General features: G+C 38.6%; 21 protein-coding genes, 1 long non-coding RNA gene and 2 pseudogenes across 37 annotated transcripts in view; 13 read left to right on the forward strand and 11 right to left on the reverse strand.

Moving 5' to 3' along the window:
- Positions 1 to 2703: 2703 nt before the first annotated feature.
- LOC145204400 (phosphoinositide 3-kinase adapter protein 1-like) lies at positions 2704 to 23933 on the reverse strand. Its single transcript, XM_080076924.1, has 21 exons — positions 23870 to 23933; positions 23276 to 23349; positions 22558 to 22657; positions 22127 to 22259; positions 21364 to 21478; positions 19657 to 19781; positions 17346 to 17496; positions 16625 to 16698; positions 15753 to 15898; positions 12380 to 12468; positions 11816 to 12012; positions 9254 to 9369; positions 8691 to 8869; positions 7928 to 7996; positions 7512 to 7679; positions 7251 to 7348; positions 6203 to 6332; positions 5629 to 5775; positions 4837 to 4901; positions 3855 to 4036; positions 2704 to 3333 (listed from the first exon to the last, which is right to left on the reverse strand). The coding sequence occupies exons 2-21, from the start codon at positions 23298 to 23300 to the stop codon at positions 3252 to 3254; spliced, it is 2391 nt and encodes a 796-aa protein (XP_079933050.1). The 5' UTR covers positions 23301 to 23349; positions 23870 to 23933; the 3' UTR covers positions 2704 to 3251.
- LOC145204401 (ran-binding protein 9-like) lies at positions 23906 to 26715 on the reverse strand. Its single transcript, XM_080076925.1, has one exon. It carries the CDS (start codon positions 26604 to 26606, stop codon positions 24873 to 24875), a length of 1734 nt encoding a protein of 577 aa, XP_079933051.1. The 5' UTR covers positions 26607 to 26715; the 3' UTR covers positions 23906 to 24872.
- A 5097-nt stretch (positions 26716 to 31812) lies between these two features.
- LOC145204365 (G protein-activated inward rectifier potassium channel 4-like) lies at positions 31813 to 52059 on the forward strand. Its single transcript, XM_080076878.1, has 8 exons — positions 31813 to 32241; positions 34266 to 34417; positions 40120 to 40327; positions 42257 to 42402; positions 44526 to 44656; positions 45250 to 45396; positions 49491 to 49621; positions 50994 to 52059. Exons 1-8 carry the CDS (start codon positions 31915 to 31917, stop codon positions 51423 to 51425), a joined length of 1674 nt encoding a protein of 557 aa, XP_079933004.1. The 5' UTR covers positions 31813 to 31914; the 3' UTR covers positions 51426 to 52059.
- A 418-nt stretch (positions 52060 to 52477) lies between these two features.
- On the reverse strand, positions 52478 to 54331 carry LOC145204366 (WASH complex subunit 1-like). Its single transcript, XM_080076879.1, has one exon. The coding sequence runs from the start codon at positions 54284 to 54286 to the stop codon at positions 52907 to 52909; it is 1380 nt and encodes a 459-aa protein (XP_079933005.1). The 5' UTR covers positions 54287 to 54331; the 3' UTR covers positions 52478 to 52906.
- A 772-nt stretch (positions 54332 to 55103) lies between these two features.
- Positions 55104 to 60309, reverse strand: LOC145204683 (uncharacterized). The gene is made up of 10 exons (XM_080077276.1): positions 60071 to 60309; positions 59479 to 59616; positions 58998 to 59106; positions 58622 to 58854; positions 58241 to 58289; positions 57248 to 57373; positions 56494 to 56637; positions 56111 to 56203; positions 55527 to 55687; positions 55104 to 55303 (listed from the first exon to the last, which is right to left on the reverse strand). The coding sequence occupies exons 1-10, from the start codon at positions 60305 to 60307 to the stop codon at positions 55202 to 55204; spliced, it is 1392 nt and encodes a 463-aa protein (XP_079933402.1). The 5' UTR covers positions 60308 to 60309; the 3' UTR covers positions 55104 to 55201.
- Positions 60310 to 61604: 1295 nt separating this feature from the next.
- LOC145205427 (anthrax toxin receptor 2-like) lies at positions 61605 to 73278 on the forward strand. 2 transcript variants are annotated; one of them, XM_080078151.1, is made up of 15 exons: positions 61606 to 61634; positions 61703 to 61885; positions 64024 to 64182; positions 64516 to 64702; positions 64970 to 65080; positions 65175 to 65274; positions 65504 to 65602; positions 65980 to 66134; positions 66986 to 67084; positions 68608 to 68670; positions 69766 to 69849; positions 69946 to 70110; positions 70582 to 70662; positions 72000 to 72045; positions 72116 to 73278. In XM_080078151.1, exons 2-15 carry the CDS (start codon positions 61743 to 61745, stop codon positions 72142 to 72144), a joined length of 1521 nt encoding a protein of 506 aa, XP_079934277.1. In that variant the 5' UTR covers positions 61606 to 61634; positions 61703 to 61742; the 3' UTR covers positions 72145 to 73278. The 2 variants fall into 2 exon arrangements, with proteins under 2 accessions (XP_079934276.1, XP_079934277.1); XM_080078150.1 differs by having other exon boundaries at positions 61605 to 61634; positions 72000 to 73278.
- A 69-nt stretch (positions 73279 to 73347) lies between these two features.
- LOC145205428 (PDZ and LIM domain protein 7-like) lies at positions 73348 to 81492 on the reverse strand. Its single transcript, XM_080078152.1, has 9 exons — positions 81305 to 81492; positions 79534 to 79685; positions 79112 to 79229; positions 78485 to 78589; positions 78150 to 78277; positions 77566 to 77752; positions 76244 to 76364; positions 75139 to 75254; positions 73348 to 74640 (listed from the first exon to the last, which is right to left on the reverse strand). The coding sequence occupies exons 1-9, from the start codon at positions 81395 to 81397 to the stop codon at positions 74548 to 74550; spliced, it is 1113 nt and encodes a 370-aa protein (XP_079934278.1). The 5' UTR covers positions 81398 to 81492; the 3' UTR covers positions 73348 to 74547.
- Positions 81493 to 82425: 933 nt separating this feature from the next.
- Positions 82426 to 124435, reverse strand: LOC145205426 (A disintegrin and metalloproteinase with thrombospondin motifs 3-like). Of its 2 annotated transcripts, XM_080078148.1 has the most exons (27): positions 124155 to 124435; positions 123080 to 123110; positions 122280 to 122836; positions 121638 to 121770; positions 118637 to 118732; positions 117560 to 117696; positions 114202 to 114285; positions 109152 to 109302; positions 105062 to 105167; positions 103074 to 103217; positions 102016 to 102148; positions 99737 to 99850; positions 97162 to 97304; positions 96448 to 96617; positions 95603 to 95736; positions 93635 to 93764; positions 92494 to 92580; positions 90678 to 90853; positions 88567 to 88712; positions 88011 to 88130; positions 87552 to 87762; positions 87031 to 87166; positions 86529 to 86573; positions 85696 to 85916; positions 84779 to 85155; positions 84055 to 84162; positions 82426 to 83977 (listed from the first exon to the last, which is right to left on the reverse strand). In XM_080078148.1, exons 1-27 carry the CDS (start codon positions 124209 to 124211, stop codon positions 83821 to 83823), a joined length of 4104 nt encoding a protein of 1367 aa, XP_079934274.1. In that variant the 5' UTR covers positions 124212 to 124435; the 3' UTR covers positions 82426 to 83820. The 2 variants fall into 2 exon arrangements, with proteins under 2 accessions (XP_079934274.1, XP_079934275.1); XM_080078149.1 differs by lacking the exon at positions 86529 to 86573 and having other exon boundaries at positions 124155 to 124434.
- A 3394-nt stretch (positions 124436 to 127829) lies between these two features.
- LOC145204067 (uncharacterized) lies at positions 127830 to 135138 on the forward strand. Of its 9 annotated transcripts, none has more exons than XM_080076489.1 (16): positions 127830 to 127969; positions 128337 to 128459; positions 128726 to 128914; positions 129202 to 129351; positions 129492 to 129638; positions 129746 to 129854; positions 130090 to 130215; positions 130274 to 130353; positions 131915 to 132097; positions 132358 to 132451; positions 132516 to 132723; positions 133222 to 133336; positions 133424 to 133543; positions 133615 to 133728; positions 133961 to 134045; positions 134721 to 135138. In XM_080076489.1, exons 2-16 carry the CDS (start codon positions 128346 to 128348, stop codon positions 134873 to 134875), a joined length of 1989 nt encoding a protein of 662 aa, XP_079932615.1. In that variant the 5' UTR covers positions 127830 to 127969; positions 128337 to 128345; the 3' UTR covers positions 134876 to 135138. The 9 variants fall into 9 exon arrangements, with proteins under 9 accessions (XP_079932615.1, XP_079932611.1, XP_079932612.1 ...); XM_080076485.1 differs by having other exon boundaries at positions 127865 to 127969; positions 128320 to 128459; positions 128714 to 128914; XM_080076486.1 differs by having other exon boundaries at positions 127865 to 127969; positions 128714 to 128914.
- Positions 135139 to 135312: 174 nt separating this feature from the next.
- On the forward strand, positions 135313 to 152592 carry LOC145204066 (nephrocystin-3-like). Its single transcript, XM_080076479.1, has 28 exons — positions 135313 to 135643; positions 136298 to 136462; positions 137213 to 137356; positions 137639 to 137713; positions 137779 to 137884; positions 137952 to 138094; positions 138824 to 138948; positions 139434 to 139561; positions 139637 to 139763; positions 140138 to 140225; positions 140807 to 140935; positions 141043 to 141216; positions 141585 to 141685; positions 141941 to 142042; positions 142533 to 142710; positions 143397 to 143597; positions 144527 to 144609; positions 145251 to 145398; positions 145765 to 145920; positions 146361 to 146575; positions 147077 to 147278; positions 147725 to 147867; positions 148593 to 148761; positions 149077 to 149204; positions 149624 to 149788; positions 150142 to 150313; positions 151472 to 151617; positions 152285 to 152592. The coding sequence occupies exons 1-28, from the start codon at positions 135482 to 135484 to the stop codon at positions 152376 to 152378; spliced, it is 3969 nt and encodes a 1322-aa protein (XP_079932605.1). The 5' UTR covers positions 135313 to 135481; the 3' UTR covers positions 152379 to 152592.
- Positions 152593 to 168304: 15712 nt separating this feature from the next.
- Positions 168305 to 176082, forward strand: LOC145204823 (CCN family member 1-like). Its single transcript, XM_080077421.1, has 6 exons — positions 168305 to 169034; positions 169221 to 169437; positions 170696 to 171169; positions 173464 to 173663; positions 174881 to 175005; positions 175195 to 176082. Exons 1-6 carry the CDS (start codon positions 168852 to 168854, stop codon positions 175391 to 175393), a joined length of 1398 nt encoding a protein of 465 aa, XP_079933547.1. The 5' UTR covers positions 168305 to 168851; the 3' UTR covers positions 175394 to 176082.
- Positions 176083 to 178165: 2083 nt separating this feature from the next.
- On the reverse strand, positions 178166 to 180860 carry LOC145204824 (uncharacterized). The gene is made up of 2 exons (XM_080077422.1): positions 179411 to 180860; positions 178166 to 179052 (listed from the first exon to the last, which is right to left on the reverse strand). Exons 1-2 carry the CDS (start codon positions 179809 to 179811, stop codon positions 178986 to 178988), a joined length of 468 nt encoding a protein of 155 aa, XP_079933548.1. The 5' UTR covers positions 179812 to 180860; the 3' UTR covers positions 178166 to 178985.
- A 245-nt stretch (positions 180861 to 181105) lies between these two features.
- On the forward strand, positions 181106 to 191668 carry LOC145204963 (CCN family member 1-like). 2 transcript variants are annotated; one of them, XM_080077582.1, is made up of 3 exons: positions 181106 to 184959; positions 189083 to 189210; positions 189735 to 191668. In XM_080077582.1, the coding sequence occupies exons 1-3, from the start codon at positions 184666 to 184668 to the stop codon at positions 189910 to 189912; spliced, it is 600 nt and encodes a 199-aa protein (XP_079933708.1). In that variant the 5' UTR covers positions 181106 to 184665; the 3' UTR covers positions 189913 to 191668. The 2 variants fall into 2 exon arrangements, with proteins under 2 accessions (XP_079933708.1, XP_079933707.1); XM_080077581.1 differs by having other exon boundaries at positions 183854 to 184959; positions 189080 to 189210.
- A 17604-nt stretch (positions 191669 to 209272) lies between these two features.
- On the reverse strand, positions 209273 to 213610 carry LOC145205341 (box C/D snoRNA protein 1-like). Of its 2 annotated transcripts, XM_080078037.1 has the most exons (10): positions 213424 to 213610; positions 212971 to 213033; positions 212293 to 212399; positions 211347 to 211426; positions 211162 to 211265; positions 210626 to 210694; positions 210474 to 210554; positions 210322 to 210393; positions 209935 to 210090; positions 209273 to 209395 (listed from the first exon to the last, which is right to left on the reverse strand). In XM_080078037.1, the coding sequence occupies exons 1-9, from the start codon at positions 213579 to 213581 to the stop codon at positions 209955 to 209957; spliced, it is 870 nt and encodes a 289-aa protein (XP_079934163.1). In that variant the 5' UTR covers positions 213582 to 213610; the 3' UTR covers positions 209273 to 209395; positions 209935 to 209954. The 2 variants fall into 2 exon arrangements, with proteins under 2 accessions (XP_079934163.1, XP_079934161.1); XM_080078035.1 differs by having other exon boundaries at positions 209273 to 210090.
- A 4927-nt stretch (positions 213611 to 218537) lies between these two features.
- On the forward strand, positions 218538 to 232890 carry LOC145204332 (prestin-like). Of its 2 annotated transcripts, none has more exons than XM_080076835.1 (17): positions 218538 to 218687; positions 224267 to 224544; positions 226019 to 226236; positions 226720 to 226800; positions 227599 to 227763; positions 228018 to 228130; positions 228498 to 228620; positions 229048 to 229195; positions 229598 to 229711; positions 230043 to 230216; positions 230479 to 230655; positions 230906 to 231014; positions 231077 to 231176; positions 231546 to 231738; positions 231971 to 232025; positions 232106 to 232227; positions 232358 to 232890. In XM_080076835.1, exons 1-17 carry the CDS (start codon positions 218602 to 218604, stop codon positions 232370 to 232372), a joined length of 2271 nt encoding a protein of 756 aa, XP_079932961.1. In that variant the 5' UTR covers positions 218538 to 218601; the 3' UTR covers positions 232373 to 232890. The 2 variants fall into 2 exon arrangements, with proteins under 2 accessions (XP_079932961.1, XP_079932962.1); XM_080076836.1 differs by lacking the exon at positions 218538 to 218687 and adding an exon at positions 221828 to 221912.
- A 2431-nt stretch (positions 232891 to 235321) lies between these two features.
- Positions 235322 to 244321, reverse strand: LOC145204333 (lysine-specific histone demethylase 1A-like). The gene is made up of 13 exons (XM_080076837.1): positions 244208 to 244321; positions 243542 to 243681; positions 243099 to 243279; positions 242915 to 243021; positions 242292 to 242468; positions 241889 to 242031; positions 241312 to 241534; positions 239754 to 239939; positions 238205 to 238337; positions 237373 to 237578; positions 236488 to 236733; positions 236050 to 236227; positions 235322 to 235624 (listed from the first exon to the last, which is right to left on the reverse strand). The coding sequence occupies exons 1-13, from the start codon at positions 244227 to 244229 to the stop codon at positions 235500 to 235502; spliced, it is 2067 nt and encodes a 688-aa protein (XP_079932963.1). The 5' UTR covers positions 244230 to 244321; the 3' UTR covers positions 235322 to 235499.
- A 394-nt stretch (positions 244322 to 244715) lies between these two features.
- LOC145204334 (arylsulfatase B-like) lies at positions 244716 to 246683 on the reverse strand. Its single transcript, XM_080076838.1, has one exon. The coding sequence runs from the start codon at positions 246395 to 246397 to the stop codon at positions 245510 to 245512; it is 888 nt and encodes a 295-aa protein (XP_079932964.1). The 5' UTR covers positions 246398 to 246683; the 3' UTR covers positions 244716 to 245509.
- Positions 246684 to 247755: 1072 nt separating this feature from the next.
- LOC145204828 (hydroxysteroid 11-beta-dehydrogenase 1-like protein) lies at positions 247756 to 255202 on the forward strand. Its single transcript, XM_080077427.1, has 6 exons — positions 247756 to 247917; positions 248137 to 248267; positions 249262 to 249373; positions 250014 to 250199; positions 251141 to 251278; positions 251724 to 255202. Exons 1-6 carry the CDS (start codon positions 247827 to 247829, stop codon positions 251927 to 251929), a joined length of 864 nt encoding a protein of 287 aa, XP_079933553.1. The 5' UTR covers positions 247756 to 247826; the 3' UTR covers positions 251930 to 255202.
- LOC145204826 (carbohydrate sulfotransferase 1-like) lies at positions 255108 to 259852 on the forward strand. Of its 2 annotated transcripts, none has more exons than XM_080077423.1 (5): positions 255108 to 255202; positions 256245 to 256802; positions 257248 to 257413; positions 258586 to 258743; positions 259162 to 259852. In XM_080077423.1, exons 1-5 carry the CDS (start codon positions 255111 to 255113, stop codon positions 259571 to 259573), a joined length of 1386 nt encoding a protein of 461 aa, XP_079933549.1. In that variant the 5' UTR covers positions 255108 to 255110; the 3' UTR covers positions 259574 to 259852. The 2 variants fall into 2 exon arrangements, with proteins under 2 accessions (XP_079933549.1, XP_079933550.1); XM_080077424.1 differs by having other exon boundaries at positions 258586 to 258738; positions 259162 to 259302.
- Positions 259853 to 261894: 2042 nt separating this feature from the next.
- On the forward strand, positions 261895 to 262713 carry LOC145204829 (uncharacterized; annotated as a pseudogene).
- Positions 262714 to 266063: 3350 nt separating this feature from the next.
- Positions 266064 to 266686, reverse strand: LOC145204831 (uncharacterized). Of its 2 annotated transcripts, none has more exons than XR_013853541.1 (3): positions 266524 to 266686; positions 266221 to 266321; positions 266064 to 266132 (listed from the first exon to the last, which is right to left on the reverse strand). It is a non-coding gene; the product is annotated as an uncharacterized LOC145204831 (long non-coding RNA). The 2 variants fall into 2 exon arrangements; XR_013853540.1 differs by having other exon boundaries at positions 266512 to 266686.
- Positions 266687 to 266756: 70 nt separating this feature from the next.
- On the forward strand, positions 266757 to 267809 carry LOC145204830 (uncharacterized; annotated as a pseudogene).
- Positions 267810 to 271336: 3527 nt separating this feature from the next.
- On the forward strand, positions 271337 to 284116 carry LOC145204827 (carbohydrate sulfotransferase 1-like). Its single transcript, XM_080077425.1, has 5 exons — positions 271337 to 272039; positions 272632 to 272997; positions 274565 to 274730; positions 282853 to 283010; positions 283444 to 284116. Exons 1-5 carry the CDS (start codon positions 271945 to 271947, stop codon positions 283853 to 283855), a joined length of 1197 nt encoding a protein of 398 aa, XP_079933551.1. The 5' UTR covers positions 271337 to 271944; the 3' UTR covers positions 283856 to 284116.
- Positions 284117 to 285432: 1316 nt separating this feature from the next.
- LOC145204834 (carbohydrate sulfotransferase 1-like) overlaps positions 285433 to 286543 on the forward strand; it is a 20663-nt gene continuing 19552 nt past the window's right edge. Inside the window, exons 1-2 of the mRNA XM_080077430.1 lie at positions 285433 to 285506; positions 286102 to 286467. Of these exons, the coding sequence (XP_079933556.1) occupies positions 285502 to 285506; positions 286102 to 286467 (371 nt within the window). The 5' untranslated portion in view covers positions 285433 to 285501. The remainder of the gene's footprint in view (positions 285507 to 286101; positions 286468 to 286543) is intronic.

The raw sequence follows: 286543 nt of genomic DNA on the forward strand, positions 1-286543 counted from the left end.
AAACCTAAGGTATAGCCTTTCCGTTTTTTGGCGGTCAAAAATTCAAGAAAATTCCGGTTTAATGTGGATTTTCGCCGGAATATTCCAGTTTCAAACTGGTTTTGACCGGTTTCTGCCTCCTACCGAACCTCCAAACCGGTTTGAACCGGTTTTGAAAATCGAAAATTTTGACCCGATTTTTGAGAAAACCTTTCCGTTTTTTCGATTTTTGAGGGTCAAAAATTCAAGAAAATTCCGGTTTATGGTGGATTTTCGCCGGAATATTCCAGTTTCAAACTGGTTTTGACCGGTTTCTGCCTCCTACCGAACCTCCAAACCGGTTTGAACCGGTTTTGAAAATCGAAAATTTTGAGCCGATTTTTGAGAAAACCTAAGGTATAGCCTTTCCGTTTTTTTCGATTTTTGAGGGTCAAAAATTCAAGAAAATTCCGGTTTTCGGTGGGTTTTCTCCGGAATATTCCAGTTTCAAACTGGTTTTGACCGGTTTCTGCCTCCTACCGAACCTCCAAACCGGTTTGAACCGGTTTGAACCGGTTTTGAAAATCGAAAATTTTGACCCGATTTTTGAGAAAACCTAAGGTATAGCCTTTCCGTTTTTTCGATTTTTGGGGGTCAAAAAATCGAAGAAAAATCCGGTTTTCGGTGGGTTTTCGCCGGAATATTCCAGTTTCAAACTGGTTTTGACCGGTTTCTGCCTCCTACCGAACCTCCAAACCGGTTTGAACCGGTTTTGAAAATCGAAAATTTTGACCCGATTTTTGAAAAAACCCTAAGGATATAGCCTTTCCGTTTTTTCGATTTTTGGGGGTCAAAAACTCGAAGAAACTTCCGGTTTTCGGTGGGTTTTCGCCGGAATATTCCAGTTTCAAACTGGTTTTGACCGGTTTCTGCCTCCTACCGAACCTCCAAACCGGTTTGAACCGGTTTTGAAAATCGAAAATTTTGACCTGATTTTTGAAAAAAACCTAAGGATATAGCCTTTCCGTTTTTTCGATTTTTGGGGGTCAAAAAATCGAAGAAACTTCCGGTTTTCGGTGGGTTTTCGCCGGAATATTCCAGTTTCAAACTGGTTTTGACCGGTTTCTGCCTCCTACCGAACCTCCAAACCGGTTTGGAGGGGTTTTGAAAATCGAAAATTTTGAGCCGATTTTTGAGAAAACCTAAGGCTATAGCCTTTCCGTTTTTTTCGATTTTTGAGGGTCAAAAATTCAAGAAAATTCCGGTTTTCGGTGGGTTTTCGCCGGAATATTCCAGTTTCAAACTGGTTTTGACCGGTTTCTGCCTCCTACCGAACCTCCAAAGCGGTTTTGAAAATCGAAAATTTTGAGCCGATTTTTGAGAAAACCTAAGGCTATAGCCTTTCCGTTTTTTTTTCGATTTTTGAGGGTCAAAAATTCAAGAAAAATCCGGTTTTCGGTGGATTTTCGACGGAATATTCCAGTTTCAAACTGGTTTTGACCGGTTTCTGCCTCCTACCGAACCTCCAAACCGGTTTTGAAAATCGAAAATTTTGACCCGATTTTTGAAAAAACCCTAGGGCTACAGCCTTTCCGTTTTTTCGATTTTTGGGGGTCAAAAAATCGAAGAAAAATCCGGTTTTCGGTGGGTTTTCGCCGGAATATTCCAGTTTCAAACTGGTTTTGACCGGTTTCTTCCTCCTACCGAACCTCCAAACCGGTTTGAACCGGTTTTGAAAATCGAAAATTTTGACCCGATTTTTGAAAAAACCCTAAGGCCACAGCCTTTCCGTTTTTTTCGATTTTTGAGGGTCAAAAATTGAAGAAAAATCCGGTTTTCGGTGGGTGTTCGCCGGAATATTCCAGTTTCAAACTGGTTTTGACCGGTTTCTGCCTCCTACCGAACCTCCAAACCGGTTTTGAAAATCGAAAATTTTGACCCGATTTTTGAAAAAACCTAAGGCTATAGCCTTTCCGTTTTTTTGATTTTTGGGGGTCAAAAATTGAAGAAAAATCCGGTTTTCGGTGGGTTTTTCGCCGGAATATTCTAGTTTCAAACTGGTTTTGACCGGTTTCTGCCTCCTACCGAACCTCCAAACCGGTTTTGAAAATCGAAAATTTTGACCCATAGCCTTTCCGTTTTATTTTATTTTTGGGGGTCAAAAATTCGAAGAAAAATCCGGTTTTCGTTGGCCTAAGAATATATAGGTTACACCATGATATAGCTGACCAAGGTCAGTTTAAACCAGTTAAAACTTTCCCTATAAACCAAGACAGTACTACACACCACTTAAACAGATGTTGTGCAGCAAAGGTGTTCATAACTAATTTTTCTTTAACCAACTTTGTTTCGCAGATCGTGTAGAACGTGGATCTCTTCACAAATATATGCGCAAATTGGAATCGGTATTGGCAAAAACAATTAGGTTAAAAGCACAAAAACATTGGTGAAATTTGACCCAAGCTTTGAACGTTTTTGTGCGCGTTACATTTAATAACATTAGAATGTTACAGTAGTTTTGTAAACAATTAACTAAATGAAAAAATTCACTTTCCTTTAGAATGTAAAAGTGTGAATTTTGTGGCGAAGTTATTCTTCTACAGCCCGAAACTAACAGTGACAAATTTTTTTCCCTAATTATAGACCATTTGCTTCTATATTTGGTTGAAAATTGTCACTAAATCGTATACATAGGCTACACATAATAATGAAAAAGCTATAGCAAGAACACCATGTTTTTCTGAAACTACAATGTTTATTGCAAGAACCAACACACGTAAATCCGATACATTACCTACAAACATTCTGCATACAAAAGTGATTACAAAACACGATGATTTAAGTAAGTGCAAAACAAGTTTTTAACAACATGCATTGAAGAAACAGAATTGATAGGACATCTCTAATATTTAGGCAGAAAAGACAAACATGAAAAATTACAGCTTTTACAGCATAGCAGATTTTAAAATTATTGCACATCATAAGGCTGGTACAACATACAACAATTGCTATTCAATCGCATATTTGCCAAAACCTCTGTTTAGACAAGGTTAAGCGAAAGCACAGATGTCAATCTATCGACAATGGAACATATGCCATCGACGATGCAGTTAGTACAATGCTGAAATACTGATGCAATTTATTTAGGTTTCCGAGCAGAAAGATGAATTTAGTACAATACTGAAATACTGATGCAATTTATTTGGGCTTCAGAACAGAAAGAGCGACTTTTTTATGATTTAAAGTGGAAACGTACGGAGCATTACACATAAGGCAATCTGGTCGCATAAAATCTAGTGGAACGGAGACCGAGGGGGGATAATTGGTGCGTCACTTGGTATACCGCCATCTCGTGGAGGGACGGGAGGGGGTCGCCTACAAAAATAAGGAAGGTTTTTGTTGGTGAACTTGCGTGGACAAAACAATGGATGGCAAAGGTTGGAAATTGTGCGGAATTAAAAGAAACATGTAGCTATCGTATATAGTTATGCGTCAGTGCGGAAAAGCTAAGAGATGTAAGAGCAAGTTGCTTTGGGCGATTTGGGTTAAAATCAGACTTAAATGTAATTTAAACTCGGGATGTTTTGCCAGTTAATAAACGGTATAAAATCAGTCAAAAAACAAAATAAAGATAAAAAAATATTAGTAAACAAAAAATATTATTTTGTTTCGAAATGTGTACATGTAAAAAAGCCAATATGCCTGGTTTTGCAGCCTACCGAACCCACAAAAACGCTTAAAATAAGATTGTGAACACAAAACGCAATATGAAAGCAGCTTTAAACATGCAGCATGTGTAAAGAAAACACTTCTCCAGCAACCGACAATAAACCACAAAACACCATGCAAACTGAAACGTCATGCAGCAGTAGTAGCAGCACAAAGCAAGCGATTACCCTGTCTTGGAACGTCGTATAGCAGTGGCGAGCTCACCGCGGGGCGCATACGCCGGGGCTGGCGAATAAGCATTGCCTGGAGTGATGGGTATAGGTGAGTTTTCGCTGGACGAACTCATAGCAGAGTTGGAGCGAAAAGATTTGGTCGAAGCCCGAGAGAAGCTACTGCCGAAGCGACGAGACTGCACAATAAGCGCATGCAGCATGAATGGATAAGTTATGAGAATTACAACAACATGCATACAATTGTGTGTGGATATTAGTGTGATTACATGCTAGGTTCAAAATATATGAGATTCGTTGGAAAATTTAATACAAATTAAGTCATGTATAAGAGTCTTTGCTTTATTGCTCTATAACCGTTTAACAGCTTTAAGAATACAATAGGCTGAGAAATAGATATTTATCTTCCGTTTGCATCTAGTGCGCACTGGTAGCCTTGCAAATTCGGCAGGTAGAACTTAAAAACGCTTTGTATCGGGTTAGTACTTTTGTGTGCAACTTTGACATGGTTCCAAATTTACAGTTGAAAGTCCTGTGATTATTTAGATGAAAAATTGGACTTTAATCTAAAACGTTAAATATATAAATCTAAATCGCTATATTTTGATGTGAATAATAATAGTTTCGTGGTAAATGCAAATTATTGTGCAATTGAACAATTGTAAATGTGAATTTTAGACGAAAGATTTCACCAATGAAATCACCGTGTATCAAACGGCATTAGCAAATTGTCAGAAATACTACATATTCACGTAAGAATGGTTGAAAAATTGAAAGTGCACTTTTTCAATGTCAAAAGTGTTGAAAACAACGTTTATGTTTTTGTTTTTTACCATGTTTTTTCTGTCGGGGGCAATTTTTCTGCGGGTTGTAAGATTTCGCTTCGTGGAAACTGAGACGGCATTTTTAATGGTTATTTCACGTTAATATACTACAGATACAAAGCAAGCTGCAATAGCAATGCAATTCACATAACTACCTGAAACGATGTAGAATCCGTTCTGGAACTACATTCTCCCATGGAAGTGGTAGATGAAGGTGTGTCTAAAGATACAAGAGAGAATAAGAATGAACTGCTCTACAGTATATTGTACTGTGCATAGTTATAGACAAGCCTAAAATTGGGGCCCGAACCCGAAAGTACAAGCTCGAAATCCGGGCCGAAACCGAATTTTGTTCAAAAAGTTTTTTTTACGAAACATATGTGGCTTAGTGTAAATTCAGACTAGAATTCAACCTGTTTGAACCCGATTCAACTTAAAACTCTAGTATTGCGTAATAGGAATAAACCAATCTGAAAGGGTTCTGTTAAGCCGCGTACTGCTGATACTGACCCTCGAAAATGTGAGACGTTGCGTTTCAGAGAGATCGAACCTGCGACCCTTCACAAGTACGAGTAAGGCCTTAAATGTAGGTATTTTTTAACGCCGCAAGGCCTAGGCAGAGGATAAGATGCTTTTATTTGAACAAAACAGTTTCCTGGTTTGTTTTCCAAAAATGTTATTTTTATTAATCTTAACCATTTTGCTTTAATCCTTTTTAAACTTGATTTCGAATCGTATTTGACTTGTTTGATCTGTTAGCCATTATCCGTTTAATGCTCTTCACTTTTTTAACGATTTTATCTCTTGTTTACCGGTTCGTTCATAATCTTTAATTCGAATCGTAGCTTAAAAGGACGCAATTCACTACAATAAACATTCGAAAATATGGTCACTTATTATTTAAATAATTTGTTCTAATTCTTTTTTGAGATAATTTATTTCTTTACCAGCTCTCTCTGCAGAGGGTGGGGGAGGGGGTAAATCCCCGTAAAGGGTTTCCTTCGGTTCACCCCCGTGGGTCTTTCGCAGCACCAAGTCGTAAGTGGATGAGCCCGCGGTAATAGGTCCGGATATCTCAATGTCTTCCTTCTCGCCTGAAAAAAGAGGCTGCTCTCATGCGACGAAACACTTTAAATGACAATTTTTTCCAATTTTTTTTCTTGTAATGGCTATTATAGGTCAAATGAAATTGACAAAAATGTTAATTTTAGTAGTGATAAAAGAAACTAGTTATGCGAGTAACCGTGCTTTTGTAATTGACAATTTATTTTATACCAAACAGAGACTTTATAGGTCGAAACAGTGTGCACTGTCTGCAGCTTATCATTTACTGATACTTTTCCATACAGTTCAACTAAACATTTTTGCTGGTTTGGTCTCTGTTATTTTTAAAACATTGAAATTGGTATGAATTTTCAAATATGTTGAAATAACCGGTTTTAACATACCGATAATGACCGTGTTAAATTTCATAGTCATTGTTACTATGGTGTTTCGTTTCCGATTCTATCAACCATATACCTCGCAATTTCTTCTGCTCTTTGCTTTTCATAAGACTTTGACGGATCCTCTGCAGGCACTCCTGTTGAAACTGGAACGATGCGGCTTGTTCCTTGTGTTTTCGTTCCCACTCTTTGAATCTCAACACCGCCTGAAGAAAAGCGTGATATACTATTAGGGCCGTATTTCAAAACCACTATTTCTCATGTGGAAACACTAGCTTTTCGTCAATGCTTTCTTTTCGGCGTACACTCAATATTGCAGTGTTTCCGAAAGATTAATTTTTGCATGTTGTTTATCGCAGTGCTTCCGAAAATGTTTTGCTTTCGTTTGTAGGGTAAGTACTGTTGTTTCGGGAAAGTAATTTAATGGTATTAATGGTACAAACCATCTATCAGTGATTGTGACGAATTACGTAATACATGCAGCATAGTTGTATTAATGTTAAATAAATTCAAAACGCACCACACGCTTCTTAGATCATTGATGCAAGCAACATAGATGGCAGTAATTAATGTGATAAAGAGTCTAAGATTTGCTAAAGTACCGGAAGGTCTTAAAACGTGAAATGTTCATGATGTCATATAAGATACCCTACTACTTAATGTCATTTAATTAGTTAGGCAAACAAAATGGCCACAAGATCCGCTTAAAACAACTTGACTAGTTCGTAACAATAGAATATCTACAGGCAGCAAATTAAAAAGCATTTGGGCAAATCTAACAATATAGTTAGCTTTCTACAAAAACATGTTTTTCAATTATGACCAATTATATTCTATCAGTTGTACAGCATATTTGCACAGACTGTTATTTGTAGATGTATGCAAGAAATGCCCTTGTAAACAGCAATTTTGGTTTCATTTTTGGGTTTCCTAAAATCATCTACATCACAACAAAGGACATATTTTTGCTGATTCGATTTGGAAGCACAATGTGACTAAGTTAATGGTATTAGGTTAAAAGTGACATAAAAAATGTCATAATTTGAGACACAACTGCTTTGTTTGCCGGAGAAACTTTTCTACAAATCCACACCGCAAAAATAATTGACAATACGTGTCTTTACCTGATTGGTTGTAAGTTCACTGTTCTTAACTTTCTGTTGCAAGGAGATGAGTTCTTGTTGAGCGGGACTTATGTACGACACCATCTTAGGCATATTTACTGTAGAGAAAAACACATTTAATCAGAACGGAGCAGTTCAAACCATATGTACTTGGCTTAGCAAAATGCACACTGATAAATTAAGAAGCCATGTTGAGGTAAAGGTATAATCTTTTTTCGCAAAACGTACACATTGACCTTAGTAGCTTACGTAAGTACTTACGTGCTTCGTATGAGACTCTCTCGGCTCCTGATTGGGACTTAGTTGGGGTTGGTGGTTTAGGGGGAGGTATTTTGGATGTTGAAAGTCGATGATCAATAGTCCTCGCTGGTGGGTAGGGGGTGTCGTCACGTGGTGGAGGCATTGGGGGGACACTGCTGTCAGCACCCACTGTTACGTAATAGATTTGTATGACGTCATGCAACGTTTGTGCGTGGGTAAATTAAAGATAAAGAAAACAATTGGAGATCAACTGCTAGATTTGATGTTATAAAGCAGTGCGTTTGGATCGTAAAAAAACAGTTTTTTAATACTATAAATTTTTGTGACGGGAAAAATGGTCTTTGGTTAATGCATGTTAAACATAAAAACTAACATGGTATAGAGTTTTAGGAGCAAACAAAACAATATATGCTTACTATTGTTGCAAGATGAGAAACCACTATCCGAGAAAACGTCTCCATCAAAACTCATATACGTATCTTCACCTGTACATTAAAAAGTTTGAAATAGGGTGAGATTGTTAACACTTAGCCTACTTTCAACGAAGAAAGATATATTCTGTATTTTTTCCTTTTAATTAATATGCTTGCAGTCGATTTCAAAAAAAATGCCCGAAAATTTATGTTTCGAGGAACAGTTTTTCTCTTGATTTACAAATAATGTTACGTGATATTACATTTTGGGGGAGATTTATTATACAACATGCAATAATAATATATTGTGTCAGTATGTTTGAGAAGAAAAACTGTCCCAAAATTCATTCAGATCACTCCTAAATAATCCGCGTTAAAAATCACGATCCGATGTCACGTCAGCCAAAAATTTGCTAAATACCGATAATTATTAAATTTCCAATTAAGCAGGGGTAATGTTAGAAACTATTATAATAGGTTTTTAGTTTAGAAATTAAGTTTTAAAGGTAGTTATCATGTATTTCTGTTACAAAACCTTATCCCATTTCAAATAGCCCTGCCCTGTCAGCAATTTTACAAAAGAAACCTCTTAAATAGGCACAAAAAATCTTTAAACCACCTTTCTTTAAAGTTAAGAGAACGAAATTGTATATTTTTTAATGGTACTGGATTTCTATAGACCCAAATGCTCTTTTGCAAGTCCTTTTGTGTTTTCACAAAGAAAAAAAGCAAAAAGTAACACATCAGTTGAAAAAGCCCGACGTACTTTCAATCATTTGTATCAACATGCTCTCATAATTCGGTGTTTCTTCGGCGACCGGTATCGGCACAATGAACGGGGAATCGTAAGACGGAAGTTCCGTGTCACCAACAAGAGGTTTCATTCGTAGGTAGCCGGGTGGATGATCATCTCCACGTTTGGCGCTAGAGATCGACTCGTACAACCTGACGTCGAATAAAAACCCAAGTTTAAAGAATCCATTCAACAACTATGCAAGTGGGTTCATTCAACAATACAGTTCTAATGCTTGTTTTGCAAAAAAAGTAAACCTCGGTTCAACCAGATTTGTGTAATCCAAGTTTTTCCCCAGTGCGGACAAAACTTGACGTGTAAATGATTTGTAATGTGGTAAGGTTTTAACTAATCGACATCGGTTAATCCGTATCTTCGCCTAATCCTAGTAGTATTTTAGTCCAAACGGGTCCGGATTAACCGAAGTTTACTTGTTTTAAGCATTCAAGTTGCCACATTTCGAAAAAAAGTTGCCATATTTTCGAATAATCATGTAAGAAACGCATTTAATTTTAGCTAGTGTCAAAGCTACTTACGATTCTGCCTCAGCACCAGAATAGGACAAGTAGAACTGGCCCGTCACTATTCGTGACATCATCGATGACGTCTGCTGGGAACCTCCCAACTCGTAGTCAACCATCGCTGAAACTTCCTGAATGCAAACGTCAAAACGTCATTCATTTTGCACAGAGGAATATATGTATTTTATAAAGTAGGTTTAGGTATGTTTGTGGTTCAACGCATTAAAACGAATTTCCGTGTAGTAGACTGGCATAGTTTATAGCTAACACGGCTAAAGTTGGGAACTACAATAAATCGAATGTTTAGAAACGGGCCGTGATGCCGTATAGCTAGTAGTGTGTTATATACTATATGTAACTATAAATGTAAAGTATATTTGCTTGCGTAGGCCCCGTAACACTTGAAGTTTACTGCATACATTTGTAACCAAGTTTTCCTGACTGAATTTTTTCATCAAAAACGTACTTGTGAACCAAAAAAAACTGCGAAAAATTGCCACGCCTAGACGGAAAAGATTACCTCTATAGCCCACAAAACAGAGTTGGTAAGCAGGTTGGAAAGTGAGGGCTAAATCTGAAAGTACAAGCCCAAAACCGGGCTCAAATGCGATTTTTTTAAACCAAGCCCGTATTGGGCCTGAAACTTGGTGAAGTTGCGACACAAATGATGCCGATTGAGAAGTAAGGCCCGAATTAGGCATACGTTTTATTTGAACTCAGCTAGAACCCGACCCGACTTACAAATCTGCCACGAAGTCTTATGTTTTGAACGCAAGTTGCCATGGTTCGCACCGAGCATGCGTATCGTACTATCATGTGCGATGCCTTGACACAAGCCGGGCATGGCGCGTGATGGTACTCACACACGCCGGCAGATGGCGGCAAAGAGTTCGCATATTAATCGAGTTTTTTGTTTCTTGCTAAAGAAATCGTTTGTGGAAAAAATTAACGTTTAGTCATTTTATTTGGCTCGAAACACATGAATAGTAATTGGAGCATTATTGCTGCTAAATAGTTTGATGATATATCTACATGTCTTCAACTTTTGCTTGTGATGTGAAACGGAAACCGGAAAACTTTGTGCATAACAATGGGTTACCTTTAAAAGGCCCCTGATATTTAGGTAAAGTTATTATTATTTTATTTAGGTAAAGTATTAAAGATATTTAGTTAAAACAATGATGAATTAACCCATTCATATGATAGTTTGATTTAATGAAATTAGGTTTCGATTGCTTTTAACATAATGGATTAATGATGTCGTTATGTCAATTGAATTAAGAGCTAAGCTATGTTTCACTTTCATATAAAGAGCAAGCGAAAATAGTTTCACTTTCTATAAAGATAATCAACAGCTAAAACATTTCCCACCTAAGATAGTAATTTCACATAATAAGCAATGTGGCAAGATTGCTTGTTCCGAAAATATCTCGCAAAACGCGGCTGTAAAAATGACCCAATTTTTCAAACTCACGCAAGTAACAGTATCATACTTACTATTCCACGATAACCCTGTCCGTTGTACGTTACATCACACAGCTTCAATTATAACATCATTAATCTGTGCAAGCAACGTTCGCCAATCTAACTACAGAAAACCGCAAAAACCGCCCTGCAAAGGGGAGATCGCTCCTATTGACGCATGAACTGCAGTAAGTGAATTGATTTTGCGGCGAGAGCGAAATCCGATCAGTACGCTGTAATTATAATAATAGCGATTCGCGCAGGATGTTCCTATGCTGGATGGATGCCGATGACAGCGCAGGCCAGCGTCTATGTACCATTGCCTGCGTGGTACAGTCGTGAATTGGAAAAGTACCACGGAGTGTAATAGTACTAGCACTAGCCTGCATATTGTTTTGTTTTTTGCTGTTCGGTTGCATTCTAGCCTACAAGCTCTCATCTATATGTTTCGATAATAAGAATTGAACTAATAAGTTAAAAGTTAGAAAATTCCTTGAAAAAAAGACGCGCTGGGAATAGCGTAATAAATCAGGCTACTTGAAACTTCCTCTCAGGCTAGTTTGGTGTCATACGCGTCCACTTTGCATTTCCTACCCATTTCAAACCACCTAATTTCATTATGATACTGTTTTGTCAAAAGCCAAAGCACTAATTTCTAATTTATCGTTAATTCACAACCTAATGCACAATTTAAACGTAGAATATACCAGTTTCATCTGTGACTGTCGTCAGGTAATTGTTCCACGTACATTGGTACTTGAATTAAATACAGATTTTTTTTTCGTTCAGACGTAAGAGAAAGGAAATGTCTGTTTGATTTGCCTACATTTCATCCCTGTATGTAACGTCGTTTTTACTTATACGATTGTATCTGACATGCTATAGAAACGTTGTAGGCCGATTTCTTGCATTATTTAACACTATTTTTCGCAAATAACTTGCTGGTTTGGGAAATGTTTTGAAAATGTAAATACCTAAAGCTACAAAATCGTGCCACCCTACAGCCATTATTGTTACCCCTAAGAAAAGCCAGAACAATTCCTTTTACTCCTTTTTACCCATAGGTTAAGAACCCGGTCTAAAAAATAAAAAAAATTACATAGCAAATTTTACCATGTAGGAGTTCATGTAATCCCTCAAATCCCAGTGGCCGGCTTTCTCTGCCAAATTAGTTGGAAAATCGCCATCGCAATTTGCGGTGCCGAAAGCCTTCACCGATCCCGGACATCGCAGTAATAAGGCGGTGAGGTTTCGAAGACCGTGTAAGGCGGCAAAGTGAAGAAGTGTGGGAGCGTATTCACTGCGCCGACCTGGATAAGATGAATTTAACTCGAAAATCGAACTTTTTTCGAAAAGACACAATTTAACGAACGCCTGAACAACTTCAGCTTGCATATTAGTATAATTTCTACAACTTTGAGAGCTCTACGTGCATTTTACCTGACACTAGATTGGTGTATTACAGAAATAATGTACATAACAAACAAATAAAGGGCTGTTAATTTGCAGCTGTTTTAGTAAACACATATATTATAATTATTTCATATTTTTGTGGTACAAAACAGTAAAAGCGCCCAGAAGACTATTATTTCAAATTGTCAACGCATCAACAGAATTATGTTTTCTAAAAAGGTTTATTTGTAATTCGAAACACATAAAAATAAGTTTATCGCTTACTGTCTGTATTTCCAACATCTTGGTCATTTCCAAATACACGGGAGAGTTGGTCAGCGGGAATGTGCTTTTGAAACGATTCTGTGAGCACCCTGAAATAATACTGGATGTGTTAAAAACTTAAAATATGCTTAATGTACAAAAATCTCTACTTTTTCTGGATACAACCAAATGAAAGGTGGAAGGCTCTTTCATCATCTAACGTAAAAATGTGCTGTGGTTTTATACGTAGCGTAGCTTACTACATTGCATAACAGAAAGCACAGACTGATTTAAGTGCATTAAAAGCTTTAATTTAGTATGTATAAGTTTGCTTGTTATTAACTAACCATACTTTTTCAGTGTTAGTTTTTCGAACGTTACCGCCAGCACTGTATAAAAACGTGAACTTACTTCAGACTTTCGTGACTTGTAGCCTACCTTCAACAAATAACTTAATCGTCTTTTCTGAAGCTGATCTTTCTACGTCTTGAATTTCATAAGTTTTCACTTCATACAGTTCAGTACAAAACCTTACAGCCAAACTCACTGCTTCCTCCATTTTGTCTGACTGTGTCCAATTTAAAAAAAACTGCAGCGTTACGCGCATGCGCAGTAGGCAGCTTCCTCGTAAACTCTTCCTTTGCATAACTCGAGGCAGCTAAGCACGATGAGAGTAAGGCCCAGGACAATCAATCCCGGCTTTTCTTGCCGCTCGTGCCACGCACAAGACGCCATATGATGGAATAATCACCACTGGAGATATCTTTATAGAAGCACTGAGCGTCACGCGAGATAAACCGGGAATTTCCACCGTATATCCTTCCGCTGTCTACCTGCGCACTACGCATTGTTGGCCTCGGTGCTCCGACGCTTGCATGAGGGATGGAAGCGCAGGCGAGGGCGCGAATTGAAAAACGGTTTGCGCCGGTTTTAACTGCTCTTTTTTGAGCACACTATTGACTTTTGTAAAACTCAGTAATACACACTAACTATATTCAAAAGAAAGAAGTCAGAATGATATCTCTTTAACGGTGTAACTGTAACTGCGCAGTAAACAACTATGTGTGTGAGTTGACGTTGTTCCTGTTGCTAATGGCTTTTGACCAAACTGGCCTATAGGACTACACGGGCTCGTTTAAGCAATCAACAGTCCTGCACCGACAAACTGGACATTTTAAGAGATTAAAAAGCGACTTATACACTGTAAATGTGTTAACCGCCAAAGCTGTCCCAACTGTATTGTACACAATCATAAAAAATATATTTGGAGTGTCCAGTAGCGGAGTAGCCTATACATGAAATGCCAGTAGCGTATTGGTAGGTTATAGACCTTAATCATTGCATTTCTAAGCTTTGACCACAGAATACCTAAAAACATACGCTTCTTAAGGCAGTCAAATTTTTATCAGACTACAAAAAGTGTTCACTTTCGACACAAAACTACAGTAATATCAACGTTTCGCTGGCCACTACAAAATGGCTGAGCGAGTCTCGTTTTTACGCTCCTCTATGGTTAATGTGGATTTTTTTTCAACAAAACCGCAAAACCGCAGCCAAACGACCCAACTTCCGCGCTTACAAGTCGAGTCGTGAGGTCAAATCCTTTTCATAAATGAATGGAAACGTCGCAATGAAAGGTCGGTTGCGATGAAGTGATTGTCTGAATATAAGCGAAAGCCAAGTAACAATGGATTATTTAAAATTTTCGTTATACAAGTCATTATTAAAAGAAATCTGAAACGAAACACAAACAATCCCCGGACGTTTAAGGATAGGCGGTATTTTCTCTCGAACATTGTCAAGTTTCTATCCCGCATTTTAGGCTTTAAAAGTCTTGTTTTACTCATAGAATCCAACAATTTCTTTACTTCGACAGTACAAAGCATGCTGTACAGTAAAAACAATCAAAATGCGATGGCACTAACGTTCACCACATTATAGACAGTATAGACAACATTTTGCTGTGGTTTAAACGTTGAGGGCTATTCTTGTCAGGCTATTCTTGTAGTTGTTACAATTTATCTGCTAACAATTAGAAAATGCGCTTGACAAAACCTTTACCGCCATCAATTTAAGTTTTTTTCACTATTATATTAAGGTGAATGCAATAAAAAAAGCAAATTTTACCAAAATGGAAATTTTACGTTACGTTTTTAGCGGGAAAGTGACTGGTTTAATTAAAGCATAATTTAAAGCAAACCTTCGATTTATTGGGATTTTGCAGCAGAAAACGCATGTTTTTGCAAAAAAAGGTTATGTCTGGCAAAAATCTTTACAAAAGGACCCAGTAAATGCACAAAATAGGTATACCTGAATAAAATCGGTTATACATCATATCATTCTTTGTGTGCAGCTAAAATCAGTCTGCTAACTAAGTGCTTTTAAAAAATCTTGTCTGTATACAATAAGTTTCGTACATTGGCAAGACAAAGGCTTCTGAAGTGATAGATCTCCAATTTCAGTTTCGATACCTCCAGATCGCCATCACTCTCTATCAGTCGGCGACAATGGCAAAAGCGATTCGCGCTGCAGTGCAGTAGGAAGAATGAACATTCCCACATCCCGGGAATTCCATAGAACCGATCATTATTTACAGACTTGCTGCGTGATCTGACTCAACGCGTGTTTTTATTTGAATGTGAAAGTTTTTTATTGAATGTTGTAGTTGCAAGCTGCAATACCAAGACTTTTGTCAGCACACCGGGACTAGAGGGTTAACCTTATTCTTAAATTAAGAATTATAAATGTGACAAAACACAATTTAGAGACACAGGTTACTATTGTAAGGGTTATATGTGCCGTTTGTTCTGTCTGTGAAGTTAAATTTCTACACAAACGATTTAGGTCTACCGGTTTTAGATTAACACCTTTTTTCCTTCAAGTAGAAGCTAGTCTTTAGCAGGTGGTACATGAATACAGCAAACACTAATTAAAACTCATACCAATTTAGGAGCAGAAACATATTATTCAATATATATATATATATATAGCTATTCTTGTAATAATCACGCCTAGATACCGGTTAAACCTCCTAGGAACTGTCAACCCCATCATACCTGCTGTTCAATTTACGCGTTCCTCAAACTACATAAAGGTCACTGCCTTCTAATAAATACTTCCTAAAATTACATCAATTTACAGCTGGCAAAACGAAACTTTACCTATTACAGATGGCAAAACGAAACTTTACCTATTACAGATGGCAAAACGAAACTTTACCTATTACAGATGGCAAAACGAAACTTTACCTATTACAGATGGCAAAACGTAACTTTATAAATCTGCTTCAGTTTACCGATCGAGTCTCTAATGCGAGCATGCATCAAACCGATTTTTTTAACATCATCGTTATTGTCCAGAATCAAAATGATTAAATTACATATATAACACTTACTGGTCTACAGCCTCATTTGCCTTTGAGTCGCCCGTTTTTAGATTAAGAGATTGACAGAGGAAGAAGAATGGATTGTTTTGCTTCTCCAATATAGTGTGAACCTGGTCCATTTCCGATTGAAACCAAACACGTATAGGATCTCCAAGCTGTTGCAGTTTTATAACAATTAAAACACGAACGTCCAAAATCACAGTAGAAATTTTTTAGCACCCAAGATTCTTGTATTGTGGAAATAAACTTAAACTGTTAATAGAATCCTTGATTTAGTTGTGTTTTACCGTATTCACGGGATGCTAAAAACCTTTGCATGGCAAAATATGTTTAAGGGCATACAATATACGCGTATTTTAGCGTTTCCAGTTTTAGCGTTACCCCTATATAGGGGTTAGTTTTGGTTACTACTATATCCACAACCCTGGCTTTAAGATCGTTACGTTAATGTGTTTTCAGTAAAACAGCTTTTTATGGTGATATTAAAACACACTTTAAGCTAGTCAAATTCTGCATCCTATGTTGCTACGTTAAGCAACCATAGTTGCCGGCCCTTTACCGTAAAAAATGTCATGTAGATTAGTGCGTTCAAATTATCCACCAATAATATGCATGTAAAAGAACCAAATAGATGCCACTAACAAAACACACCAAAAAGTTGGGTATAAAATCTTTTGTGTACAAGAAGCATCAAAGCTACCTTATTATGCCACAGAAAGACAACACAGATGCATTGGTTCTTAAGGAAGTGAATAATGTATTATATTTTGTTGGATAGCAGGATGTTGCATGTGGCAAGGAATGGTTTGTGTCAGGATGTCGCTAATCAAAGCACAATTCAAAACAATTGCTAGTTTGTGTTTAATTTGTTTGTGAAATACCTCTTTCCTTTCAACTGTTTCATCATCTCCTACTGCAAGATAGACATTAACTGTGACAACACCAGGGGCATGACCTAAAAATATCAAAAACAATTCCCAATAATTTTACCTGTATATGCAAACATAAGTTCGTTTCAGGACTGAATTGACTAGTTGCATGACATTGTTTTTTCAAGTTCGATTTTACTCTTTTATGAGAATACTACATATAGTAGTTCATTGTTCATCAATTTCTGAGATAGTGATTGTTTTAGTGCAATTGTATCACTTTTTAAACTTAATAGCATTCTTTTGGCAAAGTTAGTGATTGTTTGAGTGCAATTGTATTACTATTTAAACTCAATAACACTCTTCTGGTAAAGTATTGTTTGTAATGACTCGGGCCTGATTAAGTTAACCTGAATAGGACACTGAAACCTTGGTAGAAACAATACATTTGGCAGAAAAGCATTATTGAGTTAATATAGTATGCCTGATAGCAACAGCTTATGCATTATGTTTCTATTTGCTAAGTAAACCTCAACAAAAATGAATTGGTTAAACTTGGTAGCAAAGCACACTACCAAAAAAGAAGGATTACTTTAAGTGTGATAACAATAAATATGTTCATTTATGAAGGTGATTCCATTTCACAACCATTGTCTAGCAATTTTGTACACACTTGAAGGCAAAAAATAACTTTGCTGCTACTGCAACACTTGTAAACATCATTGTGTATTACCTGGATTTTCAAGTACCAATGTGTATGGATTATAAAGAGTAGCTTCAACTGGCTTGACAGCATCAGTGTCCTCAAACTCGACCAAGAATTTCGCTTCACTGCAAGTGGGAAAGGCTTTGTTCGAGATAAGTGTAACATGCTGCCCCACATCCTGTAAATAATGATAGAGTTTCTCTAAGTGAGTGGCAGACAGTCAGGTTCAGCGGTTTATTTTTATTTTTTGAAGCAGAAACAACAATTTCTGTCATCAAAAGACATTGTCAGTATTTGTTGTATTCAACCATAATTAAGAAACTAAGAAATTAGTGTCATAAAAAGTGAGTGCTTGGTATTTGAAATTTTAGTGCTGTTGAAAAACACTTGGAAAATTTGGAACAATGAACAAGAACTTTTTGTTTTTTTACATATATGGCCATTCATAGGGCATGATTTTACTCTACATTATTATTTATAGTCTAGTTCTGCAGAAACTGTGAATCCCAACTCCTGGAAATCAAGCATTACCAGATTGCAAAAAAACATACACAAAAATAGAATATACTATATTCTTTAATTTTTTTAAAGGGTTGGAGCATGACTAGTGAACTGCAGGGACAAATGTAACAAAACAACCAATCAACTTAAATATATATTTTAGCTCATATAAGGACTGCAAAAGGTGCAACAGATAGCATGAATGCACACAGTGTTGAAAAAGCAAAAATCCCATTAGAAAAACAGGATAAGGCTACCCACTCCTATCTTCCTGCACCCACATATCCTGAAGAAGCAGATACCCAAACCCACATATCCTATGCTGGCTAAGTATAGCAGAATACTGTAACTGCACAATTGAAAAATTTGCATTGCCTTCAGACAATGCATGAAACCCCTGGCTCAAATTTCCAAGGGATAATGAAAATATGAGACTTATCTGGCTGCTAGAAAAATGGCTCAAATACTTTTAGTCGTATGCATTTTGACATGTTTCAGTGCAGAGATTCATTGCAATTTTTGGCACAAATTTATTACAAGACAAAGTACATTTGTTGTGGGCAAAGGCATTTACAACTTGTAAATGCAATAGTTTGGTACATTTTTTTGCTTCAATAATCGTTTAACTGTTAACTTCAACATTTACATCAAACAACATAGGGAGGTTCCTGCAAATCTGGCAATTTTATCATTTTTGCAAAATTAACCTAATACAATATAACTCATGTTATCCATCCTTGTTACCTAACTCACTGCATTGCAACAGTCTAATTTATTGTTTCAAGTGAATCAAGGTACTGCTGTCACTTGCCAAGAGATATCACTCTTAAGCAATGTGATGTTCTTGATGCTTTGTACATACGAATAGTCATTCCTGTTTCCATAGGTAAACAGTTGTCCATATAATGCTTGTCTATCTATAAAGTTTGGACATACTACATCCAATTTGATGTTTAACCACATTACCTATTTACCACAGTTTCAAGAGAAATTGTTTCAGCAAGCAAAAACCTTTGAATCCTACCATATGCGAATTCTAAACGATAGCAGTATCAATGGGGCATGCTATTTTTTTGCATTTGAAAAAAAGTTGTGAAAAAACACAGTTATTTAGTAGCATTCATTTTTACCCCAAAAAATTTACCAAATCTTTCTTGCCTATTTTTATCATTTTGTTAAACAACAATGTTTGTCCTTACAGATACCATATCTTATCTATAATCGTTTACCATGTTTATTAAATGTGAAAGTAATACATTATCCATTTAGCCACATAGCACTGCACTACGGTTGTAAAGCATCTAGGCACTAAAGTTTTACATACAAATTTTAACATATATTTAGGGCTGCTGGGCAGTTGAACATCTGGAGGTTATCACTGCCACCATCAATATTTAATCCGAATCTCAGAACTTAATAACTATTATGTGATGTTAAAAATTTAAAATTCACAAAATGTTTAATGTACTTTACAAGTCAAACCAAAGCATAAAATTCCTGTACTCAAGTAATGAAGCCTTTTTTATTGATGTTAAACAGCCAGTGGATCCACTGCTGGTTCAACCACACTATACTGTCAACAATCTCAGATATAGATCTATTCGAAAATGTAAATGGTTTTAAACGACTAATCTTTCCTGACCAACCGGGGAACAACCCTTTGTTTAACAGAAAAAAAAAACAGAAGAAAACAATATTTTCCCTTATCATGGAAAGGGATCCATAATGCTAAAGAAGCTCAACTAAAAAATCCAAATAAAAAAGTGGTTCCTTAAAAAAATGGCAAAATGGATCTGTGATCAACCAGAATAAAACTATAGCAAAATAATTCACTCACATTGGCACCAAGTATGTCAGGGTGAAACACAATGGATAAGGGTGATACAATAGTTATAACGCTGTTGAAAATTTTCTCTGTGCTTGTAGCTTGAATAATGTGGAACGACTCCGAATCTTCAAAAGCTGCAACAAAAACACGTTTTATTATTTTGTGTGTGAATATTTAGCACTTTAAGAAAAAAAATTAAATTTACTTCTTTTTTATTAGTGTTAGCTTATTCTTACATTAGAACAGGAACAGGGTTTGCAATAAAATGTTACTAATTTAATTCATATGTATTAGAATATTCCTGTAAGAACAGCAAAGGTACTAGATTTAATTAAAGATAATAGAATAGTGTGTAGTACTATTAACTAAATACATCATTCAAATTTTCGGGGTAAAATGTACACTTGAGTATGAGGTGGGTGTTAGGTCCAGCTTTGTTGGTTTTTGGTCTAGATTATTGCTGGTGGTTCTTGTCCTGAAGTCGTAGTTTCAAAATTTTTTAACAATTGTATTTTTACCCATGGCTAAAAAAGGACTTTTACCAAGTTCACAAAAATGTTGGCCAATCCATCTATAGCAAACAACCCCAGTATTTTTTGTGCCTTTCTTGTTTGTTTGAATCATTTATACTCAATAGGCATGAGCTTTGGTATAAAATACAAGCAGTTAGGAAAAAGTATAAGTCTTTATTCTATAATAAATACTCCAAAAAGGACTGCTTTAGCCTTGAAATTAAGTGCTTTAATTTATTGTTGAAGTATTTGCTATTTAACTGTGTTAATTTTAAATGCCATCACTTTTTTTAGCAAATTGAAGATGTTTGCTATGATTATTATTATTGACCCTTTGGCGCCACCTACCAGATAATACTTTTATTTTAATTCTTACGATGTGGTGTCGCGTAACAGAAGTTGTTGGGTAGTTTACATGTGAAGGAAGTATGTCGGTTTCGCTAGTATCAAAACTAGACCTCTTGTTTATTAGTTGTGGGCTTTCAATCTGTATAATACTTCAAAAGGCTGCTCCAACCAAGAGTAATGTTTTAGAACACCATCCTGTTACTTATTTACCACATTTCTACAGCTTGTATTCATGTTCTGTGCACCTAAAGAGTATGGTCTGTTCAATAGTGAAGTAAAAGACTGATATATATATATATATATATATATATATGGTACAAGCAATATGATTGTACACAATATTTTGTCCAACCATTTAAACCAGTAGTTCCCAACGTTTATCAACAAATTCCTCACTTAACAGTTCAAAACATACCAATTGTGTGCTACACCATACAAAGCTCATTTCAAAATGGGTGTTTTATCAACTTCACAGATTATATTTCCAGAGTGAAAGTGTCTGTTTACAAACCACATGTTCAAATTAAAGTAAATTTCCTCATTTAAAGTAAAAGTATTACAATTCCTTGCGCCGTTGGAAACCACTGATTAAAACACTTTTAAATTGTGACTGAGAGAATAATGATTTGTCAATGAAAAAAATGTGTTTTTTAAAAGCGGAATGAGCATTTCTGTAGTTTAATAGAACATTATTTATGACCAACAACATAAAAATTGCATCTCCTACAAACAAACCTCTTTAGTTCTACATGCACAAACTAACAATATTTTAGTGACTTTGCGTGAGGCAAACACAAGTCTCCTAATTAAATTGGCATAAATATTTGCTTTTGAATGCATTAACTTTTTAACTTACTGTAGAGGTTGTGTTTTGCCTCATCCACAAATCTAGAGTCATCTTCCCGGCCAAGAATAAGAATGATGTTTTTATCTGTGTCCGTGTCAAACAGGTCACTTCGATACAAAGGTGACTGTAACACAATACAGATATCATCTCTAGGTTTTAAGGTTGACATGCCAAGGATATTTTACAAGTTATATTATAAAACAACGGCTCTCTTGTGGGATGTGCAACAATTATAAAGTTAAACCTAGATTTAAAGGAACTAAAGCATTTCAGAGTTACACGATTTATGAATCAATTATTTATACACAGTTCATAATGTTAATTCCTCCAAAAGAGCTCCAAAGCAATACTGGACTCAAATGTTGAAAGTTATTTATAATATTTATAAGCGTGTCTTTCATATAAGAGACATATTTAGGTTTTCCTTTTAGGACATAACAATGCCATTTCTTACTTTTAGCGTTGTTTAACAAACTTCAAACCTTTGCTTTTATGATAATATTACAGTCAACCCGTTTAATCTAGCTTAACGAAGTGCCATGTGGTCTTTCTGAGAACATTTTATTTTAAACAAAAAGCAGTGGTGGCAATACATATGTTGTAACCTATATTTTTGGGGGGAGGGGAAACGTGTCACCCCAGTTACCCCTAAATCGATGCTTGTGATCATTTTTATCATCACAAAACATAAGTAGTAAGAATTTTATGTAAAACAAGATTTTACAACTGCTAATGAAAAAAATATTTCGAATAAATGATAAAAAAAGCTTACACTCTGATCTTGTAACGCTTTTAACATGGTTCGTGAAAAGAGAAACAGTCTCCAGATTCTCGGAAATGTATCGTTTAAGTCACTGTTATCCAACTTCTCCATGCTTTCTGTGACCACATCCAATCCCAGCTCCCTAAATTGCAAACAAAAGGTAGTTACTACAAAAATAAAATGGGATAATGCAGCGAAACATAGCAAATACAAGTTGGACACAGAATGTATGGATGTGCACAAAATGCCACAAAATAGTTTCATTAAATAACTATAACATTGGACCATTTCAGGTAAGCTATAGGTTTACGCTTTAGAACAGCTTCAAAGAAATAAAGATATGCTTAAAAACGGGCCATGATATGCCATTAAACATGCACAAAATGTCTTTGGGCAACTTGCAAACATGTTTAACAAACTTTTAGGAAATTTAAGTGCACCTGCATTCTTCAGGAAGGTCAACAGTGAAGAGATCCTCAATGAATCGTTTCCACTGTGTTCCTATCTCCCCTTCATCATGTATTATTGCTATTTTGATGTCTGTTTTGTGAGGGAAAAATGAGTCATATTATGTTCATGGACACCAGGTGCACTTAGCTGCAATTTAGGCATTTCATCATAAATGTAATTGCTTAAGCTCTAATTACTGAGTACCCTTTGTTAATTGAAGTGTAGACCTAGTAATTTTATTGTTTGAAGTTGTAATTTCTCCTACTAAACTTGAAACAAAAACACAATATTGGACAAAGTAATGCACTGCCATATGAAAATTTAGGGTGTTCAATGTACAATATATATAATAATAATGCCATTAGGAATGCATAGTGCAACACTGTCTGTTATAATAAGTGCAAAAGGTTAAGCATTATGTTAGCATGAGTTTATTCAAATAATACATTTACAAAATAACTTAAGGGATGGCTATCTCTCTTTGCCATTGCATATGAATTACATTCTATTTTTAAAGCAAAATTTGAGATGCCTATCTATCAAATTAAAATAACTGCATTTCAATGATTTGACAAATATGAGTATACAAAAAATAGCAATATGTTTACATTTTGGAAGGAAACTCATACTAAACAAATATACATTGTGCATCAAGCGCAATTACAGTGCACAGCAAAATCAAGTGTGCAAATAAATTACAACACTTACCGTTTCTGACCACATTCTGAGGCATGTTTTAGTGCTTATCAAGCCAAACCAAAGCAGCAAGAAGCCCACCAGACCTGCAAGCAAAGAAGAGGTAAGCTGTAACACGGTCATCGACTAAAATTATCTTGGTATTATAAACTGAACATATGGTGTGTGTAAACACAAATAAACGAAAGAAATCCCCACAAAAACACACAATCTTTAATGTTTTTCTGGTGGTCATTATTAAATCTTTCCAATTTTTGGAAATCTTTTACACAAAGAGTATTTTGCTTAAAAATGTTTAAATTAACAAAATATAAAAAGCAGTGGTGGATTTTACTTTTCAAAGAATAATGAATGAGTAAGTTGAAGCATTTTTGAGTAAAAAATTATTGAACCATCCCAATTCAATTTCAATAAACAAAAAATTCCAAGACAGTTCTTTACAAAAAGTTTCAATTTTGTTGAGTGGAAGTTTGCCAAGTTGGCAAAACTATGAAGACAAAGTTTTGTAGCCATTTTTAAGTACAACTGTTTTTAACCAAAAAGGTTGTCAGTGGAAACATGTTTATTGACTGTATGCAAGTATAAAGCAACCTAGGTTTGACATACCTTGAAATTTGATGGGCCTTGTTTAGGAGTGAAGCCTCTGGGAATTTATTAATAACCAAAGAAGTCCAGTACACAAAAGAGCAATTTTATAGAAGACACAAAAACAAATACATAATGAGGTTAACATCTTGTAATGAAGGTGTTTATGAAATCATACAAGTACGAACTACATTTTACCAAAAGTGAATAAACACTATTTTACTTTAGGCAATACCAAAACAGCAAAAACGAAATATATTAAACTCCTGCAAGTCTAAAACTTCGGTAACACTACGGATGACCACATATGCTTATATCAAATTTAGGTGTGTGAATGTTAAACTGTCTTATGTAAATCACAATTTTGCAGAACAGCTTAAAATGCACTGATCAATAATAACAAGCTGTGGTACCATAAGCGATGAAAAGGCAATGTCAAGTCCGGTCTATGACAAACATGGAAATACATGTAAGAGTAAATTTAGTAAGAGTAAATATTTAGCCTCACAGAGCAAAAGTATCACCTTTGCCTCTAGCCTAAAGTCAAAAAGTATTGTCCGAATACATATCACAAACAAACAGACATATGATAATAAAAATACTTTTTTTAGTTTAAAGAATGCAACTGTGGGAATAGCATATTAAACCAAAATCTTTTTAAGTGGATGATGAAAACTTTGCTCTCGTGGACCACATTTCTAATGCTTAACGCAATGCAATTGGTGGGTCTTGCCATCTGATAACAGTGCGCAGTACCAACATTAGGTAAGGCTGTTTTGATGCCCTGTTTGATAAAGCAAACAATTCACCACAAAATCAATTACACAACTATTGTCCTGTACTATAGTATAATATTAACGCAACCAAACCACAGTCATGCACAAAGCCAACAAAATGAATTACCATTTTGCTCATTGTATTTTTTCTTCACCCTTATTGAACTCATACAGTCTGAATTTTTCTAATGAGGACAGTTCTGAAAACTGCACACTTTTCTAGTGACAAAGTTACCAGCTTTTGGTAATCACCGAAGATAGTCCGAGACAGAAATAAATGCAGCGGTGCCAATTTTAGCAGAAATCATTTTCTTGACGCACTGTTTAGCTTGACCGATGACAGTTAACAATGGTGGCCGCTTGGGAAGGTGCTGAGACTCCAAAATAGCACTGTTTAAAGCAGCACATACTGGCTCTCTTTGAATAGGGTCAAGCTGGTAGCCTACAGGGCTGTTCCAAGGGTCGGTGTATGCAAGTAGACTATACGCGTCTTTTAAAATTGTTTTGTTCTTAGCCACTTCAGGCTTTATTTCCTTGGCAAGTTTAAGCAGCTGTTGCCCAAACTGCATCATTCTTTCAACTGCGACTGGGTTTCCACCACACAACTGCTTGTGCGAGGGCTCTGGTGCATCCCTCATGGCTGAGTCACCATTTGCATAGCCATCAACACTTGATACTCCATTTGCAACAACTCCATTTGTGCCCTCGGGTTTTGCATCATCAGAATCAGTGTCCATTTCACTGTCACTACCTGATGTACTAGCTGCTAGAGATTTGTTTCCATTATCAGTGACATCTGTTGCCATAGGTGCAGCCTCTGAAGACATATGCCTCTGGTCAGCAGATCGAAAATGCTGGGTGTTGCTTACTCTCTGCATTGGTGGAGAAAATCCATTGTGACTTGACGCAGGGCTATTGGAACCACTTAGTCCCCAGTTTGGATGCTTGGGGCTCATAACAGGGCTGTTATAGTTGGATGAAATACTGGAGCTCCGGGTAAGACTTTTGACTTCAGTGTCCGTACCATTGACCATTTCAATAAACTGTCGTACTTTTAGCAGGAATAGTAGATTGTGGTTGTTAGCAAGAAGACCTGGAAATAAATGCTGAGTGGTTTCTATTGCTTCGCCTATTCTACCCATTAGAACGAGTTTCTGTATCTTCTGACGATTTTTAATTGAGGTTATGTCCTCAAAATGGTTAAACCCTGGGCAAACACTGCGATTAAATGCCTCAGTGCTTGCAACGTAACCATGGTGAATTAGGTAACTTGACACAAGTTCATGCAAAATGGATTGAAATTGCCCCGCTTTTTCAGAAACCACATATCTTTCAATCGATTGTTTTGTAGTATTTTTCCAGTGAATAAGATAGTCCTCAAAATCAAACATAAATGGGTGCTGGCCAAAATTAACACTAAGCTCTTCATTAGGAGTTTGCAATCCAACAGTTGGAAAAAGTGGTATAGATGGCAAGTCAGTAAATGCTATGCCAATGTCAACACCATTTTTGGTATAAAAGCAAGTACTGTCAATCAAATTTAGGCAACATCCAACTACATCACCAGTAGTAAAAGTGGGACCATATGGCTGACCAGTACCAGTAGAACAAAATGAATGTCCATCATCACCGTGGTAACCATATGACAACTTATCCCAGCCTGGCAAGCGATTTAGATTTACACCATGAGCAGATAGGCCAATGCCCATATATCCATCCCTGCCCTTGTTCACAATTGTAACTTCAAAGTAGTAGATTCCACAGGCAACTGGAATTGAAGCAGATGCCCGAATAGATGCAGCATCACGATGAGTCTTTCCTTGTCCTTTGTAATGCACTTTTAGGTTGTCCTGCGATAATCCAATGAAAGTAAATTTATCCTGTGAGCTCCATTTTCTTGGCAAAGGTGTTTCGTTTTCATCAACAGCGGGGTAAAAACTTTTAAGTCTTTTGGTAAATTCGTCCTCATTGAATGTGGCCATCACTTACTTAATATCAATGCCTTGGGGTACTTATGCTTATTTACTTAACTTTAAAAAACTATATTTCGTACAAAACTCTTCCCTAAACAAATACTAAAAGTTAAGTCAGATATAGTTACTTTTATAATTGCACCATGAAAGAAATGAAATAATTTAGTTGTGTTTAACCAATTGCATTTATATGGCATCAATACTCTTGAACTAATTGCAAAACATCATAAAATTACATAGATTTGCAAATGAGTGATTGGTTTCAACTCAATTCGCTATCATATATTTGACATACCAGCTTTTTCAACTAGAGATGGAAATAATACCACAAGTATCTAAACACCCGATGCATTATCTATTGCATTCCAAATACCAAACAAACTTGTGAAATGGGCTTCAAAAGGAATGTCACCTTGAAATTTGAAACTATTTAGCCTAATATTTACAAATAACATGATATTTGTACTGGGTTGACACTCAAAACAGTATTTTAGGTATTTACTATATTACATCAAGGTACCCAACTTAAGACCAGAGTGAAGCTGGTCAGCAATCGCAATTGCGCTAAAACTAAAAAAGATACGATACTGAAATTTTGACACAATATTCTACGCTTTTAAAGAAAGTTTGTGCGCTGAAAAGCTTTAAAAGCGTAAAATATTGTCTCATAATTTTAGAATCGTATCTTTTTTATATTTAGTTCAATTGCGATAGCTTATGCATACTAAACGACTATTGTCTTTAATCCGTTTCCTGTAAAAACTTAAAAGTTTATAACATCTGTTTCACTTAAACGTCGAACACGTTTTCTTAACAGATTCTAAACAGCACGCTGAACACTCAACTGATTTGCTTAACCCGAAATACCAACACTTCGTTGGTTGAACTTACAATTAATTTTGCAAACTAAAAATGTAAAACCTAGGGGTGAGGTAGTCTTAACGAAACTTGTGCACCAATGAATTGTTTCGGTTATATATTTTACACTTGATTACATTAAATAATAAAAATTTGAGTCCAGTAGCAGTAAAGTTAAGGAATTGTAACAATATTTCCAAATCTGTCGCCTTTCTTTGTTTTCTTTGAAAACCTTTTCCAGACGCGGATGTAAAACCGGTGTTTCCCCGGTAGTAATACAGTTCTTTCGTTTTCTATTTCCTCAGACAATAGAGCAATATAATTATTTGCATGTAAAGTTTGTTTCGCGAAGAAGCTTAGTAGGTGTTCAACAGAATGTTTACACTCGGCCAGGGTCTCTAGACGCACGATTAGGTATCGCCGACAGCTGTTAGATAAGTAGGTTATTGGTTTCTAAGGTCAAAGTTCCAATAAATATCACACGAAAGACGAAACTGCGTCGGCGTGTAGACCGTGGCGAAAACCTTTGCCCTCCAAACTTTTTAGACTTTTCAGACTTTTCAGTTTTAAGAAAAATTTTTAGTGATCTTGTCGGAAGAACACGTTTCAAACGTTATTGATAAAAAACTAGACGCAGGAAAAAAGTTATGTAAATTTGAACCTACGTCGCTCTGTATTGCCTCGAAATTTGCTTTTCAGAATCTTTTGTACTGATTAAAAGCTGGCGAAAAAAACAATCAATAGAATAATTGACCCTTTTCTTTTCGTTAGTTACAAAAGGAAAACAAAAATTGTTGGTTTCGATTCGTAGGCTACCGTTTGAAGCGAGTTTGGTGCATCACTGGCGGCATGCAAATTAACGCCGATTATTTCCACGCGTGAAAAATCTAGCTTGAGTTGAAATTTTAGTTTTGTACGCGGACCTGAAATGATGACCGGGCCCGAAAGTGCAAGGCCAAAACCTGGACCCAACTCGAAAACTTTGAAGCAGCTTAAGAGTTTAACTACGGTTGCATATACGTAAAATCATAATCTAGTGTAATGTGTGCACACGCTGCTCTACAGTAGACTGCGCTGCAACCGGCCTACAAATGCTAAAATTCTTTTCCGCGCCGTGTCGCTTTGAGATAGTTACAACACCGGCTCAAACTGTTCAATACACTGTTATTCGCGGAAGGTTATATTTTCCGGTTTACGTCGAATTTGGGCCCCAGTTTCGGAACCGCATACAACTATGTGTAGAGCTCGGGAAGGTTGTCAAAAAAGATTTCAATTGTTAATTTACAAGCCCAGGAAACCATCCCCCTAAGTGTTCAAAATGATGTGGCGACATATATAACCGAGCTGAATTTGTCAATGAAATCTCATTAGTACAAGCCCGAAACTAGGCCCGAACCCGAATCGTTTCTGAGAAGCCCGTTTAGACCCGAAAGTTTGATTAACATGTCTATACATTGAAGCCTCAGGAAAGACCAAGACAACACACACAATAGACAATTGGTTTTTAACAAGGCGTTTTAGGGCTGTTTGACATTAGGTCAGATGCAGCAACTAGCTCACTTGGCTAGATAAATCTATTCATAAAAATACTGGCACAGAGTTTAAAGTCAGGCCCGAAACAGGCCCGTTTTTATGAAGAAACCTAAGCCCGAACCCGAACCCGGCCGACTTACAACTCTGGCGTCTTTATGTAAATAAAATTAGGTGAGAAAACTCTTTTTGCACGCACATGTTTAGGCGAGTTTCTAAATCTAAACAAAGTGTTTGAAACAGCGTTTTAGCGAAAAACAAATCCGCACGGTAGCGCTAACAAACAAAGGAAATAACTAAGATGTACAGTACAAGACAAAACAAAGAATACATTTTTGGTACTCCCTGTTGAGGAGTTGTTTTTAGTTTGGGGTAATATTATTTCATAATTTATTCGACAGAAATACCTAATTCTTGATAAAGTTCTTATATTTCCAATAGTTCAATATTTTCTTTCAAAGTGACATTTCATTTTTTTAATGTTTCGTGGTTACAGCATAAATGCTGGTAACGTCTGTGGGAAATGTTAAAAAGCAACATAAATCGATTATTTTTGCAAGCCGTCTCGCAATTTTACATAGCGTCGTGAAACAAATGGAACTGTTGCTGGAAGCATCAAGCGAACAACGACAAAAGTCTCACCAAATTCCCTTAATTGGCACTGTTCGACAATTTTAATTGATTTGTGATTTCAGCAGGTCGATATTCTGTTGACATGACGCAATTTCTGAAACGCCCTTGTCAAACCAGCAGAAGGCCAGCAGTTTCCACAAGGCGCCAAAACCTTTGTGATGTCATAAATAGTCGTTGTGGGACAATTTTAGATTATTACACAACCAACATGATTATGTCATTCATGTGGCGTTACATTATTCACAAGGCGCTTAAAATAGTTGCGGTATTATGAAGCGCATGTTAATATCAGCTTTTCAATGTTAACCTGTTAGAACTAACTAAAGTGCACAGACTTTCCTGCGGTCATTATATGTGACCTGTCGGCCGCTAGTTGGGAAAATCTTCGCAACCAAGTCTTCAGCAGTGTGAGAGTTGTTGATGAGCTGTGCAAACGAGCGTTCTTTTCCCCCTGCTAATTGCCACACTCAGTAAGGTTCAGTTGAAGGCAGACAGAATATATGGAGCATACACATACTAAAGCTGAAAGTGCAGTTCAAACAGTAGCTAGTTTTTAAAAATTTACGCAGGGTATTATATGTTAGTTGAACGTATTAGCAAAAAGGATAGAACCCATGTACAGGATTTCCAAAGACACTGAAGAAGAGATTGTATAAATTTGGAAATATGTGAGAACAACACAATGGTTTATGTATTAAACAGGTTCAAATTTAGGCAAAGTGATTCAGTATGAATTTGGTCAAGTTATTTTTAGTGAAGTTAAATGGTTGTCAATCCACAAGACACTATCTTTTGAACGTCGCTTTAGCTTTGAACGCAGCCTGTTTGGTCGTCTTATCTCGCGGCCCCTTTTACCCTTTCTACACGGCAGATGCCACGCGTCTTCGGTTTAAATAGACACAGACAGGTGTCAGGCGCGGCTCTTGACGTCACGGAACTTGCGCAAACGCTTTTCACACTCAACGGATTATCAGTTACGAACACAGGTACGAAAATGCTCAGGGTTCTCCAGACGATTCGATAGGAGGTAACGGGGTGACAGAGCGTTAAAAATCAAAGTGACATCTAGTCCGCAGTTACGCAGCTAACGTAAGTAGAGGAAGGGAACAACTTTGGCAACGCCTTTACTTGCAAAGCATATGCATCCTAGCTATCGATCGCTATCGTAGGAAAAGCATTATCGACGTGTAAGTCTCTGTAGCGCTAAGGGCTAGTCTCGGACTAACTGTAACGAGGCCCACACAAGTCTTTACTTGGCTTTAAAGTTCAAAAAAGCCTAAATGTGCTTCATTCAGAAATACCCAACCTTGGGGTTTCTAATCCAGCAAGCTTAGCAAGGCAGGCAATGCGCGAAAGGTATATTCCGTTTGGAAAGATACAACGTTGAAGATAGTGTATGTCTTGCAGCTTTAAAAAAGAAAAAGAAAAACAGTTACCGAAAGTTAGTGTAGTAATCTATATAAAGCTCGTCTTCTTATTTAAATGTGGACTTGCTAATGAGTTGTGCTTATTTAAAACAAAAATATTTTACCATTCTCAAAATAATGCGCCGCTGGAATATTCGTTCTCATGTTAAAATTCACCCGAATGGTAGACGATAATGATAAACTTCTTATTCTTCTCTGGGAGAGAATTAAGGTTTTGTGAAGTTCTAGTCAGTTAAGTGCAAAGAGTTGTTAACTAACTTACTGAGTTTAACTTTGCAAGGTTAAAAAAATGTTTTTTAGGGTGTGAACTGGCAATTCCCTTATTGGCGATTCAATTTCGCGGGGTCATATTTATTTTTAACCGTGGGTCAAATTAATAATGTATGCATAACGATGCTTACTGTTTTGAATCTTGCATAATAAAGGCTATCGGGTCGTCCCCTACGGTGTAATTACGATTCTTAAGAGCGTCTTTCGGTCGACAACGTGGGTATATCAGCTGCATATATTATTTAACACCACCTTTCCTGATGTTGGCCACACCATGTTAAGGACGTCGACTTTAGATCTAACAGAATTTAAAGGTTACTAAAATATTCTGAAAATAATAAAGTTAATTATTTTAAATCGCATTTAGTTTCAATTTTTGGTACTCTCAAAAGCATTGCAAGAATTTCAGATACAATGACTGATGTTTGAGCCTGATTTCTTGTCACGTTTTTAACACTTATTTGTCCTTTATCAGGTCTGTATCAGTTGTTACGCTATTTTTACCCCGTCTAATACATTTTTTCGTTGCAGAGCATACGCCCGCCCATAGGAATTAAGGTGTATCGGTTGTATTAAAAAGTTCTAGTCTACATTCGCTGATGCTCAACCAACCAAATGCTGCTGTCGATAGCAAAGAAAGTTTTTCAACACCCCAGAACGGACCCCTAACTAACCAAATGGATTGTATAGAGAAAGGAAATACCCCTATCACCCTGTCTATCCCTGGGACCCCGAACCCATTGAGCACCCGGCGCGCCTCGGGGGTCCAAATGTCGGCTAAGCTCGCTGCATTGAGGGGCGACAACGTTGCCCCCCGAGAGGAAGCGACGTTTAGCGGCGAACGCCCGAAAAATCACAAGAAAGAAAAGAATAAAAAGCAAGAAGTTCGCTTCATGCAGAAGAACGGACGATGCAACATAAAACAGGTGAGAATGTTTTTTGCACAACAGAATAATAAAGATAAGCTGTTGCTACCAACAATAACTGCTCTTTCAGCACAGAGCATTGATTGTAAGAACAATATAGCTTAACGATTTTGTGCCTCACCCCTTTGAATATTGGCAGCCAATAGATGTCTAGTACGTAGGACAGAAAGACTTATAATGTCCACTTTTTTACCATATCTTTATTCATATGTTATGTCACGTACCAAAACTCACATCCACACAAAAATTGAATAGCACTTCGAGCTGACCGCGAAACAAAAAATGTTAGTTTTTGCTAATTCACAATCAAAGTTAAGACTGAGAATTTGTAAGATAAACGTACACGTGTCCAGTTTATATCAAAACAGATAACATTTCCTTACAAAAAGCACAACAATAGTTTGTTACTAATTGTGTAACATCGTGTGGAAAAGACCACAGAACAAACCCAACTAGCCCATATCAAAGCGAAACTTGAATTTAAATCATTCAATGCCTGTGTTTCATGTTGGGCCGCACGGGCATTGATCGGCTATGGGTCGTCTTGGGTAAGCATCTTACGATAATCCCTGGCAAGTTATCTGTCTGCACGCAAAATGCAATTTGTTTGCAGCTGTGCTCATGGGGCACTTGTGGTCTTAACTTTTTGATTAGGCCATGCAAACTACGTTTACCGCAAAAAGCGACGTCAAAAGTCGATCAAGCTGTATCTTATTGAAGCATCTAAATTTAGGATAAACAAAAAAGTGTTTTCTTTTTAACTTTTGCTTTATGAATGATAAAAATATTTTATCCATTATTATAGGTTCATATGTCCATTTTGTTGTGGTATGCTAGATTTGCTCCCACGTTTCAGTCACATTATGGCATTAAAATTCGTGCAAAAGCAAATTTCTCAAAACATTCTTGAGCTAAAATATCCCTTATAAATATTATGAAAGAAAGTTGCCACCTTTATGAATTATGCATGGTACAATTATATAGTTTGTCGTACTTTTATTTACATCAGCCTGACTAAATCCATTAGCATTGGCATAGCTGTGTAGCCAAGTCAAACAACTCAGGCCGTTGAAGTATACTGTACTGTGCAACGCGTGGTAACAGGTGATAGTCTGTTGTTCAATGCCGCCAAGGCGCGCCCAATTTGCCTGTACGCGTCTTGAAGAGTAAGTGTAAATTTATTTAATAACCTTTGAAGGCATGGGGCCATTACATGACAAAAAAGATGTAAAGATGCATGACTTTTCAGTCTGTCACTTCCAACAAACTAGAGTGCCGTAATACCTATAAGGTTTATATCTTATGTCACCAGCTGCACTGATAATAATGACTTACATGCAAACAAGCTATATTGATATGCAATGCTACATGGTCACTTGAAGTTTAAACTTAGTCGAATGAATGAACAAAATTTAGGTTTATTAAGTTTATTGTTTTGTACTTGGAGTAAAAGTGACGACGACATGTTCGTATTTTGATGTTTTCTACTTGGTACAAAACAGAAACCTTAATTTTTTTTTAAAATGTCCCATTACCACGTTATACCAACATGCTTCTTCATACAGTCACAGTTAATTGTTGAATCATGTTCCACTGGAGAAAAAGCATGTCAAGTTGCCAACCATGGGTTGAGTTTAAGAGACGGAGGTCGTGAGTTCAAACCTCACAACTAACGGACTACTAACTAGTTTTTCCTACGATTACTGATTAAAAATTAGTTGCTATGCCGATTGGTCCAGCCCAGAGGTCTAAGCGGGCCTAAAGATGGGTCCCCAGACCCGGTCTAAGCCTCAAACCCAGTCCGAACCCATACCTTTATCAAGTTAAGCCCGAATTTGGCCCAAAAGTAAGATTGATCAAATTGTACCCAGTCTGAATCAAGGCCGGTTTATTTAAACTAGACCCAAACCCTACCAGAAGAGCCTGGTACGACTTACAGCTAGACAATAGCCCATAAAACTTCATAGATTTGCAACAACCTCCATTACATATATTAATACCACTATGTTTTTTGCCCTGCTCAGGATAGCGGTGAAATACACAGACGGTATCTACGTGACATTTTTACAACGTTGGTGGACATGAGATGGAGAAGCAATCTGTTGTTTTTCATAAGCACGTATATCATCGCATGGTCGACGTTCGGGTTTCTCTGGTGGCTTGTTGCACTTAACCGGTAAGTTTATGATGCACAATAGCTGGTTTGTCTTAGTTCTGGGACGGATAAATTTTAATAAAGAGGAGAACCTGCTTAACTGAAAAAAAGTTTTATATATTTTTTTTTCAAGGTAAAGTTATACCTTCTAGCAAACGTTTTTAAGGACTTTAGAAAGGTTTCGTTAAAAATTTCATGAATCAATGTGTTTTACGTTCACGAGTCCGTGAAAGATTTTCGTAAGTCTATGACCACCACACGACGCAACACTTCTTTTGCTATACATTTCAAAACATTTGATATCTAAACTGATTGAGTTTACTAGATTAACTGTGGACAATGGTTTAAAGTTGAAAATAAAAAAAGTAAACTTTTATGTTTAAGGTCAAAGGCAGTAGTCCCCAACCTTTTTCGACGAATTCCTCCCTTAATTCTTTTTTCATTTCTCCCTAATATACTACATAGTAGATGCGAAACTAAACAAAGATTTGAAATGGGTTCTTTTATGAGATTCACAGGTCATATTTCCAGAACTTAAGTGTATATTTACAAACCAAATGTAAAAATTAAAGTAACGTGTCCGTGGACCAGTCCATTTCAAATAAGGATAAAAATAGCATCCACAACAAGCATGTGGGCTTGAAATATTTTATTTAAATACATAATTTAATTTTAAGGAGAGATAACAGATAACAACAATTGACTAATGACTTGGATAAGCAAAAAAATATATGCAACGTGCCTATTTCCAATTTAATCCAAAATAAAATTAACGTCCTGTGGACCACCCAAAAAGTCATTTTGGACCTCTGGTGGTCCATGGACCGCCAGTTGAGAACCACTGCTCTAGGGGTTAAGAACGGTAAGATTTATACAATTATTAGAATCACATTTTAAACTGGCCAGATATATTTCCTCTGGAGAAATTAATTGTTTATCCTTTATAAATGTACGTTGGTTCGATTTCACGAATCGATTTGCTGCATTTCAAAGCGTCGTGAAATAGTAATTTGAACGGGTTTGGTTAACGCAGTACAACCCAAGACGCATTGGCACTTTACGTGGCAATGCAGACTGATTTTTAATTCGGTCTTTAACCACCAACAAACATAAGTCAGCTTAAACATATACCGTATATCTCCATAAATGTATGTTAATTTTTACAATGAATTGTAACAAGGCTAAGACTCTGAAAGCAGTACAGACTTGATAGATCCATCTTTTATTTGTCATTTGAGAAAGGTTAATAGTTCATCAATTTGTTACTGTATTTTGGCGATATCGTGCCCATTTTTTTGTTGAAAGTAAGAACCTATTTTAAGTGAGAAGTCAGGCTCGAATCACCCTCGTTTCCATTTAACTAAAGATCAAAACCGACCCTAAAACTCCAAATTGCTACTCTGCGTGGAACTTTAGAGTTGAGTTTATTTTCGCCGATTGAAGCAAATCGTAGCAGCACAATTGCGCTAAAATATTCACCCAGCCGGCTATTTTTTTTCGGTTTTGTAACTTACCTTTGTTTAACCCTATTTGGTATCACCGGTTTCGCACGTAATAGGCAATATTTGTGAGATCAGCATAATTAGATACCTGTTTAAAATTTTTGCATTTGAAGGTTTTGAATTTGATTACGAGATGTTACGCGTACCATACATGTTTCAAATGTAATTATACCGGATTATCGCCTTGCTAATATTTCATAAGGCAGTTTCTTACCTAAGAAGTCAAGGAATTTGTGTAGGGGGTATTATGAAATTCAACCTGCTCATTAGGGAAATCTTTACACTATTCCGACTGTTGTGAATAATGTTTTGTTTGTTTTTTGTCTTACTCTTTAGTTTGGTTGGGTAACGGTTGAGAAACATATCAAAATGTGGACAAACAAGCAACAGTAAATTGGTCCGCCAAAATACTGTATTGAAAACATACATAACATTTTTTTGGTGATAAGTGAAAATGGCACTACAAAAGTAAAAAATTGTAAGATTTCTTCTGATGTACACCATGATCTGAACTCCACTAGGGGTCAACTGGTAAATTTTTGTTATGACTATCTCTATTTTAATAGCACCCAATTAACAACACATACAAGGCAGCGCAAAGACTCATTGCCACACAATTATATAAGCATAGGAAATGCGAGAACAAACCAAAAAAGTTTCGACTTTCTGAAATCGCTTGAACTTTATCATTTGACATATGTGGTAATGGTTCGTCCTGATATCAAAAGTTCACATGTTCTTACATTGATTTTTTTCTAGTAATTCCAGTCGAATCTCCCAGATCAGCGTCTAGCGAACACAATTTTAATCAGCAATGGCATGTAGCATGGCATGTAGGAAACAAGCCACATAGTAACAATATTGATTTCCATGCCGAATGCTAGGGATTATTGATTATAACCAAACGTCCAGCCGGCTCAAAACACCAATACTTGCTACGTGTTGCTTTGACAACGTACCCATCAGGTTGCTACCGTCTGCAACCTAGAAGAATCTCTATTTATGGTATGCCTCGTTTAAATTTAGATTCTTTACATGCCACTGCCACTTTGAGGTTTTGTGACAAAAAAGATGTACAAAAAATACCTTCCCAACAAAAAATGATGAATGGGAAATGGGACTTAAGCAGGGTTGCCATACCGTCCTTATTTCTAAGATTTGTCCTTATTAAGGACAGTGTCTTAGAAAAAGTTGTTGTCCTTGTTTTCTAAGAAATGTCTTCGCTTCTGACTTGAGTCCTTATTTGTAGTATCTTTAACAATAACAAAACCCTCAAAACCATGCTACAAGAAAGTAAACCTAGACTTGAGCTGCCGTAAAATCCGCAGTATTTTCTACGAACAAGGAGTTGCAGGAACAGAATGTTTTTGTTAAAAAATATCGCATGTGATATGCCATGGCTCGTATGAAGGCAAAGATTTGTTCAAAAATGCTTGTTTCGTTTTGTATAAAAAATTGATTTTTAAGCTTTCCTTATTCTAGATTGTTTTTGTGATAAAAAAAACTTGTATTATTTCGCTTATAAAAGCGAAAAACAACACGAATTTTCAGATCTAAGTTATTTTTTCCCGTTGGTTCGTATAAAGTTGAAGGATTTACTTGTTACTATGGTAGGTTAGCAATAAAAAATGCCATTGTAATAGATGCAATGACCTGTTAACTCGTTCTGTAATCGAGTTACAAGTCAACGAAACGATCATGTCTGTTAATTATTCATGTTAGACGTAAGTTCAGATAACATATCTGTTATCGATGGCAGTACATATCCTACTAAATTCGTTAAAAACGCACAAAACTGTTTTGCGTTTTTGTAAGTGGTTAAAAACGCGCAAAGATAAGTCTGATGCACGGAAAGACATCGTCGGTTGTCATTCTCACGCTAACGCCAATTCATTATTTATGCGGCGTTTGACGTACAGGACAGTCGTATAGCACCCATTTACCATTCGTTAGAGGTTAAAGAAGTTGTTCTTAACTTATTTGTAGTTTTTATTTAACAACTTATTCAACGGCTATTTTATAAATTTATCAAATCTGTGGGCCCCACGTACAATTACGCTCACCAAGGTTAAAGATATGTTTTTAATTTTGCACATTGGAACCACTTTACGGGTCCCATGGGGTCTGCGAGCCCCTGGTTGGTAACCATTGGACTGAAGTGTTACCATACATTCACCCAAACTTACGAAATAGTAGTGTTCGCATTTCGATTTTGTGTGATAAAACAAATCCTCAAAAAATGCGTTTCCAGAGATTAAAACAATATAGCGGCGACGTTTTGATCAGAATATTACAAACGCGGACGAAAATTGTTTTAATCAGGAGTAAAAATCATTTTTTTCGTGAGCTTATTTAAAAAAGATAGTATAAACAGCTTGTCTCATATGTAATGTCCATTTCTGAACACGTTATTTGAACTTATTTGTGCCGCAATATTACCAACTTTAGAACCTAGTTCGGGCTTTACGTTTAAAAAGAAGGGGTTCAGGCCAGGACTCTGGCTTGTACTTTCGAGTGAGGGCCAGGTTTAGCAAGTCTCACTTTGGGCCCGCTTACAGCTCTGTATAACCACATCCATTTTTATTACCGTTTGTCGCATGTATAGTTTTGCTCAAGTTCGATAAATATTTGGAGAAACTCTCGCCTTGGTTTGAGAAAAAGTTCCTCCACCGCCAAACTTTAATGAAACCAAAATGTCAATTTCAATAATTAAAACTTTTCGAGTCAAAAGTTCAAAGAAGTGTAAATTGGTGCAAACTATGAGGGTGTTGACTGTTTCACACTCTGCTATCATGTAGACAAACGTAAACCGACACCTAAAGGAACTAAAATATTAATCAGTTAGGTCAAAAAGAGGCGAGTCAATTTCAAAAGGCAATAAAAGAGGCCAAGATTGGTAACTGTAAACTTGGTCAAAAATAAATGCCTATACCCACAGAACAGATACAAAGCATAAATCATTTCTTTAAAAACAGAAATATATATTCATTATATACATTTCTGTTTTTAAAGAAATGATTTATGCTTTGTACCTGTTCTTCATGAAACAGTCTAAATATACTACTGATAAGAAGCAAGAATCTTTCGTTTTTACATTCTATTGTCTGCGGGAGATTCCTTAGGTGACAAAAGTTTTTCAGCTATACCCACAGAATCAGAAATAATCATTGTAAGATGTTTATGCGAACACTGGCTTTTTTCTGTTTATACTATATTTACGAAACGTTGTATTATGAGGTGAATCATATTTGGCTTGCAACCTTTCGTTAATTTTAGGTAACCTGCTTATAGTTACATGCAGTGGTGGGATTCAATTTTTTTGTCAGTCGGTTCTATTACAAAAGTCATATTTTTCAGCCGGTTCTGTTACAAAAAGTCCATTGACAGTAACCAGTAACGCTAACCGGTTCGCTGATCTCATAAAATTTCGTGAGACGGTTCTATAGAACCGGTGCAAATCAGCTGAATCCCACCACTGATTACATGACTTTTTGAAATAAAGTGATACATGTTCAAAGTTACATCACTTTTTGAAAAAAAGTGATACATTTTTGGCCGTAAAGAATCCGAAAATATTTCACACAGGTTTCAAGATCGCTGTAATTTCGATAGAACAGGCCTTTTTTGCAATCAACATATTTGAAGACCTATATTCGCTTCGTAGTGATAAGCCACTACTGGGGTAAAACGACTCAATGCTCATAAAACAATTACTGTGACCATACCAGGAAAACAAGAACATTGGCACGTACACAGTAATCAAATGACGATTCATTATTGGAAAAGTGCTCGATAATTAATCAGGAATCAAAAATCCCTTATCTTGTACAAACAAGTGTTAAATTGATCGTTCGAAGATTTAGAGTAAAAATCTTACTTACAGCTAAGAGGCGGATTCATTATCATTTTCTTTTGATCCAGCGTTACTTTTATGAGCGCATTTAGAAAAGTGTTTGTTTTTGGTCGCCTTCACTAAACGAACACATATTTTTTGTTGGTTTTTTGTCTAACCTACATTTGTGAAACCTTTTTTGTCAACAAAGAGTTCTTCAGACTATTCCAAATTTAAACATGTGAAAGATAGGTCACTAAAGTTGTGTACGTTAAATTTCGACCCCGGTTGCACCAGCGGTTTGCTCACAGGCCCACGAAAACGTGATAATCTGAAAACGACTAACCCCCACAGTAAACACAGCTCAAGGGTTTCATTTTCTTTTACAGCGGGGACGTTGCGTATCACTACAGGCAAAAGTCGGCTAATGTGTCTCATGAGCACGAGGGGTCATCGGAGCGCGTGTCATGCGTAGAAAACGTCTATTCTTATACAACTGCTTTCCTGTTTTTTGTCGAAACCGAAACTTCGCTGGGTTACGGAAAACGCGCAATCACTGACAAGTGCCCTGAAGCTATTATCCTTTTTGTATTACAAGTAAGTATGTGTGTTTTATTCTGGTTTTTGCGCTGTAGCAGTAATGTCTGAATTGACTATGCTCCCTAATAGGCATTCATTTAGCACTGATGTCCAATTTTTTTGTTTGTTTCGTTTCACTTTTGTACATGGATGGCTTTTTTTGCCACATATCCGTTGTACTGGGTTTTAGCACAGAAGACTCTTAGGCTTAAGAAAGAAAACCTAGGGTTGTTATCCTGCATGATTTTTTTAAAAATCTAAGCAAATTGTAAATGGCAAACATCTGCGCCAATGCACATACATGACTCACACTAATTATAAGTCATGCCTTCAGGGTCCTAAACTTTGGCCTCTTGGACTTTATATTTTGAGTAATCTGCCTTTAGGTCCATTGAGACTCAGTTTTTCAGAAGGTTATCTTAAACGAAACGTCAAAAAAGCTTTGTAAAATTCGACAGACGCAAAAGGTTGTGTGAAGACAACCGGGTGATTCTGTTTCGATTGGTAAAAACATAAAGCCAAACACACGGCTGTGCGTGGAAGCGGCAAATTGACTTGCACAGTATAAATTGCTCATGGGCTGTGGCCTTTTTACAAAGGACTTCAAAATAGATTAGTCAAATGGACCCTGTTCCGAAATTTAATGTCTTTGTCACCAATAACAAGAAAATGCCGTTGGTCGATTCACCGGGGCGCTGGTACGTGGTTTAACGTGTCCGGCAGCGCAAAATCTAATTGATTTCGATTTTCTTTTAATTTGCTTTGTCGCCTTCAGTAACTCCCTAATCAATAATCCTAATCCATTGCACTCATGCGCATAGTACGCAGATTCCGCACCGCATAAACCATTGAAAGCTGCGTAATTTTGTTTTGTATGTAAATTATTTCTTTATTTCAAGCCCCTTCACGTAACTGCGGAATTTAACAGAATACCAAATATTTGTAAGGGAGTGTTTTGGGCCACTTTGGCATTTTTATTAAAGTGCCAATAAACAATTATAATACTCACAAAAATTAACAAGTCAAAAAATTGGGGAGATTTTTTTTAGCGCTACGTTAATGTTTCTTTAATGTTGTGCTGTGCCAGTCAACTGACTTTTGCTTACAAAACCTAGAAATTATAACTACATTTTATTGCGAACGTTTTGTCGTAGTGCAAAATAGTAAAAAATCAAGATTAAAACAATGCGCTACATTCGCATGCAAATTGTAATGTGAAGTGACAGGATAAATAGCGACAACTTTTAAACTGTTCGCGATAAAATGCATTCATCACGCACCATTTCTAATTTGTTTGTGCCTTTTCAGTGTTTCAGGATATCATATCATTTGAAGGGGTTAGATATGGCGGCTTTACGCCACTTTCAAAGGTTGTTTTCATTTTTAAACTGTTAGCACACATTGTAAAATGTCTTAAAATATCCTAATAACATCACTCTAGTGCAGTGGTTCCCAAACTTTTTCATATTTTTTTCAAAACGGTCCCTTTGCCATTATTTCGTGGGCTCGCGGTCCTTAAGCCTAAATGTGTATTTCATAAAAACGAAAGTTAATTGCAGGATTTCAGCTAGTTATGCAAAATTGCGCATAACAATCATCCAAAGACAGCATGTGACATCACAAACAGGACAAAAACATTACAATTGTGCGCGAACAATTGCATTTTTGATAGTTGTCATTCACTAAAGGCCATTGCTTAGCAATGGAGACAGTTGATTCTCAATTCTACTTTGATTTAAACTTATTTAGTGGCACAAACTGACGCCAAATAAGATTATAGAATTACTTCAACCGCTTAGCGGTCCCCCCAAAATTGCCTCACGGACCCCTAAAGGACCGCGGACCCCAGTTTGGGAACCGCTGCTCTAGTGTCTCATTAAAGCATCACGACCTCATTGTACACCGTCTGTCATATGGTTAAACCCGATCAATTTTCTTCGCAAACAGTCGCTCCTGGCCAGTATTCTTGACGCGTTTATGGTCGGCTCAATCTTCATCAAAATTTCACAACCAAAGAATCGAGCGGAAACTCTCGTCTTCAGCGAACATTGCGTCATCTCACCACGTGACCGGAAGTACTGCCTCATGTTCAGGCAAGAATTTGAAAAAATATTTTTCGGTGTTGTACCTTAAAAGTTTTGTAATGACTTTGTGTGTTTTTTATACTCTGGTACTTTTTAGGGCATTTTGTAGGGCAGTCGGACACATTTATGTAGAAATGTTGCTTTCTGGCACAAATATGTCCAAAAATGATATTTTAAACTTTAAAAATACAGTAAACCTCACTTAAACCGAAATCAGTTAATCCGAAAACTAATCGACATCGGTAAATCGTCGCCTAATCTGGACAATTTTTTGGTCCAATCGGGTCCGGATTAACCAAGGTTTTCTGTATACCCAAATAACAAAATTAGTGAAAAATATGTAAATTGTCTAGAAAAAGTAATCATAAATTTTCCATCGTTCCATCCTGTTTACTACATCCAGTGTTCAAAAAATAAGATAATCTAACATAACAGCTGTTGTTTTCCGCAAAGCCCTAACAACGCCCCACGTGGTACGGCTGTATTATTTTAAAGCCATTTCCTAATCGATACAGTAACAACAAATTATTAAGACCGCGTCACCGGGCAACGTGTTTACGTCATGTCAACACGTCATGATTGATTTTTAATTGCGCCGATAACAACTGAAATGCTTGACAAAAATATCACGTTTTTTGTTAAGCAGCAAGTTTTAAAACAATTTTAAATGCATTAACTTGTATACAGTACTTGACCTTTTTCTATTTGACCTTCGAGGTCAAAAAGGGTTCGCTTGCTTAGTCATATACCGAAATATTTGTTGAGACGCGTTACATCTGCTTTAAATTACCATCTGTTCAACACAAAACTAATTTCCGCCAAATAAATTGCCTTTAGAATAGAAACGTCCATTTGTAAATCGCAAACTGGCTTTTAATTCAAAAGGCCTATATTTGGCGCAAACAGAAGATGGTTTTGTAATAATGTTTCGACACATGGTACAAAGATGAAGTAAATAGAACAGTGGTTCTTAACCTTTTTATAACGGCCGAACCCCTACGACATTCTTCAGCCTTTGGTCGAACCCCAAAGTTACATCCTAGGTTTTTAAACCATTTTGTTCGCTGGGTCGTAATTAGATTTTGTTCAAACGTAGTGTCAACAGTTATTGTTTGTCCTTTTGTTAAACTCTGACATAACAATACAAACATCTTGTTTCCAGATTGCTTTAATTCTGGCAATTTTTAGTTTTTACCTAAATAAGGCATTGTATTTTAACATCTGTACACAAACATGAAAAAGATGAAGTAATAAGTTTTTGCTGCCAACAAAATTTCGTTGTTTTTCTGCTTAAGAACAACGCGCACAGTGCTCTTTGTAACGTCAAAAAATAAAATAAAACTGCAGTTCAGGGGTGCACAACGTTTTTGCTAGGACGGCCGCATCGCAGATTCTTGTTTCACCAACGGCGGCCATTTACCTGCTCTTTTGTTTTAAAATACTTGGTTTATATCATACATATATATATATATCATTTAATAGAGCCCAAAAAGGCCCAGATTAATTTCTAGCTTGGTGCACAGATTGAGCTGCACAACGTGGCGATCGGTCTTAAGTGTTTATGATGTCATAATCTATATTGTGATGCTTGTGGTACCTGTTTTGTTCGCATTGTTTGCACACAATAGGCGTACAAAAGTCTGCCGCATATGGTTTTTAGGCTGGTAATACTCTTTTTAGTACCACAAAAACTGTTCGAGCAGTTGAAAAATAAAATATTTAGCACAAGAGTTTTATATACGTCACCGCCGCCTGTACATATATTTTAGTAAACATGTTCACGGCCGCACCAGCTCGACTCTGCGGCGGCATACGGCCGCAGGGTGTGCACCCCTGCCTTAGTGTAAGCTTCTAGCGTTTTGATATTTGGCAAACAGAAATGCCATTTTTAGCGACTATAGACCCCAAAGTTTGACCCAAACGAGTATTTGTATTGTACTTCAAAAGACCTTCGTCGAACCCCCGATTCGGCTTTGCCGAACCCCTGGGGTTCGATCGAACCCCGGTTAAGAACCACTGAAATAGAACATCAAAACCAGATTGTAAACTTTCACTACCAGTGTATTGGAAGCACTCTATGATGTCATCATGAGTATTATGTCGTAATAATTGTTTGCGATTCACTCGCGCAGGGTTGGAAACTTGCGAAACTCCTTGATCGTCCAATGTCGGATCAGGGCAAAGTACGTTAAGTCACGTGAGACGAAGGAGGGCGAATTTATCGGACTTCATCAAGATGACATCAACGTCGGTTTTGACACTGGTACGCGAGTTTCTCTAAGTTACTGCGTAGTTTGAATTGTTGGCGTTTTTGTTTTTTCAACGAGATGAGAATAATAAGCATAGCAGTCCAGAAATCATTAATTGACTTTTTGTGAGCAAAACTGGGTGGTAATGCTAGTTTTTAAAAATGCGTCGCTTTACCATGATATAAAGTACAGGTATACATGAATTTATGCTTTCAGCCTGTAAAGTGATCCGTGAAAATATTTGTTTGTGTGTCCTTAACTAAAAGCACTGTTTTTACGGCTTTCGGCAAAGCAAAAATTTAAATTAGGAAACTTGTCCGAAAGGTAAAGATTTTTGAGTAATTGTCGATGCAACTCTGTTTTCCGTGCGTTTTTTATCTTCTGGTTTTGTAATGAAGCTGGTTAAAGATACTGATTGAAAAAAATCGTTTGTTTCTAAGTAGGTTTTCATTTAAATACAACAAAATCATTCTTTTGCCATGATTTTGTTGAATCAGAGGCCCTAAATGTCTAAACTATAATGGATTGAATTTGTGCAACATAAAGGATATAACTTTATCCTCATTATCCTTGTGGTAAACATTTTTATTTTTGCTTCCACCACTAGGAGCTGACAACTTGTTCCTTGTGACTCCGCTCATCATTTGTCATGAGATTGATGAACACAGTCCGTTATGGACGATGAGCGCCGATGATTTAAGACAGGAACAGTTTGAGATTATCGTCATTCTGGAGGGAATGATCGAAAGCACAGGTAACACTTAATTCAATAATTTTTTTTTGCAAACTCATATCGAATTTTTCCTCTTTTTTTCAAATTTAAGCTTAGAATATGCATTTATAAAGTGGAAAATTAACTATTCAATTCGAGGTATTTTTTCTTCATAAAGTGTCAGATTCTGTTCCGCTGTTATTGTTTGTTTGGTCTTCGGTGAAAATGAGAAATGTGGCCCTGTTTTGGGGACCTGGACCTGGACCTGTAGTAAGGCTTTTATTTAAGAAACTGTTTTCATTACAGGTTTCTTCTATGCTAGTCTCATAATCTGTGAACTTATTTTATGCAGAATAAGGTTTAAAAAAGGTTGATAACAAAACTGTATTCACTTCTTGTTTATAGGCTGTTAATAAGATGTATCATTTTGTCTAAAAATCTAAGCTTTGAAAATATAAATAAATAAAATACGGATTAGGACAAATCGTTTTTCCACGTGTATTGACATGATAGAGCCTGGGATAAGAAAAATGAATGGAAATATCAAACCCCATGGTCCCTACACCTTTGCCAATTTTTAAAGCTGTTCGTATTGAACAAACACGTAAAAACGCTCAGGCTTTTCGTGGGTCTTACGAGATTAAAATTCCCAGCCAAATAATACGCTGTACTTATATTCCATCACCTATAAGCAGGATTGCCATACCGCCCTTATTTCTAAGACTTGTCTTTATTTTAAAGGGCAGAGTCTTAGAAAAATGTTCTGTCCTTGTGTCGAAGAAATGTCCTTATTTTATCTTATCATCAACAATTACAAAACTTCTATTATTTTCCTCTGATATATATCCCGCGTTGGGTAACATGCCCAAACATGTTTTTTCGCTGAGAGTGACATCTTTAAAGAAAATAAAAAAATGTAGTACGTTATGGATCGCATAAATTTGTTCAAAACCGTTTGTTTCGTTTCGTATGAAATTTTAAGTTTTTGGGTTGTCCTTGTTTTGGCGTCCATGTCTATGGCAACCCCGCCTATAAGCCATGTACCACCCACGTTATAACCAAAGGCCAGCAATGTGACGATAAAGAATTAGATGTGGACATGCGTAGTGAAGCAACAAGCTATTAGAGATTCGGGGTGGACTAGGCATCGATTTAACCTCACAAATGCGAGACGCTTTCAATCGATTCGTGTTCGAGTCGCGTTGTACGACGGCTATCCGAACACACGTCGATGGGCACTTAACTAAAACTCTGATATCAGCATTTAACACGGTCGTGAGGGCGCTACCCTATCCCTGATCATCTTCCACTAGTCACATCAATCAGATCAGCCTTAGGCCCCAACACAAAAGGTTAATCTACTATGAATCATATAGGGCTAATAAACTTTGTGTTGTCTATTTATAGAGTCCAGGAATGGATGTTAACTTTTTCTTACTATAGATTCATACTTAGAGTTTTATGCTTGCTGTGCTTTGATTCTTTAACTTCAGTAGTAGTGTTTGAAAAGGTATGTCTAAAATGACAAACCACGTATTAGCGCATAAACAGCCAATATAATAACATTTTACCCAAATAGCTGATTGTAAAGTATATAGGATGACCCAATCTATGTGGCCTAAAGTATATTTTTGATTTAATGGATAGATTGACCATAGTTTTCCACTTTGAGGATACGAACGGCTCGGAGCCAACAACACACATATATATCCCTTGTTGTAAAACTTATCCTTTTTAACTTGCTTGCATTTTTGATAACGATTACAAATACCCTTAATAGGATGACAACAAGATTATAGCATAGAAATTTGTTTGACTGACTTGAATGCATTAACTCAACACGCCGAAAAACACTTTTTGAACTGTTTGATATGTTATGAAAATATAACTTGTTTATCAGCACATAAAATTGTTTTGCGAACTGGTAAACGACAATTACTGTGTGTGTAAAAGTGTAACTTCCTAATTCTATAGGACGTCAAAACGTCGATTGTTTACAATAAAACCGCTGGATAAGCAATACTTGGCATGCCTAATTCTAGTTCACAACATTACAACTGTATTGGACTCTAGCCAGTGGTTTGTAAAGCTACAAATAAGGTTTGAAAGTTAAGTGCATGAAATTGCCATAAAAGTAAGGCAAACTATGCGTAAAGGCCGTATATAACATTTAAGTCAACTGGTAAGTTAAGTAAATGTACGTGTGCTTAAAACTAGCAGATTTCAGGATGTCCGAAAACCACTTACCACGCGGGAAAAACTCGGCGATGGGCTTCGTCTTCAGTGACCGGCCAGGTTTGGGAAAAGCCAATTGATTTTCGCAGTAATAAGGTTATATGGCGCAATAACCCTTTATTTCATGTTCCCAGTGGAATAAAAATCGATAATAATGGAGAATGCAAATAACACGGACCGTCAGTTCAGTTTTGTATTCCTATTTTACTTGGGTGCGTGGTTGATCACACGAGCGTGACAAACTGCTCAAAGAGCAAGGCCTCCTTAAATATACGGAGAATTCCCTAAATGCCATTTCGGTATTAGGCTAATGTAATCGTTTTCGGATGTTACAACCTTGTTAAAATTTGTGCTTAACAGTTAAGTGGCCTAATCGTTAAATGAACCGAAAATTTTCACCGCAAAATCGATGTAGAAATTTGTGCTTGTTCTAAAACAGTAACACAATATTAACGCTCCAATTCACATCTAACTAGACAAGAAAGTTTCTTTTTGCACTTCACTAAATGTTTTGTCTTAATTATTTTGGCCACTCAGTTTGCGAAAATAAGTTTTCTTTTTAGTCGAATCATGATTGTTTTACTGAATCAACATTATAATAAAAATCAATTATTTTTGATTTATTTAAATGAAGATTAAATTAGTTTTGTGAAGCCCTATGTAGTCTTAATTAACTTTAAACAAAAACGGCTACCCGAATATGAATACGTATTCTCTTTTAGTAGTGAACAGTCAAAAATATTTTTTACGATTTTCAGTTCTTTGTTCTGTTTTTGAAATTATTTAGAGCAAATGTTCGATCGTTTCTTTTAACCAAAGCCGCGTTTTGTGTATTATATTTTTCTATTTCAATCATGCCATGTTTGGGAGTAAAAAGATTCTGTAGCTGAAAGAAAGTCAACTTTTGGTGCGGAAACATATAGGAAAGATTACTAGTTTTTTAGGGGAAGGATTGATTATATGTGGGTAGGTAAAAAAAGGTGTGTACACTGATTTACTGTCAGTTACATCAGTTTAAAACATAATTCTACTCTATTGCTGTTTGTACAAAAATTTCGAACTGTTTACGTACATACTACATAACTAGAAAAACACTCAGTAGGAAAGTCCAGCAAAAATTGCAGTAAATAAAACTAAGCGGTATTGGCATGTCGATTAAGATGCCGATGGATCAAAGTGGTTGAAAAAAAACGTACGGCTAACCAAGTTGAGCCTGTACACATTGCCTTATACATTATTCATGTCTCATTGGATGTTGCTGTGTAGGAAGGGAACGATTTTTGTTGCTAATTGAAAGTTTGTTTGGTATTCGTTGGGCATCGGCTCCTGAATTTATTCGTCAAAAAGCGGTCACTTTGGCGCAACGATCGACAGATCTTGAGGCCCAGATTCAGGTTTCATGTAGACACAGCAGCTGCACCGGGTTAAAACGCTAACCATCACATTTCTAATAGCTATTCTGGTTACATGCCGTTGCACGAAAAGCTCGTAAAATTATATTGGTGTATTTTTGTTTGATTTCGAATTGCTCGAATTTGTCATTGAAGTGAAGATCTAAAAGTCCAGCCCATAACTACCCAAACTGGTTAAATTTGCATTTAGACTTGCTTTTGCAGACTTACTTTATAATGAAACAAGCATACAAATATAGTATTTTGTTACTGGTCAAATTGTTTTGCGAACAACAAACAAACGTAGAATACGAAACAGATGTCGTTTTACGAGTAAAGTGATGGTTTGCAACAACTTTTATGCCACGACAAGCATCACGTCGAGAGCTTATTTAGCAAACACAAAAGTACAAAGACTCTTTAATTTAGGGATGGCAAAAACTGATGTCCACCTTTTTGCCGAAACGCGAAGGGCCAACTTATTTTACAAAACTGCAATGTGTGTTTCAGGGATGATATGCCAAGCGCGAACTTCATATTTGAGCACAGAGATCTTATGGGGACATCGATTCATGCCCGTACTTTTCCACGCTAGAGGGCACTTTAGAGTCGACCACTCGGAATTCCATTCAATATACGAGGTACGTGGGCAGGAACTTGGCAGAATGGTCCGGCGCGCCTGACCCATATACAGACATAAAAAACCCTGATCGGGATTCGTCCCTGGGAGAGTCCTGGGTTCGAACCCCGTGAAAAAAATGTATATACGAGGTACGCAACCAACTGTTTACATGGTAGAGCTACTTACACCATACCTCACGTCAGCTGCGCATTTAGCTAACTTTCGATAGGTGACGCAGGAGCTGAATTATTATTTTTTTAATAAAAGGTAGGGTTGGGAAGTAAGTTTTTGAAAATTTTATATTAACAACTAAATTTTAGAGTTAGTTTCATTAAATTTTTAATGATAATACCTAACCCCAACCCTAACCGTCAGCATTTTTTGCGATATACCGTTTTCAATAGGATTTGTGCTCTTTGCGCCACCTATCAAAACTTAGCTAAATGTGCGACTGTCGTGAGTTATGGTGTTAGTAGATTTTCCTGTTTACATAAGCAAAGACGCATTACCCATGCATAAATGAAATAAATGACCAGGGTTCGTACTAAAATAGGTCTTATGTTTTATCATGTTGTGCCATTTGCTTTTTCATTGGATATAATCGTCTAAAAGCACAAAAAATATCACAAAAGCTTCGCCTCTAACATGCACAAGCAACAATAGGCGGAACTAAAATAAGATGCAACAAATTTATTTCTGTTGGTTTGACATTGCAGATAGAACTGGCATTAATTGTGTGTTGTTTGATTTATATTTTGATTTCATTGACTTAAGGTATTTAGTAGCGATTTATTATACATACTATCCGATCAATAGGATAATGCCAGATTATCAAATTGCATTCCCTTTGCCGATGTTTAACATAAATAATCGATTGCTACAAGATCCTTAACTGCTCGAGAAACTATTTTGAAACGTATTATGTTTCGTGTTTAAAATGTTTAAATATTTAACAGGTCATAAAAGTTAGATAATATTTACTCGTTGATATATAATCATAGCCTATAACCACTACATAACTTGACTGCAGATTATTTTAAAGATTAAAACAGCAAGGAATATCGCTTCTTTTTGAACTGGCAAATAAATTAACATTGGCCTGCAATCAGTACAAAATGTTACTCTCTTTTGAGCCAGTTGTACTAATCGATTTTGCCACACTTCCATTGTATGGAGTAGGCCTAGATTTAATGCACCAGATTTTTCAGCTTAAAGTATGAAAATGGTATTATAATCACAACCTTTTATCTCCTTGAAACATTTTAAAATAGGAACATATGCCTAACGTTTATATAGGGTCCATGAGGCTACCTACCATTTATCAAAAAGTGCGAATTCCACAGCTTTTTTTGCGCACTTTAACGCAGAAATTTATGTTTTTGGCTTTACAGGTAACAATGCCTCGTATCAGTATGCGGGATTATGAAAACAGCGACAAAGAAAATCAAAGTCGCGGACAGAAAAATGGGCACTTTGATTCGCCAACGTCGTCCAATTTGACTGGTGTGCAAAAAGTGGGCAGAGGCTCCAACCATAGGCAGTCTTCAACACACCGTAATGTAAAGCAAACTGCTATAAGTCAGGATACACTGCGCGCTACCAGCATGGACTCGTTCAAGGTGAACTCGGCCACCATGAGAACGTTATCCGACGTAAATATGTCCCGCTCGGTGGCGCTAGTGAACGAAGAAGCGCACGCGTCGTCCAGCACCGACAAAATGAAACGCAAACACAACAGCAATCGTGATGAATATACTGAAAGGAGGAGAAGTGATGATACGATGGCAACTTTGCTAAAGTCAGGCGCCGACATGGCGTTATGATATTGGTTTAAGACTGTTCGCAGATTTTTTATCTTGTGGCAAACAGCACAAGTGCAGATTGTGGAAAAGAAAGTTCCCAAGAAGAGTGAAGCACTGGAGACATCACGTGACTTGTTTCCGGTTGAACGATTTGCACTATGTTTTATTAGAGCATTTCTCGCCGAACTTAATCAAATGTCCAAAACAAAAACTTATTATGTGGCTTACTACAAATATGTTGCAGATGTAACACAACCAAAGCTTTCCAAAATTCGTACATCACTTTTCTGTTGACATTCGTACTTTTTTTTGCTATGTACGTTGGTTAAATACCATCAATATACCTGATCATTTTCTGAATGCACCACAAATTATTCATCATCATCAGATCCTAAAACATAATAATCACTTAAAATACGCCTAAATTTTTCAACAGATAAAGCGGATTGGTTGAACATAGGTGTTTTTGGAGATAAATTGTTGTTTTTGCAGCCATAAAACGACTAAATCACATATTTGCACCAAAAACTGCAAACATTTTCCCCCAACCCTTTTTTAAGCATCATGAACTTTTCAAATTTGCTTTTTTTCAATCATGTTTTCCTTGGTATTGACTGTTACTCACACATCCAATAAAAGTTTCAGTATACATTCACTTTGGCTTTTGTTATCCATCGCCACCTTGAAATGGCTGCGAGACTTGCTCAAAAACACAATTTTGTTCCAAATATTCATATGAGAACCATGATTTGCTCAAGCGTTTCTGCAATAGTACGGTATATATGAATTAATAGAGTTTTTCAGCTACTTAAAAACTTAGTACAGTTTTATTTTACTTACATATTACCAAATAGGTGCATATTACACCTAAAACTGTACCCTTTGACAGTCAGTTCTTTGGCTTTTAAACCAGATTTATTTTCAATCTTTCCAGTTTGAAATTTCAGTGAAATTGTTTCCTGCATGAAAACACAGGTAGCATTTGGATCCAGTTGATTGTTATCAGAGACTTGGTTGCAGTAACAACTGAGAAAAAATTTGTAATAATATTTAGTCCTCTAGAATTTTGCCACCTGAAATGGAAATCATGAATGAAAAACAATTGCTGCAGCACCTGACATATTTAAATTTGTTCAAAAAAATTCATTATTCTTAACATTTTTGCTTAAGTCATAACTGCAATGCACATTATTCTTAAAGTGTTTATCTCAAACTCTAAATTATGCAAATGGCATTCTCTACTCGCAAATATTTTAAGAAATCGATGATACATGTGAAAGTTCTATAGATGTATACACTTATGTAAATCAGTAATAATTGTGTATAATTTTTCAAAATCTTTGAGATTAAAGTTCAAAAATGCAATAAACCGCAACTTTTCGGAAGTAAGCATATTTTAAAATCACAATACATATCATGAAAATTGACATATAAATCATATGAACAGTATTGCACTCTGTGAATATATAATTTATCTGGCAAGGAATATTATAAAGCAGGATTTAGTTCCAATCATCTTCATCTGCATTGTTATTTTCATTTGTATTGGCTTGGGGAGGTGGTGGAATAAGAGCAGATATTTTATCCATCGCTGACATTCCACTGCTTGAAGGGCCAGCAGCTGGAGGTTGTGTTTCAGCTGCAACTTTGGCACCTGATATTCCTTTGCGCCTCATTGCTAACTTGCTAAATAGATCGGACATTAGGTCGCCACCACCACCCGATGATGTACTTGCGACATCTGCCACCTCTTTGGCTTTCTTTTTCTCTAATTTGCGCTCTTTACTGCTCTTCAATTTAACTCTTCCTGACCCACCCGCAGCCCGGATCGAGGCCATGAGATTAGCTCGTCCACCCTCTTCGACTTCATCAGGTACATCAGCTGGTTTTGAGGCAGGTACATCACCCCCTGATGAAGGTGGGGCAGGCGGAGGAGGAGGGGGTGGTGGAGGAGGGGGTGGGGGTGCTGCTTGGGGCTGTGGAGGGGGCGGAGGTGGTGGGGGTGGAGCTGGACCAGTTTCAGTCGATGGCAAACCATTTTGTGTTGGTGGGGCTGGTGTTTCAACAAATTCTGGGAGACTGCTGACATTAATCAAAGATGGAGCAATGCCCTCATTCAACTCAGAACTAAAAGAGAGATCAGCTACACCAGGTAAATCTGGCAGATCCATTGGTACATCAATTTCAGGTACATTTCCCAGGTCAGGTATATACTGGTAACTTTCAACCAAATGCCTTTCCATTTCTTCCCGATTAATAATAGACATGGGTGCCTCACCAATTCCATTTTCATCTATTTCTTCCTCCTGTGAGCGTATTTTCGAAGCAGCATGAGTGGGATAAAACCCAGAGTATTGCTTGTACACATTTTCAGAGGAGTTAAACAACAGCAATGAACTGACAGATTTGCAGTTTCTTGGAATACTACCCAGTCCGCTTTCATCAGAATGAGAAGGAAGTCTGTTGCCTTGTGGGACTTGATAAAATTGCATTTTTTCTTTCAACTCTTGGTCATGAAACTGGTTGACTTGAGACTTCATTCTTCGGTATTTCACAGTAACTTTTTTCATGTTGGCATCGAGGTCATTAAACACAGACTCATAGCTTTTTACCTCAGGTGGTGCTGGATATTTGGAGCTTGAAAACACTTGGGTAGCTCGGTTGCTGCCTTTCACATGGTCAATTTTGTTTTGGGCAATGTTGATCCGTTTACGAATTTCTTTTAGACTATTTCTATTTTCTTCAACCCTCTTTGATATTCTTTTGAACACATCATCTGATACTAGTTCTAAGTATTCCAATGCATCTGCATATTGCAGAATAGTTTCTTCTCTTCGAAGGTCATGGCTAATTAAGCTTGCATTATACTTGTCATGTGCCATGACAAAGTTTTTGCCTAAATCTGTAACTAAAGAGGAAGTTATGTTAATTTATGTGGTTTCAAACAACATTTTTTAACAATAAAGCACCAAAGCCTTTTACTTTACAAAATAAAACCTGTAAACAAAAGTGCATACAAACAGCCGCTTACACAAATCCGTGTTACTATGTCAATGCATAAAATTTTGTGTGGGTCTTTCAGAGAAGGTACCCTACACAAAATAAACATTGCAATTGGGGAGAAATTGCAAAGTTCAAGTAATGAGAACATTAAAACAATATTATGTTTGGTGTAAAATGGTAACCTTGTGGTGAAGAAGTAAACTGTAGTAGTTTCAGTTGCAACATATGGTGTTTGCTCTGAAGTATTGACTGAATACTTACAACTAAATGACAAATAATAGCATATTCACAAATCACAACCAAATTTGTAGCACCCCAAACCAGACCCTAAATTTGTTGCTGTTTTAGATTGCTGCAGCGAAATGAAAGTGTTTTCTTTCGTGTAATATACCAAAATCATTTAACCTATCATAACAAATAAAGCAAATTAAAAATTCCATACGTTTGAATCAAAAACAAAAAGTCATGTGCCCTTTCTAAGTCTAATTTTGCCAAATGATGACGTATTGAACAAAACATCCAAGCAGTGTTTCCGAAAATATTTGAGACACGCTACATTTACCAAAACCAAAAGTTTTTTCGTTTGGAAGTCAGCTGAAAAAGTCATCAAACTTGTCGCTATCCACAATATCTTTTTTGTTTATTATTCAAATGTTTTTTTATTACCCAAAACAGCCGTAGTCAAACATATTTGGATTGAAATTTTATTCACAGCAGATAATGAAATACACTTCACACCCTACTACATGGCTTCGACACGCAATTAACACAACATGAGGGGATAAAAACACACATTATTCATAGTACTCGTCATCATCAGGTTGTACTGTTAAAACTCGTTCGTAATTCCAGTTGTTTCGACGTCGTTGGCGCATGTGACGAACGTAAAGTCCAATCTAAAAAGTAAAAAATGATGACAGGAAACCCTAAAGTGTTGTTTGTAAACTACGAAGGCCTTCTTGAGCGATCAGTTCATCTGCTTATATACACCAACAAATACATTTGAATATATTTAAAAATTCAAGACGAACGGACACAATTGTCCTTTTCAAAACCATTAAATTGTTTGAGTGGGCTGTATTGGGCATACTTTAACCTCACACTTCTTAAAATGCTAACCTTTTTTCTAGCTTTATAAAGCACACATAACGACAGTACAGCAATAGCGCTTGAGAAAAGCAAAAGTATGCTGAGCATTGGAAGTTCTTGTTTAGTGTCGATCCTAGTTAGAGACTCAAGGTCTTCTGCTAATAGTTGTTGCTGTAGTTCTGAGTTGTCTCCTGTTAAACGAAAACGAAGACTATAACACAAACTTTTTTGTTACTTTCAACTTGAACGCCACATCAAATTGTCATACTCGAATCAAATTGCACACATAGCCTATTATTAAAAAACACTTTTATTCGTTGAAAAAGTTTACCGAGGTATTATTTACTATCACATGCTAGAGACATCTTAAAAAATCACTGACAACCGATATTGGTGGGATAATAGTAGAGAAGTGGGCTACGTATTTTGACAAGCGCATAGAGCCAAAAAAGATTTTTTGGTGGAGTGTGTAACTGTGTGTGCATATGGTGGGCTTCTTGGTGTTTTGTTAAATGCCAGAAGCAAAAGTTTACAACATTATCAGATTAAGATTAGGCACGAAATAAGGGATTGGTTCTTTACTAAATTTTGTCAAAGACGATTAATAAGCCTACCTTCCAGATTCGATTGAATTTCTACTATCATATCGTTCGGAAGTTCCACAACTTCGGCTATTTCCAAATCACCGACCACGCGATAGGCGTCATCTGTCAATAAATATCTTCAACTGAATAAAGTCTGTATGAGTTGCAGTTTTTATGTAACGCAAATGGTGATCCTAATTTAGTTTCCCTCTGCGCTGTATAAGCATCTGGCCACACAAGGGTAATTTGGAAAAAAACAATGGAAACAATAGGTACATAACCGCCAAAGCAAGTCATATGTTAAAAATCGAAAAAATATGCCACAAATCTCAAATTTGAAAACGATTATCCAAATTGTTCTTTTACAATTGGCAACCTGAATTTCTATGAAATGGACAGAAAAAAAATGTTACCGTTTTCAGTTTCTTCGCTTTCCTCTGGCATGAAAACCTCACCGATTTCCAAAATGTTTTTCAGTAATTCAGGATTTTTTTCAAGTGCCTCAGACAAAACAACGTTGTCATCACTGGTATCCGAATCCGTCTCGAGATCTGCAACTAAAACGTGGCAACATTTTAGTTTATTTTACTCATGGACAAACCATCCTTGCAAGCTTGAAACGTTTACATAAACACGTCGCTGGTTTGCAGCCATGGTGTGTTGTGCATTGTCTAATGCAGTGGTTCTCAACCGGGGGTCCGCGGTCCCCCAGGGGTCCGTAAAGCGTTTTCAGGGGGTCCGCGACAACTTTCTAATTTTGCAGACAATGATATTGATAAAGCGCTATTTAAAAAGTATGTCTCAGCGTTTCAAAATAGCATGAAACATGTTTAAAATCGTTCTTCGTAGGCGACAAACCAAAATGCATTATGACATTTTAACCCCATTGTGATGCAACAGAGGTAAATTTTCAGCGGCAAACAACGTCACATCACAATGTAATGGCTGTTTATTATTGAGTTCCGATGTCGCAGCTCAGTCAAAGTGATTGACATTTTGGTCCTGGAACAAACGTGGTTGGTATATCCCGCACCTTTTTTGGGTTGCTTGTTAATAAAAAAAAGGACAAAAAAACCTTCAAAGGGGTCCGCGATTAGCTTGACAGTACCAAAAGGGGTCCGCAAAGGCAAAAAGGTTGAGAACCACTGGTCTAATGGTTTAATTTACCGTGAATTGGATAATAATAATCCGTGTCGGAAGGTTTGGTATTTAGCAGTTTCGGATTTGGTCGGAAGGTATCTGATAAGTTGAATAAATCCGGAATCAACATGTCGACGATTGAAGGAGATTGCTCTAAAATAAATGGCGTAGAACTGTGTTATTTGACCTTAGCTATCAAGATACTTTATGATAGAAAATAAGTTAAATTTCATGCAGTAATAAGTTAACTTTCAAGCAAAAACTGTTTCTCGGATCTTGCTAATGGTGCCTCGTGTAATTGTCACTTTATCAACCAAAGTGTCTTATCAGGGTGTGAACTAAGTGCTTGTTATCAATGGTGCAGTGTAGTAGTTGCCATTGGCATTCCACGAAAGCCAGCAAGAGCGCCTGATTTCTAAATAGATTGTTGTTTCACACAGATTTTGCTGATCCAAATTTTTAATAAATCTCCACAAGGAAACCAAACAGATTGTTTTTGCGCCCAATCAGTTGCTGTAAATCTTGCTTCGCAATGCAATTAATGCATGCGCTTGGCACCACCAGGCAATATCAGCTGGTAGCAACATTCCTAATTTGGCCATAACCTAGTGCCTGAGCCCACTCAAGCGCAACGCGACTGTTCACGTTTGTGTTGAACTTTACGGAAAGGTGTTAGGGTTTTTAATCCACAGAAAGACTGCTCATTCAGACTGTTTGCCTTCTGTGTATTGTGTAGATGTCAAGCTCGCGTTTTTAGTCCTAATGTATTTAGGAAAACGGTTTACAGGTATGTTCTGAAGCGTTTTTATCTGATTGTGAATTACGTCATGTTACGCTTCTCTGCATCAGAAAAGCTTGGCGAACATGTACTTGACATTGGTTATGGATTTATTGAACAATACCTGCGTTTTTCCCGTGAGAAAGGATTTCTAAAAGCAAGCTTTATGGATTATGAGTTGAAAGGATAAATAGGCTTAAACAGACAGATAATGCAGGGTTTGATTTTAAAGTAAGAATTACCTTGTTGATCCATATCAGTTTGGTTGCCAAGTGGTGGTATATTTTCTTCCTAAACATAATTAAGAGTAGAAAGTTGTATAAATTGAGAGAAAAAGCAGATATAGAAAAACAACATGAAACCTGATACTTTAAAGTTTGTTGTACACAAAAGTAGAGTCATAACAAAAAAGTCATGTTTGTTGCTTTTTTTCAAATCTGCAACAGTCATTAGCTTAAAAATGTTATAAACCAGGTTGTCGCATAAGATTTTCCAAAACGTTGGCTCACTGTTTGCAAAAGCTCTACTCAATATGATTGTCTTGGGTGTTTGTTGACTAGGCCGTATAGTGGTTACTGTATAAGCAGTATATTGAAAGGGGCAGTACATTAAAACTGTGTTACCTCTTCAACATTGTTTGATGTTGATTTCGCTGCGTCGCCCTCCGCGGGGTCATCTGTGACGTCATCGCTCAGGTCGGCGTCATCGATTTTGCGACTGCGGGAATCCTCGATATAGTTGTAGTTGAGCAGGAAACCGAAACATATTGGGTGGGCTTTGGGCAGTCCACAAACACTTTGACAGGTCGCGGTGGAAAAGATAAGATTGTACGAAGGTTCAAACCACTTGTTGTCCCCTTGGGTAAAACAATGTCGCGTAAGCAAGGCAACGGGAGGCCAATTTTGACACCGGTAAATTTTTAAATGAACAGTTGGTTCCTAGTGCAGATCTATAGGGAGTCTATGTATAAAAAGGCAAAATTATATGTCGGTTTGTGACCTGTTGGCTGCGGAAAGAGAGAGTGGTCGCTTTCCTTTAACATCGACAGAGTGTCGCAGATTTCGTCATTTTCCATCCTTGTTTGTATGTCTGTGATGCTTTTCATTGTCTTTTCAAAAAGTGGAAATTAGTACTAGCATTGCTGCAAACTGGTAAATTTGGGTTTTACTACAGGTTTATGGAATTAAGTGTGCTTAGTTTTGAAACAAAAATAAAAAACGTTGGTTAAAATTATAGGATCGTTGTGTATGTAGTGTTGCCTGAAGTTTGGACAAAATCGCACTTTAAATGTGCATGCGTCGAAAAAATTTTGCCGCCTTTGTTTCTTGAATGCAAACGAGAGCTCAAATGCAACACCTTTTCAAAACACAGTAATAAGCAAACTTTCAACTACATTGTACGCATAGAGATTTTCTCCTACCAAGTACAAATTTGTGGAGTCCGGAAGGAAAACAGTGTACTAGTGGTGTTGCAAACTCACTTGAATTTCGTCCTCCGTTGCGCCGTTCAGTCTGCACAAGGGCTTGGAAACATTGAAGAACGAGCGGCATATTCCGGCGTAGAAGCTTTTTGCGTCATAGCTTACGTCACACGCGGCCCGAAAAGTCATGTAAAAGTCCTGAATTGACCAAGGTCAAGTTTTAGTCATAGGTAGCAGCAGTTAAGAGAGGAAGGTTTTAAAGATGCTTTTTATAAGAGACTTGGCCAGGCCAGGCGTTCCTGGTGTTTTAAAAGTTGTTTGCTGACATTACAAATTTAGAATCGTTTTGGATTAAATTTTGACAAAGTGGTTTACAAGCGAGTGTATTTCACCTCCAAGTGGTAGCCTAAATTAAAATGTTTTGGTGATGAATTTTTTAGTTTTCTGCAAAAATATTAGGTAAACTTATTTTCGAAATCCGAAGGGGTAAACAAAAGTTGAGATTTATTTTGAACAACGTCAGCGTAGATTTCTCCGTTTGTTTTGTAAACAATTAGATGTTTGCTTACATTTTGTCTACGAATCAAATTTTCAGTGGCTGTATATTGTAACTAAATCACTAAAAAGTGTATCTATAAGAGTGCAATCTTACTTCTGGTGGATAGACGCACTTGTTGCTTTCCCAAAAGTTTTCGGCATCATCTGCAATAGTGTTGATTTTTGGTTGAGGTGCTGGATTTGGTTGCCACGGAAATAGGCCATGGCCGTGACTTGGTCGCTTGTAAACATGGCCATATTGTTGCTGTTGGCTCTCTACGGGCGCCGCGGCCAGCAACAAGCCAAACAGGAACAGATATAGAATTGATATCGCTATGTTCGCACGTCCCATTGTTAACTGTAATTCTAAATAAATGATAAGGTTAAAAAGAAATTGTGAAAAGTTTGAGATTTAGTTCGTTTTGAAGTTTTAACTTTTTCAGAAGTTTTATAATTTGCAAAAAATGAGGAAAAAAACATACAGCCTAGTATTTCGGTTTGTTACACTTTAAATGTGTAAAAACTCTGCTGTATGGAAGATAATAGATATTTCGAAAATCGAATTTAACAAAACTGGCAGAAAAAAAAAGATTTTTTGCAATGAACATTACGCTTAGTTATTCTAATAAACCTTTGTTGTTAAAAGAGTTAAATCTTCATTAATCGTTTAAATTGAAATTTATCTTAAGTGCGTTTTTTTATGAAACAGTTTATAGTTTTGGGGGTTAACTGAATTCTATGTCTGTATTCTGTAACTAACAAAAAATAAAAACGTTTTGTAACCGTTAAAAATGTCTGTGCTGTATCAAATTCTAAAGTTTCTACAAATAAACAAACGCCTGTCGCCTGTGGGACATTTCATGTAGCCTTTCAAACCTGTTCTAAAACTTTGCGTGCGATTAAAAGCAGACTAGGTCATATGTATCACGAGACAGTTAGAAGTGGTGAATTATATCGATTTTGCTCGATTTTCAAGGGTATGAGAAATAGTGCTTCAGTACGCAAATTGTCCCATCATATGTTTCTGTTCAAATAGGGACGACATTGCGCCAGTAATAACTGACGTACATTTGGTTTTAGTGAATGTCGCAAGTTGTCGACGGGTAACATTTGTTCAATGATGTACGAATGTAGTAGGATTCTTTCGCCATTTATTCAATGTCATAACTTCCACGTGGGGAATCATGATCACTGCAATGTAAATGATGAAATTTAAAAGTTTTTTGGGCCTTGTATCCGTCTTGGGTAACTTTCAAACAAACCCAAATGCTATCAACTACTTGTTTGTTCGTAATTGCTGTAGTCCATCACTGCCGTGTGTATACTTTGCACATGGCTAGTTGCAACTATTTTAGAATTGATAATTTGTTGCACTTTATTTAACCAAATCCTGACATTTTTGTTATAATGACGCACAGAAAATTTGGACGAACAAACTAAATCTGTTTGCGGTTTGAACTGATGATAATAATAACAATAAATTTTATTGCACGTTGAGGCGTATTATAAACTTCCAATTGAAATTGCAAAGCCATACGCGTTTTGGTAAAGACGGTAACTTCCGATATGAATAAACAGCAGTGCCTGTATGACAATATCATTTCTCACGAAAATTTTGTTAATGCCAACTACAATGATTTGGCACATGCAAATAGAAGATTTTAACTTTCAAGAAGATGGTATGTCGTAAATACTGTAACTACCATGTTAAACTATATTTTAATGACTTTGATTTGTATCTATACAGGATTGTTGTTTGCAAAGCAATAGCCTGAGTAAAGACATATATGAAGCTTTTACTGCTATTGGTTATTTGCTTCTGTTCAGCATATTGTTACGCTGAGGACTCCAAAAGTTCCGAATCGAAAACAAGCGTACAAGATGTATCAAGTTGCAACGGCGCTTTCGACGTTTACTTTGTGCTTGACATGTAAGTTTCAATACCACTATTGTAAATCTAATACATGAATCACCTAGTGCAGTGGTTCTTAACCGGGGTTCGATCGATCCCCAGGGGTTCGGCAACGCCGGATCAGGGGTTCGACGAAGGTGTTTTTGAAGTGCAATACAAATACTCGTTTTTGACTTTAGGGTCTATAGTCGCTAAAAATGGCAATTTGTATTTGCCAGATATCAGAACACTGGAGGTTAAACTTAGCTGTTTTAAACATCTCGAAATAGTTTTTGTGGTACTAAAAAGAGTATTACCAGCCTAAAAACCATATGCGGCAGACTTTTGTACGCCTATTGTGTGCCAACAATGCGAACAAAACAGGTACGACAAGCATCACAATATAGATTATGACATCATAAACACTTAAGACTGATCTCCTCGTTGTGCAGCTCAATCTGTGTACCGAGCTAGAAATTAATCTGGGCTTTTTGGGCGCTATTAGATGGTAAATACATAAAATAAGTATTTTAAAACAAAAATAAGCAGGTAAATGGCGGCCGTTGGTGAAATAAGAATCTGCGATGCGGCCGTCCTAGCAAAATGGTTGTGCACCCCTGCACTAAGGTTTTAATTTCTTTTTTGACGTAACAAAGAGCATTGTTCGCGTTGTTACTAAGCAGAAACGCAACGAAATTTTGTTGGCAGCAAAAACTTATTTCTTCATCTTTTTCATGTTTGTGTACAGATGCTAAAAATACAATGCTTCATTTTGGTAAAAACTAAAAACTGCCGGAATTAAAGCAATCATGAACAAGTTGCTTGTACTATTATGTCAGAATTTAACAAAATGACAAACAGTAACTGTTGCCACTACGTTTGAACAAAAACTAATTATGACCCACCAAAGAAAATGGGGCAAAAACCTAGGATGTAACTTTGGGGTTCGACCAAAGGCTGAAGAATATCGTAGGGGTTCGGCCGTTATAAAAAGGTTAAGAACCACTGACCTAGTGATTTTCTGTTGAATTGACACTAATAAACCTAATGGCAATAGACTTTCAGAAACACATTAAGTTGATCGTATATTGGCGCTTGGGATAAGCATATTTTGCGATCATATTATTGTCCTATTTTCGTTGTAATTTCATTAATGTGTATTGTTCGATTTTGCAAGAAAGATTTTTAGGGCTCAGGTACCTGGCTAAGTTCAAAACCTTAGCTAGGGATGGTAAACCTGCGGCATAAAAGTCGCATATGGCTGTTTGGTGCTACCAGTGCGACCTTTGATGTAGCTAAATGTCCTAAGGCCAAGGTCTTGGGATAATATGACCAAAGCATAATACATGCGGTCTATGTGAGAGTATGAGGGACAATGAATTGCGAGGTAGCCTTCATCACCACTAATCCATGAGCTAAGCAAACATCAATACTGAAGGAAGAACGAATATGTTGCCAACATACTGGCTCCAATTGACCTGTTTAATAATGCCTGATAACAACGACATTGTGAGAATCCTTGTTGGCTCTTGGGAAACGACACACGTTGTTACCTCTGTTCCAAATTGCCTTGGAAGAGGAAAACCAGAAGGTTTATGTTGTATGCATCCGGTTTCAACAGTTACATAACAACAACGTCTAGGACTCCAACAATTTGGCGTCTGAAAACATTGGATGACCTTTTGACTCGTGCAATAAATAGTATTAAAAAAGGTCGTTTTAGTTTACAAAACAATCTTAGCCAAATGGAGCGTATAATTTAGTAATCCATAAGATCAAATTTACCAAATTTCACCAAAATTATTAGCGTTTGTAAAGAAACCAATACAAAGTTATAAACCAATTGTTTAATTCAGGAATACGCCCCAAAACAATTGTATTTTTCCTCTCGTACAAAATTTTACATCGACACTGACAGTAAAACATGTAAGTTAGTACTTTTTTTTCAAAAATTGTTGGTCCGACTAGAAATAAGTTTTATTTCAATTGTTGCATTGCATAATTTTCCAAATTGTGGCTACTTTTCGTTCAAAAGATACAATTTCTGACCTACTTACAATATTTAACGAAACGCTTCAATCGAAGTGATATTTATTCAGACAGTAATTTTAAACAGTGATGGTGACCTGGAAGTCGGTGCGATAAAAAATATGGATTGGGGGTGTTTTTTGTCACAGGTCATCCAGTTTGCTTCGTGGGAGAAGAAATCATTTTCAAGAAGAAACTGTTTCGTTTGTGAAACAACTGGCAGACAAGTTCACCAGCCCACTGCTTCGACTTTCATTTATCACGTTTAACAACTTCGCCAATGTTGTCATGCCCCTTACATACGACAGGTGAAACAAACTTTTTTACATTGATATATTTTGTCGCCTGAAATTGTTTACAAACCGTTTCACGTAGTTAAACTGACACTATACAGTTGTATATATTCTCCATCTTGAAAAAAAGAATACAAACACATTGCGCTTTTTATCATAGTAAGAAGTTGTCAAAATTTAATCAAGGACAACCATTTTGTAGCGTACAGAAATAGGCAATAATGATTTTCATAACTTGTGGTAGAGTACATTCAACGTGTTAACAATTAGATCCACCCCTACAGATATGCCCTTGCCTTGCTAAACATGTGGTAAAGTTGGGTTGTCAATTTTTGCTACTTTTTACAGAGATATTGTTAAGGAAAAATTGGATGAACTGCGGACAGGTATCCCAGACGGAGCAACCAAACTCAGTCTTGGTTTGATTGAAGTCAACAAACAGATTAAGACGATTGGGCAAAAGCGAGCAAGTGTTGTGGTCATTCTGACTGACGGTGTGTTGGAATATCCGACAAAAGTGCGATCTGTCAAGGAGGTAGGCTCGGCTTGAATAAACCTGGTTTGCTATTTTGGTTGGGCTCCTAATTTTAAAAGCCTAAATACATATATACCTGGCAGTTGATGTTGTAGTTACGATTTGAGCTTGAGTTGTTGCGTTGCGCCATAGCCCCAGGGATTTATGTGTATGGACGCTTTGTCCGAAATGAAAATCAAATTCAATATAATTAAGAATAAACTTTATTACGTGTTTGTTTGTTCCATAAACTTAAATTTAGCATGATAAAAGATTCTATGTTAACAGGCTCACCTTGCACGCCAGAACGGTGCAACTGTTATGGCTGTTGGGGTTGGGAATTTTGACATGAAACAACTAACTGAAATAGCAGGGGGACAGACACAATACACTTTTCGCGTAAGTAACAATCGTATTTCTTTTGCAACGTAAAGCTAAAACGACTCAAAAACTTTTCCACCGCCATTTTTATCATTTTGCTTCTCCTATACAGGCTGACAGCTTCGACGGCTTAAATAAAATTGTGGAAAAGGTTATTGACGGATCGTGTGTGGAGATTGACTACGCTTTTCCCGAATCGGTTTGCGCTAACAGTAAGTAGAATTAAAACAAATTATAATAAAGCTGCAAAAACTGCCGAGATTGGTATCAATGTGTGCTTGGTCTATTAATTCCTAAAATTTAGCTGCAAATTTCCTACGCAAGAACCTGTAAAACATTGTAACCTTCGTTTCGATTCTAATTTTAGCAACCAGTTGCAGTTAATGCAAGTATGTCCAGAATATGTAGTAATGATATAACAGAATATATTTACCATCACAGAAAGCTTTGAGCTAAAACTTTCTGGCAGAGGATTTAACAAAACTGGAGAATCTACTAACGTGATGTGCAGTTACTGGTTCAACGAGACGACCAGCTTTCGTATGTTTTTGGTGTTCTAACTTTGAAGATACAATTTAAACTGACAAGTGATTCTGTATTTATAACGGCAGTAGCCAAATTTGGGTCGCAATTACAGTTTGGCGCAAAAATCTGCTTAAAACTGTAAGGTAGGTGTTGTATAAGGAGCTATGTCACATTATGAAATAGACAGCCTTGAAACGTAAGAAATCTTGTTTTTTGTCATACAAAAATATTTGCCCATACAAATTATAACATTTGTGCCAACTTGAGGATTTTTGTGTAATTTTGTATGCTGGGTTTGTTGAGAAAGGAAACTTTAAATGTTGAGAAGGAAATTTTAAGCAAAGGTTTAGCGGGATCGAGTATACAAAATTTAAAACCGGGCTTATTTTCAGTGGTGAAACCAACAGAATTTGGTCCCACCCAACTAACGTGCCCTTCTCCTGAACACGTGACCCTGGCTCTCGGCGACACGGTTGTCCTTCAGGTGACCTTGAACGGCGGAGTGAGTTTCATTTCCAGTAATGTCACCATCACTGCCGGATTCTGCGTAAGTTTGAAAGATTTCCGTCGATCGTTGCTGCTTCAGTCATGACTCAGAATATCGCCCAGATGTTGTTATATTGTTCAGTACCATGTGCCATTTGAACTTTGATACTTAAAAAAAAATTCCAGTTACGACCTTCAGGTTCTTATCGAGATTTTTTAAAACCAAATTTGTGGCTCTGACTCTGTGGTTCTTAACCTTATCGCTACCGCTGAGATTAACCAGATGAATTTCATGTAACCCCTTTTAAAACATTAATATAGCCTACTATGACGTCACAGAGGGATGACATCACGAAACTAAAAATGATAATGTAGTTATCCTCTGAAAAACACAAACGCCTAATCTGTCGAAAGCAGCATTTCTCAAACTTTTTTAATATTTTGTCATAACGGTCCCTTCGAAAGTTTTTCGAGCACTCGCGGTCCAAGCTAAATATATTCATAAAATTTAAAATACCTTGGCAAAATAAAAATAAAATATTCCTTTCGAAAGCATTCCCACAGCAACATACAAAATGAATTTAGTTTAATTTCGTAAGATCACTTTGCGTGGCAATGTTTCAAAGGCAATTTGTTACGTCACAAACAAGACGAAAACAATATATTCATAGTGCGCGAAAAAGCGCCTCTGTTTGTTACTTAAAAATGAAGTAAAGAACCACTTCTTGTCATAGAATCCTCGTTTGTCTATTAAATTTTTGCGTATACAGTCGCAAGATCTCATATTACATAAGATTAAAGAAATACTTTAGGCTCCTCGCCGTCCCCCTGAAAGCGCGTGGCGGACCTAAGGGACCGCGGACCCCAGTTTGAGAACCGCTGATCTAAAGCAATTCACGTTATGTTTTCCAGGGTCACTCCATGGGAGCTGTGTGGACAACTTTGATTCTTTTCGCTCTGCTGTTTTTGCTTGCGTTGTGGTGGTTCTGGAAGGCACTATGCTGTGTTGTGGTAGGATACCTAATAGTCCTTGTTCTATTAGTTCTCGAGGGAAATTTCGCTGTTTTATAAAAATAACACGAATATTAAAAACTTTTTCACAGCAATCATCTTGTAGTTGAAAAACTAAACAATGCGTCGCCTAAATTTATTAAAAGCTTTTTCTACACGTAGGTTTTTGTTACCATACACTTTAGAGTTGAAAGCGGTCCCAAAATTGTAACCCGAATCCGAAAGTACAAGCCCGAAACCCTGACCTAACCCGTTTTCTAATGGCCCTATAATTATAGACCTCAAAGCCAAGCCGAGTGCAAGGTCAGGCCCGAACCCGACCCAAGAGATGGACCCAACTTACAACTTTCATACCAGTTACATTGTTAATTGCACTCACCATTCAAAAATTTTAAGGCAGTAAACTGCTATGCGGCGACTTTTAATCTGGGAATTCACAAAATATCCACCTGCGAATTCCCACAAACATTCAGATTTTCTCATAATTTTGCGGTTTCAAGTTGTCGAATCGCAGCAATCGGGCCTTGTTTGTGGTTCAACTAAGTCGCAATCCCGAACAGCTCCTTTCCAACTTTTCAGCTTCCGGCTGTTACAACGTAGCCAGTGTATGACGTAACTAAAGCAATATCGCATTTCCTGAATTGCTCCTTACCCCAGCAATATAGCGAAAAAAATAGGAGCCAGGTGCTATTCCTTTGAAATGTCTTTCCTTTGAAAAATTATTTTGGTCGCTAGCTTCTCTCTGGTTTTGATTTGAGGTTGGGCAAATTTTCGTCAAATTTCGACTTAATGCTTCCTCGCTGGGTTATTGGACTTTGTAAACCCTTGGCGCGCTTTAAAATTGCGCCGCAACGTTCGGTATAAGGTCATGAAAGGGCACAACAAAGGTTGCTCCCAAATATATCAGTTCAGGCTCTCGTATCAAAAAGCGGAATGGTCACTGATGCTTTTAATACAGAAAATGCGGATATAAGTAAATAAATTTGAGTTAATTCGGGCTTGACTCTGGCTCATTTGTGTCGATAAATTCAGGCTTTTTGGGGCCTTGTTCTTTTTTGCAAAAAATCAGGCGGGGTTTATGGCTGGTACTTTTGGCCCTGTCTCCTATATATTTGTCATTAAATGTCTAACCGACATCTTTACCAGTTTAAAAACACATGTTTACGGTAGAGCTACTAACATAAGAACTCACAACAGAAAAGTTCGCTAATTACCCATAGGTGGTACAAAGAGAATTTGTGAATATATACTGTATAACCAAATTGTGTGAAAATGCTGACGGTTAGAGTTATTAGGGTTGGGAGGTGGATAATAAAAGTAGCAATAAACCCAACATATAAAATTAGTTCCTAACCTTACATTTAGTTCGAAACCCTTGTCCAGTACCACTCTTAATTTAAATACCTGTGCTCTTTACGCCATTTACCGGTATTTAGCAAACCTTGTCTGTTGTAAGTTCATATTTAGTATCTCTACCCATGTTTAATAAGGTCTCTATAGTACACTCAGTACCATTTTGACAGGTTGTCGACAAGAAGCCGAAGAAGGCGGTGCGACCTCCACCACCTCCACCTCCCCAACCAACAGTGAGTCACTTTTTTGTTGATCATCGCCCCCTTTACACCTAGCACGCAAATTACCCAAGCAGCAGAATCGCCTCAACAGTGCCAGGAGCCACCGTTCCCAGCACTTACCAAGCACCGCTGTCAGCATTGAACTTGCCTCGTGATTTGTTGACCTGCAACGGGACTTTTAATCGTTCTCTCGTGACTTGTTATGTAATGGCCAATAAGCTATTGCCTATTGGCAAGCACGAATTTCCGGTTCGAAGCGTATTGCGGGGAATTAGAACCGTTTGAGGGCTCTTGAGTTGGAGCGCCACCACCTTATCTAAGACATCGATAGTTATTACTAATGATGTACCGAATCGGCGAAATTTCGATTCGGCCGAAACCGAATATTCGGTGGTTTTACCGAATAAATTCGGCCGAATCAACCGAATCATTTATGACGTCACGCGAAGTCGTACCCTACGCGTTTCACATGAAAACATAAGTTTAACTACCTGGCTATTCGTTCAGAATGGTTGTGTTTCGTCCTTATTTTGGTTGCCTCAATCATGATTTCCAATCCGACAATGAATTACCGATTTTTTTGTCTGCAGCTGGAAAAGCGATATTGTGTTAAAAAATTAATGATTGACGCGATTTTCGTTGGTACTAACAAGAAAAGACACCTTTACGCTTTAAATCTGTGTTCGTAAAAGATTCGGTTTCGGCCGAATCGCAATAAATTATTCGGCCGAAACCAAATCTTTGCAAAAGTGGACGATTCGGCCGAATAAATTCGGCAAACCGAATATTCGGTACATCTCTAGTTATTACGCATTATGTACTCGCTTGGTGGAGCTGTTGCTTTTTCTAGTCCGCCACCAAAATGTCAAAATATGCGTACTTTGCATGAAAATGTAAACGTAGTTGGGTGTAATTTTGCATCAGAGATCAAGCGTTGTTCCTGAATCCAAAATAATGTAAATAAAAAGTACTAAACTGAATACTTACCAATTTCACCGTTCCAGGGGTTAATTATACTGGAAAATGTTCTTAATATACTTTACAGGGACACAATTATTACATAGCAATTTTTGCTGCGTATACAGAAATTAAATTTGATTTCTTCAGGCCGTCACAGCAATTCAACAATGGCCGACAGTAGACGCTTCATACTATGGCGGTCGAGGTGCTGGAGGAATGCATCCACTAAAGGTATTTTGAATTTGTCTTAATGTGTGCCTGTGCACAGGAGTATATGTGATGTTAGACGATCACCGCATGTATTACCGTGTTGATGTTCTACTACAGGTGCAGTGGGGAGAAAAGGGTTGCACAGAGGGAGCTATGCATCTTGAGAGAACGCGAGATGCTAAAGAGGTTGGATTTGTGGAGCGGGAGGTTCTGGTGGATTATGTACAAGAAGAAGAGGAAGTCCAATTTCCGGACGAGATATCGTGTTGCGGAAAAATGAAGGTAAAAAAGGGAGTGTTGAATTTTTGTTTTCTAATCAGTTTTACTGCACTACATTATTTTGAAAGTACAAAATTTTTGTGAAAGACCCAAAACCCGCTCAAAATTTAAAAAAACAACAACAACAACATTACCTAATGAATTGGGTCGGAAGGTTGGTGACACTGCGGCACAAATCAGGCCGAGTACAAAAGCAGACCTGAATCAAGCCCTTTCTATTAAAAATGGTGTGTGCGTTTCGGTATTTACGAACAAAGCAAACCGTCGCCTATAAAATTTAGTTTGGACGCCAATATGTGTGAAGGGTTTGCGTTTGTGCAATTATTTTAATTTCAAAGCTTGGCAAAAAATATTGAATTGAAATTTAATTGAACAGCATGGACTTGTTGTTGCTTTTGCGAAAATTGTGTTTGTGTTCCACATACCCATGGGTGCAGTTCATTGCGCATTTTTTGATTTGGATTGCTTTTACAGGGCTTCTTCGTAGGTCTGTTTAGTCCGTTGGCATCCCTCTATAGGAGATTGGACGTGAGGCGCCCTGGACCCGAGGAAGTTGTAAGTAAACTCAGTAATTAGTACAAAAACCCACAAAAATACATTTGCGACTAAATCACAAGGGAAAATACCCAGAATACACAATCATAGTAGTCCATATAACTTATATGCCGTGATTGCTTGTCTGTTTCAGGTCTTGCCCAGTATTGAATTTACGTTCATTGTAGTAGATTACACAAAGACAGAATCTTACCAGAATAAAATTTATGTTCATCTACCAGGATATATCATGGTGTATTTTTTTTAAAACTACAAACTTTAATTCAATTTTATCGTCGGCGGACGGCACTAGTCAAGGCTGGGTTGTATAGAAAAATTTAAAATTAGGTTACCAAAAGACCGAAGGAAGCGTTGCTTTAAGTAGGCATAATCAGCCACAAAAAATAACCACTAGTGGTCCATGATGACTTTTTGGGTGGTCCACAGGACGTCCAATAAATTTGTTGGAGTCTCCAGTCTGGAGATGATTGCATATTACATATTGAGTATCAAAATGTTAGCTGTTAATAATTGTATCTCACTTCTTATCGGTAGTGAAAATCGGTTTTACAGAATTGTGTTTTCAGTCTAAATCAGGGGTGTCCATCTCGAAAACACCGCCGTGCCAATTTTGGTTTTGAAATATGCTCGCGTGCCGCAACGTTTGGTACTTTTCCCACACCATGTCTTAAACATCTTAACGGTATGGACTCAATCCGAAAACATGTGAAGCCATTTTAATTAATTAGAAAAAAAATATGTCGTCCAATGCGAGTAAACTTGTTTATGATACTCCAGAAACCTTTCATTCCGTTTATGCGACACAAGATACAAATAGTTTGCAACGGGGCCCAAAAAAGAACAATTGAATTAGCGGATTTGTGTAACATTGATACTGATATCTTTACTAAATTTAGAATAAAGGCCAAGAAGAATCAATAGAAAAAAATTATTTGCCTGACAAATCCTACTGTTTACCTCTTGAATGTGCAAAAGCTTGCGTGCCACTTTTGGCACGGGTGCCACGTGTTGGACACCCCTGGTCTAAATGGTTGTTTCATATGCATACTTTAATCTTGCTTCAAAAAGAAATGGTCCACGATCTTATTTTTACTGGGCCGGTGGTCCATGGCCCGAAACGAGTTGAGAACCACTGTTCTAAGACAAAAAGTCCATTGAAAATAAACAGTAATGCTAACCGGTTCGCTGATCTCATAAAATTTCGTGAGACGGTTCTATAGATCCGGTGCGAACCGGCTGAATCCCACCACTGCAGGCAGGTCGGCCATTTCGCTCACACCTTGCTGAAAAAATTCATGAAACTTCATGAAAACATAAATTGACATGTGTTTGTGCAGGGCAAGTGCATCCTCTGCAAGCGTTCCTCGGACGTGAACAGCAACGGTAAACGCCAGAGCTTAACCGGTGGTTACCTCGACACACGCAAGTGATACTAATCTGTTATTGAATGCAGAACTGTACCCGAAATCTTTCCCTTGCTGACGGCATTAGGTTACAACATTGAACTGCATCGACTTTGATTGCGAATCTCGCCAAGGTTCCAGATTGATCATGAACAGCATTTCTATGGATTTGACAAAATTACCACTTGGGATTCACTGCTTTCATAGTTGGGCACCCAAGAAGTTGGGTTTGCAGTATTTTGGGCACTGTGAGAAGAAGATTTTGTATGCAGTCGCTTCCGCAATGCAGTACTTCCAAACCACCCAAGTACCCAAGTGCCGTCCGTACATGAAGATACGGAAACACTATTTTCGACTTGCCAGATGTTTTGGCTGGCATCAAGCCAAATATTACTGAAAGACAGACAACCGAAAAATTGTAACATTTTGTGTCTGACAAGCTACTTCTGCAATGTTGTCAGTATTTCCATGTAGTAATGTAAACGAATCATTCCTGTTTTTTTTATGTTTGAAGTGCAAGAAATTGTGCAAATGTCTGTTCGCATTTTCACGAACAATGGCTGGACCAACAATCATTTTTTGCATCTCTTTGTTTTTATTTTTTACTGTTGTTCAGTTTGTAGTGCCTTTTTCCGGATATCCGCAATTGTGAATTTGCAGTTTTTGTAAAGTTTTGTAGGATAAAAATTTGTAGTTTTGTAGTTCCTTTCCCTTTCACCATAAGCCAAGTGCGTTTTAGTGTGCTTCATGCCTTTAATGCTTCAGATCCCATTGTCATCATTAAATCACAAAAAACGCTAGTTTTCTTTCATGCTAAGTATGTGCTTGAACAGAAAATTTCCCCTTAAACCAGAAGTTTTCAAACTTTTAAAATTTCTTTATAACGGTCTGATGTTCGCATCTTTTCCAGGCTTATACAGCTTAAACACACTATAATATTGGAGCTGCATTTGCGAAGGACAGTTGTGACATCAGCACAGACAAGATTTAAAGAAAAACACCACAATCATGACCCAATCACGTTTTTACTACCTGTGATGAATTGAGGGGCATTGCTCGGTAATGGAAATTTGTGTCCACACATCTTTCCTCTTATTCAGTCAGTAAGATTCTAGAGTCTAGACCACTCGAAGCCGTGTCCGGTCCTGCCAAAACCCCTTTGCAAACTCAAGTTTGAAAACCGCTGCGTTAAATAAACAAATGCATGCCTCCACGTTTGTGGATTAATAGTAATCTTTGAGAGTTGTTCCGGTGTACTATAAAAAGGAAACAAACGTTCAAATAGAGACAAGCAGACCTTGTTTAGCCTAAGCGGAAACTTGATCATATATATTGCTTCAGAGCGGCTACAATCGAACAACAACAAAAAACAACCACAACAATTACAGGATAATTGCGCGGGGTTAGTCATGCGAATATATATTTGTACATGTAAAGACCATAATCACAATGATACAAATATTTGCTGCACAATTTTCATTTTTGACAGCACATAAGTTCATGCAAGTCAACAATTTTTCGGAAGTGCATGTACAGTAATCAAGAATTTTTATAAAGGCTTTGTATTAAGGCAAACGTTTGTTAACACCGCTAGTGAAATTGAACAGTATTGTTGTAAACATTTTAAACTGTAGATATAGCTAACACCATAATGCACCAAAAAACGTCAAATCGAACCATACGGTTTCTAACACATAGGTAACTGGTATTCACTGTAAACACCTTCATAGTTTTCAAATTCATGTTTTTAAAGTCAAAGTATTGTCCAATTAGGGATTTTTGTAATATAATTAGTGTTTTATATTAATGTGTTAATAGTATACCAACATGAAACAAGGCTGCACAATGAAGAAAAAATATTGAATTTTGACCCAAACCCCACGTTGTACAGTTCAAAGGTTGACATTAAAATATAGTTAAAGCAAATAACATGCAGCGTTTTGCAGCAGAGCATATTATACACAAATATGATATTAAAACGTAGTGCAGGGTGGTTACAAGTCGCGCCCTTGCAATCGAAATCAGTCATTATGACGTCATGGTACTATTGAAACGAACAACAATGACACATTCCAAAACCTCGTCAGCAGTGCACAAACATACATTAGCATGTACATTCGATAAAAAGTCAAACGATCACTGATCGAAATTTACGATTAAAACTGCGTTTGGATATATAAAATCAGGTGTGCCTTATTCAATTTGAGCTATTTATTGGTAAATTTTATTTTGCTCGTATATTTTTGCAAATAAAACTTTTTACTTTTATGAAATATTTTACTAAAGCAGACAAGGTTTGCCTGTATAGCTTTATTAAATATTGACAGGCTTTCCAGTAAAAACAGCAACCTTTTATAGCCCCAGGTTGCTATAACTTTAAACAATGAACCAAAAGTTTTCAAATCAGCAGATCTTCCAAAAGTACAGACGTTCATGTTCACTGTTCCGGAGAAGCATTTTAAAACGTGACCGTCTCCTGCTATTACGCTGGAAGTCGTGCATTTTTGTGGTTGCTGCATACTGGTTTGTCATTCACCGCATAGAAGCCGGCGTTCTTTAAATCGCAATGGCATACCTGGAACATATTAGAGTTACATCATCGAAATAATGATGGTAATTTAAGAAAATTGGCTAATTTAAAATAACGATATCACAGATAAACACAAACATATTTTAGGTAGTCCATCTAGCATTTAATTTTGTTGTTAAGTGTATAGTAACAAACGAGACATAAGTCCCACACATCATACATATTTTTCCATTTTGTATTGTTTGCTGTTTTAGTAAACTATATAGTCAAATAAAATATTCGTCTCATCCTAAATCAACAAAGTATTTCCACAAATATGTCTTCTTCCATCATAAAATCGAGTCAACAGTTCATGTTTTAATCAACTCTCCATCTTTAATTCCCAAAAAGGCAGAAACAAAAGGGTCCTCAATGCGAACAACTTATCTTTAGTGGAGATTTGTGGATTTGATCAAACATAAAGCCACATTTTTTGCCAGTAAGTTGCAAAACAGCAAAAATTTGCAAAGATAACCACAGGTTACTGAAACGTCCAACACTTACTGTGCATGTAAAGCAGGATTCGTGCCATTGTGCCTTAATAGCTTCCACATAATGATCCCCTGCATCAATTGGATATCCACAACCTTTGCACATCGTACTGAAGAGTCGGTTAAAATCTGTAAATTAGAATCAAAATGATTGTCAGGGCCCAGGCACTAGAATAGTTGTGATAAAATGTATAATATTGTTCTGTAATGGTCCAAAACCTAACACAAAAACATAAAACATATGTTAACATTCGAAATCAAGTCATTTAAAAACAGTCATCGTAAATAGTTTTTGTAAACTTATTTGTTGTTTATCAATTCATTTTTTTTTCTTTTCAATCATCTATAACAAATGTTTTTTTGAAACTTATTTGGTTTATTATTAGCCTTATTGCACATCGAAATCTTAAACAAATGTTTGCAAAAGCAAATCTTCTTACAGTTTAACAGGACGAACACAAATTTTATCTATCAGTGTTCATAAAACCTTGCCAATAACCAACATTAGACTTTGACAAAAGGAAAATATTTCGTCTTTTAACATTTTAGGTATAAAAATGCAAGCCATTACATTCTTATTTTTGGTCAGACTCAAGTTAACCGACATCCATTGTCATGTTCCACAGCCACAACCGAATGGTTATGTGGTTTACAAAGACAAACCGCAACGAGCGAAAATGCGTGCACAACAATATGAATCATCGCAGCAAATAGCCTCAAGCGATGCAAAGACATTTAACGTCTTGACCTCAACCCTTGGTTGGGATTCTCAAGCTTCTATTGTTCTTTGTCTTTATTCTTATGTTACGACGGTCTTTGGTTTTGTTTACTATCCTAACCAGAAAGCTTAAATAGGTATGTGGCAAACATAAAATACTTTTATACCGTTTAAAACCTTGCAAAAATTTTGGTCGGAATATTTTTAGTAATGCGGAAATTTTGTATTTTTGTTATTTTTTTAAATACATTATGAAAGCTTTGTGTAGTCTGCATTAGGAAAAAAGTTTTTGTGTCGCCCTAATGGAACATTCAGCGTATTTTACAACATTTAGTTTATTATGACATTCAGCAGGGTTCGAACTTGCGCCGCTGAGAACATCACAAGTACCATAACTTACCTTCCACGCAATACGGCTTATCGTTTTCCATGTGGAAGACTCCGTCCCGAAATGGTTTCTGACAAGCTGTACAAACGAAACAGGTCACGTGCCAAACCTGGTTCAGGGCATGCATCACTTCCTGTAACCATAACAACAAGGTACGGTGAGGTTTCTGGGCCTACACTGGTTTTATGATGCGTGAGGAATAAGAAAAGAAAATAAATCCAACCGAACGACTAGTAGTTGAAGGCAGACGAGAAAAATGAAACCAAGCCGTTCTTTGCAATGAACGTTTTTTGCCACGCTACTATATTACTTAAAATTTAGTTTCAAAACAGAAAAAAGTAGTTCATGCAGAGTGCAGACCAATAAAACGAAACATCGGTATGCAAACCATAGTACGCCAAACCTGCAAAAAGTGTAATAACGCATACGATATTTTACTTTCTAGGGTGCACAGTAGCGTTTTTGTGTTAATAAAACTCTATGTTTTGCGACCTCATTAACTTGCACAAACGGTTTCTTTTGTTTGAGAAAAATCCATAAAACAGCTTGCGTCTCAACTTGTGGTTCGCAATCAAAAACTGTGGGAACATTTTCCAGCAATCGTCTTTCTGCTGGCAGCGGAAGGCTATCAATAACTTAAGCGAGTTGAATTGCTAAATTGCGCCAAATTGCCATAAATCGGGCATGTTGAATCGGTAGCAGATACCAATCTGTATAGGCTAGCAAGCAGTGGTGGGATTCAGTCGGTTCGCACCGGTTCTATAGAACCGTCTCACAAAATTTTATGAGATCAGCGAACCGGTTAGCATGACAAAGAATTTGAATTCAACCGATGGAAATTTGAATCCACGACTGGTTTTATGAGATTAGCGAACTGACTGCATAAAAATGTGAATCCTACCACTACAAGCATGTTATAAATTAACGCAGGATCATAACAAAAAATTGCATGTGTAGGTAAAAGTGCTTCCAAAAATGCTTTCTGTCATTAATTGTGGAAGTTTGTTATTAAAAAGGCAATGGTTTTAAAACTAGACATACATATTTGCAAAAACTTTTAATATAAGAATTTTTATCGCTCGAAACGTGCAACAAACCAAATCGCAAAATCGCAAAATCGCAAAATCGCGCTTTGTTACATCATTGTTGTGGGAATGAAAGAAGGCCCATACAAGTAAAAGTTAAACAGTACAAAGCTTTGTTTCCCATTCCCGAAAATCTTGAGGCGGCATGTATAGGACCGATAGGCCATTATCTCATGAGTCAACATTTATCTATCTCTTCATTATCTTATCCAACGTTAAACATACATATTTGCAAATCCGGCCACTTACGCCAACAATTTTCTTGTTGCATTTTCCACAGGACTGTGCGAAGTAGCGTTCGTAACATCCAGAGCAGTACCGTCCACCCTTCTCTTCTATAAATCCGCAGTCTTTGAGAGGGCGCCGGCAGTTGGGAGAAGAACAGACGAACTCCTCTGGGTGCCAGTTTTTTCCTTGAGCTGTCAGGTACGGCCCTCTGCAGATAGAGTATAACGTTTCATACCAGTGCGTTAACCAAACACTAGTCTATTATGGGGCCTTGTGGCTGATTATAGTGCTGGTGAAATGCATGATGTGGGGTCGTGTTTAAGACAATATGACATATCAGACGTTTATTGATGTTAAAAACGAGATATTAACAAACATTTCGACAGCAATTTCAACGTAACTTTAGTATGAAGTGGTCCTGACTAGCACCGAATCACAACAATGGGAATCAGGTTGCTGTGTTATAACAGAGAATAATTCATTTGAGTAGTGGTTGTATGATTACACAGCAGACAATATGATCACTGGTGATCGTTTTTCGAACGTTTAATGTTTTCGAATGTGTATTGACAACATTTTTTCCTGTAGCGTTTTTGCAGGCTTACCTGATTTGTTTGTGACAACCCTCACACAGAAGTTCTTGTGTTCCGCCACCCGCGTTTGAAAGTGTAACTGGGACTGTGACACTGCGTGGGGGAGGGGGAAGATCATCTGGTGGGCTAACTTCATTTGTCTAAACACAAACACCATTAAAACATCACGCAAAATAAAAATAATCCAAAAAGGGATAACACCGTTGCAAGTTTACTCCATAAATTTTACATAAATCGGCACATTATAGTTAGAAAAACGTTTTCCGAGTTTAGTCAACTTTTTTGCATACAATATTTACACCCCTTGAAACATCAATAAATAGTATTCCATGTAAAACTTCAGAAACCTGCTGTCTGAGAGATGATGCTGGTGGTGGAGGAGGAGGAAGAAAGTCTTCATTTCTGTCTTGAGTGACTGGTTTTGTTTGTGTCGGCTGCCAAGTGTTTTGCTTCTGTGAAAAACAAAGAAACAATCAGTAAAAACGTATTTGGAACCTTTTTTTGGTTTAACGGTATATCTTTTATTTACACCTAAAAAACAGTTCATGCACAAAGCTCAATTAAACTCTTCTACTGAATTCCACAATATCTAAGCATGTCATAATTAACTTGATGTGGTTAATTTTCCCTAAAAGTAAGATTTTTGTTTGTAGTTTTAAGTTTTACACACGATGTTTAAGCACTTTGCATTGGAATATAAATGTTGCAAAACACATCTCATCTTTAAAGCATATCACAAGCTTAAAGAACAAACTTCAAATAACACCCCAATTAATACCCTATTGGCTTTTATATTAGCAAATGACACCAACTGTTTAACAACCTAACAAAGCACTTGGTCAACAACGTCCCATAAAAGCCAATACGTTTATCTGTTTACTCCTGTCTCTTGCATTGAAAGCATTGGACTCTCTGTACACACATTGTCCTATTTTCAACATTTGCCTGCAAACTGTCGCCTAACAGTTACTTACATTCGGAATGTTTACTGTGGAGGTGTAACTTGGTTTGCTGGCGGGAACTGAAGACGGCTGGTACGATGATTGCTGCGGCTTAGGTGGAGAAGAGTTGACGCTGCGTTGCGAATTGGCGCTGCAAGCAAAATGGAAATAGTTTTGCTTTCGTGCCTTGATTGGTTGTTATTTTATGCTACATTTGCAAATCAATTACATGCTTTACGTCTGTTTTAGTACTATATAGTGTCCTTTCATGCCAAAACAGGACAAGTAGTTTGCATTTATAGCCTAATTATGCAAACTGTAATATAGTATTTTGCTGTATTCGGTTGCAACTAATATATTACAGATCACATCAACATAGTACAGATTTTTTTACAAAAGCCTTTAACACAGTGTTTGAATGAAATCACAAACCCCACATCTAACTCAGTACTTACTTTTCAATTTTTAGTGACAATGTACTCGTGGAAGACTTAACGTGATTTTGTGCTTCTAAATGAGACAATACCGTCGCGTCGTTGTTGTTAATCTCCAATATAACGTCACCAGGGTTCAGACCAGCCTTTTCGGCTTTGCCTCCGGGGGTCACCTGAGTTCAAAACATGATCAAGGTTTTAGATGACTGAAGTAAGGTTATCTGACAAGGCCTTAAACATTGTATCTGATTTGTTAAACGTATGCCTGTTTATATGTTACAAAATAGCCTACACTTGTTAGCCGAAGGGTGTCATGCAATCATGTACTACAGTTTGGTGCACTAAAATAGGAAAACCGGCTTGTTATCTGCCCAGTGATAAGTGCTATAATTTTTTTTTATTTTAGGCTCGACAATTTATGTCATAGTTCAATTAAGTGGACTTGGTGCTTGTAAACCGACTCTGGAAAATATATTCTATTTGAAGTGTATTCATTTAAATTTTGTATCTATTCGGTGGATGCTACCGGCTTTCAAACGAAAGTGAATGGGTGCGTTACATTGCCAGGAAGCAATGGCCACGTTTTAACTATTCACAAGACTTCCCCTACGAAAGCAAAGTAACTTTGCCGCGAAATAAAAACGCAAGCACAGCATGCATACTTGCTGTGCACACATTGCATTTTTAAACCGCCGCCAAAGATATGACACATGTAACCTAAAATTGGTTCCCAACGCGTAGGTTGTAGTCATTTTTGGTCAAGAACACTTACAAAAATTGCCCTAATAACTTTTGTTCTGTTTGTGAACCATGGTCACAGTAATTGGGTATCAACGTTAGAGCCCTTATAATTAGAACATGGCAAGAATAACATGCCCTCTATTTTACCCGTTACCAACCCCTGACCCGCTTTCTATTCACAGCAAGCGCTGTAGTTACACGGGCCGGCGTGAAATAACGAGGTTAAGATGATTTGAGAACTTCGACGCCGACGGGCCATATAAGGTCATGTAGCTAGCCAAGCGTGTCACGTAAAAGAACAGCTATTGTGTCGTCATAAAACGGTCTGCCCACGCGACGAAACAAAACGTCACTGCACTGTCGTAATTTGGCCTCTAAATTTTTGTTTCCTAATCTGTAGTGTTATCTCAGATAATTCGAAATCAGTAATGCTATTTACCCTATTTGGAAAGTCGGCAAATCTGCGCTTTAACAGTAAATTTGGTCCTAAACATTAGACCTCATTTCCAACCCTGCACCAACCTTTTTCCATATTTGTCTATAGTGCCAGGTAAGTGGAATGTGAACATTATGCCTGCGTGCGGGCTGGGTGACATCAATCATGAGCAATACATATCTATTACGATGGATTTGCCCACGTAAAATAGTTCAACTACAACCTAACATATGGTTTTCACCACCAGTGTATAATGTAACATAAAAACAAACTTTTATTCTTATTAATTTTCTTAAGTTACTGCAAATCTTGTTAATTTCAAGTTGAAAAGCTTCACAAAACTCTTGTAGCTTTGCAAAACGTAGGTACAGCAGGTACAACAGATCCATAAAACACATTTTCATGTTACATCTCTAGCTAGTTTCCGTTTTTATGTTAAAGGTTTGTGCTTTTAACATATGATCAAAACTGAATATTGTTACAGATTAATTTGCGGTGATTTGCAGTCGATATAGCATTAGAACCTAATTTATAACACAATACATTTGTAAGCAACATAGCACACCTTATCAAACTTGTACACGTGTGTTTTAGAACAAGGTGTGAACTACTGACCTTTGAAATTGCAAGGCTTGCATGAAAGTCGCTACCGCCGACAAGCCGAAATCCCCAAGGACTGCCTCCTACTAAGGTCACAATATGTGGCATAATTGAAGATCAAAAGACGTACTTTGTTAACACAAACTTAAAAACAGCAAAAAGTAAATAGTCTGTTGCAGTCTGAAACATAGCAAAAAGTTCAGTCCTGACCTGACCCGGCGAAAGCTTAAAACCAGTCAGCATTTACAGACATCTGTATGCTGAAAAGAATCAACTACAAAATCAGTAACATTGACCCTAATCATCACTCTGTGTCACTTGTGCCAGCTTAAGCTTATGTGGCCGTATAAATCTCGGTAACAGTTGCAGATAGCGTCATTGCAAAGCAAAGCTTCCTGTTTGGGCACCGGCTTTCCATGACATCACCAGCATTGGTTTGGCACAAGCAACAGCGGCAACCCTGCCTGTGTTTACGACCAGCTCAAACTACTCAGTGCACTACAAGTCCACGCCTAGTCGCCTACATACCACAAAACTAGCAGTGTTTGCGCAAGCTGAAAAAGGGCCTGTGCAGGGCTTGAAATGAAGAACGGCGATCTGTGCTTTGCGCGAACGCCTGGAGGTGTACGAACAAAGTCCGAACTGTCTTCACTTGTCGAATTGTAAGATAACTGTCCTTGCCATGCATGTGTGACGTAGTATGGTATTATTTACATGGCAGTTTGGTACATTTGAGTAGGTTACAACATTTTAAAAAGCTGCTCATTTATGCTATGACTAAATTAGTCGTAATTAGACCGGAAGTACCAACATTTAAAAGTAACATGATCCATCTGTTAATCTGTAATCTAGTAACGCCATTGTTTAATTCAACCGAAAATTCCGCGTACCGGTAGTGCTGGTACTAAATCATTAGCTGACTGCAAATAATTTATGGTTAAATTCAATATTTGTTTGAGAGAATCACACTGATTTTGCATTTGTGGTGTTTAACTAAAGACTTACGAAATTTGCAGTATTCCATCTGCCGCCTGCTATTTAAAACACCGTTTGACTTGTTTACACAGCAAACATCTCTTGACTGCTTTCATTTTAAAACACCACTGCGACACACCGACAAAAAAATCGGTAGCGTATTTGATCGTTTAAAAAAATAGCTTGTAATTTTTCCACAAAAGCGAGGGAAATGGAAAAATAAACACGGTCAACGTTGCCAACACCGAAAAGCCGCGGTCAAGCCCGATGCGAAACGAAAAGAAAGTCGAAAAACGGCAAGGCACGAATAGTGATGGAACTACACGGCGATCCACGAATAAAACTCCAAAAAGGAAACTTAAAAGGGTAATGTTGCTCACAATTACATGGCGAATAAAACAGAATGCGGGGTATAAGTTGAGGGCAGGTAAAAGTAGGCAAGTCTGTGTAATTTCCGTTAACTAAACTTATTTGCTAAGTAAGAAAAGCAATCTGTATTTTGAAACACACTAAGTTGGATAAAGCAGCTATAGTACAGTAAAAATATTATCTTGACAAGTTTGTGTGACCTATTGGTTCGAATAAGCAAAGAAATACTAAACTATTTGCGCAATAAACAGACAGAGTGAAATTATCACAGACAGGCAGTGTATAGAACATTATGCTGAAGTGAAAGTCTATAAAAAGGTGGTTAGTCGAAAAGGTACAAATTTGCAACTCACATATCAAGTTACACAACATAAAACCCCTTTTCTACCTATAAAATGTGTTATCATTTATAAAACCTGTGTAGTTTGTGTTGTACGTGAGACAAAACATCAATTTGAAGAGCTTTCACGGCAGTAGAGAATGTAATTTTTCAAAAGTTTGTAACTTATCATTTTATTGTTCAGCGGTTTAAAAACACAGTTAGTTTTAATATTTGATATTATCACTAGAATTCCCCGCTGCATTCAGAACTATTACATAAATTTGGGTCTATTTGAAAAAAGCGTTATAGTGCAATTGACCACATAAAGTGAACAAATGCATTCTATGACAATAAAAGGACAAATCAATGCCTGCTGATTTGCTACAAGTCGCAGCCGTCGTTAGAAATCACCATAGCAAGGCGCGAAACGGGGGAATCATCAAAGCAGCAAAAGCGTTTGCAGCCGTCCCCCAAGTGGCGAAAGTTAGCTTAAAAATAGCCAATTCGCAGGCTCGGAGGCGAAGGTAATTGCAATAACAAACAAATAGAAAGAGAAACGTAATACTGCAAGAGTGGGATCGGTAATAAATAAAACAAGTGGGATATGCAAATAGGCTAACAGAGGTGGCTGGAGGGGTGTGTCTGAGGCGTGTCCGTCAGTTGACAAGCATTTTGACTGCAATTCCGTTAGGCAAAGTTCAAAGGCAGGGAGCGGTGTTCGATCAACCCTTGCACGCGGGCCCAACCTTTTGCCCCGCAGTTTCAAGCTGTACAAACGGTCCAAATTGACTGGATGGGATTCGAAAATAAAAAGCGCTGGGGCCGCACGCAGGCGATGACATCACGAGTCGGATACCTCACGTCATCAAGTACCCCGCGTTTTTAGTTTAGCGCTTGGCAGGCGTCGGTAGTTGCATCTATGAGGATGCGTTCTCGGTCCGCGACCATCTTTGCGCACTTCTCTGCAAGATAACCTTGAGTTGAAGGTCATTGCTCCACCATTGACCGCAGGTAAACCCGACCTGTAAGGTTACAAAAGTTCATTAGATCTGTAAAATTCAAACAGAATGCAAGAAAAATACATCGTGGTTGCACTTACTGGTAACAAGGCACCACACACATTGATTGTGACGTGACAGGAAGCTTGCAGGCGGATGACGTCATCCACGCTAATTGAGCTACATCCCAACATCCGTATATGGGTCTCCTGTCAAAGCAAAAACAGCGTTAGCACGATTTTTTGACGTATGACAGCCGGTGATGTATTTCCGCTGCGGAAAGGAATTTATCCACGCCTAATGAATGCCGGTTTGTTACTCAATTCCTCATTTGGAATACATATATTTGTTAGTTTAATTATTTCCTCCACGAGAAGAAATTTTCATGCCTGAAATATAAGTCGCTGGAACTATCTGGATTTTTTGTGGAAAGTGGCCTTTCGTATGTATTTCTGTTGTGTTACTGAATATATGTATCAGAAATCGTCTGGTCTGAGCATCGTACAACTTTGACATTCTACACTGTGTCACGAAGCTATTGTATGGATTCTAATTTGTTTTGACATTTGTTTAACCGTGTTTGTTTCACGTGTGGTTCACCTTTATTAAACTACTTGGGGATTAATAAAATCAAGTTTGTATTATTCACAATCATTTATGACACTATTTTTTCCCCAAAAACCTTTTCAACCATTTCCTAAAATTACATACGCCAAGACGAATTTAGATGTACCAAGCTCTTAAGTTGGATTTCTTTCGCCACAATTTGGGAAACAGCCTTCAATAAAAAAGCCTAAGCTTGCATCTCAAAAACAATTTGAATACCTTTTTCCAATTCCACATATTTTCACATCACATCTCCCCCAGCTCCTTACGACTGAAGTCACGTCTCTCTTGCGCCGTCCAGCGGTCGCACCGTCATTGGAAGCCGAAATCCTACTCCCGTTGTTGGTAACCATGGAAACAGGAGTACTAAGAGTATCGTTGCGAGGAGCGAGAGTCTGGATCACTTCACTAAACTCCGAGTCCTCTGGATCATCGTCGTAGTCCTCCGAGCTCTCCATCGCAGTCTCCTCATCTACATCCTGTGCTCCTTGGTCCTGACTTTCGGATGCGGATGTTGGAAACTGGAGGACTTGAGGATGGACAAAGATCTCGCCGTGGATAGAGGGAATGCCAGTAGCGTTTGATTCAAGTGATGTCTGAAGAAAGAGAGGGAATTGATTTGTCCACGTTAATAAAATAGATACATAATTAGAGAGATGGTGCTTTGAATTTAGTGATATTAAACTTCGGTTAAACCGGATTCGGTTAATCTGGATCTTCGCCTAATCAGGACAATTTCTTTGGTGCCAACTGGTCCAGATTAACCGAGGTTTACTGTAGTAGCACTTTTCTACCCCTCAATGGACAATTTTGGTTGGTACATTTTCTGAAACGGTCGACCAAGCAAGTTTAACACTGCTTTTCTTAAGTTACAAAGTTTAAATTCAACCAAAATTCGATTACGGTACTGGAACACCCTTCTACACAAAATAGCAAACAATTATAATTTTTTCTTCATCTATATTTTTTGTTTCCTTTTTTGGTTTATTTTTTGGGTGTTACCACATTATTGTGATGTGTACGACAGCTTGTGGTAAAACGTAAGATTTAATGAAGTCCTTATGTTTTCATGCATACCTGAAACTCTTAAAAAATGCACCACATTTACATTTTTAAATTTCAGTTTAGTTTCATACCTCGTTGTTGCCGTTGAGAGTTCCGTTGGAAAAAAGATTAGAAATAGCGACGCTTAGTGGACGACCGGCAGATGATTGCCCCGACCGCGAGGTGACGCCATTCTGCCTTTGATGTTTCTCGCAAGAGCGACAGCAGAGTTTCCGATATCCAGTAATGTCACAGTAGCTAGTAATGGCATCCAAACGGCAGAAGATTGACTGGTCAGTTGTACAAGGTGCAGCTACAATACAAAAACACCAATTTTGTTATTGTGTTTTCAAACAAAAATTGTATATCTAGTTTAGTGGTTCCCAACCGGGGAGGATTTTTAAATTTTCGGTAAATATACACGTAATTTCTGCGAACATAACCTGTGTTGTTGATAAAAGGCCCATTTTTAAATGATCTTTGTAAGGTTTAGCATCTATTCTATTATGTAGTATATTAGGGAGAAATGGAAGGTTTTGATTTGTTAAGGGAGTAACTCGTCGAAAAAAATGGGATCCATGTTCTAGGTTTACATTTTTTAGATTCATTTGCAAAACGAAACTCGCTAGTTCGCTGCCTTAAGCTATTGATTGACCTTCTTGTCTTGGACTTGTTAAAAACCTACGCTGCAGGTTGTTATACAAGGTTGTTATAAATTAAGTTCGGCCAAGAACGATTTAAAACACACCGCATAAGGAACTCGAATCTTGCATCGATTTTGTATCATTCCAAATATTAATGTCAGTGCTTGTGTTAGCTGGGATATATCTACAGTATATGTTTGAAAAGTGCTTAGTAAGCAAAACATGCGTTATATATAAAAAAATCAGTGTTCATGCGAGTCATGCGATTTGGCAGCAAATACCTTCCGCAATTGTGGACCGTACGGGCGCTTGAGTTGTGGTAATGCCTGCATGGCAAAAGCTGGGGTTTAGATAAGCTGCTGCTGCGTTAAATCGATTTCCAATTTAACGCAAGTACGTGCAATTATTTAGCAACCGATTACAATGCCAATAACGTAAAGCAAATTGTAGCTCAGCTTCAGCACATATATAATAGCAAATGTTGTGTATGTTGTTAAATATAATAAAAAACGCAAAAAGCCGCGTTGCTATAGCAAATTAGCTCATGGTATTGAACATATACTGTAGTGTAAATAATCCATTTTATGTCAAAAAGCCATCCCTGTTTTTGCAGCAAAAATTGAGACATTGTCCTAAAAGTTACACAAAGCAACAAGTAAATACAATTTTGGAAACCCCATTTCTAGGCAGCAAATTTCATACACCTTTTAGTCAGCAAAGCAACAGCTCTTTTTAAAGGCAGCAGTGTAAACAATTTTTAATTATTCAATAAGAAGTTCTTACGTTGGCATTCGGTCACTTGGCAGTGTTGTACGTCACTTGGTCGATCTCCTAGACACTCGCTAGCGCTAACGAGTCGACTACGGCCTCTGCAAATGACCTGGCGTCGTTGAATGCCTTCACCGCATGTTGTGGAACACTGCAGAATTTTAAAACAATATTTGTTCAGTTGAAACCGAGTAGAATATTGAACCAATTCGTGGATTTTTTATTATGATTTAACATTAGTTTTTTTTCGAAATAGCCTGATTATTTGAATTCTGTGAAGAAATTTTCACATGTAAGTAAACCATCGATTTTATTCGTTAGCTGCTCCCGTTTCCCCATATTCGGTTTATTTCCACTGATTAAATAAAGTGTTTCATTTTATTTTATTTAGTGAATTTTATAGTTATTTTCACGGGTTTCAAACCCAGGATGCTCCAGAGGAAAGATCTCAGCTTTTTTGCGTCTGTATATTGGATCTTAACTTTTTTGCGTCTGTATATGGGAGCGCCGGACCATTCGGCCAAGTTGTCTCATACCTCGGACCAGTTTCCATAGCGCCAACTAGCGGGACACGCAGGTTTGGTGCAGGACTGCTGAGTGTCGGGTCTGGGTTGACTCAAGCAATACGCGTCAGGTATGCTTTCAGCCACACCGTAGTTGTTTGTGCGACGACACGAAACAGCTCGACGTTTGATTCCAGGGACACCACAAGATCGTGAACATTCCTCCCAGCTGCCAGTATGCCATCTGAAAAAATATGTTTAAATTGGACACACTGTACTTGTACGAAGATCGTATTGTTTAGTGTGTTGTCCTAATGAAAGCGTCTCGACTGGGAAATCGAAAGGACGGTTTGCTTTATTATAAAACATCTTAAAGACCAATACAATTTTAAATCATGTACAAAATTGTAATGTGCTATAATGTGTGTACAAGAGATGCGGTGAGACATTTTGGAGAAGATAAAAGGTGGAAAAAGTAGTTTCAAATAGTACCTAATAAGGTCGCATGGTGAACTGCACGGCTGAATAGTTGGTTTCGGAGTTCGCCCAGAACATTTTCTTTTGTTCACCCATCTCTCACCGATCGTACTACGACAACCGTAGCGGGATGACCTAAGCAGGATAAAAATACTTTAACTTGTAACCAAGGTAATATAAATCAAAACTCTCTGATCCAGGTAAAAAAGTCTTACACGATTTAGACGGTGGTACAGGATGGTGAAAGGGATCAAAGAATCTCTACGTATTAGCGAAGTATCTATAACTACGCACAAAGAACCATCAACAGAACTATTATTTTCGCCTATGAAAAGACATGCCTGTTTCTGTCTTATTTAAAGAGAATCATATTTAACAGGCGAAATTAATATTTCTGTTTTTGAAAGTAAAAGATAAAAAAAAACAGTGATCGTAAATGTTGCTGTTTTTAAAGATTTTTAGCATAATATACGTGTTTCAAGCATGGCACAGACTATAAAAAATACATTTATGGTGGTGTTTGTAGAAACATGTTCGTCCAAAAGAGCATAATAATTTAAAAAAGACATACCTCATTCCGTTTCCACAAGATACTGAACATGACGTCCACTTGCGGATGACGTATCGATACGTGTCACGTGGTCTCGGCACGTTATTTACGTGCATGATGTAACTATAACGAATGCCTACTCGCATTGTCCGCCTCTGAATCAGAATCTGACAAAAGAAAAACTTGCGGTGATTTTGTGGAAATTGAAACGCAGGGTTTAACACATGGTCAACAGTTTGGATATAAAGTTGCGCAAAAATAAATAAAAAACCGACTGCCCTGTCCAAGAACTGCCCAGTAAAAAAACTGCATTGTCAAACCGATATAGTTGCAAATTTTCTAATGCCTTGTTTATGTGTTTGAAGAAAAATGAAATACAGTAAATCTTGGTTAATCCGGACCCGTTTGGACCAAACAATTTGTCCGGATTAAGCGAAGATCCGAATTAACCGATGTCGATTACTTAAAGCCTTACAACAATACAAATCATTTGTACCTCAAGTTTTGCACGAATTAGGCGAAGATCCGGATTAACCCAATTCGTTTCAACCGAGGTTTACTGTATAACGCATTTGAACTTTATTCTTAGCGAAAAGTTCAACGACACACAATTCTCCCGCTAAACAACAATTACGCCTACAATATGACGCAACGCACGAACGCACGCAGAAAAACATCCAACCGCGCATAAAACCTTTATATCCGCCTCACATGCTCTTTAGGGGCCAAAGTCCCATCCGGTGACAACAAAAACACTACAGCTCCTACCACGAAATGATTCATCACCCAATGCACCTGATTGTCATTAGTAAACAAGGTCTACGTACGGAAAGGGATACGTGCGTCATCACATTTGCAACCAAGCTCGAAACCGCTTCGTTAAGTGAAGATTTCTGTCAAGGGGGTCTTAGCATCAAGCTACCAACAATATAATGCCTTAGGTATGGTAAATTTTCCGTTAACAGACAGGCTGGATTTACAGACAGTTGTTTGAGTCATAACAACTGATTTTAAAGAACTGCAAAAGGTTGTGTTTGAAGACAAGGCTAATTACCCTCACGGTTTAGTTGATGTGGTAACATTAGCACCCTATTACGCATAGATTCGTTTAGTAGCTTTTAAAGTGGACTGAAGTGAGCAAAACCGTATCCTGTCTGCTGTCGTCGTAACCTCATATCACCCAAAGACTAAGAAAGATTTCTCTAGAACTCAAGTGATCTTGTTAGGCGAAATCATGACAAATGATCGTGGGATTAGTTTTGACCGCAAAACAGGTAATTCTGCCACAGTGGGTACGTGTGAATAGAAATACGTCAATGTATGTTATCGCCATGATTGTCAAAGAGCTAAAAGCGACTTGCGATCGTGAATTAAGTTTCTGAAGCTAATAAAAGTAGGACATTAATTTTAGTTCCTATTTGGTTTTGTAATTTATCTTTTAATTTGTTTTCTCTGTAAAACCAAACTATTTCTGTTTATTAATGTTTTTTGTCATCCAACAGTCCATTTTTGGTCACTTCGGCAAAGAAAAGGTGAAAACAACAAATTACCAAACGTTTTTCATAAAAATGTGGACAGAAGTTGACAGTTAAGAATGCTTGGTTCTTGGATACTTGGCGCTAAAACTCTTGTGGTCAAAATGTCATATTTGTGACGCAATTCGGTTTTTCGAAGAAAATATGACTAAACAATATCCAGGAAAAGATCAATGTTTGTCCAAATCAGTGTGAAGGCAAAAGTTTTGGATTCGGCTTTACTTTTATCTACGAAATACGAATTAGCAACAAATGCCCTGCTTAGCTTTCGTGAAAAATGATACTCAGAGCTTTATGACGTCATTTATCTATGACGTCACAATATCATTTCTAATTCTTTTATTTGATGTGTTACTGAAGCTTTTCGATTCCCAACTATTGCGCCTAAACACGTAGTCTTTAAATCACCCTTTAACCCACCATTTAGATTATATGTCATGTTGTGATGTTGAGCAAAGTTTGATCGACCACCAAGTATGAAAAAAGGCCATCCTAATACTTGTACTGAATTGACCAGGCATATCTGTTCTGGTAACTCAAAGCAAACCTCAACACACTTGGTTTAAGCCCAAATTTAACTATATGTAACAAACTTACCATAAGGATGATATCAGCGTTCACGGGCCCAGGAGCAGCAAGAGTTTCGACGTCATCGATACTATCGTAAGTCCAAACTGTCCCGGCATTCACCACCCTGTATGGGAAATCCCCTTCTGATACCCGACTCCCCCGACCGTTGAGAAAGTAGCGGCGATCATTGCGGTTCTTTAATGCTGCGAATGCGTAAAGTGAGAAACGTTAAGCTATATAGAGGGCGTGGAATTGGGCTATTGAAAACAACAGCACCCATACTGGAAATAAAGTTGGCCATGAATTAGGTCCATTATATCAGGGGTCCGCAAATACTTTTTGGCGCGACCCTAAAATAATTGCTCCAAATTATCGCGACCCAAGCATTTTGTTAGCATGTAAGTTTGTGGAAAATACTAAGCAACTAGATATCAATACTAAGACTGCTATTATGCTTTTGTCAGTTGCCATTTTCTTGCACAAAATAAAGCGAAACTCAGCACATAAAACAGTATGTAAACGAACGTATTTATTCAGCAAAATGGTAACAGAAAAGCATGACTGCTTGCGCAGGTACGCTTAACTTATTGCATTGTTACATAGACTGCATGTAACTGTTACGTAGTCATATGTAACAATGCAATAATAATTTGGTTGAAAAAGCTGGAAGTTCATTAATACTAGATGCGATGCTTATATATTCATGGCAAATTTAAAATATTTTGCGACCCAGACTGGAAGGTCTCGCGACCCAAATTTGGGTCGCAACCCACCATTTTCGGACCCCTGCATTATATGTATTAATTTAAGCCGCAAAGTGTGTTAACAAATCAAAATGTAAGCGTTTAAATATAAAGCTAAATGGTTTTTGTTGTTATATAGGTGTGAGATTTCAGCTAAAAAAGATTCGAAGTCGAATTTTAGTGGACATTATTACATTTTTTAAATGTATTTTTGTAGCACGAAATAATTGACAACAACCTCATAAAATCTGACAGCGAGATCCCGCGGTGGCGCTATTGAGCGAACAAATAAATTAGGGTCACAACATTTATTAGCTTTCAAAACCTAAACCAGCCGAGTGGCCAATACAAGGCAAATCGACATCCAATACATACAAAGAATGAAGAAGGGCCAAGGAATTTTACATTTGATTGACACCTGACAAAACAATCACGCAAGCAGAGAGTCACGTGCGAAATATTCCCTTAGCCCCAGCAAAAACCTCAAGCGTTTGTGTCAGGCGGTTTCCCAACAGGTCAACGCCGCTCACCGAATACTAGCTTAACTTATTACGGAAACCGATACTTATTGGCAAGCGTACGGCAGCATTGGCTTTCACGTCGAATCATTCCGAATTGGGTCATTGCGATAGAGCCCCTGGGGACCTGTGAGTTAGGTTTGGAGGCCACAGACCCGTCGTGGTGGATTTGTAAGTGAAGGCCTCGGTTAAGCCTGGCGTTATTGCGACATGATTTGATTAAAAAGCTTGGATGTACGACGGGCATATGGTTTCATTACACTGGGCGATTTTCTTGACAACCGAGTACATTGGATTTTAGCATACCCAGTGATTTTTTTAAACTGAAAGGTCACTTAAATCTTTCAAAATCTGGGGTAAGGTCAATAAAACTAAATAAAAAACGTCATTCTCAAAGTATTCTATAAATATCGTTTCGAATTAAATTGCCTTTTAAAGTCGCAAAAAGTACAACAAACGCATAATATCCTTCCCAATGGACGTTAGGGTGCTTTGCTAGTTTGCGTATTTTTAATAAACGTTGTAATGATTTCAAATCACCAAACGGTCAAATTGTCCACAAGCAATATTTGGACAACTTACCAAACATATTTGAGTTGTTTGAAATTCTGATCTCGCTGATTCGTATATGTCGTGCACCTCGTGGTATCTTGTACATCTTCATGTAATCTGGAAAACACAATACAAAGAAAGATAAAAATAGGTGCCTTACATCACAGCGTGTTGCGTATGCTGACATAGTTTACCCACTACGGGTATTGCCAAGACTGTATGTGACGGTTATACGGAAGGCTCCCTAAGGATTTTGGACCCTTTCTCATACATTGTTTACAATTCTGCGCCAACGTGGTAACATAGTGGTGACGACGTAAGTATTTATGGTAGCTGCAACTAACAGGGATAGCTTGGGGAAGCTAAAACGATGCATACCGTTTTAATAGCTTATGCAGGAATAGGAATACCACGTCTTTCACATAGGACGGGTTTGCCTGTTTGGAAAATCGGGGATGCAAAAAAAAACATAATTCGGTTTTGGTAATCTATGTCGTGATAGCCTTAATTGCACCTAAAAGGTCAAAATACCCTGATAACCATACTCTTACATAAAGTACGAGCAATGCCAAGTTCTGATCTGTTGGCCATACAAGCTATAGGTCGAATAAATTTACAACACAGTAAATGCTAAGTTGTAATAAATTGAAAACTCCTCTATACATGTTGCAGGTTTGTTTGAAGGTTTGGTTTGGGTGACCGCTAAGTAGTTTTAAGAGACCGCAAGTGTTTCATTTAAATACCAAAAATAGCCATATTTGCTTAAACGAATTATTTATTAGGCTACTGGCAGATTTTGGGAAACCGCTGGAGAAATTTGGGGGACCGTTTCGGTCCCCCAAAACACCTCAAAAAAACACTGCATGTTTGTATTCTAGCTATAAAAAACAAACAATAAAACAGCCGACAATAGTAAGTATATGTCCTAGGCTCTAACGCGGAACAAGCAAAGCATTGCGGAAGTACAAAGTCTTCGTGGCGATTTCGCGTTGTAATTCTTGCCAGGCCTTACAGGTCGAGCTTTTGGGATTATATTTATTAAAACAGGCTTGATTAGGGCCTGCGACTTGGCACTCGACCATATTCATATTGCGATATCAGGCCTTGTGAATCCAACTTTCGGGCCACGATTTTAGACCGGCTTAGTAATCTGGCTCCTGTAGAAACTTACGGTTAAGTTTTCGTTTCGTCTTCTTGGCAAGATCTCCCGTAATGTTCCTGCAATCTCTTCCGTTTCCACTGCAAACTCCGCATGCATCTTCTCGTAACGGTGATCCGATCACTTTATCACATCCGACATTCTGGACAAAATATTTTCATGTCAATTTCAAAATTCGATCTGCCAAACGTAAAATGTGTAAAAACGTTGTTGCAAGCAATTTTTAAACGCTATTCTAATCTTCGCTTGAAAGAACCCGCGCCTAACATATCAAGTGTTGTTATTGTTGATTTAATTTATGAAAATATTTTTTTGAAACAACTTCCGATTGGACTTTGATATGCGACAAAATGAACTCGCAACAAAATTGCTCGTTTTTAATGAACCACAAGAGCAACAGCAGTGGAGCATTTGCAAAGAGTTTCGTAATTGTCCAAGAAGACAGGCTCAGTAACTAAGAAATTAAGAAAGACAAGCTCATTACAAAATCAGGAATAGTTTTCTGACTCAAGTCGTAGAAACAGTCCCGATTTTTTTACACACCACAAATGGCAATTTGCTGTTTTATGTTTAAAGTAAATCAAATATATAAACTAAAATAAATAACTGTGACAATCAGATACGCAAAGCGACAGGTCTGTAATTACCCAAGGAATCCCGCTTTACCAATTTCATTTCATTTCAAATAAATACTACAATTAAAGATAATTATGCCAGTGTTAAGACAGACAACCAATGCAGGAAAGGGAAAGAATGTACATTAATCACAAGATCCTTTTTTTGCTGCCAAACGTACGTTTCAACTGAATTGTTCAAACAAGAGAAAAACATGGCTACAAGGCGGTCTTCCTATGGTTGCCACTTGGTTAGATAATACCCCAGTGGTTCCCAAACTTTTTTCTTTTAAGGCGCATTTTAGAAAAAACAAAAATTATTTGGCGCACTTCGAACATTTGAATAATTTTTTTAGCTGACAAAGGCACTAACTATGAGGTCATAAAGCCGCTATACAGGTCACTCTCGTAGTTAAATAGCCTAGTTGAACATCTCAGAGACGTGGAGCACGTTGGCCTAGTGGTCTAGGCACCTGGTACTGCTACTCTACTTGATTGATTTTAATTTCAATATTTTTTGAGGCACACCTAATGAAATTTTGCGGCACACAAGTGTGCCGCGGCGCATAGTTTGGGAACCACTGTAATACCCACTTGGCGTTGCCGAATTGGAAAAACACCGATGTCACTACTTAATCAATGTAACCGCAAAGGGCGTCTCGCAAAGGGCAAACATAGAAAACTGACTCTGCAGATGGCTTGATTACACAGTCACGAACGGGTTGATTGTACAACACACTATATAGAGGATTGGAGACGCCCACCAACAAACTATAACGAAAATCTGTTGGTTGGGAAAATATAGGCGTGTTTGAAATCAACAAAAAAATCCAAAAATAAAAATACTTAAAATTTTGCCCGTGTCTCGACTCATAAATACACTACGTATGGACCAAATTGATAGAAACAAATTGATTGAAATTAGGACTTTTGCGCATTCAGACAGTTTTTACCAACCAGACTGAAAACTTTGACGTCTAAGAAGTGTATCTATTTACGTTTCTTTGTGCTGTTTGTTGTTTTTAGATACTGATAATGCCCATTACTTCGGTTAAATATATATACATATAAAATGGTGTTTCGGTCTGTTATTATATGCGACTGTTGTCTCCATATCTAGTACTGAGTCTCTGGTGATTCGTGATTTAAGATTATACTAGACAGTTTTTACCAAAAAAATATGCTTCGTTCTGGCCATAAAATGTTAACACGTGTTAATTTCAATCATCGATAAATACATTCGAGTCCTGATTTGAACTCAAACCACTCGACTTTTCCAGTAAGGGACTTCACATATTCCACATCAAATGTAACTTTGTTTATAAGTTTAAGTTTAAATGTATTTTGATGGTGGATTGAATCTTACCACGCATTCCCCTCTAATGCATATCCCATGTGGATCATCATAACTGCATGAGGTTCCATCCGCTACGATGTCTCCCATTGACACCACCATGTCCGTCTTCTTGGAAACGCAAAAGAGCTGGCACTTGAGAAATTCTGGGAAAAAACTTTGACGGTTTTTGATCAAAGATAAGATGAAAGTGTTTATCTGGGAAAATTTGTTTTCCGTTGCGGGATAAGTGACGCTCTTTGGGCGTTAAAGATAAAACGTTGATGTGGGTGCGACTTAAGATTAAATGACAACGATTTTTTTTATCAACAAGTGTTGTTTTAAGTCAAATAAGGACAAATTCCTCTAAGATTTCCAGCTGCAGCAGAAGCGTTTGAATCTCACCATTTTTTGACATAACGTTACCCAATGTCGTACAATAAAAGATTATAGATTGGATAATTTGCGAAATCAAAAGTAACGGATATCAGGGAAAAATCTTACGATAGTTGCACAAACATTGGGCAAAGTTTAATGATAAAAAAGAAAGTAGCGCTTTTTTGTAGATTTCACTTATTTACATGTAGGTTTTCTATATGCAATAGCATAAAAAATAAAAAAAAATATGTAAACTGTCAAACGTAGACACTTCAATGCAGGGTAAAAATGACTACGACAATTGATGAGATTGATCGCAAGTTGTGTTTTTTGTACATAATACGACAATTGTAAATCAAATGAATTAAGCCTTCTGCACGGAGGTGATTTGGACCAAACTTCGTAATTAGTCACTTTTTTGTCGTATTTTTAGTTAGTAAATCAAACTTTTGGGCTTTTTGGAAATGAAAACGGAACTCTGTATCTGCATATTTAAATACCTTTTGGATTTTCATAAGGAAGCCACTTGTGTCGCCTGTTATTGATCGTCACCCCATTGCTGTACATACATTGCTCGGCGCGATAATCCCGACCCTCAGGGCACGGACGCGTATTGCACAGGTCCGGATCCATATTCTGACCCACACAATTTCGACCGTTGTTTGATGGTCTAAAACACATACAAACTGGGGTTGGGCGAGGATTATTTAAAAGTCTCAAAAAGTTTTGTTTAAGTTTCAAATTTAACACAGTATTTTTTAGCGTACATTTTTCGCAGTTTAAGAAAAAAAAAGATATATATATTTTTAAAAAGAAAAATATATTTTAGGTGCTACGGAGTGAATTATTCTTTTAATGTTGAAAAACTGCAATTAAAAGGCACTACAAAACCCAATAGCAGTTAAAGAGTTTTTTTTTATACAAGTGCAAGGAATAAAACCATTTGCTTCATTGGTGCAGTGACCACTTTCCTATAAGCGTTAAAATACCATCAATAGTAAAGTAAGGCGAACAGTTCGATTTTGAACCCAAATTGGCCGAAAGGAAATGATATATCATTGTTTAACCAGGAAAACTGTTTACTATTGAAAAAGCGTATTGACAACCTGTCAACTAATGTCTGAAAAAATCTAGCTAAGGCAAAATGGGACCGAGGATCAAAGAGTCGTTTCGGGTCAATCGCGGACACCGTCATTCAAATTCTTCGCACTTACGGTGGGTTGTTGCACTTTCGTGTTCTGTACATTACACCGGTTCCACAAGTTCTTGAACATTCACCGTACGTTGACCATGGTCCCCAGTTTCCATCAACGACCTGATTGCTGTCGCGACGAACACAATGACTCTTGAAGCACCACTGTCAAATATAACCGAAATTGATGATGGGGATTTCAAATAAACAGACAGGTATACAAAGAAACAGCACTATTGCAGAGTCAGGCCAAAAGCAACTTTGAAAGGGTTACAGATGACTTATTTTGGGTTTTCATAATTTGTCAAATGTCACTAAGTAGTATGTTCCTAACGAGTACAATCCCAAAGGAGGGGCAGGGGCAATATGTTTTTTAAAGGACAATTGAGGTATTGATCAAAACTTTAACTGTGTTTTGTCGATTTTGCATTATTATCTAAACTAAAAGTAATTTTTAGTATCTTGTGAAAACCGTATCAGAGATTTTTTTAGCTGATAAGAAGTCACAATTTTTAATAATGGTGAGACTTTAGGTTTTTTAAGTAACTAATTTAGGCGTAGGCAAAAAAGGTTAAGGCACACTGCTCAAAAGCAAATGCGTTTTCCAAAAAGTTCGATATAGTCACAAAAGGGCTATTTATTTAAAAAGCTGTTTTCACTTCAAATTTTCCAACCAAAAACAACTTTTAGAAGTTAGCATATGCGCCCACCCCGCTCGTTCCACACCAAAGACAGAAAAACAAGAATATAAAGTTTTTAGCTCCCATTTCTGATTAACTTAAACTTTGCCGTTGGCTGAGATCAAAGAGAAGTATTTGCGCATTTCTTGTGGCTCGTCTCACTTCAGTTTGTGTTCGCGGGTTGTTAAAGCGTGCTACAGCCAAGATATGCCACTCGACTTCTTCCGCTTCTACCAACTCGTCAACGGCCGTGTATGTAAAATTAGCGAGCTAGGTGTTTTTAACGTTAAGTACCGTTAACCTTTTTTGTGGTGAAAAGTAAAGTGGGTTTCTTAGCTCGTTTTGGCATTTCGTGTAAATGCACTTAAATGTTTAACAAGACGGAAGCTCTTAGGAATTCCAAACGTAAACTGACATTTTTGCAAGTGTTGCGGCTACAAGGTGTTTTAAACCGACCACGACAAACACGTTTCAGTTTATCATTTTATAAAAGAAACAATTGGGATGGTTTCAAGATTCAATTCTGAAGTAGTTTTATGCTGGTAAAGTCCAATTTTTATGGCTTATACTGTGAGCGATCTAAATCAAAAGAAACATCAGTGAAGTTAAATCTTAACAAAATTCTGTTTTACATGGCTGCATGTTACCCTTGCAACCCCTAAGTATGCGTCACATAAAAGCGTTCAAAATTCTTCCAAATTCCACACAATTCCTGTTTTGATTGCAGCTTGAGATTAGATATTTTAATTTGAAGCTTTACTGACACAACCAGCTGTTATACTGGCGAGAAAGACTCTCAGATGACAAGGGGTTCACACGCACCAGCCCACGATCAACGGATAGGGGTAAACAGATTATGACAAGTGAGGGGTAACAGGTGGGACAAGGGGCTTTTGAAAAGAACACGCGACACCTGGGGCCGGTTGGGTAACGCTTTTTTTCAAATACGGTTGTCTAAGAGATTTTTCTGCACGGGCCTGTGAATTTTTACGTGTTGTGTTTTGCAAAGGTGTTAATGCCTTAACTTAATCGCAGCCCAGCAAACAAGCCTAAAGTTCAACCACACTCTACAACAGGGGTGGGGAACCTACTTTATATCGCGGGCCGCATGAATTGCACAACATTTTCGGGCGGGCCAAATATTTTTTTATTTTCAAAATCCATGTAAAATACCCGAAGCACATAAGTGGTTTTATATTTCATCGCTCCAGATTTGATTTTTTTGCTGTTACATGTTTGCAACTAACAAGGCATACAGGTTTATCACTTATTTCGACTTAAAAGTAATAGTTTGTCCATTGTTTCTGGAACACCGTAGCTCCATTATACCCATCTGTTTTTTTTTTCAAGGATATATTTTTAAGGATCCACGCTAATAGCCCTCACACCATTTTAAAACTAACACCACATGGCAAATGATTTGTTGCTGCAAGGAGAGGCAATCGAGTGACTGTTACGTCACAAATATAGCAAGTGGTTGAATATAGCAAGTGTGGCAATTTTTAGAAGTTTGGCGTCATATTGTGGAATGGGAAGATTACCAGTAATGTCGAAGTCGTTTCAAGGAAATATTTGTACATAAACATTTTATTGTTTTTTTATGCAATGTTGTATACTGTACTTAAACAGAATTGTGACAGGGGCCACATTAAAAAGACAAGCGGGCCAAATGTGGCCCGCGGGCCGCAGTTTCCCCACCCCTGCTCTACAACATGATAACTGCATTAGCGTTAATTACCTAACAGGCCAGTGGTGTATTGTTTTTTCATTATTTCCTACCAGAAACCTTCTTTAATTTCCCTAGGTAGCGTATTAGATTAGCATGTTACACCAAGTTCACGATTTCAATTGATAAGTCTAAACAATTGGAGTGAACCAACAATACATTGGAGTTACAGAATAGAGGCCATAACTTACCATATTATCGCCACATTCTGTTCCATCAACCGGTGGACCTTTCTTAGTTTTACAAAAGTGTGGGTTGTCAGCGTGACTGCACCATAACGTTTTGCAGAAGTCAACGTTGGGAAACTGCAAAACAGCAAAAAGTAATTTTAGTGCAAATACTTATGTGATGAAGCTCATGATATACAATACATTCAGGTTTGGGCCGGGTTTAATTTTTGGTTTGAATAAAATTTAAATTTTGGTTTAAAAAGACTTGCTTCAGTTAATCCAACTTTCGGACCTATACGTGTGTATTATTAAATGTGGTTTCAGGTTCTTAATGAAAACAGAGTAATAATATATTCCGCATACCAACCGCCAATAAAAAAATATAAATATACATAGTTTTATTTTTGCCTTCCATATCTTTATCAATCCACAATAGGCCTAATCAAGTATCTCTAATATATAAAGTGAAGAATGTTAACACAATGAAACCTTAAACCTTAAGGAACGGATGCCCGACTAGAGATTGTCACCAAGCCAAGATCGGGAGAGGCGAATGATGCGAAACAAACCAGCGACAGAAATAGAAACTGTTGCAATCGGCCTGGTGCTTGACCCCAAAGCAATTACAACTTCATCGAGCGCAATATACAAGCTACTTAAGCGTCATTGCTCTATTTGGCGCCCCATCTTGTGCAGTGACATGCATTGCCTAATTCAATTAGTCACCGGGGGTCAATTCTGAGCGCCGCGGGATTTGGGCTACGAATTATCCGCGGAATTACCAAACAACTGTTAGCAACCAATGCTGCAATGGTATAAACAAGCACAAAATGTGTCTTACAAGGTGTGATTGGTCAAGGATAAATTTTGGATTTAAAATCTTATCCTATACGTTTCCAACCTTTGAATGCATGTTTCGATTGTTACATTTACAATTCGAAGCTTATAGTGCTTATTCGAATCTTTAAATGTAAGGTACACATCTACATTTATGAACTATAAATACACGTTTCGAATCTTTCCATATTTTGGATAATTAAAAACGCTGCATATTGTATTATTGTATTCAAGGCCATCATATGGTGGTGCTTGACAGTGACGATAATTAAGAAACGTTCACTTAAGTAATTGCAATGTGTGCTGTTTGTAATGGGAAACGCCTTATCGTCGCAGAAAAACGCTTTCAAATCGATAACAAGTGAAAGCTTTTGTTCTAGAGTGTTTAGTAACCACTGACCTATGTTTAGCTCTAAAATATTAGAGGTTGTGTTTGCCTAATGAATAGCGATGAGAAAAGCGCCCAAATGTATAAACACTTGCTTGCTATGATATCCAAAACTGTCACGGCTATCTAAAGAATGTATTTAAAGCGTAATGTGTGTACAATACTAAAGCGGTATCTGGGAATCAATCTTTATGGCGACTCAAATCGCCCAATAAACACCACATGGGCTCTAATGGAATGGACGAAAAGCAGCTGAGATTGTTTATTGCAAACGTGGTCTGATTGAGGATTGTTGATTGGAAATAGGCTTCGTTGAATCAGGTTTGTTATGGGTGTGATCTAGTATCCGATTATTGGTCGGAACTCTGATAAAATTCCACGATTACGTGTGGCTACCTGTTTTTCCGTGCTTAAGGTCAGTCGAGTTTACTATGAATGGAAAAGCCTGAGAAAACAAGTCAACGTTGCTACATTTTTTCGCCTTTTGAACAACTAACACTTGCAGTGAAAGTACAGTTTATAGAGCAAGCCTTCTTAAATGCAAGTTTATGCCTAAACACCAATGTTAAAAAAAAGAATTTGTTACATAAAACGTTAAAGAAAGGTAAACAATTTAAAGAAAGACAAAGACATTTTTTATTGATTGAATGAAGGCACATTTAGGATTTGTTAGATTTCCAATCTTTTTTAACAATCCAAATATGCATTTGTTAAACTTACAAACAATTAGGTTGTACTATCACGTTTCGTTGACAAAAATACTGGAATGTTTGCTAGCAAACGGTTTAAAACAACCTGAGTACATCGAACCAAGTACCGAAGATACCAGAGCCTGGTAATTTTTTTAACCAAAGCAAAAAACCCACGATCAGTCAACACTAGGTCCAAAGCCCTTGTAACCGAAGAAGCAGCAAGTAGTCACATCAAAAAAGCGTTACAAGTTCACAGGTGAAACAGGAACGGACCCAGAAGGCAAACCCACGACAGCCAACACATATAAACTCCACGGGAGAGCAGTCAGCGGGTTAGAGGTGGCATTCCGTAGCCGAAACTAATCAAAACAACACCAACTTACCGCTGTACAACGTCGATATCCTTGGCCAAAGTCAAAACGGCACTGATCGTCAACTGAGTATCGAATACCTGGATACAAGGGGGTTGGGCCCCAGTGGGGCATGTGTGGGTCATCCATCAGACAGCGGAAGTCCCTGGGGGTGAAATAAAATAAACGACTTTAGATGGCATTTTATTTAGTGACCAATGCCACTGGTTGATGGTATGTTTACGGTTATTAAAGATGCCTAGGCGTTTAGGCAGAAATAATGCGTCTTTGATAGCGTCTTTTTGGTGGCTTTTGGTGGGTGTTTGGTGGGTATTTGGTGGGTGGGTATTTGGGTCTTTAAACGTCCCGGCAAATTTTGGAAGATTGTAATTATACATGTTGATGAATAAAAAATATTTAAAAAATATTTTTTGTACTAAACTATTTGGAGCTTGAAAAACGATTTTCTACGTTTTTACACAAATACAAAATTCCTCTTTTGGTTAAAATATTCAAACACTCTCTCAAAGTGTTTGTCAAAGACTTCCTAGCAACTAATGCATGGCTGGAATTAAAGGAAACTGAAATGAGTGTTGATGTGATTTTAGGTGCGGTTGTTTCCATCGTCCTTGAACTTGACTCCCACGAATTCCAGGCATTGCTAGCATCGCTTATGGTGTAGCCATGTTTGTTTACTACACAGCATGTTTGACAATACGTGGTGTATCAGATGTACAGACACCTGGCAATTGTTACAAATACTCTTAACTTGCGAACTTGCGAACTTGCGACACCATCCTGTTATGGCTTACGTGTACGAAATTTGTAATTCTTAAGCCCGTTTTGCCTAGGCTACAAGCCTTTTTTTTAAATGGGTATTTGTGGAATTTCTTGATTTTATTTTCATTCTGTTTCTGTTCGAATACTTTTTCGAAGATATTTTGATTACCTTTCACGACTTAGCTAAAAACGGAGACTTCACAGGCATATTGCCCAAATGAAAATTTCTGATGCAACAGGGCCACAGACAAGTTTTTGATGTATTGCACAAATATATGGTGCAATACAATTGATGGTTAAGTGATAATTACCCGATATTGGCCAATAGTTCCTGTTGACTGCACCTCGACCAATGATATCTGTGAAACGCTGCCTGCACCAACGGAGCCATGATTGATCCCATACTTGTTTCATCTCCACATTTGTTCCCTTCGCCGTCGTGGTCCATTCCTAGACTGAGAAGTATGGCATTATGTGAAATTACGTTCTAACGTGTACGTATAGAGAGGAAAAGTGGTTGTTTGTGTGTGTGTGTGAGAGAGAGAGAGAGTGAGTGAGTGAGTAAAAGAGCCAAGTTAGTAAGTACAAGAGTTAAGTGAGTGAGTGAGTGAGTGAGTGAGTGAGTGAGTGAGTGAGTAAAAGAGCTAAGTTAGTAAGTACAAGAGTTAAGTGATAAGTGAGTGAGTGAGTGAGTGAGTAAAAGAGCTAAGTTAGTAAGTACAAGAGAGTGAGTGATAAGTGAGTGAGTGAGTGAGTGACTGAGTGAGTGAGTAAAAGAGCTAAGTTAGTAAGTACAAGAGTTAAGTGATAAGTGAGTGAGTGAGTGAGTAAAAGAGCTAAGTTAGTAAGTACAAGAGAGTGAGTGAGTGAAATTTGCACAATATATGCGTAAAATAATTTGCTTAACACATGTGTGAATGAGGGAATGTTTATGTTAGTGAGTCACGAAGCTCTGCCAAATATATCCGCAATCAACTCCAATTAGGCCTAAAAATGGGCACAGCCACTAGCTAATGGATTTACACGCCCCTTGTGTACGCCCCTTTCCAATATCGAATACAGGATGCCAATTAAACAAAGTCAAGTAACGATTTGACGGGGAATCGGCACATATCATCAACTATTTGGGGAGTGTTCAGACAATCCGACATTGGTGGAATGACCTTTGACACCCAAGGGCCACAAATAGGTATCGTGATAGAATTTTAAGCGCTTTTGCCCATATAACCGTTCGCATCTGGTTATGGGTTAGCCGGGCGGGGCATTCACACCCCGTAAAAGAGGGTCATTTAATTTCATTGGTCTCCGAAATCCCGTTTACTTAGTGGGACCCATGGGTCACGTTGACTAAACACTGGTCAGCGTTCCAAACAATCCAGGAGTATGACTCGAAAAAATATTTCCACTATAGCGTTTTTTTTTTACTTAACATTCCCAAACAAATTGTTGTTAAGTCAAATGTACTACAGGCCGATGCCAATCGGTCTAAAGCAATAGTTTTTTTCTATAACTTTACCTTCTATATACAATTTTTCAACATGTCAGAAAAAAATTATGTGTATTTTCAAAATCTGTATTTTGAGCGGAAATTATTTTTTGTCAAGACGATAAGATAACAAATTACAAATACCATGAAAAATAGTCCAAAAACTTACACTTCACCATAAAAAACTAAAACGATTGCACAGAATTTACCCTTATTTGTTAGAAAACCTTTTTCTTGTCAACCTTTAAAGGCCAGTTAAAAAAAACTCTTCGGTACAATTTTCAACATAAAGTTTTGGCTTGTGGTTGCAGGGCCTATTTAGTCTAATTAAAAGTAACACGATCAAGAACAATAGCAGATGCCTAATCTACTCTTTCGGCTCTGCGATAACGAAGCTCAGATCACTTAAACGATAAAAAAACGTTGAAGGTTAGTAACACGGTGTATACATGTGAACCTGACGCCATGTTTATGTTGAACTAAGTACCGAATACGAGGTCAACGAAAGAGGTCACGTTTCGGGGTCAAAGGTCATTAAAGTTCAACTCTGGACATGGGGATCTGAGAAGTTGTAAAGTTTGCGTAAAAAATAAATATGAAAAAAAGCGACTGAGGAATTGGGAAAGTATGTGCAATATCTAGTTTAAAAAGTCGAAATTGGCAAACGTGTTATTTACGAATATATTAATGGGGGTCAAATAGTTTCGAATGAATGCATTTGTGGCGACAAAAAAATGTAAGATCTGTTTGCAGATGCAAACGTGATAACAACTTAGAAGATTGCGGAAAAAGGAGATTTTTTTTGTAACTTACACGTGTCCAGTTTCGTGAGCAATCACAAATGCGGACGAAAAACCGTCTTCATGGTTGAGTGAGCAGCTTCTCAATCGGTCGCACATCGCTGTCACGTGAGCATAACCTGTAAAGAAAGAACAAAAGGTTTTGGGTAAAAAATTAAAAAAATCAAAACTCAAAAAATATTTTATACTAAAGTTGCATATAGGATTTTAACTACCTAGTTGAGAACGATATTAAACGTACACCGAGTCTTGTATAAGGTTGGAAAGTAGGTATAATATCGCAGTTCTACTTTAAAAAAAGTGGCCATTACTCGGGTTACAGAAAAAAATGAAGCGACTGAATCGACTGCATTATTCAGTAGCCGTTTTAGTTGTGGTACCAACTTATAAAAACGAATTTATGAAAAACTTTGTGAAAAAACAAAACACGAAACAGCAGTTCGTATGGAATTGAAAAAATGTTTTCCGGGTTATCTTGTAACACACTGTGAGCAGCTTGACTATTTGAAGCATGAAAAACAATTTTTATGAACGACTATTTTTTAAGAAACATATCAAAAATCCAGAATATGGGCAGATATGTTCTGGTTTACAAATGCGACCAGCTGGCAGAGGTTTAGTTGCTTGGCAACCTGCAGCGGAAGTCAAATTTGACAAATGACGTCACCCAGCCCCCTGCTGTGTAATTTCCCACGCTATACAACTTCCGCAGGCGACAGACGGAAACCCGAAAGTTACAACACAAACAAAAAGAACTACAGACGTACAATGCAGCCAGCAACTTGCTTTCAGAGTTTTTACAACTCTAGAGCCAGAAACTCCAGGGAAACCAGCAACGCGACAACAAGGGGCTAAAACTCATTTGTAAGACTGAAAATTGGGTTGCTTTCCAATACGATACGTGGTTATTTGTCAGGAAGCTCTTGGATGCGTACAAGGGGAGTTCAAATCAAAGGTTCAAGTCACGTAGGGGTCGTTGGTCCTGTACAAGGGGTCGTTGGTCCTGACGAAATAATGAACAATTTGGACTTTGCTTCGAAAGTGACATACCGTCTGGGTGAGGGCAATAAGTGACGGTAGTTCAAACCGAGTAAACTGACATAGGTAGATTACAATGGGCAATGTTTTGCTGCGTTGCATCATTTGTTTTGAGTGTAAGTTACCTGATGCAAAGCATTGACATCAACAGCTAGCAATTGTTGGCAATTTGTGAGTGCTCCAATGCCCTTAACGCGACAATTTCAACAACTAACTTGATATCAAACTGACAGAGTGCCATTAGATGTGTCCAAAAATATCCCGTAAAGCGCTAATTCCAAAGGTCGATGGCACCAAATCGCGGATGCAGAAAATCTCTACTGTAAACAGCAAGTGTGAGATCTTATGCAACTTAAAATCAGATGGGATCTACAAAGGCTTTGGCGGGATCGTTGCCGTCCGCTACAGGCGGTTCCATTCCAAAATAGGCGGTGTCGAATGGCCTCACTTGCCGATAAACATCGCTCCAATCGGATGCAACTAACGATGAGCGCGTGTGTAGTTGAGATAAGTAAAAGCCTCTGCTTCATGTGGTTACCAAACGTCGTATCTTTGCCACTTCAGTGTGCATTAAGGTTACGGCGACACTGCGGTCGGTGAATGCATTCGAGAGGCAACCGATTAGCTTTACCAAGCGCTGGGAAATCTCTGAGTCAGCGGTAAAGTTTGTTTTTGAATGACAAACCGACTTAGTGCGGACGAAATGATTCTGTACACAATTGCGCGATTTCCCTTTCTTTGATCGAACCCCGTGATTTTGACTTTATTATGCTGCATTTTTCCCACACACGTTTTCGTTTGGTATCATTGAAAATACTATCTCCTATCGCTCAACTATGGATGATTTCGTGTAAATGTGTAGTGCAGGAAACAAATATATTTTTTGCAGCATATGATAGAAGTGCTAGGACAATTTTGGACCTAGTTTATTATTATATTGAGTTATACATCTTTTGGGCACTAAAATAAGATGGCATGAGTATTTGCCGAAACGTTTGAATAATAAAGCATGTCGCATTTTACGTCAGATTGGGCCGTTATATATTTATCATCAAACTTATGAACAGCTCCGTGTAGAGTGTTCTAAAATATAGAACTATAATTACTTTATAATTTTAGTTCACCGCAGGGTAAACACATTTTTTAAAACAACCCTTTTTGAAAACTTTAATCAATATTATCACTGTAGCAAAAGTTTCCCCAGCCCAAAAATAAACTTTGAAATAAATCTATCAAATGCCAGTTTAAGTGCATCAGTTAACCCATAATGAAGGATAAATATTTACAAATAGAGTCACCTATTTTTATTGGCTAACTACGAACGACAATACTTGAAACCCTCTGCGTTAAATGGTCCCAGAACATTTTTTTAAATAGTCATAACAGCGCGGTCAATTAGACGTGCATAAGCAAACAATGTTTCTCCTTTCAAAAGACCTATTAGCCACTGTGATTGATAGCAAGTCTCTATTTCATATAAACAACTATTTTAAACGAGTGCTTGGTAGTTTATTTTTAGATTTTAAGTGCTAAAAGCAAACCGATACGTGTTACAAAAGGCATTAGAACATGGGTAAAAAATGTGTAATGTCTATGGCATTTGTCAAGCTTGACCCCAGGAGCAAATTGCGACCCAGGGAGTTTAAATCCGCCGAGGTTTCGCGCTCAAAAAGCCGCAGAAGATGAGCATGGTGTCCGATTTCACTTGCACCCCTGACCGCAAGTCGCTGTGCGGTATTTCCACGAATACATTCCAAATAGCAATACGAGTGACAGCCACTTTTGTTTCTGATTTATTCGTTTTGCACAAGTTTGAAATTCTCTGTACACAGTTTTTGAAACTCTTGTTCTTACGAACAAAATAATTTTCTTAAAATTGTGATGTTTTGTTTCATTAAATGTGCAAATCGAAAAAAATGGTAAAATTGTATACACCAGTGCAATCCTGAAAAAATTCACTGTACATTAAAATAAAAATCCCTTTTAATTTTTTGTAAAGTAATTTGAATTTGTAGCCTTCGGATGATATATTTCATGAAGCAATTTAAAACACGTGAAAAAGCGGATTTCAAATTGCCGAAAAAAATGTGTTTGTATTACATTTTTGATGGTTCAGCGGAAAGATCCATTTTCCGTTTTTAAACTGCACTTTGTCATTCTAATCCAAAGGGATGGGCAGGCGGCGATATAATCAAATCAGCAGATTCTCCTAACGGCAATCACCTGTTGGCCTACTCACGAAAACGATAAACGCAAGCATTTGCTAACATTGCTCAAATCTACGTCACTTTATATCTAACACTGGTCAACGCTACTCAAAGGGCCAGGTCAGCAGATTTACCACGAAATTGCATTCATATTATGCATGATGTCATCTCTGCATACACACGCCTCCAAGACTATTTATGGTGATCAACAGCGTACAAGTCTCAATAGTAAGTCGATTGCTATTCAATCTACAGGCTATTGGACATCGCGAAGTAATATTGCAATGGCTGAGCGTTTTCTATTAAGGGGAGGATGACTGAACTCAATGGCAATGCTGGCTGTCTTGGGTTCATTTTGTCTGCCATGTATCCCACTTCTGAAGCATTGCAAAAGTTAATTGGATGCAAGCAATACCTCATAAGGGACTAATGTACTGGGTTTTGACCCTTTGCGACACAAAAAAAAGTTTATGGGGTAACTATCAATAGGTAACCTCTATTGCCCCAAAGGTACAACGTCGTGGTCACGGAAAACTTAACTATACAAAAGAGCTGACGTAGCAAATAGATTGTTACTTGCATACCGAACCATTTTCAGGTTTTCGTATCTGTTCAAAACTTTTAGTCAGTCATATGTTTGACATGGGTATAATAAAGCGACAGAAAACGAAGCTACATCACCAGCATATTTCAGTGATAAAAAAAACATTGAGTACATTTTTTTGTTTTCGTAGTAACTTCTGGAAAATCAACATTGTTTATCATATTAATTATTTCGTACTGTCCAAAGTCAAGAAGAAAAACACAAACAACCTATCCATCATTAAAGCAAAAAAGAATTCAATTCGAGAAACTCGCCTGCTGGACCAAAAGTCCTCCTCGTAAGGAAGATGCTGTTGTCAGGGCGACGATTGTTGGATGGAGGATCCTTCTTGAAAATGTCATTCGCCCATTTGCACACGTTCATCAGACTCGTGGATGCTTGCTTGGGGATGATTAATCTGTTCGACTGACGTCATAAACAAAAAGAAAATACGTCACAGCTCGCGTTGATTAAGTTTATGCGGTAAGTGTTAATTTGTTACACAGACGTCACAATGAGCAAACCGACGTCATTCACATAATACGTAATGCACCAAGCAACCCAGATTTACAGTGGTTTTGACCACACATAAATTACCTTCCAGAATGACGTCAAAATGAGCAAACATTTACGTCATAATTCCCGTAAAACGCGACTACCTCAACAGTTTATGATGTAGTGTTATTGATCTTGCTGAAATTGGTTTCAAAAGTTTCAAGTTTAGGTCGTTTTCGGCGAGAGAAAACCACCTGTAAGATGTGATATATTGCCCCTGGAAAGTAAATTACTATACTCTGTGCTATTTGCGTGTAACTGCATATCCAATGTTTGTGTTCATTGCGATGAACACAAACACGTTCTCACTTGTGTAAGAACGATTTGAATAATAAACGTGCAGTGCAGCCGCAAAAATACATCAAAGCAGTTAAGGTAGATGAAAGAAATCCGATTTTTTATGCCAAGTGCGTCAATTTTGGCGCACAAGCCTTTGCGGTTATGGACGACTAATGCGCTTGGTGGCAATTTTGTCCAAGTTCAAAGCTTCTGATGCGGAATTTAAAGGTGAAAAGGTACAATCTGCATTGTGTGAGAAAAGTGTTGCAAAACCGCCAAGTGTTTTTTCCACAAAGTGTGCTTTACTTATTGCTGAGTTCTCAAACGCTTTGTAACATACTCTCGAGAACGTTTTCTGTCTATTTCCTTCCACCTTCTTTTAGACTTTTTTTCTTTTACCCTTTTAACGCATTCTGTGACCTAAGTTTAATTGTAACATTTTTTCATGGGGTTCGAAAGAGTTTTATGTCTGTATATGGGTCAGCGCGCCGGACCATTCGGCCAAGTTCCTGCCCTTTCGTTGTAACATATGAATAAAAAAGTTGATTCGACCCTAATACTGGAAAAAAGTTCACAACCACCAAGTAAGTTCTCGCAAACCAAAAAGCTACTAGGCCGATTTCGATTTCAATTAAAAACTATTTCAAATACAACCACGCAGTGAATTTTCGCTAAAAATCTGATTACAAAATGTCAAACTTATAATCTCACCCCAATCAGCTCTGTAAATTTATATCAGTAGTTTCTAGTACTTTATTTGGGCATAGCATCCTAAATCGAAGGCTATAGATTGTACAGTGATAATTTTGCGGTGCAAACAGCATCTATTTTGTGTCAACATTGACTTTTGCTGCAACGGAGATTTAAAGCGAGTCCAAAAAGCGGAAACCGATACAGGAAATGTTACAGAACTGATAACTGATGATAATTGATAAAGTCTCAGCGGAACAGCAGCTAAACGTTTTTTTATTGCCCATATAATTAACGAAACATTTCATTTATCAAAGTCAAGGCATAAGGTTGAATGTAACTGTTAACAGCAGTTTTTTTTGTTTTATTGTATTTGGTGAAACTAGTGGACTATATGACTACGTTCCCTGATAAAACGCTGATTGATCACACATAGATTGGCCCTGAATTTATGCACAATGCAACACGCGAGGCCCGCACAATGTTGTCACTTTTATGGCATATATGTAGCTTTCTCACTGGTACATCATCCATTAAACAAAGAGATCTGCATTTAGCAACTTTAAATGCATTAGTAGGAGTTGCTCCTGTTCGACCTAATTTGTATTGTTTACTAATGCCAATGAGAATTGGTGCCGTTAAGCACACCGCTACATTACCTGCTGGTGAATAAAGCGGCCATAAAATCGGCTTACGTGGTCCAACTTCCGTTGTGCTACAAGTTTTGTGCGACCATACTTAGGTTCAGGTTTGAAAACTAGTTTAACCGAATGTGCTCGTTTATGCAAATAAATAATGATTGATGATTTTTTGCCTTTGTGGGTTTCAGAAATTAAGTTTGATTTGTGTGTTTGCATAAAACGATATTTGTAGGATTGTGATGTTTTGGCGAAGGTGGCTCAACGGATTGCACTTAATGTCTGGAGGTTTGCTTTTATATTTCTAAGGATCATACTACCGTAGCAATCAGAAAGATTTATGGAAAAAGATAGGTTTTTGAAGTAATATCTTGAATTATATTTTTTTTAATTATACGAATTATAAATAAATTTTGTCTACACACCCAATACTGTTACTAACGAAAAAATATTTTACAATTTGTTCGTGGAATTAGGAAATATTCTGCCCACCTTGTTTAACCAATATTTTTCAGACTTTTTTATTCCAACAACATTAGAATCGTCTATTCAACAAGAAAACCAAGTTTAGTACATAAATTTATGCAAAAGTTCAATTAACCATTATCTGCATTAAATCTCAAACAAAGGAGCTTTGTCTTTATATATTTTGCTGCGCTTGCAAAAATATCATCTGTAAATTGCGTTTGCTCTTAATTTCTGTAAGAGGGGATTGGTTGAAGTTAATCACCTTTGACATTTAGAGCTGGTTTACAAAAGCGGCATTTCGGATACAGTTTTTTGCGTTAAGGAGAAATTTCCGTTCATAGGACTATAGGCCACATATTACAAAAAGCGACAAAAATAGGTAATTTATGAGAAAAAACAACTATGCCTTTTTGCTCAGTGGAAACAGGATCGTTGGAAAAACTTTTTAGGCACTAAAATTGTGGCTTTTGATGTTTAAAAAAAGTGCCGTTTGATGTGGTTTGAACTGTACAGTCGGCGTTTTCGTTCGTAGCCGCACGGAATTGACTCAAAACTTAATCACCGATTGCCGCAAACCTTTTTGTCGCGCTTTCGCACACCGCAAAAAATCCGACAAAAATTTGACAAAGAGAAAAGCTCAAAGGGCGGTCGAATCGAAGGTGCCTGCCCACGCGTTGTGATGTCTTAACTAAGTGTGGAATACGTAAATTTTCTCGCCTAAATAGACAAAGAACATTCCAGACTGTTTTCAGACTTTTTGTATTTAAAAAACATTTTTTTTAAACATTGACCACTTTTTCGTACATCGCGTTTTATATTTTGATGTGTACTGATTTCGCACCGTTACAAACTTTGCACATTTTTCATCTATTGAGTATCCTATAAAATCGGGGACAAACTTCATCACAACGTTTTAAGTTATTGAGTTAAAATTGCAATTTTTTAAACGCGGGCCAAACCCATAGATTATATCCAAAAGGATATTAATTCTGACTTCAAAACCCGAAATAAAGTACTAACCTATGGATGTTAATTTAGAAGGGATTTCAACGACAGTAACACAATTGCTAACAATGCGTTTATACTGATCTGTTCCATGCAGTCATTGTATGTGTAACCTACACGTGCCAACACAAACACATTAGCACCAAAATAGCTTGGTCGCTGGCCGCGAGAACGTTCTGTTAAAGTTCGCAGATTTTTATCGCCCAATCCACTGCCGCAATTAAACAAATCTGCAAACGACCAAGGGATTTCTCCATACCACATTGGTTTACGTTAGGTGGCAGACTTTCAGGTCTGTTAAAAGGCCATTGTTTTTTTGTGTAATAATTAAAGTTGGTAAGAACAGTATGGTTTTAAATAGTCAAATACCAATAGCCAACCAACAAAGTGGTTTGCCTGTATATTGCCAATTTTTATGTTCTATTTAGCGCTGTACTATACACAACATTTGACCTACTAACATGATTGTCTTGGAAACAAAAAAACAATGGGTCCCCACACACGCCCGGTATTAATTTTATGTGGAATTTTTTAGCCTTTAGGAAAAGGGTCGCATAAAATTAATAACAATCTTAATGAACATAAAGTCGCGGAACTCTAACGTAAACCTTTATTTTCAAATACAATTTCTTGAAGCTTTGGGCAATCACATTAAGCATCTAGTTTTAAGTGTATTTCCTATACTAATCCGGAACTTAGAAAAACGATTTGATTTGCGACACATAATGTCGTGTAGGTCCACTTTACAACGACGTCTGGCTGCAATTAGACGCTTAGGGAAGTCTGAAATCTTGTCAAACGGTCTCGAGGACATCGGAATCGTTTCCATTAACATGTAATCACCCGTAAACCGAAGTTGTTCTGTCTTACAGTGCCGCTTCAAACAGGTTCAGCACTGCTAACTATTCCCATGGGGTGAAACTACGCCCAAAATGCTCGCATCGTGTCAAAGGGAATACAGGGGACTTATAAATCAGGCAGGATCGCTTCCTCTCCGAGGCTGCTCATTACAGGCTAATAATGGTTGAGACAATAACCCTTTATGGTTGACTGACAAGTGCCGACGGCAAAAAAGATTTCTGCCGGCTCAGGTCATCCTCCGCGCGGCCAAATCTGTACACAAACGCCGGGCCGGCTGTTGTACCATTGCCAACGTGTTTGATGCGGAATATTGGCGAGAGCTGCAGTCTCTGTGTTTGTATGTTTTGTTGTTGACTGTCGGCAAAGCATCAAAGTCGACGCTCATTAAAATGTTGCTGGCATTAAACAAACTTCTTTTCGGCCGAATCGAACGTTATAACCTGGACCAGGCACTTGTTCGTCGCGTTTGGCGATCTGTATTGCTATAGGTTTAAATGTTTGGGCGAAATAGTGTGTACGACATAACAATCACGACATACTAAAAGGTAAATTTATCTTAAATGTTTGCCATAACCAAGGTTATGAAGCTTTGAACATTTTTTGTCTTGAGCTTACTCTAATTTGAACAGCAACGTGTCCAAAATAACTATAGTAAACGGGCCTTTTTGGGTGTTGCAATTTGGTTTGGACAAAAGACGTGAAGTTCTATAACCACATAGATCGTCGTAAAGTTCAACCATTGTGGCTTACAGAGCCTTTCTGATTAACCGTCGCAAAAGTTACTATATGTGTTTTTTGGGGCTGTCAAAAAATAAGTTTTCTAACTCACCCTTCTAGCGTCGAGCTGGTAAATCCGCGACAAAATAATATTGATGTGAAGACCCAGGGAATCGTCGTGGTAAATTTCGTCCACCTGAAATAGATGCAAGGTGGTTAAATGTGTAAAGCGAATAGGGCGTGAAAACAAATTATCGCCGCGATACGACGCTGCGCAATCCATTCCACATCGTCGCAAAAATCGTCAACAAACAAACGTGACGACAGGCGAGGTGGGTGGTTGCCACTAATGGAAGTGAGAAAAGATTCAGGAGCAGCAAAACAGGACGTTGAGGGATGTTTATGTCGGGGTTAAAGCGATAGTCACAGTAAAATTAAGCACCCAGGCACCGAGCGAACGAACGTTTTTGACATTTTTACCTACCCTTCGCACTTCGCAGAATCGGTAAGTGTTTATAATCGCACCAATCCACACAGGCCAAGCATGAGTTTCCTGTGCGGTTTGGAGCAAAACAGGTGCTCTCAGGTCAGTTTTCAGGGCACTATAGACCCTACAAGGTTGCTAATCAAGCCCTAGGGTACATGAAGTAAAAAAGCTATGGCCTGGCGCACTAAGTTTACTTGCAGCCGCTAGTTTTTGTCTACGTGTGCTGTAGTCCTCATCGCAACGCGAAAACAAAGATTTAAAGACCACAAGAAGGTTGCCGCCTCCGCTTTGGCGCTTCGTTCTGCGGTGGGGTTTTGTCATGGGTGGCGCTCTCTCGGTGCGTTCTTTGAAGTTACCTTTTGCTTGTAATTGCTCAGAAGCGATATCGCGTTTCAAAATACCTGCAGCGGCGCTTTGGGTACGAAACAACGCTCAGCAAAAGGCGGTCTTCGAAAGCGGTGGCGCAAAACATGATTGATTTCGAAAAGACAAGCGCGACAAAACGCTTGTTGCAGCCGCTGACGGTGTTTATTGTTACAGCAGGTAAACGTGTAGGGTTTGACTGCTTTCCCCGGCTAGGTCTGCTATATGTCCAATCTTGCTTGAGTCAGGAGACGCCGCAGCGAATATGAACACCGAATTTGGTGAAATCACTCCTACAGGTGTCAAACGACAAATCAACGCGATCTCTTCGACAGGATATAGCGGCATCGGCAAGATTTTTGTCTACAGCGAGGCTGCAGGCCTCTTTGCTCGGCACAGGGCTTTGGCCGCTGGGAAATGCTTCTTGGTTGCGCGGTTTTATTTGAAGGCAAGCAAAGGCCTTGTGTTTGTTGTTGTGTTGACGTGTTTACGCGCGTAGTTCCGCTCAGAACCGGGGACGCCGCTGCACCGCGACAATGCCGTCTTAGATTGTTGCGAGCTGATTAACGTGGCGGCTCTCTCGCGGGCCTCCTTAGCAAATTCTAGCATAAACAGGGCCAGCAACGAACCGCTCGACGATTGCAAAATAATCGAACCAACAACGCCGATAATCTTACTTCTTACTCGACTGTCACACAAATGCAAGTTTCGAAACTAACGCTTGTGTTACTTTGTTTTAATACACAGGAAATGCATTTACAATGGTAACCTCTGGCCTTAATTTTTGCACTAAAATAAGTAAACGTAAAATCGCTCAAAAGCTTGCACGCACTGCTTGCTATGTTGTAACGTGACGTAGGCGCGTTGACGTCACCGTCACTCCATATTTGGCACTGTCAATCACGATTGCTCATTTTCGAGCGGATTTAAACCCGCAACTGGTAAACGGGGCTTGGGGGGTCCGGTACGGTCGCAACGATTCGTCATCTTCGATTGGGCCCCGCCCCCCATTTCGAGCCCCCTTTAACCCAGCTGTTGACATTTCAGTCCCCTAAACGACATCGCGATTGCGAATTCGTGTCTCTTTTGATTTTTTTATGCGCGGAAATTATGTTAAGGTCGGAAACGAGGCTTGGGTGATGTTATGAATACTTTAAAGCTGGTATTTTTGTTGGCCGATGCCACGACTTGTGTGTTGAGGTACATTGGACACGGTAAGGTATTATGTTTGGACAAGGAATTCCCTCACGTTGGCAAGGCAACCATGAACTTCCTGCGTGTAGAGGTACTTCAAAGCATTTTTTCGTAAACAATATATAACAGGGGAAAAACTATATTTCATGTGGTAAAGGAATGTAAACAAAGTTTGTGAAATTGCTACACGGGTTAAATAATTGTTTTGGATCTTTTTATGGTTCAAAGAGTTGAAATATTTAGCGATTTAAAACTTTTTACCAGTGTTTAAACACATATGTGCACATGTAATATCGTATAGATACCGATATATAAATAAGACTGCATATAGAACATGGGAAGACATTTCAGGTTTATGTATACAGTCACGTATTACATATTAAAATATAAGAAATCGTTATTCAAAAACAAATCTCAGATTTTTAACACCCTACTAACCAGGCTATTTGCATTTTGGAATTCCCTAAATTACGAATATCGTTTTGGAATTTTTTTCTCCTGCCGTTGTTTCAAATGAGAATAGGAAGTTGATTTCCAGTGAAAACCACATTGTGTAACACCATGAAATGGATATTTTACGGTCCGCAAACATATATTTAACAGGCCACGGTGCCGAAAACGAGTTTCTAATAGCTTTCTGCTTCCAACTGGCCCAAGGTTAAACAAATGAGAAAAAAGTTAAACATGTGTATGTTTTAAGTGAACTATATATTTTTTTACGATTTGGACACAATACTTAATGCATTAAATAACTTTGAAACAGTCTTTCGTATTTTAGTTTTTTTGATATGGCAGCACGAAAGTCGCTTTTTACGGGTTTTATACGTTAAATTAAACCATCAGGGTCAAAGTTAGCCTCACAGCACTTGACGCCATATGGGACTATCGGCCTACGATTCATGCTTGACCTACATAATTCGCACGCAAGGTAAACCGAACCATTATCAGATATCAGCATAAGTTCAGGCTTACCACGGTTCAAATTGTATAAGATGAACCGCAGTATAGTTCACATAGCTTGGTCCGTGGGAATGGTCAACACCTTGTACCATATTAAGCACCTAAGACGGCTGACATTGACCTTTGTGGAGCTCGTATTGAAAAGGCGGTGCCGTTTTTTGGGCAGAAATATAGAGATCTATTATTATCAGTGCTTGTTTAAACTTTAAATATGAATGTGGCATTTTAAGTTACGTGCCATTCCCGGGGAAGCACATTCGCCTGTTTTCGCTGCGTTTTGCGATATAAGCTTACATATAATACTACATCTTCTTGTGAAAAAACGCCAATTTTGTACTTAAAATACAAACTAAATGACAACTAATAACATTGTCTTTAATGCATAAACGTATCAATGAAACCAAACTTTAAATTCAAATAAAAATCTTTTTATGAAAGAAATGTCCATAACATGCAGTCAACTTACAATGTTCATGAGAGTAAGCAGGTAGTTTTCCACGTGTTCGCTGCCATGGAAACGCACCACTTCGTAATCAGCGACAAGCATGACTTCCATGTTGTAAGCATTACGTTTCGAATGGCGTTTGCTCCTGCTGTGTTCCTCTGTAATTAATTTTGTATGTTTTATAACTTGAGTATACAGACGAGTTTCAAAACTACCAGAATTCTGGCCATTCTCGCAACGATTCCCACATTTCATTATACACATCACAGGTTGGAAAATGCTTATTTTCAGGTTAAATTCGGTTGACAATGTTATAAAGAACAAATATGTTTCGCTAAACAAGCATATCCAGTGTCTATCTCTTTTAATGCCATTTATAGAGACTAAAAATGCTTTTTAGCGAAATATATCTGTTCTTTATAAGATTGTCTACTGATTTTAACCTAAAAATAAATCTTAACAACATTTCTTGTGTTACCAGAACTCTAGTATATATAAATTTTGTGTAAAACTGTGCTGAGCTCCTGTTTTGGCGAAAACGAACCAGGATTGAGTTTTTATCTCGGGGGGATCCCCACTCTTACTGCTCTGGTTTAATATTGTTCCAAAATCGCGTCGTTGGGGGCGAAGACTGCTCGAAATCAATCTGACGACTTTCTCGAATTGTCACCGAGTGACAGGGCAACAATACGACGACTGTTACTGCACTTCAGCTAATCATCAATTGTGGCGATGCTTACGAGACATATACAGGTAGACAATTGAATTGTGGTTAAAAGATCTTGTTTTATTGAGAAGTGCGCGGGTTTTAAACGAACATCTGTCGCGTTTTGTTGAAGGTTGCGATAAAGTGTGGTCTCCCGTCAGCGATAAACACTGTGTGAACTGTTTGATAGACAGTGATGTCTTACCAAGCTATACAAGTGCGCTTTGTTTATTCGTATATTGCAAGCAATCTTTCCAAACTTAAACTGTGACAAAAGGGATTTTGAAGTCTTTATATACATGTTTGCCAAGCGTCTGCCATTGTCCCGTGCTGTGTGCAATACATTTACGTCATGTATGACATATGCATGGTCATGTTTACAAAAATCTTACCTCGGTCAACATTCAGTGCTTGTGACGTCATCTTTGAGACTGCGCCCCCCAAGGAGTCTGTGACGTCTCTTTCCGTCCGTCGATGGCCTTCCATGCCTAAGAAAGGAAACAGATTTTACGGGAACTGGAAACCTCTGACAAGTGACGTAGCAATGTCGGTTAGTGACGTCATAAACTTTCAAGTGTATTAACAGTAGGCGTGAAGCACCGATCACGTTTTTACGTCACGGGGCGGTCTGGTGAGCCACTTGTAGTGTAAACTGAATGAATACAGAAATTGCTGTGAAAAGTTCAATATCGTGATGTGGTAAGTGTGCAGTAGGTCAAGTTACTAAACCAGATCTGCATAGTTCAAATACTAATACATGTAAAATAGTTTAAAGAAAGCAAATTTGTTATCAGGTTGACAATTAGCAAAGTTGTAAAATAATTGCCACACACCAATTTGAAAATACAAAAATATCACACGAACACTGAGGATTGTTGTGTGACATTTCGTTTGCAACCGAGCACAACATTACCAACCCAAAAGCAAAATCTCAGTCTTCGTCTCTCGCACCACGCCCACAGAAAAGAATGATGAGGCAATGCAAAGTGAAACCTGACAAAGTGATAACACTCGCTTCCACGAAAGCTTGTGGCTATTACACAGTGTCGGTATTGTTACATCACCGTTGCTGCACTGTCACGTCACCATATATGCGCAGTGGATTACGCAGCGTGGATGGCTGGGTTGCTAGGTCGGACAATCGCTACATTGTCCCGACAACGGTAAACAAATGGTTTTGGTGCGGGAGAGCCACGGCTGTTTGGCCTTGCAACAAAATGTTGTGAACACAGATGCGATCGCGGCAGGAAACAAAAATACCGTAGTCACGTGACAGGCAATCGCATGCGGTCGCGGGAGAATGTGGGGGGTTCATGTGTAGAGTTGGGGGGTACTTGGGGCTTGGGGTTAAGGGTACGCGTGCCAAGATCTGTGGTTCCCACGTTTGGTGTCAGTTGACCTTGTAACACGTGAAGGTCATTGCCCTATTTTTAAAATGATTCTTTTAGAAAAAGGAGTGTGAGCTAAGCTTTTTGTTCAATAAAACTGTGTGTGTGTGGATTGATTTTAGACTTGAACATGTGACTGTATACCATGCATGAAAACCTTGCACCCTTTTGCCCCAAATCAAAAACACCCTCTTACATATTCCCCAGAAACGCACCTAACCTTCCCTTCCAGCGGAGGTTTAAAACCACTTGAAGGGGCAGGGGAAATAAGCATTCGACTCGATGGTTCGAAAAGTCAGTCAGCACAGGCTTAATCGTTGGCTCCGGAACAATCAATCGGTTGGGCCAGGTGCGAAAGCGGGGACTTGACGCCGTTGATCCCTGGCGCGTCAATCACGGCCTCAGGACAGGGAAACTTTGACATGAAAGGCCCGAGGACAGGAAACTAAAGGGAATGACGAACCCCGGGTGAAAAAGAAGGCTGACACGCGAACTGGGTCTTACAAGGTCGTGCGCTGAAAGGGCCGTTGAGTTTATGGATGTCAAGAGAGGGAAGTTGTAACAATTGATGTCGTTTACATGTCCGCACAGTCACAAGGGTTTCCAAGACGAACCCGGAGACGCGGAAGTCCTGGGACAAGAGGCGTTAAGTCACCATCGCGCACGAGCGCAGGTCACAGGCGATTTAATTTCCAGTTTCAATCGCGGTAGTGTCATCGCAACGATTGGAGTTTTGAGGTTTTTGAAACGGTCCACGACCACTGAATGGTGATGTATCGCACGACGCACGCGCAAGCTAAGGAAATTATGACCCAAACAAATAATATGTTAGGTCGCAAACATCTTGAAAGTGGCCTGCTCAACGGAAATGAAGCGAAGTGAAGCAAGCACATCGGGGGGTCCTACGAGGTAGATCAGCGTGCTGCCGCCGTGCACGAATGTTTACAAAGCAATACGCGCTGACAGAAGATGATTTTAACCACTTTAAACGTTTTGCCGACCCCACATTGAACTGATACTCCTGGCTACCGCAGCTGGCCTACTTTCCGCTAACCCTTTTTTAAGAATTGCTTAAACTGCGTGTGGTCGGGCCATGGTTTAACCAGCGAGATTGGCGCGACGATATGGGACTGATTAAAGATAGTGGGCGTTGGGATGCATATGATAGCTCGGCGCAGTTTATTCGTTACAAATAGAACTGATAGCGGATGTCAATATAAGCGCAATCTCTCGCCATCGGGGCAGGGCTCACGGCGTCGGCCGGGATCAGGAGAGGAAAAGGCGGGGACGATGGACTTATCGCATGTGAGAAACCAAAAGATACCGCTGCTAATTAAGTCATTAGTCGGACGCTGTAAACCGCTGAGGATTGAAAGTGAGCAAAAAATAAGTGACTAACACCGATTGAACGCTCATTAAGGAGTTAACTTTGACACAACGTCGGACCATGTTGCGGAAACCAGAGATGTAAGTTACGTGGGCCAAGTTCAAATGCTAAACAAGGTGTCTTGTTCTTGGTTGACATCCCAACCTTAGTCCAAATTTGCGGTTCTTATCAGCTAGCTGCTAAAACATCAGGCTTGTGAACCGATGACCTTTTGTTTCTTGAGTTACAAAGCAACGCTTAGATGTAGCTGGAATTGCGCTTAAGTAAGACACAATGACAAAACAACAAAGACATTTTCAACCGTTTATCCACAAAAAATATTTTACACATTATTATTCTACACACCATTTGAGACAAACATAACTGAGTTTAAGAACTTCAATAACTAAACATCATTGCAGTTCGCTCTATCAATGCCAAACAGCCACCAGCAAAGCAGAAACACAGACATTCGTCTCGAGCAACACCGAAACGCCAGACAGCATTGACGTCATTGCGCGGTGGCCACCCACCGTGACGTCATAATGCTTGAAACAATGCAACGCACAAAGCATCTAATTGTGCGTGAGCAGCCACGCTGCGCTATTTGAAACACAAGGCGTATATGACGTAACTTACGCTTTCCCTCGTTCTCCGATTTTATTGAGGCAGCGCGCCTGTAGATCACGTGCCGTTGGGGCTTCGAGGGGTTGTCATGAGTTTCCAGAGGCTCAATAAAGAACTCTTCTTTGCCCGTCTTGATTAGGCCTGCCTGCAAATTTAGGGAATGCAGTAACCGCTTTCGGAGGTAATTACAACATAAGCTTGCCGCATATTGCCTTAACAAGACGCTGCGCTATGTTTAGCGGCTGACTTTGTGGGCGCAAATACGGTACATCGTGATTCTAAGTCCGTAATCTTCACTAATTTGTGGAAGGCTACGGTCGCCAGTCAAGTGTCCCGTTGTTTCATATTTTTAAAAACTTGCCTGACTGGAAATAATGGGTGTTGGTTGAGGCAAAACGCCTTTTTCGAAAGCACTATATAACATGTTGTATACACAACCATGTACAAATGTCGCACAAATTTAGACCAGGACTTATAAAGATCTATCTGGATAAATAACATAGGAATACGCAATGACATGATTAGGCTAAGATATTGTATGTTATAATTCATGATATCCATCATTCCTCATACTTATTTGGAGGACATTTACATCAATATACTTTAGCCATGTTTTAGCTGATATAGCAAAGTGACATTACTGTTTGAACTCACCAATCCTTCGCAATTGCTGATCGCCACAGCTGAGTCCGGCATTTGACTGACTGTGCCAAAATACAAGCAATCCGATGAAATGTCCTTTTCAATCATTTCACCATCCGGGGTAAAACGTACCGACTTTGCACCGGGAGCAATCAGGTGTTCCTTGGTTTCAACGCTAATGCGCATGCGCGAACCGAAAGCCGTGACGCTAAAATGGATGAGTCGAGGGGGTGGCTCATCACTCGAATCCGTGGGCTCAACGTGTACTGTCCTTGTAGGGAACCGACGTGCTTCGTTAAATCCATTATGCCGCCAATGTGAAGTTGTTATATTTGCTTCGAAAGGCATGGTGTCATTCCTAACATCTATGGTGTTGTTTGGTGCCCTGGAAATACTCCCATCCCCAATGGCCACAACTATAGTTTCAATATCGTCCACTGAGCGCCTTCTTCGAGCAGACGATGGGATAGTCGGAGCATTTCGGATGTTGTGAGAGATAAAATCTCCGTCCGCCGTCACCAACGCCGGATGGACGATCTCGTACTCCGTGAACATGTTCTCCAAATCCTCTACGTCGATTAAAACATGATATGGGTTAAAACGTCGACGCGAAATGGAATGCGATTGACAGATACGTTTCGGGTAAAACATTTAGTTTCATAGAAACGCGTCAAACCGAAAGCTACAATTACGGTTTAACATTTAAAAAGGATATAAATTACCTCTTGCATCTTTTTTGCAATTGGTATGTTTGCAATTGGTATTCAAATCTCATTGAAGATAACCATACTTTTGTGTAAAATAGAACTTACCGATTGTAGCGCCATGTAGGACCCCAGCGACCTACAAACACACAAACAAACAGTAATAAAAAACGATGAAGTCAGCAAAAATACAAGGGCTTTTTTGAACGTTGTAAATTGTGATACATGCTTTGCGCCTGCACTTTGAACTGTAACCAAACGGATGTTTTGGCAGTTAAAATGTGGATTACCATAGAAAATTTAGATTGTTTAAAGCAACTTTTTTGCCTTTTTTAATCAAGCATGCAAAGTGGACGTTAAAGACCAACTATCACCATTTTACATGACCTTTGACTATCATTTAGGTTTGAATTTTGTTTAAATCCTGAAAAGTAAATCGAACCCTCTTTAGGCGACAATCTAGGACCGTAAATTCTGATAACCCCTCCCATATGCTGATGACAGATCTAACTCAGCACATAACAACATACTACGCGTTACTTGATTACGGGTTGGTGCCGACGTTTTAATGAGAGTACCACGCGCATATTCTGACATACGCGCAACTAAGGTGGTCGAAAAATATGCCACTAGTGTGTGAACTACAGTTACGACTAATCCACAACTGTCTTTCCTTAGCTACCTTTTTTAAACTGTTAACCACAGCCAGAATAGAAAATGTTATGTGCTGTGTTCAACGACTGTTCGAACTTCGAAGTGCAATTCATATTTTATAAGTAACTGGTTTTGAATGTTCAGAATAACCTTACTTTGATTTTAGCTATATTGTTTTGTCATCAATTCTCCAAGAATTGTCTGGAACAAAGGTGGACTTTATGAGGTTATCTCTGTTACCTAACTTATCGTGTTTTACATGCGAGTTACACGGTGAACTTCATCTTCGAAATTTCGAGCTAATTTCGGAAACACTAAAATCCATGCTTTCTGTAGAAACGTGAAGCTCATATCACAAACTACCATATCCACAGCCATTAAAACCTAATCAAAACTTATGAGTTTTTATTTTTACAAATCACCAGATGGTAGGACTAAATTATATCTACGTTATAAGTTTTACATCGAAACGTAAACCACGCTAGACAAAATATATCTTATATCTAGGTCTTAGATTTAACAAGGTTACCTCCTTTAGTAAACAGATGAGAAAAGCCAGCAAAACAAGGTGGACAGCCGATTTCATATCTTCTCATGCAGGCAAACTTATAGGCTGTCCAGTAATTATGCCAATACTCTTGGTTGAGCAGCTTACCATCTGTCTGCACTACCTGGACACGCTTGGTTGCGCGACGAGTTCTTTTTTTCCGCGTTGATTTACTGCCCTGCTGGGTTGGAAGGAGGACACTGTGCATCATATGAAACAAGCCATTCGCGTACCGCGCTTATAATTCTCGGGGCCTTTTTCCATTCTCAGAAGCAGAAAAATAAATACCAGTTATGCAATATCAAAAAAAAATTGAAACAACATTCAGATAAAAATTGAGCGAAAGATCCAACAAAAATACTATCTGTTTCACATATTATTGATAATTATATACAAGTGTTTGGTATGTTTCCAAAGAGAAAATAATGGTTTAATTGGGACAAAATCTTGGTTGCTGTTCTGTGTTACACTTACCGGAAAAGCAGTTATACCCAGGCCTCTATGAAGCCTACAACCTCCTTTCTATGTTTTTTTCATGTGAAAAGAAAGTCTTGTACTTTTTTGTTTAACAATTGAAAGTGTGTACAAAAGAACGTTTGATCCGAAACGAAAATACTTTCGGGTCATCTGCATTATCAACAGTGCTGAAAGGAACTGCATCAACAAGCGATAAAACTGTTACATATTTTGTCAACAGTCCTACTGATCCATCTTATCTCTAGTTAAAACGAACCTGTTATCGGGACCGGCTTGATTTCTCGTGTGTGCCGACAGAAACTCTGGGTGCTAGGTTGCACACTACCACTTCAGTTCGGCTCTGGGTTGCTTGTTTTCGGGCCAAAAGCCCAAAACATTAACCAAAAAGATTCGATTCTTGCCTGGCATTCTTTCGTTACAATAGCTTGGTGTGGCGCATCAAGAGGGACTTCAAAACTTTCTCACGCACTGTTTTCTGGCTGTGACGTACAATGGACACGTGACACGGGTGATTGCAATAAAGTCGAGATCCTCTTTCAGTCAAAAGCAACGAAAGCATTCTGTCCAACTGCCCTGCGTTCTTATCTTGCATGCGATCAAGTGCTTAACGTTTTGCTTAACTGCATTTTCATGCTTTGGTTATAAGTTTAGAGACTAATTTCAACTGACAATCGGTACGATGCCTTTGGAATAATTCATGTTATAATGCACATATTCGTTGACTTTTCTAAACAGCAAAAAGGTGTTTAACGACATTGAAAATTGATATTCCTCAAATTAACTTTTCTTTTAAGCATCTTGTTGACCTCTGTTCATTCAAAGGCAATTTAACGCCCTCCACTTTAAATTTGAGACACACAATGTGTCATGATGGTAGTCATGTTTCTAAATTTTGCCACAACAGGCATGACCATCCTTGTATTGATAGAATGGGTGGGGATGCTTCAAACCAGTAAGTGCTGAATAACAAATGCAATAAGGAAATGAAAGCACTCTCGGTATCAACAGCCTCGTCACAGCACAAAAACGAGACACAATTACATCCATCTGAATTATTATAGAACATGGACATGTTGTAAAACTAATCAAAAAACAAAGATTTCAAAACCAAGAGGAAAAACTCTTGACCCCCATATTTTGCACTCTATAATACAAATAATAACCGTTGCCACTAAATACTGTTTTTTTGACACATATAAAAACAAATGGCGCCCTTGCTTTAAACTTTAAACCATTGCAGTAGACTATTAAGCGTCAATAAAAATGTTTTTTGTAGACTAATTGGGTGATATTGAAAATTTATCTATGGCAAACCAGACAAGATCTCGCGGTTCTTGGTGTGTTTTACCACAATAAATGAAAACACTGTGAAATAGAAATCGTTTTCGGGTGTGATTCCACAAACAAGGATTTATTACAAGGATATTAATCCTTGCAGAATATGTTTCAAATTTAGTAGACCACAAATTATTACAACAAAAAACTATCATTAAATGAAAATTATAATAATTATATTTTAAAATCAAAAATGATCCACTAGTGCAGTGGTTCTCAAACTGTGCGTCGCGACGCCCTGGTGCGTCGTTTCAATTTTCCAAGGGCGTCGCAGAATATTTCTGTTTCGTGACTGAACTCAGTTTATCTCATAAAAATGAGGTTTCAGTGCGGTTAACGTATATCTACGTCCAAATACTTTTTGCGTAGAGTGCGGATTGACGTAAATTTACCTCAAAAGTTTTTGATCAAAAACGCGGTTGTCCGGTAATGTACGTCGAGAACGGTACAAGCAGCAAGAGCGTGATAGGCGCGTGTCTGGGGCGACGCTTGGCGGGCATTAAACTTGATTATGTGAAGTAACGAAGGCGGCTTTTCTAGCAAATGCTTGAGGTAATTATAACGTATAATTGTTAGCTAAAGTTTTAAGTGATTGTTGTGCATGAGTTGCAGCAGTAAATTTTGTGCATCAGTTATTGTGCGTAAGTTGAAACATTACTTTCATTGTAATTCGTTATTGATGCTGTTGAGGCCTTGCAGCAGACAAGACAATGTAATTGTGCGCAATAATTGAAACAATTAACAAAAGCCCGCAAGTGATTGCCGGGTGCACTAAAAGTGTTGAGTGCAGTTTTATAACTTTGTCGAAAAACAGTTCGGCTAAAATTGTTCTCTAAGTGCTGTATAACTGTTTATTGATAAGTTTCCTCATTACCTTTTATTTGCTGGTGCGTCGCAAGTCCAGAAAACTTTTCCAGAGGCGTCGCAACAAAAAAAAGTTTGAGAACCACTGCACTAGTGTTTAAACTCTGTAGTGCCTCTAGCGGCAACAATTGTTTAAAAACGGTTGGCAGAATTATTATTTTTTAATTGGTCTTTTAATTTAGTTCTCTTTGTATACTGAAATAAAAAAAATAACATTATTATAATAGAGCATTGTTTTTCAGTGCCATTTTTGATCATTTGATATCGAATTGCAGAAAAATAACATTGTTTAATATTTTAACACAATGCATGTCGCTGTGAAACTCTGTCTAAACACAATTTGCGCCATTTAAAATTTTGCAATTTTTGCGATGGCAGATATTTGAAAACGATGTTAAAATACATGACAGAAGAATATTATGATACAACGTTGTATGTACATCATTTGTGTAGTCAAGCGTATCAAGGATTCCCCCTGCATTTTGGCAAAATATTTAAAATTATTTTTGTGTTGATGCATGTCGGCTAGATCTAAGTGCTGCTTGTGACTTCTATCAATTTGGTTTAAATGAACGTTTCAATAATGATATAGGATTGGGAAAACACAAAAAAACCTTACAATAAAACACTTTCGGTACTTAAGTTGGTGAAAAAGAAATTGTGTGTTAAAATCTCACACCATTAAGTAATGTTTTAATTTTTGATTTTTTTTCAAAGCCAAGGTCACATTTGACACAAGAAAGAGAGAAAAAAGATAATATGTAATATTGCTTTTAACCACAGATAAATGTATGCCTTCACTGGCGTACGTCAGAAGCATCAACAAAAACAGGTTGTTTTGAGATCATTTTCCACAGTTAATCCAGTTTTCCATTGTTCGTGAGGTTAAGTAAACTTTTGCGTTTAATACTTTTTAAATTTTTTGTCCAATTTAAATTTTCGTATCACGTGAGAAAACGTCACAAAGAAAAATACAAAATATGTGACCTTTGAACTCAACAGGGAACTGTGGGTAGAACAGAATTGTTCGAAACGCCATCTTGAGTCCGTTATTTCTAGTCGGTGCGCCCTCAAGTAAGATAGTTTCACCCGCAAAAGGGCGGTGCAGGGCTCTATTTACGGTAAGTTTAGCAGTTTAGGCTGTTACGTTTGTGTTTTTATAATTTTGAAATTAAATTCTGCACTGGAAAAAACTAATTCACCAGCATTGCGACAATACGAGAGCAAAGAATGCCTGAATGTATTGTAAAAATCAGGTAACCGCCACTTGTTTAAATGTTTGCAAGCCGCCACAGATTTGCACAACTGTAAGTTATATATTTTAGATACATTCCAACTTTAAAAAGCCATTAACTTCACCCTGATGCATATTATACAAAATTTTATCATTTGTTTTGGGTTTAGCATTAAATTTTCCCTTGCAACTTGTGTGGTTGCAAGAGTCTTGAAATTGTTATAAACCTTGTTGCAGATTTGTGTCATTTTTAGAATTCAAAGATGGAGGAGCAAGCAAATGAAAAATCTCCAGAGGCAGCAGCTCCAAAAGCCACAGATGATGAAGGAACAAAGAAACAAGAAGAATCTGAAACTGTTAACGAAACAGAGACACCTGTAAGCAAATCTGCTTTTCTAAATATTTCTGTATTATGAGCCTACTTTTCCAAGATCCTTTATCTTAAATTTTACTATCTTTCTGTGGTATTATTCTGTGGTAATATAGTGCTGTTTTGCGGTGTATACATTTTTATTGGTACAAACTATGTCAATCTCCATTCTTAAATCTATTTCGCCATCAGTCCAAATAATTATGTAGCTTTTTGTGCTGCAGCTTGCGTAAAAACACTATATAGTTACTTCATTGATAGCTTGAATCGCAGAAAACTGATGCAACGGATGGTGAAACCCCAGCTGGTGAAACAGCAGAAAAAGCATCTGAAGAGGTAAATGAGAAACCCACAAATGGAACAGATAATAAAACTGCTGAAACTGCGGAGGAACCATTAGAAGCAGAGATCACAGACATCACTGCTGTTGACAAACCTGAAGAAGGAGATAAAAGTGCAGAAGTAAGAATTTTGACTGCAAAAGTGTTATATATATTGCAAAATGTGATCTCGAATTAAAAGGTACTTTAAAAAATATTTTGCATCAACAATAAAATGGTTTATTACCTACTGCAGCCCTGCTCTATCTAAACTGAATCGCCCAACCTTTGGGTGTTTTTGTATGATTGGGTGGGTGGTACACAATTTTGCCACACAATACATCAGAAAATGTTTGTGGGCGTAAAGCATCTTATTCAAAATATTATGTGGGTGGTGAAGTAAGGGATGAAGCATTTTTTGCTTTTTAGACAAATGGTGAAGAAGGTACTACCACAACAGTCCAATTCATTGCTGTATCTGCTGATGAACATGCAAGGATGGTATCAGCAGGTGAACTGCCAGAGAGTGTTCATGGGGCTGACGTCCACATGCAAATTCCTGGAGCAGAAGCACAACAAGTAAAAAATGATTTTTTGTGAAAATATTTCGAACAAACTTAGGAGGATTTATTGGTAGTGGTAACAAAAAAGCATAAGAGTTAACATTAGGAAAAGGTTACATTTCAATGAAATGATAGTCACCAAATGAATTGTTTTAGGTTCGACTTATTGCTGTTGATAGCAATGGTGTACCTGTGACTGAACCCACCATTCTTCAAGCTGCAGCTGAACAAGCTGGCATAGTGTTCATCACTAAAGATGAAGGTGGCGAAGATTCCCAAATCTCTATTGATAAAGCTATGCAGGTTGGTATCTGTTTAATTCATTTATGCTACCAGATATTTGTAACACATGTCATTATTAAGTTGTTTGGAGGGGCTTGTGGTATCATCACTTTTTTACTTTCTAACAGCTTTCAATGGGAGACAAAGTGCCGCATATTACTGCAACTACTGCAGCTGTAGTCCTGGAACAAAAAACAGAAGACAACCAAAATCAAGATACTGATGGAAATGAAACAGGTATGCAAAGTTTGCTATACTTTTTTCTGATAAAACTAATTGAACAAGTTAAATTAAAATTTGAGTTACATACAATGTATTGTTATCCTGGTTTAGATGGTGAAAATGCATTTCACTTAACCTCTACATTCTGCAACCTCCTGTTCAATACACATTTTTTACTGATTTCTGTTACAAGGCGTTTTTGTGATAAAGCTAAGCTTGGTTACACCAAATACTTTTTGCTCTATTTTAGAGGATGATGGAATGGAGATGGAAAAGCGTATCAAAGTGAAGAAACCGCGATTGAAACTTCGTGTTTACAGCCAGAAAGATGTTAATGACACCGCTGCTGATATCTCCACATCATTCCTTGAAGATGGTAAAACAGTCATTAACCTTTTCATTGTTAAAGAATAAACCTTTTTGCCATATTCCAGACAGCTTGGCATTCACTGCAGAAGATGCTGGCGACCAAGCAGAGGAAAAACCAATTGATGAATCAGTTTATGAGTTTCAGGTACTTTACCTAAAGACTTTCTAAATTAAAAACAGTACAATAATGCTTACATGGTGCGGTCAAACCTTATACATTTGTTAAGGCAGTGCAGTATATGTTAGTGATGGGACGGGAACCCGGTACTCAGTCAGTATCGATGGTATCGAACAATTTCAGTGCTATCGATACTCGTACTCGGTATCGAAATATTTTGTCTCAGTTTTCAATACCAACATGCGAATACAGAAGGCCGGAATACACCATAAGAATACAGGCAACTTTATGCCAATATTTGCTTCGGACAGCACAAAATCGGGAAAAAGTTCTGCCGGGTTACGTATATTTTTTCGCTATCGCGTGGATATTATGTTTTTCTGCATTAGTGTGTGCACGCTTGTACCCTGGCCATTGCAGATAAATTAGCCAGTCATATACAACTAAGTACAACACTGTACTTAAGTACTCGGTATCAAAGGTATTTACATGTGGTACTCAGTATCGGTACTCACTTCAAAACCTGGTATCGTCCCATCACTAGTATATTATATGGATTAAAGAGTAGACCAAGAACCACTAAATTGTATTAAATCACAGTACGCCAGGCCCATTGAAGGCGCTATACCGAATCAGCCGGTCACCAAGCATTCACCACCAAATTGTATTAAAGATGTTATGCTTTGTAGTTAACCAAGTAAAATGTTTGCTGCTAGTAAGAATGGTACATAAGTTTGCAAGGTGTGTTAACTAGCAACTTAGTGAATCATTAATGCTGTAGATCTGTTGGAAAATGTCTAAATAAGCAAATGTGTATAGCAGTGTTTTAAAGGGTAGTGGACTCAAACCAGTTTGTAGCTTTCGTTGCAACAAGAAGATTCAAAGCAGGGTAAAAATTTAAAAATGCTTTGTCTTGTTTTGTTATAATTTTGATTATTGCTCATCAGAGACTTATGATGCATATCAATCCGACAGTTGATGAAATCTGGCAGGAGTGCAGAACCATTGTTTCTCATGTTGTTGTGTGTGCATTGATAGAGGCACAGGTAGTTCGCAGGTTATTTTGTAATGGTCGAAACAGGTAAAAATGCATCTATTGTGTTTTATCACATAAAACGAGGCATTATTCACAAGCAAAATAGTAGTACACACTGCTTTAATATTTTTAAACTTTCTAATTTAGTGTTATTTTCTTTGTGGAACGTTATGAAGAGAAACAAAAAAATGAGTGGTTTGGAATCCCATATTTGTCAGCGAGTTTAATGCCAGGAAAGACTTTGACCAGTCTATTTTACCAACTGTTTATTTATGCACTTTAAAGATAATGTATGAAGAGTATGTTTAAAGACAGGATTTAAAACTGCTGTGTGTAAGGTAACAGGGACTTTCAGTTGGTTACGTGCAAAAATGTCAAGAAATTGGAAAACTTTCTAGGGTACCAGTGACTTTCACAAATTTTTACAAAATGAAGTCTCTAAAACCAGAAGCCTTAATTTTTTTCAAAAAGTTTGGGAGCTGTATTGTTATTCACTTTTTTATCAAATCTTTGTCTATTTAAGCTGGAAATACAACTTATTTTAAATATTAGGACCCACCAACTGGTAGAGACCAGGAAGAAGCACCTCGAGGGGTTGAGGTCCTTGATCCATCCTTGTTCAAACAGAGGGGAAAAAGAGCCAGTGATAAAAATCGTGATAGAAGAAAAATTTACCAATGCAGAGAATGTGCGTTTTACAGTCACCGACATAGCAACTTGATAAGACACATGAAAGTAAGTGAAATGAAATGATAACTGCAATACCTTTTCTCTGGTATATGACTTTTAATGAATAATATATAAATTGTGCATTTTTAGAGAAAATGTTGCATAATTGCTGGCCATGTAAATGTTTCTAAAAATATAAACATTGCTTCTCTGGCATTTCTCACAAATGACAAAGTTTAACTACATTGTATTATGGTGCTATTCTGTAGATTACAAGTTGTTTTTTGAATACCTAACCATAAAAACGCTCTTGACATTTTTTCCAGATCCATACCAATGAAAGACCTTACAAGTGTCATCTTTGTGATCGAGCATTTCGGACCAACACCTTGCTTCGCAATCATATTAACACTCACACAGGTCAGTATACATAAGTAAACCAGCAATAATTCTTTTCTGTACATCACTATTGTTTGTATCATAGGTGTCAAGCCCTACAAGTGTGCGGTGGAAGGTTGTGCGATGGCGTTTGTTACAAGTGGTGAACTGACTCGCCATACTCGCTACATACACACACATGAAAAGCCATTCCGATGCACACTATGTGATTATGCTAGTGTGGAGATCAGTAAATTGAGAAGACATTTTCGATCCCATACAGGAGAGAGACCATACACATGTGATGAATGCGGGTAGGTACTTGTTGTACCTAATTTTTTTTTATTGCACCCAATTTGTTACTTTTTTCCTTCCTGCATTTTGCTGGTTCTCCCGATCGTTTAAAACCGGTCAGTTGCACAAACTGACCTGAGCTTTAAATTTACGTACTCATGCCCTGCTAACATATGAAACTAGTGTTTAAAAGGGTGCCCAAGAACAAAAACTAATGATTTTTCAAATTTATTACATTGTGAAAAGTCACGAATTCTGGGCCTGTACAGCTTAATACACCTCTGGTGATGTAAGGGACCTTGTAAAGCTAAAACTAGAGTAGAATTTAGAATGTTTGTGATGTCACAATGCACTGATGTGAGATGCTCGGTGCTCCACCAAACAGAACATTTGTAATTTTGGCCCATCCCTATTGTCCAACATGTTTTGGTTGTCTGCATATAACAACATGTCCCAAATAATGTATTATGTTGCGACATTGTTTTCATGTGCTTAAACTGTATGTTTATGGTTTGTAGCAAGGCATTTGCTGACAGCTTTCACCTTAAGCGTCACAGAATGTCTCACACTGGTGAAAAACCTTATGAATGTCCCGAATGCCATCAACGCTTCACACAACGAGGCAGTGTTAAAGTAAGTTATTGCAAATTATTGATGAGAGAATCATCCAATGAAGGGTCTGTTATCTGAACTAACCTTTTATATTTATTCATTTTCCAGATGCACATTATGCAGCAACACACCAAAACAGCTCCTAAATTCAAGTGTGAAATCTGCAAAACCCTGCTCGGCCGAAAAAGTGACCTAAACGTACACATGAGAAAACAGCATGCATTCCAGGTTTGACTTGCACTTGTACAAATCAGTTCCATTTTGAAACAGATCAACATTATTCTTTTCGCACTTTCTAGGAGGCACCAACTCAGTGCAGATATTGTGATGAATTGTTCCACGATCGGTGGAGTTTGATGCAACATCAGCGGACACACAGGAGTTGTGGCACACGCTTCCGAGCTGAATCTGCTGTAAGAATACCAACTGATTCATGAAAAGCATGATTTATTGTTTCATGGTTGAATGAAATTATATGGTGGCAAGTGGCAACACCAAAGTGCTTTGAAATAACTGTGCCTAAATGCAGCTGTAAAAAATGTGTAACATAAAAAATCTTTGTTGGTCGACTGCTGACATAAATGGTAGTCTTCGACTTTAAATATACTTATCTGTTATCCATATCAAGCTTTGCAATGTTTATAGCAGCCTAAGAAACGAAGACGCTTGGATGAAGACGACGACAACTATGGATGGAAAACAAGTCCAGAAGAAGAGGAATATGAACAAAGTAAAACTACAGTTTAATACAATGACTTTTACATTCAAACACACCAGCACCGGTGGCATATTTTCCTTAGCTCTTACAATAAATTCAGGACCATTATATTAAAACACATATGTTTTGACAAATGAATATAAGGGCAATCTCATGTATAATTATAAAATTATCGAGCCATTACATGACAAGTAAGGTACAGATGGTGCACATTGTTTCAAGCTGTGAGGTCTCTACATTAAATGTATGGACCAGTGTTTCTTCATTTTAAACTGTCTGCTGCTTACTTGTAATCTAAAGTGCTTCAACACCAAATTTTGCATGTAGTATGCCCAGATGCAGTATATCCAGTGGTGGGATTCAAGTTTTTTGTCAGTCGGTTCTATCACAAAAGTCATAATTTTGAGGCTGTTTATTTGACAGTAAATCCATTGATAACCAGTAATTCTAGCGGTTCGCTGCTCTCATAAAATTTCATCAGGCGGTTCTGTAGTGGTGCGAACCGGCTGGATCCCACCATTGAATGTATCTATACCAGACCCAAGTTGAACTACTTCAAACAATTGTGGATTGACAACTAAATTTTGCCAGACATGACCTTGCAACTGATCGAAACATTACCCCATTAAGCACTGTAGCTAAATTTACCACATGTATGACATTGTCTATCTTTTACTTCATCATCAGTGATCCTTGAGGGGGAGGACGGTGATGTGCAGCGTGTGACAGTTTATGTTGAAGAAGAAGATGAGGAAGGAGCAGATGAAGATGGAGAGGAATTTGCTATCATGGAAAATGTAACTGGTGAAGAAGCGAAGGACGGAGAAACTATAGCTACCTAACTTTGTCACCTGTTTGGCTATAGTTATATTTCTGTGCTCTGTGTACATGTTCATCACACTTTGTGTAGGAAAAATTTGTTTATCAGTTGCTGCTGGTTCGGGGTTATAGTACCAGCTGTGGTAGCTGGAAAGATTGAGATCGAGTCTTGTACAGAGAGGAGTACGCCATTAATCTTGTTAATTCTAATTATCCAAACGGCTCGGTTGTTTTTATCCTGCTATTGTGTATTCATTTGTCAAAATAAACTCGTTCAAAACTTCAACGTTTGTGTGCGGCAGAAAATAAAATAACAATTCTACTGGTTTTGTACATAGAATTCTAAATAATATTTATGGAGTGGTGTATAGATTAATTTTAGTTGCAATAAATCGAGAGATCTAACTTTGTGGAAGAAAATCGCGAAATGACGTAACTAATTATGACCGTTCCGCACCATTGGATATTTGGCGTCAAGCGGAACGCCGTTGTTGCATGGACAACAAAAACGAAAATTTGTTTTGCTTTTGTGAATTATCGACAAATTTAAACTAAACGGCGGGTAGCAATTCATCTCCTAATTAGAGTTCGGACGAATATTTCTAATTAAAAACATGCCATAACAAAAAATGGGATCGACTGGTTCAATAGTCGCCGGTCAAGACAATGGAGTTGAGGTTAATATTCCCAACGAAGCATCAGGGCAAGAAAATGGGCGATTTGATGTCTCCATGAAAAGACATCACAGTCAACCAGCTAGTAATTTTCTCCAAATGATTCAAAGACAAAAGGTAGATCATTTTGTATTCCTCAAATTTTGTGAATTATTTTTAAATATGGTAACTTGTGCATTTTGGGGTGTACATTCAGATTCCTACGATGTTTTTGTACCAGGGTTTCTGAATCATTTTACTTTACCACTTTTTTGTACACTGAGAAACACTAGTCTGCATAATATGGCAGTTCCCGGCAAGATCTCGGACATGCAGGACCACTTTTTTATTCAGCATGCATGCGCTCCTGCAAACCATTTATGCCGTGGTGCAATGCAAGTAATAAACAGGACTGGACCGTACTAAAAGCTAAATTTCTGTGTACAATTACAAAAAAACAGGGTGCAAAATATAAAAAAAAAACATGTACAGCTGCCATACTTTGCAGACTGGCAGAAACACGTAGGTTGAGGGGCTCTGGTACAGTTGATTGGGGTTATTAGCAACTCAAATTTTTTATCTTGCGAATAAGGAAGGTTCTGCATGTCAAAAACAACTTTAAAAAGTTTTACTTGGCTTCATCACAATTCACAAGATTAAACAAGTACATATCAATCAATCAATCAATGCTCAGGACTTGGCGTCCCCTCGCTTTGTTGGACACAATGTTCTTTCTTCGGATCGTACATATACACTATACAAGTACATAATACACTATATTTTCTTCAACAGCATGGTGATGTTGTGTCAAGGCCTACTGCAAACATACGTTCTTCTGGATCGTTTGACCCCTCGTCATCTATATTTGCCCTTCCAGAAGCAAATGACAAAATACGAAAGGAATATGAAACATTCAAGTTTACAAAAGACCAAGAAATCCAAGCCCTGCAAAGAAAGGTTAGTTGTTTACAATTGCACTACATTTCAATTAGGTCTCAAATGGTTTCATCAAATTGATAATAGAGGGTAAAAAGTAGTGATGTACCAAACCATCTTCAAAAGATATAGGCCAAAATTTGTTAAATGACCGAAAAAAAAATTTTTGGGGCTAAATTTGCCCAAACCAAATGAATTGTATGAAGAACCATTTGTTGTCAATGCAAATTATTATGTATATTGATACTGTATGTAAGCTGAACATTAGGGATGCGCCGAGCAGAGCCAGAACCCGAGTACTCGGTACTGAGCATCGCTATTTTTGATGCTCGGTGCTCGGCCGAGCAGTTGCACAAACTGACCCGAGCATTAAATTTGCATATTCATGCCTTGCTAACATAGGTAGCTAGTGTTCGAAAGGGTGTCTATGAACAAAAACAAATGATTTTTCAAATGTATTAAATTGTGGAAAAACGTGTACTTCTGAGGCCTGTACAGCTTAATACACCGCTGGTGACGTAAGAGGCCTTGTAGAGCTAAAACTTAGAAAGGGTATTTTTTGTGACATCATAATGCACCGAGCGTGCTCGGCCGAGCACCGAGCATTAACATGAGATGCTCGGTGCTCGACCAAACAGAACATTTGCAATTTTGGCACATCCCTACTGAACATAACATGTTTTTTAACATTGCAATAATAGCGTACTTACCGAAATGTTTGGGCGTATTAAAACTTTCAGGCTTTATAAGTAAAAGTTGCATGTTTGTTAGGAACAAAAACTGGACATGGAAAACAACAGACTGAGAGCTGAATTACAAGCATTAAATAGGCAATGTCAGAAGCTGAGAACTGAACGAGATATTGCAATGGAAAGTAGCTATGAAGCAACTGAGAGAGCCACAGCCTTGGAACAGGTTTTTAAAAACTTGACTAAAACTGACTAGTTGTGGTTTTAACCCTTTCTTAGTTAAACATATAATTATGTTACTTTCTGCAACTTCATTTCTAGTTGGAAAAAATTGTTAATCTTTTAGATATTAAGTACAATTGTTTACGTTAGTAGAACACAATACGTTTTCAACTGTTTTTTATTTTGCGACTTTGGTATCAATCTTTGTGCCAATCTCTGACACATATTCTTTAAAAAATGAATGGTAATTGAAATACTTCTCTCTGACTTACCTTTTTTTAAACAGGACAGACAAAAAATTCAACGTCAGTTTAAAATATTTCGTGAAACAAAAGAATCCGAAATCCAAGCTCTTTTGCATGTAAGTACATTATTAGTAATTCACACAAGGTAATTCTGTTGTTAACAAGTTGCAACGCTTTTCAGGCAAAAATGCAGTTGGAAAGTCAACTTCGAGGTTTGCGTGCCCATGGCGTTGCTACCGGCGATGACCACAATTTTAGTTCAAACAATGTTGCGGATGTCATGGATAGTAAGTAACTCTTGAATAGTTTTTAGCACAAGATATAGATTCAATAAGTGAATAACTGAATTATTAGCATCAATGCGAACTACCAGCGAATGGTGGGCAGCACCTGAAAGTGAAGCAACGTCTTTGTTTGGAAGTTATGCACAATTGAGAAATGGCTCTCATGTTGGATTTGCTGAAAGTGCAGCGGACATCAGGGAGCCAGTAAGAGCTGTAAGTTGTTGTAAGTAAAAAATGTAAAACTTTGTTCTCTATGTAATCTCTGTGGTGTGGTGCATGGCCATTTTATCTCTGTTTGGCAACTTGAAAACTTTTCACAGCAAAATTTTTTTTAACTAAATGTATTGCGATCTGTTGTAAGTATTATGAACATTTAGGTAACCTTTGTCAGAATAAATTTTTAAACTTTATTTACTAATATAAATACTATTAAATGAAAGTAGGATGAAAACCATATTGTATGTTTTGATGCAAAAGTTTTCTTCACGCTTAATTTCATGACAATAGATAACACAAAAGCTCAGACTTACCTACTTTTAGTGGCTTAGGCAACTGTCATGCCCAAGGTAAGCCCAACCCCTGACAAACACTGTTTTTTTTCATGCGGCATTAGTGGGCACTATTTTGAAGATTTTTGACTTCCGTCCTTAGTGCTTGGAAGTCTACACAAAGTTGAGGTTTATCATTAAGAATTAACCACTAAATTTTTATATGATACTAAACACACTAAACCCCATAAGAAAGTCATGCTCTAGGCCTAATTCAGTGAATGCCAAGTGTTATTATTTAAATTACCCAAACAAGCCACTAAATCTCATTTCAGGTATAGTGAACAAAAGCGATTTTAAAGACTATTAGTAACAAACTGTACATCAAGCTGTAAAGTGGCTATTTTCGATTATAATCTACAAAAAAATTAAACTACAATTTTTTATACCACAGGAAAGTGGTCCTGACCTTTCGCTACAGTCTGGTGACAAGCAAGCCTGGCTAACCACATCTGCAAACCTATCATCTGTCCTACCTCTTGCCAACACAACTGAAATATGTGGAAGTACTTTGTTAAGGTAGGTCAAGGATAGCAAAATTGACAAGCAAAATTGTCTGGACTACAGCACTATTAGAAAAGTGACTAAATCACTTGACAGGTTTAACTAAGTCCAATTATCAGTGAATAATTAGTATGACCTGCTGTGACTTGACTTATCTTGGTTTCAGCCTTATCTTGGTTTTAAAAGGTTGCCAACCCCTAGTATAACGGAACCATGTATGACTTAACTCTAAATGAGCATAAATATAGTATTACAATTAGGGTTTGACAAGTCTAAAAACTTTGGAAGCTAGGTCAGTGCTCTGACTTGGGAATATAATACCTGCATTATAATTTTTCAATACAAGTGTCATGACATACACACCAGTTAAATATTACAATAAGACTGGCCAAAGCAAAAATCTGACACAACAGGTTTCTGTTTAATATGCCTCTGTTGTGTATTTGCTACAGGCCTCCTTGCAGGTTTGAATTACAAAACATTGACTTGCTTTTTTTCAGATGTTACCTAGCTGCCACACCAGACACTGTGAATGACTTGAAGTGTTTTATCAATCATCCTAATATTCGTTTATTGCAAAATGCCTGTGAAAAAGAGGGATATCACCTGACACTGATTCACTTTACTGGTAATGAAAAGTTGCCAACAAAGACACTCAAAATGGGATCATGTTTGCTTCTACTTTGTATATTTTGTGTTACAGACCTTAATGACTACAACCAAGAGCAGGATGAGTGTATTTCTGACGATTCTGAAAAATCTGAGATCATTAAATTGGCCATCAAGCGCACATCCATGTTTTTTATGTTTGTTGGAAATGCTGTTGGGCCGTAAGTACCTGTATATTTGTCTTAACCATAGGACTAAGATGTTGGGGGGCAACAACCTTGTGATCACAATGTGTTTGTGCTAACATCTTAGAAACATTTTTTAGTTTGCACTTTGTCAGATCAATGACACCAATTTGCTGAATAGAGTTTCAACTGTAATGAAAAACAAAACAATTTAAAATTTTGATTTTATATTTATCACTCATGTTTTTGTCTTAATTGTTTCACATATGTTTAGTGTCATAATCTTTGATTGACTCAAACAAGAAAATACTATGTAACCAACCATTGTGTTTGAACATGCAAAAAGCAGTATTTTGACAAACAAAGCACAACAGTTTTGACTCTTTTAAAACCATAGATATATTTTCAAGGTACACCGATGTGGAGTGCCAAGAAGGTCATTTTAATCATCCAGGATGGAAGTCATCCTATTTTTATCTCAAACAATCAACAAATGTGGTAAGAAGTCTGTTTTGTTATACTGCAGTCCAGTGGTTCTCAAACTTTGTAAGCATGCAGCACATTAACAAACTAATTTTTGTTTGTTTGGTGCACATACAGTCCAACCACACAAAAGTTTCAAAAAAGTCAATTTGTAACTATATTTTGCTGATTTAGATTGCGTTTGTACAAATAAGAAAAAAATGAGCTTTTAAATGTTGTTATGTACTCACGTATTTCTTCCAGAAAATTGTTGCTCTTTATAATAGCTAATATTTTGTGTCACTTTGGAAATCTGTGCCGACACACAAGTTTAAGAATCGCTGCTGTAGTCTCTCATTTCACAAACCTTTGATAGTTAAAATCGAACCAAGTGGTTTCCAACCTTTGGTAGCACTAGCACCAGTTCTTTTTTTACAAACAAATTAGGGGTGCATAAACTCTCAGAAAGGTATCCCTTAGCCTTCTTTAGAAACTAGCTAAAAAACTGTTCAGATGTTAACTATTAGAATTATCTGGCACTTTGTAACACTGGCATAATAAAACATGTTTATTTTTGTAAAAAAAAATAAATGTAACAATTTTTTTTTCTTGGTCAGGAAAACAATTCATGCACCACTTTACGCAAGCAGATTATTGGCAGCAATTGCAAAAGAGTTGCAAGCTACACTGAGTCAGAAGATGGATGTCAACTTGCTGTGAATAACTTGATGAAAGCAGTTCAACTGGTATATCTTGTCAGATAATAACTAGAATTGTAAAATAATAGTTACCAGCAAGAGTACAGATAGAGAAAAAAATATTTGCACAATATAAATTTGAAACCCCTGTATAGGAATTTGGAGTTAAGCTTTCTGATCTTAACACCAGCAATGTCAGTGACAGTGAACAACATGAGGTATCATGTATTGATGAAATGCCATCAGATGAACACATGGAACAACTGCAGCGAGAAATTATATCCACATGTGATAAAATGTTAATAGGGCAACCATTCGGTTTTGAAAAGGTATGAACAAATTCTTGACAAACCTTTTATGTGTGGAAACTGACCACAAAAACATCCGATAAAATATCCAACTTAACAATACTTTACCTGCATATCAATCAAAACTTTTACATCAATAACCACTTAAGATCACAGAAACAGTAGCGATCATTAGTCAAATAAATTAATCAATCATTTTTGTTTTGTGGATCAGCAATGGATAAGATGCTCTGTGGGCTGGTTAAATTAATTCTCAAATCCTTGTCTTTGCTTAAATTCGTCTTAGCAATATCTGACAACATGATATTTTGCACTTAAATAGGCTGTTTCTCACCCTCAACAAATATTTTTGCGTTTAATCTACAATCTACATGGACATTTCTGTTTAGTGTTATGAAAGACTGGATGAGGTGGTGACTTCACCAGGTCCAGTTCCACCACTGTTAATATCAGGAACAAAGGGATCCGGAAAGACTTTACTTTTGTCCAGGTATCTTATTTGCCCTAAAACAGTTGTTGATTACCTTTTAATTGCCATTACCTTTGAGAACAAGCAACTACGACATAACAAAACTAAAATATGCTTGTGTAATTACGACCTGCTAAGCGTAAAAAAATATACAAATCTAGGTATTTCACAAATTAGGGCAATTACTAACAGAAAAGTAAATTGATCAATTTTTCCTTTGCCATAGTTGGGAAAGTATAAGTTACCCATGAAAACCAAAAGTTTTTATGTTTGCAGTTGGTTGCAAAGACTAAAGAACTCAAGTCCGGATATTATTATCCTTCAACATTTTATCACTGGAGGAAAATCAATCGACTCTGATCCTGTTATCATGTTAAGGTAAGGTTGTACCCACAAGCTACACAATGTTTTTTTAAGCTTGTTGTTTTATTTTGATCCAACAAACTAAAAATCACATGACGAAAATAAACAAACACGCTTTACTGTATTTTAATAAAATATGCATATAAGAGATAAAATAGGCTTTCTGTGCAGTGTTTTGTAGAAAACATGCAATAAAACATTATATTTTCCCAATAGCTTTGAAACATTTTTATGCGTTTTTAAAAACACATTTTGAAAAAAAATTAGGTTGACCTGCGAATCGGGGTGGACTTCCTGGTAAAACATCGTGGGTTCGAATCCCACCACAGGCTACATTTTTCTGGCCTAAGCCTTGTCACATAAAAAAACGGTGCCCCGAATATTCCCGGCGAATTGTGATTTAGGTTGACGTGAGTTTAATTTCCCTTTCCCGCAAAACCAATAGAAATTTAATCGTCCATTATAGCGCTTATTGAGAATTCCTATTGATAACTTGTATCTGCAGGCGCTTGTTAACTCAACTGAGGCAACACTTGCCACTTGCCAATCAGCCTCCTGTGCAAACCTTCTCAACATTTGACGTGAATCGACTACGAGAAACTTTACCCCGGTGGCTCGAACAATTTACTTCGAGAAGAAACAACCGAATCCTGTTGGTGGTCGACTCCCTTGATCTCCTCAAGGTAAGTGTTTCTTGCAGGGCATTTTGTTGCACTATTCTTCGAATATCGCATTTTTTAGATTGTAAACCAAGGCTTATAAAGTTTTTACCCCGATGTTTGTGTGGCTTACAATCAGTGGGCGGCTTATATATTTCGAATCTTGTGCCGATTTTTTTGCATTTCGATACAAATTGAGCCCTTTTTGCGCGTACACATTAACCTCTTTTAACTTCATAATATGGAAACATTAGGCTTGAAAATGAGTAAATGCGGTACGCCCTCCATTTAAACTAGCGTTTTATCCTTTTTATCCCCGCGTATTTACATCAAAAACTTGCACACAATCCGCAATTGCTCACTATACCTGTTTTAATTTGGGGAAAAAACTCTTCGGGACTGACTGAATTTATGTTCAACGTAACTGATACTGGTCAATCTGGCGATCCTGCTACAAAGCTGACAGGTGCAGTATAAAACGTGCAGGCAACGGTGGTTGAGAATTTTCGAGCCTACGCCTTGCCATATGGGAATGCTTGGTGACCGGGTGATTAGGTTACGCCGTCAATAGGCCTGGGATGCTATGACATACCTTTTTGCGCTTTATTTTTCAACTCAGTGCAGCGTGTTGTTTTGGTGCATTTGTTTCAATATGTCACTCTGCAATATAAAATATTTTTTCTTAAATCAAGTGAAACATTGTGACACAGGATGCTCAGCGCAACTTCCATTGGCTCCTTGATCCTCTTCATGTGGGAGTGAGAGTTGTCATCTCAGTTGGAGTGGATTCGTGTCCGGAGGAGTGGAGGCACATCCCTACTCTTCATCTCGAACCTCTTTCAATTCAATCTGTGAAGTTACTTCTGAATCATCATGCTAAATCAAGGGATGTTTCGATTCCAAATACATTGGTAAGAATGCCTGACAAAAAAGTTTGTGTTGTTTTCATGTACGACTATGGTTTTAACGTTCATGGACATACCGATTTCTATTGTTACTCAATATGTTTCTGCCAAATCTTCATTTTTCTGTTTTTATGGTTTAGTTTTAGTGGACTTCTAACCAAAATACTGCTTGTTGAAACCAAGATTAAGAATCATTAAAGCATGTTAACATAAATGCATGGTTAAGTTGAACATATACATTCATATTACCCTAACCCAGTGGTTCCCAAACTATGCGCCGCGGCACACTGGTGAGATGTCATTAGGTGTGCCGCAAAAAATATTGAAATTAAAATCAATCAAGTAGGGCAGGAACTTGGCCGAACGGTCTGGTGCGCCTGACCCATATACAGACATAAAAAACCCTGTTAATGGGGCATCGTCCCCGGGAGAGTCCTGGGTTCGAACCCCGTAAAAAAATCAATCAAGTAGAGTAGTAGCACCAGGTGCTTAGACCACTAGGCCAACATGCTTCACGTCTCTGGGATGTTCAACTAGGCTATTTAACTATGAGAGTGACCTGCATAGCGGCTTTATGACCTCATAGTTAGTGCCTTTGTGAATATAATTTTTTTATTCAAATGTTCGAAGTGCGCCAAATAATTTTTGTTTTTTCTAAAATGCGCCTTAAAAGAAAAAAGTTTGGGAACCACTGCCCTAACCTAATGGGATCAGCTCTGAAGCGTTCATTTTTAGACTCCCTAAATCCCACCTGTGCCTTGCCAAATGGGAATGCTTGAGAGACCGTCTTGGTTCAATATCACGTCTTCAATAGGCCTGGCGTACTTTATTTAACGTATATCACAAAATGACTATTTGTTTTTGTACTCACTGATTGTTTTATTTTTGTCTTACGTTGGAATGCTTTTCATGTTTTGCATGATATTTATGTTCAGGAGCGTGACGTGGTATCACAATGTCGTACAGCCACAACTTGTCATCCTCTATACGTCACACTTCTTTCAGTGGTTGCTTGCAGGTATTCATTACGTCATTGGTTTGCAATATGATTTGTGCTTGCACATCTTATGCTTTTGTACAACGTATTGGTACCTATTGTCTACAATAACGGACGGAAGTAATTTCAACTGAAATAATTGACTTAAAACTCCGAAGTAATGTCGCCAGATACTTTACATATTGAGTGATATTTTATGTATGTTAGTCATTAGGTAATCTAAACCATACTTCTTTTAACTGACTGAAATGTCATTGTTTTGTAACCTCATCCCGATCACGTACCCCCTACTTAGGTATTTCGTACCCTTGGGGTTTACACATACCCTGGTTAAGAAATGCATTGTGTTAATGTCTGCACTGCAAAATTTCTTTAAACAACTTACAAAGTTAAAAATGTCATCAAACGTTTATTTTCAGTCATTGGGCTGTTACAACATGCAATCATGCCTTTGATCTTTGATGCTGTTAAAGATACGAATTACGAATCATATTAAAACTCCCACAATCAAAATAAACGTCTTCTGACTATATCCTTTCACCGTTATGTAACCAAAGCCTGCTGGCTAATAAGAATGCCACAATTAAATACAGCTTTGCATTTTCGGGTGTAATATCTCTTTCAACAAATTGATTTTGTTTTTCAAATTGTTTTTCGTCCAGCGTCTGTGAGAAGAACATTTCCGAAAACTTTTTCCAAACTTGCCTGCGATCACGTGACCCTGTTGAACTTTATCAGCTGTTGTTACGCTCTGTTGAGCACCAGTTTGGATCCAAGATTACCAAAACCTGTTTGAAGCCATTCTTTCAGGTAAAGTGCTATTTTGCGCCAGCGTAGGTCCAGACGAGCTCGGTTAATCGCCTATCCCGTTTAATTACATATTGATCGTAAATCTCAACCGTTTGTGTGGAAAATGATCGATTAACTCGATACAAAGCTCGGCAAACTGGTTATGCTATTAACCGGATCCGACTAAATGTGTTAGGTTTAACCAGTTGCAAGGTCAAAAAGTTGCTGAACTTCTGATGACAACCGTATTATAGGTAACAATTGTGGCCAAAAATGTAGAAACTGTGGCAGTTTTTGCACTCAAACGCTCATGCGATAAAGAAGAAAGTTTATTATACACCCTAAGCCCACAGCTCATTCAAATAGTTAATAAAATTGTTTGTTTAGTTTCTTGCCTGTTCGCGCAATGGTTTATCGGAAACTGAAATATTGTCTCTTCTCCCTGATTTGACCTGGTGCAGTTGGATTGCAATACACAGACAACTATCTACATTCTGTGTCATCAAAGAATCGGTTGGACTTATCACTGTGCACAATTCGGAGGTAATTCCAGAAGTTTTGATAATAGTAATATGCTGTGAATAAAAATTATGACAAATGGCAGAATGTTTTAAACGTTGGTGAGAAAAACTGGCTTTTATCTGTCTTTTAAACTGTGTGTAGTAATCACCAGTCACCAGAGTCTTAGTATGTAGCGAAAATCACAGACTATAAATTTTAATAAGCCTCAAGTCATCCACTGTTTATATACAGCAAGTATATGTACATCCTAAAAAAATGTGGATTATTTTAGGATTATCAAAGTTTAGTCTGCTTGTGTTATATCTTTGTTTTTCGCAAATATGTCATGTTTTGAATTAAAAAAAACGGCTTTTAATCATTTTTTTGGAATTGCGACTTTTGTGGGCTAGAAATAAATGATTTGTCATTTGTGCTACTAATTGGCCGCAAACATTTGTACATGCTGGACAAAATCTACACAGATCGCAGCCGTACTGTACGATCGTTACGTCAGCAATGACGTACATCTGAAGCGGTGTCGTCAGAAGATGCTCGCGTGGTTACAGAAGAGATACGAAGTTGTCGTCACACCTAGGAACAGCGACATGCTGCTATGGTTACTGCATAAAGAAGAAGATCGAGAAAAGTTGGGAGAGGTTGTCAGGTCACCTATGGTTTTTCATCTAATGTATACAAGGTGTGTATATTTGCATGGATTATGGATAGAGATGATTTTTCAAAACAGCATAGCACTTGGTCTTATAAAACTAACTAGCTACTTTGAGGACCCATGTTTATTGATGTGTTTTTAAGTTTACTTAAATTATGGATAACATGTGCTATATAACCTTTTGACCCCCACTTAATCTGTGACTTCTCAAACGCGGCATGTTAAAACCATCTGAACAGTGTTCATCAGGAAAACGACCGACGCAATAGCCAAACAAATGGTTAACCCTAAAATCCAATTTGACACTAACATGGCAAACAAGGTTTACATTTGGACTAATTTATTCATGCAATGATCTTAAATGAGATAGAACTATGTTTGCTAAAGTTCTTCTATAATATAAGTGACGTTTGTCGTTGCTATAGTTCTCGATATAGTGTTCTTTGCTAATCCGTAAAGTAATTGTTATCATTTCAAAATCAGTTTCGTACATTTGGTTGAAAAAAGTCTGTCACAATTTTCATGCAGAGGTAGAGCTTGCGAAATCGTTCGTTTGTGGAATTACCTTAATGAAGAAAAACGGACAATCGCACAAGAGTATGCCAACGCTTTGAAGCTCGCCGAATCGAATGCGTCATCAGGTCGAAGCGATGACGTCACGATGAATGACGTAGCGCAGATGTATCAATCACTCGGGAGGTTTCTCAAAGATCTAGGACTAATGGAAGAAGTATGATTTAACTTATGGCCAACAAATGGGTTTTCTTATTAATGCTGGTATTATTTTATCACACATAAAAATTTTGGAATAGATATTGTACTGCATTGACTTTTATGAGATTATTGTTGGCCCCTGTTCCTGATTTCAGACCACACTTTTTTTTCTTTTCTTTTTTTTTCTTTGAAGGCCAGTTAAAATATTCTCCAGTTGAATTAGTAAATCACATATATCTGTTGGAAATATGGCAAATAGTATATGTGGTAAATGTTTAAATAGAAACTTTAATTGGCAGCATATAGTAAAGGCACATTTCTATATTTTTAAAAGTTAAACTCTCGACAAGTTTATAATGTCAAAGGTTTTTCTCAAAATTAGGCTTTCAATTTGAATGGTCAACTTTTGGTGTTGATCAGATTTAGGTATTGTGTTTATTACAAGAGTTTATTTATCCCCAGGCAGTCGCAGCTCTTCAAAAATCGCTTGAAATCCTGGAAAACATTCTCGATCCTGACCATCCTGCAGTGGCTGATTCTCTTCATCACCTCGCATCAGTCTACAGTCAGTGGGGGAAGCACTCCCACGCTGAACCTCTGTACAGGTAAGACACGCAAAATATTTTGTCGTTGCTCTAGTACAGCGGTTCCCAAACTTTTCTAAAAATTTTGCCTGGTGGACCCATTGCAATTATTTTGTTATTTCGCGACCCTATAAAAATCAAAGAATGCTATAGGAAAAATGCAAAAACCGCACTAGTGAAAGAAAAAGCAAAAACTATCAAATACGGTAAGTGTGTAATGGGATGGGTGCACTATAAAGCTTTAAAGACTAATTCTCATTGCAGACCCTCTGAAACTGCTGTATGGACCCCAGTTGGTCCGCGGACCCCAGTTTGGGAACCGCTGCTCTAGTCTCTGAAGTGTGACACAGCGTAATATCCTGCTGGGTCAAAATCGTAAAGTGTATATTTCCCATTGCAGCTTCTGTTTGCATTTATTTTTTAGAGTACAAGACTTGGTGTTTTCCTCCTGTTTGAACTTTTGCGTGATAGTAGACAGAAAACTACAATCAAAATAGATGAATTTGTGTCAATTTAGTGTACTTGCAACCTCCGAAAAATTGTTACAATTCTAATGAAATGAACGGTTTCTCATTGTAACTATACGAGTTGCAATCTTACCTTTTTGAAAGGGCGCAAATAAATTGCGATTTATACATATGACTTTCTTTTCGATTATTGAATTCGCGACCCCCGAATTTTCACATGTTACCCACAGTTTCGAAAGCCCTGCTTCTAGCATTTAACTCAATGACTTTTTCGTCCAGGCAAGCTTTGGAGCTGGTTGAGTGTGCTGTGGGTCGTGATCACTTGCGGGTTGCCCAGGAACTCTCAGCCCTCGTTCGTACAGCGCGTAAGACCGGTCGACATGAAGTGGCGGATGGAATGCAACAAAGAATGGTTTCGATTATGCGAAAGAACAGCTCGCTAGGATCGGTAAGTTTCCTATGCTAAAAGTGTAAGATCAAGCACATAGTAAACAGATCTTTGTGATGGTATATGATTTGTCCACGTTAACATTTTGCCATCTTTTGACTTGAAATGTTTATTGGTCCAAAGTTCTATTTTACTTTTAAACATTTGTCTAAACCACTTTTAGACAGTGGAAAAATGTTTACCATTACTTAACGCTATTTTTGTGTTCACATTTTCGAGTTTAAGTGGACGTATTTTAATAGGATATGCAGGGTATAGGTATTTTTCTTGGGCCCCTTTTTTGTTTTTGGTAATACGTCATTTTCGTATGTTCAGAGCAATTTGAAACGCTTGTTGAAACGAGCAGTGCGCCTTGAGGAACTGACATTAGGAGACGAAACCTTGGAAACTGCTCAAGCTCTCAATGACCTTGGAGTTCTCTATCAGATGCAAAACAACCTTGAGTAAGTCGATCTATTTAGTCTACTTCGAAAATTAGCCATATATACTTGAAACAAACGACTGTTTGTGAGACATGTAACCTAACCCGTGTTTTTGAACGTTGTTAATGTCATTTTATTTGACTTTTTATTGGGCTATCTTTTACCCTTTGAAAATAGGGACATTTGATGCATTGTAGTCTGCCTGTTTTAATGCCTTTTGTGCCACTTTTTGTTACGCTTGGTTCAACCACTGCTTATTAATTAAATTTATGCCAAAACGTTCTTTGCCGAGTAATACAATGATATCTATCAATTGCCTGTTTCATAAACAAAATGTATAATACACTCTATTATCTCAATTTCACTTTTTAACCTTATCATATTATTATACATAACCTACCTCATGTTATTGTATGAGTGTCTTTAAATGCATTTTGCAGCAACGCCGAGTCGTTTTTTAAGCGTTCACTTAAAACGCGGGAAAAATTGGTGGGGATTTCCCATGCTGACGTGGCTCAAAGTTACCACAACCTCGCAGCTGTTTATAACGAGAAGAAACAATTCAAGAAATCCGCTGAGTGTATGAACGCTGCGTTAAAAATCAGGTGGGCCAAACTTAAAAATAATTTGACCTAATTGAGAATTGTGTAAAAGGTCTTTGTTGTGAGTGACATTTTTAAGGTTAGTTGTAATTAAATTGCACATGCATTGAAGCAGCATTTTGATTGGTCAAATCCCTAGTAAAGGCCAAGGGTCGGAAAAATAACGTGCCAGATCTTCTGGCTCAAAATGCATGGGAGAAAAATGTTTTAATTAAAAGTATCAGTTTTTGTGGTTTCTAATTTGCCCCCTTCCATATGTACAAATTTACTTTTAACAAGGCACACAAAATATTGAACACAGTACAACCTACCCATTGCCGTTTCGGCATTTTTTACCATGTTTATTACAATTTTAGAACCGAAGTAATGGCGGATGACGATGTCAGTATTATTGCAACGATGAAATATCTTGCATTCTTGTACAAGAAGTCCAAGCAGTACGCAAAATCTACGGAGATGTACAAATCAATACTGGAGCTCACTGAGCAAAAACATGGGCCCGACAGCGTCCCTGCTGCGAACGCAATGGTAACTATTGCTCCTTCTTTTTGCGTTTTTAACAGAGTTGTAAGCGGACCAGAATTTGGGTTCCATGGCCCCAACCCAAATGTTTTGTAAACAAATATAGCCCAAAGTTGGTGAAATTGCTGTAAAAGTGATTCCAAGTGTGAAGTTAGCCCCTAAATAAACCGATTTTTGTCAAACTTATCCCAAATCCGAACCCGGTCCGAAAATATCTCATGCGACGGTTAAGTTTTGGTAAAAATCAAATAAAGTTTCTGTCACATTGTCAACAAAAGTATAATTGGCTTTGTCTATTTTACCGTCGTCGGCCGGAGATATGTAATCTCCGAATTACACTAAAATGTGTATGTCAATGCATTTTTTGACTTTGGTCTTCACCCTCTTCGCACACAATGTGGGTGTAGAATGTGGTGGAAAAGGTTTCTCGTTCGAAACGATAATTAATACGGCTGCCTATGTGTGGTTCAAAGCTGCAATTCAAGCTTGTTTTATTATTTTTTTTAAACAATTTAACCGCTGAATAAAAATGTTTCAACACAATCGTATTGTGTTTATGTTTGTTGAGTTATGGTCATAATCAGTCCACCATACAGTTATATATCCCTTATGCAACACTTGTGGGCCGCCCTTCTAGAACGAGGATACATACTGCACTGCGTTTTTTCTACCGCCCCTTTTTTTGTGTGTGTTTCGCCGTCCTTTTCGCTTTATAATAACTTGTGTTTGCAATGTATGTCATTACCCTGATGAAGGTGTTTCGTATGGGACATCGAAACGTTGGCATAATAAAATAAATAAAACTGCCGGAAGAGCTAAAATTTTGTTGATACATACTGTTTTTGTCTATGAATTTTTCTGTCTATTGCGAATTTGTTAGATAATTTTGGTGAGAAAAGAGTGGCTTAAAGTCATGCAAGTTTGCACAAATGACAGATTTGTACATAAAGATGTTGCCTGCACATTTTGACCCTGGTTGACCCAAAGGTTTATCCACAGGTCCCTTAAATGCGAGAAAATTTAAAATCGGCTATATTTCCTGAAGTACATGACTCAAAGAATTTCATAAGTTTTTAATTGGTACAATGTAAAGACAAATCGTTTTGTAACTTTAAGTTAGATTTACACGTTCTTTATTCATTTTTGTGTTCTTTGCATCGACAGATTAACCTTGCTGTGTCGCAATGTCAGCAAGAAGAACTCGACGGTGCTCTTCCACTTTACGAGGGCGCTCTTTCAATTTATCGCAAAAATCTTGGAAGCAAGAGTCCCCAAGTGTATCAGACCCTAAGAAATATCGCCGTACTTTTGTAAGAATTCGAATCTATTAGTTTCCCAAGCAATTATACGTTGTTAAGTTTTCTATGCCTTTTTGATGTTGGATAAATTTTGCTTTACTTACAATACTATGATAATAATAGATGTAGAAGAAATTTGTTTGGTAGATATATTGAGATAAATGCGTTTTGGCCAAGTTTAGTAAAATATTAAGGTATTTTCATCTTACAATGTCGTGTTACTTCGATGGAATAATGTCACACATTTTAGAGCTTTTTATTTAGAAAGTTTGTACAACGTATGATATATATTTGCAAAACTTTGTACAAAATATCAGTGGTTTTCAAATACTTTTTGCAAATGTCTTACTTGACAATTTAAAATATTTACATCCCATCTTGATGTACCACTAAGTAGCCACTAAATCAAACAAAGAACATTTCAGATTGGGTTATATTGTATCAACTTCACATATTAAGTGTCTATTTACAAACCACATGCAAAAATTTAAGTTAATTTCTCCTAAAATGTTTTAATAAACTCAATGGTAAGAATCAATGGTAAACATGGAAAGAATTTGTATGCTACAAAAAATGTGAAAATAACGTGTCAAAAATATTCGTACAACCGAAATTTATATTTTTTATTTTGGGTTGCAAGCATTTAACCTCATGTTATCTCAGACTTGACTTGTTTTAGATACCAGAAAGGTGAAATGGCTGGCGCAGCAGTTGCCTACAGACAAAGCATGGGAGGATCAGATACCAAACCACTTTCAACGTCAAGGTGGTAAATCACGTGATCTTTGAAGCCTCTTACAATCCCAGCATGTGCAATATTTATTTATTTGACTTAGCCCTTTGTTTTGTTTCTTTCTTTCGTTGCATCGTTCCTGTGGGATTTTTGCACAATTCTGTTTTGAGGGAAATTTTCGTTTTGTTGCCTTATCCTTTTAACGCAATGCCAAGTACAGGCCGATTTCAATACAAGCGTTCGCTAAAGGAAAAGTCAACAATATTTGCCAGAAAACTTTCATTAGGGTTTAAACCAGTTAATAGCGTGACATTTTTCGGGTTTAAACCGGTTTGGAGGTTCAGTAAAGGGCAGAAACCGGCTCAAAACAGTTAAAATGGAATATTTCGACTTTCGGTAGCAGGTAAAAACTGGTCACACCCGGTTGGAAATTGGAATTATCCCGCGAAAACCCACCAAAAACCAGATTTTTCTTCGATGTTTGACTCCAAAAACACGGGAAAGGCTATTAGGGCTTTTCAAAAATCGAGTCAAAATTTTAGATTAAAAAAACGGTTTGGAGGATCGGCACGAAGCAGAAACTGGTCATAACCGGTTTGAAACTGGAATATTCCCGCGAAAACCCACCGAAAATCGGATTTTTCTTCGATTTTATGACCCCCAAAAATCGAAAAAACGGAAAGGCTACAGCTTTGTTTTTTTTTCAAAAATCGGGTCGAAATTTTCGATTTTATAAACCGGTTTGGAGGTTCGGCAGGAGGCAGAAACCAGTCATAACCGGTTTGAAACCGGAATATTCCCGCGAAAACCCATCGAAAACCAGATTGTTCTTCGATTTTTTGACCCCCCAAAATCGAAAATACGGAAAGGCTTAGGGTTTTTTCGAAAATCGGGTCAACATTTTCGATTTTGAAAACCGGTTTGGAGGTTCGGCAGGAGGCAGAAACCGGTCATAGCCGGTTTGAAACTGGAATATTCCCGCGAAAACCCACCGAAAACCGGATTTTTCTTCGATTTTTTGGACCCCCAAAAACCGAAAAAGGAAAAAGGCTATAATAGGTTTTTTTCAAAAATCGGGTCAAAATTTTCGATTTTGGAAACCGGTTTGGAGGTTCGGTAGGAGGCAGAATACGGTCATAACCGGTTTGAAACCGGAATATTCCCGCAAAAAAACGGATTTTTCTTCAATTTTTTGACCCCCCAAAATCGAAAAAACGGAAAGGCTTAGGGTTTTTTCGAAAATCGGGTCAACATTTTCGATTTTATAAACCGGTTTGGAGGTTCGGCAGGAGGCAGAAACCAGTCATAACCGGTTTGAAACCGGAATATTCCCGCGAAAACCCATCGAAAACCAGATTGTTCTTCGATATTTTGACCCCCCAAAATCGAAAATACGGAAAGGCTTAGGGTTTTTTCGAAAATCGGGTCAACATTTTCGATTTTGAAAACCGGTTTGGAGGTTCGGCAGGAGGCAGAAACCGGTCATAGCCGGTTTGAAACTGGAATATTCCCGCGAAAACCCACCGAAAACCGGATTTTTCTTCGATTTTTTGGACCCCCAAAAACCGAAAAAGGAAAAAGGCTATAATAGGTTTTTTTCAAAAATCGGGTCAAAATTTTCGATTTTGGAAACCGGTTTGGAGGTTCGGTAGGAGGCAGAATACGGTCATAACCGGTTTGAAACCGGAATATTCCCGCAAAAAAACGGATTTTTCTTCAATTTTTTGACCCCCCAAAATCGAAAAAACGGAAAGGCTTAGGGTTTTTTCAAAAATCGGGTCAAAATTTTCGATTTTGTAAACCGGTTTGGAGGTTCGGCAGGAGGCTGAAACCAGTCATAACCGGTTTGAAACCGGAATATTCCCGCAAAAAAACGGATTTTTCTTCAATTTTTTGACCCCCCAAGATCGAAAAAACGGAAAGGCTTTGCCTTGGGTTTTTTTCGAAAATCGGGTCAAAATTTTCGATTTTCAAAACCGGTTTAAACCGGTTTGGAGGTTCGGTAGGAGGCAGAAACCGGTCATTACCGGTTTGAAACCGGAATATTCCCGCGAAAACCCATCGAAAACCGGATTGTTCTTCGATTTTTTGATCCCCCAATATTAAAACCGGATTTTTGTTCGATTTTTGACTCAGAAAATTCGAAAAAACGGAAAAGGCTGTAGCCTTAGGTTTTTTCAAAAATCGGGTCAAAATTTTCGATTTTGGAAACCGGTTTTGAGGTTCGGTAGGAGGCAGAATCCGGTCATAACCGGTTTGAAACCGGAATATTCCAGGGAAAACCCACCGAAAACCGGATTTTTCTTCGATTTTTTAACCCCCAAAAATCGAAAAAGAGAAAGGCTAATTAACCTTTCCGTGTTTTCGAAAATCGGGTCGAAATTTTCGATTTTTAAAACCGGTTTAAACCGGTTTGGGGGTTCGGCAGTAGGCAGAAACCGGTCATGACCGGTTTGAAACCAGAATATTCCCGCAAAAACCCACCGAAAACCGGATTTTTCTTCGATTTTTTAACCCCCTAAAAACCGAAAAAGGGAAAGGCCATAATAGGTTTTTTTCGAAAATCGGGTCAAAATTTTCGATTTTGTAAACCGGTTTGGAGATTCGGCAGGAGGCAGAAACCAGTCATAACCGGTTTGAAACCGGAATATTCCCGCAAAAAACGGATTTTTCTTCAATTTTTTGACACCCCAAAATCGAAAAAACGGAAAGGCTATAATAGGGTTTTTTCGAAAATCGGGTCAAAATTTTCGATTTTCAAAACCGGTTTGAACCGGTTTGGAGGTTCGGTAGGAGGCAGAAACCGGTCATAACCGGTTTGAAACTGGAATATTCCAGCGAAAACCCACCGAAAACCGGATTTTTCTTCGATTTTTGTCCCCTAAAATCGAAACAACGGAAAGGCTATAGCAGGGGTGGGCAACCTTTGTTACTTTGGGGGCCAAAAACAAAAGCCAAAATTAGCTCTCGGGCGGCACCTGTGTATAACACAAGGTGATTTTACTTGGTTGCTTACCAAATATGCTTAACTACAAGTGAAATTCGCATTTAATTCTAGCTTCATATTTCGCAAAAATAGCATCGGCGCATTAATCTGCTCAAAAATATATAAATGATGCCGCATGCGGCTCTTACGTCGTTGTCGAAGTTTGGGGCCACTGTGTATATTTTGGTTAGTTAGTGGCGATCTGATACAAAAATCGTTAAATTTAAAGTAGGCTTTAACTTTGCTTTTGAACAAACTGACTATCGGTATGACCACAAACCTTGCCTCAAAACTGCAACCTTATGTGGCAAATGTCTTGATTATGATCGCATATATTCAATTGTTGAAGAATTAATGGTTGCTCATTGTTGCGTAATGAGACACAAAACGACAGCAATATTTACAACAAGTGTGTTACAAAGTAAATAATGCTTCAATCCGTTGTTTTTCGGGTTATGATGAACGTTATATTTTATGGGCAGTTTGTATTTTGAATTGAGCGATTGTTGGTGGGGAATGCATCAGTGACGTCGCAATGAATTTAGTTTCGCCATTTTGCATTTTTGTAAAACTCGGCGCCTAAGTTTGGGGCATATGCGCGTTAGATGAAAATACCGCAAAGTTTTTCAGCAGGGAAAATCTTTTGAGTAATCAATTTTTGTCATGTTAGTCTTAAAAATTGCAGTAAAAAAAAAGTTTAGCAATTCACCAGTCATGAATCTCACCGCACGTTATTGATAGAATGAGAAAAAAAAGGGATATTTTAATTCATATGTTTTTGTGTGTGGGATTCGTTAAAATGAGAGTTTTGTGTGAGAGACTGTGGAAATCATTTATTGTTGAAAATGACTGGCCCGTGGTCTGTACAATTCAAATTGTGTTATTATTATGTTTGTGTGCGACATTTAGAAAAAGTACGACTAAGCACAGGTCTCTATGTGTGAGGAAGGGACGAGGCATTAAACATATGTGCTTATGTGCATAATGTGGCCCTTTGTGGTAACACAATAAAAAATATGGCTCTTAGGCTTTGACCGGTTGTCCACCCCTGCCTTAGGGTTTTTACCGTTCCAGTGGCGGCTCGTGCCTAAAATTTGTGGGGGTGCTGCTCAAAATTTTAGCCTTTATTGAACATATATAAGTTGGCAATATATAGAAAACCTACATTTATAGTTTTCTAGCCATTGTTTTGTGTAGAAAAACAAGTAATACAAATCTTAATTAGAAACTCCATTGTGACGTAATTATTGTTACGCAATAATGTACACGAGTGTAAACACCAGACGATATCATTTGTGTATTTTGTTTACTTACACAGCGACGGCTAAACACCATAACATGCAGTAATAATGGGGAACAAAAACACACGTGACACAGACTCGAAACTAAGCGGTTGTAAATACGGTAAAACACAACAAGAATATAGAAAAAAAAGTAATGATTCCAAAAAGGTCGAAGTATTTCAGTTCGACAACATTTAAAAAAATGGCCATGTTTCATTTAAGTAACCTTATGGTCACAGTCAGCGTTTTCAACATATTATATGACACTTCACAGATTATAATTGTCACACAAAAAACTAGCCATACAGCTGTTTATTGGTATCATAACTGACAAATTTAACAACCACTTTACATTTGTGTCAGAACTTGTTTATTTTAACATCTTTTTTTGGAATTTTTGTGTACAGACTATTATTTGTCTTTCAGATTTTTAACTGCTATAATTGCTGCTTTATTTGCTGGCAAATAGCTTATGATTGCTTTTTTTAAGTGCAAAACTCCTTCAAGCTTTAAAATTTACAACACTCTCACTTAAATTTAAACCATATTATTAAACCTTGTGCTTCCTTTTTACAACCAAAATGAATCATAAAGTTATAGTTTGGGCATGATAATTGATAGCTTCTTCCTTGATTCCAAATGACAACTGAGAAACTGTTTTTCTATTTAATAGTACTAGCACTGCATTTGCAAGTCTTTTGGAAATAATGGTGTTCCTAACAAAGGTTTGCATCCAAACTGTTTTGCCTTTGAAGGACTCATGGAAACAGCAAAAAGGATTTTTCATCCTAGTAATTTCACTTGTCAAAACATCATCTAGATTATTTTCAAAGTAATCATGAACATCAGATCTACAGAAACATTTTCATTTCAGTAACTAGCTTTTCTTTGTCAACAATAGGATGTGCTTGGTGGTCACTATACTATCTTGTCTGTAGAATGTTCATTCTTAAGAAACACTTCCTGTGAAGCAATTTAGCAGCTACTGTTTAGACAAACAGTACATGTCCATTATATCAATACTCATCTTTTTCATCATGTCCACGTAAGGGAGTTTCAAAGTTTCCACAGAACAAAATGCAGTCTATTATTTTGGACAAAATTTCACGCTTTTTTCCACTTTTTTGTTGTGTTCAATAATTGAAAGTCTATATACGCCTCACTAAGTTTTTCCTTAATACTTACAGTTCCCAAAAGTGAAAGTGAAACATCGTTGTCCACATGCTTCTTTGACTTCTCATGTTTTTCTGCTTTCTCACCTATTTTGGCTACATTTGTAAAACCATCTTTTGTCCAGCATTTTTCATCACCTCCAAACAGCAAACATGGAAAACAGAACAGTACATTTTTAACTTCACAACCACAAAGCCATTTTTTCTTTTGATACCATTCAGAATTAAAACTGCGTATATATTTGCTTTGGCACACAATAAACGCGGAACAGACAACTACTTCCGGGTGCCCAGGTCACACGCTACGTGATTGGTGGAGCTGCGCGAGCCGCAGCACCCTGGCTCCTATTTCGCCCAGCATGTAGCTTTTCAAAGTGCGCATGCGCAGAACCGCAAAACGTCACGAAACGTCAGAAAACTGGAGCTGTAGTTCCAGCATTGATATACATTAGTGTTTCCAAAAAAAAAATTTTTAATGAAAAAAAAGGTGATTAGGGCGGAAATTATGCTTATTATATATTGCTAAGGAATAAAAAAATAAAAATAATGAAAGTTATTTGTAATATTATGGTAGATGTATTAAGTAAAAATATCTAGGGGGTGCTGCAGCTCCGCAGCACCCTAGCACGAGCCGCCCCTGTACCGTTCTAAACCGGTTCGAAACTGGAATATTTCCGTCAAATACTCGGGTTAATCAAGAATTCCGTTTAATCGAATATTTCGTTTAATCGAATAATTCGTTTAATCGAATATTTCGGTTGATCGAATATTCCATTTATTTGAATACTCCGGATAATCGAATACTCTGTTTAATCGAATATTCCGTTTGATCGAATATTCCGGTTAATCGAATATTCCGTTTAATCGAATATTTCGTTTTATCGAATATTTCGGTTAATCGAATATTCCGTATAATCGAATATTCCGTTATATCGAAGGTTCCGTTTAATCGAATACTCCGGTAAATCAAGTATTCCGTTTAATCGAATATACCGTTTAATCGAATATTCCGTTGAATCAAATATTCCGGATAATCGAATATTCCGTTAATCGAATATTCCGTTTTATCGAATATTCCGGCAAATCGAATACTCCGTTTAATCAAATATTCCGTTTAATCGAATATTTCATTTAATCGAATCTTTCGTTTTATCGAATAATCCGTTTAATCGAATATTCCGTTTAATCGAATATTCCGGTTAATCGACTATTTCGTTTATTCGTATATTCCAGTAATCGAATATTCTGGATATTTTCCATGGAAAATTAAAGTAGGTTTGTTTCGATGTATCGTTTTATCATTCACCGTGATCAGTATGAGAACTTTTTTTAAAGAAATATCAGAAAAGTTGTTTTTAAGTTAATGGAAGAAACTTGATATTGCTTTATTTCTGGTGCGTCGTACATCTAATCAATTTTTCCAAGTTTCCAAATATTCTATTTGAATAAGGACTGACGATGCCATATATTTGGGCGAAATCGATTTCCGAAAGGGTTTGCAACAAAAATACACAGACTGATTTAAGTGTGTGCTGAATTTGTCAGCTAAGTAATGTCAATATATGTGACTGGATTCGTCTGTTGGGCACTCGTGGATCAGGACGATTTCTGTATTTGTACATCGTTATAGAAATGCCGTTTGTTCCAAATTATCATTGTAAATTGCATGATTGTTCTTGAAACGAAGCCATAAAAGTCATAGAACTGTGGCAGAAATATGATGACAGGCAAATAACTATAACAATTTAAAAAGCGGTATTTAGGAAGTTAGTATTAAACCCTACACTAATGGGCGGTAAAGAGTAATAATCTAGATTTTTCGTGGAAGATGGTTTGATGCTACTTTTACTGCGTTGATATTGTTACTTTGCAAGCAACCCAATTAATTTTTGAAGATATTTCGATTTTGAAAACCGGTTTTGTAGGTTCGGTAGGAGGCAGAAACCGGTCATAACCGGATTTAAACTGGAATATTCCCGCGAAAACCCACCGAAAACCGGATTTTTCTTCGATATTTTGGCCCCCCGAAATCGAAAAAAAACGGAAAGGCTATAGCAGGGATGGGCAATCTTTGTTACTCTGGGGCCATAAACAAAAGCCAAAATTAGCTCGCGGCCCGCACCTGTGTATAACACAAGGTGGATTTTACTTCGTTGCTTACCAAATATGCTTAACTACAAGTGAAATTCGCATTTAATTCTAGCTACATATTGCCAGGTCGCAAAAATAGCATCGGCGCATTAATCTGCTCAAAAATATATAAATGTTGAACTCGTTTGTCAGTACATTTCAAATTCAAGCGTCTCCGCGGGCCGCACAACCTTGAATTAAGGGCCACATGTGGACCGCGGGCCGCAGGTTGCCCACCCCTGGGCTATAGCCTTAGGGTTTTTTCCAAAATCGGGTCAAAAATTTCGATTTTGAAAACCGGTTTAAACCGGTGTGGAGGTTTGATAGAAGGCAGAAACCGGTCTAAACTTGGTTGAAACTGGTATATTCCTGGGAAAAACCCACAGAAAACCGGTTTGAAATGGTTTAGAAGTTCGGTAGGAAGTAGAAACCGACCATAACCGGTTTGAAACTGAAATATTCCGGCGAAAACCCACCGAAAACCGGATTTTTTTGATTTTTTGACCAACAGTTGTCGAAAAGCGGAGTCAAAATTTTCGGTTTTTGAAATTGTTTCAAACCGGTTTGGAGGTTCGGTAGGAGGCAGAAACCGTTCAAAACCGGTTTGAAACTGGAATATTTCCGTCAAATACTCCGGTTAATCAAGTATTCCGTTTAATCGAATATTTCCTTTGATCGAATATTCCGTTTAATCGAATATTCCGGTTAATCGACCGTTCCGGTTAATCAAATATTCACGTTTAATCGAATATTTCATTCAACCGAATCTTTCGTTTAATCGAATAATCCGCTTAATCGAATATTCCGTTTAATCGAATATTCCGGTTAATCGACTATTTCGTTTATTCGTATATTCCAGTAATCGAATATTCTGGATATTTTCCATGGAAAATTAAAGTAGGTTTGTTTCGATGTATCGTTTTATCATTCACCGTGATCAGTATGAGAACTTTTTTTAAAGAAATATCAGAAAAGTTGTTTTTAAGTTAATGGAAGAAACTTGATGTTGCTTTATTTCTGGTGCGTCGTACATCTAATCAATTTTTCCAAGTTTCCAAATATTCTATTTGAATAAGGACTGACGATGCCATATATTTGGGCGAAATCGATTTCCGAAAGGGTTTGCAACAAAAATACACAGACTGATTTAAGTGTGTGCTGAATTTGTCAGCTAAGTAATGTCAATATATGTGACTGGATTCGTCTGTTGGGCACTCGTGGATCAGGACGATTTCTGTATTTGTACATCGTTATAGAAATGCCGTTTGTTCTAAGTTATCATTGTAAATTGCATGATCGTTCTTGAAACGAAGCCATAAAAAGTCATAGAACTGTGGCAGAAATATGATGACAGTAAAATAACTATAACAATTTAAAAGCGGTACTTAGGAAGTTAATATTAAAGCCCTACACTAATGGGCGGTAAAGAGTAATAATCTAGATTTTTCGTGGAAGATGGTTTGATGCTAAGCAAGCCAATCAATTTTTGAAGATAATCCAGAAATATCAAAAAATACATTATTCGCAAAACAGTTTACCTTATTAGACACCGAAAGCGGGTAGTAAGACATTCAATAAATCTAACCTTAAAATCAGTGAAACCTCTTGTTCTATAACCCACACACCCAAAGTACCACACGCAAAGATCATATCAAGCACAAAAAACACAAACATACCCATATCCTGTAACCATTGGCAACGGCGTCGATACACTTTTGATTCGCATTAGGGGGAACGTTGCTGGCAAAACAGAACACCCTTGTGCACAAATATGACCAGCTGGTTCTAACAGGTGGGCCCACGGGTTAATGCCCCCGGATGGGTGGGGTTAAGGTAACCCACGCATGTGGAGTAAAAACCCCTTGGTACGGTTTTGATTTTCCCACGTTAATTTGTTTCTAGCAACATGTTTCAGTTTGTTTCATTTAAGAATAGGACTTGTTGCAAGTGTTTTACTTACACAATGCCAAATACGCCTGTGTTTGTTACAATGCAGTTTAAGCAGCATGCAATGCTTGAAAAAAAAACAATGTACTGAAGATATTTCTTTTAATTGCCGCACATTTTATCACAACATTAATGCGTAACTTAAAAATGAAAACAAGCATCGTTAATTCTTTGTTGTGAGCAATATGATTTTGGTTTGTTTCAGTAAATAATAGCATTTGCAGTTACTTACACAATGCCAAACACGTCTGTGTTTGTTACATTGCAGTTTAAAGTAACATAAAACGCGTAAAAGAAAAACAATGCACTGTAGATAGTTTTTTTGAAATGTCGTAAATTTTGCCATTACATTAGTACATAATTTAACAAGGTAAAACTAGCATCGTCGCTTTTCACCACAAGACTCGCATTTTGGTGCAAGACTACGTGACTTAGGCGTCATAAATCACATGACCAGGCTCTAAAGTAGTCGCGCGTTCTCGCTAATTAAACTTTACTGCTGCACGTTTGTCCCATCATCTTGTCGAACGCACTCACCGCACTTGCTATATTCATTTCCGAGCAGAAGCAGCAGGTGTTATTCATGCAAGAGTATGCATTGCTTTTGAATGTTAAGAGGTTTCATTCCGCGAGATATTGCCAACACATGAGTTTGGAAGTAAAGCAGCAAATTTGAGAAAATAGTAACTTTCGGCCAGGAATGAATATCTCCTGCTAACAGCATTGTAAAAAATGCTAAACATAATTTGATATGTTATACTTCCTAATACATATGAAACCAAACTTATGGTGTACTGTAAGTGGCATAAAGTCAAAGTAAGTTATAAAAATAAAATCCAGCGTTTTTTACCCAAAAAAGATTGAGTTGAGTCTGATGAGGGTGGGTTTGAGCTAGCTTACTGAAAAGTTTATAAGTTTGTATTTGCAAAGTTTCATAAATATGTTTGAAAGCTTCCACTCCAACGACGCAAATATACGGAGCTTTGAATGCGCGAGAAGGAAAGAGTTATGTTGTTGTTCTCATGTACATTTGTGGGTTCAGAATATACGTGTTATTTTATTTATCCTATATGCAGAAAGACTCATGGCCTAACTGCTTATCGTCTGCGGACTGTCGTATAGTTTTATTTAGGGTAACGCTTATAAATTATGGTACATTTTAGCAATGCCAAAGCATAAAAACAAATAACCACTGAATCGAAGGGTATTTAAAACAGTATACATTTTAAAATGAAAACGCAAAGCTGCTTTGAACTTCAGGCATTCTATATTACGTAGTTTCCTAACCAATGAGTAATTTTAAAGGTATTTTGCGGACTCAAACCTTTTTTGCGATCAAGTTCGCAGTCGGCAGCAGACCGCACTAGCTTATGGGTTTTAGACACCACACTCAACTACCAACGAACCCAAAACCTTTTGTTAATACGGATTAACGAGCCACGGGTTAATGTTTTGCGTGGTGCGCAGCCAAGCATGACCGTGACCGACCTTTCCGCGCCTTTTCCTTGACGTCATTCGTCCTTTCGAATGCAGCAGAAGGAAAAACGTAATAGATTTATATATAGCTACTGAAGAAGCGGAATTTATCGTGGTTACTGTGTTTTGGATGGAATTCGTTTAAGCACCAAAACAAGTTTTTATTTTTATTTTTCCTTGCGTGATTTTGATTTTAAAACAACTTTTTGACAAAAGTACAGAAACTGATTTGATAGTTTTGAACGTTTGGCTGTAAAAGTTCGATAATTAGCAACCTAAACGCACAAAATATGAAAGATCGAAATCAAACTCTAAAAGCCCGCTTTAAATGCACATTTTCTCTATGAAGTCATAGATAAAACAGATAAATTTGAAAATATTTTTAAATAGTTCATTATGTAGAGGGCTTATACCGCTTTGACCCTTTTTAAGTTAGGCGCACAGGCTTTCGGTAAAAATCACTTCTGTAAACCTATAGGTTTTGCAAATAAGCACCACTAAAACGCATTGTCCATATTCAACTCGTCTTGCATAACCTGTATGCACTGGTTATTTACGTGTGATACAGCAAAATCCGTTGAATCCGTTGCATTTGATTTGCACTCGGAATAGATAACATGACGAATAGCAAGCGCGGTCAACGGTTAAATATTTTGCTAGAGGCAGCTACATTTTTTTATAAACACCAACTTATCTAAATATCTATTTTTGACTATTTTTTTGCATCAAAGGAGTAAGTTTAGTGCGATGTGCGTCAATGCCGAAATGGGTTTATTAACCTTTACTCTGCTTCCCGGGTGATTGATCCTTCCCGCTTTTCCCTCGAATCGCTAAGCGCACCATTCGTTGACGTATTAGGGCAGCGTAAACCATTTCTAAACTGTAACAGTATAAATTTTCTGAGTGATCTAAATGTCAGTCAAACTGGTTACAACGCAATTGCAAAAGCGAAGTGCCCCGAACGGCGCAGCGTTAATGGACGCAATTGCTCGAAATCAAGATGCCGCGAATACCTGTTCGATAAGACTGCACCTCCTCGACCCACTGGCAAAACAACCAAGGCGCTAATATTATGACGCACAAGAGCCGTTGCGGCGAACACTGGGAATTTTATCGATCACATTTGCCGGATTGTAACCCGAAATGAGGTGTTTATCTTCAACCCGACTTGCAATTTGATTGCCTTTGCCGCTAAGACGCTTTTAGACGGGCCGATGTTGACGAATTGAGTGACCGCTTGCATTAGGAATTATAGCCTTGCAGCGCAAGCACCCCAGGTGTGAAGCAAAAACAAGATATTAAGTTACGTTCGACATCGTCAACTTGAACCAAGTGGCCCTGTCAGGCAGGTGCGTTCGAAGACTTGTAGCGTAGCATTCCGGCTTATTCGGCGTTATCGGTGCGTCTTGGTGGTGATGCAACGGCACTGCGTCACAAACAGAGGATCTAGACCAGTCGTCGGGTTCGATAATGACTTGCGACGCCCGTTTGAACACTGCCTGGACTTAATGTCGCAGCTGAAAAGTCGCGCAAACATTTCACATACCCAAGGTACCAACACAGGCAGGGCGCGTGGCACCAGGGCTAATGGATGACAATTGGTGTCGACTATGATTAATTTTGAAGCTCTTTCGTTTTTTTCAAACGCATAGCGCCGCTGGTTTAGCCTTTGATGTACAAGCGTTGCGGCTGTAACCGAAGCTGTGTTATTCCGAAGTGCTAACGGGAATGAAATCACTCCATTTGTAGCAAAACTCGTAAACAAGCGCAAATTGGTAAACAATTTTATGTCGCGTCTGACGATGTGATGGTCGAATGTCGTGCTGTGTCTGAAAATAAAAGCTTGAACTTATATACCACACTTAACTTCTGTTAACAAAAAATGATTATGGATAACGTTGTAGCTTTGAAAAGGCCAACAATTTCGGATGCAATTTTAATAAAATCTGCTTTAAAAAACCTAATGAACATTAGAACAGGTTATCGTATGATAGGACACTTGTAATGTTCAAGTGAAAACTTTCCTATTTATCTCAGGTGTACCGTAATCTAGTGTTTAAAACAGACATAAACGTTACGGGCCGAAGTTTTGTAAAATTTTAAAAATATTCCTGAAACACAAGTTAATAATGTGCAATAAATTTTGCCCAACCCGACATACGTAATTCTCAAAATCTACAAAGCACATTTTCTCATTTCTAAAAAACTTTAAAATAAACAGAATCCCGCCAGTTCGTGCGCTGAAATTCTAACCAAAACAACACACCTAGATTTTTTGCTTTACTTCAATTAATCTCTTATCCCACAAAACGAAAGACAAGCCCCCATTTTGGCTTATGTTTGACCCGCGCTTCAAACCCTCACCTCAAGTTTAGTCCATCACTGTAAGCAGAAGTTTTCGTTTACTCGATCCGTGGTTTATATGAGTAATGAGCGGGGTAACTATTCCTGGCCCCATGATGGGTTGACAGCTGGGGCAGAGGTGCGATCCTGTCGATTCAGCACGCCCCCAGGGCCCCAACACCAATTACGTAACTGCCTCTTAGTTGTGTTGACGTAGTGATTAGGACATCAGGGAGCCGTCAGCAGTTGTCCGAATGTTCCAAACGCCGCCGTGCCGCCAAACAATGGCGATTTCTAAGGAAACAAATCGCCTCTTGATCGCAACTGGGCCTAATTAACCAGCATCTATGCAGTCGGCCTTTCCCGAGACAATAGGTCGTGTGTGTTAGTCCTCTTTCCACTGGTTCGGGTGAATATGACGTAGCCGGATTCGGCGAGGCGTGACGGGTCCGGTTGCACAGATTAGCGCTGGCGTAATTGTTCTCTCTCTCCAAGCATTGCCACGCAATAGACCAACACCCGGCTCGGGTGGCGATGACGTCATGTGCTCGCCAGAAGATGTAACAAAATCCCGTCCAAAGGGGTTCACGGGCGGCTGGACTTGACACATGAGCGTCAACAGCGGACCGCACGCTGGGAAACAGAGCCTGGGCGGTGTGGCGCGCGTTGTTATGGCAACAGTGGATATGCAACAAAGTGCGAGGCTTTTAGCGTTTCAGCAAAATCACAGAAATCGGTAATTGGCATTCGGGACGTTTGTGAGGGCAAATTAACGTCCGTCGGGTCAGGGCTGTGCGCAGATGAACGACCGGATAGCAAAGCCCCTTGTGTGGTGGTGTTGTGGACTCTGAGCACCGAAAACAAGTTGTTACATTTGCGCTGCCGAATCGAAAGGTCGGCTATTGCGCGCGTGCGGCCAGAAGACCCTATTAGAATTACCCAAATTGCCGACGAGAAATTACGGGATTTAAATATAGATCCGGCCTCATCTCTGACTTCCGCAGTCAGTCCTTTATTTTTTGAATGATTGACGCATGTTCCTTTAAAATAAAATGCATTAAAACTGGTACAGAGACTTATCCGATATCAGTTCCTGTCCTAATCTAATCAACAAACAAAATCATGCCTTGGGATGGCATAAGTTTCGCGTAGATTTCACCAGAGGTATGGCGACAAGACTTAAGGAATGCGCATAATTTTGACGCGACCAATTCCGGTACGTCATATAATTTCGGCCTACCTGGCTACGTCGCCTCAGTGGCTGTCGAAATGTTTTGATAACGCCACGCCACTGAACCTATACGTATAAGGGCGTTGGTAGCGGGCACGGCGTGGCCCATCTGCCCCAGTAATAAATCATATGCAAAGCTCGCGAAGGAAAATATGGTCGGAAAAAGGTCTTTGTGGTTTTTGCGAGCCTTTAAATAGGAACGAACTTGCGAATTTTGCAGCACAGGTTTCGGTGGTCCTAAACCGAAGCCTTATGGAACCAGAAGAGGTTTCGAAATTCTGCAATAAAACGAGAGAGTAAATATTGCAGATAATTTTCAGCTTGCTAATGTGTTGTCAAGGCAGAATATTCGCATTTTAAATTTTAAACCGTAAAGCATATATGACTGTTTCGATAATAAGTTGTTACCGATGGTGCATTTTCCAACAGGAGAATTCTTCTTTAGATAACGATTTTTATATCGAGTTAATGTACTAATGTGATTAATAATTTGACTATTTCGTCATTTGCCGTAAAAAAAACTTTCAAACGGTTGATAAACGAGTTTCTCATAAACTCAATTTAAAGCCGCGTCTTACTCATATCTGGACCAAGTCGTTTTTCAGGGGCAAACGAAAATGCGTTCCAGTAATAAACAACTAATAATTTTGGACGTGTTTGCGTCAATGACATTTAACCTTTACGCTTACGCGAGACTAAAATAGCTCAGCAGCGGTATCAGACGCTTAATCCAGCGATAACCACTAACGGCGCACGTCCAATCATCATGTACTGAATATTTCTGTTTAGGGTTTGACGCAAAACATTGGCTTCACAGCTTAAAATGAGCTAACGCGATTTGCATGGTGGTAAGTGGCAGAGGAGCGATAGTATCAGTTAAGAGTCGATCTAACGCGTAGAATCACTTCGGCGGTTTTGAAGTATATTTAGCCATCATGCCTGCAAGACCGCAAGGTAGTAGATGATTGCAAAACTGGTACGGGTGAAAATTTCGCCGGGCTTTCGTAGGCTACATTTTCATATTAAACTGTTAAATTCGATTGACAGTATTGTATAAAACTCTGCTTCATTTACTGACTCAACGTGCATGCATGTGAACATTATTTTAGTATTGTTTTGTTTGACCTCAAACTGAATAGAACAATAACCGGGTATAAACACACTGTACGGTATCAAAGTCAAAATATTGTCAGCCATGGTGGTTGTAAACATTTCGGGCTCATTATTAACGCATGGGAATATTGAAAATGTGACGTCATCGCTTGAGGCTGACGTCATCGGCTCAGGCGGCGAAGCGCGAGAAAAAAATACGCAGCGCGTGTATATAAGCGCCCTAGCCACCTAAATCACAGTCAGATAGTGCGGTGGTAACATGATGCAAGAATTCGGTTGACGGGATTCGCTCAGTCGCTTGCAAATTGCTTTGTGTCAGCAAGGTCGCTAAGAGCAAGAGTTTGCAGTTAAGCATATAGGGTCGTCGATCTTCAAAACTCGACATGTCGCTGGTGAATGCGCCCACCGTTCCGGGTCAACTACTAGGGCAAGCTTGCGTTTCATGCTAAACAGCGCAAGGACGATTCCACAAATCGAGAGACTATTAAGTGATGGCAGCTTGCATGTTTCGGCTGCGCGAAAAATCTCAGCGGTTCAGAGGGCCCGGAGTTGTTGATGTTTTTGCTTTAAACCACTAATTCGATTTAGCAGGGATTTCGGGTCTCTTCTACCTTGTACAGTGTTTTGCGTCTCATTTTACCCCGAATACGTGATAGAGTTATTTTTAGAGTGTGACGCAGCTCTGGAGGGGACAGAGGGGGTGCAGCGATTTTCTGCGAGCTTAACGCAAACAATAGGGGGCAGACGCGCGTCTCAAGAAGAAAGAGTGTATCGCTTTCTGTTGGGTCCAATCAACAGCGATGTTGGAACAGGCCGCTTTGACGGGTGACCTATGACAGTTAACATGGCAACTATAATATTTACTTGTGTTTACAGGAGATATAGGTATAAAAATCATTGTTTCTTAAACATCGAAAACATTTGTTGTACTCACGTAAGTCAGAAGCAACAGACAAGCATGCTAGCACAAAGAGTTATTTTATCAACGCTTTTATGTGTTTTCTTAGCACAAACGGTAAGTACAAATTTTTTGCCTAATTATTTCGAAAATTTATTCTGTTATTATTGAATGTAAGATTATGATTTACGTTCAATTCAAGTGAAAAACATTAAAATTTAATGACCGTAATGGGATTTTTTGTCATCATAATTTGAAAAATTATAATCTAAACAAATCAAAAAATATTAATTTTTGTTACAGATTTCAGCACTCTGTCCGTATGAGTGTGACTGCAGTGAAGAGCCTAGCCACTGTGCACCGGGTATCAGTCTCGTGCAAGACGGCTGCAATTGTTGCAAGGTGTGCGCCAAACAGTCTGGGGAACAGTGTGACGGTCATGGGGCTGTTTGCGACGAACATCGGGGCCTATTTTGTGACTTTTCAAGAGAGAGTTCTGGAGATTGGGGCGTTTGTAAAGGTAAGCCCATGCTTTTGATTATTTTTGACGCTTGCCACATTACCATTAGGTAGTAAAGGATCAGAGCAATCCGTAATTTTAAAATGTCTTTGCGACATCACAATTAAAAACGTGTTGTTTGTTTATTGTTAAATTATTGAAATTTACAAAGTTTTTAAGTAGTTTATAGATTTTCGTATGTTGTTTTTTGGAAGTTTCACCCGTGTTTTGTTAAATGTTAAACAAATTGAATCTAAAATAATATTCGTATAACGTTCGCAATTATAAAACACAAAGGAGACCAACGAAATATTTTAAATTCCTATGAGAGAAAACGTTATATTTCTTTCTCAACGGTCACCAGGCAGTAAACAAGCAAAAGTCACATTCCCCACAAATCGCAGCATACTTATAGCTCTGTTGACGTCAAACGACGTTGTCGCTCGAATGCCCCCAAATCGAACGGCCGTCGTTCCTCTCGGGACACAGAGATGATTGACAGCTTGTGTGTGACGTCACAATGCAAGCCCCGCCCTTGGTACAAAATAAACTGCGACGTCCCAGCCGGGAGCCTAATATAAGGGAGAGTCACATTTGTTTACTTACCGGCTTTGGGCAACGTTCATTGGTTATGCCTCCGACATATTTGATTGACTGATGGGGGTCGTGATACCAAAAGGGTCCGGTAATAACACTTTGGGGGCGGAGAGGGATTTTCAGGACACCGGGGCCTTTGAGAAACACCCCTAGATGGAATGAGTCACCGTCAGGTACAAGCGTTTACATTTCATACCCACTATTAACATGTCGGCACAGGCTTATGTGTCATTATGGAGAAAATCTGAGATCAAAAACAAGCGAACACAGAACTTTGGTTTCCAAGAAAAATTGCTGAGTTGCAAAATTGCGTAAAATAAGAAATGACGTAACCCTTTGTCAAACCTGTGTGGCCAACATGTGACACATGTTCCGTTTAAAATGTTTCGCTTTGGGCCGCTTTTAATGCCCGCGAACACGTTAGTGACGTTACGCATTGGCACACGCCTGACAGAAAAATTTAAACGTGAGATAGAAAACTATTTTTATACAGTGGGCTAATCAGTCGACATTATTAAAAAGGCTACAAGCCGTGCACAACATTTACTCTCACCATTTCAGCTGAAGATTTGAGCACAAAAAATCGATTTTCGGGCAATTTCAAACAATTTGTATCCAGAAATTTACCTTCCTTGAACAATTAGATAATGCGGTTTCGTGATACGTTTTTCTTATATTTTAGCGCGTTCTGGACGACCATGCTTCGACGGTGACATTCGCATTCTTAGCGGTAGCATGGTGGAGCCATCTTGCAAGAAGAAGTGTTGGTGCCTTGATGGCTCTCTTGGTTGCATGCCACTCTGTCCTCACGAGATCCACTCACCAAGAGCTGACCTCTGTCCCAACGCGCGGCTCCAAACCGTTCCAGGCGAGTGCTGCGACCAATGGGTGTGCGACACGCCGTCAGGTGACATCCGCGTTCTCCCATTGGACAATTTCTGGGACGAATACGTTTCGGAGGACGGGGGGAGATCGATGCCTGTTCAGGTGCCTTTAAGCGTGAACCGTGCTGAAGATTTGGAGGACATTGATGCAGATTGGAGTGAAGATGCTGATGGGGACTTCGAGTATCAATTCACCAGAAATCAAGATAGGAGCCAGGAGCAAGAGAGAGATTATCACTGGTTGAACAACATCATTCCTGGAGACAGAGATGGTAAGTAATGCCAGCGGCGTTGGTGCAAAATAAAACAAGGCGTAGGTGGAGAAACGGTTAACCAAAATGGTTCATCGTAAAACCTAGTTTGAAATTGAAAATGTAATTGGAATTTTTGATGGTTTGATTTGACCAGAAGTAACCTTTTCCTAAACCGGCTGTACAAGAACATTATGTACGTGAATGATTCACATGTCTGCGGAATGTCAATTAGTCCCACCCGCGACGACATTTACTATTCCCAAATCGACCGTTTATAAAACATGTCGTCTGTTCTCCTAAAATGCGTGCGCAAAAAAATGATTATTATTCGAACTATTTCGTCTTGGAAAAGGCCACCACGCGCCCAACGACATCATAGATTAGGATCACTAAAATATTGTCGGCGTACTTTACGCCCAAGACCAACCGCTCATTAGCGAGAAATTGCGTTCAACCTGCCCGTACCATCCCACACAGGGTACGTAAACGTCATTCAACGGCGGTTGGTAGTGATTTGTTCATTTAGTCAACCCTTGTACATCTAATTCGAATTCGTGTTCGTTTGTACCCTGCTCCAAGGCTCCGCAGTGAACCCTTTACAACAGCCATACATAAATTCAACCACTATAAATAGCTGGCCGCATGTCTGTGCGAAAATCCTGCAGGCCTTTTAACGCACAAGCGCCATTGCAACTCAGTTTGATTAACGTGGCAGCCGTGAACAGATCGGTTTGGAGTTTGAACAATGCCTGTGATTTTCTGACTAGCAATTTATCACAAAATGGTAACAATCACTCGTTTTACAAAATTGTTACGTTGGACCATGCAATATGTATTGTAATTACAATCCAATACAACACAACACTTTGTTGTATAGATTTCTATGCATTAAGGCATTTGAAGTGTCAGTCGGTGCTAGGGTCAAGGTTTTCTAGTCAAGCGCTCGCTTGTGGAGTCGAAATTTTCTCATTTGAATATGGTCCGAGATGTAACGAGTAGTTTAGCGGTTAACGCTTACCCGACCAAATAGGTAAATATATGTGGCCGTGGCGAGACTGTCTTCCTTCGGCTCACTCGACCGTCGGAGTACAGGCATAGTAGAAGAATCAGACGAGACATAAGTCTAGGAATAGCCTGCATAACACCTGCGCTTTACGACTGCCAAATCGCTGATCTCTAACAAGAACAAAGCGATCTGAGTGCCTAGAGACAACAAATCGGTGTCGAGTTAAGGTAAAGCACTTAATTATCGAATTCCAGCTGTGTTGAACGCAAACCGCGCACTTAAAACAGCTACAGCGAACGCGCGTTTGTGATCGAAAATCACAAGCAGTAAACAAGCCAAGTGTTTGCAAACAAGAATAGTCGAGATTAAGTTGCGACCTCGACTACGGGATCTTGGTCACCGCTTTTGTGGTCTCTATTTATAAGCTCAACGTGTGCTTGGGATAAAGTTCCACCACACCAGGGCTCGACAAAGCGGTGCTCTGTTGTTAAAACCCGATCACTGGCCCCAAACTGACCGCAGAAGGAACGCGGCCTATAACTAATCGGTTGTTACGTGGATAGTTGGACCGGTCGGCTCTTGGCCACGGAATTCGACTAGAATTAGCGGCTGCTTCCAAGTTCAGTCCTGATGTCGCGTTTCTCCAGCTGCTAGGCGACGGGCGCTTAGCTTTAATCTGTAAACGAGCGCTTATTATGCGATTACGCAAGTTAAAAGCATAAAGGGCGCGGCTGCTTTCGAGTAACTCATACTATCCACCATTTTGTCTTCAACGAACCTGAGTGTCCGTTGGCTGACCGACGTAACCGACTCTCCACTTAAAAATCCGGCAAAAAATTGTTTTTTGTGTAATGCTGTGTTGGTTAATTATTTAGACTGCAGCTTGCAACCAAAAAAAGAAACATTGCAAACTGTTAACGCACTTGAAAAAAAATCTACAAATTTGTGATGAGCCCTGCATTAAATCTGCCAAACTGCCGTTCATATGCTGCGCTTCTTTTCGCAAATTCACAAAGTAAATGACGGAAAAAGTATACCGAGATAAACATTAAACATTAGTTTTGCTTGCGTTTGTTAAGGATCTTTCACATTAAATTGGTTATTTGTTTTGCACAACCACAAAAGAAGTGGGTTTATGCTTTGTTTTTGACAATTAAAATTCAATTTTTTCGTAGAAATATCCAGTGTTCATAGACGCGAAGAAATGCCAAACGAGAAGCACGAACCTGTTTAGCATTTAAACCTCTATACCGCAGAACGCGCCTGCAAGCCACAGTCAACTATACACTTGCCTCTTATTTTGCAGCCGCCGTTCGTCATGCGCACGAAACACAACGAAGAAGATCACGCTGTAATACCAAGGCATCAGCGTGGAGTCACTGCTCCAAGTCTTGTGGCCTGGGTCTCTCCACTCGTGTCACAAACGACAATCCTCAATGCGCTTTGGTGCGAGAGTCAAGACTCTGTGAGCTGCGAACATGTGAAGAGAATTTATACAAACCCAAGGTACGTGAAATTTTGGAAATAGGAGACTTGCTGAAAACACGAAAGAAGCGTGTTTAGTATTTTTAATTCTTGCGATTTTAATAGGTTTAAAAACCATTTGAAAGCTGCAAGCTAATAAATAATTAGCTGCAGACAGTACACACTGTTTCGATCTATAACGTCTCATCAGTGCAGCTGGTAACAAAAGATAGGCCGCTGGTGTAGTCATGCAACGACACTCCAGTTGGTTGTGAGCAACATGTTAAAAAGCCATACCTCACCTATTCTGTTCGATGCCACAACTGGGTATGCCACAAAATCAATTTGTTTTGGGAAATGGCGTCTGGATCAAACACCGTTTAAAATTTATCCAGTTAACCCAACTTTAAAATGCAAAATGTCGTTTTAAAATTACGCGCTTTTTATTGAATACTCCTATCTTCCATAATCTTGAATAGTTAACCAACAATATAAAGCTGCATGTTTGAGGATATTAGGGTTAGAAGACTTGGTTTCTCAGATGAAAATTTACCAAGCATACGTAATGCATTAGCCAACGTGACATGTTTGCGGTGCCACGACGGCAAATTTGAGATTCGACCACGAGTGGTGACCGATTCGCTGTCAGAGCACTCTATAATTTACGGTTGTCGCGCGATCACGGTCGGGGACAAAAAACAAACTGCGCGAGGTTACAGTGCGAAATTCCTCGCATATTTTGCAATTGGACGTCGGTCCAAGCACTGACGTTACGACTTTTCAATGCGTTTGCTTGGATGTCAGATTCCGAATGACGGAATGTCACACAAACAAGTCATGCTGTTACAACCTGTTGAAAAGCTAGTCCACCAATGCGAAATTTCGGACAAATGTTGGGTTTCCGAGCGGCCTTACATTTAGTGGCAAGTTAAAAATGGGGGAAGTCATTTTGGTGGTTAACAAACAAATGTTTTTATGATATGGTTGTAAACGACGTGAAGAAAATAAGTCAGTTGGGACCGGCAAAAATAATCAAAATACGGTGGTAAATTCAATTAATAGCTTGTGTTACGTTACGCATCTATAAACCCTTCTCATTCACTTCATATACTTTCAAGTATCAAATAAAACAGGCACCGAAAAACCTTATGAAGCGTGAAGCTTCATTAAACACTGAAAACTTATCATTGGCATTTGAGTTAACCTGAAAATGTTCCAGTCGCTTCATTTCGTTTCAAGCTTGTAATTTTTGTTTCCAGAGAGGTAGGCAGTGCAGCAAACCAACTCGTCGGTCACGCCGAAAGGTGACTGTTACATATGCCGGGTGCAGCAGTGTGAGAAAGATCAAGCCCAAGTATTGTGGAGAATGCCGCGATAATTCAAGGTAAATTGGTTCGATTTCATATGCAACTTGATTGTGTTCACCAATTGTTTCGCAAAACCTCTATAACATAAATCATGTTTAAAAGGTAAACCCCCCTAAACTCAATACATCACTCCTATAGTGCTATATATATACCACTTGGAAAAAAATCGTACAAAACGCTTAACCGTACTGCTTTAAAATTTCCAGGTGCTGCACACCGACCGCTACAAGGAATCTACGCCTGCGGTTTAGGTGCGGTGATGGCCGGTATTTCACCAAGACGATGCTGATCATCAAGAACTGCGAGTGCAGCCGTAACTGCGCGGATTCAAGCGCAAGGACTTCGCCAAACCACATCAGACTTTCATTGTACGGCGATATGCTGCGTAAGACAGAGGAGCGGTAATTGGTCAGGACACTTTTGGGAGGCATCTTGAAGCTGTGATATTGAACTACTGCTGGGTCGGACGCCCGTCTTTCCTGTTCTAAGCAGTGTCATGTACCTAACGCACTTCTGGGCCATTCTTTAGCATTTAGATGCCAACTGCGTTCGCCATACGGCGCCTACCGCAACGACAGACACTGTGATACTTTAACGACCATGTGTTCAACTGAAAAGGGACCAATGATTTGTGTTCCTTTCTGCTAGAATCACACTACCACTGCCCGCAAAGCACACACACACTTTTAACTTTGACACGCCGTGTAAATATAAACCCTTTTCTATTGAGATCTTTATTTTGATAAGTTATTGGCTTTCTATATCGTACTCGTGGCAACCAACTCCCCACGCGATTTCTTTGTGTATTTCCCTAAATGAAACATCTTAAACATGGTGCACATACCTTGATTTTACTATTCCCAGCGCTTCGGCTATATTTATTGTCCGGCTTTATTCAGTTAATGTGGCAATTCTATTTCACAAAGCCTATTCGTTTGCTCCAGGGATAGAGCTTTTGTTGCATATTTACCACTGCGCGCCGTCGTATTCGTTTATTTATTCGCTTCTTTTTGTTTTGGCTATGTACAGCAGTTGTGCTGCATATTTTGATGACCAATTTTTAGGACTTCCAAAAAATGATGGCGCTACTTTAATTGGCTATGTAATTGTTTCCTTTGAAGTCATACAGTCATTCAGATGTGAGACATTTTCAGAAATGTTCACAAGTTGAAGAAAGCACAAAACCAGTTTGGAAGGGAAATTGGTAGTTCCTTGGAATTGTTATAAACAGCTGACTTACAACAGAAGTTAACTTTCAAAGCAAGAAACCAGACATAATGACTAACTATAGGTTCACCTTTATTATTTAAGAAAAATATTCATTAGATTACACTTTTTACCCATTCTTTTCTCCCCTTCACTGAAATAGTAAACAGTTTCAAACAAGTTAGTTTAAATATTGTGACATATTGTTTTGAGAAGAGTATCTATATAAACCAACCTAAGAAAATGAAAACTATTTAGTATTTCTTTGAGAAATGGCTCTCATGTTTACAAGTGATCAAGTTACTTGACCAAGCGCACCATGTATGAATCACACGTACAGTAAAATACGGACAGCTCATTTTGTTTGAAAAACAACAAATCATGGCAAGTGGACAACAAGCGGCAAACAACAGCAGCGCCATTAGTTTCATAAGTTCAAAAGTAACGTAACCTACCCAAAATAGGTTTTCGAAAGCGATACGTCATAGCAAACGTCATGGCGCGTTGACGTGCGGCGCAGTTAATCAAAAGCGCGCCACGTGATTTGATTGGTCCATCGCTGTCGCACGGGCAATGAGGCGTAACGACCGGATTCGGTAAATTCCAAGCGAACTGCTGCAGAGAACAATCAGGCTCAAATGGAGTAGAAGACTTGAGTTGACTTTTGCTATAGATTACCGTCGACTCGATAGCAGGTAGCTGTTTCCGTACGCGCCTTGATAATCCCTCAGTCCTCTAACAAGGAACACCACTGTTCCTAGAGGGGGTCTATTTTTACCCCGTTACGTAACAGGCTTTGGGGTCATGCTTGAGGGGCAGGCTGCGGCGCCCGAGGACCCGCGCGGGGTCAGGATTTGCTGGGGTTGAGCGGAGTGGGGTTAAACACAACGTTACAAACGTTTTGAGGGTAAGTGGGGGCCTTCTTAATACCTGCCAATACTGTAGACATATATTCCGGCTTGTAGCGACGGCAACCTGTCATTTGTCCTTGACTTTCGGGGTAAAATCCGATAAACCCTTCGGGGATGGGGGAAAATCGCTGTCATTCCCTGGGAAGACAATAACATGTTATTTATTTGCCTTCCTAAATCAACCATTTCTAATCCAACATAGTTCGAAGGTTTCGTCCGGACAGTCTTGTCATTGTACGCATTATGTTTGGTGATCCATGTTACGCCCCAAATACTGAAAACCCAAACAAAATAGAACAGGGTTTGACACGTTGTATACACAAATAAGGACTGTTTGGTATAGAGTTAGATTTACAACTGTGTTCAAATGTCACATATATATTAATGGATTATTTGTAGTTTGAAAGCGTTGTATATTTACAAGGGTTTGGCTTAAACCAGAGTAAATCCCATATCGCCCGAAATTTATTTTTACAAAAAATGTTTGGGTGCGGTTTCAAATAAATTCAGACTATTGCAATAAAAAAGTTAAATAAATAGAAGGAAATTCTCCAATACACCATGGTTTGGTTTGCTTTGGTAACCAGAGGACAACAAGCAGTTCGTTGAGTTTGTGACTCAGTCGTGACTTGCAGAAAATATACCCTTGGTCAGGACGCCAGAATTGTAAATCGGTCGGAACCCGAAATCACAGGCCCAAAACCCGACCCGCACCCAATTTTTGAAACCGGAAAGTTAGATCGATTAAGGTGGTATTTGATACAACTACATGTTTAAGTCTGAAGTGCCAATGAAGCCAGTTTCATTGGAACATACGTCCGAAAAGCCCGACCAAACTCACAACCACACAGAAAGCAAAACATTACAACGCTATAATCCTTGCCATTGACCATGCTAGTGGTGATGCCTAATTGAGAAGCTGAACCTTGCACAAACTCTACAAAAGCTATAGGTTGATTTTTGAGAAAACCGCGGTTTTGTTAAAAAAAGAATAAAGAGGTAGAAGTAAAAAACCCTTTTTAAAAAAAAATTTAACATCCAAAAACTTTTTAGTCTAATATGCTAATGTAAAATAAACGAAGTCTAATCAATTCCAGAAGCTATCCGTTGGTTTAAAAAAGAATTTTGTAACTGAAGCACAGAAACAACTTGCATTGGCACCAGCTCATAAACACAAGTAAAAAAATGCTTTAGACTTTAGAGTGTATCTGCGTCAGTGTGCGATAAAAAATTCCCGAACGTTTAAAATTGACATCTTGACTTTTCCCAAAAAATCTCCACAAGCAGGGAAGCACATGCGGTAGGTTTGTGGGATCTAGATGCTCCCTGTTTGTATCACAAATAGGAAGTCAAAATGCTTTCTTCGACAACCAGCTGCGATATTTTTCAACTTTGAAGCAACAACAAAAAATATATTCGTTATACTGAATTCATCTTTAAACGTTGTTATTTATTCGAACCTTAAACACTCTTGAGCCTTGGTGTGGTACACCAACTGCACCCATCCCTCTCGTGGGGCCTGTCGAAAGTGCCACAAACGTTTGCCGATATTCATGTTAAAGTACAGGCAAAAACTATGGCAACAGCATCGCATTGAGTTATAGTGGTTTATAAATTTGTGTTAAATTAAACCAGAAGTACCCGGTATTTTTTTCTTTGGTCATAGTTTATAGCGTTTTTTTTACAAATCATTGCAAAAAAACAATCAAGTGCAAAGGTATTTGGACGAGCAACCAACGCAAAAATATTAGTATTTGCAAATTGGCCAAGTTTTGAAATCGTGTAGCAAAAGGTGCTTAATTATTGGTGTCGTGAAAAAGTATGCATCGAATTTCCTTGTTCAAAAACTCAGTTGATAACGATTTCATGATAAAAAAAACTTATTCTTTATCGCTTGATGATGCCGCAAGTACTTCATCTGAAGAATGTGAGTTTTGTCCAACAGAGCTGCATTAAAAAATACGATTTTAACCACGTTGTTTAGACTCAACCAGGTACATGTTTAATTACCGACTAATACATCCCAACCGAAGATTCAAACCGTATATTCAGGCTTTTAACTGTGTCCTGCCATCAGGTTACAACCAATAGCTATAACCAAATGCTAACAAAAGTATTTCATAGCGTCGCCGTTTTCTGTGAGCTTTTTTCTGTGTTATACAAACGCAATGTCCTCCTTAATGAAGTTTGTTATTTTCTTGGCCTCAAGCAAAAGCAGTAAAAATTTTGTAGAAATTACTAATGATCATACAATTACATTACTCTTCGCAAATTTGCAGTAGCTTGTAAAATAGTGCCAGTTGACCTGTTGCTATAATTCGGATTCGCCCGTGCTTGTCCAGAACTCATCGCTGTGGAAGACGTAGCATGGAGCTGCGACAAGTACTGAAGAAAGTCGAGTTCACTGTTGAACTGCTGCGTGAAGGCATCGCTTGTCGAGATCCTACGAATTAACTGTTTTACATCACGTTTGTTCATGGTATCTGCTGGGACTTCTGGCTCTACTCCAGTGGTTTGACACAAGTCTTCTAGAATTTGATCCTCTTTAATTCGAGGAGTCGATGGAGCAATTGACGAGCGGCGCCGGATTCGATTCGGGTGGTTCCGAATCATAAGGAGGTCGGCATCGCGTCGGACAACATCTTCTTTGTTTGCTGAAACTTTGCGGGGACTTTGACGATTGTCATGTGTCCAGCAATTTCCCATTTTGTCATGGCAGCCTGCTGTGTTGAAAATAAATAACTCTCATGGCGCTGGGCTACACATTTACCACCATGTCCCTAATTCTTACAGACTTCACAACCTACAAGCCTTGAACACTATGAAAGCAAATTTTCAATAAAGCCTTGTTTGTAGACAAAGGGTATTGTTTGAAATAAGATAATTGTTTCGTAATGACAAGTAAATAATAAACAGTGATGGGCGTACCTTTAGATACAACACACAACAGATGTTATTTGGCACCAAATATCAAAATTTATGAACCGACTAGGTACATTGCTAACAGCACATTCTACGACTCACTAAACTTTGTCCACGGGGTGACAGTCTTGAGCAGCAACCAGGCAAAATCAAAACGAAAAAGGTAATTTTGTACGTCATAAAACTCCCTTCATGCAAAAAAGGATTGGCCCAAACCCCAAACAATGCGTTCTTATTATCAGCTTGAAACAAGGTGGAATAAAAACGCCTTGACAGTAAAGCATGATCTAATAATTCAAATCTTTTCTGATTCAAATACAACCAAATACATACAAAAATTCAAATACATACAAAAAAATATATATATCTAGTTTTTGTAAAATGTAAGCTACTAAAGTTTTCCACATTTCATGGAATTAGCAATCACAAATAAAACTGATTTATAGGACGTTTGGTTCGAGGTTTTAAGAACCAACTACTTTATCGATAATTTAGTCCAAATGAGAACTTTTAGACCGAATGCGGGTGCAAAAATAAAACCAGCTCATAGTCAAACAGAGTCCACACAAAGATAAAATTATGAAGGCAAGTCAATGGATATATGAAGGCATCAGCTGCTTGAACCACATAATATATTTGACAATCCCCACAACCCAAGATGGGCAAATAAAGTTGGCCGCTAAACAAATGCCCTATTCAACAATGCAGAGGTTTGCAAGGAGCACTAAACTATAACTCTCAGGTGTGAAATTCCTTTGGCGTTTCTGCAGAACGCAGCTGCGACCCGCGTACTAGCTGAAGCAATCAAGTCGAGACTTAGAACCAAGATTGCGGGCAGGTGATAGGGCATGAATAGCTAGCTAACGAGCGTTGGAATTGTTCATGGAGGGCCTCGCGAGCCGCCTTATCGCAGGCCGTTAGTTTGATTAGGCCGCCGTCGCAATTAACGACTGTTGACTCAAGGCATGTCGGACAATGGTGCATCTGTGAAGACCGCTATACGATGAGCAAACACAAATTGGTGCACAAAAAGACTAGCTTGGTACGAAATCCCGGGCATTGCATTGCTTGCTAGCGTCGCGATTATCCCTTAGTGGGGGTTTTGTCAACAAAACGATCAATACTCACGTGTCTACCTTTACGTGATGTTTGGGTATAATGACCAATCGGGTGTATATTGAGACTGGTACGATTCGAACAGTTTTTAGAAATGTTAAGCGAACTTTGATGTATTTGAAAGTTTATTTTAAGATGGAGAAACGTAGGCAAAAACAGATGATAAAACTAAATTGCTTTGTAACGATGTCGGAATTTATTAATGTATATTAAACAAGCAAACATGCACTTGTCGTTTACAGCATAATAAATGGTGATTTTTCTCAATACTTTTATAGGAATTACCCTTCAATTTGGATGTTCGCAATAGTTGGAGTTTACAACTTTTATAAATATTTGATTCTGATAAAAAGCTTCAAATAGGAACAGATCTGGGAATAGATTGAAAAAATGAAAAAATATGACCTGTTTTTTTTTCATGTAGCCCGTTTTTTCTTTTAATTTCAAAATAAAGCCAGAGACGTGGTGCCCTAAGTAGAACATGGTTGTCATATTTGGAGATGTAGGCCTACATCTCGCCAAAGCATTTGCGCACGCACAATTTACATTCCGCAATGGCGACAAAGACGGACGACGGAACAAAACCTCCACGTCAAACTTGACCTGTTCCGTTACTTTCAGTTTTAAGTGAACACTAAACACTTTTCAAAGTTGTAATATCATTCTAAAACATTTTTTTCCAAAAAAAGCAAGAAATGAAAGCCAATTGATATTAAAGCATGTAATTGGAATAAGGGATCGTTTATCCTTTAAGATTACATGTAAGATTACATGGCCGTGGACAAATTCCAAACCAAATATATCAAACTTTAAAAAAAAACTGTTAACTGTTAATGAAAGTTAAACTTTACAACAAATTCGACTGTAGTGTACTTGCCACTTTTGGTTTTTTATCATGGAAAAGTTGTGATTTGTTTGTTTTTGACAAAGATTTACACCACATGGTCAAGCATGCAAAAGTTTCACACATCGCCAATTTCAATTTTTAACACTGGTGCGTGCAATGGCAATATATATCCTTCTCAACAACTTTGATTTCATATAAAATGGCTTGCTGTTGATGTGGGTGCGTGGATTGAGCATTTTGGGAATTTTGAGTAGACCCATTTCTCGAAGGGGACAGGGTCTGCACACCTGAAAAATTTGTTGTGGTAAACAATCAGAAATAGTGCAAGTATGGGGAAACAACTGTAAAGGGTAAAGTGCATCAAAACGCGAGTTGACGCAAATTGCTCTGCGTGCCAAGCATTCCAGCCATCAGACTTGGGGTCGGTTAAGGCCCCGTGCCACGCGAACACTGACAGGTTTCGAGGCTTTTAGCGTCTTGCACTGTTTGCCCTGTGTGCCTGTTTAGCAGCGCAAGAGCTAAAACGACCTCTGGGCAGAATAACGGCGCCCCAAAGAAACACGACTGTCCAGGATTTTCAGAGAAATCTACCTTTTGTTAAGATACCATCGAGATCACGTGAGAGTCGACGTGCTGACATTTTGTATGTTGTTGTGAAATTATTTGTTTGAAATTTTGCAGTAAAACCAAAGGGCTTGTTTGTGGTTATCCGCTTGCCTCGAGTATTCGTTCAATTTTGTTCCTAATGGTGATACTAACAATGAATGTTGAAACTAACATTATGTCTGGTAGTATAAATGATTCACCATAAATACAAAACACTTGGTAGTACCGGAACTGATCTATGTAAAAAAAACAGTCATCTCGAACAACAGTATAGAAAGCAATATCCTAAAGACAAATACACCCAATTGACCCAACTTGAAACCGCACATTCACTGAAGCGAAAATACCAGTAGGAAGCAGTGTCAGTGAACTTTGTAGGATATAAACAAGGGTTGTTAGGACATGAATCTCCGGAGCTTTGATATCGAAGCCTCCGTCTCTGTCCGCTTTGTGCCCTAAATCCGCGGCTTATCCGAACAACACCCGGTTGAACGTCGCTCGCAAGACCGCGGATTCGAGGGCAAGCTGACAACTTTATGTGATTGAAAGGCGTGATAATTTATTTACGCCGTAAACCACCCCTTACAAGAGGGGCTCCCCTGGGGTGCTAATCGGGCCTCGCTTCCTCGCAGGCCCCTTTCGTCAACACGGCGCCCCGCCTAAAAAGAGGGGCTTTAAATGCGTGACGGATGGAAGAAATGAAAGACGTCGTAAGTGAAGTTTGCGCTGGGTTATAATTAGTTCAGGGAACATTTTGCCAGATTGCAATCGCGAAAATGGAGGGGCTGAACGCACACGTTTTCAAGCATATTTCCGCAAGATACGCCTGCCTGGTGTAACAAACGTCACAGATGCCTATAAAGTGTGCATATTTCGGATTTATCCTACCAGTTCGAGTGACAGATGCGGTTAGGGGGCGTGACAACAGGTAATGGTAACCGTGACGTCAATTGTGACGACAGCAAAGGACATCTCATTTTGAATAATGACGTCAAAATAGAGAGAATTTTGCGGCTTTGCATGATCTTTAATTCAATAAGAACGTTAAAGGCTGCACACATTATACGATGTATGTGTAAATATAGTCTATAATACTAAATGTACAAAACAAATAGTGGTATCAGCTGGAGGTTCCAAGCTGGGTTAAATAGTATTTAGTCCGCGGCAGTCAGTGGGTGGGTCGGACCGCTTTTTGACAAATCTGTCAAGTTTTCTATTTTTAACACAGCTTCAAAGGCAGAAAGGGTTACGGCAGCAGGTCAGCATGTACCTTCAACACATTGGCCTCGGTGCAGATCAGAATCCTTCTGTAGCTGCTTTTCACGCCCTGTAACGAGCAGTCACTCATTTCCATTCGTTCAGGACGCCTGGTGCCCGCGACTTGAATTTGCGAGAAAAAAAAGCCGTGGTGTAAAAGGAAGCTGGCTACTTAAAAGCAATACAAAGGGCAGCTAAGGCCGCGACGCGCAAAAAGACTCGTTTAATTTCAGTGCTGGCGACGTCATGTCGCAGGGGACCAGAGAGCAAGCTATTAGACGCAAAACATCGGCGCCGTAGTCAACATTACGGCGCGCTGCGGTGGTGTTTTTCCGGCGGAATGGCTTCATCAAGCCTGGGGTCGCAGGCTCGATTAGAGCGGAATTTTTGTTGAGATTGCGGACATTAATGGGATAATGAGAGGAATTTCCGATCAAAGTAGATGACATTCGCGTGCGAGTTCTTAACCTAGCAGGAAAGTTTGAAATCAACACGTGAAAGAAAAAAATTGAAAAATGCGTGCCACGCCAAATAGCCTCGATTATTGCTGAGGTTGGCATAAATTCCAAGGCATCAAATGCACTATGCGCACAACACAGGTTTGCGGCAAACTGACTTTTACGCGCAATTAGAGTGGCAGATCGGGGATTTGTGCTTCACTGGCTCGGCAGACTTCGCACAAACAGCACTATTAAAGGTTTTTACTTACCAGTGATCTCTTCATGCCGTTGCAGGATTGTTTACAAACGCATATTATATAACTGTGCTTACTGTCAGAAGCCGGTGTAGAATATTAATCTGAAAACAATAATATGGGGCATTCAGCACGACGACCGATCAGTATCAAGGCTGTCATATCAACAGCTGTAATCACCACCTTTGTGTTTCTGCTGCTTCAAACGCAAGAGATTGAAGCAGGAAGGAACAGATCGTCCAAGGGCGGCAGGCGCGGCAAAAACTCGTGCAAGAAACAAGTTTCGCCATGGAATGAATGCTCGAAGCCTTGCGGTCTTGGGTTATCATCGCGTGTCAAGAAGAAGAGACATTGCAAATCGAAGCTCGAGACCAGGCTCTGCATCGTTCGACCCTGCGAAAATGACACCAAGGTAAGTTGTGTCGCAAATTTTTGATATGCAAGTTGCCTACTGAACATATTTCGGTCTTGACAAAACATATGGCTAAATAAAGAATCGAAAGTAGTTACAGGTTCCGTTTGCGTGTGTAAATTTCGGTTTGCCTAATATTTCGCTAGTGTTTTTTTTTTTCAAATTTCGTTTATTGTAAGGCTGCAGTCGGCCAAACACCGTCCCGAAAGTTCAAGCCCAAAACCCAGGCCGTACGCAAATTTTACACAAAAATCAGTCCGACTAACGTTTGAGGGTTAGATTTTGGAAAAGAAATTGCGACCCAAATGTAAAGTCGGGCCCGAATCAAGCTTGTTTTAATGTCCGGGGCGACTCTGCGCTTCATTTCACCCGTTCAAGTGGACTAAAAACAGTTTCAGACGCCTCAGCGCTACTACCCAAGCCCCTAGTGCGGAGAAGTACGAAGATTTCTATTGTGCATTACCATATCACATAATTAAATTCAAAGACATCGTTTTTCATAACAGACATTGACGAATTGAGGTTGAATTTGCCACTGGTCCCGGAAGTCAGTGAGAAATATGTTCGTTGCCACATAAACAATTTTCATTGAAAACGTGTTTACAAAATAATGTAACCTTTACAGTTGTATATAGAGCTTGCTCAACAAAGATTGTTTATAAGTTACGGGAATTTGGCTTCAATTTGCGGGGAACAAAACCGCTGTTGACCCGATAACACCACGGAGCAGTAACATGAATGACACAATAACCTTGTTGGTTAGGTCAAAATCGTATTAAGCCCGTCTAGCGCCATGATTAGCACAAACTGTAAACCGGTTTATCGAGCCTTCCCATGTACCAAATTTACGCGCCCTGCTGATTCCCAGAAACACAGACAAAAGTCCAAATTGTTTACATTAGTAAAGGGCATGTTTTGTAAAATACAGATTGAGGGCTATTGAGAAGAAGCTTTTGAAAAATAAAAGTTTTGAACACGTCCGCTTAAACTTAACAAAACAAGATTGATTTTAACGTTTTAAAACCACGAAAGTGTGTTACGATTTGAGATGAAAACCAAAAAACACAATTCCATTGTTACGGATGGCATGCCAGTTTAAAGTGAATATATGAACAAAGATAGCCAAAAAGACATATTGCGTGGCGATTGGAGTTCATTCAAAGCGCAAGTCAAATCTCCAAGCGGTTAGTAAAGTCAATATTTCAATTAAAGTGTCAAATGTTTAATCATCATATATGCGTATGTGAAACTACAAACTGAGTGATTGAGAGTGCTATCTGATCGCTTTTTGCACAAAACCATTAATCAGTTTAATTGGTGATTCACCGTTTTACTCTTTAACATTTTAAAAAGAGCAGTATTCCTTTAACATTAAGTTAAGCGTGGTGGTAAATACATTTGCATATGCGAGCAATCATCAAAGTTCTACATCAAAGTATACGTTAATGTGCGCATCGCAGTCTGGTATGCGAAACATGGTGGTTCGGTACAACGCCCTACAACGAGCGATTTCATTGATGTCGCGTGCCACACCTACGGACGATTAACGGCGGCTGAGCGGATGAGAAGGCCACATAAATCCGTCTGTACACCCAGGGGTGGCAGCGTGCATGATATCATTTCTTTTCATGGGACCTTGGCACACAAGTGCGATATAGGTTGCGATTGTCGTTGCATAAACTAAATTTGGAAATAATATGAAAATCCATTTGGAAATGTTTGGCCAAATGTAAAGTTTTAACTGTAACTTTTGAATTATTTTTATGAAACAAATGCGTTACAAAGATAAAAAAAATCTAGTTTAGAAGTCAATTGGTGTATAGGCCTGCGAATGTTTTGACGATTTTAAGTTATTTTGAGAAAAATGTGCTTTAAATATTGTTTAAGGGCAGAAATGGCGGACTGTGGTTTCGCATCAATTAAAATCTCAACCAGTTACTAAGCAAATTCAATACCTTCCGTAAAATTGCAATAAAACTTTCGTGGGGGTCGGTTGAACAGAAACTCATTGTTCCAATCGCAGTAGCGGCCGATTCAAGAAGGTGTTCAGCGAGGTTTCAACTGGTGGGTTTTTTCGACCGATTTTGCTTCGCAGCAGGCAAAACAAACAGCAAAAGCAATGAAAATCGAATCTTTCACGGGATCGCAAACAAACCAGATGTAACGGGACGTTCATAGCCGACGCATGCCCAAGAACCGATTTACGAGCAGCACAATACATTGTCAACAAAACCCATTTGACTTACCACCTGCGAAATCTCTTAAATCAACCCCCTGCCGAGTTGGAGACAAAATTGCGTAGAATGGATGCTTTGTCGAAACTTGACTTTGCTTCGATTTTATTACGTTTTGACACAATAAAATCCAATACATTGGTGTTTGGCGATTCCAAGAATATTTATTCAAAATTTAAAAGATGGAAAGTCAAATAGATTTTTTCATGAAAGTTTATCGTTTTTCACCATTACCTCGGTACTAAATAATATATTTGTAAACATCGTTTTTCAACAAAAACGAACATACAGTTTCGTGCATGGTCAACACCAATTTTCAAAAAGACCAATGTACCTATACAGTTACACATATAAAATAGTTCAATACCTATGATCACGAAATTTAAAAAAAATTGTTTCATGTCTTTTCGGTAAACATGGCTCATCTGCAAGCGCATGTCGTGGTCGCCATGCGGCAAGCAGCAAAATCATCTTTTCTACGCTCTGTCATCAGTCGCAGCTTCCACTTGCATTCAGGCGCCATTTGGCAACGCCGGCGCCTTCCCTACGCATTCCTGGCGCTCTTCTGCCAGTCACATGAGAGCGCCGGCAAGTACGTACGGCGTCGTCGGGTCGAAGTTAAACACCAGAGTTTGTCCCCCTTTCGCCGCCGAAAGCCAATAAACAGTCATTAGGCGGCGGTCTTGGTGCCAAGGACAGACCCAATCTTGGGCGTTGAAAGCTCCCATTGGAAGATTTGACTGCAAACGCGTCAATGCCGTGTATCAATAAACGATGTGGCTTAACGAGTAAATACAAAATAAATTGTTTACGTGCTTTCGGAGCATGGTGATGACGGGGCACGTCACAATTGACTTGCGAATCACACGTAAACTTTATACAGCATGTAATGAGTTTTCCTAAGTTTCAACTGCTTGTCAATTATGTCCATTCATAGACAATAGCGCTGCCACGTAGCAATGCGCCTCTCCGTCAACAAAACGCCACTGACGTTTGAGCATAATTCCATTGCATGCACGAGCGTCTTTCGCATTGGACAAACAACGCAATAGAAACCACAAGGCATCGGCGCGGAAAGACGGATTTAAAATTACGGGTTCCTGCACTTTTTGCCCGATCCCGATTTCCGGGAAAGGAAAAAGATACCTGGACGAGCTTGGGCGATGACGTCATCGTTTGATCGAAAGCGACGAGGGAATTAGTTTCGGCACAGTGACGTATCCGTGGCAGGGGAATTGAGAGGATGTAACAATATCCTAACCAGCACAGTATATGTTGACGATTACTCACTGAATGCGGCTGTGGGAATTTGCCTTGACGCACAAATGAGAAATATCTTAGTAGTTTTTCGCACCCACAATTATCACCATATCCTCGTTAATCTAACGGGGTAATACCATATTTGGTTGTTTGAGGCCTATAGGTTAAAACGTTCGTTTGCAAATCAAATTGAAAATTGACAAAACCACATTTTAAAGCAATAAACAAAAAATTCACCGTAATACAGTGACACTAATGTTTACCAAAAAATAAATTGCTCGACCAAATCTTTTGGTAAATAATTTTAACCACTGCTAATACTAGAATGATTTCCATTGGCGATTTTCTTAAAAACCTAATTCTTAAGCACAAGTATATTTTGGTCGAATTACAGATCGACACCAGTGGGAATAGGACAAATAATGGCGGCTTCGAGCAAAAAAATAAATCTGCCGTAACTATTAACGCACCAATTACAGAAATAACTTCATGTTTGGCCATGACCGTGAAGGGAATTTTGTCATAAAACCTAAAACGAATTCAAAAAGGCCTTAAAAATACATATTAACTATATTAGTGATTTAGACTTTAGTCGACGTACAAACAAATAATATTTTATCTTTTAGAAGCTTCCTACAACCAGGGCTTGTCAGCCAAACCTACCCAGAAAAGGGAGGGAATATATCAAGTACATCAAAGCAAAGAGTGAGAAAAAATACAAGATGAGATATTGTGGTTCTTGCACTGACACAACCAAGTAAGTGATTCAGAAGTAAACTATGACCACAGTGCGTTAAGGCGCCCGTATATAGATGTGAAACTGTAGATGTTTAAACGTGATTCAATGTACAACAATTTAATTAGGTGTCGAAAATACCAATACGATTAAAAAAAACAGTAGCTTTACCAAAATTCTGTAGAAAATCTCTTATCTTTGTCATGTATTTTATTTATAGTGTGTTTTCCCCAAATCAAATGCTATATTTTCGGCGCTTTTGTTTCAATTAGGTTGCGTTACAGGTCGAAAATGAAATGTCATAAACAGAAAAACAATGATTTCATTAAACATCTGAAGAAATCGTTGTTTTTCTCAAATGAACGCCTATGTTTCCCGCTATTTAAGTTTCATGTATCATATACAAAAAAAAGAAAGATTTTTTTCTTTTGTGCTTCGTATTTATATTATTAAACACGTGCCTACACGTGCCTACACGTGCCTACACGTACCTACGCTTTGAGTGAGTGCTAAGGCCAAATTGTCACCAAAAATATTTTTTATAGATGCTGCACGCCACTTAAGAGCAAGACCAAAAAGATCTGGTTCGCTCGCGCAGATGGAACACGGTTCTCTAAGAAGATGATGTTCATAAGAAAATGTCACTGCCACCGGGACTGTCCGACCGACCTGGTTCCGGTGATCCCGCTTCAACAAGACACGATCCGGCCGCCGAGTCAGTGACGCCCCGGTGACAAGCGAACCGAATGTACCGAGCGGTCTCGGCCGGACCTGGGTCAGATACGGTTGACTGCGCCGCTGACATCCGGCCAATAATGACGACGCTGCAAAGGCCGAGCGCAAAACTCATTGACAAATGCACTTGTTACGTTACAAACACTGCGCACGCGAACAAATTTCAGTGGACCTCGGCGGACTTTATCCAATTTGTTATGTCTTGTTTTCGTGTCTTTCCAAATTTATTTTTTTGCTTTTTGGGCGATAGTAGTGGCTAATGTAAGGATCCGGGGCAATCTTTTACGTTAATTCGTCTGTTTAATTGCTTTAAACAATTTCAAAAAAATTCTGCAAAGCCTGCCAATAATTACTGTAAACTCAGGCAAATTACCATAGTGGATAGGATTGGATTGGCTTCGTATTTGACTGACACTGCTCACAATATAGTGCGAAGTGACAAATAGTGACAGGGCTTATAACCGAGCTTTAAAAGTTTAAACAGCGAATGCCAAGTTTCTTCCCTAGATGCCCCAGTAATGAAGATGACATTTCGGTCGGGTACGACCAAATATACATCACACGGTAAAAATACAACCGAAAATCCATCAACGAATTCCAAACGTTTGATCCACGCAATAAAAGATAAAGCCACTGAGTCAGCTGAATGTCAGACATACAAACTCAAGCTAATGACCTTTACTTCAAGAAAACAAGTGATATGTCGTCTAATCGGCAGTTGACATCGCCAAGCCTCAACACACCCCGAACCCTAATCTTACCCTTGTACGTTATCAGGTGGGCTGAGTTCGTTCACACGCCACAAACAGCGCAACAGTATTCGACAACCCCTTGCTCAAAACGCGACCATCAGAAAACTGAAGACATGAGCCTAAAGTAATTTGTTACATTTCAAACTTACAGGGACCCGGAGGGAGCCCCCGAAGACCGTTGCCATTTACCCAACGCGTCTGTTATCACCCGCTGGGGCACAAGCGCAAATTGCTTCACTGGGTTACTGTTGGTCTTGCTTGGGGCACGCACGTTGGTCCTATTTTGTCAACGGTAATTTAAATCCGCAAAATGGGTCCTGACTCAAGGAGTGAGCCTTGCACGCGAGCAAGTAACTTTCGACATACATTAGACATGCTTTCTTCGGCTACGAGGACACAGAAAAACAAAGCTCCGACGCTCTTCGACCACAATGCATTTCTTCCACAATTGTAACCGACGCGTTAATTCATTTTGTCAACGTTACCGGCGCCTATTTTACAAACGTTTTGACCACAACTGCTCAAATTTTGTGGAGAAATAGACTACAGAAACAACTTACCACTGAGCAATCTTATACGAATGTACAAATGATTTGACTCATGAAACAACTTTTACTTTGTGGTTTACCTGTTTTCACCAACTGATTATCATTCCGTTTATCAACCAAACTTTAAATAAAGGAATTACCAACAAGTTTCTGGTTATTTTAGAAATAATATTTATCGCCTTCTATCATTTTTGTTGTAGACCATTTGGCTCCCTTCTGTTGGTATAATGTGCACCTTACTGTTCCTATTATTGTTGTTATTCTTTCTGTTTCTTGTATTTTCTCCTGTTTTGGATACAATCTTATTGTACATATTCTTTTTCTTATGTGCTTGGTATTTATTTGATTGAACACCTGCCTACGTTTTAAGTGAGTGCTATTGTTGAAATGGTAATCTCGTTATTGTCTTTTGCCCCAAGTTGTCAATAAAACTTTGTCTACAAATTTTATCTTGTGAAAAAGTTTCCACGCACAAGGGCAAGAAGTTGGAACTAAAATGGTAGTTTTAATACAAGCGCTTTAAATGAGGGTATGGCTTAACGTAGGATCCGTACAACTAGTTTTAATACGGCTAACCAAAATGCCAGTTTTGACAAACTTAAATTACATTTGTATTCTAGTTTTGACAAACTTTGAATACATTTGTATTTTAAAGCAAAGGGTATATTTGCTGCTGCCAAGCATAAATGTACACACCACTTATTGAGATTTTATAATTCTTTGCATTTAGTAAAGGATAAAATAAAAGTATTTGCCCAAATTAGTGCCACACCATTTCAATGCTCGGTCAATACATTGGATGGTATTACTTAACCCCTTAACATAGCTGTGGGTTTTCACCACAATAGGAAGGCTAAGAATCATAAGAGGTTTTTGTAAAATTTGGAATAGGGCCACAACCGAAGTGACGGATAGAGCACAGTCTCCCATCATTTCTCAACCATTGCTATTTCAACGCGTCTATTCAGAAACAAATTTAAAACAAATAAACTTCCGTCGGCCCCTTTACGGGTGAACGAAGTAGCCGAAATTTTGACTCCGAATAACCTTTGAATTTGATACAGAGGCATATGTACAGCTAGATTCGCTTAAGGTTTTTCCGTGAAAGACAGGCGATCGAAGAAGGCACGTACCGACAATGCAAGGACTGCAGGTGGTCCACAAAAACCGGAAACATTTCAGTGAATATTCTCCTCATGTGAAAAGTCCCTTAAATTCGATTTAAGTTCATACACGAAGTTTCAGATTCGCTTGGAAAGCTGTCAAAGGGCCTGTCAATAACAGACAGAGACTACAGGTGGTCCACAAGCGCAGTAAAAGCGCATGTGTGTTATGTTACGGGCTGACGAACATATCCCCTCGTGATGGGTGTCCAACGCAACGTAGTCGCAGTTTCTAAAAAGGCGCGTGTGTCATACGGTTGTAGAGGATGCCACACACAGAGCTTCTAAACTGTCAAGAATCTATGCAACCTGATGGACTAAGGAATCCTGACTTTTTGGAACTGGAAGATTGGTTTCAAAATTTGTAACTCAGCTACTAGGAAAGAACAGAAACGCTCTACCCCCTTTTGAATTCACACAATAGGTTTAAAGCGGTGCGGTATCAGCAAGTATAAAACCCTGATGAACCAAACCATAGCGTAAAATCAAGCATATCAAAATATTTGTGACTTTTAAAATTAATGCGATTGCAACGTTCTTGTTGTAACGTTGCACATTTTTTAATACAATATATTTTTTTTAATACAATAGCAAATTGCATTTCTTCAAAAGAGGTTTGTTTTGTGTCTTGCGACGCCTTTGCAATGAGAAAATTTACGTGGGATCATTACTACGCGACGCTCCATTTCGGAACCCATGGTTCAAATTGTTTCATTTTTTAGTCCAAACCACACCTTGTCATCAGCAGAGTAAGCCTTAAAATACACAAGTGACGGACACTCGGCAACAGCCCAGCACGTAAACTTGTCTGGTTGCTTTTTGGCATGCGACTTTATGAGCAAGTGCATTACAGAAGGTGGATGTCTGTCGTCGGGCATGGGGTGTAATAGGGGTGCAGTGAATTTTTCAACTTATCGATAATATCTGCACCACAAGCCCCATGGGTGGTAAGGGTGGGGGGTATTTTAGTTTTGCACCCAAATGCCGCCAAGAAAGTAGAAACAAAAAAGGTATGATGTCAAAAACTACCGTCACAATTTGGCGTTTTTAGGGCATATTGTAGCCTATAACTGTGTTTTGCAACAAATTTTGCCAGCAGAGGCTGTAAACAGTCGATGACATGGCCAATATTGATCTAATCTACGTTTAAATGTTGAATTTTCAAACTGAACCAATTTAGTCAATTTGAACCCTTTGCAACGGTTGCACTAACTTACTTCTCTCGGGAATATTGGCAAATGCATCTACGTGTTAAGCCAATCGTTCTGAACAAGCAAATCTGAACTCGTCGTCTAGGCATCAACAAAAGAACAATAGTGCCCTAAGACATCGCAAATCATCAGGACGAGACAGTAAAATAAATATGAATTCCTGTCGCAGTGAGGGCACTTGATAGAAGTGGACGAGTTGAGTGGTTGATATAAGACAAGTTCGTATATTTTACGTGCTTCGAGAAGATTCTTGAAACAAACACAAACCCGTGGTGCTTTCACGGATCGACAGGCAAGATAAACAATGGCTCTGTTTTCGGTAATCGGCGCAGCATAATAGACAAATGATTGACAGGTCAAATTTCGGAAAATATGCTATTATTGTTGAGTGCACCTTGGCGCAGCAGAAATCGACAAATTAACCGGGACAATTGAAGAAAAATACTTAGTTAACGAAGAAAGTACCTCAAAATACATTAATGCATGTTTAAATATACAAACTCTGCAAGTATTAGGGCCGGGTTCGAGATTAGATTTTTTTAACAAACGAGTTTTTTTACATTCTCTGTCCGTAGTTTATACAAAAAATACCTAGTTAAGTATAGTAGCTTGCTGGACTTAACACAATGCCCAACAACTATGCCCTCTAATTTTATGTTTAAGCTGTTGTCCAATGTGTATGTCCTCTTTACTATAGGCCTGTTATTCAAACTTTCAGGCGTAAACAGGCTCCTCAAAAGTGATTTGGGTTCGGGCATTGCTATTGGCTTACACTTTCGGGTTCGGGCTAGAATTTCGGACCAGTTCATAACTTTACCCAAACTACAAGTCGGAAACCAAAACTTGTGGTTAATTACAAAATAACATTCTATGAAATTTTTAAAACCAAGTAGAACTGTGGTTAACTATATTGTACATGCATGACTGTTGAAAGCTAACACTAACAGTGCATAAATTACTGTGGGAAACCGTAACAGGTATGTAGCTGAAATAATTACGACCACATGTTTTCATGGGTATGATGTGGTAACTTACAACGTTCACGAATTGCAGATTTTGCTATAATTATGCACAAGCATATTTCAAGCATACCAAAATATGTTCCCATGGCACAAAAACAAATTACGATCTGCCCAAATTCCCCAGAAAGCAACAACAAAGGAGCGGATACGCAATCTCGAGTTCCGGGTTTTTAATCCCAGGCATCCAAACCGGATATCCGAAAAACCAGATGACGCAAGGCAGTTAAGGGGCCACAGGTTAACGGCCAAGAAAGAGGTTTCTTCTTAAGTTTCAACCAACACTTGGTGTAGCGTTGCCAAAATTAGCCGAGTGCCGAGAATAGACCGTGCAGTTAACGACGACATTCAATCCAACTGGAATGCCTTCCGTTAATCGCGTTTCCCGTGCAACAGGTGGGAGGCTTTTGAACCGGATCACCGCAATACCGCAATACTACCGCTGGCGCGGACTTTGGACAAATGTTTTCGCGAGCGATCGCATTTTTATCCAGTATACATAATAGTGAAGTTCAGGGGTCGGCAACCTATTTTGCATTGCGGACCGTTTTGAAACTTAAATTTTTATTGCGGGCCGGTGTTCAACAAACAGAAAATGTTAAATTGTTACAGCTCATACAAGTTACATATTTGACAGCACATTCGTGTGCATGGACTGCGACAAAAATGCTTTGAAGCATTTTGTTTAAAATGTAAGAATATGATGTAACTAATTATGTGCCAATCAGTAAACGGGAAAAATGTTAGAGAAATGTCAGCCAATGAGTAAACGGGAAGAGGTATTAAACTTAAAAGACTGAAAAATTGTTGTCATTTTTTCAAACATCCATAAGAAATTTAAACCCGGAAAGCTTTGTTCAAGAAAAGTACCCGTTTGGGAGAAAAATCATATGATCGTGCAAAGAATGAGAAATTACAACCAAAATGTGGCAAAGTTCGTTTACAAAATTCTAAATCCAGACTCCCGCAAGATCAACAACTCTTCTATTTATTGGACGCATTTGTTTTGTCAATAACTTGAAAACAACACTAAGACCTAAAGACGTTTGTGCAATCGAGCCGTAAAATGGTCATTTAAGTAATGTCATAAAGATTAAATGACGAAGATTACTACATGAGCTATGTACCCATGATTTAGTTAAGATATGTGTCGTATTTAGATTTTTTGTACAACAGTGAATCATGTTTCACACGATATTTAAATCCAGAAAAAGACCGCGCAAGTCGTTTTTAGAAACCCTCATGGAAATTGATAGGTTGCTTTTAAATGCGTACGTTGTTTCAAAATATACAATTTATCCACTTAAAATCACATTGTGTAGACTTCAAAGAAAGGTTTGAGTTTCGTAGACTGGCAGTACAAAATTAAGTAAAAAGAATGTATATTTAGCTCTATTTGTCACCCTTCAAACAAAACTCGTAACAACTTTACCGGCAATTTGTCAACGCAGAGAACTGCAATTCAATCCAACATGGCACTTTGTGGGGATTTCATCTGTCATAGAAATGTCAAAAAGACACCGATTTTTTTGTATTTTTGGTCTGAAAGATTTTGCAAAACAGGCTAAGTAACCGACACGGGAACAAAGAGACTTACAACTTTGCAACGGCAATTGTTTGGTAAATGCACTAAACGCATTGGATATACTAACAGAGAGAAACAGTCCTGTGTAACCAAGCCGTGTCGATGTCTCGGCTCTATTTGCATGTTCAATAAGGGCGACTGCTTTTGTGTTTCGCCCGTTGAAATGCAAAATCTGCACGAAGCACTTGCAGTGATTGAGGTTAAGCCCAAATAGGTATACGTTCTAGGCCTAAAATAGAAGCCGTGTAAAAAGGGAGACGATTATGGGGGACCTTTTTTGCATTTTTCTTTTTTACATAAATCTCTCGTGTTTGCACATTTTCTTATAAAAACAGCTTGTTATACAGCATGTTTAAACTTTGAACCAGAATCTTCCAGCTCATAGCTTGGTGGTTGAATACTACAATGAACCTTTTGCTTATTGATTCATCCTTATCAATTCAACATAAATATATTTGGCCTATATGGCATCTTCAGTATCATATTGCGCAGCGGTTGTTTCGATACCACACCTCACACCCCCTGGAATCGCCTAAGTCAACATTTATTTCCATCTATCACCAAAACAGAACATTGACCGCCTTGTCCACATTATCGCCCAAGCGCTTATTGTTTTTGGGTCTCACAAATTTGTGGGTGTGTGACCCTGAACAAACACCCCCTATTTGTGTCGTTTGCCACCACACTTGTATGACCTGGCGAGAAGCGGCAAGCCCCGGAAAAAGTCTCGGGCAAAGATCGCGCCTCGCTTCACGGCCTTCAACTGCCGCTGTTTTTCGAAATGCCGTCGAAATGCTTCCCCGCATTGCTAGTGAAACTTCAACACAACAAAATTGACCCTTTATCTTCAAAAAGGCAGAAATAGGCAAATATGGAAATGTGTAAAATTTTTAGTGCTGTAAACAGTGTTACATGCGCTTGGGAAAATGAATAAAAAAAAACTTTTCCTATACCTTGTTAAAAACTTTTCCAAAAAAGCTAGATCATTTTTACCCAAATTCTAGTTTACTGAAAAAAACTTGCAAATCATAAGCTATGTATAGGAGTTGGTCTATTTAGTTGCATCACTCTAACCAAAACCCTTATCTAAAAAAACAGTTTCTTGTATTTTTTTGACCATATAAAAGTCCTATATACTGCATACAAAAAAATTTATAAATGCAGAAAATAAGACCCCTGAAATGTGAAAACTTTGTCGCGTAAGGTAATATGGAATGTAAAGCTTTGATACAATTTGACAATACAAAGATACTCGTTACTATTACCTCATGTAAACTAATTCAGCAAAATGATATTGATTTTGTCGCAATGATATAAGTGAAATATTAATTATTTGGAACTGTTGTTCAATGTTTAAAATGAGACTGGTTGTACCTATTCCACTACATTCCATGGCCAAACAGGGTCATACAAAGTCGGTTTGAAATTGGGTCGTAAACAACCCTTTATTTCAAAGCTAAAATTGTCACTAGTCCTGTACGTTTTGCATTTTTGTGTTGCTTAAGCCACGTTTCAACGTATTCCACAGGTAATGCGATGTTTTCAGGAGTTAATCTTCATGTACATCTTGTTCTGGTGGTGTAACGAATTCAAGATTTATCCGTGGATAAAATAACATTTGTTTAGCGAACAAAACCTAGGTAATAATTTCGTTCATTCCAGCTCTAAAAACAAGCCTGATGGGCGGCCAAATTGCAGCAGGCACATGAACACCTGCGTCTTGGCCCCAGCGGTACCAATGACGCATATGAAATAGCGATCAATCGACGGGCCAAGACCACTGAGTGTGACAAATTCGCGACTCCGGGCAAGTATTAGATATCCCCCGGATCGAAGCCATGTTGACACGGGCACTGTGTTTTGCTTTCGCGCTGCCCAGGAATGTGTCAATCACGTAGTCTTGCCTTGTGCGGAACGTGCGCGCATCTGGCAAATCGCCACATTTGTTTGCCTAAATCGACCAGGGAGCAAAGATACGCTATTACCCTGCGTTGTCCGCAAATGTTTCCATATCATGTGTTGCAAAAGTGCATGGGGTCATTTGATACGTGCTGCCAGTTGACGTAATAGTTCGTTTCACAGGTGGACATAAAGTAGGACGCAAGCTGCAAGTTTTTTATGCAAGAGACTTTAAGTGTATCATGTTGTTGCGGCCTAACTGAAACGACCCTATATATAGGTAACATACATCTGTTAAAACAAAAAACTGAATCACAGACAAAGTTTCATGCCAGAAATAGTGCAAATTACTACTAAGTTATATTAAAAACATGTTGCAAAGAGCTCAACAAAAGGTATTTTACCTTTTTCACACAAATTATATTAACCTATACAGCTTAAAAGATCAGAAGTAAACTCTCGTTTCATAAAGATAGCTACTGTTCAATCAAAATGGCGCCACGCCTAAATATATTTAATCTGTCCCTGGCCGTAACTTATAACAAGGAGTAGGCGACGCTTGTGCGCTACCACGCGGTAATAACCGTCTACCTGAGCCGCAGCCCAGAAGCAAGTGCAAACACGGGGCCATCAGACAACAATACCTCGCTCTATGTATGAGCGATGGGCGGCAATACACGAACAATACAAGTCATTGTAATTAAACAGTTTGATTTGCCCTGCGGTGGGCGACCCACGCACAACGCCAGTACTGAGATTGTATCCTTTGTTGCGATAATAAATGAATTAGCCAGTTCCTGTGGTACAATACCCCATTACCTGCGGTCTCGTGGCACGACGAGCACATATTACAGGCATTTAAATGACTTTCTGACGTCACGTGTGCGCCCCCTACCCCCCAGCACAGCGGTCACAAAGGTAGGGAGAGGGCTTTCACCCACACGCGCAGCAAGGAATCAATGGGGCCGATTGTCTCTTAAAAATCACGGCATTCAGAGCTTCCGCTGTTCGGGCAGAACTATGTGTGCGACTTTTGTTCTAAACTGGTAATCCGTGCCCGCTGTTTTTATCACTGCTTACCCGCAAAACACCTGTTGCCTGCACGGTGGGCGATAGGGGTGGCTGTAGGAACTTGTACAGCACAAAGTTTTATAAAGCTGCATAAGGGTAGGAAGATAAACAAGCATGCCCTTTGGACGTTAGGAATGTGCAATAAACTATTCGTAAACAAAACGTGGCTGACGTTCGCTATGTTGTGAAACGCTGCTGCACGCGCACAGTGTAATTATGTTCGTCTGACAAGGAACGTCATCAGCCTAAAACAACACAGACAACAGTGCGGATTGATCCATGCAAAATTGCCCGTCCCTGCGTTTATGGAAAGTCAAGGCCCCGTTGATGTAAAATAAAACAAATGGCCTCGATGCTTCTTATTAAATGACGAGACCAGCACGTGACCGCGATGTAAACATCAATATTTATATGTTTTTTTATTCAACAAATGTACAGTAAACGAACTTTGTTTCAGGTGGGTTTTGAAAAACACTGTTGTTCGTCAAAAAATCAACAAAAACGTTATTGATTTAACGGCACCACTTGGCAAATACTGTCCAAAGAATTGATTAATGGGGGTTAATCCCAACTGTGACCCACACGCTTACCCAGGCACCCAGGGGTAACATTAGCCTAGAAAGGTTGCTGTGTTGAGGTTCGTTAAAAGTAAACTTCATACAACCACATCCGGGTTGAGGTTCATACTTGAAAAGCCATGAAAACGCATATAGGGGCAGATGCAGTTCGCAAATGCACATGCTGGGCATTTGTTATAGTTAGTCAACGGCAATTTAGTGTAGAAGCGAAAAGACTTGAGTGTGACGAGGCACTTTGGCCACCTTTGACACAAACAACTCGAATGCGTAAATGCTTACGAAGGGTGACGCGTACCAGGCTGATTCAGAACTCATTAAAAGCGAGCGTGTGGCGACCAGAAGCCAACGCATGCACAAACTCATCCCAATACCGCAGTTTCAAGCACAAACAGGTGGAAAAGCAAGTGCCTGACCCTCGGCCTATTGTGTCCGATGACGCAACTGGCCAACCCCAAGCCTATTCAGGCGCTCCAGTTACAGGCAAATTCCTCTGGAAAAGCACGTTCTCGAAAATTCAATCTGATTTGTCCCGAATTCATGACGCGCCCCATTGGTGCAAATGCCACCAGACTCAAGGGGATGGGTGTACCCGGCGACATGTATCCTTAACATGGAAGGCACCGCGCCAGATTCATGAGCCAAGGGCAAGTATTTATCGCGCAATATTTTCACAACATGCCCTTTCTGTTTCCGCATGCTCTGGGCCAAACCTATTGAAACCAATGTCATTTCCAAGGCCTCGAGAACACCTATCCCGATTTTAGCGGTCGTTCTGTCGGCTGCATTGATTTCTAAAACAACGTGTGACGTAGCATGTATTGTGGGGTATGATTGTAGAGGATACCAGCTATGGAACCGCCTTTCCGTTGCGAGGCGTTACAGCAACATACTTTCCCTCCTACTCGGTTTCTGTCTATTTCCTGCCATACAGAAATACTCCATTAAACGCACATAAATCAGTTAAGCAACACTAGAGTCTGGTGTGTTTATTAGAATTGATGCTGTGGGTTTAGGTTTTTGATAAATTGACCCCACAAATGGGTGTGTATTTTACTCCGAATTGTGATTAATTATGACTAATGGAAATAGACATAAGGGTGGGAATGTTGTCAGGGTTTAAGATACCTCGTGCGTGCTGTTAAGCATGTGAAATGTGTAGCACGTATGATAGAGCTGAGGTTGGTTTGTTGCTAGCTCTATATTTAGTCTGTGTGATGTATTGCAGCGGGTTTAGTTTGCAACCAGAAATTGAAATTCAAACAAGTCTATCATAGTAGCTTAAAGGGCGCAGCTGGGCCTGTAAAAGTGGGTAGGGTAATACTCAACTCACAGACCTGTTTTTGAAGCATTTTTTTTTAATTTTTCTGTATAAATTTGCACTTTTAGTCATGCCATGAACGGCTTTTAAGGTGATAAAGTTATTATCGTTCTTGTTTGGCGCCAATTACAGCGCATCATGCTTAAAGATTAAACTACTATAGCCTACAATGCAAGAGCGAATTCGAGGAAGTCAATTGCGGATAAATTGCAGCCTGAGAACGGCCATTAGCGATCACGGAAAAGGGAGAGGCAACCACAACGACCCTGGACATTCGATCCGTCCTCCCAAATGTCTCACTTGCCCGTGGCACACGCGCCCCTCACGTCCTTGACCTTAAACAAATTGAAATGTCAATCAGCGTTGGGCGACCTTCGCTGACTGCAGCCACAAGCCGGAGGTCCGTATTTGTGCCCGGGTTTTCCACATAGGGAAGCGCGAAGGGGCCTCAAGAAGATTGACATTAAACACGTCTCCCGTCCGACTTGTAATTGGATGGTGACGCTGCCACACCGAAGGATACGACAGGGTCACAAGGCGGACGATAAGCATGGAATGCATTCTGCATTTACGGAATGTCGCCATGCTACAGCCTACACCCATATTACTGCCATTACGCAACCAAGGCTCATCAAAACATTCTGGAACTCCGATTTGGAGGTGTGATAATCGTTCGTTATCTGCGGTGAACTGATCACAGACGGCGGTTTGTGGTATTGGGATCGGCGCGTGCTGCTTTATCGTTAATCGCGCTGCAAGGCGGTGATGTCATCGGTTTGTGAGTGGGCTGTAGAACAACGCCACCGCGTGTGTGCTAATCAAGTGCTGCCATCGATTGCTATGCTGCAACCAAATGCGGTTATAACGCTAGGACCTACTGACTGACACACCAGACATTGCGTTCAACCACACAGATAATACCCTGCATATATCACTTCGTTTGTTCACGATAAATGTTTTGGTATATTTTTATCTGGAGTAAGGTCCATATTTTGCCAGTTTTTCAAAACCAGCTGAAATGTTGTGTTGAGCTGTTTGTGGGTAGCGTGGGAGACATATGTTATTTGATTAAATTGACACGATTTCACGATCCAAACGTTTCGAGTTACACCATATCTGGTTTGTACCGTTAACCACGATGTAGATGATTATTTACACTAGTTAAGGAGGAAAGGCCCGTCGCCCTTTTAAAGGCGAACCTCAAATAAAATCGATATATAATTTGGAGATAAATATAGAAAACGGAAAAAGGAACAAAACGCCCCCGACAAGCCTTATACATTCTGGGAGTTTTACAACTATAACACCCACTCATGTAGCCCTGCCGTAAAGTAGGTGGGGAGAATATGGACATAATTCTCGGGTCCGAAACACCCTTTTAAGCGGCCTCGAACAAACGTGTTGCCCCGTGAAACAGTCCGGAAATTAAAAACAAACAAAAAATCGTTTTGGAAGTGACTCACTGTGGAAACAAAAGCATTTTTGACCTCCGCTTGAAGTAAGGGTATCAGGATTTTGTTAGTCATAGTGGGCCTACAAAATGCACCCACGATGTGTTTTATGATATTTTATCACAGTGAAGCCGTAATACATCAACATCAAAAGTAGGGTCAACCACAATAACCTTATAACTCGGCATGTGAAATTCCTAGGCGTAACACATGCGAAATTTGTATACCCTGTTTTGTGTACAGATAAACAGTGGCCTTGGTTAATCCGGTTTCACACGCACCATTTGCACATCAAATGCTTACATATGTGGATAGTATAGCCTTGATGTGTGCTAAAAATGGGTGCGTTCATATCAAGGCCAAAATCCACTATAATCCCGTGTAGCTGCGATAAAGGCCATCATCATCGCATGGAGGAGCTAAACGCCACCTGTGATACTACAAGGCCCCATTTAACCTTGAAGGAACGCCAGTGGATCGGAAAGCCGGTAAGGTCGCTTTATCACAAGCCGGAAAAGGTATATAACGGACTTTCTGGGTAAAGAGCATGTTTTTAAAACTTGTAAAAATGATTCGTTTTTCTTTTGTAGTCGCATCTTGGAATGACAGATTTATTACGTTATATGTCACCATTTGGGCGTTGTGAGTGAGTCATCTTTCAATAGAACTAACCGGAAAATTCACAACAAAACTTCCGGATTACCGAGACTTTTGGGCAGTGTCTGCGGGATTTCGCACCCCAGATTCCAGGCAGTTATTTTAAACGGCTTACGGTGTCCTTAAAAAGCATGGAAGGTCACAAGTTTGAATCAGAAATGTCAACGACCGATTGTTTTGACAGCACGGCGCGACCGTTGGCAGTGAAAGACAAATTTTCACCATCATGACTCGTGTGAAATGTCTGTTTCAAGTTCTATCGCATAAGCCTGGGAAATCAAGTTATATAACAAATTTGCCCCTTTTTGTAATATAGTTAAATGCATTTTTTAACGAAATGGATGAAATATAGCAAATAGAGAGCAGATTAAAAGCTTCACTAAGTCGTATAACGATACTAAACATTCAAACCGAAACATTAAAATAAGGCTATTTGTTGAAACTCCTATTGTTGATGTTGTATTGCATAAACGTTATATAGTCACAGCCATCTGCCAAAGAGAATTGTTTTTCCAAGAAGAAACATGTATCTTTTTTAAAAAAAAGGCAGTTCTATACCTTTTGTAGGAGGCAACCCGTTACGTGAAATCTTGAATGTCTGGATTTTTTATAATCTCAGATGCATACCGCCTCTAGTGGACAAGCTATTTTGAGAAAAATGTGAGCAATACGATTGCTCATTTGTTGTTTTCCTGCAAATAGGCAAAAACAGCAGTTCACAGCTGCACAACCTGCTTCGACCGAATTCTGGCGGAAGTTCAGATAGGGTCATGCAGTTCAGAAGCACGTCATTAAGAGGCTTGGCCGCGCATTAAACGAGGATCAGAAGGGTCAGTGAGCCGATGGATTCCTTAACTTGGCGTGTGTATCCACATCAGAAGACTTGTTACGGCTGTACATACAATCCGCCTAGAAATACCACCAAAAGGGGCAAAAAATGCGTTAAATTGAAACCGGACACCTACATCTTTCGACAATTGGCATGAAGCGTTCGAGCGGGGATAATAACCCGCTGAGTGGAACTTCTAATGTGGATTAACTTGCGGTGTGGCCTAAAGGGTGGCGTTGCGGTTCCTTGACAGTGTGAAACGCCGAGTGACACATGGCACTCAGGCTGCCACTCACGCGTGACAAGGACATGCCGTGACAGCCGCCACTCTCGCGTTAACATTTGGTGTCGGAATGCGTGCAAAATAGGAAAGGGTTTCATCAAGAAGGTTTCTTAAATTTTTGATCCCATTATTATATCCAAAAACAGCACATTTTTACCCTTTAGCACAAAGAGTAATAATTCGTAAACAATTTGCTGAGGTCAAACAAAATCGTTTTTTGTGTGTATTTCCAAACTGTGTCTACTTGTAAATACAAACAATGGCGATGACCACGTCTTCTAGTCGTTTTGAGAGATTTAGTCCCTATTTGATCAAAGTATTTCGTTGTATGATTCTGCGTTTTGCACAACACCTTTTTGTGAAATATATGTTCTCGTACCCCTTAACCCTCTTACAGACCAAGCCCTGTAAGCATGCGTGCTAACTTGTTGGGACTGTCGTGTGGCGAAGAGCTTAAGCTTCTCGGGTGACGACCAGATGAAAAACCTTATTTCACCTTTTCAGTCAAGTTTGCATAAAGGGGTGTGGAGAGGTCAACATGTTAATGCAATCGGTTTTACGATGACGACAACGCCTTTGCAGTTCACGAATACTGCTGTTTAATAACAATCTCACCCATTTTGTGTTTGCACAGTGATATCCAATTAACAGATTTTTGCTCAGGTCTCACCTATACTGTAAATACTTATGATATTTACACACCTGTACCGAACTATACCAGCAACATACAAGTTCCCCAGAAGTCGAAGTCGATCAAAGACCACTTCTTATGTAATTACAAAAATCGACCTTCTGTTGCAGCAAGTTGGCTCCACATGGCCTTGATTTTCTTACGCGGGCAATTAGGCCGCCAATCACCACCGCCTCAGGTAACTACAAGAGAAACGCTTGGCCAGTTGGTGCTAAATCGAGTGACAATCGGACAGGTCACACCGGTAATAAAAGCTTTACCGGACGTCTGCTTCCATGGGACACTCCATATTCAGAATCAAGGCGCAAAATCCGATAAAGAACGGCTGTGCGAGACGATTGGCAATCATTACAATTATGGCAATCAAGTGCCTTGTTTTGCGCCTTTCGTGCGAAAGAGCGACAACCGAAAACAACTTCCAATTAGAAAGGATCTCAGTCGGTTGTATGCGTTGTCAACAACCCACAGCCGAAGTAATATACCGCCGCGTTTACGGCATAAGTCATAGGCAACAAGCCTCAGAAAGGTGTCCGTGCGGGTGCGAAGACGTTTTGGCCCGCCAAGACGCTAAATGACGTCACAACGCGCTTGTTTGACGTCATAGTGGGTCTAACGTCGCCCCGACCACCCTTCGAGTTTCATAACCATCCCATTGCCGCGTGTATAGGCCAAAGCATGCGGAATAGTCCGATGCACTTAACAATCATATCAAGGCAAACAAGACTTAACAAGGATACATGTTACTCCTTATAAGCAGCTCCGCGACAGCTTTGGGACCAAGGTCAAGCTGTAGGCAATGAGGCGGTTAAGTCGGCGGAACTAAACACAACAGTGGCTAGCTGCAGAAAGACGTGAACATATTACGTTCGCTTCTACGCAGTATTGTGGTAAACCGACACGAGAAACTAATGATGATACTTGACAAACACTCTGGATTTCCTGTTTCGCATGTTTTAATACACAACCTTGCAGGGCTGGCACGTGCTTTACCACACGTCAAAGGAACCAACATGTCAAAACAACCCTTAAATTTTTACTGAGGTAGCCTACGATCGTGAAAATTACCTATCACGATTGTTATAAGCATATTTTAAACCCCTGTTTCTCAACCTTTTTTTCTCACGTGGCCCAGATAGAGAAGTGTAAAAATTTCGTGGTGCATTATTACCGTTAAAATATTGGTTAAGTTAGTAGAAAACTTGCTGTTTAAGACAGTAAACCTGTTTTTTAATTCTAGTGGGTGCCGACGAAAGCGCTTATAAACGAACAAACATCTCACAAATTTACAAAAAAAAAACTTTAAAGTCTTTGCTGTTACTGTCTTACATCAACACTTGCTTTTACAACGAAGTCAAAGATGAATATCACGTTACAATAGGAGATGTTCCGCAATTAAAACCAAAATATTGCGAAGAGATAACAAGAGCTGGGTGAATAAAAGGATAGAAATTTGATGCAAAAAAAAATTCGTGAAGGGCAGACTTGGTCGATCCATCAAAATCGAGTCTAACATTTTCATCTAGGTCATGGCCCACCATCGGTTGAGAAACGCTCTTTTAACCAAACTAGTGAAGACTCATTTAGTAAAAATGATTTCAAAGGAAAATATCGGTGCCTCACTCAACAGGACAGACTTGGACAACTAGATAATTCTAGTTGTCTAGTTGGGCAAATTACAGCAAAATGGCGGTAATTCTAGTTCTAATCTAATTTAGAATTATCGAGTAAGCTCTAATTCTAATTCTAATCTAATTCACAGTTTTCCCAAAATCGCTAGTTTGTCCAACATGCCTAAAAGTGCCGTTGGACAGAGCATGCATTTTTTAACCAAAGCGCACAAAACCATGCAATTAACAAGACCAAACTACATCACTGAAACACATTTATCAGTGAAATTTGGCACTCAGCTCCGTTTAAACACGTTTCAGATTAGGGATGTTCAAAGTAGAATAATTGGGTATTCTAGAATAATTGATGCGAATCTAAAATATCGAATCCAATTCTGATATTTTTTTTTTGACTGAGTAATCATTGATCTTGACAGCAACTAAAGTAGACCAGTTTTATAATGTAAAAAAAACAAAACAATGAAAAACACTGGAAAAAAAATTTGCACAACTGCATTGAAACTAATTGACCCGAAATCCAAGCCAGAAAAATTAGCATAAGGTTAAAAAATAACTTTTACGATTTTATTTAGTGATTTTTTATTGCCTTCAGTAGTGGTAACTATGTTGTAAGCATGCTGTGGTAATTCGAATAGTTGATGGTAGAGTACTGACATAGACTCCCTAGTGTACTAATACAAAACGTTTGTTAACCTAAAACAACTGCAAAAACAGGCACCCTAGCAAAGTTAAAACATTGGGTGATGTAATACTGGGACATTGGGTGATTTTAAATTCCAATTAAACTACCAGCGATTTTGCAACACATAATGTAAACTTTGTAGCATGTACTAACTGCATTCTTATGTTCGTATGGGGTTAAGAAATGATCCAAAGGTCATGTGTTATGGGATTCCGTCATTGTTTTTGCGATATTAATAAACAATCCCATGCTTCCAATCGCTGCCTAACGTCATGACCGTTAAATTGGAAAAAAAGTGGGAAACAATTAGATGCTGGTAAGACGTTGCAAAAAGTCGCTGGTATGTCATTTGATGACATAAGCATAATCACGTGATCAGAAGTGTAACAAGTGCGCTAATCGTTAATTATGCCTTCAACGCTCAACCGTCGCTTTGGCGTTGTTATGGCGACTCGTGACTTGGCGTAAGGCGTTGCTCACTGATTTGACGGCTACGATACAACTGCCGTCTTTTGCAACTGGTACAATGACCGGGCGTCGACGTAAAAGCGTAACACATGTGTTTACATTTTTGCCATCGACGAGAGCACATATTTATATCGGTTCCAATTACCCGATATAAACGGCAAAAATGGATTCGTTATTCTACCTTGAACATCATTTCAGATGCACCGAATTGTATTGTTTTAAATGTGCAAATCTACAAGTTAAAATTTGAAACAAACTAAAGTTGGTTGGCTTAAATCTAATTCTAGTTTGAATTCTAGTTTAATTTCTAGATTTTAAGAAACTTCTAATTCTAATCTAATTTGCAAAAAAGGAGATGCTCTAATTTTAATTCTAATCTAATTTGAAAAACCGAAAAAAAATCTAGTTGTCCAAGTCTGCAACAGGATGAATGCAGCAACTGGCTGTAAAGCATCTCTAACGCCAACTACCGGTTCTAAATTAAGTGAAAAGATTAGGGAATTGCACTGCTTTACAAGCTACCTTTCAGATTTAACGACGTTTCTCAATATTAATATTGGAAATAATTGACTTAACACACCAAATTCTGTTCTTGTCGGCAAATTAGAAGCCAATAACTAAACTACACAAACATAGCCTTGGACAAGTTGGGAAAAGTATATAATCTGTCTTTGCCACAAAAGCAATTTTAACTTTAAAAATACGGATTTTGTCTTATGTGGTGTGTAGGGCTGTAGGCTACCGATTATTCGGTTTGCCGAATTTGTTTATTTTTACCAAAATTTGGTTTCGGCCCAACAGGGTTAATTGTTGCGATTCGCCCGAAACCGAATCTTTTACGAACACAAATTTAAAGCGTAAAACCTATATTTTCTGCTTAATAGGGTATTACAACAGAGTTTTAAAAAAAATCTTGCTTCCGGCCTAATTTCACACTCTTAGTCAAGATTTTTTTAATTAAAATTAATTAGGTAGTTGCTGGACCTGACCTAATATCCAATAGACCTAAAACGCCTTGTCCAATGCCATTGTCTGTTATTGTCCATTGTGTTTGTCTCCATGTAAAGACCTGTAAATTAAACTTTCGGGACTAAACGGACTTCTTAAAAACGATTCGGGTTCGGGTTCCAATTCAGGCCCGTTCACAACTCACTCTGCTTCGCACCATCGTTCAAGCGACGCCGTAATCAAAATCGGGTTGACTATAATAATTTTTAAAACATTATCGTTCCTCAGTGATTGATTGGCTGGCTGGCAATCATGACCAAAGCACCATTGCTTTTCTAGTACATTGGTTCCCAATCTGGGGTTCGCGAACTCCCAAGGGGTTCGTGAGATGGTTTTAGGGGGTCCGTGGAGGCAAATATTTTTAGTACCATTAACCAACCGTAAAATGTTTTGTTTTCGTGTTAAGTTTTCGTACCGTTTTTGCAATCCTGCATACGTGTGCAGATTGTTTATCAAACCTTTGTAACCTTTGTTACCTCCATTGTGACATCACAACACACATGAAAATGGAATTTATAGCGCTTTGTTTCAAGTTTTGTACACTAAAAAATTGTCTCTTTGTTGGATTAACTTCTACAGCACATAACGTCATCGAGATTTAAGGACTGTGAAGGTTGATTAAAATGCTGCCTAAAAACGATAATAATGTATAATACAAGAAACGAAAAACATAGAAAGGCTTCCGATAAAATACGTTGGGGGTCCGCAGGCGTATAAAATGGGTCCGGGACTACAAAAAGGTTGGGAACCACTGTCCTAGTAGAAACTTTTGTATTCATGTCAAACGTGTAGCTTACGACATCGGGTGGCGTCATATATGACTCCGTTAATTCGCCGAATTTATTCTGCAGTCGAATATTCGGTCTAACGTAAGCTTAGGGTAAGAGGGTCATTTTCTGACCCTCTTACCCTAACATAGGTCAAATCTAGGTGATTCCAAAGAACAATTTGCAAGCATTCAACATGGATATGATTCAGCTTTAAAGCAACAACAAAAAATCCAAGCACAATTGCCCATTTTTATTTTAAGATTTGGTCGACGCGGGCCGCCGGTCCTTCATACTTGTGTCTTTCAGAAGACCTCTCGTAGGGCCTGATATATGTACTCCCATTGAGGCGTGTTTTTGTTATACAATCAATGATCACACTGTTGGTCCTTCTAAACTTACAGTCGCAACAGAAAGCACGGTCATCGCAATATTGTATTGTCGTTTTCAAATGCCACCGACAACCCTGGGGTCATGACGAGTATCCGCGGGAACTCCACTACAGTTTTATCGCGTAAATTTTCGCGAAGTCCTGTTTCGCTGTCGAGTTTGTAATACCTGAAATGCCCAACATATCGATGGTAGCGTGAAAAAGATCCAAGAAAGTATAATTATCTGTTTTAAAAAATCCAAAAACGTTGCAGAGATGTAAGAAGTGTTCATGGCGAAAGAATTTTTTAAAGTGGACAAGAGAATTGAATTGTTCGCAAAATTATAAAAGAGCAACAAGATGAAAAAAATACTTTGACTTGGCACCTGGTTACTTTTTACAATACTTCAGATATTTACCTGACTTCATTGGCTGGTGAATCCTCTTTTTTCATATAAAACGACAACTTTTTGTCCACATACTCATTCAAACTGAAAACCACACAAACCTTTAATTGAGCCTTGTACATGTTTGTATATGCAAACGTAGATGATGACAGAACAAAATTTACCTTGGTGCATAGCATTTAGACTCCTTGGATACATTTACAAATTTTTGAACAGCTTTGCTAAGAGGAATTTTGTCCAAGAGCCTGTAAATATATTAAAATCAATGTCCGAAATTCCAACAGTAATACAATTCAAATTGTTTTGGGGCATATACTTGTTTTCAACAAATGTTTCTTTACAAGATGTGAAAATCCATTCCACTCGCCACAAAAATGCTTTTGCCCTGTACAAAAACACGTTGAACTTCAATTGTACCTAATCCGAAATAATCTTTTAAAACAGGAACACTAAAAAAAACATAAAATGTGCCGAAAGAGTTCTAACTTTAGTAAAATGTTTCCCCACATAGAGCAGTAATAGCTTTATTGTAGCAGGTAAAACAGGGATGGGAAAACAATATCCCATTCACAAACATTTTTTTTTCAATTTTTTTAACCAGCACTTAAAAAAGTTCTTTTCATTGGTTTGCATTGATGCAAATGTTTTGCAATAAACTTCAAAAGTCTGACTCTTTTTCTTTAAAACACGCTTCAGTACTTCAAAACATAAACAGTACTGTAACCAACATGTAATATACATTTGTGTCAAGTAACAGTAAACCAGTGTGGCTGACTATGCAGCAATGTAGTGGTAAAGATGTATTAATTTTTCGAAATGGATACATCAGAAAATAGGTCTGATCATAACAACCTAAAACAGTAAAAAGTTGTGTTTTCTTTTCGTCTGGAAAATGATTGAGGCAAAAGCTTTAGATTAATTTTCATTGATGCAGCTTTACTTCTTTGCAAGTTCATCTGCAATAAAAAAATGCAGCATTATGGTTCAGTTATAACCATATTTATCCAACCTCTTATTAATTGACAATGACAACATACCCCATATGAGTCTCGCCATCTGATTCGGTTTCTGTCTAATTTACAAGCGCATCGGTCCACTTCTTCCAAAAATCTGTAGTCTAAATATTGCATAAAAAACGACTAAATAAGTTTACAATTTATCACTTGTAAAGCTTCAATAGATTGTCACATCTGTTGAAAAATTTGAAAAAAATTAATCAATGTTTCAAATCAAGTCATATTCAAGTACAAAGAAAACTATACATAACCTTTGCGTGTTAATGAACTTATTCCAGACATTATGTCATGTGAAGATTTATATTTATTTCTGCTACACAAAGAAAAAAAAAAGAATCTCATATTAAACATTTTGTTGATGGGGAAAAACATAGAAAAAGTAATATATGACACATAAACTTATATTTTTCTGCCCACAGCAACAGTATACATTTTATTTTTTCAACAAAACCACTTATTCTAGAGCAGGGGTGTGCAACCATTGTTACTGTGGGGCCAAATACAATTGCCAAAAATATATTGCAGGTCGCACCTGTGTATAACACAAGGTGATTTTTCTTGTTGCTTACCAAATATGCTTAACTACAATTAATTATAGCCACATATTGACAGGTCGCAGAAAAATAGCTTTGGGCGCATTATTCTGCTTTAAAAATAGATAATATTTGGACTCGTTTGCCACTACTATTGAAATCCAAGCGCCTCTGCGAGCCGCACAACCTTTAATCAAGGGCTGCATTTGGCCCGCGGGCCGCAGGTTGCACATCCCTGTTCTAGAGCATAGGCAGACCATCCCTGGCATGAAAGTAAATTAAAGGCATACAAAGTGAGTTACAAGATTACGTTCAAGCACAGATTGGCATAAACAAAATTATAAGTATCTGTTCAGTTTGTTACGATCATTTTTTTATATTGTCCTAAAAAATTCCAAGTCTTGCCCATGAAATGAACAATAAATTGTACATACCGCTTAAAAAGTCATTTTCATTCAGGTTTTCTTTAGGCTTGTACAATGTTTTGCATCTTCTTCCATCACAGTTAAATTTCTGCTTGTGCAGTTTTACACAGGAAACACTGAAAATAAGAAGTAAGAACAGAATATTTAATAATGTGAGCAAGGACTTTAATATAATGTGTATTTATTACTGGTTTTATCCTGCTGCTACATTTTTTATACATGACTATGCTTACATACATAAAAAGCAAAATGCATATGTCCTGTGAAAATACAGCAAGTGATTTAATGTTTTAACTCAGCAATTTCCTGGACTGTTCAATTTAGGGATGCACAACCTTTTTCGATATTGATGGCCACATCACAGACTAGAAGTCCATGTCATCCCTGCCCCACAAATTTCATGCAAAGCAGTTATTACAGCCAAATATGGCAAAACAGTTTTAAATAGTTCACACCAGCCATTACATACATTTCAACACACATGTTTACGGGTACATATATGTTTGTCTCACCAAATGCAGATTGTGCACCTCTGGTTGAAATTATGTCTCATTTTGTAAATACATACATTGTGTATTGTTCGGTTAAATTAAAAATGTTTTGTCTGGCATGAAAGTATTTTCTTTTAAAACTTAAAAGCGTTTGTGTTAAGTGAGTGTTACCAACAAGTTGGATTAGAATTCTGACCTGCAAGTTCTGATTAAGCAGTTTGGGCATTTGTATTTGGGTTCTTTTCCACAATTCCAGCATCTGTAAAACAAACAAAGTAATGTATGAGTTAAGTCTGATACAAAGTCTTGTGGACTATATAACATGTATATAAAATATGATTTTTACTTCATACAATAAAAAAAACTATTAAACTGTTGATCACAAAATAATGGCCATTTGTAAAACCAGTTTCACTACAATGTTTAAGATGGAGTTATCAGGAGAAAAAGGGCTCATTTGCTGTAGAGTTTATTTGTTGATAGATTGATTTTTTCTATTTTATGTTGTTGATCGATTTACACATGGGTTTGCCCTACATTTTTAAGATGACTTAAATATATATATGACTTATTTGCCCATGTACCAACTTTTTCTGGAAAGCCTTTCAGTTTTCCAACCATTTGATGCCTTTTATAACATCATACTTACTTTATTGGATTTATTATTTCTGAGCCTATTAATTGAGGGTCAGCAATGTGACTTGGAGTGCTTGAAGCCTTGCTTGGGGAATCACACACCTCATTAGTTGAGATGAAGTTTTTCTCTCCACATTCTACAGCAGTGTTTGCAATACTTTCGCACATCATTGTTAAAGAAATAATATGTCTAAAGACCAACAAAACAATAAGATGTAAATATGTTTGACAAAAGTTTTCTATTTGATGATTGTTTTGTGATATTGTGTCACTATGCTATTTAAGTGAAATAAACTCAACTCGAATACAACACATTACACAACTAACTGCTTTTTCAAAGGTAAACTGCAGCTGAAATGCAAAAAACATTTTTAAAGCATTTTCTTATTTTCAAAACATTTGTAAACTTGTAATAGCATAATGACATAATTAATATACTGCTCTGCAAACCAAAGGTAAAAGATAAACAAAACGGACAATTGCAAAAATACCTTTCTTAAGGTTTCTCACCTCAAAAATATACAAAAATATACAACAGGCCATAAAATTTGTGCACAACATAATTTTAAAACATTGACTAATGTATACTTGTCGTAACAAACATACAACTTAAATTAGTTATTTATTTTGACTCTAAGCTTAGTAACTAGTAAGTTTGTCGTCATTTCGTGAAAGCGTGCCCTTCGTTACAATTTATCCGGGTCTATAGAATCAGCAACTCTGACCGGAATAAATTGCAAATGATTTATCGGGGCGCTAGTCTTTAAACTGTTCGGCCGCTGACCCACAGTTGTAATATATTAAAAAAACTGATCCCAATTGCATCAAACTAATCTTTACATAACTACTTTAACTAGCATCACAAAATGGTTAGTTACGGCAGTGGTCTTCAACCTCTGGGTCGCGACCCCAAGTGGGGGCACCTAAGCTTTTTCTGGGGTCGCCTTCAATTCAATTTATTGGCGCTTAAATTTATTACCACAAAAATGATAACTTTTGTTCCAGTTCGCAACCTTTGCTCATGTTTTGCAGTACAGCTTGTTAGCTCGTGTCACAATCTAATCATTGTGATGCAATGATCTATACAAAATACAAGTTGTCCAACCGATTGTTACGCGATAGAGCCCCATGAATGACATACTGTATCTAAAATATTGCAGCGGGTACAGGGGAAAATGCATGAAATTACTGATATCTGCAAAATGGTGAGCTTTAACGCAAATTAGATTGGGAAATTTGAATGAAACTTTTGGATTCTAACATTTAAGCGTAATAATGCAAGCGGAATAGTAATATTTAAAGTCTATTTGAAAATTAAGCGGACATATTTGCATGAAAATTGTTTCAGTTTCGGCATTATTTGAAACATTGTTCTCTCTATGGAAAAAATGAGGTCGCATGTACAAGCTGATTTAATTTTCTTTCGAATTGGGGTCGCGGAATATTCGATTAAACGGAATATGCGATTACCCGGAACATTTGATTATCCGGAATATGCGATTACCCGGAATATTTGATTACCCGGAATATCCGATTAACCGGAATATTCGATTAACCGGAATATTCGATTAAACAGTATATGCGATTATTCGGAATATTCGATTGTCCGAAATATTCGATTAACCGGAATATTCGATTAAACAAATTATTTGATTATCCGGAATATTCGATAATCCGGAATATTCGATTATCCGGAATGTGCGATTATCCGGAATATTCGATTAAACAGAATATTCAATTAACCGGAATATGCGATTATCCGGAATATTCGATTACCCGTAATATGCGATTATCCGAAATATGCGATTAACCGGAATATTCGTTTAACCGAAGTATTCGATTATCCGGAATATTCGATTAACCGGAATATGCGATTATCCGGAATATTCGATTAAACGGAATATTCGATTAAACGGATTATTTGATCATCCGGAATATTCGATTAACCGGAATATTCGATTAACCGAAGTATTCGATTATCCGGAATATTAGATTAACCGGAATATTCGATCATCCGGAATATGTGATTATCCGGAATATTCAAATATCCGGAATATTCTAGTTTCAAAATGGTTTTGGTCGGTTTCTACCTCCTACCGAACTTCCAAACCGGTTTCAACCGGATTGAAGCAAAGGTAAAATGTCAAAAGTGTTCGGCATTTTACTATAACTGACTTTATGACATTTTAAACAATAAAATTCCACTTTATTATTTCTCTCCGTAGCTAATGAGGATCCTGGGCGGAATAACGCCTACATCCTTCTTTACCACCAACGCTATTGTGACAAGTAAGTTTATGATACCACGTGATGATAAACGACGGAATAAAGCGTCAAACTGTTTAAGGCGGTGGTTCTCTTCCCATATAATAGGGGTTCTGAACCTGTTAACCTTCTGGGACCCGTGACGCCCCTTACGTAATCCCTTAGGACCCTGTTTCAATGAATTTGTAAACGGATTCATTGGAAAAAAACGAATTCAATAATTTGAAAAATGTAAACGAACAGTATAAGTTGTGAGACAATGATCGCTATAAAATCAATTTATTGGCGTTTAAATTTATTACCAAAAAAATGATTTGCTCATGTTTTGCAGTACAGCTTGATAGCGCGTGTCACAATCTAATCGTTGTGATGCAATAATCTATGTAAAAACAAGTTGTCCAACCGATTGTTACGCGATGCAGCCCCCTGAATGACGTATTGATGACGTATTCAATTTTGTTCAACCCATCGGGAACCTGGGTTGCAGCAATGCAGCTCAAGTTACTTGCTCAACGAAACAGAGGCAACCGAAAAAGGATTAGAACCCATGCCTTGTAAAGATAAGGCGGATGCGCTAACCACACGGTCAACTTGGCGTCAAGGCTGTAAATAAAGATATTTATTTATTGTTGCCTTATTTTTCTTGTTGTAGAGATAGCCTACGTAGATCCAACGTTGAAAACCGCATGAGTGGGGTAAAAGTATTATAAATTTAACTTGCAATTGAGTGTTGACCAATTATGAATAACACAGAGAAATTTGAAGCAACGCGAACCAAAAACCTTATAGTGGTGTGGGCCTGGGGTAAAGTAGAGCTAGCTTAACTGGAGCAGCAGTCAAATATTTTACAGTTGTGCGGTGTGCGATATCCAAAGGCTGGCAGCCAAACCAAGACAGGACAGCTCAAAAGCATGGCATATGTACTGAGGCATATCGTAAGGTGCTGACACACAGGGCACGGCAATTTAGGGAGTCAATTTATATGCGTCTGGCACAAACGTACGGAGCTCATACACAAGAAGCAATATAACTCTCGACAAGGTGAATTGGAAGTTTGTAAACTCTATTTTTAGCAGCAGTTTGTACAACAATGCAACCCAACCGTTGTTCCGCTTTGTACAGTATTCTCACATCAGGACGTAGAAATAACTTTGTGCTACAGTTACAAGCTAGCGTGGGCCGACTGGGCAGTATATTGTGTGGCAGTTGTAGACTTAGTTCGTGTATATGTAGCCTACAGTGCGGTTAATGCCTATTAAAACAACTCTTTTAGCGTCCAGAATGGTTCGTACGTTATATTTTAAGGTGGAATTGAACTTTTGCCTGAAGGTTTTGGTGTTTTTGAACCTCCTTTGTTCTACTGGTGTCAAGCCGTTGTAAGCTTTTAACCTCAACAAAAGTTAATGATTAATAAACCTTAAACTTGTAACGGTTGTAATCATCCATAACGCATAGGCTTCTGGCTCTACACATGTTGTCTTATACATATTAGCGAGAGTGGATTCATTGAAGAAAACATTTTCACAACGGTCTATCTTTGGCGGTGGTGTCTGGTAGTCATCGTTATTTTTGGTAGTTTAAATTGAACATGTACTTCCTTAGAAGGTCACCACAAGGTGTCAGTGGTTCCACTGCCAAAATTGCGTACTCGATTCTTTACGTTAGGATAGATTTATACCTTGGCTTAAATTTGCACCCTGAATTTAAACATGCCTTTTTCGGGGTGATATGCAACTAGGAGTTGATATACAACGAATTTAAATAGTTTTTAAGTGGCAAGGTTTCGTAAACGAATCACCTCCCACCTAGCAAACGTTGTAGGGTTAAGTTGTGCCCGTAATCCTATTCATCCAATCAAGTAGCAAGACCCAAGACGACAGTTATCATTTTTTCAGTTGAAGTGGAACTAGGAACGATTAGTTTGTATTTCTTGAAATCAGCGCCACAGCGAATGACGGTAGATACTTAACTATCACTATAGGTCTCATAGTATTATTACGAATAACTCAAATCGACTCAATTTGCAACACCGTTTTATATTTTTGGGTGGTATAGAGCAGGCGAATGACCCCACTAGCAGAATTGTGACCCGGGTATAAATACTGCAGAATACGTTGGCGAAATGCAACCACACAAATCAAACGCATGCAATAAGCTGAATGACCGCAAATTGACATTCGTTTGGTGGCATTAGAGGAAGTCCATGAACGCTATGAATAACGGCTACACGCACGAACTCCGTTGACGCTACAGTTGTAAGTGCTGCATTTTAACAATGCATGATACCAAACGTTTATTTAATTGGCATCATGTTTGCCGTCAAATTATATTCTTTTCTACAGAGCATTACATCAGGTCTGGTTTTTCTATGTTACCATATTGTGTAACGCGCTATAACGCAATTAGCAGGATATGGCTGTTACGGAATTACCATATGCCTCGGTACGCTGTAGTATATTTACTCTAGGGTCAATGAACAAACAGTTTTGCTAGTTTTCCAGTTTGCATTGGTGTCATAGTAGCAATTACTGACAATAGGTAGTAGGTAAGTCTGACATGACATTGCAAAACGTTTGAGTGTCATTAGTCATTTAGTGTGAAGATCAGGTTAAAGACTATAATTATATTGTAATGCAGTTCAAAGTTGCTTGATGCAATAGTATAATAGTTGGCTAAACTACAAAAGCAGAACTAGACTAGATCTGTGTCCAAACCTGTATTAGTGGTTTGGCAGGTGATGGGATATCTTGCATACATCAAAAATCAAGATTATTGAGATATCACAGGCTTTATAGCGCATTGCTATACTCATTATTGTTAATATTTGGTAAGAATACACAATAATGTATAATACAGGTTTATTCTTCACATTAGGCGCGTAATTACTACTTCTGACATATTTTAGTATACATATGGCCATAAAATAATGTTTGAAGATGAAGTGAAGGACGGATTGCTGACTCATGCAAAAGGGAATGACATAGACATAGTTGATCCTGAGAACAATTACAAGTAAGTGTTGTATTACATATTAATGACTGCTTAGTTCAAGCCATCGCTCAAAATAACTTTAACTTTTTATGAAAGTGTGTTACTTCTCGATATAACGTTTCAAGGCCTGTCAAACTTATGTGAGGAGAAAAGGCCTAAAAAGCTTTCATTTTAGTGTGAAATAGAGATTGTTGTACGTTTACGTTTAACTTTCGCCAATGGACCCAGGTCTGTAGAACAGTTAGCTTTTGTGGTTTATCCCACGGGCGGTAACGTTTGAAAACCGCAGTATACTGTTCAGCCTACAGGAGTACGGATCATTTATGATGCATAAACGTGTGGGCTAATTAAGTCAGTATTTAGATCACACAGGCACAGCAATACATCTAAGTTTAAACCGTTTACAAAAAGCATAGTCATCTCGTTACTAAGTACACATCAATAACAAAGCGGTTAAGGGTTGCAAAAAAAAATAATGATACGCAAGACAAATACGCCACACTCGGCGAGAGAGAAAGAAAGAAGGCAGATCGACAAAATCGCTGCAGGCTCGGATATGCAACCCAAGGCAAACGTGGTAAGATTGGTCGCCGGACTGCGAAAAACGCCACTGTTGAGTAAACCTCTCATAAAAACTCTTTGTACATTCTGCGGAATCAGCATGACAACATGTAAACTTTGCCCAGGCACCACGATAATGAAAATCACGGTTTGAGTAAAGATTTAGACATACGGTCGTGACGGTAAATTTGGGTCTCAGATAAAAATATATTTATTTTACAAATTGACGTTGTTGATACATTTTCCGGCGCCGAGCTAGAATCGTTCGAATTGCCTTAGGATGTGGGTATTAAAATCACGATATACATGATTGGCAGCATGAAAAACCGGTAAGGTGTTCCCTATATATGTACATTTAATTATCTTTCTAGCCTAACAAAAGGTGTGGGTGTGACTTAGATTGCAAAACTTTTGTGTTTGGAATGTTGTTACCATTGGCGGTTGCACGTAGGCAAACTCCTATCGTCCAATGCGCTTTGCAAATAGATTCCAAACGAATTTTCGTAGATTTATTTGCAAAAGGCGTCAAAGTCGTTAAGCATGTTCTAAATAAAGGCGAACAATGCTTTTTAAATATTGAGCCAAACGCGGTCTTTGTGGTTAGCAGGCACAAAGGTATTTTATACTTTCGAAGAAAGGAATAAACATCCACTAAGCTGTTTATTAGTTGTATTGTGGTGGATCACATAGTAGAGAATGGTGTTTAAGACTAAAGCCCCTTTTACATATTACATATTTTAGCACATTTATACGAAATTTTTTTAAAGGTATAATGAAGTATTCCATAGAATTTGCATGTTAAATTTTATATTCCCACACCCGAATAAAGGCAACAGTGTAAGAGCACGTGATTGCCTGTTTTTAATTTTCCAAGTATTAAAGCCACAAGACCTGATAACGTCCGCCTACTTACATTCAGCTAAGTAATATTTAACATCAACATCACGCCTAAACGACATTCCAAAAAGTTCAAACCTTTGGGCCTGAAAATCCCCGTCAAATCGCGAGTAACGAATTGCATATTTCCAGACCGTCTGGAGTCGTGGCATCCAAATCGGGTTTTGCTGAGGGCTATTAGGTGCGCTGGTCCAAGCTAAGTGACACAGCACTATGATTTAAAACAGACCACATTTTGTTCGTCTGAAATTAGACTACTGTTTGGTAAAAAGGCAGGAATACTGTTTTGCAACTTCTAGCTACGTATGAACATTTATTTGACACAATCATCAAGTTTAAACATATAAATAACAATGAATGAACGGGTATTGCTCTTCCAACAGTTTTATCATAATAATCGAAGTTTCGACGTCCCAAACGACGCCTTTATCAGGATAATGGCATATCTTAAAAGACAAATTTATGGGACGTCAAAGAGCGATTATTTATGATAAAACTTCTGGTAGAGCAATACTATACATCACTCTGGTAGAGCAATACTATACATACTATACGCCTGACAGCAACAGCATATTAATACTTAACAGGAATTTTTGTAAGTTTCAAAAATTTCTGCAAGTTTTTAAAATAACTTATTTTGGATACCAAACAGTCGAAAACAGATTGAACAATTTTGTTTTCAAGACAATAGTGATGGAATTCCGGAAGGGGGCACTAATCTGTAACAACACAAGTCTTAAATAGCAACCGCGTTGGCCCTTGTTGACAAATTACTCAGTCAAACTACACTGCGAGGTTTCGAATGTTGTTACGCCGGACCCATTAGTGAACACTATTACCGGAACATCTTGTGTACCTGTTTTCTTGCTTAGGGCCTTTGGAAAACAAAGCTGTAAATCAGACTAACATAGCAGCGCCTAAACAAATTCCGTGTCTCCTCTACCAAATTAACTGCCAACATTTGTAGGCCGGGCGGAGACTAAAAGGAAAATAGGGTATAGTGTGTTAACATTTACACCCACGTCTGAGAAACTGAAACAAACAAAATAAACTGAGCCTTAAGCAAGGTATGCCTTATATCTGAAAAAAACATTTTTGCGTTGACTTCATCCTTAGTGATATCACATTAAAGGTCAAGAAATAGTCATGTACTGTGTCATGTCGATTATCGATACGTATTTGGGTGGTCCGAATTTAATCAAGCCTCTGTGAATTCCGCTATCCTTTTTAATTCGATACGTGTAAAAAGAAATATGCACGTGAAATTTCCTATGCCAAATTTAAATGCGAAGCAACGTGGGTCAGACTTTAAAACGTAAATTATTCTTCAATAATCATAAAAAATATAAATGACGAAATTTCAACCACTGTTAATCCAAGTTATCTATGAAAATACCTGTAAACCCTAATAATTTTTTTATGTTTTCTCCATAATATATATAAGCTAGATTTTGTGCATTGGGTTTCGTCTTCAACTAAAATTCCAGGTCTTCATAAAAAAAAATCGAATCCAATTTAATTGCTTCAAAAAGCAGCCAACGTTCCTTAACAAAACGCGTAAGATAACAAGTCATCCACACCGGATGCTAGCAGCAATGAACTTAAGTAACCCCTTTGCGATGTTGGGATTGGTCCGCCTGTTCTCTTCCCTTTTTCACATGTCGAGGAATTGACATGTATATAAGGCGCCCAGTAAGCGAGTTCGGCTACACTCAAGTGGTAGAAATTTGCGAAGGAAAAAATGGCGCCGAACCAAGACCAAGAGTTACAAGTGATCGCAGCGGAACAGTAAGTGAAAACTTGTCACTGGCAAACTTGTAGACGCGAATACGAATAAGGCGACCATTATGTGTTATGTTGTATTATATAAACTCGTTACATTTTTTAAATTGCTATAAAAAGTTGCTTTGTAAAAGGATTGTGTTTTTTTTATGTTTGAGTCGTTTCTGCGACCTATGTATTGAGCGTTATTGCTCTAACACGTTTAGCGCTTCTTTTAGTAAATATACTTTTGCGCCAGGACGATTTTAACCGATAATTGCTTTGTACTGATATTTGCTATGCTTTTTTGCATGTTTTTAATAGGCTAGTTGTTATTCCTTCAGTCGCGTTTTTACCTAATACTATTCGATTAGAAACAGATAATAGTATTTTATGCACTTAACTTAAACGATGTATTACGCTGTAACTTTTTAGTTCGCCTAAAACAAAAAGTTTTAACCTTAGGTCTACATTTGAAAAATTTTATACGCTCAGATTTTTTTACAACCCAATGGCAAATACCATACTTATAGCACACGCCATAAACCACTGAGTATACTTTGGAAGTTTTTACAACTGACTATAAACTACAGTTTCAATACGTATAGTGTGACTATTACGCACTTTTGCGCACTTGGTGATTCACTAAAAACATCGACATGACATTTAATTTTTTTTATCTAAGGTTATTTTTTGTCTGAATTTGACTACAAACTGCTAACCTTTAAACGGTGATTTCAACGCATGATTTACATTTACTCAATTTTAGCAGGAGTGACGGTTGTTTAATCGAGCGCTAAAACGGTTTCGTACACTGTCTATTATTATTGAGAAGATGTTCTCCCGTTACACAAGTATTATAATTTACTGTTCAACACACCGATTTTTCTTCAACAGACTCGTTATGTTAATGTGTCAATTTTTTAGATGTGATTGTCAGGTGTTTAAACAAGCTGCTATATTAGTAAAGGATATACCATTTTAACCGACTGCAGCAAATTATTTTTATGTACATAGCGTTAAGTTAACATATTTCGGAAAAGCGACCCGAATGACAAATGGAGTAGGGAATTGACGGGATGACAGAAACGTTGAACAATATAAATTTACAAGAATTTTTAGAGTTGCTCAGAACTGGTTTTGGACTTTTGCCCTTTTCATAATTTTTGACCCCATATGGCGTTTGTCAAGCTGTAACTCATGTCAGACCGCAAAGTCATCATCGTTCTGATCCGACATTGACATGGCGTCAATGCAAAATCGCTGCGTCAGCATAAGTCTGGAATTCCATACGTTATCTTTAAGATTAATCCTTAAAAACGGTCCTTCAGGATCCAAACAAGCCACAAACAAATTTCGGAAACAAAACCATAAGCACATTCTGTGATAAAGTCTAGAAAGTCCACAAATAAAAACTATTGCAAAACAAATCGCTCTTAGGATTTTCCACAGTGATAAGCCTTTTGCGGTAAACCTAAAGAGCCCTTATGACGACATTGTGACCAAGAATTAAACAGTTTGCTCGTAAAGTGTTTGCTATATAGGCAACGCTTCCGCAAATTCCGAAAAAATGCAAGGTTGCATAAGTGTTTTGTACTTTTACCCTTTGGACTTTTTATACTTTTGACCTTGTGTTATACGCCTTATGAAAACAATTAAATCGAGGTTTCTGTAAATACCGCAAAATTCACAATTTTTCTTTACTAACCCTGTTGAGCAAACTCTTGATTGACATGAAATCCACAAAGTAAATCTTTTGCAATATGAAGCGCCATTCAGCCACCTACATACAAAACGCACGGTGTAGGTTTCAAAGCTCGCCTTTTAACATCCAAAACGGGTCGGAATACAATTTCTGTTGAATTGTGGTGTACACGTTTAATACAGAGTTTCTCAAACTGGGGTCCCTTGTCCCTTGGGGATCTGAGCGACAGTTTTGACGATGAGCACAATATCCTACTTAATGTTAGATTGGCAATTCTATCGGTGTAAAATAATGTGGAATACAGATATCAAGCTGCCAAACGATAATAAAATTAAATTTACAAGAAGAGCTCTACAAACTTGATATTATGCCAGGCAGCAATAGCTTATATAATAAGAGCAATGTTCGAGCACAACTTTTATATTGTGACATGACAAACTGACCTTTATATTGTGACATGACAAGCTATTCTTAAAATATTCGTGGAATGCATTTAGCCAGGAACGCGAGTGGTCAAAAGAAAACGGGACCCAGTATGGATTTTTTTAAAGAAATTAGAACATCAATTTTCGACCCTTAAAGTTTAATCCAAACAAAATTTAGCGGAAAATATCAACTGTGATTACTCATTACCCTGATTTACTCATGCTCAATTTAACAAACAAACTTTTTGCAGACATAATGATGTCAGCAACCGTTACATCATTGACCGACCCACGCAAACCCAGGTGGAATTCCAGGAAATGTTTTCGGGGACCGAGGTGGACCCACCCTGCCCCACGATGGGGGACCGAGCCAAAAAGTGTGCCAGAGATTGCAGCTGCAGTCTGATGGGAAGCATCCTCCTCGGTCTATTCCCGATTTTCACGTGGTTACGGAAGTACAACATCCGGCAATGGTTACCTGGCGATCTTGTGGCTGGAATCACAGTCGGTGTGGTCCATATACCACAAAGTACGTTGAAGTTTACTACGTAGTTTTTGTGTTTTTTTAGTGTTTGTTACAGGATCTTTTCCGCGCATAGTAGGCATCAGCAGAGTTGTAAACGAGTCTGAAATTAGAGCCCGAACCAGGCTCGAAGCCAAAAGTACAAGCCAGAAATCCGGCCCGGCGCCTTAGTAAATAACAAGACAGCAAACACAACAGACAATTGGTCTTGAACAAGGCGTTTTAGGGCTGTTTGACATTAGGTCAGGTCCAGCAACTGGCTACTTTTCCAGTTAAACTTATTCAAAAGCCGAACCCGACCCGAACACGAAACCCGACCCGTGGCATCATATGCCGATGATCACTGATTATATGTGTGACTTTCTGTAAAAATAATTGATGAAGCAACAGTGCTTCCTAATGTGATGAAGCCCACGTAGGCGCAATATATATGGTTTAGCACTATTTGTTGACTGAATCTGATTAGTATAAGGACTGTAGCTTTGTCAATTATTCTTAGTTTTCATTCTTAAAACAAATAGACAAAAAATGTAGTGATATTAACCTCTCAAGGTGTCGATATCATAATTACCCGAATATATCATACCCGTTTCCTGTGTTAAGTAAATATGCGATTGCTTGCACCGGCGTAAACTTGTTGTTCAGGAACAACCCTGTGTATACAAGGGTGCTTAATACATATTTGAATTGGAAGGAGGGTGTATGTATAACCCGTAACATTGTGGTTGTAATAACTCAACGTATACTTCAGAACAACGTAGTTTTTGTTCCTATAACGCGGTCAACACCCTTGTGCAAACAAATAAAGGAATTTTATTGGTCGTCAAGTATTGGTTATTGCACCCTTAAAGACGACTGTTATCGTTGTACTTAAGTTTTGCGATCACAAAACCTATTTTGCGAGGACATAAACCGCAAGAACCATCGTTCGATTTTTATAGTATAAACAGGCAATTAATGTTGGTAAAGTATTCGGTCTAATCACTTAAGACCAATAAAAAATGGATACGAATGGTATTAAAACCTTTTTGGCAAATTCCTCTTTTACCAATTTAAAACAGTTTCATTCCTCCAAAATAAACAGTACAAAACAGTGGATTGACGATGCTAAATTAACAGACGCCATGTCGGATGCGCATAACCTTGATTTCAATGCGCAAAGTTTAAAAAGATAATTTTTACATAACACACGGTAGAACACAAGTAAAATTACGTCCCAGAAGTTTCAAAATGGTTCACTGGGGAAGAATTGCTTCCAGGTTGAAAACCAATCATCTAGATTATACCAGAAATAAATCATTTAAAAAAATGCAAAAAAATAGGTTAACATTTTTTAACAATATTGTTTTTTTACTTTGGGTTTAAGCTTACATTGGATCTATAACCAAGAAACCATTGTTTCATGCGGATATATGCTAAAGTTTCTAGTGGATTTTTTTTATGCGATTTCATCGATTCCTCACACAGTTTATTCTCTTAGGTATGGCATTTTCTTTGCTTGCTGGTTTACCGCCAGTTTTTGGGCTCTACACTTCATTCTATCCTGTACTGCTATACACACTGATGGGGACTTCACGACACATATCAGTGGGAACATTTGCAGTTACAAGTCTCCTCACACAGTCAGTGGTTGTACGTTTCGTCCCTGACGACCCAATGTCTATGATCGTGAACACGACTGATGCCAACGCCACTATGGTAAGTGTATGAAGCAAGTTTCCTTTTTTTTATTATGATTAACTTACTAAAATTTCATTTAATTATTTGGTGAAGAAATAGGACAGTTTGTTTTTCTGACCATACGACCGTTGTTTCACTGACGAAATCATACATGTTTAAACGCTACATGGCATTATGGACATCGTAGCAATATTTTTAGGTGGAGTAAAACAGTTTGGAAAGTAAAATTTATTGGCCACTATTTGTTAGTCTCCGATGTATAAACTATAAAAGTTAAGTGACTTTTACTTAAAATGTCCCAATAGTTGTTGTTGTTTTGCAAAGGCCGTCAAAGTTAAAATCTGAAATTTCCAAAGTGTTAGTTTAACTCTAATTCCACCTGAGAAAATCTCCCTAAAAATGACGAACACTACTTCCTATTTACTTTAGTTTAAAGCGTCATGGTGGTTAACCTAAACTATTCTTTACCCCTAATAACCACGCAAACGAAACTTTCTCCAGGTGCCTCCAACCATATCTGACCTTGATGAACGGCGCGTGGCTGTGGCATCGGCACTAATGCTTCTAATGGGAGTGTTTCAGGTCAGTCTTTGATAAACAAGATTTTTGTGCTATGATTCGGCGCTCGTGATCGACTAATTGATTGCCTTTGAGTTATATATTCGTTCAATGCAAAAAATGTGTTTACTCCGTAGTTTACGATGTTTACCATGTGTTTAGTCAAATTTTTCAACTGCACGATATTTGGTGGGGAAGTCCGACACAAACAACAACTAGTATCTTGTTTAGCATTACTCCAGTTGAACGACAAATTTTGTCAAAGTAGTTAAAGTAACCAACTCTGCTACCAGTCTATCGCTTTTTATCGCACTTCAAAATGTGCTTAAAACAAATAGACAAAAATATGTACAGATATAAACATACCAAGATGTCGATATCAATGTCATCGAATAGCATACCGTTTGCTCGGTGTGAACTTTTCGACTGCACGCGAAAACAGAAATAATTAAAAAGAGACTGTAGTTTATTATTTGTTTCGTGGTGTGTTGCCCAAATTTTAAATTTATAAATTATGAAGTCGGTTTATGTATTTTACAATTTCACACATTGGAGGCATGTGAGTTAGTCGATGGGTCAGCAGGGGTCAAAAGTTGCGGTCTACAACTTAAGATGCCTTTCGATTTGTTATGTGTAAATTTACACAAGTTAAACCGGCGTGTTTTCCAGTAAAAAAAGAAAAAAAGAAAAGAAATAAAACAAATACGATATGCAACAACAAGCCGAGTATCAAGTCAATACTTCATTGTTATATTTGCGACATCGAAACAGTGCCCTATTTACTCATCAGATTTTTTTTAAAAAACGTGTTTCTTTCTTCAGCTTGCGTTCGGGATTTTGCGTTTGGGTTTCATCACAACTTACCTCTCGGAGCCACTGATTCAAGCTTTTACCACGGGAGCCGCGATCCATGTTGTGACGTCACAAACCCCTTCTATTCTTGGCATTAGTGTTCGCTCGTTCTCCGGGGCGGGCGCATTTTTTCGGGTAATTTTAAATGAAGATTTAAACAAAACCACAAACTATACATTTTTTGGTTCTCACCTATAAATTAAAATATCGAGCAATCAAACCTAATTGATTTTCCCAGGTTACAAGCAACAGTGTGTTGAAAAATACTTTTAGGCAGTTGGATCTTCAAATTTTACAATGTTCCTTTGACGTTCGTGAAAAGCAGAGCCATGGAAACATAAAAGACTTCCAAATATTTAATGATTTATAAAGTTTCTTTTTTCCTACAGAATTGGATTGAAATATTTAGCAATCTTCCAAGCACGCATGTTCCCACACTGATTATATCGATAGTTTGTATTTTTCTGCTCGTCGTGGGAAGAGAAATCAACCTTAGATACAAGTAAGAGATAAAAATACCAGACTGGTCTAAAAGGACACGTTCGTTTAAAACATTAATTTTGTTTATATTTTTTCAAGCTAAAAATTTTGTTTTGCCTCATCAAATTCAATACATGTTTACTAAGACGGTGTTTCAAGAATTTAAATAAAATGCTTTGTACTTTAATATAACTTACAAGTTATGCATAACACTATATTATGTATATAATCACAATTATTATTTCTCCGTTTACAATGAACATCTTTGAACAAAAATGAACAACAAACAAAACTTTAACGCTCATCACTCATATACACATATATAACGGTTTTATTTGTACCCGGGTACCTTGGACTATGATTTTATTACCGATATACCTCATCCACAGAGAGAGGATGAAGTTTCCTCTTCCAACCGAAGTAATTGTGGTTGCCATAGCGATCTTAGCCTCGCATTTTGGAATGTTCCAAACAAGATTTGGAGTAGTGGTGGTTGACAACATTCCGACAGGGTTAGTATTTTATTTACATATTATTTGCACCCATTTTTTGGTGACTTTTACCAGCAAAATCACATTTTACCCTAATTCATCCAAAAATCTAAACAACAAAGCACATAATATTACCAAAAAATAACTATTTTTAATTGCTTAAAAATCGTTGATTGCTAAATTTGAAATCAACGGGTTAACCTTGTATGACCAAGATATTTGTAATTTGCTTCCTGTTACATCATGTCAGGGTAGTTAATACATTTTAACAGAGTTTTTTGTTGATGGTTAAATTTGCATCAACGAGTTAATCTGGCGTGACCAATATAAATGTAATTTGTTTGCTATTATTCAATTATCCGACTTAATACATTTTAACAAACATTTTCATCTGACCGACAAAAAAACCTAAAAAACGTCTTCTATAATGACTAAAATCTTTTTGTAGATTACCAGCCCCAAAAGTACCGGATACAAGCATCTTGGGTGACATCATCGGTGACGCATTTGCGCTTGCCATTGTCGGATTTGCGATCAGTGTTTCACTATCAAAAATGTACGCACAGAAGTATGGGTACGCTATAGATGCCAATCAGGTACGATCGTACAATTCGTAAACTTCATACTCCATGTTTTTCATTTTGACGCTCTTGCACTTATCACAAAATGTTGCATAACACAAATTGTAATTTGACAGTTTTAATTGTATTTACCGAATAATAATACGAGTCGAACTGTCTAAAAAAATAAGTCAAACAGAAAACATTATAAGAATTGCTGCAAAACAGTAACCAAATGAATTGTACTGAACGCAATCTTTTCATTATCTGCATAAGTCTTTAAAAAGTAAATAGTATAGGATATAAACTAGTCGACCAATACCTATTTTTTGGAATTACATTGCACTTTATTTTAGCGTTCTTGCAGCATTTTTGTTGTCTTCTTAAACTTTAAGATGTGCCAAACTACTTTTACATTTGTTGATTGGATTTTCGTAGGAACTTATTGCATACGGGGTCTCAAACATTGTTCCTGCCTTCTTCCTCTGTTTTCCTAATGCGGCTGCCCTCGCCCGATGCGTGATTCAAGACAATACTGGTGGCAAAACACAGGTAATCAAATAATATACTCAGATCGCCGAGCTGAATAACATACTTACCTTAGCTGGGTTCAGTCATATGCATTACAATCTAACGTTGTTTTTACGAGTTGGGGATCTTGATTAAAATTGTTTTAAAGTTGATTTGATTATATTTATGAACTACCAAACCAACCCCTATCACACATTCAAACTGTATTGTTATACGAATTGACGTTGTTAACAAGCATGACCTTTCAAAATTTTAAAATATAGAATTAGACTACAAAATTTGTTGGTGAAATTAGGGTTTTGAATGACTATAACGTTAAATACAAAGTGAATAACATTTATTTCTTGCCTAGGTCGTGGGAATCATTTCGGTTGTAATCGTGCTAATCACCATTCTTGTGTTGGGGCCCATCTTCGAACCGCTACCCCGTGCTGTATTAGGATGTATTATTGTTGTGGGATTGTTCGGAATTCTCCAACAGTTGGCCATGCTCAAACCCGTCTACAAGATGTCCAAGGTTGACTTCGTAAGTACATTGGTATATGCGGCATCAATCAGCATTTAGTTGCACGCTTTTGAATAACATTTTATTTAAAATGCAAAACGTCTAGGAAATTACGTAACGGTCTTATGAGGAAGTAACAACTCAAATTTGCCCGGCGAATACTTATGCTTTCATCAGTGGTATATAACTCATTTAAGGGTCTTTCGAAATTAGTTTTACCAATAAGCTCGAAACTGTCCATATATGTGATGTGAATAAGGTAATACATTCGACGTTTCCTTAGGCTGTGTGGATCGTTACTCTGCTGGCTGTTGTGGTGTTCGGAGTCGATATCGGCCTGTTGCTTGGGGTCGTTTTTTCCATGATAACAGTAATAATGCGGACACAACATCCACGCTGCGAAGTGATGGGAAATGTTGGAGGGACGGACATTTACAGAAACTGCAAAAGTTGTGTTTCGGTAAGTTGCTTTTTACTAATCTAAAGACTTTTTTGTTTCTTACAGAAACTTAACAAAAAAAACCTAATTCGATTTTTCAAATTTTTAAATGCATCTGATAAAAATATTCTAAACCGTATTAGTTGTCTATAGTGAACAACATTTTACGTATGTTCCAAAAACTTTTTTGCCATAAAAAATCATTTACTAGTGGCTATGTATTATTCTTTAAATACTCCAACGTCGATCTTATTTTGGGGTGTATTTGCAGGCGAGTCCATATCCTGGAATAGTGATCTTCAAATTTCATTCTGTATTGTATTACGCCAACAGAGACTTCTTCAAGGCGAACTTATTCCAGGCGACAGGAGTAGACCCAGGTATGTCAAATCACGTTAACCCACATGTGGACATCAATAATATAAAACTATTTTGTTTGAAGATTTGGTGATTGCCGAAATCAAGAAAGACAAAGAGCGTCGTGAGGCCGAGGAAAAGAAAAGAAGAAAATCATCGACCAGCAGTTCTTGTTTTGCCATTAGGTAAGTGAGATGATTGTTTTGATAAAAAATGTTAAAATTAACACAACTGTTTGTACCATTCTGGTTCTTACGTCCTCGTGCCGCTTACAATTTCCTTCTTTTTTTTGTTTGTGCACAAAATTTAACAACATAAAAAGCTAATCCATTTTAAACAGAAGAGTAATTTGAACAATTTTACAACAAGCAAACTGTTCATCACAAATTAAATGATTAATTTTTATTCGAAATGAAGACTTTATGCATTACAGCAACAACATGCACTAAAACGAAACTTTAGTGTTACACTCATAAGTGATATAACAACGTTCAAAATGCCCCGGTTAAAAACTGTTAAATGGCCATACATAACTTTAACCACTTGTCCTGTAGAAAGAATTCCCGGCAAAGCGAGAGCGTCGCTGTCGAAGTTGCTTCCAACGAGACATTACCTCCGAGTGTCATGAGTGGAAAATATGTGAAAAGAAATTGCGACGACAAAAACGCCGAACCCTTGCATACAATCGTCATCGACTGTTCAGCTTTTACTTTCATTGATCTGGTTGGAATGAAAACACTCAAAGCGGTAAGCAGAATCCGAAATGTATTGGGCTACTTCACATTGCGATGATAGAAACAAGTAAATTTTGTCAACGGATTCTGTTTTCTTAATGTCCAAATACTGCTTTTTTATTTCTGCCACAAAAGTTCTGAAGTACATAAATTCCCAACTTAATGAACACCCACTTGCTTGTTTCTACCATTCCGTGTTTATTTCCTATATTTGACTTTGATGAAAATGTTGCGTTTATTCTCAGTTATGCAAGAGCTACAAGGAGATCGAGGTTACCATGCTGCTGGCAAATGTTTGCCGTAAGTTGGTTTTATTAACTTTATTGTTAGGTTTCATTACCCCGAAAATGGGTTTTTAATTATTTTGGTTGTTGGTGCAGTGGACGTCAGAAACTCGTTGGAACGTGCTTCGTATTTCGAAATAGCTGGAAAGGATAGCGAGTTTGTCACAGTCCACGACGCGGCGCTTTTTGCAAAGTTTAAAGAAGACAGCAAAAATGAGGTAACCATTGCTAAAATAAATTTATATTGAGAAAATGTCAATTGGCCTAAACAAATTTTTTATGCTTAATTTGTCTGACTCAAAGCATAGCCGTTGGCTTATCAGAAGTTACCTCCTCTTTGTTTTTCAGACAAAATCGCTTTAACTCCACTATCACGTCTAACACCCGATGCGATCAATTCATCCACCTTTTCATCGACATTTTATATGCTTTTATATGTGTTATTTATCAAGTAGTTCATGCTGTAGCTGTAGTTGTTTTATTTTTGCTGTTTATATGCATGCTGATCAATCTGTATTCGTTTTGTCTAGTTGGTTGCAATGCTATAATACGTTACTCGTTCCGATGGATGCCTTTAAATATATTTGTTACAAACACTCCATGGTTTGACATACCACACCATTAGGAATATCCCAGCTAACAAAAAACGTTATTACAACATTCGCAACGTTGTTTGAAAGTTGTCAAGTGGTTATTAAGCTATTTTTTACAAAGTAAATGTTGCACTAAGGTTCTATGGAATTAGGTTAGCCCTGAACGTAACTATACGTTATTAAAACGGTTAATAAAAAACGCCTATGAAATAACGTTTACGTGTGGTTGTAATACGACGTGTGAATAACGTTATATAATTTACGTTAGAACGTTAGATTAGATTACTTTGCGACATAATCAAAGCGTTTTGATGTAACGTTTTTATGTGGATGTTTTGATTGGTATACGAAACGTTTTTAATTTATCTCCAAAGCTTACGTTTTCGCAATTTAACAAAGTGACGGAATAAAAACGTTTTAAATCGACGTTTATACACGGTTTTGTATATTTGTTCTTAAATCGCTATGTGCGATACGATTCAAATCCAACGTTTTTATCACCTTACTAAACAATGAAGTAAACACGTTCCAAATGAACGTTTTTTTATGGTTACAATAATTTGTTTTAGAAACGATATCAAAGTTACGAATGGATGTCAACGTTTTTGTTACCTTGGCTTACCACGAAACGAAGTAAACACGTTCAAAATGAACGTTTTTATATGGTTATACAATAATTTGAAATAACGTTTGAAACGATATCAAAGTTACGAATAGATGTCAACGTTTTTGTAACCACACCACACAACGAAGTAAACACGTTTCAAAGAAAAGTTGTAATATATTACAACTTTTCTGTAACCATATATGGTTACAATAATCTCCCAGTGGGCACTGCGATGTCATGTTAACGTTATGATTTGGTTGCGACCACAGGTCTAAATTTCAGTTTCTGCTGGTTGATTTTGAAAGTTGTTTCGGTGTGAATATGTGACTGTCGTTTTAACGTCGAAAATGAGAAGCGTGCATCATCATTATTCGCAGGCATGACCGATCGCATCATAAATTTGCGTGTACGACTTTTCGCTCTAAAGCGAAAACGAAATGCCACAATTATCCTCTGAATATAACATAACAAACTTGTTTTCCATTCATATTTTGCCAGTTAGAACGCCTTTCCTCTTGTCTTGCTCAAATATGCAAAATCAAGTTTAATTGTCATGAGGATATAGCGTTAGAAATTTACGTGATGTTTGCTCGGTTGCAATTGCGTAATTTAGAACCTAAATTTATGAATGGTCTTAATTTTTTTTCGCGGCGTTTGAACCCAATTAGACACTCCCGGGGACGAATCCCGATCAAGGTTTTTATGTCTGTATATGGGTCAGTCGCGCTGGACCATTTGGCCAAGTTCATGTCCATGAATGGTCTTAAATAAACAAACTGATACATTTTATAATGCCTGCACAACGATGCTGTGGCTATAAATAGTAACTATTAAAAATAATGATGAAACTATGATGCAGCCGCTTATGAATTGGGAATCACCAAACTAAAATCAGGGGCGGCGTGATGATTTATTGTTGAATATGCGCGTGTCGTGTCAGACAAAGTTTACATAAAACAAAATGATACAGCGGGTATAGAAAAATAACACATAAATTGTCTGATTTTTCTAAACTGGAGCTTAAAGTCAGATTTGATTCGACAAATTAAATAAAAAATTTGGGTTCTAACATTTCAGCGTAAAATTACAAGCAAAATTGCTATTTTTTATAAAAATTTGGCCGATTATCTTTTATATCAACTTAAAATATTTGCATTCAACGTGCACTATCACGCTCAAATGTTAGAAACCAAAAGTTTATTCGATTTGTCAAATTCGCCCACCAGTTTGTAAAAATTTAGACAATTTATGTGTTTTCCCTCTACCTGCTGTATTAATTTGGACACAAAAAAATGGCGTTCATGAAGCTCTATCGTGTAACAATGGGTTGGACTAATTGTGTTTTATATATACTTTGGTGTGCGAGTGCGGTGGCAAAGTTTCGAGAACGTGAGCAAAATATTTCCAAAAGATAATTGATAAATGGTAGTTTATGGATGTTTAAGTTTTTCAACAATGAAACTAAATAGCTATGGCTATGAGGTAAATGGGAGATTATGAACTGTCAATCAACCGTTTAATGCATGTTGGACATTTCAAGGGAAACGAACCATACTCTTGTCAGTGCCCGACAAATGTTACTGTAAATAATCTCAAACATATAAACTTTTGGAATAAAAGAATCCGAATTTGCAAACATGAAGATAGCCTTCGAAATAATCAGTCTGCAGTTTGTTAGATTTTGTCCTCGGTGGACAGGCTAAATGCGCTGCCTTTTTACTGCAAGCATGTTTAACCATTTTTTCGACTTAGGCAGTTGGTGACCTAAATTTAGTTCAACCCAAAGAGAACCACGAGGTCGGAGCAATGCCGCTCAACAAGCCACCGAGATAGGATTAGAACACAAAACCTTGCAAACACAAGGAGGTTGCGATAACCAATCGTTTCAGACGAAACAGCTTGACAAAAAAGCCACAGAGGTTTAATCTTGTCACCAGTTTTGCAAACAAGAAAAATGTTGTGTTACAATTCGAATTTATGGACAACCTTGACAACAAAGTTTTCCACCAAAAATCGGTTTTGGTTGAACACTGGAGTAAGTAAATATCCAAGTGCCCGAAAACTAATTTAGTCGGTTGCATTGCTTGTCAAGTGATAACAAAAGCACACAAAAACCATAAACGACAACGTTTAATTCGGTTTGAAAAAGTAAAGTCAGTTTTTTTGAGTTGGCAATGACGGAAAACAACATGTAGGATATTTCGCCTTTAAGCAGGTAAATGGATATTCAGGCATTCCAACTGAACTCCTCCCATCTAATGAAACTTAGAACAATCTCACTGGTGCGATGTCACGTGCTCGACTCTGATTGGTCCGCTGCACCGAGAAAGAGTTCGCTAATACGGGCAGCTTCTCGAAAACCACTCAGTAAGGCTCCATGTACCGTTGCCGGATAGTTACGCATTGTGTGTTCTCCTGAAAGATAAAATTAATCATTTTTCTCCGAGATTAAGTCTCTCTTAAAAACATTGCTTTATCTCACAGATTTAAACGTCATGTAGGTAATCATCTCTAAAAGGTAAATCCTATTCACTGTGGTGAAGTCGCATATAGATCGAACTAAAAGGTTTTTCAGTAGATGAAATAATGCTTACATAAAACCGAAGTCACCGACATATCCTTTACACGTACAGACAAAAATGAATCAACATGCATCTTATTTTAAATGTACATCGATGAGAAAATCAGCTGTTGCTGAAACGTTTGAAGGCCGCTCCCTGTTTCGTTCTATCAAAAATCTATGTTCGGAATCTCAAAGACCCCTCATACAAGGGCATACGATTTGAAAATAACTAAGTATTTATACGCAGATATAAATAAAAAGATTTTTGGCAACCTACCGGCGAAAAACACACGGGGATTACCCGATTTTGTGACTTCATCATAGTGTGTTCCCCTGCAGTCGACCGGTGCAGCCATGACGTCATAGTCCTCTCCCGACGAGCCAGTGGCAACATAAGAGTAACTGCCGTGGCTCCATGGGTCGGAACCCCATCGTGTAACAGTGTAACTTAATGGCTATGTGAAATAGAAGGTCAGAAAATAGGCGATCATTAACAGCATAATGTAACCATAACATGTCAGGAACGAGGAAATGGGCTTCTTTTTTACCTTCATATGTTCCAAAGAGAACAAATAGTTAACGCACAAACTAGCGTTAAAGTATTGGTAAAATAACCTCATTGGCGACAAAATAGTTACAGCAGTGGTTCCCAAAATTTTAAGCCATTAAAATTGCAAAAATAGGCAACTAAACTTAGAATTCCCAGATTTTTTACCTCAGGTACAGTAGAAGTCCCAAATATGGCCTTAAGGACAGCCAAGGCTCGAGACACAACGACACCGTCACCAACGTGTTCCATCACATTAGCCGATTCGCCAGCCACAAGAGCAATAAGCACCGGGGCTCGGTAGATTGCCCAAAAAAGGAAGAGTTCGCCTCGGGAGTTGGTCGTTGCCCCAATGTGGCCAAATAAGTTGGGGGCCGCTGATTCCCAGAAGGGTCGGTCAAAACATAGAACTACCTATTGTAAAGGTAAACGATGAGATTACTTCGTTTCATATAATTGCAGATGGAGAAGAATTTTACTGATGCCTAAATCAGAAATCTTACAAAACAATCCATTCCATGGACTAGGCTTCTCTAGTTGTCTAATTAGGGAAAATAGAGAAAAATGGCAATAATTTTATTATAATGTGGAAAAATCCAGTAAGCTGTCAGTTTAGTTCTAATCTGTTACGATTTTTCCTATGTGATGAAATCAAATTTTAATTCTAATCTAATTTGTAAACAGAAAATAAATTTAGTTTGCCAGGTCTGTTAGCAAAGCCGTTTAGTGCTTGTCGCTGGGTAGAGCCTTATGAACGTGTATGAGCAGAGTTTTAATAAAAAGAAAGTAACAAGATTGTGGTAAATTACAGAGCATAAATATTCGAAAAATCAACTTATAGTTTGTCGAAATTCCCGTTACATTTATACAACTATCAAATCTTCAAAAATCTAAGGTTTAAATACAAATAACCTTCGCCTATCGGTACTAACATATTGTAAATGTGGCTTAGTATGTTTTAAATCTATATGTCTGGAATGTACTCTTGTATTCCAAACAAGGTGATCACTTAAAAAGTTAAATGTTGAGTTAAATGTGCTTTTTTGCTGGTACCTTGTTCAAATTTCCAAAGCCTAATCTCTCTATGGCTTCGGTTTTCCAAGAGGGTAGCGGGGGTTCAAATACAACAGTGGGGCCGTGGTCAAGTTCCGGGTCTGGGGGTCGCAGAACACCCAGGGGTAGAGTGCAGACCACGATGTCACAATCAATAATTGTTGGGGGCGTGTTGACATGGGTGGACTGAATCACAACACGACAACCTGAGAAAAGGCATGAATTGTATTAAATGCAGAAAGTTTTAATATTAGGGTTATTGTTTCTCTGATTAGCAAGATAAAGAATGAATGTGTTCTTGTTCAAGTCGATCAAAACAGTTTGAAGAATGTTCTTTTGAATTGATTGGTACCAAACGAATGTGACTCTTTTGAAGTAAAATTAAATCTTAAATGTACAAAACACGTAAACTTAAACAATGTTTTATTGAAATAACTCGCGTTTTGCCAGTTAAGAAACTTATACGGCTTTAAAGGATATACTTAAAGAACATAAATGCTCATTAGAAAAGCATCGAGCCAATAAATGATAGCTCCTCATGCTTTCGCTGTTTATCACGCACAAGAAAAAACAATGTCTATCATTACGCTTATAAGAGTCCATAGAGCGTTGTGTTAAAGTTGTAAAACATTTTGACCCAACTCCAAACTTTATTATTCTTAACATCACAAACCATATCTCTTACATACACAAAGACACGTGACTTTATGTAAGAGGGATGTTTAGAATAATGACGGATACATAATGTTTGGCAACAATGACAAATCAATTCGTGATAAAAACAGTGGGTGTTTTTCTTTTAAATGGAATGTGTAAACAGTATAGCACTCACCCTCTTCCCCGTAAGTTATCTTCCTTACAGCGGCGTTCACTCTGATATCTAGGCCATCAGCATAGGCGGTGGGAAGTATTGAATAACCGTTTCGAACTACTAAGTGACTGCCGCTAAATTCGTAAGCATCGTCCTGTGAAAATCGACAAACACCAAGATTTAGGTGAGGACTTACAATGGGTTTGTTCAAGCCCCCCAAAAAGGTATTAACTAAAATGCTGCCCAGGTTTATATATCGACAAACGGTAAGATATGGCACATTTTGATTATTGTTTGAATATAGTGATGTAGTCTTGAGCGTCAACAGGTACGGATCATAAAAAAAAAGTTTGGGCAAATCCGACGCAACCGAAGAAATTCCTTTAGTTTGAAGTTTGAAAGAGTAAGATTATGTCGATGCTGCATTTAAGTTTGCGAAATTAAAAAACTATTTGGGAAAATCTATAGGACAATAACCAATCAATTTTGATCGTGCTAATATTTTATTGTGATGATAAATAGGTTTCAATTATTCGCTGGTTTAACGTGAAACTTTGATCTCTACGAAAAACTGTGGTTTTGGCCAAACTTCAACCAAACCATGCACATGGCCGAAAGATATTTAAACTAACCAAGATAAATAGATAGTTTATCACAAAATGATTATAAAGAAGCCTGTATCGCATACGAACAGATGGATATTAGACGATAAAGAGTGCATATGTCAGACAGATCATATCTAGAGTCTTACGACAGCAGGTTACGTATCAATGAAATTCCCGTGGGGTGAGATAGGTGCGGCTGCTGCGACCTACTGCAGCTGCTGGGAAACTTTCAAAGCCGAACAATATGTTATTCACGATCTAACTTAGGCTAGAGTTACCATATCTGTGTGAGCAAAATTTTGACAGTTTTAATAAGTGTCATTGCCTGCACCAAAGTAGCATTATATAGCATGTTGTTGCATATTTACCAACACAAGCAGTACCATTTTAGGTAAAATATCATTACTACCAAAGACAAAAAGCGCATCCATGTTTCTTAATATATTACAAAACAGAAAGTTTTACAAGTTTCATGCTGATCAGTCGTTCCGCATGTGTGTAGGCTGTATCGTGCTTCAAAACCGCACAGACACCCTGGTACGTAAAAATTTTAAGCCCCGGGAAAATAATTGTAACTACTGTGGGTTGAGCAATAGACGCTGAAATAAGAGTAGGGTGTTTTTTCACAATAGGAGTGTTTTTAAAAATAATTTTCGGATTTAACGCCGAAATTCCGAACATGTCCGAAAAAATCCATACGTCTGGTAATCCTAACTTAGGTCTGTTAAAATATCATCTATTCAAAAGAAAAATGTTTTCGCCCATTAGTTCAAGTGACACGAATTCCGGCCCAGATTTCGTAATTACAATAAACTTTACAAATAGGGCTTGTACCATAAAATAACTTTTAGAGGGTTTTATGGTTTGCAAAACAACTGACAATCCAATGTGGACTTTATATTTGGACATGATTACTTGCTTTTTAATTGTATATATTTCATTGTATAATTATCAAATGCACACACCTGGTTCCAGTGCTTCAGACTCAGTTTAGCCAACGGAGCAGCGTTTGCAAATTCCAGGTTGGCGAGGTGCCAATCAAGCAACTGGCGATCTTTCGACGACAGATATACGTCACTGGGTTGGTTGTGTTCCATTGCGGTGATTTCGGATTCAAGTTGGGAACGGCGCTCAGCAAGTTCATCATATTCCTGTAAGCATAATTTAGTGAATACATCGAAAGTAGCGTAGATTTCCGTACCTGCCACTCTTTATCATTTAAGTCTATTTCACTTAAAATGACTAGTGCCTGAGTTTGCTGCATTTTTTACATTGGGTTTTGTCTATGTGTTCTAAACCAGTACTGTTCAACGTTTTTTCATGTGCCCTATAAAACCCATGCACCCTTAATTAAGCTACAGAAACGCAACTATTGTGTCTGATTATTAAGAGAACGAGACAGTTTTAAAGTGGTGGTATCCATTAGGGATGCGCCGAGCCGAGCCAGAAACCCGAGATCTTATTTTTGATGCTCGGTGCTCGGCCGAGCAGTTGCACAAACTGACCCGAGCATTAAATTTGCATTTTCATGCCCTGCTAACATAGGTAACTAGTCAACAAAATTTTCAGCTCTTCCGGCAGTTTTTTATTTTAATTTTTATTTAAAATAAAAAACTGCCGGAAGAGCTGAAAATTTTGTTGATACGTTATGCCTGGCAGCAACAGTGTATTCATAGGTAACTAGTGTTCGATAGGGTGTCTATGAACAAAAACAAATGATTTTTCAAATGTATTAGATTGTGAAAAAATGTGTACTTCTGAGGCCGGTAACAGCTTAATACACCGCTGGTGACGTAAGAGGCCTTGTAGAGCTAAAACGTAGAAAGGGGATTTTTTTGTGACGTCATAATGCACCGAGCGTGCTCGGCCGAGCACCGAGCATTAACGTGAGATGCTCGGTGCTCGACCAAACAGAACATTTGCAATTTTGGCACATCCCTAGTATCCATACACAGACTTTTAATGCAAATTTCTCACTTATAAATATTTTGGTAAATCCCTATGCCAGTGGTTCCCAACCTTTCGTGGACCATGGCCTCCTTAAAGTACCTTTTTGGCCTTGTGGCCCCCTTCAAGTTACCTTGCAGAACATGTGGCCCCCTTAAAATGTAGATAGCAATTACGTGTTGGAATGGGGTGTTAATTTTGGCCCTAAACAGGTCTAATAGAGTAAATGAGCGTGATAAACCTCACTATAAACAAATAGAATGTGAAATAGTCGATTAAATTCGGAAATAAAGGTAAAGTGAAAATGACTTTTAGTGAGTGTTTCTTGTGAATCTACGCCCGTGCCCCCCCAGAACACAGCTCGTGGCTCCCCTGGGGGGCCATGGGCCCTGGTTGGGAACCACTGCCCTATGCAATCACACACCCCTGTGGCTGTTGTGGGACTTGGGATTCATTTTGTACCCTATGTAAAGAGAGCTACATTTTTGTAAAAGTCCAAAAAGTTCTCATTAACATGCACACATGCAAGAACTGCAAGGATATTACAACAGCAATGTTTTGTATAACTGTTGGCACCTTGCAAGCTGTATTCCATTTCAACAGTAAGGTTTCTTTGTCCTTTACTTCATCATCATCTTTATTATCATCAGCCATAAGCTTGTCATAAGCCTCTCGATGTTTCTCGGCCTTATCTTCGAGTTCCAACATTTCTGACAAAACTGCTTTGAGTTGTTGGTGTAGGCTGGCAATTTGTTTCCAATGACCAAGCAATTGTTCCTTGACCTTTTTTTCTTGGAGCCTGAAAGTTTAAAACAAAAAAAATCAGTCGACAAAAAAATATATTAAGAACAGTCTATCAGGCAATTTAGAATTGATTAAACAAATAACAGTCTATTTGTTGTATGGTTTTCTCTGTAATTATTCAATTGATTCAACAGCGGTATTGTTGTGAATCCATTTTGGGCCACACTGATGTTTTAGGAGCAAAGCTGTTGTCCTCAGCGCCAACCAGAAAAACTCTTGATTACCTTCGGTTCATACTAATATGCCACATTGGATAAAGAAAATCACAAAAACTTTCTATATCAACCTGTAGTTGGATACTTATAATTTTCAGTTGAAATAAGTTCACAATTCTCTCTTGTGGACTTACTGTATAACAAGTTCAAATGCCTTCCCCAAAGACAATTGTTCTCCACGGAATGAGTCAATATTCATTTCATGACTGAGGTGGGCAGTGGCTTCCAAAAGTTTGTTAAATTCCTGTTCAATGAGCACATCTTTTTCTTTGGGGACCTGCAAATAAGTTGTGACACCAATTCCTACTTCTAACACATTTTAAATATTACTCAGTATTCCTTTTTAGTTTTTATTTTGCTAAAGTTTTTTTTTACTAAAGGTACTGCATATGCCATTTATGATATAAAATCAAGCTTACTATTGTACATTACCCTTATTTGCCAACAAAACGGTCCTATTGAAGTTTTAGTCAAATGTGTAATGTCAATGACTGTCTTTGTTACAAAGTAAAATGAGAAAAATGCTGCTTTTCTTACCCGCTTGCCACCTGTTTCATACAAAGGACAGTCCTGCCTGATTTTATGCAGTTCCATATTGATTTGTTTGCTTATGACGGTAATAGGGTTTCCTCCAAGGCCAGTGACAACCATAGCTCCCAAATCAGCAACAAATTTTCCTTTTCTGTATGTTGAAATTCTACCACCAACTCTGTCCTACAGAACCATTGCAAGTTCAAATACTGTTTAATCTGGTTAATCACATATACAATTTTTCATGAATGTTTATGGAACTAGCCATTATTCAACTTTAACCAGATCTCTTTTCAAAAAAATCATTGAACTAAAATTACCGATTAAAATTTTTATATATCAGAATAGCAATTCAGAATATATATTATGAGATGTCGAAATGTCCATTATTTATAATAAAAACTGCTGGAAGAGCAATACTTATTTATTTATTATGTCTAGCAGCAATAGCTTATTTATGCAATTAACCAGTTTTTATAATACATGTAAAAAATGTGGTCATTTTTAAAAATCAGTTCCCGAAACTATCAGTGTTTATTATTGGAAGTTGTGACAGAAAGAATTTAGTATAGACTTGAATAAAACACTAAAAACTTGCATTTTCCAGAAACACAATTTAGTGTACACACCCTTGCTTCAACAACAATCACTTCCATCCCAAACGACGTGAGCTGCCGAGCAGCCGCTAGTCCAGCAATTCCTGCTCCTATGACCACCACCTTACCTTTCTTTACTCCTGTTTGTCAACAACAAAAAACTAAAGTTACAAAATGGTTCTAAAATTCAAAAATGTAGATGACCTAGATTGCTTACTTCGAATAGGATGGATGCGTTTAAAAATTCCAAAATTGATGAAACCGTGTATTTCAAGGTATTTGTGTATGCGTAAGCTGAGTTGAATATAATCAGCTTTGATTTCTTTTGATTCTGCCATGCTTTGAACAGCTATTTCATATATTAGTTCCACCTTTGGATTGTCAAGCCATAGCTGTAGCTATAAACATGCAAAATTTTAGAATGTCTACTGTTTTTTTTTAACAGACAAATTTATTGGTCAAAATTACCCATTTAACATAACTCTTTTAGTTTCTCCATGCATGTTTTGGCCATTAGTTTTCACCTAACTTGTTGGCACACATAGTCTGAACATTATGCCTATACATTTAAATATAAATCTTATGAATTTTGATATAGCAGTAATTCAGCACTAAATTACAAGAACACATGGCTTTCTAGTATTCTGAATCACAGCTTACAATTCTGTTCCGAATAAACAGAAAATGTTTTAATATGTCTGGAGATCCCTTGTCAACATCTGGAAATAATGATTTTTCTTCTGGTGAAAGTTCATTGGGTGGAAGGCGACTTTGAAATGCTGCACCTTCTAATCCAAGAGCTGAACAATATGTATTAATGGACTTTATTGTATAAAGTAGATGTGGTATTATCAAACAACAGCACGGCCAGTCTGCAGAACATGGCAGTTCCCGACGAAATCTAGTGCGTGCAGGACCGACATGTCCCGCATGCATGCGGGCAAGACCTATTTCAGCAGGTGAAAAGCAAGTGATATAGGTCAAGATGGGACATTTGAATGCCTTTGGTGCAAAAATTCCGCGTGCAACCCCGAAAAATTGGTAAGTTTTTTTTTCAAAAAAAATCGCGTGTGCAGCTGCCATACTCTGCAGGCTGGCAGCATGGTACAACCTTTTGTCTGTAACTATTGGACAATCATATTATAGTCCTAAAATCACTAACAATTCGCCTGCAAAAAATTTTGGCCAATACACAACATTTTGTACCTTTAGAGTTTAGACTTTAGTTGGACTAATAAACACTTCTTTATTAAAGACAATAGAAGGCTGAAAGCCTGAAGAATTTTGTACACATTTGTTTAAACCCCCACATCGTTTTAAACCTACCTTCAGTCTCTAGGTCATCCATATTTGCAAGATTTTATGTGCCTTTATTCAGATTTTAGTTCTAAACTTCAAAAGGTATTCCATAAAATTCTGTTCAAAAATAATTGTTTGGATCATTTTCATGACAAATTAACAATGCTGTTTTTGTAATATTATTTTGTGCAACTACAAAAAAACTAAGTAAAGTCGAATTTATTTCTTTAACTGCAAAAACGTGGCTACTGTCAGCCGGTTGAAAATTTTGCAGAAATCTGTCATTCTGTCTGTTGTTTTCTCTGCTGCAACCGCACGCATCTCGACAATACGCATGACTGGTTTAGCACGCTTGAGTAAATACACAGAAGTTTGGCGCAATACCCGTTTTGTAGATTTGGTTCAAATAACAGTTTGTATTTCTACTTTAAGCACCGAAAATACCAATATTATACGAGACTGTCTTGCAATTTATAGGTGCGCTACAGTAATAAAATATCTATGTTGTATTTTGCCCATCAGATTAAGCAGCAAGCAGACGACACCTTTTTATTTACCGGGCAATCCATATTGATGGATTTGGGTAGATCTTTACACGTAAATGTTTATTTAATAGGTAAGGGAAAGCAAATGAAATACGTTTCAAATCAGTTTACCAAACCGGTAAGGGATAATACAGTATTAATAAGAAAATTAAAACAATATTTCAACAATATCACACGACAACTGCTTTCCATTTTACTTTTTGTAACTTGTCATCACAACATTGCATATCAATTAAAACATATTGCATATGTTTGAAAAAAACCCTAATTTTCTTTGTGCAATAGTACTTCAAATAGTACTCTTGTTTACACAAAAAATGATTGCAGCACATCCCATTAGTTAATACAAAATAATCATTGATTATAATACAACAATTTTCGCACAAAAATCTGTCAAGGGGGCACACACGACACACACCCATATGCCAAGTTTGGATTAAGCAGAATACAACCTTAAAGTTGTGAAAAATATTTGTTTGTTAAATCACTTTAATGTACCCATGGTTGCCAGTAACCATCATGTAATGCGGGATCAGATAAATGGTCACTCTTTGGAAAACACACTGGTATAGCAGTTGCATTATATGCTGCCAACTTTGCAAGCAAAGAGTCAACAATCTCTGGATAATATTGTGACACTTCATTCTTTTCAAGAGGATCCTGCTGCACATTATACAATTGAACAAGTTTAGCATTAAATTTTTGGTATCCAGGATGGTCTGGGCCTTCTTTCTTCCACGTAATTGTAGCATTGTTTTCATATTCGGGAGGTTCTATCCATCTGTCATCTCCTTGTTCTTTTTTTAATGGTGGGATACCAATCAGAAACATGAATCATTTCCTTATTGTGGATTTCATTTTCTTTGGGAAAATTAAACAAAGGGCTGTTTACAAACCCAACTCCTTTGATTCCACCTTCCCATAAAGTAAGCTTTCTGCCTCTCAGAGGATAGTTATTGCCACCATATAGAGTCTGTCCACCATTATCTGTTGATAATATAAGAATTGTGTTCTCCCACATTCCTACTGATTTCAGATGCTCTGTAACATTCTTTACTGCCTCATCTAAGGCAGAGACCATACCACCGTAAGTCCTTCGGTTCCTATCATTAATGTATTCAAATTGATCAACATACTCCTTTGGTGCCTGTAAAGGGTTGTGGACAGATTGAAAGGCTAGGTATAAAAACATTGGCTGACTAGTGTTTCGCCTATCAATCGATTCAATGGCTTTTCTCGCATACAAGTGTGCTGAGTATTCTCCAATTTCAGGATCTGCTGGCCCATTTTCTGACTCAATATCAAACCCACAATAGACTGTTTCATCACATCGAAACCTTGCATAGTAATCTTCTGCACTTGTAAAGTAACCATAATACTTGGTAAAGCCTCTATTCCAAGGCAAATACTCATCCTTGTAGAAACCAAGATGCCATTTACCAACCATATGAGTGTCATATCCACATTGTTTCAATTGTTCAGGCAACAGAATGTTTTCTAATGGAACTCCATTTCTTTGTTGTGGTGTGATTACATAATGCTGTAGTCCAGTGTGTATTTGATACCTTCCACTCATAAGCACACTTCTTGATGGAGTACAAATAGGTTGCACATAATAGTTTTCCAGTTTGGCCCCTGCCAAGGCAAGTGAGTCTAAATAAGGAGTTTTCATGTCTGATTTGTGCTGTATTGCATGATATCCAATGTCATTGAAACCCAGATCATCAGCCAAAATGAGAGCTCTGAATTAATGCCCAAAACAAAGCAATCAGCTTCACAACCTGCATTGTTGAAACTCAGTATGGACTATTTAATAATAAAGCAAAATAGATCTAAGTTCACAAATGTAAGCAGGTAAATTTCGACTGTCCTGAACAGATTTTTTAACAGCGTAACACTAACAGCATTTGTTTTGTTTGCTAACAACTATTTACTAAGTGAGTTAACAACTCAAATGCCTTTGCACTGCGGCAGTAAAGTCAAAACAAATAAATCTAACATCAGGTCAACATTAGCTACATGCAGTAGGCAATAGGTCAAAATGAATAAGGTTACAGGCTTACCAGTTCCTGTGAGTTGAGAACTTTTGCTCAAGGGAAAATCCCCTATTTAATTCACATGCGGTATTTATCAACTATTTTAAAGATATTCAACATTTAAAAGTTTACAAAACGATATTTCAACATTTAAATTTAAACTATTTGAAGTGCATGTGCTATCAGTATACTAAACATCTTTGTTTTGGTTTCATTTTCGGTTCAAAGTTTTTATTGTTTTAGTGGTATTTTTTTCTTTTTGTGTGAAATCAAAACACTTTGTGCAAGAACCTCATCATTTTAATAGCACAACGCACAAAGGAGACAATTTGACGTTTGATAAAACTTACAATTAAAAATGCGCTCAGATACGAAAATACGTTTGCGTGTTGTTCGGACATAAAAAGGACGTTTAGGTTGTTTCTTAATTTATCGTTGTTTTAACTGCACTGAAATTTGTCATGCATATGTGTTCAGTTTTATAAAGAAATGTTTGGTCAAAGTTACACCGCAAAACAAACTATTTATGTAACTTAAAGGCTATGTTTTATCACAGCAAACACCATTTTATGTTTTTTAGATTTTGTGTATGTTTTTCCTTATAAAAAACACCTTTATTGAAACAATCTAAATGCGCAATCCGTTGACTGTCGAATGTTTATGCAACAATGAGTTTGAATTACATTTTTGGCAAGGCAAATTGCTTTAAAAAGGGACTGATTTTGTATTTAAATGGTTTCGAGTTGCTGCAAAAATACTTGTTTTTAGGAGAAGTGCTTTAACGACCGTATGTAGCCTATTAGTAGCAGCTCACAAATTAAGCGCAAGGATTTTAAGCGGGGCGTTTGCTATTATTACGCCCCGGGAATTTTATCGCAAAAACAACTTTGTCACGATGCGCCTTACTCAGCCGGAGAATTTTAGTCAGATCATTTCTAAATGAGATGCTCCGTAGGCACGAATTTAGAACACGTTACGAAAAAAGATTGTCAACATAAATTCTTTTCAGTTTAAATTTACTGCTATATAGGATAGTTGTAAAGCTGTGTTCGGACACTTTGCAAAATGGGTAACGTGAAAGTAAGTGTTGCATTTTTGCTAGCCGCCGTATTCTGCCAACTACTTCTGTTACCGTCCCCTACAAAGGATTTAACAGGTAGGTCCTATGTAAAATTGAAAAACAATAAATTATTTTGTAAAAGTAATCGTTATAATGACATTTCTTTGAGCATAATTGGTCGTTTTGTTTATATGAAGCCGGCTTTATCGTTGTCTAGTTTATTAGCATTTACGACTCTAGATTATTTGGTTTTGCTTCTCTTCAATCTTAAGTCAAAAAATTAGAGCTATTAATTTTATATTGTAACGTTTATAGATGACGTCAATGGCCTTCGTGTCGTCATCACTGGGGCAAGCTCTGGCATAGGCGAGGAATTAACTTATCAGCTTGCAGCGATGGGAGCTAAAATTGTGATTACTGCTAGGACTGAATATAAACTACGCCAGGTACAACAATTACTTGATATGCTGCAATAGAACGTTGACATTTCAACTTTAAAATGTGATTTTTCCTGTGAATTGTGTTGCCTGCAAGAATTTATTTCATAATGCGCGTTTCTGTGTAATTCTAAACATGCTGTGCAAATTTGTATTACAAGTTGACAAATATAGAAACAACATAAAAATCAAATCTATACAATTCTTCATATTTGCATTACTGGGCATTTGACTCTTTATTACAAATTATTAGATCGTTAGAGTTGGGCTACTCATAATTGTTTCATACTATTTCATAGTAAAAATGGTGTTTAGGGAAAGCAACTCACTAACTAAATGTCCAATTGTATAACTGAATAATCACACCTAAGCAAGAATAATAATGTTAAGGAAAACGTGAAACATAGTTGTTCGAATTCCTTAACATTTGATAAAAAGCCTTTGCCAAGATTTTAATCATGTTTCAACAATTGCAGTCCAAAAAACGCACCAAATGCAGTCATTGTGCAAACAGGAAAAACACAAACTCAAAGCTAAAAGTTAACTTTTCGTGCAAGTTTGACGCAGCAAGCTTTACATTTCTTAGTAAATATAGAAGGGCTCGCTTTAACGGCAGGGTTGGGCTTGAACTATTTGTGGAGAGCTCGTGCCACGAGCTACATTGCATGTAGACTTGCCCCAAACAAAACACGAGGCGACGCCGTGTAATTGGCACGATTTCTTGGTGGACGAAAATGTTTACCATTAGGCCAAATTCTTTCAATCCTTTTTTCTGAAACAAGCTAATTTTGGTAGCCGCATGGAAAAATGGTTTTAAAAATATCCCAATGTCGTGTTTTTAAAGCGTTTGGGCACACGGGCGCTTTGCAAAGGCAATATCGTCACGTGGGGTTGCAACAGAACTGTTAAACTTTTAAAATTTCATCCTGATCGTTTAAAAAGCCTTCCCTTAACTCTTTCGTCCGGCGCATACAAGAAGTAAACATTATGTTTTGTCTTGTAGGTTGCAAACAAATGTAAGGATTTATACGGAGCCGATGTTTTTCCCATCGCAGCCGACCTTGCAAGTTTCGAAAATGCTTCGCTGGTTGTGTCCGAGGGGTTGAACAAGTTGGGTAAGTTAACTCCCAAAATCCATCTCTGAGCCCCTCTTTGAAACATACACGTGACTCCTATAGCATGTAAAAAATGCCGAAAATAATGAAGGCTGCAATTCAAGCCCCAACATCGGGTACAACATCAAATTGTTTTCGTGGATGTACTGCTGGTGCATCGTTCAATTTTTAAGTAATTTATTTTTAAATCTGTCTGTACACTCATTCTTGCTGAAAACTCTTTCGATTGCTCCATGACCAATGGGGACATTTCAAACACATTTTTCATCTCGTTTAAAATACTTGTCTCATAAATTTGCATGGCGGTGACTGCCCTTTATATACCGGTGGTTGTTCAACCATTTAATCGCTCGTGGCCTCCATGCTCACTAATAAAAATTTAGAATTCTGCACATGGCAAAGTAAAGAGCGGTGGGTGACAAAAGAGAATGACTCACTTAACTTTATAGAATACCCAAGGTAATGATGTTGGCCACTTGAAGTATTTGATGTTACTAGTAGGGCGTAAACTCATGGCTCCCTATAAACACACATGAAGGCCCCATCAGGAGTCATAAGGCCCATGTCGAGAAACGCTGCCATAAACTTTAGTCTTATTTGCAAGCAAACAGAAATCACTGACTCACTTGCAATATTTCAGGCGGAATGGATCTACTTATCCTAAACCATTTCGGTGACGTGGAATTTGGCGGATATCAGCACGATCCGTTAAACTTCCAGAACGCACTGGTTGTTAACATGATGTCACACGCTCACATTGCTTCAAGATCGGTTCAGGCTCTGTCACAAAGCAAGGGAAGGATCGTCGCCGTATCATCAGCTGTAGGTAAGTCTATCACTGTTCATATTGTAACATTGAGTCATATGAAAGAAAAACACCGTAACCTTCGTCAGCCGAAAATTTGCAAAATTGGAAAAAGTACCGATAGATAGCGCAAAAAGTACGGGTGCCTAATTAAAAGGATATTTCTGTGAACGCTAAAGGTTTGGTATAACTTTTTTGTGTCACCAATCGGTGGTTATTACAATTTTTACTGATACGTGTTATGGTGTCAGTAGCCGTATTTAGAAGGAGGCAAACACAAAATGCACTCGTTGTGTTTTAAACTAGACGCGTACATAAGTGTGCTTATTGATTGTTTCTGAAAGGCCATTAATTGACTTTTGTTTATGTGAACGCAATTATTCTTTTACCTATAGATACAGAAATGACAAATTCGCGAGAATATTAGACGAAAAATAGGAGGTATACAAGACTAACTTGGTTGGGAAACCACCAACAATGATCTAATTTAAACATATGTTCTTACCACACAGAGACCAAAATATATTATTTAAATCATGTTGTCGATATTGTCATGCAGTGCACGCTTTTAATCAGTCTTACCAAAACCGGAAAAATGTCTCGACAACGTTAGAATAAGATTAGTTTTTCGTGTTCTGTTGCTTCTCGACGTAGACTGATTCAAGCGCCCAATGTTACTCATCGCATCCGCTACAGCAATAAATTGACAAAAATAAATTTGCAACATGTTCCAAGCATGCAATGATCGTTTTCCGACTTGCATGTTTTTTACGTAGAGGAGTGCGTTAATTGGGGGAAATTTCAACATACAACTGATTGGTTTGTGGGACGTCCCCTCAGACGTAATTATACAGTCATTCACAAAAAATACTTTATTTTTGGTGCTAATTAAAACTCATCCTACTTGTCTTTAAGCTGGTTAGCATATTTGCCAGAAAATGTTTCATATTGATTTTTTTCAGGTTTTCTTGGATCTCCTTTCATGATTACATACGCAACTGCAAAATCGGCGCTAAACGGATTTTTCACAAGTTTAAGACACGAACTGACTTTCAACCAATCAGATGTTTCCGTCACGCTCTGTCACCTCGGTTATATCGGTACGAGTTCAAATAATCCACAACTATTTGTATTAAATTAGTCTTCGAAATATTAAACCGCTTTGAGCAATAGTATAGCAAACCTCGGTTAATCCGGACCCGTTTGGATAAAAAAATTGCCTGAATTAGGCAAAGATCCGGATTAACCAATATTGATTATGTAAAGCCTTACCACATTACAAATCAGTTGTACCTCAAGTTTTCAAATCAGTTGTACCTCAAGTCCGAATCTGGTTTACGGAGGTTTACTGTAATTGCATCAAATGATTTCAAATTGCGTCATTTTTTTAACTAAACCTGTTTAAATGCACGTTTGCAGTGAGTTTACAAACAAATTTGCTTTCACTCAGTGCACCGTTGAGTAAATAAGATTTTCTTCAACTTGTCTTAAGCCACGATAAAAATGACTATTGTAACACTTGTCAACAAATCTGTTTGCATGCAGACACTAAAAGCGCCGAAAGAATAAAGGACAATCTGATTCTGAAACCATCGTCAAAGAAAAACTGTGCATCCGAGATCGTGAAGTCGTCCATGAATCGGATGAGCGAGATGTATTTTCCCGCCTACTTCAGCTGGGTTCACGTTTTTAAAACTTTATTTCCGAGTGTTATGGAACGTGCCGTGCAGCTTCTGTACAAAAACGTGTGAAACAAACAACAGAACCTAAAGTTTTTTTAAGCTTCAAGATACACTCGGAAGAGAAGAGGTTGTTCGGATCCTAAAATGTGACAAATACATTATATGTTGGAGAAATGCTAAGGAAACGACAGCGAGCTTATAGGTCACCGATTTTAAGCGCAAACATAGTGTTCAGCACGTTTTTGAGTAACGCCGTGAACTTCTATTATACACTATCTTTTATCGTGGTGGAAATAGCAGAATGCTATTGAAAACAATCAGGTGGTTTTTGTTGGTGGAACAAAAAAGCTTTCCCAACCGAAAGCACAGTGCGAGGGCCCCAAGCGAGCAGTGTCACATTTTGTAACGAGCAATTTGTTATGTAATTAAAGCGTTTATTTTTGTATTCGTTTGTGTTTCACTGTGTAGATTGCAAAACTTTCTTTATCGTATTATTTTTTTGCAATCAGACAAACGCATTTCCGCAAAAACATTTACGTATCGTCAACAAAGCAAAAAAAAAACGTAAAAAAAAGAATTTACTGTGCTTCCACATGTTTTAGTAAGCAAAAACAATTTTGTAAAGTCATTATTGTGGTCGTTTAAGTACGTCCAATACCTGAAAAGCAACGCAATGTGAGGTGAAGATGCGAGAGGCAATGTTGCCCCAGGCGGTGCCGAAACCGACGTTCCAGTCTAGTAGTTCAGGTTTGGTATGTTTTTGAAACCTCGCTTCTACATCATTAGAATGCGTTTGACATTAATGAACGCAGTCTATGCAAGCGAATAAATTGAAACATTTATAAAAGCAAAATATGAAATTATGTAGACTCTTGCCAAATTATATAACCAGCTCAGAAGTTAAAAAAGTTTGGAGAGGCATTTAGTTTTTTAACTATTTTCATTCAGTTATTTACTGCTTTTCAGTGCAGCTAATACAAAGCTTTTTAATCGATAACAAGACAAGTTCAAAAACCAGTTGTCTTTTTATGAAGAACATAAAGGGACTGTAAAAGGACGCAATAATTTTTCAGTCGGTAATTCTCGCAAGTACAGTGGTTCTTAAAGTGGAGTCCGCGGTCCCTTAGGGTAGGGTTGCCATACGTCAGGATTTTCCCTGACATGTCAGGGAATTTAGTGTTTAAATCTGCGTCAGGGAGAAATGTTAAAATTTACTTAAAAGTCCGGAATTTAGGAAAACATTAATTTATGTATATTTTATTAAATTAATGTACAAACGGAGAAAGTTTCTAGTAGCTACAACCGCGTCTACCATATACCATGAAACGTAAAGAGGTAAACTGACGGCTCGTAGGTTAACGCATAAGGTTGCTGTTTCGTTTTGCAGTGTGCAATACCTCTTTGTTACTAGTTGTCTAAAAATACTCGTTAAATACAGAAATAAAAATCCGCGTCAGAAGAAAACACAGCATTCAATGCTACGTAGTTCATCTGCTTTCACTGCTGACGAAAATGGTTGGCCAAGTGTAACATAAGCCTTAATTGGCACGGATCAGAGACTATCGTATCTAACGTTTTCACGTATCACCTTCCGTGTGACTCGAATATTGTAAATCAGAGGTACACAACCTGCGGCCGTGAACAGGTTTGTTAAAACGTATGCGCTGGCGGCCGTGACGTAAATAAATCTCTTTTGCAAAGTATTTTGATTTTTATACTACTCTGATTTTTTAAACAGTTTTTGTGGTACTAAAAAGAGTATTACAAGCCTAGTACCATATGCGTCAGACTTTTTGTACGCCTATTGTGTGCAAACAATGCGTACAAAACAGGTACCACAAGCATTACAACATAGATTATGACATCATAAACCAGGGGTGTCCAACCCGTGGCCCGCAGGATTTTCGGCGGAGGTTTTGAGTGGCCCGCGCGGTATTTTTTGAAATGACTCATATTGGCAACTTAATCGCCTACGTAATTTATGGCGAACTTTTATTCCGAAAAATTGGCATTTATTGTTTGCTTTATTTCTTTGTTAATAGAGTAGTAATACACAACTGTTCAAGTTACTTTTTATTGCGTCACAATGCGTATTGTTACGCATCACAATTTCTACATTGTTACGTCACAATCTGACTCGTGGTTCATTGAGATACATCTGGTATCAGAGACTCGCGCAAAACGCATTTAGCAGTAAAACATCTGCCGCACTTTGCAGTGATATAGATTATGCCAATCAGGAAACAAAAAGCAAGTAACGCTATCAGAACTTTCCAAGAAAGGTGACTTTAAATCCCCTGTAAGATCAGTAATTTCTGACAGCCATATGGAAAAATCGCTTTGCATTGCTCCATCGTCCATCTCACTGAATATTGCCAAACTTGTTAGAGAAAAACAGTGCCAAACTTCACATTGAAATGTCGACGTGTAGGAAAAACCTTGTTGACTTAACTATATCTTGGTGTGTTTATTGTTCTTATAACTGTAAACGAGGATAATGCACATTTCTAAGATTAGAATTTCGGTTTGAGGATTTTAATTAGAAATTATAAGACAGCTATTTCTAAGATTCCAAATTAGCAGTAACACTCAAGTGGCCCGCGCAATCATTCGTAAACCGCATGTGGCCCTTTGGCCAAAAAGGTTGGACACCCCTGTCATAAACACTCAAGACTTATCTTCATACGGTGCAACTCAATCTGTGCACCACAAAGGTTAACGCAACTGAGATAAATTTGTCAGGGATCGTGTATTATCAAATATGGCAACCCTACCTTAGGGGTCCGCCACAGGATTTCAGAGGGACCGCGAGGAGTATTCCTTCTTATTTAATATCAGATCTTGTGAGTGTATAAGCAAAAATTAGACAGGCAAATGAGTATTTTGTGACAAGAAGTGGTCAATTGCTTCATTTTTAAGTAACAAACAGAGGCGACTGTTCGCGCACTACGTTTATATTGTTTAAGTCTTGGTTGTGACGTAATACATTTCCCTTGAAACATTCCCACGCAAAGTGACAGGAAACTAAACTAAATTCATTTTGCATGTTGTTGTAGGAATACTTTCTAAACTAAAGGAATAAATTAACTTTCAGGTTGGTAACTCGACAGTTTTAGTTTACCAAGGTATTTTCAGTTGCATAAATATATTTAGCTTGGATCGCAAGTGCTCAAAAAAATTGCGAAGGGACCGTTATGACAAAAAAATAAACTAAAGAGTTTGAGAACCGCTGTGCTAGCAGCTTTGCAGTATGAGAAGGACTGCCCTGGTTGTAGTATGTGGTTTGTTCTTAGCTTTTCTTGTATTTTGGAATCAAAGAGATTTTGCCACAACACCTATGACGTAAGTAAAATATATAGCAATACCGTATTTGCTCGATTGTAAGCCGCCCTCGTTTATAAGCCGCCCTCGATTGTAAGCCGCATGTTGAGGTGTTAAAAAATAATGTAAGCCGCCCTCAAATGTAAGCCGCACGCTGGAATTTTAGATACGATTGTTTCCTAATACATCTTTCTGTAGTTATATGGTATGACTATTTGCCCATATCTGTTAGTTACGTTGATAACTGTACCCGACAGAACGTATATCGACGTATAATCTGTACACGCATACATTTTTTGAACCCCAAATATTTTAAAATGTTAGAGTGCAGAAATGATTTCGGTATAAAATTAAAATATAAGCCGCCCTCGATTGTAAGCCGCCCTCAATTATAAGCCGCACAAACGGCAGTTAAAAAACAATATAAGCCGCGGCTTACAATCGAGCAAATACGGTAGTTACTGGTGGTAAATAAGTGGTACAAAGTGGTAAGTTTAAGTGTTGTTTTAAGCAAACAAGGGGTTTCCAGAAAAAAATCCACACAAGGTACAGAGAATAATTGACAAATTTTGTTAATGCATTGAACAATGATTAATCAATATTATTTCAAGAGAAAACTACTAATCTTCAAATAAAGAATACTAAAGCCAAAACAGTTTAGTAAGAGTTAAGTTATCTTGCTTTATGCCATGACATTTTTGCACTTTTTGCAAACTAAATTTCTGGGTAGGGGGTTGGCTTTAGGCAGAGAAATTCATGGAATAAAAAGTATTATACTGCAGTTAAGTCATGATGTCATGTACCTGCAATTAACAAACCGTATCATGTACAAAATTTTGCTTTAAGACTTTACGAATTTGATAAAAAATATTGTGGTGTGTATTGTGTTTCACTGCGCCGATCGAATTTATTTAATCGGATCCACTATTTATCTTAACCACATGCCATGACATAGTGAAGTGGTCTATGCTTAATCTGACTAATCGGAGTCAGAGAAGTGGTCTATGCTAATCGGAGTAGCCTTGGTGTTTCGGTGAGTATCAAACTTGTATCTTTTTTGCAGAAAAACAGTGGGTCCAGTCGGTGAACAGAAGGGTTTACAATTGAAAACAAACAGTCATTCTACACATCAGGATATGGAAGCAATAAAGGACAAGATAACCGCTATATTACAAAAGGAGACAACAAACGCAAGGCTGCAAACAGACGAAGAAGTGAAAGAAACCCCACAACTGATCAAGGAGCCAACTTTGACCTCTACAAAAGAAACAAGGACCAAACCAACCTTTCAAACGCCACGCAAAAACAGCATACAACCGAGCCCAACTGCAAGACTTGAAACAACCAGCAGGCCAGCTCTAACCACTCCTGATATTAAGCCCCCCAAGCTAGTTATCATTCTGGCACAAACTCGTTCAGGTTCAAGCTTTCTTGGGGAGATTTTTAACCAACGTGATGATGTGGAGTATTTTTACGAGCCTCTTTACCCGTTCGGAGGATGCCCTCGCACTGACAGTCGGGACCTCATCGATTATTTCTACAGTGTTCTGCGGTACGACTTCAACGCAACCAGGGATATCTACAAAAAAGCTTTTTCGATTGCAAAACGTGTAGACAACCAGTAAGTACATTTCAACCACATGTTATTCATTTTTGTTGTCAAATCGAGTAAGCCTTCAACACAGAAAGGTCGTTTTCCTACAATTGATATCTTGTCCCAGTGAGATCTGCAAGTATTTAGAAGTCGATTTTGCACTAAATATATGCCCATACCCGCATGTTACACTGCAAAAATATGTAACATTCGAAATATGGAATTAAACTTCATTATTACTTAAATGAAGGCAATGCTAACTACAATGATATTGGTCGTAAATTTGTAACAACGGCTTTTCGGCAGTTTAATGTTAAATTTTGACTAAATAATTGTTTTTGTACTTGCACCCATGGCAAACAGGTCATATAATTATTATGAAAACTTGAGTTTGTTTACAAATAGCCTAATGCGTTACATTTAGGGCAAGTGGTATTGTTTCTGAAGGTTTGACTTGCAAATTGTTTTAAAGGTGTCAAGCTACAGGAGTTTGTTTTTCGGCTTGTGATAAATGTGCAGCTTTCATCTACCGAGACGCTCATCTCTGTCGTCCAACGTTGACTAATGGTTGTCAAGTGGAAGATTTTCTGAACGGCGTATCGGAGCACGCAAAAACTGTCAAATTGTTGGCTTTCAAGGTAGGGTTTACAAATCTGCAGACAGTGTTGTACATCGGACAAGGATTATCGGGTCGGGTTTACGGTCGAGCTTAAGTGTAATTAATGCGGGCTTGATCAAGGCTTGACTTTCCACCCGACCTCACTTGCAATTTCAGCAACTTTCAGCACTAAACCGGGCTAAGTTTTGAACAAGGTTTGGCTCGGAATGGGTTTAAAGTTTGTAAGGTCCTTTCGGTTTCGACTCTAAATTTCAAGGCCGCTTTCAACTTTGGTGTAAAGCAGGGCTGTCCAAACTGCGGCCCGCGGGCCAAATGCGGCCCCCGACGGCATTTTAAGTGGCCTTAATTGTGTTGCGTTTGGCCCGCCATAGTTTGGAACTTTGGATTAAGTTTTTGGGTTTTGGCGACGCTACATCACGCAAAAGTTTTCCATGGAACTTCATTTACCGGTAAAACGAAAGGTGCTGACTCAACAAAATCACAAAATTTCCTTAAATCCTGTAAATTTGTGTCTTAATTCTGAAAAAAACGTTGGCCCGCGGGCGTCTTTACCTGGTAAAATTTGGTCCCCGTTAAAAAAAGTTTGGACACCCCTGGTGTAAAGTGTTAAATTGCATGCAAGAGGAATTTATAGCGTCACGTCACGAAAATTTTGACAAAAACAAGTGCAAAAATGTTGGAATCTGTAAATCATGTGCTAACGCGGGCGCACCAGCTGAAACAAAATCCGCAAACGCAAATATATTGCCTGCGTAAGATTCACATACAGATGAAAAGCAGCTCCCTATACGACATTAGGACAATAGTTGTAAGCAGGTTTTTTTAAGGTTTGGTTTGGGTGACCGCTAAGTAGTTTTAAGAGACCGCAAGTGTTTCATTTAAATCCCAAAAAATAGCCAAATCCAAATTTTGGGAAACCGCTGGAGAAATTTGGGGGACCGTTTCGGTACCCCAAAACACCTTAAAAAAACACTGGTTGTAAGCATGGTACTTACACTTAAATAGCTAGGTTGCTAAATTGCAAATTGCGACACAAATGTAGAATAAAGTCTGGCTTTGGACAAAGCCCGTTTTATTAAACCTTGAGATCAAACCCGGCCCGAAAAGCGCGACACCATATACAGTGTAAATATTTAGAACTCAGTGTAGAACGATTTAAACAAGTTTTAAACAGTGAATACTAAATTACAGACTTGTTACATGTGCGACCCGAAATGGATCGAGCCAATTCTGAAAAATCCTGCTTACGACGTCAAAATTGTGCATCTTGTCCGAGATCCGCGAGCCATCATCAAATCAAAGATCAGCTATGCACACACACCGCTCACCATCGACATAAACGAAGTCAGGTAAGATTGAAGGCTGTATACAGCCTGCTATAGCAATACAAATTTATAACGTTTAATTTAGTCTATAAATCTATAACGAATAATTGAATTTTCGTAAAAAGCGAAATTTGACCAAAATTTTTAGTTGGAATCATACTTTAAGGAGATTTAACTGGTTCGAACTGGTATACCGGTATGACAGGTTACTATAACAATCAAAACACTGTACAAAGACCTGACGACATTTTTTCTATACAGTATATTTTCAAAATGTCGAACTGCAATTTAAATCACAAACAAACTCAAAACAACTACTTTTTTGTTCAATTTACATTTTCATGGCGAATTTATGTAACGCCCTGCCTGAATTTAAGCACTGAATTTTGTCAACAAAGAGTACAGTTCCAATAAACGTTATGCGTTGCCCTTGTGTTTACAGGGAAATGACAATCAAGACCTGCCAACATATCGAAACAATGACCAAATACGTCGACGCCAATCTAGCGCATGACGAGAACAAATACTTCAGAATTCGACATGAAGACTTTTCACTGGACACAATCGCTTGGACTCAAAAAATCTACGATTTTGTTGGACTACAGATGACAACACAAATACAAAACTGGATTATTTCAGCAACTTCAGCGAAGAACTCGAAAAACCTTTCTAATAAAAACCAATTTGGTACCAAAAGGAACTCAGCAGAGGTTGTAGTGAGTTGGCGGAAGCTACTATTGTTCGAACAAATCGAAGTTGTACAGGACAATTGTCAATATTACATGATGAGCTCCAGCTACAGAGCTTTCGAAGACGACGCCACGGTTCGAAACCTTGACGAGCCGAGTTTTTAATGTGGAAAAACATACGTGTAAACGTTTATTGCGAGCAATCCGGCAATTTTATTCGCCATGCTATTACAAGTAAAATAAACACATGAATCGATGATCACCAAACTAGGCTTTGATGGTTAATTGCATTCAATATATTTTATGGCAGGTTTAGTCGTGTCACAAAAATTTTTGCGTTTCTTTTTTTTTTTGCTTTTTCAATGTAATTGAATTACCACTTTTAACGTCGAAGCCAAATGAACTTTACTTGTGTGGCAACAAGTTCACAAAACCATCGGGAAATAGTTGATTAATCATTATTAGAAGCAAAAACAGAATACTGCCATAGGTTTGATCAAAAAGTGAGCAGAAAACCGTAAATAAGCGAAAGACGTAAGTATATACCATAAAAAAATTAAACGAGCGGAAAGATACAACGGCAGGTTTTACGAGTCAATTTTTATCGTACCGGCAAGAGATCTTTCTGCAATACTGTTCGAAGTGTCGTGATGTGACTGTTGATTTTTAAATTTTAGTCTAATCTTCCTAGCAATGTTTCTATACTACGTCACAAGTGATCAAAGAAGACAATTGTTCGCGGTCAGTTAAAACTTATAAAAATAAAACCAAGTCTTGTCTGTGATTTAACACACTGGCTTAGGATCATATCTGTATGTTGCAATCCTAGAAGACTAGGTACAATAAATGGTTGCAGGAAAACTTTCGCAGGGAGTAAACTAATTTTGGAATGTTGCAAAGTTTTAAGTACGATTTGGCCAATCCAGAAATACGGTCGCGGGCCGGGCCGGACCTGGCCCGCGTGCCATGGTTTGGTGGCCCCTGGTTTAAGCAAACACAGTGTCAAGACTTTTGCTTTTAAGCGTTCACTTTGCTGTACAATCGCTCTAGCTAGCGCATGCAGTAAAAATATAGGAATTTTAGGTTTTCAAAACCCTTAAGGTCTGACGTTCTTGTCCAATCTGTTCAATGAGTGTCAATTATCTATTGGACAACTTGTTTTTGTTTGTTCTGGTTGACGAATGGACGTATTAAATCAGGGGCGGGCAACTTCTCCAGTCGGCGGGCCTGATATGGGAAAATGAAGTACTTGGCGGGCCGGATTCCTGAATCGATACATTAATCGCGCATTTATCCAGTGATTTGAAACGGATTTTTGACCACTTAAACCAGGGGTGGGGAACCTTTTTGTTTATAAAGGCTACCAAACGATTTATCGACACTCGTGTAGGCCGCATAGAATATTTCCCAGGCCAAGGACAGTGATGTTCAAACGTTTTGACTTACAGAATGGTCGTTTTGCTATTTTCTCGTAGTTTGTAGGACTTACGGTCCAAGCTAATTAAAATTCCTCACTACATTTTCATCTTCACTACAACATTCAGGATTTATTTAACCTAGAAATTGCTGAACCTGGAGTTTTTGGTAGTCCTATGGAAATCGCTTTATGTACCACTATGGGAACATGGGTCTTGTTTGAAAACCGCTGCACTGGAACTAATCAAAAAATAATCTGCAATAAAGTCAAAAATACGTTTCTGTCTATTTTTTTCAGCGCCTGGTGCAGTCGGTTATATCAACATCCTAAAAATTTATTTTGCCATCGAACTTAGTGCCCTAAAAAGAAGCATGTGGCCTTTAGGGCGCAGGTTCCCCACCCCTGACCTAAACCAAATACAATCAAAAACGTCACAATTACAATACAGTCCAAACAATCTAACTGATATAACATAAAATAATTCACCACAGCAAATTTAATGCATAAACCACAGACTTAGATACTGCTGAAACACTAACTAGGCCAGGGGTGGGGAACCTTTTTGTTTATAAAGGCTACCAAACGATTGATCGACACTGGTTTAGGCCGCATTGATTATTTACCAGGCCAAGGACAGTGTTCAAACTTTTTGACTCACAGACGTTTTGCTATTTCCGCGTAGTTTGTAGGACTTACGGTCCAAGATAACTCACACAGTCGCACTTTCACTGGGTTCTCTTTTACATGTGCTTTTCACATGGTCAATGTTTGGCTGTACCATATCGGTTAATATAGATAAAGGTTATTCTTTCTATCCTTATTATTTATTATAATTTGAATTTAGTTCTGTCTGGTAGCCTATACTTATAACAGTGATTAAGGAAGTTTCCTTTGGCAAAATCAACATGTGTTTTGCTACCAATAAACATAGTTCAAAAATGCTCCAATTTGTTTTAATTGCAAGAGTGATAAACCATGACATTGTAGCGGCCTCTCTCACTACCGTTATCGTGTGCGTTCATACTACAGCGAACCGGACAGATTGCCTTCTTTCTCTGACTCTCGTCTTATGCGGCGTATTCGCAAGTTGTGTCATTTCTATTACGATGTACCTCGAATAAACACCTCGCTACATTTGGTGACCCCAAGCGTGCAAAAACGTTATTTTTGCATTATGACAGAAGCCACAAACTCAGAGAATGCTGTAGCAGTAAAGTTACCTACGTTTTGGACAGCTCAGCCACGAGTTTGGTTTCAGCAAGCGGAGGCACAGTTCGCTCTTAAAAGCATTAAAGGAGATCTAACGAAGTACTATTATGTCGTTTCGGCTCTGGATCAGGACACAGCAAATCGTCTTATAGACCTGCTAGAAACCCGCCAGTCGCAGACAAATACGAGACTATCAAGGCACGTTTGGTAGAAACCTTTTGTCTTTCGCGCCCACAGAGGGCCATGCGGTTACTTCACATGCCTCCTTTGGGCGACAGAATGCCATCCGCTTTAATGGATGACATGCTTGCATTACTTGGCGATGCAAAGGAATGTTTTGTTTTCCAACAACTATTTTTGGAGCGATTGCCTGAGTATATCCGCACACGGCTGTGCGGAGAGGAAATTAGCGAATCACGGCTCTTGGCCCGCAAAGCTGATGCGATATGGTCCGGTAATCAGACGCCTACGGAACCCGCACTGTCCAACGTTCGGCGCAATGGGTTTTCTCCCGACCAACATAAAAAACGAGGTAGGAAGTCTCGATCAGCTTCACCACAGGCGATGCCTGACACAAAGTCCCTCCGCTTTTATAATCGTCGTTTTGGCAGAGATGCGATTAAGTGTCGTCACCCTTGTGCACTCGCACAGCAGGGAAACGAGGAAGGTCATCCCTAACTGCCACGATGGCCGGCGCAATTGGCAACCTTTTTCTTTGTCTGGGATAGCTCAGCAGGTCGGAATTTTCTTGTTGATACTGGCGCAGAGATAAGCGTCATACCTCCCACGGGATTAGAGCGCCGCACCAATCCTTCCGGCAAAACCCTCGTTGTTGCTAATGGCACCCGTATCCCGACGTACGGTTCACGTCTGGTATCCATGCATTTACCTTCCGGCAAATTTCAATGGAAATTTGTACTTGCCGAAGTTTCTCGACCGCTGCTCGGCGCCGACTTTCTGAGGGGACATTCCCTTTTAGTTGACCTCAAGCACCGACGCCTCATCAATGCCGAAACTTTCTCCAGCGTCGCACTTGGCAAGGCCTCCCAATCAGCGCCGAACCTTAATGCTGTTTCCTCGGGCACGTCTGTCTATGCTCGACTATTGGCCGAGTTCCCAGGAATAACAACTCCCCACTTTTCACAGTGGCTTCCCAAGCATGTAGTTCAGCATTTCATTCCCACTAACGGCCCACCAGTGCACTCTCGCGCTCGTCGTCTCCCTCCCGAGAAACTCAGCATCGCTAAAAAGGAATTTCACAAGATGCTGCAACTGGGCATTATTCGACGCTCTTCCAGTCCATGGGCCTCGCCACTGCACATGGTTCCAAAGTCGTCCGGTGGGCGGCGCCCCTGCGGCGATTACCGCCGTCTTAACGCAGCTACCCAGCCTGATCGTTACGCCATTCCTCACATTCAAGACTTTTCGGCTCGGTTGACAGGTTCTAGCGTTTTTTTCCAAAATTGACCTTGTTCGTGGCTACCACCAGGTTCCTGTGGCACCTGATGACATCGCGAAAACCGCGGTCATTACCCCTTTTGGCCTTCGGCCTTAAAAATGCGGCACAGGCCTTTCAGCGACTGATGGACACGGTATGTCAATCTTTGGACTTTGTGTTCGTCTATCTTGATGATATCCTCGTCGCAAGCAAGTCTCTTTCCGCGCACTACGACCATTTAAAGCGTTTATTCAAACAGCTTTCCGACCATGGCCTTGTCATCAACCTGGGAAAGTGCAAGTTTGGAGTTTCCCAAATCGATTTTCTGGGGCATCGCGTTGACCGTACCGGCGCCCGGCCCCTTCCCCACAAAGTCGAGGCTATTCAAACTTTTCCGCGCCCCACTACTGTCAAAGGCCTTCAGGAGTTTGCAAGTATGGTAAACTTTTACCACCGTTTTATTCCTGGCGCTGCACGCATTATGACTCCTATTTACGAGGCACTCAAGGGCAATCCTACAACGTTGCTTTGGAGTGACAGCTCAGATTTGGCTTTCTCGGAGGCAAAAACCGCCCTAGCGAACGCCACGCTGTTGCACCATCCCTTGCCTGATGCACCGACTGCTGTGACTAGCGATGCATCACAGCATTCCATCGGTGCTGTTCTCCAGCAATTTATCAATAATGCCTGGCGACCATTGGCATTTTTCAGCAAACGCCTGCGACCACCGGAGCTCAAATACAGTGCTTTTGACAGGGAACTGCTCGCTTTGCATCTCGCCATTCGTAATTTTCGCTATTTTTTGGAAGGTCGCGTGTTTACTGCGTATACCGATCACAAGCCTCTGACCTTTGCTTTCACCAAAGTGTCTGCTCCGTGGTCAGCACGCCAACAACGTCATTTAACCGCCATTTCTGAGTTTACCACAGATGTGCGCCACATCGAAGGCAAACAAAACCACGTGGCCGACACGCTCTCCCGCGGTTCCATTGATGCTGTTCGACTCCCACTTGACTTGGATTATTCGGCACTGGCAGCTGCGCAGGTCGCTCCGGAGGTTCAAGCATATCGTACCGCTGTCACTAACCTTAAGCTAGAGGACATACTGATTGATCCATCTGGAACTACAATCCTTTGTGACGTTTCCTTTGGATCGCCTCGTCCAATTGTCCCAACTTCATGGCAACACAAAGTTTTTGACATTGTACACGGCCTTTCGCACCCATCCATACGGTCAACACGCAAACTTGTCGCTTCAAAGTTTGTTTGGCACGGCGTAAAACGCCAAGTTGGCCTTTGGGCAAAACAGTGTGTCAGCTGTCAGAAGGCAAAAGTCCAACGCCACGTCCGTGCGCCTCTAGCAAGCTACCCGCCCTGCTATGCACGCTTTCAGCATCTCAACGTCGACATTGTTGGACCGCTTGCACCTTCGCAGGGTAACAGATACCTCCTTACCTTGGTCGACCGTTTTACTCGTTGGCCAGAAGCAATTCCTATGCCTGATTCTACCACCATAACGTGTGCACGCGCATTTGCTTTCCATTGGGTATCCCGTTTTGGGGTTCCTGCTGACATATCATCAGATCGCGGCCCCCAGTTTACCTCCGATCTATGGACGGTTTTCACCCAGCTTCTTGGTGTTCAACTGCACCGCACAACCTCGTTCCATCCTCAAGCTAATAGCCTGGCGGAACGATTTCATCGCCACATGAAAAGTGCACTCATGGCACGTCTAACGGGCCCCAATTGGGTCGACGAACTACCATGGGTCATGCTTGGAATCCGCACAGGTCCAAAGGAAGACCTGCAGGCTTCATCGGCCGAACTTGTTTACGGCTCTACCATTACCGTTCCAGGCGATTTTTTCCGCCCAGAACATCACGAGCTTTCACCCCAAACGGTTCTTCCATCGTTGAAGGCTACGGTGCGTCAACTTGTACCGACTCCAATGTCACGTCACGGTCCTGTCCGCACAACGGTCCCCGCAGCATTGGTCTCCACTCCGTACGTTTTCGTACGGAAAGAAGGCCATAGACCCCCGCTTACACCACCTTACGATGGCCCTTTTCGCGTCATTGATCGAGGCAGCAAGGGTTTTACGCTTGCCATCGGCGAAAGCAACCAGCTCGTTTCCATCGACCGTCTTAAGCCAGCGCATGTCGACCTTACGCAGCCGGTACAAGTGGCCCAACACCCACGCCGTGGTCGCCATCCCAATTCCGCGCACCAACCAACGCCGACACAACCGGTGCCATCCGAGAAGGAATCGCATATTTCAGCACCGCCCGATCCGGTTCCTCCCGAACCCGTTCCTGCCCTGGCTGATCCACCAGGTCACCAGCCAGAAACTTTACCTTCGGGCCAACACACGCGCACGCGTCAAATTCGCACTCCGTCGCGTTTTATGTGTTAATCTTATTATGTCCGTTTCTGGAGGGGGGTCATGTAGCGGCCTCTCTCACTACCGTTATCGTGTGCGTTCATACTACAGCGAACCGGACAGATTGCCTTCTTTCTCTGACTCTCGTCTTATGCGGCGTATTCGCAAGTTGTGTCATTTCTATTACGATGTACCTCGAATAAACACCTCGCTACAACATCATGAAATAAGCAAACTTGGTAGTTCCAAATAAATTTGTGCACAAACTGATCAGTTGTATCTGAAAACAAACAGATGAGTAAACATTTGTCTATCTGTTTGTAAATGTGTATGTTGGCAGAAATTATACTTTTACAATTAAAAAATACCTTCATTTGCAGTGTTTCCAAGATAGGTAACACAATGTTTTGCAGCATCAGCCAGTTTTTAGAGTGCCTGAACCTCTTTTTTACTGGTGTTTCATGCTTTCCTGTTAAAAGTATTTTGTAAAGTTTTTAGAAATAAAAGAAGCCAATGGTTGCTATCCTTTATCCGTTTATATTTTTTATACTCCAAATACAACCTTGGCTGTGTTTACATTTTCACCTGCACATATGCAAGGAAATGTCAGTTTTATAATTATATTCCTACGAGTTTCCAAAATGCATAACCAAACTTACCACATATATTACCTTTCAAAATTATTTTCTTCCAGGCATTTTTAACCATGTCTTGCGGGTAGGCTTGAACACATACAATATAATTTAACAATTCCTGATTGCTGTAAATTGACAAAACCATGCTGAATAGTGGATACAAGTCTTATTTTGCTGAACTGGTGGGCAACTTCAGAACAATGAAATGGTTTCGTGGGATCACAAAAACGAATACGAACTAGAGCAGCGGGATACGAAAAATTCATTAAACACGAACAAAGGCTATCAGGAAAGTTAACGGGTGCGTGCCCGGGGCACGGTGCCCCCACAAGCAACTGTGCACAATTGATGTGCAATGGTTGATGTTAAAGTGCCTGCCATCATTGCAATATAGGACCTTCAAATTGGTATTTCGGTTTTCTTGACTTAAAAAAATAGAACTATGTAGCGGCCTCTCTCACTTCCGTTATCGTGTGCCTTCATACGACAGCGAACCGGACAGATTGCCTTCTTTCTCTGACTCTCGTCTTATGCGGCGTATTCGCTCATTGTGTACGTTGTACCTCGATTAAACACCTCGCTACATTTGGTGACCCCAAGCGTGCAAAAACGTTATTTTTGCATTATGACAGAAGCCACAAACTCAGAGAATGCTCTGGCAGTAAAGTTACCGACGTTTTGGACAGCTCAGCCACGAGTTTGGTTTCAGCAAGCGGAGGCACAGTTCGCTTTAAAGGAGATCTAACGAAGTACCATTATGTCGTTTCGGCTCTGGATCAGGACACAGCCAATCGTCTTATAGACCTGCTAGAAGCCCTCCAGACGCAGCCAAATACGAGGCAATCAAGACACGTTTGGTGGAAACCTTTTGTCTTTCGCGCCCACAGAGGGCCATGCGGTTACTTCACATGCCTCCTTTGGGCGACAGAATGCCATCCGCTTTAATGTATGACATGCTTGCATTACTTGGCGATGCAAAGGAATGTTTTGTTTTCCAACAAATATTTTTGGAGCGATTGCCTGAGTATATCCGCACACGGCTGAGCGGAGAGGACATTAGTGAATCACGGCTCTTGGCCCGCAAAGCAGATGCGATATGGTCCGGTAATCAGACGCCTACGGAACCCGCACTGTCCAACGTTCGACGCAATAGGTTTTCTCCCGACCAGCATCAAAAACGAGGTAGGAAGTCTTCACCACAGGCGATGCCTGACTCAAAATCCCTCTGCTTTTATCATCGTCGTTTTGGCAGAAATGCGATTAAGTGTCGTCACCCTTGTGCACTCGCACAGCAGGGAAACGAGAAAGCCGGCCATCCCTAACTGCCACGATGGCCGGCGCAATTGGCAACCTTTTCTTTGTCTGGGATAGCTCAGCAGGTCGGAATTTTCTTGTTGATACTGGCGCAGAGATAAGCGTCATACCTCCCACGGGATTAGAGCGCCGCACCAATCCTCCCGGCAAAACCCTCGTTGCTGCTAATGGCACCCATATCCTGACGTACGGGTCACGTCTGGTATCCATGCATTTACCTTCCGGCAAATTTCAATGGAAATTTGTACTTGCCGAAGTTTCTCGACCGCTGCTCGGCGCCGACTTTTTGAGGGCACATTCCCTTTTAGTTGACCTCAAGCACCGACGCCTCATCAATGCCGAAACTTTCTCCAGCATCGCACTTGGCAAGGCCTCCCAATCAGCGCCGAACCTTAATGCTGTTTCCTCGGGCACGTCTGTCTATGCTCGACTATTGGCCGAGTTCCCAGGAATAACAACTCCCCACTTTTCACAGTCGCTTCCCAAGCATGGAGTTCAGCATTTCATTCCCACTAACGGCCCACCAGTGCACTCTCGCGCTCGTCGTCTCCCTCCCGAGAAACTCAGCATCGCTAAAAAGGAATTTCACAAGATGCTGCAACTGGGCATTATTCGACGCTCTTCCAGTCGATGGGCCTCGCCACTGCACATGGTTCCAAAGTCGTCCGGTGGGTGGCGCCCCTGCGGCGATTACCGCCGTCTTAACGCAGCTACCCAGCCTGATCGTTACGCCATTCCTCACATTCAAGACTTTTCGGCTCGGTTGGCAGGTTCTCGCGTTTTTTCCAAAATTGACCTTGTTCGCGGCTACCACCAGGTTCCTGTGGCACCTGATGACATCGCGAAAACCGCGGTCATTACCCCTTTTGGCCTTTTTGAATTCCTTCGCATGCCCTTCGGCCTTAAAAATGCGGCACAGGCCTTTCAGCGACTGATGGACACGGTATGTCAATCTTTAGACTTTGTGTTCGTCTATCTTGATGACATCCTCGTCGCAAGCAAGTCTCTTTCCGAGCACTACGACCATTTAAAGCGTCTTTTCAAACAGCTTTCCGACCATGGCCTTGTCATCAACCTGGGAAAGTGCAAGTTTGGAGTTTCTCAAATCGATTTTCTGGGGCATCGCGTTGACCGTACCGGCGCCCGGCCCCTTCCCAACAAAGTCGAGGCTATTCAAACTTTTCCGCGGGCCACTACTGTAAAAGGCCTTAAGGAGTTTGCAGGTATGGTAAACTATTATCACCGTTTTATTCCTGGCGCTGCACGCATTATGACTCCTATTTACGAGGCACTCAAGGGCAATCCTACAACGTTGCTTTGGAGTGACAGCTTAGATTTGGCTTTCTCGGAGGCAAAAACCGCCCTAGCGAACGCCACGCTGTTGCACCATCCCTTGCCTGATGCACCGACTGCTGTGACTAGCGATGCATCACAGCATTCAATCGGGGCTGTTCTCCAGCAATTTATCAATAATGCCTGGCGACCATTGGCATTTTTTAGCAAACGCCTGCGATCACCGGAGCTCAAATACAGCGCTTTTGACAGGGAACTGCTCGCCTTGCATCTCGCCATTCGTAATTTTCGCTATTTTTTGGAAGGTCGCGTGTTTACTGCGTATACCGATCACAAGCCTCTGACCTTTGCTTTTACCAAAGTGTCCGCTCCCTGGTCAGCACGCCAACAACGTCATTTAACCGCCATTTCTGAGTTTACCACAGATGTGCGCCACATCGAAGGCAAACAAAACCACGTGGCAGACACGCTCTCCCGCGGTTCCATTGATGCTGTTCGACTCCCACTTGACTTGGATTATTCGGCACTGGCAGCTGCGCAGGTCGCTCCGGAGGTTCAAGCATATCGTACCGCTGTCACTAACCTTAAGCTAGAGGACATACAGATTGATCCATCTGGAACTACAATCCTTTGTGACGTTTCCTCTGGATCGCCTCGTCCAATTGTCCCAACCTCATGGCAACGCAAAGTTTTTGCCATTATACACGGTCTTTCGCACCCATCCATACGGTCAACACGCAAACTTGTCGCTTCAAAGTTTGTTTGGCACGGCGTAAAACGCCAAGTTGGCCTTTGGGCAAAACAGTGCGTCCGCTGTCAGAAGGCAAAAGTCCAACGCCACGTCCGTGCGCCTCTAGCAAGCTACCCGCCCTGCTATGCACGCTTTCAGCATCTCAACGTCGACATTGTTGGACCGCTTGCACCTTCGCAGGGTAACAGATACCTCCTTACCTTGGTCGACCGTTTTACTCGTTGGCCAGAAGCAATTCCTATGCCTGATTCTACCACCATAACGTGTGCACGGGCATTTGCTTTCCATTGGGTATCCCGTTTTGGGGTTCCTGCCGACATATCATCAGATCGCGGCCCCTAGTTTACCTCCGATCTATGGACGGTTTTCACCCAGCTTCTTGGTGTTCAACTGCACCGCACAACCTCGTTCCATCCTCAAGCTAATGGCCTAGCGGAACGATTTTCATCGCCACAAAGTGCACTCATGGCACGTCTAACGGGCCCCAATTGGGTCGACGAACTGCCATGGGTTATGCTTGGAATCCGCACAGGTCCAAAGGAAGACCTGCAGGCTTCATCGGCCGAACTTGTTTACGGCTCTACCATTACCGTTCCAGGCGATTTTTTCCGCCCAGAACATCACGAGCTTTCACCCCAAACGGTTCTTCCATCGTTAAAGGCTACGGTGCGTCAACTTGTACCGACTCCAATGTCACGTCACGGTCCTGTCCGCACAACGGTCCCCGCAGCATTGGCCTCCACTCCGTACGTTTTCGTACGGAAAGAAGGCCATAGACCCCCGCTTACACCACCTTACGATGGCCCTTTTCGCGTCATTGATCGAGGAAGCAAGGGTTTCACGCTTGCTATCGGCGAAAGCAACCAGCTCGTTTCCATCGACCGTCTTAAGCCAGCGCATGTCGACCTTACGCAGCCGGTACAAGTGGCCCAACACCCACGCCGTGGTCGCCCTCCCAATTCCGCGCACCAACCAACGCCGACACAACCGGTGCCATCCGAGAAAAAATCTCATATTTCAGCACCGCCCGATCCGGTTCCACCCGAACCCGTTCCTGCCCTGTCGGATCCACCAGGTCACCAGCCAGAAACTTTACCTTCGGGCCAACACACGCGCACGCGTCAAATTCGCACTCCGTCGCGTTTTATGTGTTAATTTTATTATGTCCGTTTCTGGAGGGGGGTCATGTAGCGGCCTCTCTCACTACCGTTATCGTGTGCCTTCATACTACAGCGAACCGGACAAATTGCCTTCTTTCTCTGACTCTCGTCTTATGCGTCGTATTCGCTCATTGTGTTATTCTACTACGTTGTACCTCGAATAAACACCTCGCTACAACTACATATATATTTCCTGCCCTAAAATCACTATACATTACACACATGATATACGTTTCGCCCAGCAAGTAAAGTTCCTGAACATCAGAAGTTCACAATTCAAAACTGCGCTGGCTTGCCGGCGTGATCTAAATCAAAGTTATTTAGCTCCGCGCCACCTTGTGGGCGAAATCTCACGCTTTGCAGCCGAGTCGAAAGCGTCGCTCGCGCGCCGGCGTTTTACGCTGGCTATAAAAGAACAAACCAACTATGCGCTGGTGCGCGAGCGTGTGTGTGGATCTAGCCTAAGACCGGAAACTGTCCGCGGCCGCTCTAAATCCCGTCGCGGGCCGTATGTTGGCTGCCCCTGTATTAAATGCTTGACTATCAGCGCATAAACGGCAGTGCAACTAAATATACTATTCTAGACATGACTATAGTGTTAGGGGGACCAGAAATTGACTTGCACCAGCACATTTTTTCGCTCTCGAGGGCCCTGTTTAAAACTCATGCAATGTTGACACAAACGGTAAAACCGACGTTCCAGTTTAGCAGTAGTTCAAGTACTCAAGGTGTGTTTTTGAAGGCTCGAATTTACATTCTCAAATGAAATCTAGCGTTTGAAACGTCATGTTTTATACAAATATACTGGCTTGTTTGTTTCTGGTTTGGATTTTTAAAACCGTGAATTGTGTACCTAAGTTGTCTTGCATTTTAGGAAGAACATAAAGGAACTGTAAATCAAATCAAATTTTTTTCAGTTTTTGCTGGTAACTTTTCAGTATGAGAACGACTACCTTGGTTGTGGTATGTGGTTCGTTCTTAGCTTTTATTTTATTTTGGATTCAAAAAGAGTTTACCACAACACCTAATATGACGTAAGTAAAACAAATAGAATTAGTTAATGGTGGTAAAATAGTTGTACACAGAGGTAAGTTTGAATGTTGTTTAAAGCAAACAAAGGGAACCAGAAAAAAACACAAGGTATAGAGAAGATTTGAGAAATTTTGTTGATACATTGAACAGTGATTAATCAATATTATGTCAAAAAAACGAGTAATCTCTAAATAAAGAGTTCTAGAGCCCAAACAGTTAAAAGTTTTAGTTTATCATCTTTATGCAATAATATTATTGCACTTTTCGCAAACTAAATTTCTGGTCAGGGGTTGGCTTTAGGCAAAAAACTTCATGGAATAAATAGGTTTGAGAAACACTGCGGTTAAGTCATGATGTCATGCACCTGCATTTGATAAACTGTGTTATGTGTAAAATGTTGATTCAAGACTTCACGAATTTTGCACATTAAAAATGTCGTGTAGTGTAGTGTGAGTTGCATTGCGCCGATCGAATTTTTGGACCCACTATTTATCTCAACTACATGACATAACATAGTGAAGTGGTCTATGCTTAATCTGAATAATCGGAGTAGCCTTGGTGTTTCGGTGTAAATCAAACTCGTTGTTTTTGCAGAAAGACAGTGGTTCCAGTCGCTGAGCAGAAGGATTTGGAATTAAAAACAAACAGTCATTCTGCACATGAAACGGCACTCAAAAATATAATAAAACCGAGCTCAACTTCAAAAACTGGTATGAAGCCCCCCAAGCTAGTTATCATTCTGGCACAAACTCGTTCCGGCTCAAGCTTTCTTGGAGAGATTTTTAACCAACATAATGATGTGGAGTATTTTTACGAGCCCCTTTACCCGTTCGGAGAATGCCCTCGCACTGAAAGTCGGGACCTCATCGATTATTTCTACAGTGTTCTGCAGTACGACTTCAAAGCAACCAGGGATATCTATAAAAAAGCGTTTTCAATTTCACAACGTATAGACAACCAGTAAGTTCATTTCAACAACAGATTTTGCATTTTGGTTATTAAATCGAGCATGCCTTCAACACAGAAAGATGGTGTTTCCACAATTGATATATTATAGGCCTACTTCTCATATACCTGTTACACTGCAAAACTATGTAGCATATATAGCAAAATATGTAGAAATGTGGCATGAAACTTCTTTGTTACTTAAATGAAGGCAATGCTAATTACAAAGATATTGATTGTAAATTTGTAACAAAAGCTGTTTAAAACCAAGGAAGTTTATAAAAAGCTGTTGGTCTTGGGCAGGGGCGGGCAACATACGGCCATGGGATTTTGAGGACAACATACGGCCATGGGATTTTTTTTGAGGACAGTTTCCGGTCTTACATGATAATGTGGCCCGCGGCCACAGTTTACCGCAATCCCCCATTACTTGCTTACTACGTCAAATTACAGTTGTAACGGACAGTAACGCTCAAAACTTTCCCGCCGTTGTTACCATTGCACCATACGTCCATTGTTACGACATAGCTACCAACCTTGTGTGTATCCTACTTTAACGGTTTCCTTTGTTTCCACACGTATAGCCTAGTTCAGGGGTGGGGAACCTGCGGCCTAAAGGCCACATGCGGCCTTTTAGGGCACTAAGTGCGGCCTTCGATGGCAAAATACATTTTTAAGATGTTGATATAACAGACTGCACCAGGCGCTGAAAAAAATAGACAGAAACGGATTTTTGACTTTATTCCACATTACTATTTGATTAGTGCCAGGGCAGCGGTTTCAAACACGACCAATGGTCCCATAGTGGCACATAAAGCGATTTCCATAGGACTACCAAAAACTTCAGGTTCAGTAATCTTATGTGTGTTACAAAAGAACAATTGTTTACGCATAATCGAATGTGTTAAACTCGTCTGTGATGTCACAAGCTGCTATTAGATCAATGATATTTGTAAACAAGCCAATTTCTATATGTAAGCTATTGCTGCCAGGCACAGTATCAAGTTTAAAGAGCTCTTCTGGCAAGCCAATTTCTAGGTTAAATAAATCCTGAATGTTGTAGTGAAGATGAAAATGTAGTAAGGAATTTTAATTAGCTTGGACCGTAAGTCCTACAAACTACGAGGAAATAGCAAAACGACCATTCTGTAAGTCAAAAAGTTTGTCCTTGGCCTGGGAAATAGTCTACGCGGCCTACACGCGTGTCGATAAATCGTTTGGTAGCCTTTATAAACAAAAAGGTTCCCCACCCCTAGTTTAGGTGGTCAAAAATCCGTTTTAAATCACTGGATAAATGCGCGATTAATGTATCGATTCAGGAATCCGGCCCGCCAAGTACTTCATTTTCCCATATCAGGCCCGCCGACTGGAGAAGTTGCCCGCCCCTGGTCTTGGGTATACTGTAATAAAACTAAAATTTTTTCAGCAGTTTATGTTCGATTTTGACTGAATATTTATATTGGTACATGCAGACATGTTACGCAAATCAGGTCAATCTTGAGTTTGTTCACAAAAAGTGCGTTATATTCAAGGCAAATGGCACTGTTTCGACTTGAAGTTTCATATGCAAATTGTTTCAAAGGTGTCGTGCTACGGGAGTTTGTTTTTCGGCTTGTGATAAATGTGCAGCCTTCATCTACCGAGACGCCCATCTTTGTCGTCCAACGCAGACTAATGGTTGTCAAGTGGAAGATTTTCTAAACGGTGTATCGGAGCACGCAAAAATCGTCAAACTGTTGGCTTTCAAGGTGGGTATACAAACCAACAGACAGAGTACATCGAGCAAGGGTTTTCCGGTTCAGGTTTACGGTCGAGCTTAAGTCTAAAAACCGCGGGCTTAATCAAAGTCCGACATCCCACTCGGCCTTATTTGCAATTTCAGCAACTTTCGGCACTAAATCGGATCAAGTTTTGAAAAAAGTTTGGCTCGGAATGTGTTTAAAATTTGTAAGGTCCTTTCCGCTTAAAACTTTGGTGTGCGGTGATTTCCTGGGGTGCATAGAGGGTCAAGAAAAATTGGATCACAACAATTATGCAAAAATGTTGTAATCTTTTTGATGTGCTACGACGGGCGCACAAGCAAAAATCCGCAAAAGCAAATATATTATACTAGTACAGTAATAAAGTATGGTGTTACAGCGAGAATTAATTGTTCCGCTTGGCTGATTTCAGTTCTCCTTTATTCGTGACGTATGTAAATATTCATCTGCGAGAGGGCATGTGCTTTGAACGCCACGTTTTTGTGAGCTGCGTTAGTTGCTTGCTAGGTTTGCAGTCAAGTTAAGTGAATTTATCCTAATTTCTTGTGTCTATTTTGTTTATAATGAAACTGTAAATGTTAACAGCAGTAACTAAAATGCTGAATTGTCACTTGTGGAACCTCCAGCCGCGTGCTAGTAAAGCCCTGGTTACCCAACAGTTGGTATGTTTTATGTTCGTATTTAATTTGTGTTTAACTTGTGTTAATGTGAATTCTAACCGTAACCGGACTAGTTATAAGTAATTGTAAGTAATTTTAATGTAAAATGTGATTGATTAATGTGGATTTAATTTAAAACCTGTATGTGCTGTTAAAACCGCTTAATGTGTGATTGTCGCTATGACGCCATAATGTGTACGTATGGCTTATGTATGTTATTTGTGGTTGACAGAAAAAACGTTGCCGTCGCTATTGACGTTGTCGTTTTGGTTTATTCGTCAGCGTTGCCTTTTATCGCCAAAAAAGAACATTCGTTGCACATGCAAGAGTGGGTCGTCTTGGAGGACAGGCTGTAGGACGGGCGCGTTTTACAAAAAGGGTTTTCTAGTGTGACGATCGGCGCAGGGCCAGGCTAGGCACCTAGAGATCGTTACATTAAAGTTTTTCAACTTACGGAATTGAAAACAAAAGTTTGCTGCTGACTTTGGAGTTATCAAGATGGTTGAATCTCAACACACTCTTGACAATTTAGTGAAACGTCTGAACTTGGCATATCAAGATGCAGAGGAAATTATGATTGATTTCGGGAATGTGCAACAGTTAAAAGAGAGGACTTCATCCATTGATGTTTTGTACGACGAATGTGTTGGCAAACATACAACACGACTGGATTTCAAAAAAAAGAAAAAAAGAGAGAAAGAAAACTAATGCTGCGCTTTCAAGTTTGCGAAGTGGCAAGCAGGAATTTGATGCGCGCACAATAGAATGGTTAGAGGAAGTAAGGCGTTCCAAACCACCTCAACATTCAAGTAAGGAACCGTCGGTCAGCGATTTTGGATCTAGAAGCAAGACTGGTTCATATGCAAGTACAAGGTCGAGTTGCAGACGTACTGAGGCGCGTGTGAGAAAAGAGGTCGCACTTCTAGAAAAGGAGTTTCTGCAGAAAAAGATGGAAGCAGAAAGCAGCCTTTTGCAGAAAAAGATGGAAGCAGAAAGTGTTCTTAAATCGTCTGAAAATCAGTTAAAAATTCTCGAAGCTGACCATAAAATAAAGGCTGCTACAGTGGAAGCTGAGTTACGGGAAAAGACGTCTTCATCTGGGTCCTGTTTCGCTAGATTTTAGCCAGAGAAGCAAGTTGAATTACCAGTCCTCTTCTCACCTGAGACCAAACCCGAAGTAATAAAAGAGGAAAAGCAAGCATCAGAGTCCGGCAATATTAACAGAAGCAGTTCAGAAGAGCAGGTAACGGTCATTCCGTCCTCCTCGCGGTGCGAACCTCAAACAAAAACGGAAGTGCTGAATCATGAGCCGGAGGTGAGTGACCTGTGCCGTGTTGCTGCAGTGTTGAAAGTGGGGATGGAGCTTCCCAGACCACAGCTATTGTATTTTGACAATGATCCGCTAATGTACACGCGTTTCATGATAAGCTTTGACGAAAATATTGGTCGGAGGGTAGACAGCAACAGTGCGAAGCTAAATTATTTGATCCAATGCTGTCGAAAAGAGGCATACGCAATGATTGCCTTTTGCGTTGGCCTTGATCCTCCGGAAGGTTACCGAAGGGCTCGAGGGTTGTTCTTCGAGCGGTACGGACGTCCTATCATAGTCGCACGTGCGTACGTGTATAAGCTAAGTCACTGGCCTTATCTGAAATCCGATGATACTGACGGTCTGATAGAGGTAGCACAGGCATTAGAAGAGTGTCTGGTGACCCTGACTCATCTGTGATACTTCGCAGATATAAACAATTTTGAAAATATGCTGAATATAATAAAGCGGTTGCCGTTTGCACTGCAAAGTCAATGGAGAAGACATGCAACTAAAATTGAAAGGAATGGGGAAGAGCCTCGTTTCTGTCACCTTGTTGAATTCGTTAAGAAGGAAGCGTACATTGGAACCACGATGTTTGGTCGAGTGTTGGGTCCTCGGAAGGACAGAGATACGCAGAAAAGGCGCAGCAAATCTCCTACGACGAGGACAAGAGCATCGACTCATGCGACATCGGTTGCTCCGGGAAACGAGAATAAGGCTGAACCGAGAAGTCCTCAGAAGCAGGGATGTCCTTTTTGCAGTAAATCGCACGACCTTGGCAATTGCGACGTGTTCAAACGGAAAACCCTTGTCGAGCGAGAAAGTTTTTGCGTCAAGTTCGGCTGTGTGATAATTGTTTTGTGAAGGGTCATATAGAACGAACATGTAGTTTACCAAGCTCTTGCACCATCGGCGGATGCCAGAGGTGTTCTGGATAAATGATGAACGTAGAGGCGGAAGAAAGGAGCCAAGTGCTGTGCGTTCTATGCTCGGTTGGTCACTTGTAGGTCCTTGTCATAGTAATGGTTCGAGAAGTTCTCAGATACGGGTGAATTTTGTAACCTCGCAGGACGAAACGTTGCACCAACAGATAAAATGCATGTGGGAAAGCGACTTTGGCCAAACCGCGTTGTCAACTGGAACGACACTGTCCAAAGAAGACAGATACGCATTGAAACAGACGGATACTATCATGACGGACACAACTGCGATTGCCATGGAGACCAGGTGCTGCAAACTTGCCAAATAACCGTGCTATGAAATTGAAGCGTTTGTCATATTTGAAACGGCGGTTGGAAACTGATTCGCAGCTGTATGAGAAGTACAAACAAACGTCGGATACATACTTGAACGAAGGGTATGCTAAACGTTTAACGGGCGAAGACAAGGAGTCGGAAGATGACGCTGTTTGGTACCTGCCGCATCACCCGGTTGTACACCCGCAGAAACCAGGAAAGGTTAGGGTCGTCTTTGACTGCGCCGCCAGATATCATAGTACGTCGCTGAATGACCAGCTTTTGCAAGGCCCAGATTTACTCAACAGTCTTTTTGGGACGCTTGTCCGATTTCGCCAGGAACCAGTTGCGTTTGTCGCCGATGTAGAAGCGATGTTTCACCAGGTAAAGGTTAAACCGATCGATACATCCGCACTAAGATTCGTTTGGTGGACTGAAGGCGATTTGTCACGTGAACCCGTTGATTACCAGATGCTGGTACACACATTCGGCGCAGCCTCGTCTCCTTGCTGTGCTGGGTACTGTTTGCAGAAAACTGCCGAAGGTAACCAGCAGAAATTCAGTTCTGAAGCGGTTTCGACCGTGAAACGAAACTTCTATGTGGACGATTGTTTGAAGTCGGTAAGGAACGAAGACGCTGCAATCAAATTGGCTGGCGAATTGCGTGAATTGTTGCAGCTCGGAGGATTTCGGCTCAGAAAATGGGTGAGCAACAGCGAGCGTGTGTTTTCGTCAGTCCCACCCGAGATAGATTCGTACAGTCGATTGTATTAAATGTTAATGCGAAGAACATGGAACGTGTGCTTGGATTGTTGTGGAATTTTCACTCCGACGTGTTCGAATTGGACGTTAAGGTCAAAAAGAAGCCTGTAACGAGGAGAGGAATACTTTCCGTGGTCAGCTCCTTGTTCGATCCCTTGGGTTTCGTTGCGCCTGTAATATTACATGCGCGAAAGCTGTTGCAAGAGCTTTGCAAAGAAAAGTATGACTGGGATCACGAAGTACCACCAGACATAGAAAAGAGATGGAACGCATGGACTTCTGAGCTTCCAGATCTATCGTCTATTAAAATTAAAAGGTGTTTTCAGACCGCTGGACGTGAAGTCAAGACGTGCGAGCTGCATCATTTTGCAGATGCGTCTTCCTGTGGATACGGGACAGTGGCGTATTTGCGAATAATTGATTAACAAGGCAATGTGCAGTGTTCTTTTGTTGCTGGAAAGGCCCGTCTTGCGCCTTTGAAGACGGCATCCATTCCCAGATTGGAATTGACTGCAGCTACTCTTGCTGTCAAGATGGACCAAGTTTTAAGGCAGGAACTTGACTTGGATATCGGACGATCCGTGTTTTGGACCGATTCAACTGCAGTTCTGCAATCCATTCACAACGTAAATAAGCGTTTTTGTACCTTTTTCGCCAACCGACTGGCGAAAATTGAGGAAGGATCCGACGCGTCGCAGTGGAAGTATGTTCCTACTGCACCGAACCCAGCTGATGACGCATCTCGTGGGTGTACTGTAAAGGCTTTTCTCCAAAACAAGCGTTGGTTCTCCGGACCTTCGTTTTTAGGCAGCGATGAAAGTCACTGGCCTACGAATCCTGTGAATACCAAAGATGTTCCCGAGGAATATTTAAACCTGAAACCAAAGAAAATGTTGGCTGTGCATGTTGCAGAGGAGCAGTGTTTGTTTGGCGATTTAATTTGTCTCTATTCTTCATGGAAGAAATTAAAGAAGGCAGTTGATTGGCTCCAGCGGTTTGTTGACTATCTGCGATCTCGGAAGAACCAACAGCTTGCAAAAAAGCTGACTGTCGCTGCCCTTGAATGGGCTGAGCTGGCGATTGTCAAATATGTTCAAGGAAGGCAGTTTTCCGACGAAATAGACGCCTTGTGGGAGTGTGAAGAGATCGCGGCGGGAAGAAGAAAGTCATGAAGAAACTGCCATCAAAAGCTCTGCATAGACTCAATCCTGTTTTGATTGATGGTGTGTTGCGAGTGGGTGGCATCTCATTCCGTTTGAAATTAAGCACCCAATGATTCTCTCTAACGCACATCACATTACTACTTTGATTATTCGCGAGACACACACTCCGGAATGTCGCACACTTGGGCAATTGTTCGTCAAAGATATTGGATTGTGCGAGGTGGTGTTGCGGTAAGAAAAATCCTTGGAAACTGTGTGTTTTGTCGAAAAAGAATTGCTTCAGTGTCGAAACAAATGATGACCGACTTACCCGTTGAGCGACTCCGGGTGAGCCACCGTTTTCGTCTGTGGGTGTGGATTACTTTGGACCAGACTAGCAAGCGGGCCCGAAATCTGAGCCCGAACCCGAAAGTATGAGCCCGAAGCCCGGCCCGAACCCGAAACGTTTTTGCGAAGCCCGTTTAGGCCCGAAATTTTGATTGACAGGATGAGAAAGAAAAAAGAGATAGACAATAAATGCAATGATCAATAGTAGACCATGGGGTAAACAATACGTTTTAGAGTAGAGTGGGCATTAGGTCAAAGCCAGAGTTTCTTAGCCGAGTGATTTTATTTTGTTTTTTTAAATGGCGGACACGGAACGTAAAGTCAGGCCCGTTTTAAGCCCGTTTTCTCACAAATACCTAAGCCCGAACCCGGCCCGAACCCGGCCCGAAAAGCCCGGCCCGACTTGCAACTCTGCTTTGGACCCATACTCGTAAAACAAGGAAGAAGCGAAGTCAAACGATATGGTTGCATCTTGACGTGTATGACCGTGCGTGCTGTGCATTTGGAAGTGGCGCACTCGCTCTCCACCGACTCATTTATTGACGCTTTCCGAAGGTTAATTGGAAGACGCGGAAAGCCCAAGCGCATTTTCAGTGATAACGGAACGAATTTCGTCGGCGCTGAGCGCATACTGCGCAAATCTCTTGAAAAATGGAATCAAACTCACATCGAAGAACGTCTTCGCCAGTGGGGCGTTGACTAGTCATTTAACCCACCTGCCGCCAGTCACATGGGTGGCGTCTGGGAACGTCTTATTCGTTCGGTGCGCAAGATTTTGAATGTATTGTTGGGACAGCAAGTGCCTTCTGACGAGACGCTGAGCACGCTGCTTGTTGAGGTCGAGTTTATCCTAAACTCGAGACCCTTGACTCCCATCAGTCTTGATCCAGCCGATAGAGAGCCTCTGACACCGAACCACCTGCTTTTGATTGGCCGACATGATGTCTCGCCACTCGGAATATTTGTGAAGGAAGACAACTACGTACGACGACACAAAATGGCTCACCGGAAGAATCGTGGAAACGTACCCGGATAAGTTCGGGTCTGTGCGATGTGCCTTAGTTAAAACGCACGTCGGGTCGTTCAAACGACTGATCGCAAAATTTTGTTTCATTATGAAGGCTTAAATGTTTTGTTTGTTCGTTACGTTTTCCTTTCTCGCTGTTTCGTGAGTTGTAAAGATGTACTCATGGGTTCGCACATCGTCGGGGGGTATGTTACAGCGAGAATTAATTGTTCCGCTTGGCTGATTTCAGTTCCCCCTTTATTCGTGACGTATGTAAATATTCATCTGCGAGAGGGCATGTGCTTTGAACGCCACATTTTTGTGAGCTGCGTTAGTTGCTTGCTAGGTTTGCAGTCAAGTTAAGTGAATTTATCCTAATTTCTTGTGTCTATTTTGTTTATAATGAAACTGTAAATGTTAACAGCAGTAACTAAAATGCTGAATTGTCACTTGTGGAACCTCCAGCCGCGTGCTAGTAAAGCCCTGGTTACCCAACAGTTGGTATGTTTTATGTTCGTATTTAATTTGTGTTTAACTTGTGTTAATGTGAATTCTAACCGTAACTGGACTAGTTATAAGTAATTGTAAGTAATTTTAATGTAAAATGTGATTGATTAATGTGGATTTAATTTAAAACCTGTATGTGCTGTTAAAACCGCTTAATGTGTGATTGTCGCTATGACGCCATAATGTGTACGTATGGCTTATGCATGTTATTTGTGGTTGACAGAAAAACCGTTGCCGTCGCTATTGACGTTGTCGTTTTGGTTTATTCGTCAGCGTTGCCTTTTATCGCCAAAAAAGAACATTCGTTGCACATGCAAGAGTGGGTCGTCTTGGAGGACAGGCTGTAGGACGGGCGCGTTTTACAAAAAGGGTTTTCTAGTGTGACGAACGGCGCAGGGCCAGGCTGCGCACCTAGCGGTCGTTACATATGGAATTGTGAAAGATATAGATCAGTGGTTCCCAAACTTTTTCATATTCTTTTCAAAACGGTCCCTTTGCCATTAATTCCAGGGCTCGCGGTCCTTTAAGCCTGAATGTGTATTTCAAAAAAACGAAAGTTGATTGCAGAATTTAAGTTAGTTATGTAAAAATTGGCATAGCAATGATCCAAAGACTGGTTGTGACATCACAGACAAGACGAAAACATTACGATTGTGCGAGAAAAATTGCCTTTTTGTTAGTTGTTATGCAATAAATGCTATTGTTTACAATGGAGACAGTCGATTCGCAATTCTACTTTGATTTGAACTGATTCATTGGCACAAACTGACGCCAAATAAGTATACATAAGTACTTTAACCTTTTCGCGATCCCCCAAAATTGTCTCACGGACCCCAAAAGGACCGCGGACCCCAGTTTGAGAACCGCCGAATTATGGATGAAGAGCAGCTCTTTTTACGACTTTAGTACAATAGTTGTAAGCATGATACTTACATTTAACTGTAATGTTTAAATGGCTGTGAGGTAAAATTGTGACACAAATGTGACCAGAATAAAAGTCTGGCCCAAACAAAGCCCGTTTTTATTAACCCTTGAGACCAAACCCGGCCCGAAAAGCGCCACTGGATATCAAGTGCAAATATTTACAACTCAGTGTGAAAAATTTAAACAAGTTTTAAACAGTGAACATTGGATTGCAGACTTGCTACTTGTGCGACCCGAAATGGATCGAGCCTATTCTCAAAAATCCTGCTTACGACGTCAAAATTGTGCATCTTGTCCGAGATCCGCGAGCCATCATTAAATCAAAGATCAGCCATGCACACACTCCCGCCACAATCGACATAAACGAAGTCAGGTAAGATTGAAGGCTGTATACAGCCTGCTATAGCAATACAAATTTATAACGTTTAATTTAGTCTATAAATCTATAACAAATAATTGAATTTTTGCCAAAAAATTCACCCAAAATTTTAGTTGGAATCATACTTTGAGTTTAAACAGATACATCTATTTCCAACTGGTACCGGTATGACAGGTTACTAACAATCGAAAGACTGTACAAAGACATGGACCGCATTTTTTCGGCACAGTATATTTTCAAAATGTCAAACTGCAATTTAAATCATAAACAACCTCAAAACAACTAATTTTTCAGTTATTTTGTATTGCTTATTCTGTTTAATTTACATTTTATGACTTGTTTATATAAAGCCCTGCCTTAAGCACTGAACTTTGTTAGCAAAGAGTACAGTTCCATTACACGTAATGCGTTGCCCTTCTATTTGCAGGAAAATGACTACCACGACCTGCCAACATGTCGAAACAATGACCAAATACGTCGACGCCAATCTAGCGCATGACGAGAACAGATACTTTAGAATCCGACATGAAGACTTTTCACTGGACACAATCGCTTGGACTAAAAAAATCTACGATTTTGTTGGACTACAGATGACAACACAAATACAAAACTGGATTATTTCGGCAACTTCAGCAAAGAACCCAAAAAACCTGTCCGATAAAAACAAATTTGGTACCAAAAGGAACTCAGCAGAGGTTGTAGTGAGTTGGCGGAAGCTACTATTGTTCGAACAAATCGAAGTTGTACAGGACAATTGTCAATATTACATGATGAGCTCTAACTACAGAGCATTCAAAGACGATATCACTGTTCGAAACCTTGACGAGCCGAGTTTTTAATGTGGAAAGTTTACAGCATGTATATTATAATATATATATTACCAGGTTCACGGCAATATATATATTACCAGGTTCAAGGCAAGCAATTCTTTATTCGTCATGTTTTTAAAAGTGAAATACACAAATTAATCGACGACCATGAAGGCTTTCGTTGGCCGCCTTCAAATATTTCTATGGCAGGTGTAATTGTGTATACAAAGCCAAATTTTTGCGTTTTTTTTGCGTTTTCAATGTAATTAAATTACCACTTTTAACGTCAAAGCGTAGTGAACTTTACTTGTGTGGCAACAAGTTCGCAAAACCATCGGAAAATAGTTGATTAATCATTATTAGAAGCAAAAACAGAATATTGCCAAAGGTTTGATCAAAAAGTGAGCGGAAAACCGTAAACAGGCGAAAGGCATAAGTATATAACATAAAAAAATTAAACGAGCGGAAAGATACAACGGCAGGTTTTGTTTAAAATAAATAGATTTATAAATTCCAAAAATATAAAACTTGCGATCACTTATAGTTATTTCCTTTTGTGTGAGTAAAGCGAGCTCCGCATAGTTTACAAGTCTAACTTAGTCTTTTCAAACTCGCCCCGCGAGTCAATTTTTATCGTACCGCCAAGAGATCTTTCTGCAATACTGTTCGAAGTGTCGTGATGCGACTGTTGATTTTTAAATTTTAGTCTTATCTTCCTAGCAATGTTTCTATACTACGTCACAAGTGATCAAAGAAGACAATTGTTCGCGATCAATTAAAACTTGGTCTTGTCTGTGATGTAACACACTGGCTTAGGATCATTTCTGTATGTTGCAATCCTAGAAGACTAGGTAAAATAAATAGTTGCAGAAAAACTTTCGCAGGGAGTAAACTAATTTTGGAATGTTGCAAAGTTTTAAGTACGATTTGGCCAACCCAGAAATACGGTCGCGGGCCGGACCTGGCCCGCGTGCCATGGTTTGGTGGCCCCTGGTTTAAGCAAACACAGTGTCAAGACTTTTGCTTTTAAGCGTTCACTTTGCTGTACAATCGCTCTAGCTAGCGCATGCAGTAAAAATATAGGAATTTTAGGTTTTCAAAACCCTTAAGGTTTGACGTTCTTGTCCAATCTGTTCAATGAGTGTCAATTATCTATTGGACAACTTGTTTTTGTTTGTTCTGGTTGACGAATGAACATATTAAATGCTTGACTATCAGCGCATAAACGGCAGTGCAAGTAAATAAACTATTCTAGACATGACTATAGTGTTAGGGCGGCCAGAAATTGACTTGCACCAGCACATTTTTGTTTAAAAAACTCATGCAATGTTGACACAAACGGTAAAACCGACGTTCCAGTCCAGTAGTTCAACTACTCATGGGTGTGTTTTTGAAGGCTCGATTTTACATTCTCAAATGAAATCTAGCGTTTGAAACGTCATGTTTTACACTAATATACTGGCTTGTTTGTTTCTGGTTTGGATTTTTAAAACCGTGTACCTAAGTTGTCTTGCATTTTAGGAAGAACATAAAGGAACTGTAAATCAAATCAAATTTTTTTCAGTTTTTGCTAGTAACTTTTCAGTATGAGAAGGACTACCTGGGTTGTGGTATGTGGTTCGTTTTTAGCATTTCTTTTATTTTGGATTCAAAAAGAGTTTGCCACAACACCTAATATGACGTAAGTAAAACAAATAGAATTAGTTAATGGTGGTAAAATAGTTGTACACAGAGGTAAGTTTGAATGTTGTTTAAAGCAAACAAAGGGAACCAGAAAAAAACACAAGGTATAGAGAAGATTTGAGAAATTTTGTTGATCCATTGAACAGTGATTAATCAATATTATGTTAAAAAAAGAGGAATCTCTAAATAAAGAGTTCTAGAGCCCAAACAGTTAGCTAAAGTTTAGTTTATCATCTTTATGCAATAATATTATTGCACTTTTCGCAAACTAAATTTCTGGTCAGGGGTTGGCTTTATAGGCAAAAAACTTCATGAAATAAATAGGTTTGAGAAACACTGCGGTTAAGTCATGATGTCATGCACTTGCATTTGATAAACTGTGTTATGTGTAAAATGTTGATTCAAGACTTCACGAATTTTGCACATTAAAAATGTCGTGTAGTGTAGTGTGAGTTGCATTGCGCCGATCGAATTTTTGGACCCACTATTTATCTTAACTACATGACATAACATAGTGAAGTGGTCTATGCTTAATCTGAATAATCGGAGTAGCCTTGGTGTTTCGGTGTAAATAAAACTCGTTGTTTTTGCAGAAAGACAGTGGTTCCAGTCGCTGAGCAGAAGGATTTGCAATTAAAAACAAACAGTCATTCTGCACATGAAACGGCACTCAAAAATATAATAAAACCGAGCTCAACTTCAAAAACTGGTATGAAGCCCCCCAAGCTAGTTATCATTCTGGCACAAACTCGTTCCGGCTCAAGCTTTCTTGGAGAGATTTTTAACCAACGTAATGATGTGGAGTATTTTTACGAGCCCCTTTACCCGTTCGGAGAATGCCCTCGCACTGAAAGTCGGGACCTCATCGATTATTTCTACAGTGTTCTGCAGTACGACTTCAAAGCAACCAGGGATATCTATCAAAAAGCGTTTTCAATTTCACAACGTATAGACAACCAGTAAGTTCATTTCAACAACAGATTTTGCATTTTGGTTATTAAATCGAGCATGCCTTCAACACAGAAAGATGGTGTT

The sequence above is a fragment of the Phallusia mammillata genome, chromosome 8 (genome assembly GCF_965637545.1).
Source record: "Phallusia mammillata chromosome 8, kaPhaMamm4.hap1.1, whole genome shotgun sequence".
NCBI lineage: Eukaryota > Metazoa > Chordata > Ascidiacea > Phlebobranchia > Ascidiidae > Phallusia > Phallusia mammillata.

Coding starts and splice junctions, on each gene's coding strand:
- LOC145205341 (XM_080078037.1), bottom strand. CDS start 213,581: ATGATGTGCGAAAGTATTGCAAACACTGCTGTAGAATGTGGAGAGAAA. Junction 212,400..212,970: donor TGCTTAATCAGAACTTGCAG/GTCAGAATTCTA, acceptor TCTTATTTTCAG/TGTTTCCTGTGTAAAACTGC. Junction 210,695..211,161: donor ACAACTTTTTACTGTTTTAG/GTTGTTATGATC, acceptor GTTTTTGTACAG/GGCAAAAGCATTTTTGTGGC.
- LOC145205428 (XM_080078152.1), bottom strand. CDS start 81,397: ATGCCACATATTGTGACCTTAGTAGGAGGCAGTCCTTGGGGATTTCGG. Junction 78,278..78,484: donor CATCATCTCTCAGACAGCAG/GTTTCTGAAGTT, acceptor GTTTGTGTTTAG/ACAAATGAAGTTAGCCCACC. Junction 75,255..76,243: donor TAAGCCGTATTGCGTGGAAG/GTAAGTTATGGT, acceptor TCTAATTTACAG/ATTTTAACCGACTCTTCAGT.
- LOC145204963 (XM_080077581.1), top strand. CDS start 184,666: ATGGGGCATTCAGCACGACGACCGATCAGTATCAAGGCTGTCATATCA. Junction 184,960..189,079: donor CCTGCGAAAATGACACCAAG/GTAAGTTGTGTC, acceptor TTTATCTTTTAG/AAGCTTCCTACAACCAGGGC. Junction 189,211..189,734: donor TCTTGCACTGACACAACCAA/GTAAGTGATTCA, acceptor TATTTTTTATAG/ATGCTGCACGCCACTTAAGA.
- LOC145204828 (XM_080077427.1), top strand. CDS start 247,827: ATGGGTAACGTGAAAGTAAGTGTTGCATTTTTGCTAGCCGCCGTATTC. Junction 250,200..251,140: donor CGCCGTATCATCAGCTGTAG/GTAAGTCTATCA, acceptor GATTTTTTTCAG/GTTTTCTTGGATCTCCTTTC. Junction 251,279..251,723: donor CTGTCACCTCGGTTATATCG/GTACGAGTTCAA, acceptor GTTTGCATGCAG/ACACTAAAAGCGCCGAAAGA.
- LOC145204683 (XM_080077276.1), bottom strand. CDS start 60,307: ATGGGACGTGCGAACATAGCGATATCAATTCTATATCTGTTCCTGTTT. Junction 59,617..60,070: donor AGTGCGTCTATCCACCAGAA/GTAAGATTGCAC, acceptor TGGTCAATTCAG/GACTTTTACATGACTTTTCG. Junction 57,374..58,240: donor AACTGATATGGATCAACAAG/GTAATTCTTACT, acceptor CATTTATTTTAG/AGCAATCTCCTTCAATCGTC.
- LOC145204823 (XM_080077421.1), top strand. CDS start 168,852: ATGACAGTTAACATGGCAACTATAATATTTACTTGTGTTTACAGGAGA. Junction 169,035..169,220: donor GTGTTTTCTTAGCACAAACG/GTAAGTACAAAT, acceptor TTTTTGTTACAG/ATTTCAGCACTCTGTCCGTA. Junction 171,170..173,463: donor CATTCCTGGAGACAGAGATG/GTAAGTAATGCC, acceptor CTTATTTTGCAG/CCGCCGTTCGTCATGCGCAC.
- LOC145205426 (XM_080078148.1), bottom strand. CDS start 124,211: ATGAAATCGGCTGTCCACCTTGTTTTGCTGGCTTTTCTCATCTGTTTA. Junction 99,851..102,015: donor GATATCGACGTTGTACAGCG/GTAAGTTGGTGT, acceptor GCTGTTTTGCAG/TTTCCCAACGTTGACTTCTG. Junction 85,156..85,695: donor CTCTCAACGGCAACAACGAG/GTATGAAACTAA, acceptor CTCTTTCTTCAG/ACATCACTTGAATCAAACGC.
- LOC145204401 (XM_080076925.1), bottom strand. CDS start 26,606: ATGGCCACATTCAATGAGGACGAATTTACCAAAAGACTTAAAAGTTTT.
- LOC145204827 (XM_080077425.1), top strand. CDS start 271,945: ATGAGAACGACTACCTTGGTTGTGGTATGTGGTTCGTTCTTAGCTTTT. Junction 272,040..272,631: donor ACCACAACACCTAATATGAC/GTAAGTAAAACA, acceptor TTGTTTTTGCAG/AAAGACAGTGGTTCCAGTCG. Junction 272,998..274,564: donor TCACAACGTATAGACAACCA/GTAAGTTCATTT, acceptor ATTGTTTCAAAG/GTGTCGTGCTACGGGAGTTT.
- LOC145204066 (XM_080076479.1), top strand. CDS start 135,482: ATGGGATCGACTGGTTCAATAGTCGCCGGTCAAGACAATGGAGTTGAG. Junction 138,095..138,823: donor TCAGGGAGCCAGTAAGAGCT/GTAAGTTGTTGT, acceptor TTTATACCACAG/GAAAGTGGTCCTGACCTTTC. Junction 146,576..147,076: donor TTTCATCTAATGTATACAAG/GTGTGTATATTT, acceptor ATTTTCATGCAG/AGGTAGAGCTTGCGAAATCG.
- LOC145205427 (XM_080078150.1), top strand. CDS start 61,743: ATGAAGCTTTTACTGCTATTGGTTATTTGCTTCTGTTCAGCATATTGT. Junction 64,703..64,969: donor AAGTGCGATCTGTCAAGGAG/GTAGGCTCGGCT, acceptor CTATGTTAACAG/GCTCACCTTGCACGCCAGAA. Junction 70,663..71,999: donor GCCCTGGACCCGAGGAAGTT/GTAAGTAAACTC, acceptor GTGTTTGTGCAG/GGCAAGTGCATCCTCTGCAA.
- LOC145204332 (XM_080076835.1), top strand. CDS start 218,602: ATGTTTGAAGATGAAGTGAAGGACGGATTGCTGACTCATGCAAAAGGG. Junction 224,545..226,018: donor TGTGGTCCATATACCACAAA/GTACGTTGAAGT, acceptor TTATTCTCTTAG/GTATGGCATTTTCTTTGCTT. Junction 231,177..231,545: donor AGTTCTTGTTTTGCCATTAG/GTAAGTGAGATG, acceptor CTTGTCCTGTAG/AAAGAATTCCCGGCAAAGCG.
- LOC145204400 (XM_080076924.1), bottom strand. CDS start 23,300: ATGCCTCAGAATGTGGTCAGAAACG. Junction 12,469..15,752: donor GCAAATGAGGCTGTAGACCA/GTAAGTGTTATA, acceptor GTATTATTTCAG/GGTGCTCACAGAATCGTTTC. Junction 6,333..7,250: donor GTGAACTTACAACCAATCAG/GTAAAGACACGT, acceptor GCTTTTCTTCAG/GCGGTGTTGAGATTCAAAGA.
- LOC145204366 (XM_080076879.1), bottom strand. CDS start 54,286: ATGGCACATGACAAGTATAATGCAAGCTTAATTAGCCATGACCTTCGA.
- LOC145204334 (XM_080076838.1), bottom strand. CDS start 246,397: ATGAAAACTCCTTATTTAGACTCACTTGCCTTGGCAGGGGCCAAACTG.
- LOC145204365 (XM_080076878.1), top strand. CDS start 31,915: ATGCTCAACCAACCAAATGCTGCTGTCGATAGCAAAGAAAGTTTTTCA. Junction 34,418..40,119: donor TGGCTTGTTGCACTTAACCG/GTAAGTTTATGA, acceptor TTTCTTTTACAG/CGGGGACGTTGCGTATCACT. Junction 49,622..50,993: donor AATTCCATTCAATATACGAG/GTACGTGGGCAG, acceptor TTGGCTTTACAG/GTAACAATGCCTCGTATCAG.
- LOC145204067 (XM_080076480.1), top strand. CDS start 128,087: ATGTATTGTAAAAATCAGGTAACCGCCACTTGTTTAAATGTTTGCAAG. Junction 132,098..132,357: donor ACTTGATAAGACACATGAAA/GTAAGTGAAATG, acceptor CATTTTTTCCAG/ATCCATACCAATGAAAGACC. Junction 132,452..132,515: donor TCATATTAACACTCACACAG/GTCAGTATACAT, acceptor TTTGTATCATAG/GTGTCAAGCCCTACAAGTGT.
- LOC145204824 (XM_080077422.1), bottom strand. CDS start 179,811: ATGGGAAATTGCTGGACACATGACAATCGTCAAAGTCCCCGCAAAGTT. Junction 179,053..179,410: donor AATCCGAATTATAGCAACAG/GTCAACTGGCAC, acceptor TTTTTAATGCAG/CTCTGTTGGACAAAACTCAC.
- LOC145204826 (XM_080077423.1), top strand. CDS start 255,111: ATGAGAAGGACTGCCCTGGTTGTAGTATGTGGTTTGTTCTTAGCTTTT. Junction 257,414..258,585: donor TCAAATTGTTGGCTTTCAAG/GTAGGGTTTACA, acceptor ACTAAATTACAG/ACTTGTTACATGTGCGACCC. Junction 258,744..259,161: donor ATCGACATAAACGAAGTCAG/GTAAGATTGAAG, acceptor TTGTGTTTACAG/GGAAATGACAATCAAGACCT.
- LOC145204333 (XM_080076837.1), bottom strand. CDS start 244,229: ATGGATGACCTAGAGACTGAAG. Junction 243,682..244,207: donor GGATGACCTAGAGACTGAAG/GTAGGTTTAAAA, acceptor CATATTGTTCAG/CTCTTGGATTAGAAGGTGCA. Junction 241,535..241,888: donor GCATTTGAACTTGTTATACA/GTAAGTCCACAA, acceptor TTAAACTTTCAG/GCTCCAAGAAAAAAAGGTCA.